Source organism: Symphalangus syndactylus, chromosome 12 (genome assembly GCF_028878055.3).
Source record: "Symphalangus syndactylus isolate Jambi chromosome 12, NHGRI_mSymSyn1-v2.1_pri, whole genome shotgun sequence".
Classification (NCBI taxonomy): domain Eukaryota; kingdom Metazoa; phylum Chordata; class Mammalia; order Primates; family Hylobatidae; genus Symphalangus; species Symphalangus syndactylus.
In genome coordinates this window covers 91,342,542-91,630,899 of record NC_072441.2, presented here as the reverse complement: position 1 = coordinate 91,630,899, position 288,358 = coordinate 91,342,542, and the positions used below count along the sequence as shown (strand labels likewise).

Here is a 288,358-nt window from a genome sequence, read left to right as displayed (position 1 = left end):
ATTTCACTCTTAAAAGATTTAGATTCTAGCAATGGGTAAACAGGCAATAAGCAGTTAATATGTAAAATACATAGGATGTCAGGTGATAATATATGGTAGCAGGGAAAATAAAATCAGAGAAAGAGACAGAGGAAGTACTATTTTAAACAGAGTGTTTAGGAACAGTGTCCTTGATAAGATGACATTTGCAAAGAGAACTGACAGAATTAAAAGAGTGAGCCACGTGGAAACCCAGAGAAAGTGCATTCCAGGCAGAGGGAACAGCAGGTACAAAGGCCTTGCAGCAGAACTATTCTGGTCCCCTGGAGAAACCATAAGAGGGTTAATGTGGCTGGCCACTTGATAGGTTATTATAAGAACATTGGCTTTTATTCTGAGATGAAAAACCACTGACAGAAGAATTATAAGATCTGATTTGTGCTTTCAAAAGGATTCTTCTGGTGGCTAGCCAGAGAACAGAGTATTGGGGGGGTCAAGGGTGAAAGCAACGAGGCCATAAATTATGGTGTCCTTAAACCAGGAGGATCAACATAAAGGTGATGAGCAAAGGCTAGAGTCTGAGTAAACTTAGAAGGTAGAGCTGGTAAGATTGGATGGTGAATTTGTTATGAGATATTTTTTAAAATTCAACAATGGCATTAAAGCTTTTACTCTAGAAAACATAAGAATGAAATTACTAGTTATTAAAAAGGGGAAAACAAGGGAAAATAAACAAATGTGAAGGAATGATCATGATCAACAGTGAGGTTTGAGACATGTTAAGTTTGAAATGCCTAAAGACATCTCAAAACATCCAAGATTAAATGATGACTAGGCAGCTGGACTCAGGGGAGAAGTCAAGATTGGAATCCTTAGCATAGATGATGTTTAAAGTCATGAGGCTGGAGGCACCACACTGCTAGTGATAAGAGATAGAGAAGAAAAGAAGTCTGGGCATTATGCCATGGAGTCATACTAGAGTTTAAGGATCTATGAGGGAGAATCAGCAAAGAGTACCGAAGAAGGAATTGCCAGTGAATTAGGAAGTAAACCAGTAAATTAGGAGTACGGCACTTCAGAAGCCAAGTAAAGTAATGAGTCTGATCATCTGTGTCAAATGCTGCTGGTGGAGAAAGAGTGATGAGGGCTAGGAATGGACCACTGAACTTCACAACAGGGAGGTCATGGGTGATCTTAGCAAGAGCACTTTGGTAAGAAGGCAGGCAATGCCTGATTGGAGCTGGTGTAAAAAAAGTACAATATATCAATAATAGGGGGTACAGAGAAACATTTCAAGAAGTTTTGTTGTCTTGGGCAACAGAGATATGAGACAGTAACTGGAGAAAAATAGTGGCTCAAGAAGACTTTTTGTTTTTTTCCTTTTTTAAAAAACATGGGGAAAATTATAGCTTGTTTGTATGTGAATGGTGATTGTCTAGTAAAAAAGGGGAAATCTGATGCTGTAGAAGAGAAAAGAGAGAATTGGTGTAGAGATTTCCTTAACTAGCAAGAGATGATGGGCATATATAAGCGGATAGTTGGGCCTTAGAGAAGATAATGGGAAGGTCACAGCTTGCCTTGAGTGGCTGAAGAACATTCAGTTTCATTCTGCCTGGTACTCAGTGAAGCATTCTATCTCAACTTTACTGATCAGCTCAGAGAGAAAGCTGTTCATGTTTATACACCACCTGATCTAGCATCCCTATTTTATTTTTTAAAAATTATGCATGTATATATGTATGTATGTGTTTTCGAGACAGGGTCTTGCTTGGTTGCCCAGTCTGGAGTGCAGGCACGATTACAGCTCACTGCAGCCTCAACCTCCCAAGCTCAAGCTATTCTTCCACCTCAGCATCCCAAGTAACTGGGATTAAAGGCATGCACCACCAAGCCCAACTAAATTTTTTATTTTTTGAAGAGCTGGGGGGTCTCACTATGTTGCCCAAGCTGGTCTCAAACTCCTGGACTCAAGCTACTTTCCTGCCTGGATTACAGGCAAGAGCCACCATGCCCAGCCTCTACTCTTTCATTAATTTATGTATTTGACAACATTCAATTTAGCATTTTCAGCCTATGAAGTATGAAAATAAAGAGAAAAATCAGGAAAATATGCCTATTGCTTCAAAGAAAATTACAATTTATCAGGCTATATAGGATATGTGCCCAAAACACTAAACCTACACAAGTATGTGATAAACATCATGAAAAAGACAGAGCCAAATGCAAGAGTTTAGGGGGAAGAAAAGACATAACGAGTCAAGCCTAGTTTCTTGGCAGAGGTGCCACATGTGGTGCTGGTCCTTCTGAATACAAAGAGAATTTCACCCAACAAAAGATAAGAGAATGGTACCCCAGGCAGACATCACGGCATGAGTAAAGGCATTTAGGTGGGAAAAGATGGGGAATGTATGCCTGTCCTCAGTGGTACTTATATCATCTCCTATTGCCTGTTTCATTTTGATTTTGTCTTATTTTTGCCTTGTTACAAGGGTCAAAAAAGATAGAATTACTTGGGAAAGATCTGAGATTAAACCTAATCATTCTTGATGTGAGGTATCCATTATTCAATGTCCTTCTTCAAACTCAAGTCTAGCTAATTTTTTTTGAAAAATCAAGATATGTGATCTCTGATGTTTTTAAAGATGGAAACACACTCAAGTGTTGCCGAAGACACAGTACAAATTCAAGATAGAGGCTGGTTTAGAGCCAGGGAGTATATTGTGTATTTCTGCCCTATCTACACACGCACAGCGTGTCATGGCTAGGTGAGACCACTTTGTTTAGTTATTACTTCCTGATGTCATGATGAAGAGTAGAGGGTAAAAGGGGCTTTTTATTTGTGTATTATCTGAGAAAGTGATGACAAGATACTTTCTGAGCACATGCATTCAACAAATTTCGATGGCCTCCTGTGACGGACACCATGCTGGGCTCCAGGAAATGTAGTGGCTATAGAGAGGAAGAACATTCTTTCATTCCTTGATCCTCTACAAATGCCTATTGATGGAATGGATTCAGAGCTGGGCAAGGAAACCTGCCTACCACTCCCACCCAAGTAAAGAATTTCTACATGTTAATAACAGTATCAGGGATTTATAATTTCCCAAGCAAGTCATACATTACTTCATTTACCTGCCCCACCCCTGCTCCGGTATGCATTCAGCTTAGCTCCTGTCTTCTCACCTTCCCCACTCCACACACATCGTGACTGAGCACTTGTCAAGGATACAGCCTCCAGGGATATGTTAGCAAGAGAACCCTCCACAAGCAAGCAAGAAGCTTTACAAGAAATTTCAGGTTTCTCTATGAGTTTCTAGAAACAATTTCTAAATGTGTTTCTCATTTAAAAATAACACCATTGTGTAATAATGACCCAATAAATGTATCTTTATCAGCTGAATTACAATGAAGAGATCTTAGCTTGTTGTGCTTCTCCTGGTCTTGTTTTTGGTTTTTTTGGTTCTTTTTTTTTTTTTTTTTTGAGACAGGGTCTGGCTCTGTCACCCAGGCTGGAGTACAGTGTCGCAGTCTCAGCTCACTGCAATCTCTGCCTCCAAGACTCAAACCATCCTCCCACCTCAGCCTCCTGAGTAGCTGAGACTACACGTGCACACCACTACACCCAGATAATTTTTGTATTTTTGGTAGAGACAGGGTTTCGCCATATCGCCCAGGCTGGTCTCAAACTCCCGGGTTCAAGCAATCCTGCCACTTTGTCCTCCCAAAGTGCTGGGATAACAGGCTTGAGCCACTGTGCCTGGCCTCTGATCTTGACTTTAAAACTGCACTTTTTGGACTGTTACAGAACAAACAAAAATTCTAATTTACGTGTTACAATACATGGGTAATCTTATTATATCTTGTTTCAAGTCATATGTTTTCATTTCTGGAAGGTAGAGGGGTGCATGCCTCCCATAGTCTTCCTTTGTCACCTAGTGGGCCATCTTCTCCTCCTTCCTCCTTGTCCAGAGTTGGGGCAAAGCAATGACTCCTGTGCTGTTCTGTTCTAAAGCAGGAGAGGAGTGCTTGGATGACAGCAGAGAATGTCTGCCCTAGCCAGCCCACTCATAAGGCCTGAGTCAACTGGCTACCCATTATGGCTGAAAAAAGGACTCTCCACTTTGTCCTGACCTTCAATCCTCCTCCTCCTCCAATTGAGTAGAGGGGAGACTGCTGACCTCTTATGGGCTGTAGGTCTCAACTCCCAGTTCACAAGAAATAGAAATAATAGTATGTATTGGCTTTGTAATTTACAATATTATTATGAAAAGGGTAGAGCTGGCCTTATCATTTCCATTTTACAGATGAGGAAGTTGAGTCCCATAGGAGTTAAGTATAGTGGTACAAAATCGCCCGCAGCTGGTGGGGTGCTGTGTCAAACCCAGCTTTTCTGCCTGTATATCCAGTGTGCTCCCCAACACTGTGTTGCCTCTGCAAAGCAGTGCTGAGCAGACATGTGTCTAAGGATGTTTGTATGTTTTACAAAGTACCAGCATGGTTTAATGTTCCCTAACTCCTTTGTTTATTTCTGCAATCTATAGCCCAGAGTAATGTCCCTGGTTAAGTGTAGTCTTTTCCTCCTGTCTTGTTCTTAACATGCAAATATCCCTGGAATAGCATTAAGTCACTTGAGTGAACCGTGTAATACATGAAACAAACCCAGATTTTGGAGCCTAACACACCCAGTTCAAATCCCAGCTTTGCCACCTGTGGGCTCTATGGCTAGCAGCAAGTCATTTAATATTTCTAAGAATTAAATTATTTATCTATATAATGGGAATATTAGATTTACAGCACAGTTTTAACAAAAATTTTAGATAATACATGTAAAGTACCTGACACATAGTACACAATCAATGAATCATGTACTTTTTGAGCATATATACTTAAATATGACATGTAGAGCCTGACAGCTTAGATTGGACTCTGCTCTGCCACTCACTAACTCTGTTAACTTAGAAAAAGTAACTGCTCTGTACATGAATTTTCAAATTTATGAAATGATGTCACAATATTATCGGGATTATCCTAAGGATTAAATGCATTCATACATTTAAAACTGTGTCCAGAGCATTAAAAAGCATAGCTACATTATTACTATAATTATCATCATTACATCCTCAGTGGGGATGAGTTCCTATTCTTCAACTCTAAAATGGAGATATTAAGACAAAATGATCTTTGGCTAGACAAAGTGATCCCTTCTAGCATTGGCATCCTATGATTACAGGACTTCCTCTTGGCAGAGTGGGACAGAGTACCCAGAAGAGAGGAGAACATTGTGGAGGGAAGGAAAAACAAGAGGAAGGTGAAAGAAGGCCACAAAAATAAATTCTGCAGCTTCACAGTGCTGTTGCTCAGAGGATGCCCTCACTGATGGCTGCTGAAGCCCTCTCCACACGAGACCACAGCCAAGTTCATAGTTATTTCCATCTCTTCCTAAAGCCATTCCATGGGTCCCCTCTGTCTCACTGAGGAATGCCTGGTACTTCCACCTGGTACCTCCACATCCATCCAGCTCTCTGGTCCTGAACTACTCCCTCCCCAGCACGCACTGATGTTAATTTCCACCCCTGAGGACACATGCTTTCGTCCCTTGTGTGTGCAGCATGAAAAGTGAGAACTGCTAGGCCCTTGGAAAAGTGAGAACTGCTAGGCCCTTGGAACATCACGCACTGATGTTAATTTCCACCCCTGAGGACACATGCTTTCGTCCCTTGTGTGTGCAGCATGAAAAGTGAGAACTGCTAGGCCCTTGGAAAAGTGAGAACTGCTAGGCCCTTGGAACAGAGTGGAGAAAGAATAGGGATGCTGAAGCGGGCCCTGACCCTCAACTAGGCTCAGAGCTCCTGAAGTGCTTGTACATTGCACAGACATGAGGCCTGAGAAGTGTGTGAGTGTGTGTGTCTACATTTCACACAGAGGCAGTAGGAAGCAATACTTACCCACCCACCCTCTCTGCACAAAGGGGCACCCTGGTGTCCTTCATGTCCAGACAGCAGACTGAATGAGGGAGGTCAAAGTTGAAATGGGTTTCAGGCCCAAATTATTGTCCTTCCAGACATTAGTTTGCAGTGCAGAATCAATTTGAAAATGTGGCGTGATCAGCAGTCTCGCCCGAGGAGAGACCAGGACCGGTGGAAAGGGATGTCATAAATCAAGGCTCAGTTGCCCTGAGTAGGGAGCCCTGGCTGAAGCAGCCCAGGCAGCTGTGAGGCAGGATTGAGATGCATTGGCAGAGCTGTGACGGTGACCCCCAGACTGAAATAATTGGGGTTGGGGGAGGTGCAACTTGGGTCAGACTGAGGGGCACCGGAAGAATATATGGGAGAAGAAAGCTTTCAAAAGACCTGCCTAGATATGACAGGCTTTGGCCGGAGTAATTATCTGCCATGTTCATACGCACTAAATTCACTTTTAAAGGAGAAACGCACGCTCCCACAAATACACGGGCACAAAAGGAAAGAAAACCCTTCTGGAAGAAAAAGAAGTACTGTAGAGCAAAAACAATAGACCCCAGAGGGAAAAGGTGATTGAAACTTAAAGAACTTTCATTTCAAGGCAAACAGTGCCCTCTAGAGGCATGAACGCTAGACGCAGGCAAAGCTGAACAAAAGAAGTTCAGTGAAATGAAGTGCTGGAGATGACCCTTCTGGCTTTAGATGTTCTTGGAGATTTTGTTCCAGGTTAAGGGAGCAGGGAGGAGGACCCTAACCATTTCCTACTTCCGAATGCATGTCCATGAGACTGTCATTCTCGTGCCTTCCTCAAAAGACCGGGATAACTCCAGGCACCGCAAAGAGACATTTTACCAAACACAATTTCAAGTAAAATGCTGTTAGAGCAAATGTCGTATTTCAGTCTGTGGCACTAGAAGCGAGGAATTTTCATAGAGAGTGTCATAAAGAGGAAAATGTAGTATAATCTGGGTGGGTGGGAGAGGGCAGGGGGTATAAAATAGATTTTTTGAGAGCCTGTATCTTGAGTAATTAGATCAATAAAACTCCCTCCAGAAGTCACTGCTTTCAAAAGCATGACACCAAAATACAGAGTCCTGGTAAGGAGAATTTCAAAGGCAGAATGTTTTAGTGAAAGAGTTTCCACTATGGGTCCCTCATGAACGCTTGGGCTGTTCTAAATCCTCCTTTTGTGAGTGGGGACATGCCCTCGACTTTCATACCATCATCCTCATCTCTCCCTTCTTCTCTTCCATCACTTTCCACAGTTCCTCACCAGCCCACAGGGCAGCATAGCAGAGTGAAAAGACCACAAGCTTTGAAGCTAAACAGATGTGGACTCCAAGTTCAAAACCATTGACTTCAGGCCATATACATAGGGATCTGAGCCTCATCTGCATCCTCATCTGTAAGATGTTACTGGTAACAGCCTTCTCACCGTGTCGGTGGGAGGAGAGACTGGCATAATAAGGTGAGGTGTCTACACTGTAAGGGCACAGAGCTGAAGTTCAACAAAAATTCATGAGCTCCCCTTTCTCTCTTCCCTGTCACCGTTGAGTAACACCAGAGGCTTCAGCCTGAGCTTTCTGTCTCTATTTTCTTCTTCCCCAGTCCACACTGCACACCAAGAGCTACGGAACAAACTTCCTGACTCACTATTTCATCAGGCCATCCCTTATTCCACCACCGTTATCTGCATGATAAATCCAAACCCTCAAGCATCCAATTTATCCCCTTCAATTCACGCCCAATTTATCTTCACACCTGATATCTCACTGCTGCTCACTGCTAACCTTCTAACATGGGCTGCCGTCTACTTACCACCCCAAATGCACTCACTACTCACGACTTTCCCTTTACTGCCTCCATTTGGGAAGCTACTTGCCCCCATCCACACCTTGCCCCTCTCCAAAAATCCATATTCTCACCACCTTTCTGGGCCAAACTCAAATCCTATCTCCTCTATTGAGTTTTCGTTGGATATTCCCTGGTGACCTCTGGACCCTTTGCGATTCTAGAACACATTGTGGCTACAGTTTTAGCCTCATTAATATGAAAATGAATACTATAAGCTTGGTAAGAAGTATGCACACCTGCAAGTATTGACATGGAAAGATTTTTCTAACATCTTGATGACTTCAAGAATTAAATACAACATGCGCTTTCTGAGCCATTTCTGTTTTTTAAAAAGCGTGTGTGTGCATGTGTGCGCGTGTGGGCATGTGCAGGTCTGTGCATGCGTGTGTGCGAGCATGTGTGCGTGTGTGCGCGCACGTGTGCATTTGTGTGTGCACGTGTGCGTGCTGGGTGTGTGTTCGTGTGGACATGTCCACGTGTGTGCACCTGTGTGCGTGTGTGCATGCGCATGTGTGCGTGCATATGTGCGTGTGTGTACACATGTGCATGTGTGTGCATGCATGTGTGTGTGCATGTGTGTGTGTGTGCACCTAGACATATAAATGCACAAGGATGCCAGAGAACTTTTCACTTTCTATTTTATACATTCTGTATTGTTTCCATTTTTCTACTGAGCATGTACACAGTTTTACATTTCAAAAACTTTTATTTTTAATGTTTTTTTATTTTTTTATTTTTTGTAGAGGTGAGGTCAGGAAATCAGGAATGTCAAGAATGTCATTGCTTTCCAAAATCAGAGGTTAGGTCTCACTCTGTTGCCCTGCCTAGCCTTGCCCTGCCCTTGAGCTAGACCTCCCCAGCTCAAGCTAGCCTCTTGCCTTGGTCTTCCAAAGTGCTAGGATTACAGGTGTGAGTCACTGCACCAAACCTAAAAAACATTTTTCAAATAACTCAGCCCACATTCATTGAGCACCTACTTGTGCCAAGCACTGACCTAGGTGCTGGGCATTTTCCAAGGTGGTCCCTACTTCCTGCAGAGTTGAGAGTCCACTGGGAGAGAAGCCAGCAGAACACCTTGGTGAGAATGTGCCAAGTGATGTGAAACAGTGAGACAGTGCAGGGGGATTCAGAGGAGCGGGAGGCCAGCTCTGTCCAGGGAAGTCAGCCAGGGCTGAGCAAGACAAGGTCGCACTGGAGTCATAACAGGAGGATGAGTGGATGTCCACGAAGGGAGAAGAAAGAATCAGGTATTCTTGCCGGGAGGGAGGAACGCTCACACGAAAACAAATAAGCATTTGAGTGCTTGTCTTGTCTAGAAAGTAGCAAGTAATTTTGGATGGACAGAGAATCGCATACAGGGTATGGAGACACGAGATAAGACTACAAAGAAGGGCTGGGGTCTTATGGTGAAGATACTTGTGTGAAGAGATTGGAAATTCATTCTTTATACAACAGGGAACGCAGAGGGTTTTAAGTATAGGCATAGTATGATCATTTACTTCCTGCTATTGTTCTTTAATTATTTCAGGTTTATAATATATTTTCTATGGCTATTGCACATATCTTGGACCCATCCCTTTATGGAGTTCAAAGTTCTCCAGGAGAGCAACAGAGGCAGCTGGGAACTTGTTCCCAGCCAGAGTCCTGCCATAACTGAAGCACATTTCATGATTCTGACTAGAATGTAAAAACAGTGCCTATCTCAGGTATAATGTTCTTGTTGTAGCCCTGGCCCAGGGACATAGCGTCTCATTTCTCAGAGTTACTCTCTGAGGGATCAACACAATAGACTTTGCGACACGCCCCCCTTCCCCCTCTTCTGCCCCCAACCCCAGCCTGCACACCCAGCTTCCACAGGGAGGCCTCGCACAGGCAGAGCCCATCCTCCACGGCTGCTTTTGTGAAGGTGCTGAAGGGACGGCTGCTTGGCCCAGGGAGTATCCACATGGCTCCCGATGATAACACCTCAAGCAAGAGAAAAGAAAAACGGTTTTCCGCTTATGGCAGTGTGTACAGCCGGCTGAGCTGTTTGGCACAGTCTCTGCAGCTGTGTATTCATGATGCTATATTTAAGCCAAAAAAAAAATCTCTGAATGACGTAATTAATACAAGCTGAAATTTGGTTGACCATTTAAATGTTTGTTTGCTTCTCCCTGCCAAATATCGGCTTCATGAGGGAGAAGGTTGGGCCTCAGGCAGGAGTCCCCCAAAAAGTTTAAACCCCCACTGTGCAGAAAAACAGGCACAGATTCTGCCACATGTAGTGCCACTTGGCTGAGTTTCCCAATGGTTCAAATGATTTCTATGGCAAACCCTCCTGGTGGATGGAAGGAAAACAGAAGCACTGTTTCTCATTCTAGGCAGGAAGTGGGTGATACAGGGCAAGCACAGGAGTGAAGAGGCTGGAAGAGTGGACCTATTCGGACCTAGTTCAGGTAAGGTGGATTTCGATGAGCAATGGAGATCACCATGCCGATGCTGGTAAACTACACCTACCCAACACACAGTGTCTCCCGCTGCTCCAAGGCCCATACTACCTACAGCTTAATCTGAGCCAGACGTGCCCACGAACACGTTCTTCCTCCTTACTTGGGGCCCAGTATTTGTCCGTGGAGGGCACACTTATGGATAAAGGCTTTAGACTGCCCCTGTGAAGAAAGCTCGGAGTCTAATTATACTTTTTTCCTTGCTTAGGTTTTAAAGGCACAGTGAGGTGAACCCGGGAAATTTGAACCCAAGTTTGGCAGAAATTAAGTCAGTCTGGTGCTTCCAGCTAACTCCTTTCTCTTAAAAGTCATGATAAGACTGAATAGAATTAAGATGGTTCTGGGCCAGGGAACTCAGGAATGCCATTGCTTTCCAAAATCAGAGACACTCACACCCTGAGGTCCTGAGAGAAAGTGCACTATGGATCAGTGGGTTTGGCTCCTAAAATCAATGCTATGAAGGCTGGGTGGTCGGTCAAGCAGCACTTCATCCTGAGTCCCCTACCATGAATAGCTTCAGACAGAAACAGGCCATGAGGTCTGATGTTTATCCTACTCCTTCTAATTCCCAACTCCTGGTGTCTGATTTCTCCACTCTCCAGACCACTGAAAGGAACAATGGAGCAAGCGAGAGGGCCCTACAACCAGGTCTACTCTGTGTGAAAGTGGGATGGTGGGAGAGAAAGCCGGAGAAACAAAGGAGGAAAATGAACTTTTAATACACGATGACTCCACAAATATAGACTAACTGGGGACCCAGTCAATCAGGCCTCCTTCCACTCTGCTGTCCAATTATACTATTGCTTTAGTTTTTTAAAGCTTTCCAGAAAACTTTTTAGATTCTTAGAACTAGAAAAGAGCTCAGAGACAATTTGGTGGAACTAGTCAATTTTACAGAAGTAGACAATCAAAAATACTGTGGGACTTGCCCAAGGTCATACAGCTCGTCAGTGGTAGAGCAGCAGCTACAGTCTGGGTGTTCTTCAGCTACCCAGCCCTTTCTACGGTCTTGTCCCACCTGTATGACACTGTTTGGCGGTCCTTTCATAAATTTGATTGTTTTTATTTCCCCCTCAATAATGAGGCATTTACTGTATATATATTTTAAAAGTCTTAAATATCTATGAGTGGTAAACAGCTTTACACAAGTCTAATAATGTGGAGTCACTGTGAGTGCACTCTGGAATAAATGATCAGATTTTGGCAAATGAGTTTTCTTCAGACTAAATATACAAATTCTTTGCTGAAGCTCAAATTGGGACATGTATTAATTAGCAAATGGTGCGGTTTTATCATGGATGTGTCCCTAGGCTCTTCAAATACTTCTCTATAAACAAAAATCCATGTTACTATTACATATTATCATTTTGAAGTTCAAAAACAAATTAGGTCGTGCATTTGAAATAGACCTTATGGGGGTCTGATTTCTCAGCAGGTGTATGGGTTAGCAGTGTTTAGCAGAAAGGACGGAGGGAGTGGAGGCCTGGTGAGAAATGTGTTTCCCCAAAGCCTACAGTTCTAGAAGGTTTCACTCAGCTGTTAATTGCAAACCAAACAAATCTTCATCTTGTTCCAACTGAGGGGCTAAGTGGGTAAAATTTACATGTAAGGAAAGAGAAAAGGGGGCCACCCAGCAGAAGCCCTTTTCTCTGCCCTGAATCCAGATGACCCTGAGTGGTTTTACACTTTTTTATTACAAATCAGAGCCTCAAGGACATCAGGAATGTTGGGTATAACACAGAACTGATCTCTTTCAAACTGAGAGGTTTTGACAGAATTGGTTGGTGCATATGTTAGGCAAAGAAAATGATGTGTGGATTGCTGAGATCAGTGACATTTTTCTTTTTTTATTTTATTTTATTATTATACTTTAGGTTTTAGGGTACATGTGCACAATGTGCAGGTTTGTTACATATGTATCCATGTGCCATGTTGGTTTGCTGCACCCATTAACTCGTCATTTAGCATTAGGTATATCTCCTAATGCTGTCCCTCCCCCCTCTCCTCGATCAGTGATATTTTTCTAAAAGGTTTTCCTGAATTTTCAGTCTTTAAATGCGCAAGCCCTCTTTTTGATTGGCTGATCTGGTTCCTTTAGCAGAGTTTTTCCCAGGGGATGAAGGTCCCTGTAATGATCCCTAGTAGGGGCAAGGGCAGGGGAAAATCACCCTTACACCTTCCACTCTCCCCAACCTTCTCTCAAACATTCAGGCAACTCCAGGAAAATAATGACATCAAGACCTTTGAAGGGGAAAGAGTCCAACACACACAAGGCTCTCAAAGAGTAGAAAATTAAGATGAAAAAATAATCATACCAAGCCAGTCTCGGCAACAAATATAATGATTTATTTGTTCACTGAGCAAATATTTATGAGCATCTAATATGTGTTAGGCAATCATAAACACAAAAATAGGCCGGGTGTGGTGGCTCACACCTGTAATCCCAGCACTTTGGGAGGCCGAGCCGGGTGGATCACGAGGTCAGGAGATCGAGATCGTCCTGGCTAACACAGTGAAACCCCGTCTCTACTAAAAATTCAAAAAATTAGCTGGGCGTGGTGGCGAGAGCCTGTAGTCCCAGCTACTCTGGAGGCTGAGGCAGGAGAATGGCATGAACCCGGGAGAGGAGCTTGCAGTGAGCCGAGATCGCGCCACTGCACTCCAGCCTGGGCAACAGAGCAAGACTCTGTCTCAAAAAATAAAAAAAAGAAAAAAAAATACATCTGTATTAGTCAGAGAAGGCTAGAATTTTTTGTGACAACCACCAAACTCCAAACTTTCAGCAGCTCAGCATGAATATTTCAAACCCAATGCTCAAGAGGCAGCCCTCCATTCCATAGCTACACTATCTGGAACATGTGGCCTCCAAATTATTAAAGAAGGGCACAAAAGAGTTGAAGGATGAATGGGATGCTTTATGGGTCAGGCTCAGAAGAGAGTTACATGACTTCTGACTGCAGCCCACTGGACAAAACTCAAGCACCTCCTCGAAACCAGGAAACATAGGGAGCAATGGATATTTGTTGAGCACAAATAGTCCTTGTCACATATAATTAGATTTTGACACATTTCACATGGTAGAACCCCCATCTTCTCCAAGAATAAACCTATGAAGTGATTAACCACTAGACCCCTCCCCTTCCTAACAGTGGCGAAAAGGAGAGGTGACTTTCATCAACCTACTTCCTAGTCCACCCACTCTCGTGAGTGTAGACAAAATTTGAGGCACTCCTTCTGACTCACATATACCTCCTGCCAGTCCACACCTATCAACCCACTGATTTTTGTTTTTCTATCATGATTCAGGTTCTTCACAAGTCTCACTCTGACCCGTAACAGTCTCTCTCCAGTCACCGACTGGACCTACAGATTCTTCATATAACATATGTATATTCTTCACCTACCATGCATATATTGTTCATGTAGCATGCATATATTCTGCACATAATATGCATATATTCTTCATATAGCATGCATACATTCTTCACATAGCATGTGTATATTCTTCACATAGCATGTCTATATCTTTCACATAGCATGTGTATATTCTTCACATAGCATGCGTATATTCTTCATATAGCATGCATATATTTTTCACATAGCATGCATATATTCTTCATATAGCATGCATATATTCTTCATATAGCATGTGTATATTCTTCACATAGCATGCATATATTCTTCATATGGCATGTGTATATTCTTCACATAGCATGAATATATTCTTCATATAGCATGCATGTATCTTCATATAGCATGCATATATTCTTCACATAGCATGCATATATTCTTCACATAGCATGTGTATATTCTTCACATAGCATGCATATATTCTTCACATAGCATGCATATATTCTTCATATAGCATGCATATATTCTTCATATAACATGTGTGTATTCTTCATATAGCATGCATATATTCTTCACATACCATGCATATATTCTTCATATAGGATTCTTCATATAGCCTGTGTATATTCTTCACATAGCATGCGTATATTCTTCATATAGCATGTGTATATTCTTCATATAGCATGCATATATTCTTCACACACCATGCATATATTCTTCACACACCATGCATATATTCTTCACATAGCATGCCTGTATTCTTCATATAGCGTGCATTCACTGAGCCTGAATTAGATGTTTTTTGAGAAATAGGAGCAGATGATTTACTTTTCCATCTCATACCTCAACAGGTTCTTTCCTGCCTTTGCTCATGCTGTAGCCCCAGACTGGCATGTCCCCTCCTCTTCTTGTATCTCAAGTCTTTCTAAGCCCTCACTAAAATCCTACCACCTGCCTTAAGTTTATAAATCCTCAAACACACTAACTTACATAATCATTTTTAAAAAAATATTTCAGACTTCTTTTCATCAAAAAGATTATAAGCTCCTTAAAGAAAGGAAGCAAGCCAGGATTCATCTCATAGTTCCCTCAGCACCTTCTTTTTTGTTTTTTTTTTTTTTGGAGACAGAGTCTTGCTCTGTTCCCCAGGCTGGAGTGCAGTGGTGTGATCTCGGCTCACTGCAAGCTCCGCCTCCCGGGTTCATGCCATTCTCCTGGCTCAGCCTCCCGAGTAGCTGGGACTACAGGCGCCCGCCAACACACCCGGCTAATTTTTTGTATTTTTAGTAGAGATGGGGTTTCACCGTGTTAGCCAAGAGTGTCTCGATCTCCTGACCTCGTGATCCACCCGCCTCGGCCTCCCAAAGTGCTGGGATTACAGGCTTGAGCCACTGTGCCCGGCCCCTCAGCACCTTCTTGTGGTGGTGGGTGCAGAAGCAGCTCTCCTGAGCCTCCCAAGGGCACTGAACCACTTCCTTTATGTCACTCTGAAGAGCAAGTTGTGCCCATAATTTTGCCCTGGAACCTGAATGGCCACAGAATACTCCCAGAAAGGACTGGAACGAAGAAAAAAAAAAAAAAAACAGCAGGCAATAAGCTGAAGGAAGATAACATGAAAAAATGCATGTCTGGGCTTTCAAACATGTTAGAAATGGGTTCAAATTCTGATGTTTCTACAATTGAGTGATCATAGACAAATTACTCTATTTTCTGAGTCTACATTGCCCACTGAAAACATACATTTGGAACATTTGCCTTTCAGTGGTGCTCTGAAGACTAATGGTGACATGTATATGAAGTTCCCAGTACTTTTCTAAGTGAACCCTTAAAAATGCTCATACTTGCCTGGAACGGTGGCTCATGCCTGTAATCCCAGCACTTTGGGAGGCTGAGGCGGGCAGATCATCTCAGGTCAGGAGCTCCAGACCATCCTGGCCAACATGGTGAAAGCCCGTCTCTACTAAAAATACCAAAATTAGCCGGGTGTGGTGGCAGGCACCTGTAATCCCAGCTACTTGGGAGGCTGTGGCACAAAAATAACTTGAACCCAGGAGGCGATGTTGCAGTGACCCAAGATCACGCCACTACACTCCAGCCTGGGCTATAGAGTGAGACACAGTCACACACACACACACACACACAAAACAGTGATATGGACCTGAAATTTTTTCTCCTATTGTCTATCTACTCTCAACCTGATGGTTCCTGCTTGCTTCTTTTTAAGTCTCTCTAACTCTACCTATGGTGAACATCAATCCTATCGAGTTTTTGAATTCCCTAGGAAAATGCCTCTAAGTTACTCATGCAAAATACAATGCAACCGTGCTTCAGAGAGTTTTCTCGCCAGAATACTGTGAAGGTCACTGGCTCATCAATGGCTGCTTTTGGTTTAAATCTGGATCTCTGTCCAATCAACAGTGGCACTCATGTCAAGGTTACATAGTCCAAAACTCAATGACTCATGTGTAAGGAATGACCTGCACCTTTTTTTAAAAAATAAAGTGACTATGTAACTAGCAGATACTGAGTTGTTGGTCTCAATACATATTCACTGAAAAAATAAATGTGGTGATCTTTCACTGAGCCCACCATCATTGTTGGAATACCTCAGGCACAAATAACTAGCAGAGCAGTACTTCCCTGGGCAGGTAAATCACCTGTGGATCTTATTAAAACTGCAGATTCTAATCCATCAGGTCTGGAGTGGGACCTGAATTTCTAACAAGTTCCCAGGAGATGCCATCATTGATAGTGCATGGACCACTCCTTGAGTGGTAAGGCAGAAGAGAACAGAATCAGTGACTCTTTCCAGCATCCTTCCTGCCTAAGTAGTATATTAATGTTATTGGCAAATTCTTTTTAGGAAGATTGAGAGAATAGAGTACCAAATTAAATTTTGTTTATAGTTCAAGTAGCAAAATTGAAAGAGGGTAAGACAGGACATTGGGTTACTTGCCTTTCCCAGTACCCATTGTGTAACTGCACTCTTCATCTCTCTACGTCTATGAGTAATGGAAAGTACCTCTTCTTAGTGACTTATATGTCCATTATCTAGTATAATGTTTGCCACATACATAGTAGATTCTCAACAAATATCTATTGTAGAGAAAAGAATTTCTCTTTGGTATGCCCTAAAATGCTTAGTGCACACAGCAGGCACTCAATAAAAGCTTGTTGAATGAATTAATAAAGATGGAAAGAAGTAATGACTGTGGTCCTGTGTAAAGTAAAATATTATTTCTCAGCAAAATCATCTGAGCAAGATCATCTCTTAGGGCTAGATGGGCACTGAGGGAAATAACACTGATGTTAGACCAAGTCCTTGGAAACGAGTAGGCCTCAGCTGACAATCCAAATTGGTTTGGGTACCATCTGGTGCTATGATTGAAGCATTTTTCATGCTCACTAATAAAGAACTCAGGCTGGCTTTAGGGAGGACTGGGTCAAACCAGTGACTTCTATGGGCTGAGCAGTGAACCAGCCCAGAGTGGCTGCAGAGGGAGCTGCTTATTTGGGCTGCCATTTCCTCCTGCCCATCGCCAGAAACGTGCCCTATAAGGAAACAAATGCAGACTCCAGGGAAGAGCTCCAGGGCCTAGGCTTTGTGAGAAGCCCACCAGGGAGTACCTGACTGCAGGCTGGAGCATATGAAAAGCTTCTTTCTCTGCACTTGGCTCATAAAAGAAGCCCCATGGCTTGAATCCACCAACTCCCTGCAATCTCCGACAGCAGAGCTGCTCTGAGACCTGCAGACAGGCAGGGGGACAAACGACGGGGAAATGCTGCCAATACTGGGAACAAAAGCTTGCTCACATTGCCGGAGTTACATGGGATGTAGCCTAGGAGTTTTGCTTTTATGGACAAGAAAAAAAAAGAATATTTAGAGTCTGGGATGGAGAGGACAGAACAGAATTATTATTTTTTGTGAGGAAAACCAGGGAAAACTGGAGGGCACAACCAAAACAGAAGCTTTTTTATAGAGCCAACAAATTTCATTTAACAAAATGGTTGAAATTAGTGTTCTTTCTTCAATCTTCATGTCTCCTTCTTTAAAATTAGATCCCCAGTGAAATTCTCAGAGAAAAACCATGGGAGCTTCTTTTACTCCCTCTTGTTTCTTTCATTTTATTTCTTCTTTTCTCTCTTCTGCTCTGTCTGGAATGGGCTAAAGAATGGCAGTGCCTGTTGACAAACAGATTGATAAGGATCAGACTTGAAAATCATTCTCAAAATTTAACTAGTAGCCCAAATTGAATTTAGAGAAGTGGCCTTAACTACTAATAACAAATAATAAATAGCAGTTTTTAACCACTTACAATGTGCCAGAAACTATTCATAGCACTTTACCCACACTAACTCAATTGTACAATCTACTCCTAGGATGGTATGGTATCCTAGGTCGGTACCATAATAATCAATGATGTTTTAAACATGAGGAAATTGTAAAACAAGAAGGTCAAGTAACTGTCTCTGGGTCTCTCAGAGAGTAAGCCATGAAGTCAGGATTGAAAGCCAGTAAACCTTGCTTCAGAAACTGCTTGAACACTTCACTATGCGGCCTCTGAGAAGGACCATCAGGCATTGGCCCAGTCACCATGGTGACTACCTTCTATGCATCCCTCTCCAATCACTGGGTAGACTGTCTGCCTTCCTCTGGCTTTGGTTTTGTCTCTGGACACCACCTCTTAATCATTCCCCTCTGTTTCATTCATTGAAGTCAGCTCTCAGGCAAATGTCACCGAGGCTCCAGGGACACCCCATCCAACAGCCCCAGTCTGGTGTCCAAGTCCCTGTGCTCTGGGAGGGGAAATGGAAACCTTCAAGCCCCTCTCTGTGCTCCTTCAACTAACTAATTTTGCCTCTCATTTAACCCACTCTACCCTCTTCTCTTCCTGATAATTTTTAATACCTATTTTCTACACTGTGTTTAGGTACTTGTCCATATTCATTCCACTGCCTTAAATCTGCCTTATTACTCTCAAATCTTGGGTCAGTGTCTCCAGCACTTTATTCTCCTCAAAAGTGGAGACTGTGCACATTCTGCTTTTGTATTTCCCCCACAGCATAGCAGAGATGTTGAGTGAATAAATAAATGAACAAATAAAACTGCCATTGTCTTTCTTTACCTCTTATTCTTCTGATCCCAGAAAGTGAATAATAATAATAATCTCATAGTTTAAACTTCAGGCAGCTAAGTAATGCTGGGATGAGTTGTGGTGTGTGTATCAGGAACCTGAGATGATCACCCAAATAACTGATGCCCAAGGTTGACTCCAGTCCTTATTTTCTGCTGAGACATCTCTCTTCATTACCTTTTAGTCTAGGAACTCTGACCTCAATGGCCCATTTTGGAGTAGATTTCTGCCTAAGGTTTTCAGAAGTAAAAGTGTCATCCTTGGTGGGGAGGGAATCAAGAGGGGAAGAGGAGGGTACTTGAAACAGAACTTTGAGACCAGTACAACTGTTTAGAGACTCATGAAAACCAAAGAAAATGGAAAGAAAGAAGCATATCATCTGAATTAAACTCCTGAAAGCCTCACGGGTTGTTTTTCTCTAGGTTTTCAGCACACGAGCTGGAAATTAGAGGATGCTTCAATGTGCCCTCCAGCTCAGGCACTCTGTTCTAACTGGGGGAATAAGAAGATAAACCTGTTCATCTCCCTCTGCCTTCCAATCCATCCCTTACTTGATCTGCATTCAGCCTTTGTGTTATTCAGCATCCCCCAAGCAAGTTGTGGTTAAAAGAGCATAGGTCCTGAGGTTAAACAGTCTTCAATCCAAAGCCCTTTCCCATAATTTGTTTATTATGGGATCTTGGACATATTATTTAATTTTTCTGGTCTGTCATAAGATGAAATGAGGCATCATAGACAAGTAGTTAGTAAAGCTCTGGCTCATGTAGTACTGAGTAATGTTGGCCAGATTCCCCACTTTTCTTCCAACCCCTCCAGTTTTCTTCTTTTTTCTTTCCTTCTTCAGACCTTTTGTTTGTACATCTTTACAATCTCCCCTTAACGGCTTACAACTATTTTTTCTAAATTCTTCAGTTTAATTCCAGCTCCAAGTTGAAAGAAAAAGGAAACAGAAAAGTCATAAAGGTATTCAGCTTCAAAATTATAAATGGAAAAGCACTGCAAATCAGCCATGGCCTGAAAGGAAATAAAATGTTATTGAGATTCTGTGAGTCTGGAGGCACCATCTGGGAGTACAACTTGTGAAGAAACAAATCAAATCAGTGTTTTCTTCATTCAGAAGATACTTTTGCCTCGGGGATCATAGCAGCCTTAAGCAATTTTGGGGGGCGGACTCTGAAGCAGTGTGTATTGGAGAGGAGAGGGAACAAAACCTACTGTGCTGGAGCCCCTAATTAGACATGTGACTCCCACCAAATCAATTTGTCTCCCTCAGCCTTTGTTGCTTTGGCCAACCATCAAGCTCATGCAAAAGAGCACAGCTAATGTCATAGCACCTGCTCTCCTGAATCTTATCACCATGAATATTCTACAGGAAGGACTCCTGAGAATATACGCTATCAGGAAACTACCTTTTTACTTTTGCTACACTCTAGCAACAGGAAAAATAATTACAAGAAGACAAGATGTTAGGTAAGCAAGCTATTATAAGATGTCCTTCGGGTTATAGTCTAAACCCAGGGACTACTCAGTTCAGTTTCCTATAACATCTCTGTTCACAGTGTGAGGAATGAGATATGCACAGATAACATATAAGGTAGATAAAGACTTATGCTTGAAGAAGGATACATAGCAAGGAAAGTTCCAAAGAAGAACAGCTCAGTCACTTCTAGGAGAGAAGTACCAGCAAGGAAAACTTTATGGAGAAGGTAGTTTTTGAGTTAGAGCTTAAAGCATGACCAGGATTTGTCAGGTGAAAATGGAAGGTAGAACAATCCAGTTGTGAGTACCACAAAAGCCAAGCACGGATGGGAAAGTATAGGATATATTTTTAAAAGAGTGAAGAATTCAACTGGGAAGGAAATAGAGAATATATAAGAAAATGATGAATGGAGGAATGGAAAAGGCCAGAGGAGGCAGGCAGGGAGGATGTTGCATTTCAGATTAAGAAATTTCAACAAGTGGAAAGCCATAGAGCTACTGATGTGCAGAAGACAACCTAGTGTTCGCCTTCACATGGAGACTGATCTTTAGGGAAAAATATTTCCTCTCTCATATCCTTACAGAGACTTTAAGCATTCTATGCTTTCCACTAAGATCCCACATTTATCCTTCCCATTTTATCATTGGATAGGTGAATTATTGATCTTAAAGTTGGAAGGGAACCCAGAGATTATCTAGTTCATGCTCCCACATTATTGATTTTAAAAGCTGAGGCCAGGTGCAGTGGCTCACACCTGTAATTGTATCACTTTGGGAGGCTAGGCTGGCAAATCATTTGAGCTCAGGAGTTCAAGGGCAGCCTGGCCAACATGGCAAGTCCCAGTTTCTACAAAAAATACAAAAAATTAGCCGGGTGTGGTGGCATGCACCTGTTGTTCCAGTTACTTGGGAGGCTGAGGCAGGGGGATCACTTGAGTGTGGGAGGTCAAGGCTGCAGTGAGCCATGCTTATGCCACTGCACTCCAGCCTGGGCGACAGAGCGAGACCTTGTCTCAAAAAGAAAAAAAAAAAAAAAAAGAAGAGAAAAAAAAAAACGGAGACATAGAGAGCTCTACAAGGACTTTCAGCCAACAGAGGCCACATCTCTTGAGTCATACTCTAGGGCTTTTTCTACCTCACCAGAATACGTCTGATGATGAAATGACTTCTTCATTTTCTCTTTTTTTCATTCCAGGGCTAGTTTTCTCATTAGCATTGTTAATGTACTTTGGAAACATGCCTGCTCTGCAATAGAGTAATGGCTTTGCTAAGCAGCAACTTCCTTTAAACCATTTTCCTTTTAAAGAGCAAAAAGACTACTTTGGCTCTTCTCCAAAGATTCTTGGAATATTTAACCTAGTGGGCTATCCAGAAAATGATGTTAAGTCAGCATGATATGCATGCTAGAACAGAGAAGAGTAAAGAAGGGGTGACCACCTAATAAAATACTGATAATTGGGTGAAATCATCTTTTGTAGAAGTCTGTGAAAATAGACTAGGGAATGCCAACCTATGCTTCACTGACGTAGGTCAGAAGTTAACTGACTCAAGGTCAAGAAAATGAAAGCAAATGACATTGGTACTTTCAAGTCCAAAAGGATTTTTGTCTGTTATGAGTTTTTATATTGGAACTAATTCAAGTCTTAAAATTAAAATTTATAACATCTCAACATGATTAAATTCATATATAACAGTTCATCATAGCAATTAAATAACATATTGTAGGAAATGTGTGTATTAATTTCCAATTGCTGTGCAACATGTTACCACGAACTTAGTGGCTTAAGACAATACCCATTTGTTATCTTACAGATATGAGCATGGAGTAACCAAGTGCTCAGTGTTTCTCAAGTCTAAGATCAAGGTGTCAGTTGGGCCACATTGTCCTCTGGTGCTCAGTATCCTTCTCCAACTTCACACTGGTTGGCAGCAGAATTAAATTACTTATTGTCATAGGACTGAGGTCCCCACTTTCTTGTTGGACCTTTCTTAGCTCTTTGGATCTGCCCTCAGATCCTAGCCACAAGACTTCCTCTGTAGTGAGATTACAACATAGCTTTTGCGTATTTCCAGGCCCACAGGAAAGCTATTCATTTTCTCTTTTAAGGGCTCACCTGACTAGGTCAGACCCACCAAAGATAATCATTCATTTGATTAACTCAAAATCAACTGATCAGAGAATTTCATTACACCCATACCATCCCTTTTGCTATGTAATGTAACATAATTATGGAAGTTGTATTTCATCATATTTACAGGTCCCACTCACACTCACGGGTAGGGATTATGCACAGCATGTATCCCAGGGGGCAGAAATCTTTGGGACCATTTTAGAATTCTTCCTACCACAATGTGTATGTTTCCTAGCCTTCCTTCTAGTGTATGAGCCTCTTCGGACATGGATCAGAATTAAATTGTTGGTTGAATTAATGGGAAAAAAAACAATTGAAATTAGTTTCCCCAGGCTTTTAAATGTCTCTAGTTTATATCTGCTTGTGTTGAGATACTTTGGCACTAATTATAATCAAGCATAGATTTCCATAAATAAACGACAGTTTGTAACAAAGATTTGCCAATATAGCTGACACCTTTAGGAAGTAAAATTTTATAAAATCAGTATAATGACTAATTTCTTCACACAGCTAGCCTATTTATCACAAGTATTTATTGAATACCAACTTTGCATGCACTGAGCAATGTGCTAGATTACATGGGGAACCAAATAAAAGCATACCAGACATCATCTCTTTTCTCAGAGCTCACAACATAATAAGGAAGAGAACTCTAAAACACATAAAGTAAAATTTAACAACACAAGACACGACAGTTAATATTTATATCTAAATTGAATGATACAGAAACACATGGCAGAAACTTCCAGAAGTAGATCAAAGTTGGCTGAAGTAAGAAAAAGTTCTAAAATTATATCCATTGTTAAAAGCTAGGCAAGAGAAATTAGACTTGATATGTTAGAAGAGAGAGAGAGCTGTGGAAGGTTTCAATCTGTGACATAAAAAATGAAAGCTGTACATAAGGAAAGTGAGTGTGAAGAGGATTTTGTAGGGTGGATTGGAGCAGAAGAGGCTTTTAAATTGGGGAGATCATTTAGGAAGCTAATGTAGTAATCCAGATACAAAGTGATGAGGGCCTGGACCACGTGGTAGTATCAGGACCAGAGGGAAGATTCAATAAGCTACGCTTTGAAAATAAAACATCATTTTGTCTAGGATTTTACCTGATATGGGGGATAAGACAGAGTTGAAACTACAGTTTTTTGTTTGTTTGTTTGTTTTTGAGACGGATTCTCGCTCTATCGCCCGGGATGGTGTGCAGTGGCGCCATCTCGGCTCACTGCAAGCTCCGCCTCCTGGGTTCATGCCATTCTCCCGCCTCAGCCTCCCGAGTAGCTGGGACTACAGGTTCCCGCCACCGCACCCGGCTAATTTTTTGTATTTTTAATAGAGACGGGGTTTCACCGTGTTAGCCAGGATGGTCTCAATCTCTTGACCTCGTGATCTGCCCGCCTCAGCCTCCCAAGGTGCTGGGATTACAGGCGTGAGCCACTGCACCCTGCCGAAACTATAGTTTTGCATTTAGGTGGTTGTGGCAGAGATTGATGGCTATACATCAACATTCATTTCCGGTTTTTTTCCTGGACAAAGCGATAGACCGTATTTCCCGGCTTCCCTTGAGATATGTGTGACCATGACGCTGAGATCCAGCCAACATAAGAGGGCAGAGATTATGCAGCACTTCAAGATCTGAACTACAGAATCTCCTGCATACAATCCTCCACGTAGAGGGGAGGGCCACCCTGCAGACTTCTTCTCTCACCCCGTGCAATGTATTCAATCGAGTCTGAAGCATTATACATTTTTGTCTATTTATTTCAGAATTAAACCACTTTACCATTGACTTGGAATATGGTGGCACCACTAACAGAAGAAGAGCTGGGAAAAAGACGTTAATTTGGAGTTTTAGAGAATACTAAAAGAGAGTGGGAAGTCTTACAGGCAGCCGGTAGTACACAGCACAATCAAAGCCTAAGAGAAAGCACTCAATAGTAAATAGAGATTTGTTATTTGCGAATTAAAGTTTGTTGACACTAGTTTGAATAGGAGAATTCTCAGATGAAGAAAGTGTAGGAAAATGAGTGGAGCACTGTGTCTTAAATATATATTCACATTCTCATATCATACATAAAAGCGTGAAAATGTAAGAATAAATATGTCAGCTTAAGAGGAGGAAATATCACCATCTAAACAATATTGTTTTCAACTTCATGAACACAGTATGTCTTTCCATTTACCTAAATTTTCTTTGATTTTGTTGAACAATGTTTCATAGTTCTTGGTATACATGTTTTGTACTTCTTTGTTAAATTTATCTATAAGTGCTTTATTATTTTTGATGCTACTATAAATTTTAAAAAGCATTTCCTGGTATTAATTTTCATAGTTCCGAAAAATAATTCAAAAAACAAAAACATTATTTGCCTGTATGAATATGTTCAGTTCTTGTGTTTATTACTGCTGTTTTATGTTTTGTCTTCTAAACCATTTGCAGTAAAACAACCAGAATCCTTCACTGCATGAAGAGAACAATTGTTAATGGTTTTATGCTAACTTACATTATGTTTATGTTAAATGTCATATTCATACATCGATTTATGAAGTAGTTAGAGTAGCTAATCATTATTTTTCCTGTAAAAAGTCTGTTCTGATGTGTTGCCTATATTCAAGTCCCAAAATTTGATAAATAGAAGTGTTAAAACATCAAAATATATATATATATATTTTGGAGTGGAAAAAGGGAGAAGAGCTAATAAAGAATTGAGAAAGGAGGGTCTGAGATTTAGGAAAGCAACAAAGACAGCTTAGACATAAAACCTTCTTGTTTCTGATGCATCTTCCACTGACCAACAACAGAGTAAGTCCAGATAAGAGCTCCATCATTAACCTAGGGACATGCAGTATGAACCAGCCACCACTGATTTATTGCCTAACCCTTTCATATTCATTTAATGCCCATTAACTCTCAAATGAAGTTATTTAAAACAATGAACTGGCCAGAAAACAGATATCATTAGGGAAAAAGAAAAAGCATGAGATCTGGTTTATGTTAACATCATCACACCTGTCTTTACTTGACTAAATATTGATTTACACACATTTGAATATTTGTTTTACTTTGCTATCAGCATATCTTTTAACAAAAAAAATTAATAAGCATATTATCACAGTTGTCTCTGTGAATTCCGGCGATGTTTTGGTTGTTTTTCCATGAAATTGTTCAAGGTATATGGCTTTTATTAGCATTATATGGGCACAGCCTCAGAGCCAGTACCGTAGACCAAAATAAATATCTAAAACCTAATTTTGACCTTGCAGTTTGTTTTATAGCAATCATTTTATAAAAGGAGTAATACATTTTTATTTATTCCCAGTTTAAAAGTAAAACCCTGGCTAGGCATCATGGCTTATGTCTGTAATCCCAGCACTTTGGGAGGCCAAGGCAAGAGGATAACTTGAGCCCAGGAGTTCAAAACTAGCCTGGGCAACATAGCAAGACTCCCAGCTCTACAAAAATAAAAAAAATTACCCAGGCGTGGTGGCATATACATGTAGTCCTAGCTATTTAGGAGGCCGAGGTGAGAAAATTGCTTGAGCCCAGGAGTTTGAGGTTACAGTGAGTTATGGTCACAACATTGCATTTCAGCCTGGGCAACAGAGCAAGTCCTAGTCTCTAAAAAACAAAACAAACAAAAAAAGTAAAAACCTAATAGTAGGTGGAATTTAATTGTAAGTTCAGGAAACAAATATAAGTTCTTTTGTTGTTGATAATAATTACATTTGGGGGTAATCATTAAAGGCAAAACAAAAAAAGTTCAAACCAACAAAACTATATTTAAATTAAATGTCAATGGCACAGAAATGTCAAAAAAAGAATAATTGTCAGGTGTGGTGGCTCATGTCTGTAATCCCAGCACTTTGGGAGGCCAAGGCAGGGGGGTCACCTGAGGTTAGGAGTTTGAGACCAGCCTGAACAACATGATGAAACCCTGTCTCTACTAAAAGTACAAAAAAATTAGCCAGGCGTGGTGGCAGGCGCCTGTAATCCCAGCTGCATGGGAGGCTGAGGCAGGAGAATCACTTGAACCTGGGAGATGGAGGTTGCAGTGAAACGAGATTGCACCACTGCACTCCAGCTTGGGCAACAAGAGCGAAACTCCATCTCAAAAAATAATAATAATAATAATAATTTCAGGTGGAAGGTAAAGAATATGATCATTTCTATGTTTAAATAGCATTAAGATATTTTGTTAATAATTCAGAAAGTATCAGGCAGATGTAGACAAGTATCTATAGAAGAAACCCTCAGGCAGAGAGGAAAATGCCCATTGGTCAACCAGTCCACAAGGGGAGTGAACACAGCCTTACAGACACTCGACCATACAGATCCTCACCCATTCTCCACTGAGACAATGTGTTCCAGGCATGGTGACTGGCATCACATTTCACTTAGCTGGATGGGGAATAAAACTTCAAAAAGACATGGCTTATTTAAGGCCACATCTCCATGATACCAAAGCAATGGATCATTGTATTTAATCCAGTCAAAAGAATCCATCAAGTTGAGAAAACAAGCCAGATGAATTGTTTAACAATGCTGACAAAACTAGTGCATTATTTGAGAATTATTTGAGATGTTCACTTTCCCTTGGTGATTTTTTTTTTGCAATGAGTAACAACAGAGGTCTTTGATATATAAAAGACTTCACTTATTCTTTTTATCATGCAAAGCACCACTTTTCCTTTCTCCTCTTTTTTATACAGTATAACTTTCCCCCAACTTTCAGATAGACAAAATAACAATAATGGAAATGACTCAATGATCTTTTTAATTTCCTAGGCTCTTTCAACCTCTGTAGACCCCACTTTAATGCAAATCAAACTTGGGCGGACTGTACATTACCTACTGAAAAATAGTTTCAATTAGAAATTTAATTACACTGTCTTGAGGAAATGGAAACGATAGTTTCTTTGAATTTTATACATTATGGAAACCTCCAAAGTACCATAAATCTGCTAATTGATTTCTGTACCTCTTATGTTTGATTAGGTGTATTTTATTGTCTTCTTGGTTTTAATTAACCCTGGGCTTGTCAAAATGCTTCCAACGACAAAGGATATATGATGAAGTGTGATAAACTCTATTAACAGAGGCTGACTTTTGTCAGTAATTGCTCTCCTGCACAAGAGTTATTAGAAATTAGCACACAGAAAAAAAAAGAAATGGTACTTTTGGTAACAACTTTTATTGGCAGCCATAAATCTGTGGATTGCCCCTATGTGCTAGTGATAAGCAAATGTGAGTGACCATAGGGTCCTATAGAAGATCAATCACTCACTAGGTGTCATATAAATATTAAGAGTGACAAAATAGCAAGAGTTATGAAGTCTGAGTGATAAGAGCAAAAATCATACTACCACCACTAATTGTTCAAATTAAAGAACTAGATCCAGAGAATGAACATAAATGTTAAAACAAAGCTACTAGAGTTGAGGCTGACCCAAAGCAGTTACTCAATCAGTGTTTATGCAATTGATGGAAGAATTAATTATCAGCCAATCAAGGAATTTTTCCAGATAATTAGCATTGTCTGTTATTCTAAAATCATTTTAACCATAACTTTCTACCATGCTGATCAATGCAGATCTTTCTGTTGAAAAAGGAAAGAGAAACATTTATATTCCACTAGCTACTGCTTTAGAAACGGAAAAGAGGGGAAGGAGTTGATTTGTTTGTTCAAACATAACATTAACTTTCGTTTTCCTTAAAGTCTAACATGGTAGTTCAATACCTGCAACATTTTTCTAGGCTTTTAATCCAGAAGATACTGGCAAAAGAACTCCTCCAGAAAAGTATCATAGGAAAATTATATTCAAGACTGGTATCATGTCAGAACCCTGAACATCTAGATGTGTGACATAATTTATTGTAATCAGAGGACTTTGCCCTATCAGGTTAGACAAATACCCATGATGCGTAGAGCTTAGAAGCAAGCTCTGAGTAGTGGGGACCATGGTATTGGTAATAATCTGAAGGGAGCAATCATAGTTAGGAGTATGGCAGCCAGCCTGAAGGAAGAATCTAGGCAGGAGTGCAAAAACTTATTTGTGGCATGGACATAGAAGAGTGAATTTTCTGGGTGCGTGAGAGGAAAGGGAATAGAGAAGCTAAGATTAGAAAGGTAAGAGGAGAGGCTGGGTGCATGGCTCATGCCTGTACTCCCTGCACTTTGGGAGGCCGAGGTGGGTGGATCACCTGAGGTTAGGAGTTCGAGATCAGCCTGGCCAACATGGTGAAATCCTGTCTCTATTAAAAATAAAAAATTAGCCGGGTGTGCTGGCATGCTCCTGTAATCCCAGCTACTCGGGAGGCTGAGGCAGGAGAATCACTTGAAACCAGAAGGCAGAGGTTGCAGCGAGCTGAGATCATGCCACTGCACTCCAGCCTAGGCAACAAGAGCTAAACTTCGTCTCAAAAAAAAAAAAAAAAAATAGAGAGAGGAGAAAGCCCTTCCACTTCCATGCCAGGCTGAAGAGTCTGGAATTTGTCAGTAGAAGAGAGGCATCTGGTATGTTCCTGACCACTTGTTATGCCCTACAGTGTGCTCCACAAGCCAAATTAAGAGTGGCTTTGCCCTGAGAATCCTTCTAGACTGAGCTAGGTTGTCTTGTAGAGAGAACCCACAAGGGAAAGAGCAGAACAAGCATTAACAAGTGGTGTTGGTAGGGTTAACTGGTCTCCCCAGCTCCCAGAAAGCTGCAGAAGTGTCTGGCATCTAAGTTAAAAGAGCATTAGCCCTTGAAGGTGAGATGATTGAGAGATGACCTGCTGGCCATTATACCACTGGCCCATAAGGATAGACATTACTATTTCAGCTTCATCACTGACACTGATTCCATGGAGAGTACATGGCAGGTGAACCTGAGCCCCAAGAGCTAATGCAGCAATGAGCTGAGAAAGGAACAAAACACTGTGTATACAGAGTAGAAGAACAAGCCAAGAATCTCACTCAGATGGCTCCCTAATAAAGAACTCCTGAGGAGATAGATGGCAATCTGAACCAAATAATGATGATAATTATTACACTATGAGCCCATAAGGAAAATAAATTAAAGCACAAACACTTTGTTGAAGTTGAAATATATGTTTTGAATTTTGAAATTCAGTAGACACAACCCAAGAATTCTATATCCAGTCAAGATGGCAATCACCTACCTACCAGGATAAGAGGAAAATATACAAGAATTTAGAAAATATGTCACCATATGCCCCATCTGAAAAAAAATTAATAAAAAGGACTTTAAACAACTTTTGAATCCCAAAGAAGAATTTAAATTAGGGGAAAATAAAAAGGAGAGGAAAGAGAAGTGAGAAATGGACCTTGCAATATATGTAATTGAATGTAAAGGAATAATGACAGAGTGATGGATAATGAGCAACATCACTGTTCAGATACAATTCTTAGAACAGAAATCACATGCTGTAATGTAAAACCTAAATATAGTTACCTCAGCAATACCTAGAGGTTGTAAAGGTGGGAGAAGCATGAATGAATTATAAAGATGTTATCTTGTAGGGAAAAAGAGGAAAGGAAAATATAATCTAAAGATCTCATTGTATTGGAGTAGGGAAATCAGTGGATGAAGAGAGTATCTTGGAAGGAGGAAATAGTTGGCATTTTGTTTTCCAAGAATAGTACATAAATACACTCAACAGATGATTGTAGGCATTTATTAAATACTTGTTTAAGCAATAAATTGCAGCTGTTGAGAAACAGAAAAACACCATAAGTTGAATAGAAAATGGTTTTAGAATTTCCAAACAAGAGAAAAAGTGAATAAATAGTGACAATTCAACTAGCATAAAAAATATGAAATCCTAAATTAAAGTAGAATGGAAAGACTAAAATTAAGTATATGCATTGTTTTCATTAAATGTGAATATGCCGAAGTCCCTTATTAAAATATAGACTAAGACTTTCTTGGTTAAGAAAAGATCAAATATATATTGTTTATAACTTTGTTACTCAAAGTGTGTGGAACTAGCAACACTCGCATTCCCTGAAGCCTGCTAGAAATGCAAAATCCCAGGTCCCACCCCAGACCCACTGAACAGAAACTTTTAATAAAATAAAGGTCATTCATGGGCATGTTAAAGTTTAAGAAGTGTTCATTTTATGAGACATTTAAAACCAATTTATAAAAGAACACTGAAAATAGAGCAGGGAGCAAAGAGGTACCAGACACATGTAAACAAACAAAAAAGTTAGCGTGAATATTAATATCAGACAGGTAGTGTTTAAAGCTAATTAACAGATCAAAGAGAGAAATTGTGTGTTGATTTTTGAAAGCCCAATTTAGATTGGGCACAGTGGCTCATGTCTGTAATCCCAACACTTCGGGAGGCTGAGGTGGAAGAATTGCTTGAGTCCAGGAATTTGTGACCAGCCTAGGCAACATGAGGAGATCCCGTCTCTACAAAACATTATTAAAAACAAAAAAATTAGGCTGGGTGCAGTGGCTCATGCCTGTAATCTCAGCACTTTGGGAGGCCAAGGTGGGAGGATTGCTTGAGCCCAGAGTTTGAGACCAGCCTGGCCAACATAGCAAAACCCCATCTCTACAAAAAATACAATATTAGCAGGGTGTAGTCCCAGCTACTTGGGAGGTTGAGGAGGGGGAACACTTTAATCCAGGACGTTGAGGCTTCAGTGAGCTGTGATTGCGGCACTTCATTCCAGCCTGGGTGACAAAGCGAGGCCCTGTCTCAAAAACAAAAAGAAAAAAAAATTAGCTGGGCATGGTGGTGCATACCTGTAGTATTAGCTACTCTCAAGGCTGAGGTGAAAGGATTGCTTGAGCCCAAGGATTCGCGGTTACAGTGAGCTATAATCATGCCACTGCACTCCAGCCTGGGCTGCAGAGTGAGATCCTGTGTATATATATATAAAAAAAAGCCCAATTTATTTTTTATTTGACCTCAGGTTCATAAAAATAGATTATTCATAATGCCTTTCTCATGATACTTTCTCATGATTGATCCATTCACAGCCTTTTATTTAGTTAGCTGGATATTTAATGTATTATTTTTAATTACGTCATAAACACCTCAGATACTCTACCCCAGACGATCAGAAGAGGAACAATAACCTACATCTAACCATACTCTCCCTCTCCTATTCCACCCCACTCCCTTCCACCACCTGAGTCCTCTATAGAACACACACTTGCTTTCCTTTTTTATAAATTCCCTTCCATCTATATGTTCTTAAATCACACACACACACACGCACACACACACACACAATTCTTAACGTTATACAAAGGAATTTTATGTATAAAATCTTTGGAGATTTACCTTTTATTAATATCTTATTAATAAGATTCATCCATTCATCCATTTTGTTGTATGTTCCTGTAGCTCTTTTTTATTGTAATACAACATTCCACTGAGCCATAGTTATCCTTCCATTCTCTCATTGATGAAATTTTGGGATTTTACAGGATTTTAATTTTGTTAACCAGAGCTGTAATGAGCATTCTCATACATGCCTCTTGCTGTAGATATGGAGTGTTTCTTAGGTATATATCTAGGCATATAGGATAGGTGACCATCTAACATTAGAAAATGATATCTGACTGGTTTTCAAAGTGTAGAGCACTGTATAAAGATTCTCTCTGTCTACATTCTGTCTTACACTTAATATTGTAGACTTTAAAAAACATTTGTGTATCAAATGGGTATAAAATGGTGCGTCATTGTTTTCATGTTTGCACATACCTAATTCTAATGACGATAAATATTTCCCCATATTTGTATTGGCTTTATGAGACCCTTTTCTGTAAAATGCCCATTCATAACTTTTATCTGTTTTTCTATTGGTTGTTTGCGTCAAAGGCATATAATCAAACAGATGTGGTGGACAACAGTACTTAAGAGCATGGAGATAGCATGCGACAATCAACAAATTCAGTTTCATAAACACTCATGTATGTATGTCTGCATATGTGTCTATGTACATGTGTGTATGCAAGTGTATGTGTGTGCACGGAGAGAGAGAGAGAGAGAGAGAGAGAGAGAGAAAATTACCTCTTTAAAAAATAAATATAAATTTGTTTTATATGACCATGGAATATTTACAGAAATCTCCCATGTGACTGTCATAAAACAAATTTTAACAATTCTTAAATGAAAGATTTTATAGGATACATTCATTTTAATAAAATTACAAATAAAAGTGGCATAAAATCTCAGCTGATTAGAAATTAAGAAAAGTATCCTTATAAAGCCATTGATTCAAAAGGAAGTCAAAATTGAAATTATAATCTCTAGAAGTCAATTAAGAGTGTGCTTTATATTTTAACCTATAGGAAATGTCTAAACTTCCACTCAGAGAAAAATTTTAGTAAATGTTGCTTAAATGTTTATCTAAAGTTTACTAAAAATAAAAATGTCTTTTAAAAAATGAATAATAAAAACAAAGGAGCTTAGGACTCAATTTAAGAACATTAAGGGTGAGGTCGTGCTTGGGTTTGGCTTTGCGGCCGCAGTGTAGTCAGGGAGGGCGTCTTCCGCGGGCAGACTGCGTTCCCTCAGGCGTGGTTCCTGCCGAGAATGACTGGGGTTGGTCCTGAAGAGACCACCTGGCCAACCAAGCCGAGGCAGGCTCAGAGCCCCCGCGGGGAGCGCGAAGCTGCGCGCGCTTCTGAGCTCCCGGCAGCCGCTGTTTCTGCCGGCGGCGGAACGGTCCCCGCGCAGGGCGGCGTTTCGGCAGCCGGAGACCGCGCGGTGGCCGCGCCCGTGGTCCCAGCGCTTTAGAGGGCCAAGGCTGGAGGGTCACTTGAGCCCAGGAATTCCAGACCAGCCTGCGCAATAGAGCGAGACCCCATCACTTTTCTTTCTTTTCTTTTTTGTCTTTTTTTTGAGACGGAGTCTCCCTTTGTCGCCCAGGCTGGAGTGCAGTGGCGCGATCTCAGCTCACTGCAACGTCTTCCTCCTGGGTTCAGGTGATTCTTCTGCCTCGGCCTCCCGAGTAGCTGGGACTACGGGTGCGCGCCACCATGCCTGGATGATTTTTGTTATTTTTAGTAGAGACGGCGTTTCGCCGTGTTGGCCCAGGCTAGTCTCGAACTCCGGACCTCGGTTGATCCGCCCGCCTCGGCCTCCCGGAGTGCTGGGAGTACAGGGGTGAGCCCCCGCACCCGGCCGAGACCCTATCTTTTAACCAGCCTGGGCGGCAGAGCGAGACTCTGTCTCAAAAAAAAAAAAAAAAAAAAAAAAAAAAAAGAATTCGTAAAAGCGCTCCTGCCTCGGCCTGCAGCCTGCCTGGGACTGCGGGCGCGCGCCACCACCCCTCCCTGGTTTTTCTCCTTTGGCTGGAGGCGCGGTTTCGCCATGTTGGCCAGGCTGGTTTCCAGCTTCTGACCTTGAGTGGTCTGCCTGCCTTGGCCTCCCGAGGTGCTGGGACTGCAGACGGGGTCTCGCTCACTCGGTGCCCGGTGTTGCCCAGGCTGGAGTACGGTGGCGTGGTCTTGGCTCGCTGCAGCCTCCGCCTCCCAGCCGCCTGCCTTGGCCTCTCAAGGTGCTGGGATTGCAGCCTCTGCCCGGCCGCCGCCCCGTCAGGGAGGTGGGGAACATCTCTGCCTGGCCGCCCATGGTCTGGGATGTGAGGAGCGCCTCTGCCCGGCCGCCCCCTCTGGCATGTGAGGAGCGCCTCTGCCCGGCCTCCACCCCGTCTAGGAAGTGAGGAGCGTCTCTGCCTGGCCGCCCATCATCTGGGATGTGGGGAGCGCCTCTGCCCCGCCGCCGCCCCGTCTGGGAGGTGAGGAGCGCCTCTGCCCGGCCGTCCCTTCTGGGAGGTGAGGAGCGCCTCTGCCGGGCCACTCCGTCTGGGAAGAGGTGAGGAGCGTCTCTGCCCGGCTGCCCCGTCTGGGAAGTGAGGAGTGCCTCTGCCCGGCCGCCCGTCGTCTGGGAAGTGAGGAGCACCTCTGCCCGGCCGCCCATCGTCTGGGATGTGGGGAGCGCCTCTGCCTGGCCGCCCCGTCTGGGAAGTGGGGGGCGCCTCTGCCCGGCCGCCCATCATCTGGGAAGTGAGGGGTGCCTCTGCCCGGCTGCCCCGTCCGGGAAGTGAGGAGCGCCTCTGCCCAGCCGCCCCGTCTGGGATGTGGGGAGCACCTCTGCCCGGCCGCCCCGTCTGGGTGGTCTACCACGGAGGCCAGACGCAATGTAGGGGCTACACGTGGTGGCTCACGCCTGTGGTCCCAGCACTCGGGGAGGCCGAGGCGGGTTGATCACTTGAGGCTAGGAGTTCGACACCAGCCTGGCCAACATGGCGAAACATATGAAAAATACAACAGACAAACCAACCAACCAACCCAGTGACAACAAAACAGGTCTACCCTGGAGTCATACTCTAATTTTTTCTATTTTCCTCCCTTTCTGATCCTTTATCCCACTTTCTTTTTCTTCCTCTTCCTTCTCCTTCTTCTTTGTCAAATAGAGGATTGAGTTATTATCATTGATCCATACAAAGTCCCTCTCTCATTTATTTTCTTTAATTCCCACCCCCCATTTCTATTCCTCGTCTTCCCATGTGCAGCCTTCCTAATATGTTTGATATGCATCTTTTTGTTTGTATGTATCTTTAGAAAATGTTTATTGTTTTGTGTGCAAAAAAATTAATAAACCCCCCCCCCAAAAGAAAGAAATTTAAGGATATTGTAAGCAAAAAAAAAAGAACATTACAAAGGAACAAAATAATTCAAAAAAGTAGTAGAGGAGAATGAATAAATATGTCACAATTAATCAAAACAAAAGATGTTGGAAAAGATTAATAACTCCAAAAACTGTTCATTTCAAAGAACTATTGAATAGGCTCTTCACAATTCTGTTTAAGGAGTAAAGAGAGAGAGAGAGAGTAAAAGTATAAAAACAAAAGGAAAAAGAAACATAATTATAGATTAGAAGGAAATTCTGAAAATTAGAAAATAATACAACATGCAACTCCGTAGGGCCACATTTGAAAACCTAGAGACAAACAATTTACTAATAAGATATAAATTAATAAAAACTACCTGAGAAGAAACAGAGAGTTTAAATAGGCTGCACACCATAGAAGAGTTGGAAAATAGTAAAAGTTGTATTATTTACCTTCAATATAATTTAAACAATATTGAAGTTAAATAATACAGCTTTAAAAATAACATAAACATAGAAAAACACAATAAACAATAAAGAAACAATAAAAACATAGAAAGTTCTACAATTAATTGTATGGAGAAAGTATAACTTCAATGCTAAAATCTGAAAATGTTACAGAAATGAAGACCTGAACATATTGTGGAAACTTTGAATTTTATGAGAAAAAAAAAAAAAACATGAGCATAAGTCAGAGAAAAAGAAAAGAAAAAAACAAGCAAACATCAACAATTACAAATAAGTAAATAAAAGCCAACAAACACATAAACTGTTGAGTACAGAGGGTAAGAAATATCTATGGACTCAGATTTCTGCTTCTAACATTAACTACTAGAAGATAATAATCAGTAACTATTGAGTCCAAAGAAAATAACTGTAACTCAGGAATTCCATGTTCAGTGGAGTTGTAATTCAAATATTAAGAAAAAGATATTCACAGACATAAAAAGGCTAATACCAACCCTGAAAATGTTTACTTTAATTCCTGTGCTACTACTTGATAAATGAATCAGTATAAAATAATAAAGATGAAAAAGCTGGAAGCATACACCAATCTAAATAATTATTGAAGATACGTTTCAAAAAATGAATGAGAAAATTTTCTCATGCAATAAAAAATCCTGGAGATAGAAAAGAAAAAGATGTCCATTTTACTTTTTATATAATGAGGTTTTCAATTTTAACTACTATAGATGATATAACATTTAAGTTCCAAAGGCTTAGTCCTCAGACTCTTTTTCTTTTTGATCTATACTCACTTCTTTGATGATCTCATCCAGTCCCTAGTTTAAATAGCATCAGCAGGCTGTTGACTTCCAAATTTATATCTCTAGACCTGACATTTCCTCTGACTTTAAACCTACAGATCCTTGTACACATCTTCATTTGGGTTTCTTACAGGCATCTCAAATTTAGTATGATCAAATCAAACTTAGGTTTCCTCATCCACAATCTAAGCTCCCAGTCTCCTACACGCAATCCATTAGCAAATCCTGGTGTTTCTATATTTGATATATCCAGAATTTCACCATCTCTCATCACCTGTGTCATTAACACCCTAGTCTACTTTGTTTACCTAGATTGCTACAAGAGAGTCCTAATAAGTTTCCTCCTACAGATGCTCTCCATACAAGAGCCAGTAACCTTTCTAAAATATGCATTATATTCCTGCTCTGCTCAGTGTCTTCACGTATCCTTCAGAGAATCCAAAGCCCTTTGTATCCCTGCATAACCTAGTGCCCTCCTGCGCTTTCTTTGACCTCAAGTCCAACCATTCTCCCTATTTGTTCTCTTGCTATAACTGCACTCAGATCTCTACACATGTTCCCACCACAGGCACTTTGCCATTTCTCTTTCCTCTATCTGGAATGCTGTTTCCCCTAGACAGCAAGTACAGCTTTATTCATCTTTGGATCTTCACTCACAAGTCACTTTATGGGAGAGGTCTTCTCTGACCACCTTTCTAAATTAAAGCTCAGCCTTCATTTCGTATATTCTTATCCTGATCTATTTTTTTTTGTCTTCACAGCACTCATTACTAATATATTATTTACTTTTGAATATTTATTGGCTGAATATTGCTAAAGGTAAACTCTCTGGGCTTAGAAACTGCTGAATTCTCAGTGACTAGAAGAATGCCTTGCACAGTGCCTAGCCCATAGCAACACTCAATAAATATTTATTAAGTGAGTGAATAGGGTAATTACCAGCCACACGCACACACACACACACACACGCACACACACACACAGCTCCATTCCTAAGAGCATTATTGACTGACTACTAATTCTGCAAGATAATTAGAAAGAAATATGTCAAATAAGCTTAGGAAATGTAGGGTTAAATAAAATTACTTGATTTCTTGATTCACTCAATACATATTTATGAAGTGCCTACTATTTGTCTAAAACAGGCACATATGGTGACTATTGGAAACAAGACAGACAAGTTCCTACTTTTATGGAGTTTATATTCCAGCTACAAAAACAGCCATAAGTCAAATTATTACACATGTAACTATGTAATTGTCATTGTAATGAGTGCTACAGAAGAAAAGCACAGGATGCTCTAAGAGTTTAGAATGTGAACCTGATCTATATTCTAGGTTTCTGTAATGATACTATATTTAATTTGTTAACCAGAAGAATTATGAGAGATTATCCAGGTGTGTGGAGATAGAGAAAAGAGCTCTGGCAGAAGGAATCACTTGTGTGAAGTCCTGAGGCAGGAAGGAACCTGGCTCATTCACTGAACTAATCAAGTCAGAGTGTCATGAGGTTAGTAGGGGCCAGAGTGCAGGAGTTCATGAGCTGTGTTAAGAATTTGGAATTTGGTCGAAAAGCAAGGCGAAATCACTGAGTAGTGTTAAGCAGGACTTCTCATAGTCCTTCAAATATGAGTATGAATTGTAAATCTCTAAGAAGCATTTTCTCTATTTAATGATAGAAACTACTTTTTGTAGAACCTCCTGATGGTACTATTACCCTGAAATATATTCATATTCTGGAAAATGTACAACAGAGAGTAAAAATTATCAAGGAAAACATATTCTAAGTAGAAAAATGATAAGAAAGCATAAAAAGGAACATATATGAGACTTTATAGCTCAGCTGGATCCATGAATATATAAAGATTCCGTTGTACTGTTATAAGGCAAAATTCACATTTAGTTCCAAAGTCCAAATTCAATTTTCTACTGTCTATAAAGATTAACATAATATAGCTACCATGAGACTAAAGCTTTCCACTTCTAATTATTTACCCAAGAGAAATGAGAACATACTTCCACACAAAAACTTAAACACAAAAGTTCATAGAATCTTTAATACTAAAAACTGGAGGTAATCCAAATGTCCATTAAGAGGTGACTCAATAAACTGTGGTATATCCCACACAATAAATATCATATAGCAATAAACAGGAATGCTGTGTCTTTGTGCCACTGTGCACTTGGCACATCATACAGTGCCCAGAACATGACAGATGATCAGTAAATACAGAAATAATTTAATTAACACAAATAATACATTTGTTTTAATGGATATATAGAACTTTGTATATAACCTAAGGCAAATATATATTCATGAAGTTGACCACAAAGAAAATGGACTTGAAAACTCTCTTAAGAACAATGCAATTAAGCCAAAAAATAACAAAACACAATGACAAAGTTGTAACAACTTGACAAAAAAAGGGAAAAAACACTGATTTGAAGGGGAAATAAAAGACAAAAAGAGGGAGGAACAAAAATACACAAATTCAGAAATGAGAAAATGTTATAATTACAGTATAGTTAAAACTAAAAGAATTTTTAAGAAAATTTAAATATATAGTATAACAATTAATTTGAAAAATAAAAATGAAATATACATTTCCAGGAAAATTTAAATTATCAAAATTGATTCCAGATGAGATAGAAAATTTGAATAGACCAATAATAGAGGATATTGGAAACATCACAGAATTATATTGGAAAAGGTAAAAGCAACCACAAATAGAAATTATACACCAATATCATTTATGAATTTAGATACAAAAAAATCCAAATACTGCGTTAGCAAAGAGTCATACAAGACGTTTAAAAAAATTAATCATGATGAAGTACAGCTTATTCCAAAAAAGATAGGTTGAATCAAAAATAGCAATAAATATTACTTATGTATTTTTATTAAATGCTTAACCCAGGCAAAGCTACTGTTCAGTACATTTTTACCTTTATTTATGTTACTTAAAAGAGAAAAAAAATTGAACAATAATTGTAAAATACATATTTAATAAAAATAAACAGCAATTCATAAAATTCTAAGTAAAATAGTAATATAATAAAAAGTCCAAAAACAATAAAGAGTTTGAAATAAAAATCAATAACAAACAAAATGACCTGCTGAAGCAGGGACTATATTTACTTAAAGATGGAAACTGGAGAAATGCCTGCTGTCATCACTACTTAAACAGAATTCTAGAGTTTATGGCTAATTAAATAAAACAAACAAAAGACATACATGAATACGCATATGCATACACATGTTTAATCAGAGATTCAACCAAAACTTAAAACAACTGGCCAGGCGCGGTGGCTTACGCCTGGAATCCCAGCACTTTGGGAGGCCAAGTAGGGTGGATCATCTGAGGTTGGGAGTTCGAGACCAGCCTGGCCAACATGGTGAGATCACATCTTTACTGGAAATATGAAAATTAGTTGGGCATTGGTGGCACATGCCTGTAATCCCAGCTACTCGGGAGGCTGAGGCAGGAGAATCACTTGAACCCGGGAGGCTGAGGTTGCAGTGAGCCAAGATCGCACCACTGTACTCCAACCTGGGCAACAGAAAAAAAAAAAGCGAAAAATGAAACTTAAAACAACTGTTAGAATTACTAAGAACTGAAAGTGGCTGGATACAAGATTAGTATTAAACAGCTTTCTTTGATATTAACAAATCACATGGAAGCTAAATTGAAAGGAATATCCTATTCATACACATCAACTGAATACGTATATGGTAACCAGAAATAAATAAATGTAAGAAAATGCATGGGACTAATGAAGAACAGAAAATAAGATCTTTTGTAATATTTTTGTAATTCTAATATTTTTGCTGTTATTTTGGCATTTATTTTTATGCAGGCTATGAGACAGGAATCTAGCTTTTCTCCCCTCAAAATAGGTAAATGGCCTCTGGTATTCACACTATTTATTCCCTAACATTTTGAAAATTCAGATTTACCATACAATAAATTCACATACATTTGGATACTTGGATATGTTTAAGCTACTTATGCTATTTTACTTATCTATTTACATGTTTCTGGGCCTATATTCATTTTTAGAGAAAAATATTTCCTAGAGAATTTTAATCTACTAGAGTAGTGGTTGATAACCTCTACTGTAAAACATAAATGAAAAATTATTGGGGTATTATTAAACAGACTCCAGAATTTTGAAGCCAGGTGGTCTTCTTTTGTTTGAGAAATCCTGTGTGTATAAGTCTAAGAAAGTGGATTCCTCACTGTCAGCATGTCCCCCCGACCCACCGCCTACCTTGTTTTTGAAACTGTTATTAAATATAATGAGAAATTGATCTTAACAGAAAGTTTTCACCTTCTATGTTCACTGACCTAGTTTGGAGCCCAGCAAGTTGTTGCTCAGCTGTTAAAAAAAAAAACTGGTGACTCTCTCTAGAGGGTTTTAAAATACTAGTGCCAGGTGCTGCACATTCCTGCAAAGGCACCGCTCAGCATTTCCAGACTATTTCAACTCGTCCCTAGGCTGAAGCTAGCAGTTCTGTCAGTCTGTCCCCAAGGTAGCTAGGGGTCCCACCAGGAAAGAAAAGAATCTTGCTTATTTAATTTTGATTTGCTTTAGAAAGCATATACACACAAATTTTAGTAAGCATCTAAGAGAACTCATTTGTTAACCTAGTAGCTATTTCATTGTGCAAATATATATGGCCATAATCCTTCCTGTTTCCAAGGAGATATAACTGTACCCACAAACAGAACACATGCAGATTGGAAAGGCTTCCTTTTTTGAATCTAATCAGAACTTTTTTGATTATTCCATAGAATTCCTGTTATTCCACAGAAGGAGCAGGTAGAATCTGGCATTCAGAAAAGTGACAAAGTTAAAAACTGGACCAATTTACAGTGAATTTTAAGACAGTATAATGCAGCCTTTCAAATCCAGAACTCTAAAGTGAATCACTAGTTCAATGTATTATTATGTAAACTTAATTTCCTCTTAAGCACAGCTTTGGGTCTTAGTTTCAAAGTGACTATTATATAAGAAAGGTCATGAAAGTTGTACATGGACCTTGATTTCAGTAAGTAAATTTAGTTTATTTCCACAACTATTTTTCAAGGAACAGTTGGATTGATTACCAACAACTTCTGTGCTTTTGGCCAAATTCAAGTAACAAAGAATAGGATTGGACAGTGCTGTGAATAATTTTCTACCCAGGTTATCCAGGATCTTATCATTTTGGGGGATGATGGAACCCAGCGATAGTTGTTTTTAATCATGATTATGAACCGTGAATCATTGCTATCTACTTATGGAAAACATAAATTGACCAAGTAAGATGATCTAATGTAATTAGTCTATTTATTTTATAACATCTAATTGGGGGAAAAGAACATCGTAATGTAAATAATAGTCCATCAGACAAAGAATTTGGCCGCCAAGATATTGGTATCAACATGAGAGCAAATAATTCAGTTTGACAAATATTTATGGAATATATATTTTGTCTGGGCACCATGTAAGGTGCAGGAGATACAGGGACTTTATTTCATCCATAAGAAGTTTACAATCTAGCTAGTGGGAAAGACACATGAACTTGTGAAGAGATAATCTTTCTGTAATATAGTAACTGACAAGTTAGGGGAAAAAAAATTCTTGCAAAATTGTGATAGATGAAGTGAAGTAACAGTATCCAAAAAGAAGAGCTAGACTCTGGAACCTGAGTCTTCCACGTATAACCTTGGACAAGATACTGAACTTCTTTAGGCTTCAGTTTTCTCATCTGTAAATAGGAGAATACTAGAACTTACCTTGAAAAAATTGTTGCATAGATTTAGAAGAGATTCTTTATGTGATGTGCTTACTTCTTAGTAGTTCTTAAGTAAATAGTAACTATTGGTAATATATGCTATTAATATAGAGAACATGCAAATGAAATCACAACTACTGAAAAGAAAGAGGAAAAGAAAAATTAACAATGTGTATGAAGAGATCATTCACAAAAGAATAAATACAAATAGTGTATTAGTCTGTTCTTATGCTGCTAATAAAGACATACCCAAGACTGGGTAATTTATAAAGAAAAAGAGGTTTAATAGACTTACAGTTCCACATGGCTGGGTAGGCCTCACAATCATGGCAGAAGGCAAGGAGGAGCAAAGTCACAACTTACATGGTGGCAGGCCAGAGAGCATGTGCAGGAGAACTGCTCTTTATAAAACCATCAGATCTCATGAGACTTACTATCATGAGAACAGCATGGGAAAAATCTGCTCCAGTGATTCAATTACCTCTCAATGACACATGGGGATTATGGGAGCTACAATTCAAGATGAGATTTGGGTGGGGACACAGCCAAACCATATCAAATAGAATAAGAAAAGAGAATCAGTCAAACTTTACTTACAAAAAATAGAAACTAGAATGGTGATATTTTAACCATAAGATTTATAGTTTATTTAAAATTAATACTTAACTGCAGCAAGACTGTGGTGAAATGAGCCATCCGAGGCAGCACCAGTGACAGTGCAGAAACTTGCAAGCTTTCTGAAAAGGAATTTGTCAACATGTATCAAAGACCTTCAAAATGTTTCTATGGCAATTGGCCCAATAATTCTACTTCTAATTTAAATATGCCCATTACACTGTGCTCTCTATAATTACAATTTTTTATAACAACCTCGATATAGAATAGAAAAATGGTAAAAACTTTATGCTACATCCATAAGATAGACTATCATGCAGTGATAAACATAAAGCTTGGCAATAATTTTTTAATCATATAATTATGATTTAAAAATTAAGAGAGGCTAGACATAGAGGCTCATGCCTGTAATCTTAGCACTTTGGGAGCTCAAGGAGGGAGGATCACTTGAGTGCAGGAGTTCAAGACCAGCCTGGGCACCATAGTGAGACCCCATTTCTACAAAAAATACAAAAAAAAACAAACAAGTAAAGAAGGTACAAACTTGTTATAATCAGTGTAATCTCTACTATGTAAAAATGTATATGCATTAGTAAGCTACTGCTGCATAACGAACTACTCCTCCCCCAAAACTTAATGATTCATCAAAAAACCATTTATTTCACTCATAATTCTGCAGGCAATTTAGGCTGTGATCAGCTGGGCAGTTCTCCTCATCTAGGTTTATCTCAGCTGGGCTTGTTTGGGCATCTTTGATTTTGGCTGGCAGCGCAGTTCGGAGTGGGCTGCTCTAGAATGATCTCAGATGGGATGATTTATCTATTCTTCAAATGATCTATTCTTCAGCAGGCTAGCTTGGGGTTGTGCTCATAGTGTATCTGGGCTTTGAGAGAGCAGAAATGTGCAAGGCTCAGAATAGGCACACCATCACTTATGCCACATTCTATTTTCCAAACCAAGTCATAAGAAGAACTAAAGGGGTGGGGGGAAGAGATTCTATCTCTCGATAGAGGGAGCTTCAAGATCACATATCAAGTGGCAAGAATACAGGCAGGGATGGAAAATTGGGGGAATTTTTGTAATTAAGCAATCATAGGATGCATAGAGAAAAGTTTAGAAGATAATACACCGAAATATTGGTATTGTATTCTGAATGGTAGAATTATTAGTAATTTTTTGTTTTGTATACTTTTCTATTTTCACCTTTTCTATAAACAAGCAAGCTTTATTTTTACAAGCAGATAAAAATAAATATGTAAAAATGTCTACCCACTCTACATAAACCTGGTGATATAGACACATCAAAGGGGTCACAGAAGGAGGTACTTGGCATAGTCTGGGGTGGATGACAGAGAAAGCTTCTCGAGGGGATGACATTTGGTCCGGGCATTCAAAGAAGCATGAGGAGGATTTGACTAAGCCAAGGAAGATGAGGGCATTCTAGGACAAACATACGTGTGGGAAACAACATATTGTTTAGTAAAATCAAAGAGCTAAAATAATGACAGGTAGAGATGACCCAGAGAGGAGCTGTGAGAAAACATAGAATGGGTCCAGGAGAGAAACCTGTGCAATTTGAGGGGAGAGAACTGAAAGGAAATGGGGAGGGCTGGGAGTTGTGCTGGGGGGAAGCTTATGTTTTACTGACTGAAAGTTAGCTGTGAAAACCTAGCCCTTGAAACTCAGAGCTGGATAATTTTCAAATGGGGTTCTCTTTTATGGTCTTAAACATATTGTTATGGTCATGTCAACACTGGTGCTGAAGAGGGGAATTTGCTTATAGTTGAGATTAAAACTCCCAGAAAACTAGGGAACAAAACTAAAGGTTGGCCATCTATTTTCTCAGCAGCATCAACTATCCCCCCTTCCCCTTTTGAAGCATAGAGAATCTGAGCAACTGCCTTGCTATGGAAGATTTTTAGAGCAGGATTAATCAGCACCTGCTGATTAAATTTTGGGCTATAAAATTGCAATATAGCTGTACAGTTCTAGTGAGTGTAGTCTGTGTTATGTGTTTTCCAATGAAGTGCTTAATTAAAATGAATGCCTAGATATTTAAATTCCTAGAACCAATCAATCAGCTGGTTGTTTATGACTTATTAAAGGGCCCCTTTTGTCCCTAGTGTGTTGTGGTGTATAATGTAGTTTGTGGCTTCTAAACCAGAAGTTAACCTATACTCCTGAGAATTGAGTTCACAACCTCATAAGCACCTAACTTTATCAAAGGAGATAAATGCAGCAAAACACACTAACTGCTATGCTAATGGAGACATGAACAACAAAAGATAATGTGTGGAAATCCAATCACTGGCTTCAAAATGCCTTCTCTCCCAGTAGATTGTCAACTCTTTTCTATTTTTAAGAAGTCTCAGGTTGGGTGTGGTAGCTCATGCCTGTAATCCCAGCACTTTGGAAGGCCAAGGCCGGAGGATCACTTGAGCACAGGAGGTTGAGGTTGAGCCTGCAGTGAGCCGTGATTGTGCCACTGCACTCCCACTTGGGTAAAAGAGCAAGAGTTATAGATGAAAGATGGAGGGAAGGAAGGAAGGAGGGAAGGAAGGAAGGAAGGAAGGAAGGAAGGAAGGAAGGAAGGAAGGAGAAAGAAAGAAAGAAAGAAAGAAAGAAAGAAAGAAAGAAAGAAAGAAAGAAAGAAAGAAAAGAAAAAGAAAAAAGGAAGTCTCAGTAATTAAACATTTATGTTGTATGAAAAAGCAACTGACACCAGTGAATTTTTTTTTTTTACTTCCTTCTGCAACTTTTTTTTTTGGCTTTTTATGATGGTGGGCAGAGAACTGAGAGAAATGGAATTTTTCTTTTAATGATAAGTTAATTTTAATTGTCATTGCTAGATTTAGCAAATAAAAAATACAGGATGCCCAGTTAAATTTGAATTTCAGATAAATGGTGAATAACTTTTTAGTATAAGCATGCCCTAAACTTATATTTGTTTATTTGCTGTATTTTATTTGCCAACCCTAATTTTAAGGCTTTGCTAAGATCACAAAGTCCTTCTTTACAGAGACACTATAGGACTACTAATAGGCATGGGAGAACACAGACGTGAGGTAAGCCATTGGACCATGCTCAGTTATGGCAGAACAAAGGCAGAACTCCTGTTTTCTTGAGCCCCAGGTAGGTTCTCTTCCATGAGGACACCCTAGTACACTTTGGTTGGGCAAGTCATTTGATGAATTTCACAACCTTCCAAATGAGTCCATGGAATTTTAGGTAGCATACCCAGAGAGAAATAAACTTCTTTAGACCAAACTACAAATTAACTAATTTGAGAGCCAACATTTTGACTGCTGGCAGCTATCCAGTCCAAATGTACAATTGAGCATGGTGGCTCACACCTGTAATCTCCACACTTTGGGAGGCCAAAGCAGGAGTTGGAAAAAAATCAGGACTTTATAAAAACAAAAGTATGAACTGCCAATGAAAATATTCACTTTAAGGAATGTAACTAACTTAGGAAGAACCCCCTATACAACAACTAGAGCAATGATAAAATAGAATTTGCCCACTAATCTTCAATTCCTTCCTCATTAAAAAGTTAGAAAAAAACATTTTTTTAGATTGGTTAAGACAAGAGAAAAAATAATCTCAGTTGTAGAAACAGCCAGAGTTTTCTTCTTCCATCTAGTCCTAATTTTGGAGATTCTGCCATATATTACATTCTGTTCTTGTCCCATACTTATCTCCCTGGGATGATGTTTCCATGTTTCAAGGTCTTTATTACTATGTAAAGATTTTTCTTAGTATCTATTTGCAATTGCTGCTTGTTTTTTTCTCAGCTTTAAGTCCTGAGTGTTTTCCAAGTATACTGCTGAGGAGGTTTGCTCCTTCCAGTACACTCTGCCAAATGTGTGCTAATTACTTACCACATTAGGAATAGCTTATCTATTTGTCTGCTTGGTGCTACAGCTCAGCTGTCTAATCCTCACTGCCTGTGCAATCAGCATTCTTCCCTACTGGATCTATATGCCAGGGTGAGAGCAGGGTGTTTCTCACCTTTTAGGGAGGAAGTATTTATTAGAGTCTGATTTGAAAATAAATTCCCCACAGAACAGAAACACTGTTTCTGAAGCACATTTCATCCATTCATTCCTCCACAAATTATTATTGAGTGCCTTTTATGTGCCAAGCACGATACTAGGCCCTAGGAACTTAACTGTGAACATCTAAGAAATGTGGAAGTCTAGTGTGGAAGTCAGCTATTTATACAATAATTCCAACAGTGTCAAGTGCTCTTGATAGAAAATGATCAAGATGACATGTGAGAATGCCACAGAGGGACTCAACTGAGGTTAGGAAAGACTTTTTGGAAGAAATGATATTTAAGCTGAATAGTATTTAGCAAGCTTAAAAGAATAGTGTGGAAAAGGGATGTATGAAACAGCATGTGCAAAGGTCTTTAAAGAGAGATGTAGAGGATGATATAATTGTGGAAATGACAAGAATATAAAGGAGCCTTCAGTAGATCCACAAATATCTATGGAGTGCGTACTATATGCCAAGCATTGTTCTACAATCTGTAGGTAAGCTTTGAGTATTATATACATTGAGGAGGAGCTTAAATCCTAGTGGAGGAAGACAGACAACAAATAGGGAAGTATTAATAAGATAACCCCATGTATTGACAAGTTCATTTTAAAAATATAAGGTAATGAGATAGAAATTGAGTGGTTTTGGGGTAGGGCTGCTTTAGCTAGCCTTTAGCCAAGGTAGTTAGGGAACATGTCTTTGAGGAGGTAACATTGTGGTGAGGGCTGGACGTTGAGAAGCAGCAGCCAAATTAAGGTTTGGAAGGGCAAGAATGTCATGAGACAAGGAAGTTTTCAAGAGCTTTGAAAGCCATGTTAAGAGTTTTGGCTTTATCCTAAAGGCAATGGGAAAACAGTAGAGACTTTTCAGCAACGGAGTAATATTTTATTAAAATAGTGATTATTTTGGTTTTGTTGTAGGATCTGGATTGGAGAGGAACAAAACAGCATCTGGTGGGTGAGTCTGAGGAATGGAGAAAAAGAATTGGGCCAAACAATTATAGAACAGAGTTGACAGGTGTGTTGATTGAATTGTTCTGGACGTTAAGGGAGAGAGGGATGAGGGAAGGCTTTTTTTCTTTTCTACCACGTGCAACTGGGTGGGCTGGTGGTAATATTTGCTTTGAAGAGAAGATGAAAATGATGAGTTCTATTTAGGAAGAATTGAGTTTGAGATGCCTGTAGTACACCCAACTGGGGTACCCAGAAGGCAGTCAGATACATGGGTCTGGGGCTCTAAAGAAAAGTCTGGGTTGGATAGATGGACTTGGGAGTTATCAGAAGAGCAGATAATTAAAGCCAATGGAGAGTGTGAATTATGAAAATAGAGCCTTGAATGCAGCCCTAAGGAGGACTGGACTCTGGCTGCTCAGGAGCATGACAGTTTTCCACGCTTGATATTATGCACACTAGACATCCTCTAAACACATCTCCTGGCAGTTGTTAAAATACCTGTCTAGTGCATGATGACTTTCATCCTACAAAAGTTATTAAATACCAAGCATGCAACAGGTCCTGCATTAGGCAAGGTATAACACATTAAGCATACCTCTAGATAAGAAATGTGTATAGTAGGCCAAGTATGTGAATAGGATAACAAGGATATGAGGATTTCCCCCTCATTTTGATTAATAACAACAATAAAGAGTAATTGAGTACCTTTGTGTCAGGGACTGCATCAAACATTGAATGGGCTTTTATTCCTGAGCCCAAGAAGCTCACAGACAATGGTAGAGTCATTCAGATAGGAAATTAACAGTAGCACACTGTGGTATACGAAGAGATAGGTAAAGGATACTGTGGGACATGGAAGAGAGGGTAGTGAAAATGGTTACTATGGAGAAAAGATGATGATACAAGGTTATAGGCCAAATTCCTAACCCTAGGACAGAGACAGGTAGTTTCAAGTAATTATGCTAACCCTTACCAGTACTCACAAGGATAAGGCCCTTAAAACTCTCTAGGATTCATAAAATATTTGTGGCCTGGTGGGTATTTTGAACCTGTTTTCAAATACTACAGTACTGAAAGCTTGATATGGCATTGATACAAAATAATTTAACTAAATGTCAGCTCACTACCTCCTGGTCCAGAGCAGGTAGCTGAATAGGAATTTAAGTTCTAAGTAGGAAAGCCAGAGACTGCTTTCAGGAACTGCTGGTAACTTTTTCCCTGTAGCTGGGTAAACATGTGACATTAAACTTCTCTAGACCAAAGATCTCTTGCCTGTAATCTAGGTTAATGGATATGACAAGTTCCGTTTTTTGAGAATGAATGTCATGAGGATCCAGAAACAGGCTAAGTATTCATGAAATCCTGAATGTTCTTGTTACCCTGGTAGCACTAATATACACCTCTAGATATACCTTCAAGTCAGGCATTGCATTTCAAGTACATGAGACTGGGCATTACATCTTGGGATATCCATTGACTTACCCAGTGAATTAGTAACATTATTTGTACTACTCATGAATAAACTTATTGAATAGAAAGTACAAGAAAAACCATGTTTTTGGTGGGGCTGGCTGAGATCTCCATCTGATAGATGTGGATAAAGAAAAACAATAAGAAAACAACACAGTTGACTTTTGAACAACATGAGGGTTAGGGCAGCTGACACCCCACATTGTCAAAAATCCATGTCTAACTTTTGACTCCCTCAAGACTTAACTACTAAAAGCATACTATTGACCAGAAGCCTTACCCATAACATAAATAGCGGGTTGACACGTATTTGATATGCTATAGGCATTATATACTGTATTCTTACAGTGAAGTAGGCTAGGTAAAAGAAAATGTTCTTAAGAAAATCATAAGGAAAAGAAAATATATTTACTATTTTTTAAGTGGAATTGGATCATCATAAAGTTCCTCATCCTCATCTTCATGCTGAGTAGGCTAAGGAGGAGAATAAAGAGAAGGACCTGATCTTGCTGTCTCAGGGGTGGCAGAGGCAGAAGAAAATCTTCGCGTAAGTGGATATATGCAGGTCAGACCCCTGTTGTTCAAGTGCCAATTGTATATAGAAACAGGACCCAAATTGCCTAAGGTTGGCATTATTAGTTAGCAGAAGTTATTCATAACCAGGTGATAAGGTTGAAATTTCTCTGGGATGAAGAGTTAGTTCTAATCCTAACAATGGGATGTTATTTAGAGTCTTGAACCATTCTGGCTGAAGCCAACATATTAACAACTAACTCTGCCTTTCACATGACTTTTCCAGTCCAGACTTTCCAAATAAATCAGGACATTTGTTGGTTAACCTCGGCATAAATTTTCAGTTATTTTTGCTGTACCAATAGCCTACTCAAGTCACACAGGATTAAATAAAGGAAAAGCGATAATGCCACCTTTGAACACACCAAAAGGGTTAATGAAGGACCAGCCAGACAGTTGAAGAGCTCACACAGTGAGCCAAGAGAGACAAGGTAAGGGTGAATGTCATGGCATTAGGTGAATGACTATTCACTCCACAGAGATTTGGGGCCCGAAGGGCTAGACCCAGCTATAGCAGGACCTACCAAAAAGATGTTCAGGGCAACTATTGCCCAACATAGACTGGAATATTCTGCTGACTTTTTAAGCAGAGGAAGGTCAGACCCATCTGTTCTGTCCTATGGAGAAATTTTGGAGTTAGGAAGTGTCTGTCCTTATTGTCCAGCTCCTTTAGTAAGAGATCCTCACTGAGCAGCAGCAATCATGCCAGAAAGACCTAATTTCTTCTGAGTTTTGAGCTAGTTTTCTCTTTTGGCTGCCTTCTCATGAGCCTCAGGAATATGGATAAATGATAAAGTGTACGTTTCATTCTCAAAAGTCAATAAATGTAAACCTCTAACAGCCACACCAAACATTTTGTCTAGTACAAAAATGAATCTGGACATTTTACAATCACATCCATGAAATGGGAAGAGCGTCACCTGCCCTTCTGAGGTCAGATGAGGTATGAGAACTGCAGCCATCGTGCAGGACACGGTTTTCTCTGAGCAAGCTCTCTGAAGGCTGATGGGATCCCTCCCACCACCGTACAAATCTCTGTTGCCAAGTAATGCCAATGAACTTCAAAAATCTAGAGCAAGCAAGTGTAGTTTAGTACATTTTTAAAAATTCAAATTCATTACCATAAAAATGAGCCACTTCTCTGTCACAGCTTGCAATTCTCTCTGACATTCAATTGACTGATCAGCAGACCTGTGCTTTGTAGTAGGAGACTTTTTGCATCCCTCTTTGATCTGATTTCCCTCTATTTAATAGACAATTATAGGCTCTTTAAATCCCAAAGGTTCAGAGACAGCAAATAATTACCACTAGTAATTTTAAAATAAAGCCAATCTAAATGAGTTCAGTTAAATTACGCAATACTATGTAGTGGCGTTTTTTATTTTAAACAAGGACAGTGAACCAAAACCCCAAACAATCGTTATACTGCTTCAAATTTCTCCTGACAGCTGCCTGTTAAACTTCTGACCTGTTAGTAAAAATCTGCACACCATCTACCAAAGGGATACACACATGATTGCAAACTTCTGTTCTAAGGACATTAAATAAATTATTTCTTTAAGATCATATGGCAGATCTATAATTAATTAAACCCACCATGATATTACGGCAAAATAATTTAGCTTTTCTAAAAAGGTAAATGTAATTTGCCGATCTGGTATTTGGAAGAATGCTTTGCCCAAAATCAATTCCTTTAGTTTCTAGAGAATAGAAACTAGAAGCAATCTCATTTTAATTATATCTCTTTATTGCTAACAAAGGAATGATTTATGCAATTAAATTAACTGGCTAGAAAATTATTCTCAGCTGGGCTGTCCCAATTCTTTGCTTTCTGAATTGCAGGCTCTTACATTTTCCTATGTAGATTAATTTTTCTGATATGCAAACAATGCCTCCTGTGTTCGTCTTTTCCTTTTTTTTTTTTAATTCAAAAGTCTCCTTTTCTTCTTGCCAATGACATGAGTAATATTTGTTGAACTGCTGGGCTTTGACTAGTTTTTTTTTTCTTTTTAATGTTGAAAAGATGAAAAAGATCTTTTTTTTTTCCAATCTCATTATTCCAGAACAGAGCAAGAGTTGAGCGTTTCTTATCTGTGGTACGGGAACAGCAGCAGGAACATGGAAAAATTGCAAAAATGTCAAAGGCTGCAAAATTTGAAAGCAGTTTCAGCAGCTCCAGAAGTTGTAAATTAGCAAATGCTTTTAGGGTCATCTTTCCTCACTGCTTCCCTCTGTCTCTGCCTTCTCTATGCCTCTCTACCTGCGCCCTAGTCCCTCTCTGTCTGTCCCAATTATTTTTTACAAAATGCAAGCAGGTAAACAATGCATTACAATATCAGCAGTCACAAATCAACATTTATAGAGTGACCTCAGTGAGCAGAACACTGAATAACGTTGGGTGGGAGTCGGGGTTACAAAAAAATTCAAACACATTCCTTCTGTCCTTAAATAATTGATGATCCAGGAGTCAATTTTTGGTAGACATTCTTATGAAATAAGATTCATTTCTGTATTCGTGAATTCAAGACAGAATGATGACATTATGTGGGGACTGACAGCATTATTTAGGGCCTAAATTAATTTAGGTTATTTTCAAATATTCTATATATGTTGTTACTCATTCTTTTTAAGATAGGATGAGGTAAGGAGCTGCAAAATAAGCAGGCTGGTAGATGTTAAGACAATGTTAAGAGATCAGGTATATTTTTCTTTTCAAAATTGAAAATAGTAGCATGCTTCTGTGTGTATTCACCTTTACTTACTAGTCCAGGAATGGCAACCTTCCTTTGTAAAGGGCCAGATAGCAAATATATTTGGATTTGTGGTCCATATGGTTTCTGTCATAGCTACTGAACTCTGCTGTTATAGCAGGATAGCAGCCACAGACAAAATGTAAGCAAATGATTATAGCTGTGTTTCAATAAAACTTTATTTACAAAATAGGTAGTGGGCTGCTTTGACACATGGGCTGTGGTTTGCAAACCCCCGCACTAGCCCCTAGCAACTGCTCTTTGCTTTGTCTGAGGAAAAAAGCCCTATCTATTTCAAAAATCAAAATCAGCAGGGCACAGTGGCCCACACCTATAATCCCAGCACTTCGAGAGCCTGAGGCAGGAGGATCACTTGAGCACAAGAATTCAAGACCAGCCTGGGTAACATAGTGAGACACTGTCTCTACAAAGAAAAAAAAAATGGTGGATGTGGTTGCACCTGCCTATAGTCCCAGCTGCTCAGGAGGCTGTGGGAGGATTGCTTGAGCCCAAGAGGTCCAGGCTGAAGTGAGCTGTGATTGTGCCATTGCACTTCAGCCTGAGTGACAGAGCAAGACCTCGTCTCAAAAAAAAATAAAAAATAAAAAAGCATTAAGTGGGCCCCAATATGTACAAGGCATGGTGCTAGGCTCTCAATCATGAATAACAGATAGTTTGCCTTCCAGAACCTCACAATCTAGTAGACTAAACTTTTTAATGATGTAATGGTTTTAGTGCATTAAAAAGTTAATATTTAGTGGAATAAGTACTAAGATGAAAGTTTTTTTTTTTAAGTGCTGTGGGAGAAGAAAGAAAAAAGACAAACCACAAACAGAAGACATTTGCAAAGCATACAACTGACAAAGGATAGTATCCAGAACTAAAAAATATATATCCTTGAAAGCAGTAAGGAAAAAAATAAGTAACCCAGTAGAAAAATGGCCAATAAATAAATAAATAAACAGGTAATTCACCAATGAGGAAATGTAAATGGCCAATAAACAGGTAGAAAGATGTTTATCCTCACTAGTAAATAGACAAACAAAAAGGAAACCTGCAGAGCGATATCATTTCACATCCATCACATTGGCAAACATTAAGAAGTCTGATTATCCCAGTGATTACAAAGAGAGGAAGTAACTGGTACACACAAATGCTGCTGGTGCTGCTAATGTAAAATTTGGCAAACCACTTTGGAGACCTCATAATTCTACTCTTTGGTATATATCTCAGAGAAACTTTACCATGTATGTGCAAAAAAAAATTTTTAAACAAATTTTCATAGTGCACAGCATGTTTATAATAGCAAGAAAAAAAAAGAAAGATAAAAAGCAACCTAAACATCTTTCAAGAGGAGTATGTAGCGTAGTCATGCACTGAAACACCATTCAGAAGTAAAAATGAGACAGGATGAGCTGCATATATAAATAGGAAAATTGGTCAGAAATATAATGCTGATTTATTCAAGAAATATTTGAGTTCCTCCTATATGTCACGCACTTTTCTAGGTTCTCTGGATATAGCAGTGAACAAAACAAAGTCCTCACTCTTAACTTGCTCCCATTGAGCAAAAACAAAAACAGCAAGTTGCAGAATATATAAAGCAAACCATTCAAAGTTTAAAACATGCAAACGATACTATATATGGGTAGTGTTACTTCATAGAGTCAGTAAAATTCTAAAAAAATTCATGGGAATAATGAATTTATATTTCAAGACACTGGTTACCTGAGAGCAGTGAAGGGGCTTGTAATTGTGGAGGGCTGTAGAAAGGGCTTCGACTGCATTGCTAATGTTTTCTTCTTTAAGTTAGGTAATAGCACACAGATGTTTATTATTATTCACAATGTGGTAGTCTTGTATAATTCTGAAATATACCTATCTTAAAAGAAAACAGAAATGTTTTCAAATCCAATCATTATGTAAAGATTTTGATTATTAAATGTTTCAATCAATTTTTTTTTTAAATTCAAAACTAAACAGTCCCTTTTACATTCTGAAGATTTACTTCCAGAATAGGAATATTTGACTAGCTAATGACAGATGAAGTACATAATAGAGCTTTTATTCCATTGAAAACAGTGCTGGTTACTGTGGCTTGGTAGAGTATAAATTAATGTGTAGACTTCACTTCTGTTGTATCTGAATTTCTGGACTGAGACCCCATGTCAGATGTCTATCATTTCTTAGAAATTTCCTTTTAACCAGGAAAAAAAAAAAAAAGGATGGGGACCTCAGGGAAAATAGAAAATGAGGAATAATTTTAGCTAGAAGAGTTAGGGAAAACTTCACTGTGGGCAATTAAAGGTCTGGACCTTAATTCCTAACCCTCCTTCACTGCAGCAATGATATCTAACCTTACCTGCCAATCACCCATTATGAAGACTTTCAGGCAACATGCCTCCTCGGGTTGATGGAAGCAGGGCTGACTTGGAAGGCCTAGCTTATTCTGCAGTCACTTTTGGGAGGAAAGTTAACTCTTTTGGACGTAGTTTATACCTGTCAAATCATTGGAACTGGTGTAAAATAGGCTGGTCTTGAGTCCTCAAAGAAAAACTGCAATGAACAAAGACATACATAGTGCAAGGAAGCTGGTGGTAAATCTCAGACTGCTACAATAGACATGAGAGTGAGAAAGATTCATATTTGTCTTTCTTACATAGGAGTCTGAGCAAAAGAGCTAAATTGGGCTTCCCAAAATTTTCAGATTAAATCTCAGGAATTGCACCTGGCTTGTAGAGTTTAGAATATGGGTCCTTGAATTCTGGAAATGTGGCTAATAAATGTCTGACTTCTTTTATTAAAAGTTGGAAGAAGGTCAGATCCTATTTGGAAGCAAGCAACTCATGATATTGTTCTAATGTATGTTGAAGTCAATGAGGAAACATCTGATGAAAAAAAATATAGGTCCAGTTTAAAGAGGACTTGAATGCCAACTAAGTAGTTCAGACTTGAACTAATGAGGACATTGGCAGTCGTTTTAGGTTTTTGGGCAAGTGAATCAACTGGTTGCCACTAAGAACCTCTTTGAGCCAAAGTTTCCCATCTGTTTCACAGAAGATAATGAGTGCCTCATCTACTAAGTCGTGCTGTGATCACATTAGGCAAGTATAACGTTCCAGTCAAGAAAAAGGTATGCTGTAAGAGATGCACTAGTGTGTTGAGAAGATATATTCAGCAGTGTGAGCAGACCAATCAAAGGAATAAGTCCCTAATTTTATATTACCTTAAAACATTGTCTACATGCTGGTGGTAAGGGTATAGAAGTCCCAGTCTCTAGTACAGGGACTGGGGAGTGTGGTAGCCAACTCTGCAAGATGGCTGCCAAAGAGCACTGCCTCTTGGTATACATGCTTTTATGAAGTTCCCCAAAACATACACATTGTACCATAGTTGGTCTATCTGAAGAGTAGAACATGGAAGAAGTGATGGTATGTCATTCCCAAGATTAGGTTATAAAAGATATTGTGGCTTCCATCTTGGTTGCACTCTCTCCGTTTCTCTCTCTCTCTCTCTCTCCTATCTCTATCTGCAATCATTTGCTTTAGCCGATGATTGGGGAAGCCAGCTACCATATCAAACAGCTGTATGAAGCCCGTGTGGTAAGGAACCGATGCTCCTGATAAGAGGTAGCAGGAACTGAGGCCCCTTGCCAAAAGTCATTGGATTGAGCCATCTTGGAAGCAGATCTTCTATCCCTAATCAACACTTCAGATGACTGCAGCCCTGGAGGCCAGATTAACTGCAACCTCATGAAAGTCCCTAAGCCAGGACCAGCCAGCCAAGCTACTCCTATATTCCTTGACCCTCAGAAATTGTGTGAGATAATAAACATTTTTTGTTTTAAGTTGCTAAGAGTTGGAGTAATTTGTTACATAGCAATAGACACAGGGATTTTGGCCAAAAGAAAGACTAATAACACCTGGATGAAGAGAGAGTCATTAAGAGTTTACTTTGTCCATGGATACTTCTGGAGAGCAGGAATTTTCTTTTTCACCTTGACTTCTTCCAACGCACTCGGATTGGGCCTGTGTGTAGTGCACTCTTAGTAAATATCTACTGAGTTATTGAGGGAAGAAGACCAGCCCTAAATACCGCGAAAGTAGAAGAAGCCTAACCATGGGTATAAGAGGAGGGTTGGGCCAAATAGGAGCTTCATGTAGAGCACATGTCCAGAGAGATCAACCATCCTGGTTTGCCCTGAACTGAGGGGTTTCCTTAAATGTGGGTTGTTTAGTGCTAAAACTGGGATCGTAAGAGGACAAAAGGAACTCATCTAAGAAAAACAGAGTAAGTTAAAGGGATGAACAAAAGACAGCCTGTTATTTCTTTGAATATGGTAGGGTTTCTTCATGCATTTGTTCAGCACATATTATTTTGATTCTATTATATGCTAAGTTCTGTAGGTACAAAATGAATTATAATCTCTGGCTTGAAAGAGCACAGATATAAAGTTGTCCTGATTATATAAGAATACATTTGCCCTCCCTGGTAAAATGCAATTCCTTTCTAAAAACTTTTGAAAAGATATTGTTTCTGTAACTCTTTTTTTTCTACAAATCTAATTTTAAATGATGGCTGTAAATTTCTCAGTACTTTCTGAGTCCTTTCTCCTTTGACGGGTGATACAACTGTTAGCAATAAATGAACGTTAGTATTCTAATGGGTGCCATGTGATTTTTTTCTTCTGGGTAGAGTCTATCTCTTTCAAACAGTAAAAGCTCACATAACACCTGTTGCAGCCATTTTTGTCACTTTGTATCTTCGGTTTTACTAGCAATAATAGCCATTTCCAAAGAGTGCCAAGTAGTTTACATTTATTATCTGATTTAATCCTTACAACAGTCTTGTGAAGTAAAGACTACTAAGCTCCTCAATTTGAAAATAAGGAGCCTAAGACTCAATGCCATTCTGTTTCATGCCCCAGTTTGCAAAGCTGGTAAGTTGCAAACATGGAATTCAAATGTCTGTCTCTCAAAACTCCACATTCTGAACCATTGTACTAAATACCTCCACATAATAATTGCTAACACATATAACGTGCTTGACCATGCACTGGGTGCTGTGCCAAGCATTCTACATCTCTCATCACCTCAGTCTTGAAGGGTAGATAACTTGGTGACATGAAGGTAGAATCAATGACGAGAAGCAGGAAGGCTATTCAAAGTGTGGTTTGTGGTCCAGCAGCCTCAGCGTCACCTAGAATATTTTTAGAAATGCAGGATCGCAGGCTCCACTCCAACTTACTGAATCAGACTCTTTATTTTAACAGGATTTCCAGGTGACTTGTAAGCACGTCAAAATGTAAGAAGCATTGCTATAGAAGACCTGTGAAGAACCTGACCCCAGTTGTGGTTAGATTTCTCTAATGCAGTGCTTCTCTAAATGTTGATCCCTGAACCAACAGCATCAGCTTCACCTGGGAACTTGATTGAAATGCAAATTATAGAGCCCCACCCTAGACCTACAGAATCAGAATCTCTGGGGCAATAATCCATTTTAGTCCTCCAGGTGATTCTGGTAAATCTTGAGGTTTGAAAATCCTCCTTCTAATGTCCTGCAATCCTTACACCTATGCTCAAACAGGAAAGAGGAGTTAGCAGTGACACCCAGTGGAGCCAAGCGAAATTTGCAACTTTTAAAAATGAGCACACCTGATTCTTTTTTCCCCTGGTAGGATAAAACTGTCATGATCCTTGTTCTTTGCTCTAAAAATACAAGGCTGACTTCTTTTCCTGGAAACTCCTTGCTTTAGGATCTTGTGCCCATTTTGGATATGTAGATATATTCTTAATTCAGCAAATATTTATTCACTGCTAACTAGGTATAAAGAATTATGACAGAAGTAGTGCAGAAGATATAAAACATATCAAATTTGCCCCAGAGCAATCTAACAGATATATCTGTCTTTAACAGCATCAGCTACCATTTGAGTGTTTGATGTGTGGCAGGCACTTTGCTAATTGTTTTCCAGAATTCACTCAACGTTTTCATGCTTGAGATACACACTTCACCATTGAACAACATGGGGCTAAACTTCACAGGACCATTTATACGTGGATCTTTTTCAATAAAAGTTACACCGAGATTGCCTGCCTCCCCTTTCACCCCATCCACCTCTTCTGCCTCTGCCTCCCCTGAGACAGCCATACCAACTCCTCCTCTTCCTCAGCCTGCTCAACATGAAGATGAGGATGAAGACCTTTGTGATGATCCAATTCCACTTAATAAATAATAAATGTATTTTCTCTTCCTTATGATTTTTTAACATTTTCAGTTCTCTAGTTTTACCGTAAGAATATACTATATGATAAATATACAGAATATGTGTTAATTGACTGTTTAGGTTATTGGTAAGTCAATAGTAGGCTTTTAGTAATTTTTGGGAGAGTCAAGTGTTACACGTGGATTTTCCACTGTAAGGAGTGTTGGTGCCCCTATCTCTCACATTGTTCAGCACTCAACTGTATTTGTTATTCCTGTATTTGTTATACTAGAAGTAGTGTGAGGGCTTATTCCAGTGTGTGTTCTTAGTCACACAGCAGTTCTTAAAATAATCGCCTAGGACTATTGTTATTGGAATCATTTAGTATGCTTGTTTCATGTGTAGAACCCCAGAAACCCACCAAATCAAATCTCTGGGGGGTGTGGCATATTTAACAAGTTTCCCAGGGAAATTTTACACACACTACAGTTTGAGAGCTGCCATACCACACTATATGGTCTCCATCAAAATATTGCCCTTTGAAGTATTATGGGTTAGCATCAAAGATTTGTAGAGCAGTGGGGAGAGATGATCAAGTTTGTATTTTAGAAAGTTCTATGCCATGGCAGTAAGAATGGATTAGAGGTTGGTGGTGGTAGGAACTTACTTTATAAGATTACCAGAAGAAAAGAATGTTACACTGAGAATCCCAGGTGATATTCTAGGTTCATTTCCTAAGAGACTTGCTTGTTGTATGAAATCTCAAATTCTTGTCTCAGAAAAATTCAATTTTAAGAGTTGCATGGAATCTGAACTAGAAATCCTGAACCAATTACTAAGAAGATGATTTAGACAAAAAAAAAATATATATATACACACACATCTTTTAAAGATTACATATATATGTGTATATATGTATATATATATGTATATACATATACATGTATACTACAGGTGCGTGCCACCATGCCCTGCTAACTTTTTGTATTTTTAGTAGAGATGGAGTTTCACCGTGTTAGCCAGGATGGTCTCGATCTCCTGACCTCGTGATCCACCCGCCTCGGCCTCCCAAAGTGTTGGGATTACAGGCGTGAGCCACCGCACCTGGCCAACAAACAATTTTTAAAAGATAATATCGTAAGGTCAGAATTGGAGACTTGAGTCATCCTTTTAGCAAAATTTTAAAATAATCTTACGATATTATTTAGAAGCTATTTCAACTTTAAACAGATTATCTCTAAATTCTGACACTTTTCTTTTTTTTGAGTTGTTACTATTATTTAAAAATTTTCAGCTTTTAAGTTTCAAACCTTAAAATCCACAGCTATTTTAGCATTGGTTATGCAAGTTAGGTTATGCCCCCTGGTGGCAATATGGATAGGAAGATGAGAAGCATATTTCAATCAAAGGGAGAGTGCCAACTTAATTGAAATAAGTGGCAGGCTCAGAATTTGAAATGGAATTTCATATAAAACTTTTCTGGTCTTACTAAAAATAGGAAACATCCCGTTAAACTAAAATCAGATGTATTAACTTCAGCCTGCAAGGTGCATATTTCAATTTCCCTTGCTTTGTCATAAAATGGATTAGCTCCTTGAAATATGTCAGTTGAACTTGAAATTAAATATTTTCTCTACATATAGCTAAGTACCTGAACTCATAAATGATAACTAAAGTCTGTGTCTGCACAGTATTTCCTTTAAGATCAGGCTTCGCCACATGCCACATACCATGAGGCCATTTGCTTCCGCAGAGTATTAATTTCCCCACATTAATAAACTTTAAAAGATTACATGATCCAAGTAATTTTCAAGAAGGCATTGGGGAAAATCCAAAATTTACTCAGTTATTCTTTAGTCAAAACAGCCAAATGTGGATTACTGAAGGCCTCTTAAATAAGGCTTTTTACCTCTTTGGGGGCAAAAACAGAAAAGTGAAAATATCAAACTGCTGAAACATATGTTGTTATTTGGCATAAAAAGATGCATAAAAGATAACATTTCTTGCTGGGATAAACCTGGCCTCAAGGTTATATGCTTTGGTCATAGGAGAGAGATGGCTATTCCTTAAGTAAACATTTAAGTGACTACCAGGTGCTGGGTTCCATGCTAGAGTAGAAATACTAAAACAGATTAGTTACTGGCCTTGAAAAACCTTAAGTCCAGCAAGGTGTAACATGTGTAAAAAAAATACAATATGATACAAATTACAGTAAAAATAAAAGAAAAAAGGAAAAGCTGACAGTTAAAAAAGCATTAGATTTCGCTAGGAGCGGTGGCTCATGCCTGTAATCTCAGAACTTTGGGAGGCCGAGGTGGGCGAATCACTTGAGGTTAGGAGTTCAAGCTCAGCCTGGCCAACATGACAAAAAACTCTGTCTCTACAAAAAAATACAAAAATAAGCTGGGTGTGGTGGCACGCACCTGTAGTCCCAGCTACTCGGGAGGCTGAGGCACGAGAATCATTTGAACCTCGGAGGCAGAGGTTGCAGTGAGCTGAGATTGTCCCACTGCACTCCAACCTGGGCAACAGAGCAAGACCCTCTCTCACACACACCAAAGTCTGAGACTTGAAAAATGAGTATTTTCCAGTTGAACAAAGGAAAGATTATAAACTATGGGGAAAAAAAAAAAAAAAAACATGTGTAAGCACATTAAGTGTGAAGTGCTATGAATGCCAAATAGCTCAGTATTGCTCAAGGACAAAGTTCAAGTGACAAGTGCAAGAGAAAAGGTGAGAAAGTCTAGATTATGAAGGGTTTTGAAATTCCTGCAGGTTTACTTTATCCTATAAGGGAATGGTCCCAAGAAAAATACTTAATGTTTATGTTTATTAAGTGGTTAGGTCCAGAAAACATAATAAGCATTTATGTCCTAACAATGAATGTTTTAAAATAAAACAAACTGAAAGAATATTTTTATTATTTTATTTTACTCTTAACCAGTTACTAATTGGGTATCTGTGCCTATTGGGCACCGTACAACTACTCAAACCTTGGAATCAGATTGAACATTGTCATCTTCATTTCCTATTCTATGATTTTCATGTGATACTTGCTTCTTATCTCAGCAAATGCCAAACCCAGCTCCACAAAGATATGATGTCATTGAAAGGAAAGTAGTATGCTTTAACACTGAAATTCAGAATGACCTTGAACTAGTAGTTTGTGACGGCGTCCCATAAATATCAAATATTGTTGTTTCCTTTGGAAATTTAAAATATTCCATGATTCCCCTGTGAGTTCACTAATACACCCTGGCAGGACAGTTTGAAAAGCTAAAAAACTGCACAGATCACGGACACTATCTAATTTGCTTGACAGAATACTCAAATGCCTTTATAGAAGTGGGTTAGAGACTGGGAGCCTGGTAAGATTATCGCAAGTACAGTAATGATGAGGATGCAAATTGCAACATAAGCAAAGGAGATGTGAGAGGGAGATTTGGGTACATTAATCTGTAGTTCTTGGTAACTAAATGGATATAAGGGAGTGAGGTATAGTAACGTAAGAGAGAAAGTGGATGAGTCCTTTTTCCAACACGGCACAAGTATAGTTAGTGATACTAGTAACCATAATGTTTTTAAATATTTGATAATCAATTTGAATCTAATTGGTTTCCCTTTTTATCCTGTATTTTATATCATGTATTAAACCCATTACTCTGAAAGGGTCCATTATTAGGCTTCATCAGAATGCCAATAAGTTAAATACACCTACTGGCCAATGGATATGCAAGTCTGAAAATCAAGAGATATGATAAATCTAATTAAAAAATCATAAATGTAGTTAAGTTTTACAGGTGTTTAACTTGTGCTGGAAGCTGTGGGTATAGATAAAAGTTTTCAAGGAGAAATATAGAGGTTACAATAAAGAGAGGCAAGGGTAGAAGCACAGAGAACAGAAACACAAGAGGTGAAAACAGAATGAGGCTCTAGGGCGGAAAAATTAACAAGAAAACAGGGAATTAGGAGAACCAACAGAGTGGTGTTACTGAGACAAAATGAAAAAAGCACTGGATACATAGAATTTGAGGAAAGATTAAAAAGTATGCAAGAAATTTTGGTAACTAGGAATTTTTTGGTGACCTTAGAAAGTTCAGAAGGTTAGTATGGATAGAAATAACAATTCCGTGCTGAACAAGGAATGAAACTAATTCACAAGTATAGATTAGGTTTTCTAGAAATCTGGTTGTGAAAAAAAGTGCAGTAAAGGTGGAGATAGGTCCAAGGGGTCAAACTTTTTAAAATATGGGAGAGATTTGGTGATGTTTATACCTGTTACCTTGCCTTAGAGGCAGCCTTTTCTCTGAATGAAAACTCATGAATATTTAAAGAGAAGCTAGGAAGGGACAAGGCAATAGTGCAATTTTTGTATCCTCGTCTGTTCTTCCCTGCACACCCAGCTTTTGCTGCTCCTTCCATTCCAGGGCTTTGCCTTTCATTGAAAGCCTGGTCGCTCCCTAAAATAACATTTTATTATCTCTGACAAAGAGGAAAGTACCTAGAGCTTCCATGATCTTAAATACTAATAGGTAAGAGTTATCGAGTGTTTACCATGTGCCAGGCACTGTTTTAGTCACTTTACACATTACTAACTCATTTTTCTTGAAAAAAAATGCCAGTTGCATCAATGAAGAAATCGGCTACTAAACTCAAACTTTCTCTTTCAATTAACTACATTGGAAAGTGTGGTACACTGAAACATTCTAGACTTCAGTATCATAGAGAGTACAGTTCAAATTTTGCTTCAGCTATCTGATCTTTTAGGACCTTTATAATTACTTTATCTATGTAGTAATAAAAATATCTACCTAGAATTGCTTAAGTAAGGATCAAATGAGATCTCAACCACAATGCTGAGGGCACAGTCTGGACTCAATAATGTCACAACTCTATGTCAATAAACAAAACAACAGCCATGATAGTAACAGAAAAAAAATATATATTTCAAAGGTAACTAGTTTTGTTTTACTCAAACTATTTACAACAAAGGGCAGAGTAGAGACATGAATAGCTGCACAAGTTATTTTAATTATAAATTAATAAAAGCCTACATTAAATTCATCTTATTAACTACTTATGAGACTGTATAAAAACTGATGAAGCCAACATTATTTGGTACTTCTGATACTTCCATTCGCTTCAACTTTTCTTTCTAAATAGAACATTAAAAGATGGCAAGCCATTTACAAAAAGACATGTAATTTTGTTAATCAGGTTGACATTTTGAACATCTTCCTCTTCAGTTCAGCTGTCTTCTCATCTATCTTAGCATAGGAGTCCTCTGCTGCCTTTTCGATACCGTCGTGGTATTTCTCCAAAGCAGTTTTCAAGTTTAGAAATATTTCCTAAGTAGAAAATGAAACAGAATAATAATTATTCTATGCAACAACCTAAACTACAAATGAGTTATAAGAATTCCAAGTTTATTCATATTTATTAATATTTTAAAGCCTAAATTCTTATGCACACATACAAATGTGCATGTCTATGTCTGCTTTAATTAAAAATTCATTCTGTAAGCTGTACAAATTCATCAAAAAAGTTTGCTACTTAAGGAACAAAGGAGAGACATGAGACAATGTTTAGGATTCTAATACAATGAGAACAAACATATTTATAATTATCAAGGAAAAATTTTACTTTAGAGCTTTCCATGTTAAACATGGAAAATAACTACATTACTGTAGATAACTATACTCTGCATTTGACCCTGATTATCATTTAAAAGGTATGCAAACAGATTTAATAAGCAATCTATAGGACTGAAAAATATATTAATACCTTTTAGAGTTGTTTGAATAAACTGATCAGATAGTTCAAGCCTATATGGATGTGCTAAGAATTTTAAAAAATAAAAGAACAATTTTTATAGTTTAAATAAGAAAAAAATTAGCCTGTACACATTTTCTTCTATTTCATACTTGTCAAATATAATATTGATCCTCCTTTCATTATTCACTTCTCTTAGATAAAACAATTCTTAAACTATAATATACATAATACCACAAGAAACTGGTATTTTACAAGGTTACAGGATGTGTTCTGCCACTGAAATAAAACAGTCATCTTTTTCCAATGGGGGAAGAAAAGCAGTAAATGAATACAATGTTCTCAATTTTAAGTGTCTCTCCCACTAAATTTTTCTTAAGCCTAAAATTTTGGCTACTACTTATCTTAGTTTAAATTCTAGCAGAGATACTATCTGATTTTGAATAAATTACATAGATTATAATTTGATATAGTATAAATTCACGGTGTTCCAAAAAAGAACACTATTTCCAGCAACTCTGCCACCTATGCAAGTTTGAGTACTACAGATTAAGTGAATGTAAATATATGCTTAAGACTAAACATTCTCCAAAAATCCAAACATAGTTATTAAATCCTAACACAAAAATAGAAGAGTGTGTTTAGATTTCTGAGCTCTAAGCAGGTATCAAATTACTACAACTATGATAGAATATGAACCAATAGGAAAATAAATCAAAATTTTTGAAGGCTTTATTTCTTAAATCTTATAGGAAAAATAAGGTGAATTAGTTGCTAGCTTGTGTGAATGCCATTATAAAAAAACCAGCACACTCAGCAGCTATAAATCAATTTAACTTTCCAGTTCTATAGGGGTATATGTTTATTCATTCCAAAAAAGAAAGCTGAATAAATTTGGTAGAAAGATATTCCTTATGAGAAACTATCACAACTAAGTGTGACTAAATTAAGATATACAATCTGTACATATCTGAACCAACCATTTTAAAATACCCAAAGGAATACTTTCCTTCTAAGAACAAATAACACTCTCAAGGAGGAGCAAAATCCTGTTGGTAGAGCCACAAGTGAATGAAACATTAAGGCCCAATTCCAGTGGCACAGGCACAGAGACAAAAACATTTGAAGTTCTAAGCCAACCCTCACAAGATGTTTAATGGTGACAGATCGTATCCCTGACAAATACTATGTAGTTTAGCATTTCCGCTTAAATTCTACATCCAAGTGGAATTTTATAATATTAATCACCCTAATTCACATATAATAAGTCTTACTGTGATGGCCTCATTGAAGTTAAGTATTTTTAAAGTCAAAGGCTAGTTCTGCGCTGTCAAATATAGCAACCACTAGACACATGTGGCTACTACTTAAATTTAATAAAATTTAATTTAATCATATGAAATTAAAAATTCAGTTCCTCAGTTGCACCAGCCACATGTCAAGGACTCAACAGCCACATGTGCCTACTGGCTATGGTATTGAGCAATAAAGAAGAACATTCTCATTACAGCAGAAAGTTCTGTTGGACAGTGTCAGTCTAGATAACTATCTCACTTTTCAAATCAGAAATATTTAAGACTATACACTATCCATGGAGTCTTATAGCCAGTGTAGCCATTTATCACATACGTATAAATTAGTCAACCCAATATATTATTGGGTACTTCGTATAAGTAGCACTGTAAATAGTACAATAGTACAATGAAAGACACCAATTATGCTTTCTTTCCTAAATGAACATATAACCAGACCAGATTGGATATCGAGCACCTGAAATATAGCTAGTGCAAATAAAGAACAAAATTTTTTATTTTATTTCATTGTAATTAATTTAAATGTAAATAGCCACATATTACTAATAGCTCCCCATTGGACAGCACAGATCCAGATTATTTGCAATAGACTGAGAGTGCTACAGTATTTGAGAGAGGAGAGAAAGATATTTCAAAGAAGTAAAAGAAAGTTATGTGGAAGACATAGTTTCTACTGGACCTTAAATAATGGAAATGATTAGGTTAGATAGAATACATTTTTTTTTTTTTTTTTTTTTTTGAGACAGAGTCTCGCTCTGTCGCCTAGGCTGGAGTGCAGTGGCGCAGTCTCGGCTCACTGCAAACTCCGCCTCCCAGGTTCACGCCATTCTCCTGCCTCAGCCTCCTGAGTAGTTGGGACTACAGGCGCCCACCACCACACCCGGCTAATTTTTTGTATTTTTAGTAGAGACGAGGTTTCACTGTGTTAGCCAGGACAGTCTCGATCTCCTGACCTCGTGATCCGCCAGCCTCGGTCTCCCAAAGTGCTGGGATTACAGGCGTGAGCCACCGCGCCCAGCCAGATAGAAAGTTTTGAAAGTCCTAGAGGTGGAAATCATTCCTGACTTGTTCACAACTTACTCTCTGAATCAAATGTGAAGCCTGACACCTAGCAGATACGTTGGCCATTTGTTGAAATACTGACTGGGTGAATGAATGAACTGAAGGAAAATGGCCCTTATTTTAAACAAGAAAGTGTAGTATTGAGAATAATATTTTAGCAGGATAAATGTGGTAGTACTTAGTATTCAAGGCATACTTGATACAGAAGAATCTAAAATCAAAGAAACTTAGCGAATGTTGCTGCAATCCATGACTACTACAAAATTATGTGATAGATGTATAATAGTAAGAGTGCTGTATGTATGAAGGGCTATGTATATGTATGAAGAGTACCACCATGTAAAAGCAATCATGAAATTAACTTGGTGATTATCTGGATGTCAGGATTATCTAAAGCAAGTCCAAAATTTCAATGCTTTGTGATAGAAAATGATGATGCAATTGAGAAATACAAAGAAATTTATGAAGAAGTTGAGCAAAAGAGAGAAAAAGAAAAGGGAAAGAGAAAGTGAAGAAGAGGTCAGATGTAGGAAAATGTTGAATGTAATTTTAAAATATTATTTTTGTTGTGAGTGACCAGAACAAGAAACAAAGATTTTTGAAAGCTATCCAAATGAAGATAATAATTGAAACTAGAAGAGATAAATTATCTATGGGAAAGAACATTTAATGAAAAAAGACTATGATGATCACAAAATGCAACAGAACTGCACAAAGAACAATTTGGCAATCATAACATATCCTTTTTTCTTTTCATGAAGGATGATTATAAAGTAAGCTAAGGAGAGTTCTTTGACTAAAAGTATTTGATTTACCAAAGTATTTAGAGACCTTCCCATTTGTGTAACAAATAGATATCACAATGTAGCCTGAATCAAGGTAGGTAAGAACAACTTAGCAAGTTGAACAATTGTACCCAAAGTTTTGATCAATAGTTCTATGCCTCTAGGATGAAAAAATTATAATGCAGCAAAGGACCTTGTTCTAGTAAACATTTTTATTTTGAAGAAAAACGCATGCTGATCAAATCTGCAGGTGACACTAAGCAATGAGAAATAGTTAAGGTGGAAGATAGAATGACAGATTTAAACTAACCTTGACATTTTGAAATCTAGGTTGAAACAAATAAAACCTAAAATAGTAAAATTCTGAATTAAAAGTAACAGTTGCGCTAAAGTATGGTGAAAAACTCTTAACATGGCAGAACTGTATGTGGAAAAGACAGGAGTCCTTTAGTTGATCATAAGGTCAATATGAGTCAAGGGCAAGATGCTGCTGCTGAAAATCTACCCCAATATTATGCTTCATTAAAAATGTGCTTTGGGTCTGGCTGGCCACGTCAATATTTTGGAAGATTGTGTTTAGCACTGGGTTCTAAATCTTAAGCAGAATAATGACAAATAGGAAATAGAGATGACAGTAAATAGGATAGTAATAAATCTGAAAATGAAGCTATATAAAGAATGGTGGAAAACTAGGACTAATTATCCTGAATATGAGAAGGCTGAAAGAAACCATGATCATTATCCTCAAATGTCTGAAGGGTTATTAAGCAGAAAAGGGTACACATTTGCTCCACAGAGAAGATCTGGGCTGACTATAGAGTACAGAAATAAATATTTTAAACTCAAAATAAGAGACAGAATTTTAACAATTAAAGCTGCCCTAGTAGAATAGCTTGAGTGGCCATATCTATTGAAAGCTCTATACCATTGAAAACAATTAAGCCAAGCCTATTAGTGGTTCTCAAAAGCCACATTAAAAAACACAATTTCATGTGCCCCATTGCTGGAGATGCAAATCAATGTGTTTGGGTGAGGATTTGTTCATTTTAAAATTCCTCACTGAATTCGAATACACAGCTAGTTTTAAGAAACACCATGCTAGATGACCTTTCAATTTTATAAATATTTATGGAAAGCATACTACACATAAGGCACCATTCTAGGCATGGTTTGACATGATGTGCTAAGGTTAACAATAGACAATTGCTACTGTTAAGAAATGGAAAATGTAACTGGCAAGACATACATGCATAAAACTCAAGGTAATATAAGGTAGGCATGGGTATCTCTTATGACTGATAGACAAAGGTGCCTCGAATTTGAGTTAGTAACTAGTTACTAATTTGTTAGCAACTGGTTCACTAACTGTTCCTAGACCATGTAGTAACACATAAATATTTATTGATTTGATTTGGTTAAGAAGCAGGATTAAATATCTGCTAAGTCTTCCTTTTTTTTTTTTTTTTTTTTGAGACGGAGTCTTGCTCTGTCACCCAGGCTGGAGTGCAGTGGCGCGATCTCGGCTCACTGCAAGCTCCGCCTCCCGGGTTCACGCCATTCTCCTGCCTCACCCTCCTGAGTAGCTGGGACTACAGGCACCTGCCACCATGCCCGGCTAATTTTTTTGTATTTTTAGTAGAGACGGGGTTTCACGGTATTAGCCAGGATGGTCTCGATCTCCTGACCTCGTGATCCGCCCGCCTCGGCCTCCCAAAGTGCTGGGATTACAGGCGTGAGCCACCGTGCCCGGCCAATATCTACTAAGTCTTTCTAATTGCCATACTAGAGAGACTGACTCTTGGTGAGTATCAAGTTAAGAGGCAGGAAAAATAAAAGTAGTTGAGGTAGAAAAAACAAACAAACAAACAAAAAAAACAGAAAAGAGCAGGCCAGGTATTGGGAAGACCATGGACGTGAAATCCCAACCATTTTATTTCTTTTCCTTCCAGTTTCCCTCTTCCTTTCCTTGCTCCATTTCCCTTTCCTTTCCTGTCCTTCCTTTTAAAGTAGCCTTAAGATAATGCTCACATGTGCAAGTGCTAACAACATAATCTTTCTGGGGGATAAGGTACTGAGAACAGGTGAGGGAATTGTCTACTGTGGCTCTGTTAGTATTAAGAATTTTTACAAACTGGGTATGGATGGCAGAAAGTAATGGCAGCAAATGTTTAAATATTTATCAGTTATCAGCAGTTCTAGAAACCTCCATACAAATTGTCAATGTAGACAAGGTGAAGAATGAAAAAAAAGAGGCTAAGGGATTTTGCATAATAAATAGCAATTTTTTGTGATTTCTGGCAGAGCAGTTTGAACTATTGTTCTGGTAGAACACTTTTGAAGATATAAAACTTCAAAAGATAAGGAGACAATAAATATTTAATAAATATAAAAGGAATAGACTACTTGTTAGAGACATTGGCAGTTAAAAGGATAGAAACAGGTAAACATTTTATGTTTAGCATTGTACTAGCATTTTTAAAGAGAAAAATGTAGGAGACAAGACGCCTGTTCTCATTAAACTTTAGGACTGTTTATGAAGCTTTACAGTAAATATATTCAAAACAAGAATAAAGAGTAAATAATTTTAGGTATCATTAAAAACCTCATTACATACAGAGACCAAGTAAGCTGTTTTGTTTCAGTTAACAACTCAAATACATGACAGATTATCTGAAATTAACTTCTTATGAACACATATTCACCTGGGACTTCAGTTTCTCCCTTTCAGCAGCATCTTTTAGTTGTTGAATTCCAAGTTTAATTTTTTGGATTTCTTGATTAATTGTGGTTACTCGTTCATAGACAGCACCTCTTTTTTCTTGAACTTTATTGCAATCCCTAAAAGAAAATCGAGACAGCTAATATTTAATCCTCTTCGGCAACTAAAAAGGCAAACACAATTCTAGTTTTGATTCCAAAGTGACCACGTGTCAGTACTTGACAAACCTAAAACTCTTCTCAAGATATAAAAGCAAAGGAATGAAAACCCCAAAGTGTGGTATTATAACCACATCATAACACAGTGTGAACTCTTTCTCTCAATATATTAATGAGATTTTTTTTTCCCTCATTGGTGGGTTAGTGAATGAGTAAATAAATAAATAAATTTTTAAAATGAAGATTTTTTAAGTTACATTTCCCCAGTTGTACACACTTAGGTACTGTTGGTGGGAATGTGAATCAGCTTAACTTTTCTACAAGGCAGTTTGGCAACAAATATAAAATCCTTAGGTTCTGCCCTTTCTCATCTGCAAGAGGAAGTATGAAGGAAATACTCAGATGATCTCTAACGCACCTTTTAGGAACTGAAGGAATGACATTATAGACATATCTGGGGCAGGTATTTTAAAAACACATTCTTAGAACTGATGGGTACTTTACCAATAAAGTACCCTCACGTACTGGCTAAAAACATACTTACATACTTAGGAAAGTATTACTTCTTACCTGAATATATGACTTTTTCTCAAAACACAAATGCTGTAACTCTACAGACCAGCTGGACTGTAAGATAGGCCATTTAGTTAATTCTGATGCAAGATAGACCACTATCTCTAAAGTGCAATGAAATAATCAGTAGCATCAGAACCCTTCTGAAGAATGATGCAAAGGAATTGGAACTGTATATCTAGGAAAAGAGTAGCTAAGACATCTCTATATCTAGATCTAGCAGTGTAAGTTTTATAATTAACTCATCTGTTTTAGTCAACTGAAGGTAAAATAAAGATAAAACTGTTTAAATTCTTTTGGAAAATACCGAGGTTTTGAAATCCTGGGGGAAAAATGTATTTGCTTTTCATAATTGCTTTCTAATACACTAAAATTTAAAACAACTTCATACTCAATTACTGTGCGTTTGTATTGCTTAACATCTTCATGCTTCTTATTTATTTTGAATTGTGTTGTGGCAAGTTTTTCCTTCTTTACAATCATCAGTCTTTTGAACGAATTTTCTTCAGTCTTCAATTTCTTCAGTTCTGACTCATCACTCTCAATTTGGTCCTCCAAGTTCAGGCTCTGTATTTTATAAGAAGTATTTAAAGTCAACATAACCAATTAGGATTTACAAATAAAATGAAAGAGTATTTTCTAGGATGAACTATAATTAAACACAATTTTAAAAAGAGATAAAACTCTTCAAAGCCTGAAAGCCCAGCAGAAAAATGCAGATGAACCAGAAGAGAAAACAGGGAGGCACCAGAGATACTGAGAAAGGACATGACAACTAGAGATGTGTTTTCATCACGTTATTCTATCAGCACAGACTGAAAGGGAGACATGTTAAGAAGATTAGCTAAGAGACTAGAGTTGAGGGGGTTAGGATCTGAACTAAAGTAGTAAAAATAAAGGGAAAAGGGTAGGTGCTAGAAACAATTCAAAGCAGTAGATACACATCTTTTTTGGGTAACTCGATGGCAGATGAGGGGACTATGTAGTTGGGAAAGAATACCTGGGGCAATCTCACCTTCTAATCCCTACTTATCTCAAAAAAGCAATGGTTTATCAAATGTAATGTTAGTTATCCTGGAGGTGCAGTCTGGATGAAGATGATCAAGTTAAGAAGCAAAAAAGGATTTTCAAGCTTATAGCCTGAGAAACTGCCATTAGCTCTCATTTCTTCAGGGCAGAAGACTATGTAATAAACTTTAAGTCTCTCTATAGGTCCTAGATACATTGTTGGGCACTAATTTGGAACTTTCTGATGCTGAGATCATTTCCAAATAGTAGAACAAATTTAGAATCCTATGACAGTAGTTCCCCTTATCCATGGCTTCACTTTCCATGGTCACAGTTACCCCTGGTCAACTGTGGTCTAAAAATATTAAATGGAAAGTATCAGAAATAAACAATTCATCAGTTTTAAATTGTGTGCTGTTCTGAGTAGTGTGATTAAATCTTGCACCATCCTACTCCATTCCACCCTGGATGTTTGTGTGTGTGTGTGTGTGCTTTTCAGATGGGGATTCACTCTGTCACTCAGACTGGAGTGCAGTGGAATGATCATAGCTCACTGCAGTCTTGACTCAAGTGATCCTCCCACCTCAGACTCCCAAGTGGCTGGGACTACAGACATACACCATTATAGCTGGCTAATTTTTTAAATTTTCTGTAGAGATAGCATCTTGCTATGTTGTTCAAGCTGGTCTCCAACTCTTGGTCTCAATGGTCTTCCTGCCTCAGCCTTCCAAAGTGCTGGTATTACAGGCTTGAGCCACCATGCCCAGCCCTGACCCTGGAAGTGAATCATCCCTTTGCCCAGCAGATTCATGCTGTATACACTACTTGCTCTTTAGTCATCAACATCCAACTGTCGATATCATAGTGCCTTGAGGATCTAGGATCACCTGAAGCAGATGATCCTTACTCTGATATATGGTCAGAAGATTCACAGTAGCCTAGCAATATCTCACTTCGATTTTTTATGTAGGCATTTTATCATCTCACATCATTGTACTAAACTTATTGACTTTAGTACAATAAGATATTTTGAGAGAGAGACCACATTCACATAACTTTTATTACAGTATATTGCTATAAATGTTATTTTATTAGTAATTATTGTTAATCTCTTACTGTGCCTAAGTTTTAAATTAAACTTTATCATAGGTATGTACGTAAAGGAAAAAACATGTGTATATATATATATATATATATATATATATATGGTTTATTACTATCCACAGTTTTAGGCATCCCCTGGGGGTCCTGAAATGAATCCCTTGAGGATGAGGGGGAGCTACTGTACTATTTTCCAAAATATACACAGCAATGTGCTGGGTTAGTTATTATTAATTTCATCGGAAGGTTAAAAATTGGGTCTTGCTACTGCTATGTTTAAAAAGAAAAGTAAGTATCTTTTTCATAGCATACACTGCCACATCTATTATACTGTAGAATGACTCTGTTTTTCTTTAGGAAAACATAACAAAAAGTGAAAGCAGAATACAAGGAACTATAGTAAGCTGTTATATAATAAAGACATCAAAATTCCATACAATACAAACCTCCTTTAAGATACTGGCTAATTTTTCCCTATTATCTGAAAGGTCCTGTATTTTCTTCTGATATAACTGCACTTCCAACTGACATGAAGGCAGGCAGTCAACTGAGTCTCCATAGATTTCATATTTCTCCACCACTTCTTGCTTTGAAAGACAAAAAACAAAGACCACAGTTTGATATTCTTCTTTATGAAGCTGCAGTAATATCAATTTGTTTGCTCTTAAATAATTTCTGCATTTAATACTGAAACCTTAAGAGCAGGGAACAATTAAATTTCTAGGTCGGTAATACAGCACTATTACTGACATGTGTTTAAGCACAAATAATTGTGTTTTAATTGCCAAGTATCTTCAAACAAAGAGAAAGTGCCATAATTGTACTACTCAATGAAATACCTTCCAAAAGTTAATAATGACGATATTAAAATAGTTTATTTTGCTAATATTCAAACTATTTCTGATTACTCCTGGGCAATCAATCGTATTACTCATTTATAATCTTCCTATTCATTTGTATAATTACAACTACTACAGCTAATTCTTTTAAAAAGATTAACTCATCTTCTAAAATTATAAAATGAACATATATTCACTACAATCATGGTAACAATACAAAGACTCCTTCCCTTGTCCTCACTAGCCTACCCCTTGTTCTACCTTATTTTTTTCTTTTTCTTACTAATTTGTAAATACTCTTTGCAAATCATGGATATAATCCCTTTACCTGTCATGTGCACTGTAATTATGTTCTAATATGTCTACTTTTCTCTATAGATTTTCTGTTTCCAATCTTAATTTAAAAAATCTATCCCAGTCCAAGATTATATAAATGTTCTCCTAAAATCTGTAAAACTTAAATTTTTTAAGGTAAATTTTTAATACATATAAAATTTACTTTTGTAAAAGAGCAACGTGTAGGCCCAATACCCTTTTCTTCCAGATGAATAGCTAATTGAGCCAGAACTGTTTTTTAAATAAATCATCCTTTTCTCATTAATACTCAAATCTATTTCTGGGTTCTCATTTCTGTTCTGGTGATCTTTGTCTATTCTAGTGTGATAATCTTAATCTTCAAGAATGAATTGGATAACAAATTCAAAGACAAACCACATATGGTTTTTAAATTAATAGTTTAAAAACATTGCTTCACAAAAGATGGTAAATTGTCTACCCACTTCTAAGTCTGTATTGCACCACATCAATCCATCTCCTACAGTAGTAACCCATAATCTTGAACACACCTTACTCCCCACTACCCCACAGAATTCACATATGCTGTTCCCTCTGCCTTTAATGTTCTTCTATACAATGAATTGGGCCTTCGTACTGCTATGTTTAAAATGAAAAGTGTCTTTTTTTTTATGCCACCATCTGAAGAATGGTAGCATTCTTCCTTCCCTCTTCCACCTGTACTTCCAGCCCAATACTAAACTGGGCTCCCCTTATTACATTATTTCAAAGCACTCTATACTTTCTTTCCTCTTTCTGATACTATTAATAGATTTTAATTTTTCAAGCAGACATTCACAGCAAAATTAATCAGAAGGTACAGAGATTTCTCATATACCCCATCCACACACATGCATACCTTATACTTTGTTGTAGTATATAATTTATAATTACAGTTGTTTGTAAAATTGCTTAATACTTTCCTCCCTTGTAATAAAGTAATTAAATCTCACGACCCAGCATTTCTGTTTTGATCTCCCAGAGCAAAGCCTCGAAAAATTGTTGCATAATTGAACAAATGTCTTGAAATTATATTTATTTTCCCCATATCTACCCTAGAGAAAAGCTACAGATTAGAAATAAGGTCAAAAAAGTTTAAGAGGAAGAGAAGTATAGATAATTCAGAAATCCAAAAATTAACACATAATTAAACAAGAATTTGCTAATTTTTTTTTTTTTTTTAGATACAAAAGCATTAAAATAAAAAGAAAACTCACTCTAGCATTTTTAAGCTTCTGGACCGTATCTTTCATTTTCTCTTTATAATTCTTTAGCTTCTCTGGAGAATCCACAATTTTTGTTTTCAAACTCTCTTGTATTTCTTTCAAAGAAACCACTGACAATTTTAGTTCATTCTGTTGAGAAAACATTTTTATATATTAGATATAATAAACTTGGTGATTTACCATTCTAGTAATGGGAAAGAACAAAGAAATTAGGTCCATGTTCTCTGTAATGGGGGTAAAATTAAATTCTGAACACATCACTTACCTACTTAATTGCTCACATTTGTCTATAGGCCAAAGATCAAGCTCCTTAGCAGGACATTCAAAGCCTTTCATTACATGGCTGTTAACTCTCTTCCTGTCTAGTCTCATCTCCCACCAGTTCCCTACTGCACCCTACAATCTGGTAATTCTGATCTTATGTTTAGACAAGTATAAGTGATCTTTCTTTGACCAGTAGGGTCCTCCTAGAATATCATTATCCCACTCCTGTCTGCCTGCTAAATTTGTACTGATCCCTGAAAATCCTGCTCCCATTTTCTCTACATTTCTTCTTTAAATAGTACAATTTTTGTATATGCAACTCTATACTATAATTGTGTACTTAATATGTGTTTCATAAGACTGAGCAAATTGGAGTCGTGAAAATGTATCCTGGTTTTCCCAGTACCCAAACAAAGCTATAGCACTGAGAAGGTGCTCACTACACATGCTTGCTGAATGAAAACAAATTCCCTTTTCCTGAATTTCAAAAATGAATGTAACTATTCGAAGAATCAAAGTGAAGCGTAGCTGGAAATTCTCTTGAAAGTTTGTTGTAAGTCTGAAATTATGTCAAAAAAAATTCCTATGAATTTTCTTCTCAGATATTTGTTGATAAGTTGTATTTACATTGTTTGGGGACCCTCTACGACTCTATGTACTGACAGGAAAGATTTTCCAGATATATTAAGTTAAAGAACCAATTCACAGATCAACATATAACACATAAATACATTTCTATAAAAACAGAACAACAAAACAGTGACACATGATTATGTGCCTCTATATGTGTAGGCATATGGTGTTGGAAAAACGAAGGGAATAGTATTACCTCAAAGTAAAATGGGCTGAGAGAAGGCCTTTCACATTTTGTACCATTCTCTGTCTCTCGCTCTATATATATATATACTCCCCTCTCTCTATATACATACATATATGTGTGTGTGTGTGGGTGTGTGTATACGTAAAGAGAGAATATTTCATAACAGGAATGTATTACTGTGTTGTGTAATTTGTCTAAATATTTTTAACTTAAAAGAAAAGATTCTTACTTTTTGATCAGCTAGCTCAGAGGCCAAAACTGAATGTTAGATATAATGCATTCCTGTAATTTCTGTATATTTTATTATTTTATTCTTAGAGTTTTGCAAACCACCACATTATCGACTCTCTTTTAATGCTCTACAAGATTAGAGGTTATTTTCCTTACAATAGTGTTAACTTTCATCACTTTTCTCCTCTTTATAAAAGGTCTAAACTTAATAAGTACAAAGTGCTTGTTTTAACTTGGATTTAAATGAGACAGAAAGAAATAAATAATAAAATTGAGCCATAGTAAGTACTACTCAGATGAAAGCATTCCCCAATAAAAAAAAAGATAGAAAAATAAGGGAAATATCATACCAGAGTAAGTTTCTCAAGGATCTAAAGTATACATGTTAAAACAATAAGGAAACTTCAAAAGTACAATGAGAAAATATAGTATTAAAAAATAATCTGATAAATAGGACAGTCCTTTCTATGTACACAATTAAAGTCAAAAACCATAAAGGCCGTATCTATAAATTTTACTACATAAAAACATAAACCTTCTAATGGGCAAAAAAAATATAAATTTTACAGACAAATAAATGGAGAGCTAAAATCCTTAATTCATGGAGTTTCTTGAAAAATAAATAAGTGGCTGGGTACGGTGGCTCACACCTGTAATCCTAGCACTTTCAGAGGCCGAGGTGGGTGGATCACCTGAGGTCAGGAGTTCAAAACCAGCCTGGCCAACATGGTAAAACCCCATCTCTACTAAAAATACAAAAAAATTAGCCGGGAGTGGTGGTGGATGCCTGTAATCCCAGCTACTTGGGAGGCTGCAGCAAGAGAATCCCTTGAACCTGGGAGGCAGAGGTTGCAGTGAGCTGACATCATGCCACTGCACTCCAACCTGGGCAAAAGAGTGAGACTCCATCTCAAAAAAATAAATAAATAAATAAATAAATAAATAAAATAAATAAGGTGCACAAAAATATGGTAACACCCCGCCTCTACTAAAAGCACAAAAATTAGCTGGGCGTGGCGGCACGCACCTGTAGTCCCAGCTGGTCAGGAGGCTGAGGCAGAAGAATTGCTTGAACCCAGGAGGTGGAGGTTGCGGTGAGCCAAGATCGTGCCACTGCACTCCAGCCTGGGTGACAGAGTGAAACTCTGTCTCAAAAAAACTAAAAAATAAATAAAAATAAAATGAGATTTTCTTTTTTTCAATGTAACAGTAACAAAGATTTTAAAAGCCTGAAAACATCCAATTTTGGCAAGGGTATAGGGAAAGGGACAGTCTCTTGTTCTACTGGTAGGAATATAAATTGGTATCTTTCTAGAAATCAGTTTGGCTGCATTGGTCAATTTTACATGTGTATTTCCTATGACCCAGAAATCCTAAACAAAAAAATTTATTTTAAATAAAAGCAGCCTGTTGCAGAAATATATGTATGTACATATGTATGCATATGATACACACATACATATATTTCTGTTTAATAGCAAAAAATTAGAAGCAATGTAAAAGTCTATCAGAAGGGGATTAAAAGAATCTACAAGACAGCACATACATATAATGCTTAACTAGATGCAAGCATTAATATAATGAGGACCTATTTAAAATTCATAACTGTTTTATATTGCTAAGTGGAGAAAAAAGCAGGTAAGATGTATTGAGCCTAATATCATTTACGTAAAATTACACATGCATATTTACATTTGCATAGCAAGTACAATCTTTGATATACATCAGATTGTATAGTGAACTTTCAGGTGATTTTTACTTTCTTCATACATTTCTGTGTTTTGATATTTTTTAAAACAATAGTCATCTATTATACTTAAGTTGAAAAAGATGGTTTCATTTTGAAGGGAAAAAGGGAGAAACATTTGACTATAACAACACACACAGCTAAAATACTCCTCCACACAATACATTCAAACTTTAAATGCTAGTGAAAAGAAAAGATGTTTACCAAACGCTTGGTTTTCTCTGAAATATTTGACTTCTTTTGGGAATTTCCCTCTTGCAGCACTATCTAGGGGAAAAAGCAAACACGTTTTATAATGATTCAAAACATTTAGATTTAGCCCACTCACTGCTGTCTCATAAAATTAAGGTAAGAAAGTAGTTAAATGTGTTAGATCAGATATTCTTCAAACTTTCTCTGTTCATGATGCTCCTAAGCCAAAAGAAATATCTAAGAGTTCCTTTACTAAGTAGTTAACTCCAAATAATGGCCTAATATTTATGTCCTAACACTGTAGCCCTTTGAAAAATAATACATATAAGTTGAAAGAAAAAATTTTTATTTTGTTCTTAAATAACCTCGAGTACTTCCTAATTAGATGTATGTACCTATTGGGCACTGCATAAATTCATGTACCTTGGAGCGTATATTTCAGATTAGATATAGACATTCTCATTTCCTGTGTCACAGTGATTTTTACACTGTGCTTGCTTTTATCACAGCAAATGCCAAAATCCCAGTTTCACAAGGATATGAAAGGAATGTGACCAAAAACTGAAACTGTGAACTACCTTGAATTCAAGAAGGATATGACAGATGCTGAGTACTACAGTGGTTCCCTTGAAAATTTAAGATATTTTGAGGCATTCTTGAGGGTTTACTGCAGTATCCAGGGTGCCACAGTGCATGGTTTGGAAGCAGTGAAATTAGTACCTAGGAAAACCCTAAAAAATTCTATTCAATAAGACAACAAAAAACTTTGCCAACGAAACCATCACGGTTCTAGATGGTTGAGAGAAGTATGTATCCATTATAAGGGGTATAAATGGGCACAGAAATATATTCTATTTCTTTGGTAATAGAGAAAGCAATGTGTTGTTACCTCCACTATACGTTCCACCACATCTACAAACAAATTTTATTTTTTAAAGCTTAAGGTGCCTCACAACAGATACCGTTTTTTGATGAAAATCCTGATTTAGTGATTGTTGTAGCTCCTGAATACCATCTGAAAGCTGCTTGAACTCTTCTTGCTCTTCAACTGGAACAGAACTTAACACAGCAAAATAGATTAAAATACTGCTCTTCTCTTTTGAAAGGCTAAAATGAAATACCTGTCCTCAAATAACTTAGATGAAGAAATCGTCTACTTTTATGTTTCTGAATTACACCCTTTCATGTGGCAATCATTTAAAGTGAATGATCTGGCCTCTACTACAGGCAGAAAATAAAAATCAAATGAGCTCCTTCAGTTTTCTACTATCAAATCTATGGATCCATCCACATACATACCTATCCTTTCTAACTCCACTCCTAATAAAATGAATATTGTATTCCTTCTGGTAATGCTGATTTCTCTACCTCTGCACTGGCTATCATTGCCTCACATCTCTTACTCCCGTACCATCCATTCTTCCGCTACTAGTCCTTCCTTACAACACTTACACGTGTTCAAGTCTCTTCCATAAGAACGTTTTCAAATTTAGTTTTTGCCTATCTGATATATTAGCTATTTTTATATAAACTCCCTGTTTAAAGCCTTTGTCTATTTTTTTAAAGTTATCCTTTTTCCTGTCAGTTTACAGGGCTGCTTTGTAGTTTTGTATATTATATTTGTATATTAGGAATATTACATGGGTTTTGTTATTAGAGTTGGTAAGGCTTTGTGGCATGAGCTGCAAATATTCTCTCCACTTTGTCATTCTTGTTTTGATTTAGTTGGTGGTATCTTTTACCCTGTTATATCCTAATGTCTGCCTGTCCCCAGTCTTTTCAGCTTACTGCTGCCTGTAAAGGCAATTTTAACCAGGGGCAGGTTAGAAAATCTCTCATCTAAAACAGATAACCTCAAAGACATCTATAAATCAGAAGAGATTTTAAAAATCCTGCTGAAAATCAATATATATATATATAAGGAAGGACAAGAAATCAAAACTGTTGAGTGATTCTTTTCCCTACATTACCTATAAGTCAAAAACAAAACAAATAAACAAAAAGTCTGTTGTAGGAGTAAACGTTTGATGGAATCAACTGATCTGAAGGAAGATAGTCCAGGCAGTTACTGCTCACCTACGTAAGACAATATTCCAGACATAAATTAGAAGAGTAAGCTAATGGCTTTAAACAAATCAGGCTAATACATTAACAACAACAACAAAAAAAAGCCAAAGGATGTATTACATAATTAAGAGTTAGAAGAAAAACTAGTTTTTCTTTTTTTTTTTTTTTTTAGAAAAGGCAAACTCAAATACTCTGCTATTTATTAAGGGAGATAAACGAGACTTAAGGTGGACTACAGGGTTGTAAAATACTACTTACAATTCATTTTGCATTTTGAAATTGCATTTATTTTACTTGTAAATCTCCCACTTACTCAAGTCTCTCCAGTTTCATTAATGCCTCCTGGTGTGCAGCGTTTAACTGTTGCATTTTGTCCGCAGAGGATTTCTATTAAAGCAATTTTAATCATCTCATATTAGTGCATTTCAACACAATCAGTGTGTCCAAAATGCTTACTCATACTATAGTTTGAACCATCAGAAATAAAAAATTTAAGATAGAGTTAGGCCTTCATGACAAATGAATTAGGAATTTCTTTACTCAACACAAATGCTGGGTTCTTATCATAGGCACTGAGCTCAGTACTGAGAATTCTCAAGAAGACTAACTTATAGGTCTTGAACTTAAGTAGCTAAGTCTCCTTGAGGAGCCAGATACAAGAATAAAACCCCACAAAATAGCTTGTTATTTTTAATATAATGGGAATCAACAAGAGTGACTTCTAACCCAACTTGGGTAATGGCTGGGAAGAGGGTGATAGGACATTGTAGAGGTGATAGATGTCTGAGGTTTGTCTTAAAGATAGTAGAGTAATTAACCAAGCAAAATTATGAGAGTGTGTGTATGTTGGCACATGAATGTGGTAAGCTTTGAAGGTTATATGATGTTTAGGAGTTATAAGGTTAGCATGATTTGTGCAAAGAAGTATGAATCTATATAGCTCAGTGAAGCTGAAGCCTAGGGTCTAAGTGTTTGGAGTTACTCTGGTGCTTTTCTAAGAGTATGGTACCCCATTACTGAAGACAAATGGGAAAAATCACACAGATGACTCATAATCTCCCCCCAGTTCTCTAAATTGTTGATGAAAGGAAAATGAGTTTCTGTCTGTTAAAGAGACTGCCTTGGACTGAATCTGGGCAAGCATGATAAACACCACCACAAACAGTCCAATTATGCCATTATTTAAAAGGCAAATATAAACCTCAAATATGTCCATTATTTAATAAAAGCTACACTATCTATGCAAACTTCAAAGAAAAAAATGTAAACATATCAATATTCTCTAACATTTCCTAATATAGGAAAACAAGCCTCAGCTACAAGATTTTAAAACAAACAGAACTCAGCCTCTCCATAATGTTACCAAATTTCAAAGAAAATCTGATTCTGAGATATGCTATCCAGTAACTAAAATCTGCAAGTTAATATAAATATAAAAATGAATTCAATTCTAAAGGCAATACAGCAATTTGCTGTCTATGACAATCATTTCAAAACAGATTATAAGTTCATAAATAATGTTACTGATCTGGCATGTAACCCCAAAACATATTTAAACCTTACATATTGCCAAAGAAATTCCATATACGTCTCACGGCATGCTTCTCTGAAGTGAATAAAGTTGATAATGCCACTTAAAAACCGACTTGTCCGTTTTGCTTCTAAAATAGAAAGCAAGACTCTTTAAATAAACCTTTGAACATAATATGAAAATGAAAATTCATCCTCTTCCACTATATATTCCGCACATAATATATAAAATAAAACTGTATAGGATATAACAAAGTGTAGAAAATCTGCTCTAGCTTAAAGGTAAAAATTATCTTTGTATTAATAACTTAAAAGGCAAACCACTTTTGGTCATGAAGGAATAACAGAAACCAGAATTACCCTCCCATATTAAAAAACTAGAAAAACAAATAAAAAAAATACATGAAGCAACAAATTTTAGATGCTGGACAACAGGCAATATAGGACAGCAATCTCCAAGAGAAACAAATGAGGTGAATTCCATTACTGCACCAGCCCATGACTGAAGAGTTTTCAGGCTGTACTCCAGAGAAAGAGAACACAAATAAAACTTGTGCATCTTGCTGGGCCAAGAACACAAAGTTTAGAGTTTGCAGAAGCCAAAGCAACCAGGATTTATGGAACTGAGTATTAAGATGAGGAAGCTGTAAAGAGAAAGAGTTCTGGAAATCTGTAGAGGAATCCCCTCAAGTTCTCAGTTAAGTACTAATTAGTTCATGAATACGAAGAAACTACTAAGGCCAGGAAAACAATAAAAAATATTTGAAGGAATAAAAAAAATCCAGCAACCAACAATGTAAAATTCACAATGTCTGGCATCTGCTAAAAATAACCAGACTTGCCAAGAAAAAGGACATGATCCATAATAAGAAAATATAATTAATCAACAGAAACATATTAAAAAATAACACAAATAACATACATGGTAGATTTAGTAGATAAGAATGTGAAAACAGCCTTTATAAATAAATAAAGGGGGCAGAGAAAAGAATCAGCAATATGAAGAAATAAAAGCAAAGATTTTTTTAAAAAGATCTGAATTAAGCTTTTAGAGTTGAAAAATACCTGAAATAAAAATTACACTGATGGGAATAACAGTAGTTTAGACCTAAAATAAAAAGGATTCATGAAATTAAAGACATAATATAAGTTATCTACAATAAAGTCCAGAGAGAAAAAAATGAATACAATATCTGTGAGCTGAGAGACAATATCAAACAGCATAACTAATGTGTAATTGGAATCCTACAAAAAGGGACAAAAAGACTTTTATAGAATAGTTCAATATTTTCCAAATTGTATGAAAACAATAACCATATCCGAGGAAGTGAACAAACCTAAATGGGGGGCAGGGGTATAGGGGGAAGGAAGAAAGAACAGAAAAACAAACAAACAAAAAAAAAACACCTAAAAGTCACATTATATTCAAACTGCTAACAACTAGCTTAGAAGGCAAAAGAAATCTTACAAGCAGCCAGAGGAAAACAAAACACCTTATATAGAGAGAAACAAAGATAAGAAAAGCAATAGCCTTCTCATCAGAAACAATGTAAGCCAGAAGACAATGGAGCAATATATTTAAAGCACTGAAAAAACTGTCAGCTAAGAATTCTATATCGTAGTCCCTCAGTATCTGCTAGATATTGGTTCCAAGATGCCTAGAGAACCCAAGTCTGTGGATGCACCAGTCCCTTACACCTGGCATAGTGGTCGGATGTGGTGGCTCACACCTGTAATCCTAGCACTTTGGAGGCCGAGGTGGGCGGATCACGAGGTCAAGAGATTGAGACCATCCTGGCCAACATGATGAAACCCCTTCTCTACTAAAAATACAAAAATTAGCTGGGTGTGGTTGCAAGCACCTGTAGTCCCAGCTGCTCGGGAGGCTGAGGCAGGAGAATCACTTGAACTTGGTAGGCAGAGGTTGCAGTGAGCCAAGGCTGTGCCACTGCACTCCAGCCTGGTGACAGAGTGAGACTTCATCTCAAAAACAAAAAAAACACAAAAAACAAAACAAAACAAACACACAAAAAATGGCATAGTACAGTCAGCCCTCCATATCTGTGCATTCTGCATCTGCAGATCCAACCAACTGTGGATTGAAAACTTGACTTTTCATATCCACTGAGTGCTCAAGAAAAATACCTTTTATTTATCCATTTTTCTTTCTTTCCTTCTCAAAAAGAAGCGGGTCTCACTCTGTTGCTCAGGCTGGGATGCAGTGGCATGATCATAGCTCCCTGCAGCCTTGAACTCCTGGACTCCAGTGATTCTCCCATCTAAGCTGCTGAATAGCTAGGATTACAGGTATGCATCACCACACCTGGCTCATTTTTAACATTTTTTTGTAGAAAAAGGATCTTGCTATATTGCCCAGGCTGGTCTCAAACTCCTGGACTCAAGCAATTCTCTCACCTTGGCCTCTCAAAGTGATAAGATTACAAGTGAGAGTCACTGCACCTGGCCTCAAGAAAAATACCTTTCAAAAATTAAAGTGAAATAAAGGCTTTTTAACAGCACTACAATAAGTGTTAAATAAAATCCTTCATGTGTAAGAAAAATCATACCAGATGGAAACTTGGTGTACTTAAAAGAATGTGAGTTAATATAAAAGACATTTTTCCTCATATAAAAAATTCCTTTAAGAAATCATTATATCAAAAAGATTAATGCACTTGTATGTTTATTGTAGCACTATTCACAATAGCAAACATATAAAATGAACCTGTGTCAATCAGTGGAGGATTGGATTTTAAAAATGTGGTATGCATATACCAGAGAACACTACTCAACCACTAAAAAGAAGAAATAATATCTTCTGCAGCAATATGGTTGGAACTTGAGGCCATTATCCTAAGTTAAATAACTCAGAAACAGAAAGTCAAATACTGCGCATTGTCACTTATAAGTGGGAACTAAACAATGGGTACACATGGACATACAAAGTAGAACAGACATTAGAGACTACAAAATGTGGGAGGGTAGGAGAGGGACAAGGGTTGGAAAATTACTGATTCAGTACAATGTTCACTACTTGAGTGATGGGTGCACTAAAAGCCGAGATTTCACCACTACACAATGTATGTATGTAAGAAATCTGCATTTGTACCTTCTACATGTATTTTTTAAATGTCAAAATAGAAAATCCTTTCAAAGATAACTGTTTCACACAAATCTCATATCGATTAAGGTGTTTATGATATCTGTAAAAGTAAAATTTATGACACAATAGCACAAAGACCAGTAGTGGAGAAAATAAAAATATATTATTGTAAGGTATAATATATTTGAAGATAGACAACGGTATGTTAAAGATATATACATGTATACTGAAACTTGGAGCAAATACCATTTTAAAAAGACATATAGCTGATAAGCCAATAACAGACAAGGTAGAATATCTTTTTCATATATAGTATTATATAAAATAAAATTTATTTTAATAAACCAAAATAAGGCAGGAAATGGAGAAAACAGGACTAAAGAACAGGACAAAGAGAAAACAAATAGTATAAAGGTGGATTTAAGCCCAATCATATCAATAATAACATTAAATGTAAATGGTCTAAGACTCTGATTAAAAGACAGAGATAGTGATGTTGAATTTAAAAAGCAAGACCCAACCATATGCTGTCTACAGGAAACCCGTTTTGAATATAAAGGCACAAGTTACAAGGATGATATGACATGGTAATACTAATGAAAAGAAACCTGAAGTAGTTATGTTAATATCAAATCAAGTATATTTCAGAACAAAGACTATGTCATCAAGAGGATATAGCAATTCTAAATGTGTATGCTTCTAAAACTAGAGCTTCAAGGTACATAAAACAAAAATTAAAAGAACAGACAAAACAGACAAACTCACAATCATAGCTGAAGATTTTAACATCTCTCTATCAACAGTTCAAAGAACAACTGGCAAAAATTCTGTAAGGACCCAGTAGGCTTGAACAACGCTATTAACCAACTGGATCCAATTAACATGTTTAAAACACTCCACTCATCAACAACAGTGCTCACGGAACTTTTACAAAGGTAGACCATGTGGTGGGCTGGATAATAGCACCTAAAGATGTTCAGGTCCTACTCCTTGGAATTTGTGCATGTTATCTTATTTGCAAAGTGACTTTATAAGTATAATTGAAGATCTTGAAATGAGAAAATTATTCTAGAATATCTAGGTGGGCCCTAAATGCAATCACAAGTGTCTTTATAAGAGGAAAGTAGGAAAAGATTGGACTATACACAGAAAATAGAAAGCAATGTGATCATGAAAGTAGAAAGAGATTTAAATATGCTATACTGCTGGCTTCGAAGACAGAAAGGTCATGAGCTGAGAAATGCAACCCTAGAAGCTAGAAAAGGCAAAGAAACTGACTCTCTCCTAGAGCCATCTGAAGGAGTGCAACCTTAGTAACACCTTGGTTTTGGCCCAGTGAAACCAATTTTGAACTTCTGACCACTAGAACTATAGGAGAATAAATGTTTGTTATCTTAAGTCACCAAGTTTGTGGTAATTTATTACAGCCACCACAGTGAACAAATACAGACCATATTCTGGGCCATAAAATAAGTGTGAATACATTTAAATGGATTCAAATGATACAAAGTATATTCTCTGATCACAAAAGAAATAACTTACAAATCAGTAACAGAAAAAAATTGTGGGAAAATACCCAAATATTTGGAAAGCAGACAACACACTTATAAATAACCCATACATGAAAAAAGAAATCAAAGGGAAATTAGAAAATATCTTGAACCTAATAAAAATGAAAATACAATATATCAAGGTTTGGGGGATGCAGCTAAAGCAGTGCTAGAGGGAAATTTACAGCAATAAATACCTATATTAGGAAAGAAGAAAGTTATCTAATTAATGGACGCGGCTTACTGCCTTAATAAAAAAACAAACTAGAAAAAAAGAGTAAATGAAACCCAAAACAACCATGAAGAAAGAATAACAATAAGCTCAAAATTCAATAATAATCAAAAACCAGAAATATAGAAAAGTCAATTAAGTCAAAAGCTAGTTCTTTGAAAAGTGATAAGCTGATAACCAGACTGGTTCTGAAAAAAAAAGAATAAAGAAACAAATTATTAATGACAGAAATGATAGAGAAGATGTTATTACCTACCCCAATGACATTAAAATAATATGGGAATATAATGAACAATTTTATGATAACAAATTTGCCAACCTAAAAATTCCTTTAAAAAAATAAATCACCAAAGCTCACTCAGGAGTTTTGACAATAAACAACCAGAATAGCCCTTAACCTATTATAGAAATTGAATTCTTAATTTATCCCAGAGAGAAAACAGCAATCCAAGATGGATCCACTGGTAAATTCTACCAAATATTCAAAAATGAAATAAATAATACAAATTTTATAAAACAATTCCGAAAAATGGAAGCAGGAATCTTTCCAAATGTATTGTATGAGACTGGTATATCCTGATATTCAGATCAGTCACTGCAGTGACATTGCAAAAAAACTACAGAACAATATCCATCATGAACACAGACAAAAAAACTTAATAAAATATTAGCAAATCAAATCTAGCAATATATTAAAAATATATCATAACCAATCAGGACACATCCTAAATGCAAGGTTGGCTTAATATTCAAAAATCAAATAATGTAATTCGGTAGATTAAAAAAGAGAAAACCAATGATTATCTCACTAGAGGCCAAAAAGGCATTTAATACCCTTCATGATAAAAACTCTCAGTGAAATAAAGTAAAAGTTGTACATTCTGATAAAAAACATCTAAGAAAAATCCTACAACTAATACTTAATAATGAAAGACTAAATGGTTTCCCCCTAAGATCAGAAACAAGGTAATGATGACTGCTCTCATTATTTCAATTCAATGTTATACTAAAAGTCCTAGCCAGTGCAGAAACGCAAAAAAAAAAAAAAAAAAAAAAAAAGGAATAAAAGGCATCTAGATTAGAAAAAAATTTTGTTCTCAAAGATTGAGAATTGTCAATAAGGAAAATCCTAAGGAATCTACAAAAAAAATCTACTCAAATAATAAGTGATTTTAGCAAAGTCAATATATAAAAATCAATTGTACTTGTCTACACTAACAATGACTAATCAGAAAACTTAAATTTACAGAACCACTAAAAATTTGATTTAGGCATTAATTTAACAAAACTTATTATACAAGGCCTGCACTCTGAAATTTACAGAACATCATTATGAGAAATTTAACAGCATTAATAAATGCAGAGATATAGCATGCCTATGGATCAGAAGACCCAATATTATTAAATTGTCAAATATCCCCCAAATGAACAATACATTCAAAGTAATCTCAACCAAAATGGCTTTTTCAGGGGAAGAAGGGTAGAAAGTGACAAGCTGGAAATACTAAAATACATATAGAGATGCAAAGGACCAGAATAGCCAAAATAATCTTGAAAAAGATGAAGAAAGAGGAATAACACTGATTTCAAGACTTACTGTAAAGCTAAAGTAATCAAAGTACTGCTTGACATAAAGATAGACATACAGATCAATGGAGTAGAATAGCGAGCTCAAAAATAGACACATATAAATATACAATTAATTTTTAATAGACTTCCTTTTTGAAAGGAGTTTTAAGTTCGAAGTAAATCTAAACAGGAAGTAGATAGTTCCCATATACTTTGGGTACCCACACATGTACAAACTCCTCTCCACCAACTTCCTTCACCTGAGTGGTATATTTGTTACAACTGATGAACTTGCACTGACACATCATTATCATCCCAAATCCACAGTTTACATTGGAGTTCACTCCTGGTACTGTACATTCTAAGTTTCGACACATGCATAATGACATGTGTTTACAATTAGAGTAGCATACAGAGTATTGTTACTGACCTAAAAATCCTTAGTGCTAAAGGGATCCTATTCATCTCTCCCTCATCCCTAACCAGTGGTTTCCACTGATCTTTTCACTGTCTCCACAATATTGCCCTTTCCAGAATGATATATAGCTGTGCAGGCTTTGCAGACTGGCTTCTTTCACTTAATAATATGCATTTAATGTTCCTCTATGTCTTCTCATAGCTTGCTAGCTCATTTCCTTGTAGTGTTGAATAACTTCTATTCTCTAGATGTACTACAGTTTATTCATTCACCTAGGCTACTTTCAAGTTCCGGTAATTATGAATAAAGTTGCTCTAAACATCTGTGTGTAAGTTTTTGTGTGAATATAAGCTTTCGACTCATTTGGGTAAATACCAATGAGCATGATTGCTGGATTGTAAAGTTAAGAGTATGGTTGATGCTGTCCTGTCTATAGTGAGTGAGTTCTCACAAGATCTGGTCACTTAAAAGTGTGTGGCACCTTCTCCCTTGTGCTTTTGCTCACTCTGGCTGTGTGACATATCTGCTCCCCATTTGCCTTCTGTCATGACTAAGCTTCCAGAGGCCTCCCCAAAAGCAAGCAGAAGCCAGCATCATGCTTCCTGTATAGCCTGCACAACTGTGAGCCAATTAAATCCCTTTTCTTTATAAATTACCCAGCCTCAGGTATTTCTTTATAGCAATGCAAGAATAGCCTAATACACACACCAAATCTCTTAACTTACAATAACTTGATGGATAAATATCAAAGTCGAATTAAAGGACAATTAAAGCTAGAATTTTACATTCTAGTATAACATTATGACTATTCTTTTAATGATAAAAGATAATTTCTATATGGTAAATAGTAATTGTTACATTTGATAAAATTGGTATGATGAATCCACTATGCAAAATCATACTTATTATTTGTACTCACGTTCCCAAATTTATAGAACACTTTTTAAATGGAAGGAGTTTTTTAAAAAAAACAGAAAAACAGCTTTTCTGTGGCTCTCAAAAGAAATCCAACAAGATATTAAAAATTCATACTTAAAAATGGGATATACTTTTTAAAGCTAATTTCCTTGAAGTTGTTTTTTTCCTTTTTTTTTTTTTTTTTTTTTTTTTACATTTACTGACGGAAAGGTGAAATGGTAGATTGAAGCCAGACATTAAAATTGTTTTAAATTCTCACTTACTTGGACATAGAATATCAGCAGTCTCAAAGTCATTCACCCGGCAGATAGGCAAAAATGAGTCCCTTGAAGATGAAGTACAAAAAGACTATTGAAAAGTATTTTGCACACTAAATACTAAGCTATAGGATATAAACATCTTATTTTCAGAAAGAGATTCTGGATATATTTCTTAAGGTCAGTGGACGAAGCCAGAATTCTACTATAATGTATAACCCTATAGCACTGAAATCTATTTTTTCTGTGTATTAATCACATAGTCATTGCAATACTAAAGTATAGTTATAGATTCTGATAAATAGTACATAAACTTGGTGACACTAAGACTCTTTTCAGAACTCAAACCTCTTCACAAAGACGGTAAACAATTTAGACTTACAGTATCTTAGAAGTTCAATTGAAAATATGCTGAGGAAGTGGCACAGTTGGAGGCAGTTCTGTTTGGTGGCAGTCTACAATTTTGAAAGTTTGAATGTATATGGGATGAAATGAAGAGGAACACAGTAGGTATTCCTTACCAAAGAAAACCATGTCATTAAGAAAACTTAATGTAATATAAATATGAATGTAAACTAAGACAATAAAATCACTCTTTACTCACAGATGAGTAACTAAATTGCTGAATGGTAAGAAGCCTTCCATTAAATGTGGATACATGACTTCAGAGTTCACTGGCATCTAAATGCAATAAACCACAAAATCAACATTACACATTGATTAGACAAAATGAAAAAAATCTTCAACCAAGATCAAAATATATTAACTTATTATCATTAAATTAAAAACCTTAATACAAATCCTAGCATAAATACAGAGTTTTCATCACTATTAATGCTAGGTTCATAGTAGGTGCTTAATAAAGATTTTTAAATGAATTTTAAAAATGGAATAAGGTTAGCATTTACTAAATATCAGGTACTATGCAAATACTTAATTTGCTAAAAGCTCAGTTGCCTCATTTCAATTGTTTCGATCTTACTGCGTATCTTCTACTCTAATTTGGGAGTTCTTCCTGAGAAGAGAACAATATGAAGACTTAGCTATTGTTTATTGTAGTCTCTGAAAACTTATAAATCTGTAACAACTGCATAGCATCAATGATCTGTGTCATTTAAGTCTTTTACTATGGTTTTCATCTTACTAAAGCTATGGATATAAACCATTATTATGCATAAGATCCCACTGTAAGTGACACTAATTTTATATGTCTTTGAATTTGTTAAAAATAAAGTCAAGAACTTCCTATCCTAAAAGCCAGTATGCATTGTAAGCAGAACTGCAGCAAAAAACAAAAAACAAACAAACAAACAAAAAACATAATTTTGCCTCATCTTAAACTCACCATGTAAAAATGTTCCAGTCGAATTCCATATACTATTTGTAAGGCTCTCATGTAGATCATGTGCAAGACTTCAGGCTACAGCAAAAAACAACTTTGAATACTCCGAAGCATAACTCTAAAGCTACGTCACTATCATCATTACCATACAATATTATAATCAATGAAAGCAAAGAAGAAAAAGGCAACAAAATTATTCCATTTCCCTTGAAATATTCCTTAATTTTTCCAAATTTTAAAACACCTTATGATGCTTAGTTTGCTCATATATAAGTGGTCAATGGGATCAGCTGTTTAAGAATGAGAGCAAGTATATCCAAATCCAATCCAAGCAACCCATCCACCTTAGGAAATGGAAGAAGAAGAGTTAGTCTTTCAGAACAGGCTGTCAGGCATGTGGCAGAAATAATGGCACATTGAAAATGTGTGTGTGTGTGTGTGTGTGTGTGTGTGTTTTAAAGAACACAGGAAACCTGGTTTGCTGCTATAGATATTAAGGTTTCCTTAGATTTAAAGTTTAAGGGAACCCTTGATCAGGAGGTATAAATGTAATAGGGTTACATAGAATTTTAAAAACTGGATCTTCTAAAACAGCAGTTCCTAAATGCTGGACTGTGAATCTGTTCTGATGTATATATTAATACAAGTTTATTGGGTGAGCAGTAAGATGGGAAATATAGGGAAAATGTGGTAACCTTTTAAGAAAGCTGAATTTACTCAGTTTGAAGACATCAGTTATTCCAAGAGTATTTCTTCCATTTTCAAGAATCAAAGGGGGTAGTGAGATCAGAAAGTTTGAGTTCTACATCATTAAACCAGGTTTTACTATGTTATCACTTCAAGTCCAACACAAGAAACTGGAAGGAGACTTTGGGATTTTCTGTGACATATAAATAGTTCATTTTGTATTTAATAACTAAAGATATAAAAAACAATACCTGTCAAAACAAGTCAATTCCCCCTGGGGCATAATGCATGAAAATTAATCTGTAAGATTCCAAAGAGGATTATTTCTAAGCATTTTTTGTGGTTGAAAACCACTTGGAATAAGTTCCTTCAAGCCCTACCAATAAATGATACTCTGAGACCACCATTCCAATAATAATAATAAAAAATTTAATATACTTTAATATGGTTTAGAAGCTTTTTTTTTTTTAAGAAAACGACTATATTAAAGAATTGAATCCTAATGGGAATGTAGAAGTCACCACACATATAAACTTAGTGTTATTTTTAAATTATGCTAGGTGAGAGATTCTCTCTCGATGAAAATGACTGGTCTCCATCAAATAGGAGGCCGTATCCCTTTCTTGCCACACAATAGACCTAGTAGCTTACTTTTTCCTTAAATACCATTATCCACATGCAAACATAACCACCTTTTACCTTTGGATTTGGATAAAGATCATTCTTGGTGAGGTTTTTACCATCAGCTCCTGTTAAGATCTTATTGCGAATATGAATCACAATCTCAGCTACATTATATCTGGGGAAAGACAAAGTTTCCATCTTGGAAGTTTCCTGTTAATCTGAAGGAAGAAAAAAAAAATTAGAAATACCACATGATCAGTAGTTCTCATTATCTGGAAACTAATAAACATAAGGACAAAATGAACAAGCCAAAGTTGAACTATTCATAGTAGTGTTAACTATCACCAAATATCTTAGTAAGATAAAGACAAGCATTTATATATGAATCCTAAAATTACTTTTATTCTAAGGTGACACAGTTATTTTCTGCTAATTTTCCTAGTGTTGTTCTCTTTTGTAGGAAGAGAACAACACATTTGGGAAGGAGGACTTTGGTTGAATAATAGATGAGAAACCACATGCTTCTCTTTTACATTTGAGGGCCAGGGAGCTTAACAAGACCAATCCTAATAATTAATTCTCAAAGCAAGGCATATAGGCAACATCATCAGCAGAAGCTATATATAAACAACAATAATATAGGGCATAAAAAATTGTATTCAGTTTTGACATCCTATTCAATACATACACAGTGAGATGGCTAATAAGGTTGTAGATGCAAATAGAAGAGAGAAAAAAAACTGAGTAAGAATAGATGATATAATTGGTAGGAAATCCTATCACCAGAGTGAGAACTTTAAGAAAACGAAAAACTATTTCTCCTAATGTCTTCACGTAGTGAGTTATTCCTCCCTGTGTCCCCCTAGAGTAGTAGTTCTCTAACTTTATCCCCAAGGGCACATCTGGCAATGGCTGGAGACACTTTTGGTTGTCAGCACAGGAGTGTGGGTGCAACTAGAATCTAGTGGATAAAGACTATGGATGCTGCCAAACATCCTATGATGTATAGGGCGGCCCCCCACAGCAAAGAATTATCCAGTTCAAAAGATCAGTAAATGCTGATGTTAAAAAACCTTGTACCTGTAATCTCAGCACTTTGGGAGGCCAAAGCATGTGGATCGCTTGAGCCCAGGAGTTTAAGACCAGCCTGGGCAACACGATGAAACCCCATCTCTACAAAACACGTAAAAATTAGCCAGGCGTGGTGGCCTATGCCTGTAGTCCCAGCTACTTGGGAGGCTGAGGTGGGAGGATCACTTGAGCCTGGGAAGCAGAGGTTGCAGTGAACTGAGATCGCACCACTGCACTCCAGCCTGGGTGACAGAGACCCTGTGTCAAAAAAAAAAAAAAGAAAGAAAGAAAAGAAAAGAAACCTTGTCCTAGAGCCCTGCATTTACCCATTATAATACTTGTTGCAATATACTGGAATTATGTTTAAAGAACTCTGACACCACATTGTGAGATTCCAGTAAGCTAGGATCTTTTCATTTTCTTCATGTCTCTCCCTGTAACCACAAAAATAGCAGTAGTAACAGCAAGAGGGAAATGAGCAGCAATAGCAGCCACTGCTATTACTCTCAGCCACTCCCTTAAATACCTGTTGTGTTACCTTCAGATCCCCTACTCTCCAGTGAAGCAAAATGATCTCGGAGACCCAATGTGAATATATTCAATTTTGCAAACAAATTGAAATGGCCCACAATTCTGAGAATCTATTTCTTTAGGCTCCTAATTTTTTTAGAATTTTAGGGTTAAAAAGGGGAGCTTTGGCAACTTGCCTAACCTCTAATAAATGGAAGCCATTCTAAGCAACAATTAACAAATAACTTCTCAATTCAACTTGAACAACTTGTGACAATATCACAGAATTCACTCTCAATGCAACTTTTTCCCACTTTGTTATGGTTCCAAATTAAATAACTCTTCCTCATAGTGTGTGGAAATATGTTTTGTTGTAATTTTACCTCCTGGTCCTATGTACAGTCACTGCAACTAAATAAGATAATCTATTAATCTCTGTTTACATGACACCATTTTCAAAAACATGAAGAAAGCTATTACGCTTCTGCTAAGCCCTCCCTTCTTTAAAGTAAGTATAATTTCTTTATGTATGGCTATATGTAACTTTAAAATACTCCTTATATGACATTGTTTTAGAAACTACCATCTTATTCATCTTCCTCTAACACACACTATTTTGTAAATGTCTTCTTAAAATGTAGTGCCCAAACTGAACACGACACTCCAGATATGGTCTGTCTAGGGCACAGTATTAATGGCCTCTGCTGTAGCACTTACTGATCAACTGAAACTCCAAGAACTTCATCATGACCATCTTGTATCAAGACGGCTTCTCCCTGTTCTTTTTTTCCCTTCTTTTCCTCTCTCTTTTTTTGGTCACATCTGCTGTGTCACTTGTGTTCTTGTTGTATAAACTGATTATTTGAAACTTAAGCAAGGATTTGTACTTTCTACCATTAAATTTCATGATTGCAAGCTTTCCTTTTAGAGCTAGGACCTTTTGTCTATTTTTCTTCTTTGAGGCGGGGTCTCAGTTTGTCACCCAGGCTGGAGTGCAGTGTGGCACAATCACAGCTCACTGCAGCCTCGACCTCCCAGGCTCAAGCTATCCTCCTGCCTCAGCCTCCCAAGTAGCCAGGACTACAGCAGGCACATATCACCACGCCCTGTTAATTTGTGTGTGTGTGGAGATGGGGTCTCACTATGTTGCCCAGTCTGGTCTTGAACTTCTGGGCTCAAGTGATCCTCCCACCTCAACCTCCCAAAGTGCTGGGATACAAGCATGAGCCACCTTGCCAGGCCACAGAGCTGGGATCTTTTGGAATCCAGATTCTGATGCATCACATATTAGATGTTCCCTTCAGCATAAATATGCATTCTACATTTTCATCTAAGTCACAGACTTAAAAACTGTTCATAAAAGGACTGGACCAAAGAAAGACTTCAGAAAAAGTCACTTTTCCAAAAAAGCTGCATCTGAATTAGAGAGTATTGCAATAGAAAGCGTAGGTGTAAAGTATCTTCATAATTATTATCACTCGTTCCTCTCTTCTCTAATGTTTGGCATTCTGCTATCAGATTAATCCTTATAAAAACACTTAATGCATCATATAATATTTATATGGAAATACTTCAATTACTCACCTTACCCACCACATCAAATTCAAATTTTTCTGCTAGGCTTCTAAACTCTTTAATAATTGAATGAAATTTCTGCTCCAAGTTAGTCTCCTAACTTTCCCAAACTTCCAGTATTTCCTTTTGGAACCTCCTCCAATATCCAAATTCTGTCATTCTTTCGAAGTACAATTTCAGTTACAATTTATTCATTAACGAGAGATGAAGAAAGACACTTTCCAACTACATAGTTTGAACTCCTAGGTGGGATAAAGTATATAAATGACTTAATATATATGCAGTAATACTCTGTCTAACGAGTAGCAGAGATTAACTGCTATTTACTCCTCTGGTTTCTCATTTATTTGCAGCACCACGATGCTGAGCAGAGTGAGTAGGTACTAAAAGTACTGTTAAATTTTACACACTTCGTTTTGTTAAAATAAACTATTTGTGGATATCACAGTTCCAAGAGGCAGAGATTAAACAAAAATAAACAGAAATGGCTCCCAGCTTCAATGAATTAAGTAAAACGTTCCTTGAACCTTCAAAGGGAAAAAAAAAAAATGATCGCGTTACGCATGCGTAGTGCTATATATACGCTGCTCTCTTCCTTTGAATTTTGGATTAGGTGTGATATTTTTGCCTTTTCATTCATGGTTTTGGATTTGGTTAAGAAACGTTTGGCAACGGAGACGTGTAAAAAGCTGACAAGCATCTGCAGCCAAATAAGCCACATTACCACCACCTTTCCAAAAATCACACATAAATGTATGCCTAAATTGAACAATTTCAGCCCAAGCTCGTCTTCTTCGGTCTATGCTGCACCTGAAAACATCCATTAGCTTAGTAGGAACTGAGCTCTGGTTGTTTCTGGGACTAAAATAAAATAAAAAGTAACGATGGGCCCGCCCCTCACCTCCCAGGCGCTGGTTTCTTCCGCCTCCTCCCACCGCTGAGCACGACGAAAACACTGCCAGGCCCAGCGTCCCGACACCTGCCCGCGCCTTGGGATGGAGAAGGCGTCCACAGGTTTCCTTCCTCCGTCCTCTCGCGCTCACCTACAGTGCCGGCCGCCGACAGGAAGACGGCGAGTTCGGGGAACAGCTACAAGCAAAGTCAAAAATCAGCAAACATCAACCGTTGTCACTTTTCAAACTTGCCGCCTCCTACTGGAAGTCCCGCCCCATTCCGCCAAGCCCACGTCCAACCGCGACGGATGCCGGTTGGGCTCAAGAGAAGCCAGGCAGCTAGGGCTGGAGTTGTCATGGAAGGGGCAGGGCGCAGGGCGGAACCATTGCTCGCGGAGCTGGCGTCGAGTCGGAACCTCGGACTGCAGGAAGTGGGAGCACCGCGGTTTCGGGGAAGAGACTGGGGTTGAGCGTCTAGCCCAGCTCAGCGTGACTTCCGCCAGCGTTTAGAGCGTTTTCGGGGTCCGAGTTGAAGAGCAAAACCAAGTGGAGGAAACTTCACTAAGTTCAGGGTGACAAGGGAGGAAGTACAGAGGTAATTTATAGAATTCCAGAGTAATAATAACTTGTTGAACATTGATTATGTGCCGGGTTTTGTTAGATGCTTATAAGCATCATCTCATTTAGACTTCATTAAAGGGGAGAAAAGGGAGAGTGCAGAGATACTATCATCCCCTCAGGTGAGGGCTCTGAATCAGAGAATGCAGTTATCTGCGCACAGTAGTTCACAAGTAGCATAGCTTGGATATGAACACACATCCTCTGACTCTGTGCTCATAAGCACGACTTCAAGAGGTGGAAGGAACATAACAGTTCATCTGGTCAAATCCTCTCGCTTTTACAGATATGAAAACTGGACTCAGAGAGAAGTGATTTGTTAGAAGTTATACAGTAAGTGGGACTGTAAAGTAGAAACCAGGTCTCCTGATTTTAGCTTCTCCCTCTTCGATCAGCCCTCTCAGCAGGAGCCAGGCACACCAGGTGCTTTCCACCACTGAACTGTTCCCCAAACTTGCACATTCCTGAGTGAGTTGCATTCTTCAGATAAGGGGCCCTGAAATCTGTATTTTTTTACGTGGTATTTCGTTTGTTTGTTTTGGCAAGAGTGGAAACACTGCATTTAATACAAGTTAGGAAGCCAAGGAAGGCCTAGTTGTCAGGGGAGAAAGCCATTAAGTTTTATTGAGGTTTGGGACACGAGAAGACGTAATAGGACTTATATCTGGTCACAGAGTAGAGCATCATCTGGTGACAGTCGTATGTTGGATGGGGAGCCTGAACTGAATTATGTGAAAATAGTGCTAGAAAGGTTGTATTGAATGTAGACAAAAATTCCGGTGTTTTGTCCTGTCCTGAAGGACTAAACCTATTGATAGTGAAGTCTATACCAATTCTAAATAAAAATACATTTCATATCATTAGTTCAGGGTTTTTGTCTTTCCTTTCAATGTCTATTTACTGATGTAAGTCTCAAAGTCGGAATCTAGTAAGACTCAAAAGGAACTTAAGAAAATAGACTTAAAAAAAAATTAGAGTCAGTGAGGAAAGCAGAAAAAAGAGACCTGTCTCATTGACACTTGCCAAATCAAATTGATTACTGATACATGCATAACTTCCACCAAATCATATGTCCTTAGAGGCAGGGAAGGGAACCATAGCGTAGTGACTGAGAGCACATCTCTACGGTCAAAGGGAGTTGGATTGAAATCCCTGATTACACCATTTACTACCTAGGTGGACTTAGGCGAGCTATTTAACCTAACTGAGCTCGTTTCTGCATCTTTAAAATAGGGTGACAATTCTATCTGCTTTATAGGGTATCATGAAGATTATGTGAATTAGTTCCTGTAGAGTGCTTAATTAAGTGCCTGGCAAAATTGTGAGTACTTGAAAAGTATTAGCTGTTATTTTGACTATTATTATTTATACATGGTCCCTAGGAAAATACCTTGGAAGTGGCAAGTGCTCAACAGATGTCTAAATTGTTGTTGAGAATCTAGAAAAAAAAACAAGCGATTTATGTGACAGCCAAGATTAGAATGGACCATGGAGAAAGAGAAAAATGAGGCAAAGGAAGAAAAGAGCAAGACAACCATTTTGTTGTATTGACAATAAATATTGTTTATTTTGGGGTTAGTATTACTATTGATGTGATAAATTGAGTTATATTAGAAGTAATTATTTATTTAAAAAATGAGTGTTTATTCAAATTACCTTAATTAGAAGGTTAAATCTGACTTTTTAAAACTTTTAGTTGCCTGATACTGGTCAGTGTAAGGTAGAAGGTGGAACATCAGAATTCTCACCCTAGACATTAGTCTAAGAGTTTTGTTATCACCCATAAAAACACAGACTATTGCAGAAAACTTTGATATTCTTTCTGATTGTGAATCATAATTTTATACCCTCACATGTGCTACATTTGCCCTACTATTTCATTTTCCCTGTGAGCCCTCCTGCTAATACCTCCCTTCACAGCCTAGACTGCATGGTTTATCAGCATCCAAACTTCCTGTGTCTGATGCCTCTGACCCAGGTGCCTGTCAAAATCTTATCCCCGAATCTTGTCTATAAATCCTTAGCTGGAAACACTGGAGAAAATGACACAAAGTGACATGACAGATTGTCAGTCTCCATCTTCAGCTCTTTCCCTGATTCCTGACAATCCTTTAATTTATCATCAGTAATTTCCCTGTCCTGTAACTTTCAGTGATTTCTCACAAACTTTACCCTTCCTTCATTCCTCTTCCCAACCTAAATTCCTCTCTTTAATAGAAAATGACCAGAGTGGTCTTAAAGTGTGTTTCAAGCACATAACGTATTCATATGCATCTGCAATTTGTTGTGTCTATTGCCTTTCTAATTTTAATTTCATGTTTCTTTTCTAGACTGCACTTTAAATTCTGGATGACAGACCTATCAGGACTGAGTGGACCTTTGAGTGACAAGATAGGGGTGTTCCAAAGAGACCATGGCAGCTTGCAGCTAGGACTTTATCTTTAATGCAAGTGGTGATGCTGTGATAGCTAGTGCTTTAAACAAATCTCTTCTTTTAAGTGACAGGGTTTCCAAATTGTTATTTCTACTTTGTTTAACAGATCAATGGGGACAAAAAGTTGATTCACTTGGTCTAATGTGGTAGCTATAGGTGAAATACTAAGACTGGGTCCTACACTCTACTTGCCATCAGGCACCCATTCTTATGAATAGAGATTCCGTAGGGGCCACACACAATCCCAGTACTTTTTTCCCAGTTAATTGAGAAAATATAACTTCCTCCCTCTCCACTTCTGTCAATGCCACATATATCCACCTGTCTTACTGGTCTGTCTCAGAAAATGAAATGTACTTCCTCCACCAATGTATGACTACTGTTTCTTGTTCTAGACCTCTCTTCTGCATTTGGTATCATTGATCAAACCCTCCTTGAAACTCGTTTTGCATTTCTCCCATCTTTTTCTACCTGTCTCATGCTTCTTGGGGGTGTTTTTTTCTCTGGCTACCCATTAAATGGTATTTCCTAAAGTTCCAACCTTGAGTTGTTTTCTGTCTGTATCTTCCCTGTGAGCACTGTCCACTCATTGTTTTAACCTATTTGTTCATGGATTCTAAAACTACTGCTATTCCTGACCTCTTCCTTGAAGTTCAGACTTTTGGGAGGCTCACGAGCCCTTTAAACTCTAATTTGTCCTTTGCTTTCATTTGTACTCCCAATTCTATCTCATCTCACTGCTTTCAGCTGTAACTACTACCACCTCCACCTACACCACCAAATCCGTCTTGTAAGTAGCAGCCAGAATGACCAGTCTCAAATGTAAATCTATTTCACTTGTCTCCTTAAATTTCTAATCTTCCTCTGCAGTCACCTTCAAGATAGTCCAACTCCATGGTCTGGTGTGCTAGGGTCTTCATTATCTTGCCACTGTTTTCCTTCCTAGTCTTGTTTCCCTTTCCAGTACCATCTCCCATCCTACCCACTTCGCATTCATGAGGCTGCTTTACACCTGAGACCTTTTGCATTCTTGTTGACTTTGTCTGGACTGTCTTTATTTTCTTTGGCTGACTCTTCCTTATCCTTACTAATTTTTTAGGGCTCTTCCAAGAAGCCTTTCCTTATTCCATAGTCTGAGTTAGTTGACTTTTCTCTCTGCTTTCTTGACATTTGTGGATTCATTCAGAAAATATTCATTGAACCCTTGTTTTGTGCCAGACACTGAGCTAGATACTAGAAATCTAATAATGAACAAGCAAATATGGCAATAACCAATCTAATAATTTCCTGACAGAGTTTACATTCTCATAAGGAAAAAAGAAAAAAAAAAAGGCAGTTCAGTCTTATTGGCTCTATGCTTGAGAATAGCTAGGAATTGAAAGGGTAAAAGACAAGTATTCTAGATAGAGGCTAACGATGTTTATGAAGAAGAACACAGTCTAGGAACTGAGAGATTCTAGATAGGGGTGGAGAGGTAAACAGGGACCAGATCATGAAGAACATTAGTAATGATGTCACAAAGTTTGGACTCCTTCTTAAGGCTAATAGTAACTTTGAATCGTTTCAACATGATTAGTATTTAGATGATGAATCGCTACTCTGAGAAAAAGAACTCAAAGGGCAGCAATACCAGCAAGAAGGAAACCAGTTAGGAGATAATTATAGTAATCCAGGGAAAGAAAGATGGCAGTTTATACTGGGGCATTGCCAGTGTGGATAGAAATACATCTCAGAAGAATTTTAGGAAGTAGAAGTGGCAAAACTTGGTGACCTAATTGTGAGGGCAGGAGTGGGAGAAATCAAGGATAGTTTCTTAAACAAGCTTTAGTGAAGACAGGGACTACCCTATTTGCTGTCATGTATCCACAGCTTAGCACAAATCTTTATACGCTGAGATGCTTGATAAGTACGAATGAAATTTTCTGGCTTGAGTACCCAGATAAATGGGATGCCAGTCTCTGATTTAGGTAACACAGACTCAGTTTAACTGGTGATTCAGTTTTAAACATGTCTAGCTCAACATGCCTGTGAAACATACACATGACAATGTCCAGATACACAGCAATTGGATGAATGATTCTGAAACTCAAAAAGAGAGGTCTGAGATGGATTCTTTGCATACTTAAAAAAAATAAAAGTTTATGTTATATTGAAATGATCTGTTTTGTGCCTGTCTCCACTATTACACAGGGCTGGTTCTTAATGACCTTTGATGTTCTAACAGCTAACACCATGCCTAGTACAAACTGCACACCCAATTAGTGTTTGTTGTTGAACTGAACTCCTTTCGAGACATGATGCATCTAACAAAGTAATAGTAGTAGCCTCTGAGGAGGGAAACTAGCAGGTCAGAATGAAAAAGAAATTTTCTTTTTGTTGAATATATTTTAGTTCTTTTTGCCTTTTCCTCCAATGTATTTCTATTTCCTGAGAAATAAAAAGATGACATAAAAAGTGTTCTATTAGATTTTTGTGGACTTAATACCGAAAGCAATACTCCAGCTATGTTCTAGTCACTATAGAGTGGAATATTAAAATGCTATCTGATACTATATCATATTAGCTTTTTTGTTTGAGACAGGGTCTCACTCTGTTGCCCAGGCTGGTGTCATCATAGCTTACTGCAGCCTCAAACTCCTGTGCTTAAGCACCACATTACATTATTGATTAGTTTACAAATTCTATGGTTGTATTATTGATGCCATCGTTTCAATTCACTTATATGAATTATGGATAGTAATACCAAGATGAAGTGAAATTATGAACACATTTTATATTAAGGGCATGAGACAGAAAATCTTTGAAACTATGTACTGTATTATGAGATATATACAAAATCTACAAAAGCAAACAAGTGTCATTGTTTTATACCTGCCTAATGTTTCATATGAGAGGAAATAATGATATGTCTCTCCTATCAGCCAACATTTCTAGCTTGCTGACATAGGTAGCATTTAATATGCAAAACCCTTTAATCACAAATATCAGAAAGCACATCTTAACTGTAGTTATAAATGGGTAAGTAAAAATGCATAATGCTTTTATATACTTTTGAGTTAGTATTGTAGTGTATAATTTTATATAAATGGTTGAGGCCATAGCTATTTTGAAAGTACACTAGTATTTAAAGAAAATGGTAAATTCTAGTAACACTTTTGAATATACAGTATATTCACTGGGTGGCGCTGTTGCATTAGTGTTAACCTTACATATTTTGAAAGTTTTATTTCATTTTCATTCATAAAAGTAAATTAGAGTGATAAACATTGAACACAATGTTCTGGATGAAAAAAATTAGATTCTAAATTTATTGGCATTAGAATACATGTTTCAAGCCCAGGGTTAAGAAGAAAAATAGCATTGAATTCAAAATAGCTATCTGCTTTTTATTACCCTTTCATCATTACAAGCCTGTTAATCCACTTGACTTCTCAGCTGTGTTCATCGTTATTAGTGGATTTGAGAACTGAGCTGTACATTTGCAATACAGTATCTTTGTTAAGGACTCACATGGAATTCTTAGTTTGGAACTATAAAGTACCTATTTTTTTTTTTTTTTTTTTTTTTTTTTTTGAGACGGAGTCTTGCTCTGTCGCCCAGGCTGGAGTGCAGTGGCGCAGTCTCGGCTCACTGCAAGCTCTGCCTCCCAGGTTCACGCCATTCTCCTGCCTCAGCCTCTCCGAGTAGCTGGGACTACAGGCGCCCGCCACCACGCCCGGCTAATTTTTTGTATTTTTAGTAGAGACGGGGTTTCACCGTGGTCTCGATCGCCTGACCTTGTGATCCGCCCGCCTTGGCCTCCCAAAGTGCTAGGATTACAAGCATGAGCCACCGCACCCGGCCTTAAAGTACCTATTCTTTGCTAATTTGTGATGAGCTCTAAACAAGATCCAAGGAAGCAAAAAGTTGCTACATTAAACTCTAACCTCTCTAGTATCATTTCCCAAACTTTCACAGCAAGCTCTATTATTTTAATATAGTTAGTATAGAGAAACTTAGGAATTGTCAGCTGAAACAAATTAGATATTCTTAAAATTTTTTGTTCAATGTGACTTTTTAAAATTCAATTTTCTTTTGTAGAGATGGGGTCTCACTATGTTGGCCAGGCTGATCTCCAACTCCTGGCCTCTGGCAGTCCTCCTGTCTTGGCCTCCCAAAGTGCTGGAATTACAGGAATGAGCCAACATACCCAGCCTAACTTCAATTTTTATATTCTATATATTTTCAATATTAGTATTACAATATCCAGTGCTATTTTTCAGTTACTTCAAATGAGTTAATGAGATTCTCAGGAAAAATACTGATCTTAATGTATTCTAATTATATTTGAGTTTTTGGGGCACAGGTCGTTTTTGGTTACATGATTGAATACTTTATTAGTGATTTCTGAGATTTTAGTGCACCTGTCACCCAAGCAGTGATTGTACTCTAATTTTTAAATTAGTTATAACACATTTTAGAAGGGTGTCTTAGTTCGTTCAGGCTGCTGTAACAAGCTAGCACAAACTGGGTACCTTATAAGCAACAGAAATGTATTTCTTACAGTTCTGGAGGCTGGAAAGATCAAGGCTCTGGCAGCTTTGATGTCTGGTGAGGGCTTGCTTTCTGGTTCATACATGACATCTTCTAGCTGTGCCCTCGCATAATGGAAGGCATGAATGAGCTTTGTTGGACCTCTTTTTTAAGGGCACTAGTCCCATTCATGAAGGCTCCCCTGTCATGAATTAATCATTTCTCAGAGGCCCCACCTCCTAATATCACCTTGGGAGTTGGAATCTCAAAATATGAATTTTGGGGAGACACACACATTCATGCCATAGCAGAATTTTTAAAAAATGAAACCCATAATAAGTATCATAAATTAGAAAAATTTGGGGATAAGTAGGTTTTTTGTTGTTGTTTTGTTTCATTGGTGTTTTGTCACAGTTCTGGTGCCATGTTATCATTCTCATGAATTCTTTATGATAGTGATTTATATTGTCTAGAGTAAACTTTCTAATATGGACCCTTAGGAGAAAATCACTTCTAAGTTCTCTATATCTTTTTCTAATCCTGTTTTCTCAAAAAAGGGTCTAAGTCTATGCATTTCTATATAAGTACCAAGTAATATTATCTCATTTCATCTTTAGTCTTTGGAAAAATTGACTGCCAGTTTTTCTTTACTCTTTATTAAGCAAATTCAACCTGGTAAACACAGGTTGACCATATATATTCAAAATTAATACCTGAATGTTGTTCCTAGGACAATCCATTAAGATAATTTCCATTTATACACCTTTATACAATATTTTATAATAATGATACTGCATATTTGCAGAAGATGTACCAGATGCCAGGTCTTCTCCATGTATTACCTCATTTAATTGTCACAACAACTGCATGAAGTAGTTTCTCTTCCTATTCCATTTATAAATACACACACACACATCCACACACACATATCTTATTTACTTTAAGAAAACTGGAACAACTAGCTCAAGGTCATATATCTAGGAAACCAGGAAGACAAAAGTTGAACCCAAGTAATTAATGTTAGAAGCTCTGTCCCTAGCTCTTCTACTGTGCTTCCTCATCTCAAACCCTTACACTGGTGGAGGCAGTGTTAATTTTTGTAACCTGTGCAGCAGACCCTTTTTATGTTCTACAGATTTTATCCCTGAATCCTTCTAGAAAGGATTGTATCCTTAGATACCTACTATTCTACCACTTCCCTACAGTATAACACAAAATACATAGACCTATGAAGGGTTCCTCAGTTCCGTGGGGAAGGATTTTTGTTAAAGGGATTATGTGTCTCTCTCCCTCCATAAGCCTTTGGGTGGACTGGCAGTTTCACACAGACCTTCTAGGCCTTCAAAGATGTCCTACATATGTATTGTCTCATTCCTGACTCTTTTTCATTCATCTGGAAGCCTCTAGGGTCTCTCCCATCCCTTTCTTTCCTAGAATCTCCTATCACTCCAAAGAGAGAATAAAGTTCTCTCTCAGTTTTCTTCCATTGTGTTAAATATTTCACAGCTTAGTGATTTGTTGATTGCTAGTTGCCTCTGGTTCTGTTCGTTGGCTGGGGCTTTTCTGAAGATTTTCTCCTAGAGTTAGTATTAACTAAAACAAAACACATTTAACCATTTATTCTACCCTGAGGATTAATTTTTTAAAGAAAATAACTTTTTCTACATGAGGAATTTATAATAACATAATTTTGACATTATTTCTTTAGAATAAACCAGACTATATTGTGTTAAGAAACATTTCTACCCCAATTGATATTGAACTATTTATCTGAAGTCACTGTTTATCCCCTTACCACAGCTCAGGTGTAACATTATATGGGAAATTAGTACATTTTATTTCACCCTGTTATATTTTTATTTTAGGTTGAAAGACAGAAAGTAGAATGGTAAACCATGCAGGTGGTTAGCTAAGTAGAAAGTAGAAGTTTAAACTAAGATTCTAATCTCAAGATAAATCAGACTTGGCAGGTATTGCAGAGATTTTGTGTGTATTACAAATACAATAGCCATCATGCCATCAACCAGTATTCATTGAAAACTTGCACTTGTCAGACCCTGTGTTTTCACAACCAAAAGTTAGGACAGATTACTTACCAGTACAAAATAATGTTTTCACTTTGGATTCTTCCCTGTGTAAGAAACTATAATGCTCTTACATCTGCTGGGGTCCAGATTCCTGTCTAGTAATCTATTTTTCACATCATCACAATCTACCTTTTTTATCTAACGTAATCATCCAGTACTGTTTAAAATGTATTCTCTGCTTTAATCAGGCTAGTTTCCTTAAACAATCCTGGTTCATATCACTGTCGTTTTCAGTAGCTTACTTCTACCCTGTGCGCCTTGCTCCTTTTCCATTTAGGATTCCCTTTGCCCTCTTTTCAACCTAGCCAAATTTAGTTCGGCTACCATTTCTTTCACCAATCCTTTAGTTTCCACTTCACTTCATACAGATCTTTCTTTTATTTAGTCTCCCATTACATATAACTACTATCTGTCCCACATAATTATTGTATTAGTCCGTTCTCACACTGCTATAAAGAACTGCCCAAGACTGAGTAATTTATAAAGAAAAGCGGTTTAGTTGACTCACAGTTCAGCATGGCTGGGGAGGCTTCTGGAAACTTACAATCATGGTGGAAGAGGAAGCAGGCATGTCTTAACATGGCAGCAGGTGAGAGGGCAAGTGAAGGAAGCCAAGGGGGAAGAGCCCCTTATAAAACCATCAGATGTCGTGAGAACTCACTATCATGAGAACAGCATGGGGGAAACCACCCCCATGATCCAGTCACCTCCCACCAGGTCCCTCCCTCAACACCTGGGTATTACAGGGGATTACAGTTCAAGATGAGATTTGGGTGGGGACACAAAGCCAAACCATATCAATTATATATAAGCATATCTTGTTTTATTGCACTTCACTTTATTATGCTTTGCAGATACTGCATTTTTGACAAATTAAAGGTATGTGGCAACCCTGCATTGAGCAAGTCTGTCAGTGCCGTTGTTAACAGTGGCATGTGCTCAATTTGTGTCTTTGTCACATTTTGGTAATTCTCTCAATATTTTAAACTTTTTAATTATGTATCTATTATGGTGATCTGCAATCAGTAATCTTTGATGTTACTATTATAATTGTTTTGGGGCACCAAGAACCACACCCATATAAGAGAACAAACTTAATAAGTAAATATTGAGTGTGTTCTAACTGCTTCATTGACCAGCCATTTTCCCATTCTCTCCCTCTCTTTGGGCCTCTATTTCCTGAGACACAGCAATATTTGAATTAGGCCAGTTAATAACCATATAATGTCCTCCAAGCCTTCAAGTGAAAGAAAGAGTCAAATGTCTCACTTAAAATAAAAAGTAGAAATGATTAAACTTAGTGAGAAAAGCGTATCAAAAGCTAAGATAGGCCAAAACTAGGCCTCTTGTGCCAGACAGCCAATGTGTGAATGCAAAGGAAAGGTTCTTGAAGGAAATTAAAAGTGCTTGTCCAGTGGACACACAAATGACAAGAAAGCAGAACAGCCATATTGCTGATGTGGAGAAAGTTTGAGTGGTCTGGATAGATCAAATCAGCCACAACATTTTCTTAAACCAAAGCCTAATCCAGAGCAAGACACTAGCTCTCTTTAATTATATGAAGGCTGAGAGACAGGAAGAAGAAAAGTTTGAAGCTAGCAGAGGTTGGTTTATGAGGCTTAAGGAAAGAAGCCATCTTTATAACATAAAAGTGTTATGGTTAGGCTTTGTGTCTCCACACAAATCTCATCTTGAATTATAATCCTCATAATCCCCACGTGTCAAGGGAGAGATCAGGTGGAGGTAATTGGATTATGGGGTGATTTCCCCCATTCTGTTCTTGTGATAGTGAGTTGTCATGAGATCTGACGGTTTTATAAGGGGTTCTTCCCCCTCTACTCGGCATTTCTCTTTCCTGCTGCCTTGTGAAGAAGGTGCCTTGCTTCCCCCTCTGCCTTCCGCCATGATTATAAGTTTCCTGAGGCCTCCTCAGCCAAGCTGAACTGTAAGTCAAACCTCTTTCTTTATAAATTACCCAGTCTCAGGCAGTTCTTTATAGGAGTATGAAAATGGACTAATACAAAGTATAAAGTGAAGCAGCAAGTGCTAAGGTAGAAGCTGCAACAGATTATGCAGAAAATCTTGCTAAGATGATGAAAGTGACTTCCCTAAACAACAGATTTTCAATGTAGACAAAACACCTTCTTTTGAAAGAGGATGTCATCTAAGGACTTTTTTTTTTTTTTTTTTTTTGAGACGGAGTCTCGCTCTGTCGCCCAGGTTGGAGTGTAGTGGTGTGATCTCTGCTCACTGCAAGCTCCACCTCCTGGTTCATGCCATTCTCCTGCCTCAGCCTCCCGAATAGCTGGGACTACAGGCACCCACCACTGTGCCTGGCTAATTTTTTGTATTTTTTAGTAGAGACGGGGTTTCACCGTGGTCTCAATCTCCTGACCTGGTGATCCGCCCGCCTCGGCCTCCCAAAGTGCTGGGATTACAGGCGTGAGCCACTGCGCCTGGCCCATCTAAGGACTTTCATAGCTAGAGAAGAGAAGTCAATGCCTGGCTGCAAAGCTTCAAAGGACAGAGTGACTCGTGTTAGGGGATAATGCAACTGGTGACTTTAAGTTGAGGCCAGTGCTCACTGACCATTCTGAAAATTCTACAGCCCTTAAGAATTATGCTGAATCTATTCTGCCTCTACTCTGTCAATAGAAAAACAAATCCTGGATGACAGCACATCTATTTAAAGCATGGTTTACTGAATATTTTAAGCTCCCCATTGAGACTCTGTTGAGACCGGAAAAAAAAGATTTATTTCATATTACTGCTCATTAATAATGTTCCTAGTCACCCAAGAGCCCTGATTGAGATTTACAAGGAGATTAATATTGCTTCTTGCCTGCTAATACAACATCTATTCTGCAGCCCATGGATCAAGGAATAATTTCAAACTTCAAATCTTATTATTTGAGAAATATATTTCATAAGGCTGGACCTGCTTCAGTGATTCCTCTTATAGATATGGCAAAGTAAACTGAAAACCTTCTGGAAAGGATTCACCATTCTAGATGCCATTAAGATCATTTGTGATTCATGGGAGGAGGTCAAAATGTCAATTTATTGTAATAGGAATTTGGAAGAAGTTAATTCCAGGCCTTATGAATGACTTCATGACTTTAGTGGAGGAAGTACCTGAAGATGTGATGGAAATAGCAAGAGAACTAGAATTAGAAGTGGCACCTGAAGATGTGACTAAATTGCTGCAATATTATAATAAAACTTGAATGGATGAGGAGTTGTTTCTTGTGGATAAGAAAAAAAAAATGTTTCCTTAGATGGAATCTATGCTGGTAAAGATTCTCTAAACATTGTTGAAATGACAGCAAAGGATTTAGAATATTACAAAACTTTGTTGATAAAGCAATGGCAAGGTTTGAGAGTACTGACTACAATTTTGTTAGAAGTTCTATGGGTACAATGCTATCAAACACCATCACATTTTTCTACAGAGAAATCTTTCATGAAGGAAAAGCCAACTGATGTGGCCAACTTCATTTGTTGTCTTATTTTAAGAAATTGCTGCAGCCACCTAAACCTTCAGCAACCACCACCCGCCCTTTTTTTTCTGTCACCCAAGTGGGAGTGCAGTGGCACTACCATAGCTCACTGTAACCTCTATCTCCCCAGCTCAAGTGATCCTCCTGCCTCAGCCTCCCAAAGTGCTGAGATTACAGGCATGAGCCGCTGCACCCGGCCTATCAGTCACCACCCTGATCAGTCAGTAGTCATCAATACCGAGGTAAGACCCTCTATAAGCAAAAAGATGATGACTCACTAAAGACTCATGAGCATTAGCATTTTTTAGCAATAAAGTATTTTTAACTTAGGATTCGTATATTTTTAGACATAATATTATTGCACATTTAACAGACTATAGTGTAAACATAACTCTTTATATGCACTGAGAAACCAAAAAATTTGTGTCATTCCCTTTATTGTGATACACACTTTATTGCAGTGGTGTGGAACTGAACCTGCAATATCTCTGAGGTATGCCTCTACATAATTATATACTATTTTATATTGGTTTTGAGTCATTTCATGCAGGTAAATTTGATTATCTTAATTAAATTGCAATACCTTTAAAGTCAAAGACTGAGTCTTCTTTGGACTTTTTATTCTCATGACAGTGAACTATTGGCATGGCTCAATCCATTGACCTGCTTTGGTTCCTGATGAAGTTTTGTTAATTTAAATGAGAAAAATAAGGACAGTGAAGTAAGTTTTTTATAAAACTAAATTTATTTGGTTTATAAAACAGCTTAATATTATGCCTTTCCTATATTTTTTGTGTCAAGTTATCTCTTTTTCTAGATGATTATAATGGATGATAATTTTTAAATGTTTTTATTTGTCAAAGTACAACATTGTCCATCCTGTGTCAATGTCTAATTTTTCCTTATACTTATTCAAATAATCTCATAGTTGGAACTTATTAAATACTTATTGTGTCACACAATATGCTGGTAAACACTGAAATGGGGAGGAGTAATTTTCATTCTATTTTAGAATGGCACGGTTTCTATGGTACAGTGACTAATCTGAACTAATATGTAAAAGATTAAGAATCACTTGAGAATCATTTTCACAGAATAACTTTTTTAAATGTAGCACACTGCTGACTTGTGTAAAAATTAAATGTGATGCTGAACTTGTTTGAAACTCAAATTTTTGGACCCCACCCACAGACCAACTGAATCAGAATCTCTGGGTTTAGGAACTTTAAACTCACACTTTAAAGTAGTTCTGCAAGTGATTAGGCTGCAGATGGTTCATGGAGTTAAGAACAACTGCTATCCTAGCAGGCTGATACAGATTAAGTTTCTATCTCATTTCTGCCAGTTGCTGCTCATTGTTTTCTGGATAAGGTTTCTAAACATCTTTAAGTCTCAGTTTATTCTTCTATAAAATTTGGTTACTAATAAGGCTGCTGTGGTGAAGTTTAAATCAGATAATGGATCTCAAGTAGTGTTACAATGAAGGTGGTCAATAAATATTAATTTACTTCTTTTCTTTCCTTTGAAATTCCGTTGTACTTCAGTGATGAGTAGTATCAAGAATTTCTGATTCACGTACTAGACATTGCTTTTGGCTGCAGATCTCATCACTGAACCAATCATGTGTTACTAAAGCTCCTTTTTTTTTATTATGATTACTCTTAAAGCCAAAGTTATCTCACTTGCCATTAAGTTGCAGAAATACAGTCCCCAGGCTTCTGCGTCTCCCATCCTTAACCGGCATGGGACCCAGTGGAAGGATTAATGGACTAGAAATCGTTTGGGTATTGATTTCCTACTTAGTAAAATGAGGGACTTTTTCTACATGATTTGATATTTCCTTTCTGTTAAAAAAAAAGTTCTCATTTTCATGTCACACATAAAATTGAGAAGACATTGTTAAGTTCTCCAACTATTTTACCACTTGCCAATGTAGACCCCTAGATTTATGTGGAAGAAAATTATTTCATTTCAGAGAAGAAAATAAGTAGAGGATCTACTAGAATCAATTTTTACTTGACATTGTCATCTCTTTGACTTAGAAAAGGGATATGGTAGAGAGAGATAGCAGCCAGACATCTAAGGGCAGGAAAACCATGCTTTGAGGAACCTCATCCCATATCAGAATCTCAGTAGCTCTTCCCTCTGTTTCAGCCCTCACCTCTTATAGGAGTTGTTCCCAAGTGGGAGGTGAGCCCTTTTTATATATTCAGAATATATATAATTCAGAAATTAGGAGATTAGAAGTAAGGTATAATGCATCAGTTTGCTAGGGCTGCCATAACAAGTACCACCAACTAGGTAGCTTAAATGACAGAAATTCATTGTCTCACAGTCCTGGAGCCTAGAAAGTACTAGATCAAGATATCAGCAAGGTTGATGCCTTCTGAGGGCTGTGAGGATGAATCTGTTCCATGCCTCTCCCTGGCTTCTGGTGGTTTGCTGGCAATCTTTGGCATTCCTTGGCTTGTAGATGTATCACCCCAATATCCTTTATCTTCACATGGCATTCTTGTGTGTATTTGTATGTCCAAATTTCCTTTTTTAAATAAGGACATTGATCACATTATATTAGAGTAAGCTCAACCTAATGACCTCAGTTTAACTTGATTTCCTCTACAAAGACCCTATTTACAGATAAGGTCACATTCTGAAGTATTTGGGATTAGGATTTCAACATATCTCTTTTGGAGGACACAATTCAACCCATAAAACAGGGCTCACAGCATCATGAGCCAGAGGCCTTCCTGGGAAGGATCTATATAAATAGCCCGATGGCTCAAACCAGGACAAATATACCAGCTTGCCTCAGAACAAAATGCAATTCCTGGATTTTTACGTCCTTTGAAAACTGAGTACTAATTACTTATTTTTATATTACCAATGCTCTTTGAGTGCAACATGCTGAGTAAATGTGATTCATTTTATTTTTCTTAGAAAAAGAGCACTTAAAAAGCACTGTCTGGATATCTTCAGAGGGAAAAAGTAGAAAGTTAATTGAATTGGTGACACTTCGGGTCTCTCACAGACGAAGGTAAGGTTTCAGTCAACAGCACATAGAGGATTATCCTCATTTACCCAGGACTGACAGTGTTTGTGAATTCTAAACTGTGCATGTAGTGAATATACAAGATAAAATTGAAATAAGAATAATGGAATAGCAGTTTAGAAATGATTAAAATGTGCCCAAGCCCCAAGTTTTCAGATAACATGATAGTTTTCTAATGGTGAAACTGTTTTAAGATGTATAGTCATAAAAAAGATTAAAAAAAAAGAAACAGATGTATAGCCAACTTTTAATAATCTGTGTTACAGACTCCATAGCAGATCTGAAGGTAGCTATATACCAGCAGCAGAAGGTGCACCCTGGAGCACAGTTTTGTAGCAGTACTCCAAGCTGACCAGCTGAGGACTAGTGACCCTACTTAAGAACAGTTGGCTAAGAGGATAGTCAAGTGAGGGGAATGTGCTACAAGAGAATCATAGTAGATAGAGATGCCAACAAAAGGGAGAGTCTGTCTTGTTCCTTTCTGATCTGTAGAACCTGCAGGCCCACTGTAGAGCTCCCATTGGAGTACAGTGGAGCATGAAGAGAGAATCCTTAGGAGAGCTTGTCAAGGAATTTGGGGGAAGAGTGTGTTTGCAAACATGGGGGAAAGTACTTATTAATCATTTAGATGTTCTGCAGGCAGAAAGCTTACTAGTGTAGCGTGTAGGGCTGCAAGCCACCAAAGTAATGACTACCTGAAAGAGAACCAATAGTTTCTGAAGCTCTGTGTGAAAAGATACAGTGGTTGGGGTGGGGTGTGGAATCTCTAGAGCAGCTCATACAGCCACAGGGCAAAGAGAGGGAACCCCCACACAGAAAAAAAGATTGCAGCAAGGATGGAGAGCTAGTAGCTTTAGGACAACTAGACACTTCTGAAAGTGAGTACTCTGTCCTTACAGAGACCACCAAACCAACAGAAGCCACCAGGACAGCACACAGCCATTCCAAAATTCCAAACCAGGATCATTTGAGAAAAGCCTTGCATCTCAGTCCAGTATATGGATGGTTTTGTAAGATGACCTATGATTTTTCTGTTCCTGCTTCCTGCCCCTAACTTCAGAGAAACAGACCTAGAAAGAGGGAAGGAAGGAGTGAAAGAGCATGCCATACTTTACCTTCTCCCCTTCTGTTTTAAACTAGACAAATCTATATTTTAATTATTATAAGTAACCAGAAAGTTATATGGTCTGGCCAGGATGGCATTAAAGAAAAGAGAGAGAAAAGTTTAAGATAGCATGGTTGGAGACAATAATTAGAAGAAACCAAGTAGTTCAAGTTTTATAACGCTCTGTCTTATAAACACTCTTGAACCAATAATAATGCTATTACTGAAATGCTACACATAATTGAAGACTACTTGTTAGACCAAGACCTTAAAAGCTTCTTTACTGATTATTCCCAATGTGTGGCCCTGGTAGTCATTGAAGAATCATTGTTTTGACTATTAAACATCTAGGGATCACCTGTTTAAATCAAGTTAACAAAATACTTATTTAACAAATATATATTGATTGCCTATTATGAAGTAGATGCTATAGTAGGTGCTGGCAGTATAAATATGAAGAAGACATTGTGTGTGCATATTAATATACAGCGAATTAAACTTCAGCCAGAGAAGTACTATACTAGAAGGTAGACAGAATTGTGGTGGTAGCTCCCAGGAGGAAGCAGTTAGCCTCCTTGGAAATGAGTAGTCTTCACAGAAAGTATGACATTTGACTGCTTCTTGTAGGAGATGCATGTTAAACCTATTAAATCCATGTCAGCCTTTAACACCTTTGCTCAGATTAGTTTCTCAAGCTGTTTTTCTACCTGGTTAGCAGATAAGAGCAGGACAGGAAAGTTCTGATGAAAGGAAGAAGTGCCAGAGAGAGAAGGCCTTGCAAGGAAAGAAGCCTGACAGGCAGGAGCCCCTGAGTATCCTCAGAAGTACCAGCGATTTAGGGAAGAAAATTGCTGCCAGAAATGCAGGAAATAAAAATTCTGACCTAGATCATTTTACTTATGTCTTCCCTGGTTCTATGAATATATCTTGGGGGTCCTTTTATAATCACATTTCATTAACCAGGCAAGATTAATCAGTGACCAGACAGGACAGTCACTGACTCTTAAGACTTTACAGTTTGAAACAATGTGTACAAATGTATAGAGAGACATGTAGACCATCAGGTCTCCAACCTTTTTGGCACCAGAGACTCATTTTTGGAAGACAATTTTTCCATGGGATAGGTTGGGAGAGCAGGAGTTGCGTGTCAAGGGTGTTGGATATGTGGGGGGATTGGTTTCGGGATGAAACTGTTCCACCTTAGATCATCAGGCATTAATTAGATTCTCATAAGTAGTGTGCAGCCTAGATCCCTCGCATGAGCAGTTTGCAATAGGGTTCACACTCGTTTGAGAATCAAATATGCGGCCGATCTCATGGGAGGTGGAGCTCAGGCAGGTGGTAATGCTCACTTACCACCACTCACTTCGTGCTGTGTGGCCTGGTTCCTAACAGGCCACAGACTGGTACCTGTCCGCAGCTTGGGATTTGGGAACCCCGGATTGTATACCAGTAAAACAAGGACTGATAGAGCTGCTAATGCCAGTCTCAAATGAGTGAATGAGCAAATACAGAAGTACAGTTTAAGTATACAGAAGTTATCTTGTAGCTCTCTGACGTTTTGATGATTCTACTTTGTATTTTTAAGTTCCAATTTTAAAGAGGTGTGTAATTGAGTGTTAGCTGTGTGATTTGGAGCAAGTCTCTGAGAGATCTCTTTTTAAAAAAATAATCCAAAAGCTAGAATATTGGACCAAATTACCACTATGATTCTTTTCAAAGCTATCTTAATTTACGGCTATTTGAAGTTACTTCAGCCAGTGCTAATGATACCATAGTCGCAGATTTGAACCACTGAGATGCAATTCACTTATTTAAAAACTACTTGATAAGGGTTTGTTGGGAGGATTGCTAGATAAAATATGGGACACATAGTTAACTTTGAATTTTACATAAAGAATGAAGATTTTTTAATGTAAGTATGTTTCATATAATATTTGAATATGTAAAAATATCCAAATATACTTAAAAATTATTTGTTCTCCATTTGAAATTAAAATTTAACTATGTGTTCTTTCAAAATCCAGCATTCTTACGTCTATGTTAGCTTCAATCTAGAAGGTAGGCTCTGTGGAAGACAAAACAGTGAATCAGTCATAGATCCTTCACTCAGTCTAGAGGGACAAATGAGAGTCAAATATTATAATGATATTACAAAGTAAAAAGTGATGAGTTCATGAGAAATATACCAAGAGAGTGCTACAAAGGTTTGCAGGAGGGAGAAATTACTTCCAGCCACAAAAGCAAGAGAAGAACTTGAGCTGGGCTGAGAAAGATCAAGGCTTCTGAATGTGGTGTGAGGAAGGGGTAAGGTCATTTCCAGTAGAGTGAATGGCTTGAGTAAAAGCATGGAGATGGGAAAGCACAGAGGAAGAGAGGACAGCTAGTCATTTGGTTTAACTATGGCTTGATTGGGTAAAGGGAAATTAAAGCAGAAAATATTAGAAAGGGAAGGCAGGGCCATACCAAGGGAGCCAGAGGTAGGAGGGAAGAAGGCTAGAAATCTGAATAAGCAAAAGAATTTGATTTGATGCTTGAAAGTTTCTGATCCAGGGTGACACTGCATACCAGTAGCGACAAGGGAGAGTGTAAAGAATCATCCCAAACAAATCACTTCTGAGAAAAACTTGAGCTATTAGTGTTGTTTTTAATACATAGCTTAAGAAACATATTAGGTGAAAAGGAAATATAGGTAAGTGGGAAAATCACAAGCTTAGGTATGAAAAGATTCTGGGTTCAAATCCACATTCTTCTTCTGTATGATCTTAAGTTATTTCCTATCTGAAACTCAGTTTCCTTGCAAATACAAAAGACTACAAATGCTGTCATTATGCTTGGAAGTTATAAGTACCACTGTATACCTGCCACATATTGGGAGCTCACTAAATACTAATTGCCACATGAGTTATTATTTACTTATTACTTATTCTCCTCTAGTCTTCAGAGTATCTTATTTTATTGTAGCAGGTGAAGATGCTCCCAAGAGATTTAAAAAATGTTTTTCAAAATATTTTTCTTTTTATGAAAAAATCTTTTTCTTAAAATAAAAAGCAGCATATCTATCTGAACTAAAAAAAAAAAAAAAACGGGAAAAATTAAAAGGCCAATATTTGGAAAATTTGGTCCAAATACTTACTTTAAATTGATTTCTTCAATACTAGAGAAAGCTAGATTTTCTTCCTAATTGAAATATCACATGGTTAAACCAGGAACCCTGGGAAAAGCTGGGGTATCTTTCGATAATTATGAAGTGAGAGCAAGAATTTCTATTTAATTATTTACAGCCTGACCAAATAGTATAGAATTTAGATCAGCAGGTGAACCAGGGAGTCTCACGGATCCTGTGTACTTAAAGGAATAGCAAAGCACGGAGGCTCATGGCCTGTGAAAGCCAGAGTGAAGGGGAGAATTGAGCAGTAATAGGCCCATTTTTTTTCTTTATAAAGACTCATTCTGGGCCTGGCGTGGTGTCTTATGCCTTTAATCCCAGCACTTTTGGAGGCCAAGGTGGGAGGATCAGTTGAGCTCAGGAGTTTGAGACCAGCCTGGACAACATGGTGAAACCCTATCACTACAAAAAAATACAAAACTTAACTGGGTGTGGTGACATGCACCCGTAGTTCCAGATACTCAGGAAGCTGAAGTGGGATGACCACTTGAACCCAAGAGGCCTGAGCTGCTGTGAGCTAAGATGGTGCCATTGCACTCCAGCCTCAGTGACTGAGTGAGACCCTGTCTCAAAAAAAAAAAAAAAAAAAAGACTCATTCTGTATAATTGCCCCTGTTTCTGATGTGTTTCCTCTAGAATTCTGATTTTTTCCTCTATCTCAGTTGTGTCTTTGTCCATTAAAACAGGCCACGATGATTGATGATAAATTTGTTCTCTGAGATAGCACCTAGAGGAACAGTTATCCAAAGGGTCCTGTGCCCTGTCAAAAGCTAAAATAACCATCATTGCTGAAATTATGTGTTTATAGATAATGCCTCCCTATTTTGGCATTTTTCTTTCAAAAATGAATTATCACCAGTACCCGCCTTTATTCATATATTTTCTCCTCAACCTCATTGCTGAGTATCTAAAATAGATTTGCAGCTGAAGAACTACTCATTCCCTTGTCTTCCCATACCAGGCCTGTAGCCTGCTTTCAAACTTATTCCTATACACAACACAACATGAGCTGTATCTTAGATTTATTCTCATACTTTGTATTCGGAGTCAATATGCTTGGTAAGTGCACAGCTGTGACACACTAGGATTCCTTCAGGCTTTAAGCAAATGTACGTGATTTTATCAGTCCCAGAAGACTAGCCCTTGAGAGATTTGCTTGGGTAACATTTTTGGCAGTGCTTCTTTCTTTGTTTTTATTAATATTCTGGATTCATGTTTATGAGACTCTCAAATTTATTTCAGATTAGATGAAGGTGACCTTCCCCTTCACCAAGCAGAATCTCCCATGAGACTCATGAATCCTCTTGAGGCCAATTACAGCTATCACTTGTTAACTATTGGAGTACCTTCAGTCTTAAAAGAGCTGCTAGAAAATTAAGGCTACAACATGAAAGAAGAACAAAATGGTCAGGCATATCACACATTTTTATCAAATGATTTGGTTTAGGACTTGATAACCTGGTTAGTACTTGAGCACTGAAAGATATTTTGAATTTAAAGTAAGATGGAGAAAGTGATGGAAGCTAAATCATAGAGGATAGAAATACGATCAATCATATTCAGAACAGAAACATCTTGGGCTCAATGTCTGGGAACAATGAGAAGATTAGGCTGCTTTAGAAGTTAGGTCTCATTTGTTTTGGTGACCTCCACCTACAAGAGGACACTCTCCCGTCCCAGTGAGACTGAGGAGAGAATTACAAGACCACTGCCCTCTATCTCATCTTTTCTCCAAGCCTTAGACCATCATGGGATTCACTAACATCATTCACACTTCAGGAATGATATATCAGAGTGAGCCCCTCTTTTCTGCTCATCTTTCTGCCTCTCTAGAAAAGAGATAATTTCACTGTTTACCTCAGGAAACATGAAAGTTAATGATAAATGTAAATGATAGATGAAGCAAGCATTGAAAGCTATAAAGTTGAAAGTAGGACCTAATACCCTGTAGTAATGTGTACTCCTTTTTAAAAGAAAACACACGAGTCATTTTAGAAAGGTTAATTTCTGTTACCTTTCCAAAATATTCTCAGAATAATTGCAGAGAAAAATTGTGACAAAACACTGGGGGCACCATTGGTGAAAGAAAACTGTATATTCTTGTCTTTCAGTCAGGAAAGAATAATATCTACTTGATCAAAATGATTTTTTTCCTCAGAAACTGTAGTACTGGCTACTAGAAAACAGAGAATTTAAACTATTATTTCTCAGAATGTTTTATCTCCATGACCCAAAGATAGTTTCCCTCCGTGAGAAAATATCCCAGTGTTTGTTTTCGAGTTGTCATCAACACAAAGCAACAGTACCTTCACGTATAATGTGTTTCCCGCTTTTCAAAGCACTTTCACTTGTTTCTCAATTGTTTATTACAATAATAACCCTGTGTTGACATTATTATCTTCATTTCACAAATGAGGCAGCTCAGATTCAGACATTAAGGGACCTTCACAATATACTTAGCTTATGGTGGCAGAACGAAGGCAAAACCAAAAGTCCTTGCCAAAGACTACCTCCATTTGTCTTCAATGGACTCCCTCAGTTTTTCGTTGTTGCTCTTTTATGGTATGGCTGAAGCCCTCCAAATCTGGAAAAGGCAGGCAAGTACAAGATAGGCACTTAGATTGTCATTCCTCAACTGGCTTCTCCACAGCCTTTTCCTCTCAATATATAAAATACAGCAATAAAGGACAGAAGACTAACATTTTAAACACTGAACTGTTGCTCAAATTTACTCCTCCTGTATAATAGTATAATTTGTTCTTATAAAGTTGTAGAACTGCACTGTGTACTTAAATTGCATGTTTCACACGTCTATACTATTCAGCTCCTTTTCTCATCTCTGCAGTGCCTGCCCCCAACATACTATTGGCTTAACAATTCCCATGAAACAGTGTTTGAATTTAAGAGGCAAGGTTGTGAGAAACACAAATGGCCATCCTCTCACGTATGTGCTTCTATCACAGAAATTTGATTGTTCTCTAAAGGCAAGCATGGATTTTTTTTTTTATTTCCAGCAGCTTCAAGGTAATTATCTACTTAACCTGCATAGTAGCAGTTGTTGGGGCTCAGTAAACCTCAAAATGTACCATTTTGGTATGCTAATTATTTCAAACTAAGGGCACTTGCGAAACAGCAAATACAAGAAAGGGCTCTCTCTGAACTCCCTTAAGTGGCTGAAGATAGAGCCTTCAAAAAGTAACACAATTGTCATAGGTATCCTCCCTGGGAGTCTCATCATTGAAGGAAGATTAACTCACAGGAGACACCACACTCCAGAGAGACTTTGTCACAAACTATCCATCACCTCTTCTTCCGATGAGATCCTTGGAGACAACTTTTGTTACATGAGAGATGTTATCTGTATAACAAGACAACCTTTGTTCTCCATGCATTCCCTCCTCTTACTCCCATGCAACTTGTATAGACACCACCCCCCATAAACCACCAACCCCTACTCCTTTCTTTAGCTCAGGATGCTATAAAAAAATCATCTGGCCCCTCTTCAAGTCCTCTACTTTGTGGGACTCCTGTGTGTAATTAAAATAGGTTTCCTTCTACTAACCTGTCTACTGTCAGTTTATTTCATAGATTCAATTATTGAACCTTCAGAGGATAGAAAATTTTCTCTCCCCTAGACAATTATGAGTAATTTGGAATTTTACTTGTTGTTTTATATCATTAGTTATCTTTATTTGTATACATGCATATGTCCTATCACTCCAAATGAAGTGATATGCACATATATATATAAAATACATATTTCATATTTCTATGTCCTGTTTTCCCTCCATCCCTTACATTTTGCCTTGTGTATTGTTAGTATTCAAATAAATATTTGTTATATCAAACAAGGAAATTAAAGAATGAAAAGTCCTACAAACCTATCAATAGTAAACAATAGTGGCTGTACTTTTCTTTCAGAGAAACAAGTCAACAGTTTTCAAACAAAACTAGTCTTGGAGATATTCCCTAATGACTTGGCAGTCAACAATTCCCAGCTCAAAAAATTTAAAAAGATAATACATTACCTTTATTGTTACGAATGTCTTCAAAAATAATTTGTTTATTATAAATTTACTTATGATTTAATTGTTTTGTGAAACTATTGGGAATATATTTCATTTTGCTTCTTGTTCTTGTAGAGAAGAAAACTAATTTTCTCTCTACTCTGTAGTTCTTAACTGAAATTCCTTGTAACAAAAGACAGATTAACAAGCAGAAGTTTATTAAAATGTATACTTAGTGTTACATGTTACATGGGAGAAGATCCAGAGAAATGAGTACAACTGTGGAGCAAATCTCAAAGAAAGTTTAAACTTTAGGATAAATGCCATTGTTTTTTGAAACAAGAAAGAAGGATGTAGGGAAAGACCCAGCTAAGAGGAGATGGCTACGAAAAGTATCTTAAACAAAGGTAATGGGGAATCCTAATTAGGGAAAGGGAGTCAGGCTGGTGGGACCAAGGGAAACCAAAAAGAAAAAGCAGATAAGGTATAAGTCTACCTTTCTTCATGGTCCAGAAAACATAGCTCTCCTACACAAATAACTCACAGTCTTCGTGTGTCCAGCTATCACCAGACTCTTTACTGATCAAAAAATGCAAGTTAGCTCACTGAAACCTTGACGCATTATCTGTATTGCACAAAGCCCTCTTCAGCACCACACAGCACAAGCACCATGCTATAAAATCACCAACAAGCCTTTGTCTCTTTGTAGTCAGCTCCTCTCTTGCTGATTTGCCTTTGGCTTTCTTAGGATGCATTTTCCTATTTTCTCTAATAAATCTGCCTTTCTTTACCTCCAACTGTCCTGGTAAATTATTTTAACCACCCATCTGACACTGGCCCCAGGTAGTCACCATCTGCAACAGATAAGGATGATTATGCAAATTTAAGTCAATACCTTTTCCATTTTGTTTAAGAGTCATTAGTGATTTAGTGTCTTTTTCTTCCTGATGCAGGGAGAAAGACTCTTACAAATAAAGATTCCTTTTACAGATGTAAATTTCTCTCTCTAAAAAAGGAACGTTTTAGGGCCAATCCTGTGTCTGGGGTTTCTCAAAATAACTCATTCAAAATAATATGTCAAAGATTTAGGGTGGCATATTCTGTTCTTCTACAGTCATATTTTGGGGTAGTGTACCTTGAGCATTGCCATATTCCTGTTTAAAACTTTCCCAAGAAGTTTCACAATCCAGAAACTGAGTTAGTAGATTATCCCATGACCTAGGGCTTTTTAATGAAAGCAAAAGGAAAAGGTTAATAGTTAGAATAAACTATAACCTAGTTTTTTAGTTTGGAGGGCAGACAGTCAAGAAGGTTTCTAAATGTTTGCCTTAAAGCATCTTTTGTAGTTTGAATACCTCCAGTGATGGCTGAGTGGTCCACAGCAACAAGCATGAAGGTTGTCCATACATGAGCTGTTATGATGATTTATCTGCAGTTTATATCAAGTAGTCCCGTTTTAGCTCACAGGGCTTTAGCAAAGGGGCAGTCTTTATTTTTAGGGATTCCATGTCAGAAAGGTGGAAGAAAATTTGAAATGTTAGTTTTAAGAGGTTTGCAAAGTCTTAGCCAAATGTTAGAAGAATTCAGGGTCAGTTAAAGTTTACAGGTAGATAGCAAAACCTCAAAGACAATAAACAGGAGTAGAGTCTAATAACAGGTGTACTATAGTTTTCTATTGGAACATAACTTTTCTCTCTACAGCCACCCCTACTTCTGCCAAAGATAGTTGCAGTAAGAATAATTAGTTTACAAAATAAGTCTACTGTCATCATGTCCTGATTATTTACATAAGTGTAGCAAGAGTAGTGATTAACCATAAAGGCTCTTTTTAAGTTGGCTTCACTGGAACTTTAATAAGAAATATCAGATTGGACTTTTTAAAGCATCATAAGGCTAAGATGCCAACCTAAGAACTTGCCATCAGATATTGTAGTGGGATAAATTTTTTTCCTCTCACTCCTTTTTCTGTACTCTGCCCATTTCTGTGAAAACAGAGAGTTGATTGAAAAAAAAAAGATTGATACTTAGCATAATAACAGGCAGTCAATATTAGCAAGAGTAAGGGATTTTGGTCTTATAAATACCATGTTTTGAAGAAATTAAGGCTTCAAAGCCTCACTTGAAGATTCACAATATCAATCTGATGTCACCCATCAAACTGAAGCCAAGATATTTGCATAAAACCTTGATGCCTTTGAAGATTCCACTTCAGGATGGATTCAAGTACTTGGCATTGGGTGTGGGGATAAACAGATGGTAGAAAAAGCATAAAGAATCTTGGAAAGAGAGAGGAAGACCATAGGGAGAGAGAACAATTTGCATGTACTCATCTGGGAACCAATATTGTGTAGTGGTTAATGTCAGCTTCTCTGGAATCAGATGGCCAAGGTTAAAATCAGCTACCTTGTTAAATGAGGAATATAATAGTCATAACATCAAATAATTATTTTAAGGGTATAAACTTTCCCAAGAAGTTTCACAATCTAGAAACTGAGTTGGTGGATTATCCCATGACCTAGGCCATTTTTATGAAAACAAAAGGAAAAGGTTAATAGTTAGAATAAATTATAACCTAGTTTTTTGGTTTGGAGGGGAGCCAGTCAAGAAGGTTTCTAAATGTTTGCCTTAAAGCATCTTTTTCAGTTTGAATACCTCCACTGCTAATAAAGATTTATTTTATTAGCAGTGTGAGAACAGACTAATACAGTTAATGGGTATTGGTAGACTGGGGTGCTCCTGTAAAGATACCCGAGAATGTGGAAGTGACTTTGGAACTAGGTAAAATGCAGAGATTGGAGGAGTTTGGAGGGCTCAGAAGAAGATAGGAAAATGTGGCAAAGTTTGGAACTTCCTAAAGCCTTGTTGAATCACTTTGACCAAAACGCTAATAGTGATATGGACAGTAAAGTCCAGGCTGAGGTGGTCTCAGATAAAAATTAGGAACTTATTGGGAGCTGGAGCAAAGGTGACTCTTGCTATGCTTTAGCAAAGAGTCTGGCAGCGTTTTGCCCCTGCCCTAGAGATCTGTGGAACTTTGAACTTGAAAGAGATGATTTAGGATATCTGGAGGAAGAAATTTCTAAGCAGCAAAGCATTCAAGAGGTGACCTGTTTTTTTCTGAAAGTGTGCAGTTATATGTGCTCACAAAGAGATGGTTTGAAATTAGAACTTATGTTTAAAAAGGAAGCAGAGAGCATAAAGGTTTGGAAAATGTGCAGCCTGACCGTGCAATAGAAAAGAAAACCCCATTTTCTGGGGAGAAATTCAAGCCTGTTATAGAAATTTGCATAGGTAATCAGGAGCCAAATGTTAATAGCCAAGACAAATGGGAAAATGTCTCCAGGGCATGTCAGAGATCTTCATGGAAGCCCCTCCCATCACAGACCCAGAAGTCTAAGAGAGAAAAATGGTTTCGTGGGCCAGGCCCAGAGCCCTGCTGCTCTGTGCAGTCTCAGGACTTGGTGCCCTGCATCCCAGCTGCTCCAGCTCCAGTCATGACTAAAATGGGCCAAGGTACAGTTTGGGCCATGTTTCAAGGGTGCAAGCCCCAAACTTTGGCAGCTCCCATGTGGTATTGGGCCTGTGGGTACACAGAAGACAAAAGCTGAGCTTTGGGAGCCTCTGCCTAGATTTCAAAGGATGTATGGAAACACCTGGATGTCCTGGCAGAAGTCTGCTGCAGGGGCAGAGCCCTCATGGAGAACCTCTTCTAGGGCAATGCAGAAAGGAAATGGGGGGTTGGAGTCCCCACACAGAGTCCCCACTGGGGCACTGCCTAGTGGAGCTGTGAGAAGAAGGCCACCATCCTCCAGCCCCCAGAATGGTAGATCCACTGACGTCTTGCCCCGTACACCTGAAAAAGCCACAGGCACTCAATGCCAGCCCATGAAAGCAGCTGTGGGGGCTATACCCTGCAGAGCCACAGAGGCAGAGCTGCCCAAGGCCTTGGGAGACCACTCCTTGTATCACTGTGCCCTGGATGTGAGACATGGAGCCTAAGGAGATTATTTTGGAGCTTTAAGCTTTAATGAGTGCCCTGCCAGGTTTCAGACTTGAAAACAAAGTGCCTGTGGCCCCTTTGTATTGACCAGTTTTACCCATTTGGAACAGAAACATTTACCCAATGTCTGTACCTCCATTGTATCTTGGAAGTAACTAATTTGTTTTTGATTTTACAGGCTCATAGTTGGAAGGGACTTCCCTTATCTCTGATGAGACTTTGGACTTCGACTTTTGGCTTAATGCTGGAATGAGTTAAGACTTTGGGAAGGCATAATTGTGTTTTGAAATGTGAAAAGGATATGAGATTTGGGAGGAGCCAGGGGCAGAATGATATGGTTTGTCTCTGTGTCCCCACCCAAATCTCATCTCGAATTGTAATTCAAATTGTAATCCCTAAGTGTCAAGGAAGGGACCTGGTGGGAGGTTACTGGATCATGGGGACAGTTTCCCCTTTGCTGTTATCATGATAGTGAGTTCTCACAAGATCTGATAGTTTGAAAGTGTGGCACTTCCTCCCCTTGCTCTTTCTCCTGCCAGTATGTCAGATGTGCCTTGCTTCTCCTTCACCTTCTGGAATGACTGTAAGTTTCCTGAGAACATCCCAGTCATGTGGAACTGTGAGTCAATTAAGCCTCTTTTATTTATAAATTACCCAGTCTTAGGTAGTTTTTTATAGCAGTGTGAAAATGAACAAATACACCTTGCTTACACCACATTCGAAACTCAACTTGAGATGGATTAAAGACTTAAATGTAAAACTCCAAACTATAAAAACCGTAGAAGACAACCCAGGCAATACCATTTAGGACATAGACATGGCAAAGATTTCTTGATGAAGACACCAAAAGCAATTACAACAAAGCAAAAATTGACAAATGGGATCTAATTAAACTAAAGAGCTTCTGCACAGCAAAGGAAACTATCAACAGAGTAAACAGACAACCTACAGAATGGGAGAAAATTTTTGCAATCTATCTGTTTGACAAAGGTCTAATATCCAGCATTCATAAAGAACTTAAACAAATTTACCAGAAAACTAAAAAACCCCATTAAAAAGTGGGCAAAGGACATGAACAAAAACATCTCTCAAAAGAAGACATACATGCAGCCGACAAACATATGAAGAAAAGCTCAACACCACTGATGATTAGAGAAATGACAATCAAAAGCACATTGAGATACCATCTCATACCAGTCAAAATGGCTATTACTAAAAAGCCAAAAAAACAACAGATGCTGGTGAGACTATGGAGAAAAACAAATACTTTTACATTGCTGTTGGGAGTGTAAATTAGTTCAACCATTGTAGAAAACAGTGTGGTGACTTTTTAAAGACCTAGAGGCATAAATACCATTTGACCCAGCAATCCCATTACTGGTATATACCCAAAGGAATATAAATCATTCTATTATAAAGACACATGCATGTGTGTGTTCATTGCATCACTATTCACAATAACAAAAACATGGAATCAACCTAAATGCCCATCAATGATAGACTGGATAAAGAAAATGTGGTACATATACACCATGGAATACTATGCAGCCATGAAAAGGAATGAGATCATGTCTTTTGCAGGGACATGGATGGAGTTGGAGGCCATTATTCTTAGCAAACTAATGCAAGAACAGAAAACCAAATACCGCATGTTCTCACTTATAAGTGGGAGCTAAATGATGAGAACACATGGATATATATTGGAGAACAATACACACTGGGGCCTGTCAGAAGGTGGGGGGTAGAAGAGAGAGAAGATAAGGTAGAATAGCTGATGGATGCTTGGCTTAATACCTGGGTGATGGGACGATCTGTGCAGCAAACCACCATGGCACACGTTTACCTGTGTAACAAGGCTGCACATCCTTCATATGTACCCCTGAACTTAAAATTAAAAAAAAAAAATTTATATTTGGGCTTGAAAAGTAATTATATTGGCACATCTATGCCTTTTATCCCAACGAGTTCTTCCTGCCCACTGCACAAACAAAATCAATTGCCACAGAGATCATGTCATTGCAGTGAAGAAAAATTTAATTAACACAAGGCTGGCCACACCACTCAGGAAATGGAGTTATTACTCAAATCAATCTCCTCAAAGACTTGGAGAGTTTTTCAAAGACAGCTTGGTGAGCAAGTGGCTAGGCTATGGGGAGTGCTGATTGGTTGGGTCAGAGATGAAATCACAGGGAGTCTAAGCTCGCCTCTTTCACTGAGCCACTTCTGGGTGGGGCCACAGGAGTGGTTGGTGCATGCAGATGGAGCTATCGGTTGTCAGACATGCAAAAAACCTGAAATGCTATCTCAAAACGCCAATCTTAGATTCTACAATAGTGATGTTACCTGCTGAAGTAATTGGGGAAGTTGCATATCTTCTGACCTCTAGAATCATGGCCGGCTATCATTTATATCTACACATTAGCAGAATTCTGGCTCTATCCTCCTAGCCTGGTGGTCTGTCATTAACTTCACAAAGGTAGTTGAGTTTGGGGTAAGTACTATTACCACTTAAACTATAAACTAAATGGCTCCCAAAGTTAGCTTGCCATAAACCCAGGAATACTTGAGGGCAGCTTGAAGGGTAAAGGCATGATGGGGTTGGCTAGATTAGATCCCCCCCACCCCCTGCCATAATTTTCTCACTGTTATAATTTTTGTAAAGGCAAAAATTCATAACACATTAAATAAAATAAGGAAGCTTCATTAGAGATTTTATGTGAAGTAGCATAGAGTTTTTATGATTCTACAGAGAACCTTTTTTTTCTTAATAAGTGGGCTTATTTATCTTTCTTAGAATGGATGCCCTGAAATGATGAAACTATCTGCAGTACTGAGGATTCACATGATATAAACAAAATCTTTTGATTCAGTTAATTAAACCAGTAAAGTCTGTGTAGTAGGAGAACAGTTTGACTGAACTGTTCTGTTATTTTAAATTATTAAACTCCTGTGGTTGGCATTTACAAATAATGTTGGCCTTTTTCTCTCTAATGCTAAATCCAAAGAATTTACTTCAAATAATATTTCTTATTATAACCACCAAGTTTAGGATTGTGTTATAAATAAAATACTTTAGATTGGTTGATCTCATATAATATCAAATGTATCCTCTATTTAGTGAAGATATGAAAGAGGAATCAAGAGAAGCACGTTTTCTGATATTTGAAATCTGATCTTTTTTCTTCTAACTATGGAAGCCCTAAAGTGTGAGATCTTTGAAATATTCATTTTTTTTTTTGGTATGAGCTGTAGGTGTCTTCTGGACAAGATACCTAAATATGGACTGGTTGCCATGAGAGAGAAAATGTGATATTAGTGTGGGGTTTATTATAAGAGAATAAATAAACCCCTGCTGGCAACAAATAAAGGCATAATTAGATTATTCTAAAGAAACTTCTCTATAAATACACTGAGATGGCTTAGTAAACAATGAAGAGATGTTATGCAATAGTTTTGGCAAGAATTATACAGAAAGCAACAATGGTCAGATATTGTTTGTAAGATTAAATATTGAAGAGGCGTCATTTGTGTGGGGTAATACCCAAGGTTTGTTGCCTCACACCAAGGAAATTGAGGACGTGGACACAAACAAGGAGCGAGTTTAAGAGCAGAGGTTTAATAGGCGAAAGAAAAGAGAACAGCTCTCTCTCCTGCAGTGAGAGAGGGGCTCCCAGGTGTGTCTTCCGCTTTGTGGTGAAATGCATGGGGTTTTATAGAGGAGCCTGAGGAGGTGGTGTCTGATTTACACAGGGCATGAGAGATTGGTCAGACCAGGTGTGCTGTTTGCATAGCATAGAAAGAAGCTGGCCATCCCACCCTAATCTTTTATTATAAAGATAGGGGTCTCCTGTTGCCTGCTTTTTTACTGCACATGTGACAACAAAGAAAAGGGAAGAGGGAACCTCCCTGTTGAATATAACTGGCTTCTAGGTATCCCTTTTCTATTGGCATAGCTACCAGCATTTACCTATGCAAGCTTTGAGCTTGCTTACCTATGCTTGCAGCTTGATTTTTCAGGCTGCTTTTTGTTAGAAAAGAAATTATTTGGGGGCTGCTTTTTATAAAATGGAAGCCTTACTGAGGGCTCTCTTACCCTCACTATCTGCCTAAATAATTTCTAGCTCCTGTATCAATATGAAATGGCATATAGTTGCACTGAGCTAGAAGATAATGAAATTATATAATCAGAATTTTATATCAGGAAGAGACCCAAAAGATAAATTAACCCAAACATAGCATTTTAAACTATAAAATGTAAGATTCAGAAAGATTGACTTTTTCAAAGTCAGATTAGTTTGGGTCATAGTCAATATCACAATTCAGTTTAACGGAACAGAAATATATTGAGCACTTACTATGTGACGGGTTCTTAGAAATTCAGGGAACAAAAATATTTAAAAAGGTGAATCCTACCTTTGATCTTACTGTCTCATTAGAGAGCCATTCATTTCATGTGTTCTCTAGATTTGAAAACTTAGTATGGTATTATAGTACAATGATAGAGTATACAAAGTATCTGATTTGCTATTTCTGAAAATCCTTTCTGGAGGAGATGGCACATGAGTTGGACACACCAAGAAAGGTAGGAAGGGCATTTCAGAGAAAGATAACTGCAGGAGCAAAGGTGTAGGGATATTGTGTATATATGAACAAACAAGCAGAAAAGGGTGGAGGCAGGAAGTGGCAAGAGCTTTGTTAGGTAGGAACTAAGTCTTATAGGGCAACATTGACAGGCACTTGGGTTTTATTCTGTAGAACAGTAGTATATGACATTCAAAGGATTTCAAAACTGAGAATATAAATGTGAATTTATTTGATATTCTGGTTGCAATATGGAGAAAAGGTGACTGCTTAGGAAGTAACTAGAGTAGCCCACGAAAGAGGTGATGAGGACATGATCTAGAACAGTGGTCATACTGGAATATACCAACATAAAAATGCCAAGAAGGGGAAGATTCAAGAAAGATGAGAATTGTCAGAGGAGTCTATTATTACTTTTAGGTTTCTAATTGAGTATAGATGGTGTTGCCTAAGTATTGGAGCAAAACAGATTTGCATTTGTAATAAAACAATAAATTCTATTGGAACGCAGTGAGTTTGAGGTGCCTGTGTGGCATCCAAGTTGATATGTGCGGAAGGGCATATGAGGCTAAAGTTCATGATAGAGTCAGACTAGGGTGATATGTGTTGGGAATCAGCAACTTAGTTGAAATGATGAGAGTGAATGGTGAATGAGATCACTAAAAGGTTATATAAATAATGAAGACTATTGGCCCTGCTAAAAGCCTGTAAAACATACACAAACACATACTTATTGAGAAATGATCAGAGAGGAAAAAAAGAATAAATAGAGCATTTGTATATATGCTGAAGGAGAGAATTGAATTTCAAGAAGTGAGTGGTTAACATCAAATGCTTCGGAGAGGTCCAAAAAGATTTTGAAAATCATAGTTGGATTTGATCATAGGGGGTGTTTGGTAATCTTTGCAGAACCATGTGCTGCACATCATGTTGCACAGTGGAACAATAGATGACTGAAAGTGACTCCCAATCCAGAGCTCTTTCCAGTATACCACATTGTCAAAACTTTATCTTAAACTCTTTCCTCTCTACTGTCTCCGAACTACCTGAAGTCCATTTGCAGATTATTATGTCTTTTTGTTTAAATACAATAGAGAATTATTGAATATAACTTCAGAGCTTTATGTTCAGTACTTTTTTGGATCTAAATTTGTAGGTTCTACAGTATCCATTACCTGAAAAAAAAAAAAGTGAAAAGTACCAGGGTCAAGAAAGGCCTTATAAAAACTGTCGTGTGCTTTTAAATTTATCTAATTTCTAGAAAAAAATTAATATGTTTTCTGGTTGTATGTTTTAGAATATGCTCAACTATCAAGATTATTAGAAATATTAAAAATCAGTTTTGGGACCTACAAATTACAATGACAGACTAAAGGCCTCCCTTCAGGGAATGCAGTGCAAATTACAACTAAATTGTAGCATAACTGAAGAAAAGTCTATAAGGAAACCTTAAAATATGGGCCGGGCATGGTGGCTCACACTTGTAATCCCAGCACTTTGGGAGGCCGAGGTGGGCCCATCACGAAGTCAGGAGATCGAGACCACGGTGAAACCCCGTCTATACTAAAAAAATACAAAAAATTAGCCGGGCGTGGGGGCGGGCGCCTGTAGTCCCAGCTACTCGGAGAGGCTGAGGCAGGAGAATGGAGTGAACCTGGGAGGCGGAGCTTGCAGTGAGCCGAGATTGCGCCACTGCACTCCAGCCTGGGCGACAGAGCGAGACTCCGTCTCAAAAAAAAAAAAAAAAAAAAAAAAATATATATATATATATATATAAAGGCAATCCACTCAATGCTGGAACATTAGGACAAATTAATGAGAAAGCTGTGGTGAAATGTAATAAAGTTCATGCAAAGTGGCTGCCCAAATATGACACCACCAGCAGAATTACCCAAAGATGTAAATAGGTTGAATGACTATTCTGTTAATTTAGGTAGTATTGGAGGAGTCATATTAAAGAGAAACATAATGTCTTACCCATCCAGAAAGCATATGGAAGAAATTTGGCAGGTGGACCTTTGGCCCAAAAGGACTAATAAGTTTATCTCAGAAACTTCATGCTTTTAGCCACCAGTTGTAACATACAATCCAATGGCATGGGCCAAACAAGTCCATTCCACAGGCTGAGAGTGGATAACCATTATTTTGGACATCTGCCAGTGTATACATTTACTTAGGAAATGAATGGCATGGTCCTAAAAGCTCATGGTGATTCTTTAATGACCAGTGAGAGCCAGGAGTGTGAGTGCATGAAGGAGCATGAGTAGCAGGGGTGGGGGAATAGGTGAAGGCCTGGGAGTATCTCTGTAAAGCCCGGTTTCCAGATAAAGGCTATAAGGAGAGTAAGGCTCAAAGGGGAACTGTTCTGCTATTTTCTTTGTCCTAGCATTCTACATGAAGAAACTGTCTAGTGTTGAGGCAAAGTAAAGGTAAGAAGGGAAACACAAACAATTTTGCAGTTGTTGACCAAAAATCAGAAAATTTCTCCATAGGAAAACTTTGGCATACATAGTTTCAGTATGAACAATATTACTAATTTTTTACTTATTGCACAGGAAATAAATGAAAACTGAGCGATATGTTCCAAGAGCAGGGGAACAATGAAGATCTTGTGAAAAAGTGTTCTGAAATAGTACCTACATTTAAGCTTTTATCTTCCCCAGATTGACCCCACTTCACACACTTTGCTTTCACAAAATATATTTCCTGTTCAAAGATAAGCTATAAACAGCACAGGGAATATGTATAATTACTCTGAAGAAAGGAATGAAAGTAAAGGATAGAATAACATTATCCCCTCTCAAAGGAACAAAAACTTAAATTTTTTTTTTCTAAATGTTCCAAAGAATTTGCATATGGTACTGCAAATATGAGCTGAAAATAAGAAGTTAAAGACAATGAGTATTGAGCTGGCAGAGATTACAGAAAAAATGGAAGATAAAAATAAAACATTACCAAAAAGAAAGTCAGGGAAGAAGCATCAGAAAGTATCCAAATTATTTTTGAAGATATGATCATCGATAAAAAGAGTATGCTTGATAAAATACCATAAAACAAAACAAGAAACAATAAAAGGAAAATGAGATTAGGGAGATAATCATTTTATAAAATAGACTAATGGCATCAAATATAAATAATGAGAAAAAGATAAAACAGGAAAAAATAATGACTTTACATAAACATGTATACTGTATATTATATGTGCATAAATTAATTTACATATGTAATTACATGATATATACATATATGTGTATGGTCATCCTCAGTTTCTGTGGGAGATTGGTTCCAGGACTTTCCCTACTCCCCACTCCCCACTCCCCACTCCCCGAGGATACTAAAATCTGCTAATGCTCAAGTCCCTCATGTAAAATGGCAGTATTTACACATAACCTCTGCACATCTTCTTATATATTTCAAATCACCTCTAAATTACTTATAACACCTAATACAATGTAAATGCTGTCTAAATAATTGTTGTACTGGTTTTTTATTTGCATTATTTTGTCATTGTTTTATTGGTTTGTTTTTTTTTCAAATATTTTTGATTCATGGTTGGTTGAATCCCCAGATATGGAACACATGGATACGGAGGACTGACTGTATATCTATATATAGTGGTGTGTGTGTGTGTGTGCATAAATACTTGTATGAGTCTGTTCTCACACTACTATAAAGACATACCTGAGACTGGGTAATTTATTAAGAAAAGAGATATAATCGGCTCATGGTTCTATGGGCTGTACAGGATTCTGCTTCTGGGGAGGCGTTGGGAAACTTACCCATGGCAAAGACAAAGCGGAAGCAGGCACAGTCTTCATACAGCCTGAGCAGGAGAGACAACGAGAGAGAGAAGGGGAAGGTGCTACAAACTTTCAAACAACCAGATTCCTTGAGAACTCTATCAAGAGAACAGCAAGGGTTAAGTTTGCTCCCCTGATTCAATCACCTCCCACCAGGCCCCTCCTCCAACACTGGGAATTGAAATTCCACATGAGATTTGTGTGGGGACACAGAGCTGAACTATGTTTTATATATATATATATACATACATGTTTTATATATATATATACACACACATATATATACATATATACATATATATACATGTGTGTGTATATATATATTGGTTGTTGTTGTTGTTTGTTTTGGTTTTTGTTTTTGTTTTGAGACAGAGTCTTGCTCTGTTACCCAGACTGGAATGCAATGGTGCAATCTCCGCTCACTGCAACCTCCACCTCCAGGGTTCAAATAATGCCTCAGCCTCCCAAGTAGCTGGGATTACAGGTGCCTGCCACCACGCCCAGCTTTTTAGTAGAGACGGGGTTTCACCATGTTGGCCAGGCTGGTTTCGAATTCCTGACCTCAAGTGATCCACCTGTCTTGGCCTCCCAAAGTGCCGGGATTACAGGCATGAGCCACTGTGTCCAGCCCATATCAATACTTCAAAGGGGATTGTCCTTGGGAACTTGTCAAAGGAAAAGTTAATACAGAATAATTTACTGATATGGTTTGGCAGTGACCCCAGCCAAATTTCATCTTGAATTGTATTTCTCATAATTCCCATGTGTTGTGGGAGGGACCCAGTGGGAGATGATTGAATTATGAGGGCCGTTTCCCCCATACTGTTCTCATGGTAGTGAGTAAGTCTCATGAGATCTGGTGGTTTTATAAGGCGTTTCCCCTTTCACTTGGCTCTCATTCTTTATTGCCTGCTACCATAATTGTGAGGCCTCCCCAGACACGTGGAACTGTGAGTCCATTAAACCTCTTTTTCTTTATAAATTACCCAGTCTTGGGTATGTCTGTATCAGCAGCATAAAAACGGACTAATACATTTACCACGTGACATATCCTAGTGAAATAACTTGAACTTGAAAGAAATAATGAAACAGAGAGGGGAAGAGGGGGAGGGAGGGGAGGAGAGAGGGAGGGACAAAGAGAGGGAGCTGGAGAGGGTAAGAGGGAAGGAAAGAGGGAGGACAGATCCTATTGGAGATACATGATGTCTTGCCCATCCAGAAGACATAGATTACCTGCACAGCAGAAACGAAAGTTACCTACAAAGCAAAAAGCATAGGGTTGGCCCCAGGATTCTCTAAAGCTCTATTCATTATGAGAACATAGTAGCAGTCCATAAAGGGTCTGAGAGAAAGAAACCAAGACTTAAGAATTTTATATGCATTCATGAATTTTATATCCTGGTAATCTTAGTGAAAAAGATATGCTCACAGTAAGAAGAAAAAGACATTTAAATAGTGTCTGCACTGTGAAACTGAAACAACAAACATTTAGAATGCACATCTAAATAAGTGAGCAGTATCTCAGGACTTAGAGTAGGTGACACTGTAGCCATGAGCATTACTAGATAGCTATGAAAAAGAATCAAATAGAGACTTTATGAATGAGGCATATAGTTGCTGAATGATAACAAGAGATGAGCTAACAAATCTAATGGGCACAGTTGGCGAATACACCGGTAAGTGAAATGTTGGGCCAAGGATTTCACTTATTATGCAACAACGAGAGTTATAGGCCAGATTCTCTTAAAACAGGAATTCAAGCTTCTATTTAATCATAAAGAAAAAGATCCAAAATACATCGTGACATTTTTTAAGCCCATTGCGGAATGCTGTGTTAATTTTTTATTGCTACATAACAAGTGACCATAAACAGCAATTTAAATAACACATGTTTATGATCTCATAGTTTCTGTTGATCAGGAGTCTGGATATGGCTTAGCTGAATTTTCTGTTTAGGGTCTCAAAGACTGCACTCAAGATGTTGGCCAGGCTGCTTTCTCATCTGAAAGCTTGCCTGGAAAAAGAATACCTCCAAATACACTCATTATTGACAGAGTTTCATCTCCTTGCAATTATGGAACACAGGGCTTTGGCTTCTTATTAGCTCTTAGCTGGAGGCTGCCCTCAGCTCCTAAAGGCTGTCTTCAGTTCCTTGCAACGCTGAGCTTTCACAACATGGCAGCTTAATTCATCAAGCCTCTAGATGAATTAGGAGAGTCAAGGAGAGTCTCTAGAGTGAGCCTGCTGGAAGATCAATTCTTAAATAATGTAATTATGAGAGTGACATCCCATCACCATTGCCATATCTTATTGTTTAGAAGCAAGTCACTGGATTTTATATACACTCACGGAGTGGAAATTTCTTGGAGGTATGAAATCAGGATACAGGAATGATAGGGGAGATACCTTAGAGGCTGCCCATCACAGAATATGTACTATTATCATAATCATAAGTAAAGAGATAATTATTATTCCATTTTAGGTGACACATAATTGTACATAGTCATGGGCTGCAGAGTGATATTTTGATACATGTTTACAACGTGTAATGATCAAATCAGGATAATTAGTATCTTTATCACCTTGAACATTTATCATTTCTTTGTGTTGTGAACATTCAAACATTGAAATCCTGTCTTCTAGGATTTTGAACATATACACTGAAGTATAGTTAATCATATTCTCCCTACAGTGTTACAGAACACTAAAACTTATTCCTCTCATTTAGCTATAACTTTGTAGCCATTAACCAACCTCCCCCTTTCCTTTCCCCCCATTATCCTTCCCAGGATCTAATAACCACACTTCTATTATCTAGTTCTATGAGATCATTTTTTTAATTGCCACATATGAGTGAAAATATGTGGCATTTGTCTTTCTGTGCCTGGCTTATTTCATTTAACATAATGTACTCCAGTGTCATCCATGTTGCCATGAATGACAGGATGTCATTTTTTATGGCTGAATAGTATTCCATTATGTATATATACTGCATTTTCTTTATCAGTTCATCTGTAGATGGTCATTTAGGTTGGTTCCATATCTTGTCTATTGTGAATAGTGCTGCAATAAACATGGGGGTGCAGGTATCTCTTTGATATACTAATTTCCTTTCCTTTGGATATGTACCCAGTAGTCTAGTAAGTAGGATTCCTGGAAAATATAATAGTTCAATTTTTATTTATTTATCTGTTTATTTAGAGACAGGAGGGTCACATTCTGTCCCCCAGGCTAGAGTGCGGTGGCACCATCATAACACACTGCAGCTTTGAACTCCTGGGCTCAAGTGATTTTCCTACCTCGGACTCCTAAGTAGCTGAGACTGCAGTCAAGTGCAAACATGCCTGGCTAATTTTTAAAAAATGTTTTTGTAGAGACAGGATCTCACTTAGCCTATGCTTGTCTTGAACTTCCGGCTTCAACCAATCCTCCAGCCTCAGCCTCCCAAAGTGCTGGGATTACAGTCATGAGCCACCACATCTGGCATATTTTTGTTTTTTGATGATAGTTATCCTAACTGGGGGGAGAAGATATCTCATTGTGGTTTTAATTTCCTGATGATTAGTAATGTTGAACATTTTAAAATATACTTGTTGATTATTTATATGTCTTCTTTTGAGAAATGTTTATTCAAATCTTTTTCTATTTTAAAATCAGATTTTTGTTTGTTTGCTGTTGAGTTGAGTTGTTCGTATATTCTGGATATTGATAGTTGCTTGTCAAATGAATAGTTTGCAAATATTTTCTCCCATTCTACAAGTTGTGTCTTCATGCCATAGATTGCTTTCTTTGCTGTACAGAGCTTTTTAGTGTGATATTTAGTGTGATATAGTCCTATATGTCTATTTTTGTTGTGTGTGTGTGTGTGTGTGTGTGTGTATGCATGCACTTCTGAAGTCTCACCCATAATATCTTTGCCGACAACAATATTCTAAAGCATTTTCCTTTTGTTTTCTTCTAGTAGTTTTATAGTTTCAGGTCTTTAATTCTTTAATTCACTCTGAGTTGATTTTTGTATATGGTTAGAAATAGGGGTCTAGTTTCATTCTTATGCATGTGGATATCCAGCTTTCCCAGCATGATTTATTGAAGACACTGTCCTTTTCCCAATGTATGTTAATGATACCTTTGTCCAAAATAAGTTGACTGTACAAACATAGATTTATTTGGGGGTTCTCCATGCTGTTCCATTAGTCAATGTATCTGTTTTTATACTAATGCCATAATCTTTTGGTTACTATAGTTCTTGATATGGTTTGGATGTGTGCCCCCTGCAAATCTCATGTTGAAACATGATCCCCAATGTTGGAGGTGGGATCTAGTGGGAGGTGTTGACTCATGGGGATGGATCCCTCATGAATGGCTTAGTGCCATCCCTTTTGTGATGGGTGAGTTCTTGTGTTAGTTTACATGACACCAGGTTATTTAAAGGAGCCTGGCTGACCCCCTCCTCCTCTTTTCTCTTGCTCCTGCTCTTGCTATATGATATGCAGCTCCTTGTTTGCCTTGTACCATGCTTGTAAGCTTCCTGAGGCTCCTACCAGAAGCAGATGCTAGCGTCATGTTTCCTGTACAGCCTGCAGAACCATGAGCCAAAATAAACCTTTTTTTCTTTATAAATTACCCAATGTATTAGTCCATTTTCATGCTGCTGATAAAGACATACGTGAGACTGGGCAATTTACAAAAGAAAGAGGTTTATTGGACTTACAGTTCCATATGGCTGGGGAGGCCTCACAATCATGTTGGAAGGCAAGGAGGAGCAAGTCACATCTTACATGGATGACAGCAGGCAAAGAGAGGGCTTGTGCAGAGAAACTCCTGTTTTTAAAACCATCTGATCTCATGAGACCCATTCACTATTCCAAGGACAGCACAGGAAAAACCCACCCCCGTGATTCAATAATTTCCTGCCTGCTCCCTACCACAACACATCGGAATGGGAGCTACATGATTAGATTTGGGTGGGGATGCAGAACCAAACCATATCACCTAGTCCCAGGTATTTCTTTATACTAATGCAAATGTACTAACACAGTTTTGTAGTATATTTTAAAGTCAGATAGTGTGATCCTTCCAGTTTTGCTCTTTTTGTTCAATATTGCTTTGGCTATTCAGGCTCTTTTTCAGTTCTATATAAATTTTAGGATTTTTTTTATTTTTGTGAAGAATGCATTGAATCTATAGATTACTTTGGGTAGGAATTGCATTGAATCTATAGATTGCTTTGGTAGTATGATCATTTTAACAATGTCGATTCTTCTAGTCCATGATCATGGGAATTTTTTTTTACTTTTTTTGTGCTCTTAATTTATTTGCTCAGTGTTTCACAGTTTTCCTTGTAGAGATCTTTCACCTCTTTAGTTAAATATATTTCTTGGTATTTTTTAAAGCTATCACAAATGAGATACCTTTTTTGATTTCTATAGCTAATTTTTGAGAGTTTTTAATGTGAAAAGTTATTGAATTTTATGAAATGCTTTTTTCATATCTATTAAGATGATTATATGGGTTTTGGCCTTCATCCTGTTGATGTGATTTATCACATTTATTGAATTGCATACGTTGAAACATCCTTGCATCCATGGGATAAATTCCACTTGGTCCTGATGTATTATCTTTTTGATGTTATTGGGTTTCGTTTGTTAGTAACTTGTTGAGGATTTTTACAACTATGTTCCTCAGGAATATTGGCTTGTAGGCTTGTTTTTTTTAATTTGTGCCTGTCTGGTTTTGGTATTAGGATAATGCTGGCCTCCTAAAATGATTTAGGAAGAATTCTCTCATTTTCAATTTTTGGGAATAATTTGAGAAGAATTGATATTAGTTCTTCTTTAAACATTTGGTAGAATTTATCAGTAAAGCCATCCAGTCTTGGACTTTTGCAGGGAGAAGGGAAATTTTTTATTACTAATTCAACTTTGTTATTCATTATTGTTCTGTTCAGAATTTCTATTTCTACCTTGTTCAATCCTGGTAGGTTATATGTATCCAGGAATTTATCTATTTTTTCTAGGTTTTCTTATTTGTTGGTTCATAATACTCTCTAATGATCATTTGTATTTCTCTGGTATCAAGTTGTAATCCCTCCTTTTTCATTTCTGATTTTATTTGTGTCTTCTCTTTTCTTTCTCAGTCAAGCTAATGGTTTGTCAAGTTTCTTTATCTTATCAAAAATCCAATTTTTCATTTTGTTTATCTTTTGCATTGTGTTTTAAAGTCCCTGTTTTGTTTAGCTGTGCTCTGAACTTACTATTTCTTTTCTTCTACAAATTTTGGGGTTGGCTGCTTCTTGCTTTTCTGATTCCTTGAGGTGCCTTGTTTATTTGAAATCTTTCAGTTTTTTTTGATGTAGTTGTTTAGTGCTATAAACTTTCCTCTTAGGACTGCTTTTGCTATGTCCCATAGGTTTTGATATGTTGTGCTTTTATTTTCATTTGTTTCAATACATTTTTAAAATTTTCTTTTTAATCTGTTAATTGGCTCAATTGGTGTTCAGGAGCATATTTTTTTCTGTTTCTATTATTTGTACAGTTTCCAGAGTTCCTCTTCTTATTGATTTCTAGTTTTATTCCATTGTGATCCAAGAAGATACTTGATATTATTTCAGTTTCTTATATTTGTTTGGGGGCCTAACATGATCTATCCTGTATAATGTTCCATGTGCTGATGAGAAGGATGTGTATTCTGCAGCTGTTGGATGAAGAGTTCTGTAAATGTCTACTAAATTTATTTGGTCTATAGTAGACTTTAAGTCTAATGTTTCTTTGTTGTTCTTCTGTCTAGATTATCTGTCAAATGCTGAAAGTGGGCTGTTGAAGTCCCCAGTTATTGTTGTATTAGGGTCTAGCCCTGTCTTTAGCGCAAATAATATTTGCTTTATATCTCTGGATGCATGTATTTACAATGTTATAGCGTCTTGCTGAATTACCTCCTTTATCATTATATAGTGACCTTCTTTGTCTCTTTTAACCTGAAGTTTATTTTATCTGGTATAAGTATGGCCACTGCTGGGTGCTTTTGGTTTTCATTTGCATGACATGTTTTTTCTATTCCTTCACTTTCAGTCTATGTATGTTTATAAGAGAAGTGAGTTTCTTGTAGGCAGAATATATTTGAGTTTTGTTTTTAAATTCACTCAGCCAGTCTATATCTTTTAATTGGAGAATTTAAACCACTTACATTCCAGGTTGTTATTGATAGGTGAGGACTTACTCCTGTCACTTTGTTAACTTGTTTCTAATTGTTTGATATATTTTTTATTCCTTTCTTACTCTCTAATTTTTTGTCTTTGTGATTTGGTAGTGATAACATTTGATTTTTTACCCTTCTTTCATTTGTGTATCTGCCCTACCAATGAGTTAACACTTTTGTGTTTTCATGATAATAGAGATCATTCTTTTATTTTCAGGTTCTGAAAAAGATCTCCCTTAAACATTTTTAGTGGCCAGTCTAATGATGAATGTTCTCAGTTTTTACTTGTCTGAGAAAAATTTTATTTCTCCATTTCTGAAGGATAGATTTGTTGGATATAGTACTTTTTTCCAGCAGTTTTTTCTTTCAGCACTTTTCACAGCCTGTAAGGTGAGAAATCTGTTAGTCTGATGGAGATCCCCTTATATGTAACTTAATGCTTTTCTCTTGCTCTTTTTAGAATTTTATCTTTGTCTTTGACTTTTGACCATAATGTGCCTCAGACAGGACCTTTTTGGATTTAATCTATTTGGGACTTTTTAAGCTTCCTCTATCTGGATGTCTATGTTTTTTGCAAGACTCAGAAAGTTTTCTGCTGTTATTTTATTAAATAGGTTTTTCTATGTCCTTTTTCATCTCTTCTTTTTCTGAAATTTTAAACATTTGCATGTTTTTTTGCAAATGTTTAAAATTTCAGAATGTAGGCTTTCTCTATTATTTTTATTTATTTTTTCTTTTTGTCTGGGTTATTTCAAAAGATCTCTCTTCAAGTTTAGAAATTCTTTCTATTGCTTGATCTAGTCTATTGTTGAAACTATCAATTATATTTTTAATTTCATTCATTGAATTATTCACTTCCAGGATTTCTGATTGGTTTTTTAGTGATATCTATCTTTTCATTGAATTTCTCATTTGGATCATGAATTGTTTCCTTGATTTCTTTGAATTATCTATTTGTGTTCCTCTCATGTTGAACCCCTGTTGATTCCAAATGGGATGACACCAAGTCTCAGAGGCCAAAGAAGAGGCCCAGAGACAATGAATTAGACACAGAACTTACTAGGTTGGACTTTATTAAGGGTACAGTGATTATGGGCTGGAGAAGAACCACTACCATTTATAAAAATCATCCAGTTTATATAACATTTTCACTTAGCTTTCTTCACCTAGCAACACCCATTTAACCCAAAATAAAAGGCCTTAATCCCCTGTATGTCCTACATTTTAAAGGATGAGCCAGGGGTTTAGTTGTCATTAATAGTGTGAACCAAAAAGTGTCTGATACAAGTATCAATCAATTTAGAAAGTTTATTTTGGCAAGGTTAAGAATGCACTTGTGACACAGCCTTCAGGAGGTCCTGACATGTGCCCAAGATAGGTGGGGCACTGCTTGCTTTTATACATTTTAGAGAGACATAATGCATCAATCAAAACATGTAAAATGTACATTGGTTTTATCTGGAAAGGTGGGACAACTCAAAGCAGGAGGTCCCAGATCATAGGTAGATTTAAAGATTTTCTGATTGGCAATTGGTTGAAAAAGGTAAGTTATTATCTAAAGACCTGGAATCAATAGAAAGGAATGTCTGGGTTAAGGTAAGGAGTTGTGGAGACCAAAATTTATCATGCAGATGAAGCCTCCTGGTAGCAGGCTTCAGAGAAAATAGATTGTAAATGTTTCTTATCAGACTAAAGGTCTTTGTTGATGTTAATCCTGGTCAGCTTTTTCTGAAGTCCAAAAGGGAGGAGGGTATAATGAAGCATGTCTGACTCCCAGTTCCCGTCATGACCTGTACTAGTTTCTCAGGTTAATTTTGGAATGCCCTTGGCCGAGAGGAGGGGCAGGTTCAAAAGGCTGGAATTTTATTTTTGGTTTACAGTCTTCCCCTTCTGGCCAAGATTTGTCAGAATCAACGTTAATGGCCACCACATTTTTATTTTGTCCTTTAGCATTGCCAGGGTGGCATAGCTGCCGGCCTCAGGTTCATCTTGTCCCTTGTTGGGATGCTTATGGCCAAGAGACTTAGAGTCAAAAGACAGCCAATTTAAATGTTCTAGGTCAGACAGGAATGGACATGGACAGCCAGTCATTAACCTTTAAAAATGTTTAAGTAATATAAAAACCAACAAACAAAAGCCAAGGCAAATCTACAAAATTGACTTATCTTTAACTTCTATTTGTTGATCTACTATAATCTTGGTTTTAGTTACAGACTTACAGAAATTAGATATACAAACACAAGCATTGTTATGAAAAAAATTTAAATATATATCTATCTGCACAACTCATAACTGAGAGTATTATACCCAGTAAGTGTTGTCATGAGTATCTTTATCCTCTCAGTAATTATTTTTTTTAATTCTACAGGAAGCAGGAAATTCTTTATGGTTGGGATGGATAAAAATGTGCCACATAGCTGGGTGCAGTGGCTCACGCCTGTAATCCCAGCACTTTGGGAGGCCGAGGCAGGCAGGTCACCTGAGGTTGGGAGTTCGAGACCAGCCTGACCAATATGGAGAAACCCCATCTTTACTAAAAATACAAAATTAGCTGGGCATAGTGGTGCATGCCTGTAGTCCCAGCTACCCTGGAGGCTGAGGTAGGAGAATTGCTTGAAGACGGAAGGTGGAGGTTGCAGTGAGCCAAGATCGCACCATTGCACTCCAGCCTGGGCAACAAGAGTGAAACTCCGAAAAAAAAAAAAAAAAAAAAGAATATGCCACAGAATAATGCAGGAGGTAGACTTATTTTACCAGCTATTTAGGCATCTGTGTACCCATTCTTGATTTGGAGGATTTGGAGGCTCTGAGGGGCCTGATCTAATTCTGTCTCTCAAAACCAGCCCTTACAATTTCCACATATATGGTTTGAAAATTTTACGTATTTCTTTCCTTACTTCCTTTCTTCCTCCCTCCCTCCCTTACTTATTATATCCTGAGCATCTATTTTCTTTAAAGTAATCTTTATTCAAATTATCCCTATTTCTGCCATGATGTAGTGAGATTAACGTATCCTCTCCTGAAAAAGCAATTATAAGGCTAAAAAGAAATGTAAAAAAATAACCGTTTCAGTTCTCTGGAAATAACCCAAGTTTCCAATAAACTGAATAACGTTTAGTCTTGACATTTATTCTTGAAAATTACTATATCAGCTTTGTTGGCATAGTAATTTAACCAGAGTAGGACAGGCTGTGAAAATCAACAACTTAGCTGCCACTGCTAGAAGGTGTCCCCCTTAATCTGGACTTTAGTCATTTAAAGTGTTAATCTCATATGCTTAAGAGTGAACAGGATGAGTCAGCATCTTCACTAGGCTGATATTACAGCCCTGTTTGGGGACCATGCAATGGACTAGCAGATTTGCCAGATATTTAACAGTGAAATCTTGGACATGAGCTAAACCCTGGGGGCACTAAGAAGATTTATTGCATGTCCTAGGTTGATCGGAGACCATGGGTAGCAGGGACTAGAATGGGCTCAAGCCTACCATACATCCCTAGAATACAGAGCCATGCACAAAGACAGAGGAGATGTGTGAAAAGTTAGGGGTTAATAAAAACCAGAGAAGACTTAAGAACACCCTAAACTTTTTTGTTTTTGTATTTGAGACAGGGTTTTGCTCTGTCTCACAGGCTGGAGTGCACTGGCATGATCACAGCTCACTGCAGCCTCAACCTCCCAGACTCAAGTGATCTTCCCAACTCAGCCTCCTGAGTAGCTGGGACTACAGGTGTGCACTACCATGTCCCACTAACTCTTCATTTTTTGTAGAGATGGAGTTTCCCTATGTTGCCCAGGCTGGTCTTGAACTTCTCAGCTCAAGCGATCCTTCCACCTTGGCCTCCAAAAGTGTTGGGATTACAAGTGTGAGCCACCATACCAGGCCACCTTGAACTTTGAATGCATCTCTAGCTCTGAGGTGTTTTTTAACACTAATCAATTCAATTATCTTATTCTCACAACAGCTTGATATCCAACAATTCAATTCAATTTGGACACTATCTACCTAGAGCTAGCTTCAGATCCCTCACTTAAAGGGCTCAGTTCCACAAAGTGCCCCAATTCAAATGCCAGTTGCAAGTTTCAGGCCAGGTATCCTGAAAAACAAGTTATAAATTGAGAGTTCCCACATCCATCCCCAGGTTCAATAATTTGCTAGAACAACTCACAGAGCTCAGGAAAACACTCTACTTATATTTGCCTGCCAGTTTATTGTAAATGATACAAATGAATAAGCAGATGAAAAGGTACACAGGACAAGGTCTGAAAGGGATCCTAGCACAGGAGCTTCTTTTCCCTAAACTTGGGGTCTACTACCCTTTTGGCGCATGAATGCATTCACCAACGTAGAAGCTTTCTGTATCTTATTGCTCAAGAGTTTTACAGATTCAATCTCCAGCTCCCTTCTCTTTTCCCAGGAGGTCAGTGGGTGGGGCTGAAAGTTCCAACCCTCTAATTTCTTGTCTCTCTGGTAATCAGCCCTATCTGGTAGTCCCACTCTGTCACCTGATTAGCATACATTCAGGTGTCATAATCAAAATGGGCTCCTTATGATAACAAAGGCACTCCTATCGCTCAGGAAATTTTAAGGGTTTAGGAGCTCTATGTGAGGAACCAGGGGCCAAGACCAAATGTATTTTTATTTCCACGCCAATTCACACACAAATCCGTCAGCAGAGACTAGACACCTTACTGGCTGTGACCAATCTTTGACTAAACATTAAGCTACGCAGGCACAATGGTGACTTTAGTAAGCCAGGCTTAACTATAAAAACAAGAAAAAACCCAAAGACATTATCAACCATACATTCCAGAGAATCAGATTTCCCAAATTTAGTCCAGGCAAGTTACTAAACAAGCAAAACATTAACTACAAATCTCAGAGGAGAAAATAAGGATCCCAAGATACTGATATACTATATATTATCTGAAATGTCTTATATTCAATAAACAAGACAGATGGAAAGAAACAAGAAAGTGTGATACATACTCTGGGAAAAATAACAGTTCATATAAACTGTCTCTGAGTAGTCCTATATGTTAGATTTAGAAGAAAAAGTCTTCAAAGAAACTATTCAAAGAACTAATGAAAATGATGTTTAAATAATTAAAGGAAAGTATGATAGCAATGACCCCAATGATCGAATGAATAGAAAATTTCAGCAGAGATAAAAATCATATAAAAGAACCAACTGGAAATTCTGAAGCTAAAATATTACTAGAATATTGCATAAAAATAAAAGGTCAAATAATCAGGAAGATATAATAATTTTAAGTGTATTTCACCTAAAAACAGTGTCCCAGAATATGTGAAGCAAAAAAACTAAGAATTGAAAGTATAGACAACAATAATAGCTGGAGATTTCAATACCCACTCTTAATAATTGATAGAATGCCTAGACCGTAAATTGGCTAGGGTAAAGAAAATTTGAGCAATGCTATCAACCAACTTAATATAACTGACATTTACAGAATGCTCCACCCAAAGATCTCAGAATACACATTCTTTTCAAGTTTATTTGGAAAATTCTGCAGATAGATGATGTACTGGGCCACTAAATACGTCTCAATGCATTTTTTTTGAAGAAAATTAATCATGTGAAGTATGTTCTCTGACCACAAAAAAATTAAATTGGAGATCCATAATAGAAACAAATCTGGGAAAATGTCAAGTATATAGAAATCAAATGACATACTTATGAAAAAATCCCCTCATGATTCAAAAAAAAATCACAATGGAATGTTTTAAAATATTGTGAATGAATGGAAACAAAACCACGAGTGTGAGCCACCGTGCCTGACCTGTCAGTTTTTATAAAGAAAAATAATTGGTGATTTATACTACCAAATTCCAAAACTTACCATAAAGCTGTAGTAATGAAAATAGTGTGGTACTGGCATAAAGATATGTATATAGATCAATGAAAAAGAGTTGAGATCAGTGCAACAGAAGTGAGAGCCCAGAAATAAACCCATGTATCTGTGGTTAGTTAATTTTCAGCAACAGTGCCAAGACAATTCAAAAGGGAAAGGATAACTTATTTTTTAACGAATGATGAAGGAATAATTAAATATAAACCACAACAAAAAAAACTTAGGCCCCCACCTTATGTTCTATTCAAAAATTAACTAAAATGAGTCATAGAGCTAAATATAAAAGTTAAATCTATAAAATTCAAGAGTAAATCATAGGAGGACGTCTTTGTGACTTTGGGTTAGCCAAAAAGTCCTTAGATAAGATGACCAAAGCAGAAGCATACAAGAAAAAAAATTAGTGAATTTTATTTCATTAAAATTGAGAACTTTTGTGCCTCAAAGGATACCATGAAGAAAATGAAAAGATAAACTTCACACTAGCAGAAGATATTTGCAAAGTACAAAACTGAAAAGGACTTATATCCAGCATACGTATCTTTATAACTCAATATAAAGAAGGTAAACAATCTAAAACACAGGCAAAAGGTAGGCATAGACATTTTACCAAAAAAGATATATGAAAGAAAATGTAATCTTCATTATTAGACATTAGGGAAAATAAAATTAAAACCACACCAAGATACCACCATACGCCCACAAGAATGTCTATAATAAAAAACACAGACACCTCAACCTGGGTGACAGAGTGAGACTTCACCTAAGAAAAAAAGAAAAAGAGAGAGAGAGGGAGACAGAGAGAGAGGAAGGAAGGAATGAAGGGAAGGAAGGTAGGAAAAGAAAAAAATTAAAAAGACAATACAAAGCATTGTTGAGGAAATGGAGCAGATGGAACTCTCATTCATTGCTGATGAAAATATAAAATGCTGCAGTCACTTTGGAAAACAGTTGGGCAGTGTCTTAAAAACATTAAACATAAATTTACCATATGACCCAGCAATTCGACTCCCAGGAATCTAAGCAAAAGAAATGAAAACGTATGCCCACAAAAGGACTTAAATGCAAATGTTCATAGCAGCAGTATTCATAATAGGCTAAAACTAGAAACAATCCAAATGTCCATCAACTGGTGAGTGATTAACATGTGGTGTGTCCAAACAACAAAATACTACTCAGGAATGAAAAGTAAAAGAGTGACACATGAATGTCAGCTGGGGCTGATTTAAAAGATACCATAGACTGGGTGGCCTAAACCACAGAAATTTATTTCTCATGGTTCTGTAGGCTGCAAAGTTCAAGATGAGGATGCCAGCAGATTCTCTGTGAGGGCCTTCTTACTGGTTTGAAGATGGCCATCAACTAGTATCCTTACATGGCAGAGACAGCGAGCTCGACTCTCTTTCTCTTTTTCGTTATTAAGAACACTGATTCAGGGCCGGGCGTGGTGGCTCACACTTGTAATCCCAGCACTTTGGGAGGCCGAGGCGGGCAGATCACAAGGTCAGGAGATCGAGACCATGATGAAACCCCGTCTCTACTAAAAATACAAAAAATTAGCCTGGCGTGGTGGGGGGCGCCTGTAGTCCCAGCTACTCGGAGAGGCTGAGGCAGGAGAATGGCATGAACCCGGGAGGCGGAGCTTGCAGTGAGCCGAGACTGCGCCACTGCACTCCAGCCTGGGCGACAGAGCAAGACTCTGTCTCAAAAAAAAAAAAAAAGAACACTGATTCCATCATGGGGGCTCTACCTTCATGACATCATCTAAATCTAAGTAGCTGCCAAAGGCCCCATCTTCTAGTACCATTCCATTGGGGGTTAGTTTGCAGGAAACACAAACATGCAGTCCAAAACAATTAATTAACCTTAAAAATATTATGTCAAGGGTGCCAGATACAAAAGACTATGTATTTTATGGTTCCATTTTTATAAAATGGCCAGAAAAGGCAAATTTATAGAGGCAGAAAGAAGTGCGTGATTGGAGACAGAGGGTATGGTGCACTGCAAATGGGCTTTAGGAAAATTTGGAGGCAATAACAAATGTCCTAAAACTGGATGGTAGTGATAATGCAAAACTATAACTCTACTAAAAATCATTGCGTTGTATACTTACAGTGGATAAAATATTTAAATTACACCTCAACAAAGATGTATATATTTTAAAAAGCTTTAAAAAACCCCAAGGAATGGGAAAGACCAAGGCCTCTGGTCAGGTCTGGCTCTGCATATTTAGATAAAGACTGAGCTGTAGAGTGATTATTTTTCTTCCTCATTGTCTGACTTGATTAATTCTACTTTCAGAAGGAAAAGTTCATGGGAAATTTAGATGCCTAACTCCCTAGAGGATTTTGAATTTTCTGTTATCGTTGGAGGAGAAACATCCAAATAACAGATGTATGAATTTCATTAATAATGAAAACTGTAGAATTAAAAACATACTTTTGTAGGACAGATTGTCAGTAGTTTTATTTATTTTCCCAGTAATCTGTCTTCTCAACAGGTAAATTCATTTTTTGGCTTCCACAAATTGAATTCACTACAGAGTATAAGGTCCGTGTGTACTCTTTTTTATTTTTATTTTTTCCTTTTTAAAGAGACGGTCTCTCTCTTGCCCAGGCTGGAGTGCAGTGGTGCAGTTGTGGCTCATTGCAGCCTTGACCTGGGTTTAAGCAATACTCCCACCTCAGCCTCCCAAGTAACTGGGATTATAGATGTGCACCACCAGGCCTGGCTTTTTTTTTTTTTTTTTTCTCAATAGAGATGAGTTCTGCCTATGTTGCTCAGGTTAGCCTCTAACTCTTGGGCTCAAGTGAGTCTCCTGCTTCAGTCTCCCAAAGTGCTGGGACTACAGGTGTGAGCCACCATGCCCAGCCCCTTATGAACTCTTCAGGCAAAGAAAAAGAACTGTGTCAAGAATTCAAACATCTCTGAGTGATTAGAGGAAGTGACCCCAAGTACATATATGCTGACTCTATATTCATGAAGTTGTAAATAGTTATATACTACTTATGTAAGGAGGTCAAGGCTGCAGTGAGCTGTGATCATGCCACTGCATTTTAGCCTGAGTGACAGTGAGACTTAGTCTTAGGAAAAAAAAAGAGTTAACAGGAGCTGTGAATTCTTTAGAGTTTAATAATAGAGATCTTCTATTTAATTGCTATGTTTAAGTTTATGTCTACCTTTCCAGTTAGATTTGACAGATTCTGTGTAATGTCAAAATAAATGATTTATTCATTCAATTTATTGAAGGAAAGAGATCATTCTAGAAAAGACAGTCAATTCAATTTTATATGCATGCAGATTGGTGGTTATTCTTTTGTCTTCCAAATAATAGTTTAAAAACAAAACCAAATGAGGTGAATAGTAGATCAAAAGTCGGAAAACCGAAGCTTGTTTTGTTAGTAATAACTGTGATTTTTAAATTCTAGGCATTTAAAATCTTTAATTCCCTTTTTCTCTTCATATATTAAATGGATTTAGTAATGACATAATAGTTGCATGGTCCTACTTTGATGATAAGATAAGAAAATTAATATGTAGCCAATCTCAAATAACATGTCTCCAGGCCCCATAACCAACCCTAGAGTGCATAAAAATGAACAAAGAACTTTCTTTGATTGTCTCAACCAGAATTTTTTTCCCCACTGAATCCTATAGTGTCTTTTCCCTTAAACTACTCTGGCCCTGCTATGTTGGAGAGATGCATATGTGTTATCTAAGCTGAAAGCCCCCATAGAAAATAACTGGGTCCATTGACCTTCTGTTCGCAGCTATGCTTAGCACCATGCCTTATACAGATACCCATTAGCTAAGAAATAAATACAGATGGGCAAACTGAGGTTCCCTTCTCTAGTACCAACCCAATTTTTTATTAACCCCTTTTCATATATGTGTACACTCGTAAATATTTCCTAGATTTCTTTAGATAGCCCCACAAGCAGTTGTAATATACTATATTTGCAAAGAACTTAAAAAATTATTTTCTAAGAGCAATTTATCTTTGTAAGCAAATTTGGTTCTCTCCAGAGATAGAATCCCTGGTCTTTATTCCTTTCAGGACTGCAGGAGAAGATGCTACATGGGAGTAGTCAATAGTATAGAGGTCTAGCGACCTGGAGTCTCTGGTCCTAGCCATTTAACTTTTACAACTAACCCATTTGACCTTATTCAAAATGTACCTCAGATTGTGGTAAGACAGCAGACATGGAAATGATTGTCATGAGAAAGAAGTATATTAACAAATTCCTAAGAATAAGAGATACACCATGCCATGCAGGGCCACAGGAAAGAATACCTAGACCAGTCAGAAGGCAGAAGGAAGAGAGGGGAGAGCATTGCCCAGAGCCTTTATTGGTGTTTTCTCAGGAACGAATGGGCAAGGAAACACTTTTAAGATTGGATAGTTTGAGTAATTTTGGTAAGTTGTGGGCTGTAGTAGTGGTGCCTGGCTGTCAGGTAGGTGGTCCTGAGGTGATTTAGGAAGGGGGAATATTGGTTTGGCATGTGAGAGTTTGATAAAACATAGAGCTGGGGATGTGGGTTCTGGATTGGTAGGTTTAAATATCCAAGGCACATATGCTGGGGAGTTTGTTTTCTCTAGGAATTAGCTAGCCCTCTGTGGGGCAGTCTCTCCAGGATCAAGGCCTTAAATGCAAGAGCATCAAGAATATAGAAAATAAGACATAGTCAACAGATTTTAGTCAAGTCACTTCAACTCTCACACCTGTTTTCTAGTCTGTAAAATGAAAATACTGAATGAAATCACCTCTAATGTATGTCTCTGGCTATGGGGAAAAATCCCATGGCTCTGGGTTCTGTGCTTCATGCTTCTTCTTATGCCAGTGAGTAATTGCTACGGTTAAAACACTGCTCTGTCCCAATAAGGAGGGTATTGTTTGTGTCTGGAATGACTGGGTATTTTAAAAAGGAGATGGGCTAATAACCCTACCACCAAAATGTTTAGTGTCTCATTTACACGTTTTTTTCCTTATTAGGAGCTGAGCAGATAAAACGTTTGAGTTATCTAGTAAAGCCACAGAAACCTTAGGAGGTGGGGAAAATAGCCAAATCTCATTCATATTTGCTAAAAGAATGCAAACCAGTTGGATCAGATAAGGTATAGTTATTTATAAATCACCTGGGAGCAAGCTATTATTTTAATTGGAGAAAATTTATTATTCAGCTCCTTGAATAATTTGCCAAATATGGTTACAAGCATGTCTGTGAATGAATGAAATTTATGAAGGGTAGGCATCACTTAGGTAACTTAAGAAGTATTCTTTTCAGACTACCATCCACAACACAGAAAAAAAAGTTCAGAAAATGTTATCTTCACTTCATGATTTCTATTTATGACCTATCCCTTGAATTTGTATTCCCACTCTCTAACCCTTATAAAACTCAAATGATCTCCCAATGACACTAACCTGGCTGTATATATTGCAACTTTGGAACAGACTCACAATAGGAATGCCATGTGTGGTATATAGATTGCGAGCTGCTCAACTCTAGGGGACAATTTATAATCAGACTCAATCCTGGGCCTCCAGATGCTTTCAATTTGGATGACATAGACGTGAGGGGAAAGGCATGAGAGGGTTGCATAGGATGGAAAAATAACTTACGGTTTAAAATTACCAAAGAAGCTTAATGTTCAAATCACAACCCTCACGTGTCTTTATCTGCTTGTGCTGCCATAACAAAACACTATGGACTGAGTGGCTTAACCAACATACATTTAGTTCTTACATTCCTGGAGTCTGGGAAGTGCAAGTTCAAGGTGCCTGTGAGGACTCTCTTCTGGATTTCATGTGACTGTTTTCTGTTTCCTCACATGAAGAGAGAGGAAAAAAGAGGGAAAAGGTAAGAGCATTACACCCTCAAGTTCTCTGGCATCTCCATTTAGAAGAACACTAATCCCACTGTGAGGGCCCTATCCCCATGACTTCATCTAATCCCAATACCTTCCAAAGACCCTGCCTCCAAATACTGTTACATTGAGGGTTAGGGCTTCAACATATGAATTTGGGTGGGACACAAACATTCACTCCATAACACCATATAAATGGCCCTTCCTGGAATTATGGAGTGCACAATTTTTACAACTGTTCTTTCCCTTTTTCTCTCTGGAGCACCTTCAACCCTATTTTTTATAATATGATATTATTTCACTCACCTTTCAAGGCCCACTTTTCAAGTTTCCAACTCCTTTACTATTTCTTTAAAAATGCTTATTGAGAACTAGGTATTTTCCAGGCACTATAGTGGGTATTGAGCATATAAGATATGCCTCTGCTTTCTTTTTCCATGCAATCAAGAGGGGGAGATAAATGCTAAATGCAGTGAAGTATCAAAGATGTAGTGAAATAAGTCCAGACAAGAAAAACTATTGGTACAAAAAATAAAATGACTCATTCTACCTGAGGAAGCTGAGAGAGGCTGTGTGGTAGATGGAGTGACATACGAATTCACAGAGAAAAGTGAACTTTGAGCTGAATCTTGAAGAATGAATAAGCATTAAATAGGCAGAGTTGAGGGGTATGGGCATTAAAACATTGAGGCAAAGCATGGAGATAGATTATAAAAGCCCTTTATGACCTAAAGGGTTAGAACTTTATCTATAAAAAGTAGGGAGCTATTGAAGGAAAGCATGGTGTTTTAGAAACATCATTCTTGTAGTGATTTGAGAGATGCAAGTCCAGAGTAATACAGACTAATTAGGTGACAATTGCAAGAATAAAAAAAGAGATGATGAGGCCTGAACTAAGTAGGTAGTAGTGGAATGAATGTGGGAGTGAATATGAGACATATTAAACAGAGAACATATATAGGATTTGATGAATGAGTGAATGTGAGAGGGGATAAGTGGTAGGGAGGAGATTAGAGTGACTCTTAGTTTTCTAATTTAGATGCCAGCGTCTGGGTCTTGCCATAAATTGGGGTTGTAATAAAAACAGAGGAGCAGATCCCTCTGAGGTTGATGGGGTGGCAGTGCTGTAGGAGATTAGTTCAACACCGAACTGATGCTGGCCAGGATGTTGAGACTGTTGCAGCCTCCACCTGGAGTCCAGTAGGCAGTTGGGCTCATAACTCTAGGGCACAGTGACAAGTATAGGCTGAAAGTGTAATCTGCACAGGTATATTTATTTGGGGGTTGATTGAAGCCCAAGAAAACATAAAGAATAAAAATAAGTTAGTGCCAGGGATGGAGAATCTTGGAATGGCTAACTTCTAACAAGTAGGCAAGAAGATGAGAAGCCAGAAAAGGAAATGGTTATTGAGGTAGGGAAAAATCAACTGTAACAGGAACAAAAAGATGATTATGTGGGAAAGTTTTAGAGAAAGAGTGAGGATAAGTGAACTGAAACCTGAAAAGATCCTTTCAATTTGAAATGAGTCAGTTTCCAAAGGATAATGGGAACAGAACCCTGAAGAGTGATTGAGAGGTTGAGACGCATTGACAAAAGAATACATAATCTTTTGAACAGTTGAGTTAAAGGAAGGAGAGATATAGGGGTTTAGTTAGAGAAGGATGCAAAGTTCAAAAAGAAGATTTATTAGTATTATTACTACTATTATTATTTATAGCCTACTTGAAAGGAGTTTAAAAAGAAAAGAATAGTAAATGCAGGTTAGAAGAGGATGATAAAGGTACAAGTTGCCTTACAAGACTAGGAGAGCAGACATAGGAAATACGGAAATAAATTAGTAATGAAGTAAAAAGAGAAACCTCTTCCTTTGATATAGAAACGAAAATAGTGGGGATGAATATATATTTAAGTAAATATTAAGATTGTAGGCTCAAAGTTAAGATGGTAAGGGAGTTCTTGTCTACTGGCCCTTTTTTCCCCTATGAACTTAAGGGATATGATCGTCATTGAAGTTGCAGCAGAGATGGAGTAGGTATCCATCTTTACACTGAACAGTTTACGAAATGTAAAGAAACTATGGACTAACCTTTGTGAGAGACAGAAAAGACACTGAAGCAGTGATGGTGAAAGGACTGTCAAACAGTACAGGACATACTACTGAGTTGGAGTCCACAAATTTCTAGGGGCAGTAATATACACAAGTGTGTAATACACTTTTGCAATGCTCAGCATTCCAAGTGCACAAGTGGAGAAGGCATGTGGCTGGGTTTACTATGGAGGTAGATTCACAAGGTGGATTCAGAGGGGTAAGGGTCTATGGATTTTGAAGTGCTAGTGAGAGTAGGAGGTTCACCATGGATCTAGATTGGTTAGGAAAAGAAGTCATCAGGAGAGTGATGAACTGGGAGAAAATAGGAGGATTTAAAGAACTAAGTTTCAATGAGGTTAAAGAGCAGGTTGACATAGGGAAATATAATGACTGTAAGGATAGGAGATCATAATCAGATATTGAAATATTGGAATTTACCATTTCAGAGATGAGGGTACTCCAAGGTCCAGATTCAGCAATGTGTTTAAATTATTAAAGTGGAAGAAGGACTTTGAGGTCAAAAAGTTTGAGATAAGTTTGTTGGATAGTCATGCATGTGCATGATACAATCATGAATGATCTTGACAGGAGTTGGGACAGAAATAAAAATTGAGTCACACTAGAATGCTCAAGGATGAAATGTGTGGGGTGTAGGATACAGGGGAAATAATGAACAAAAAAGCTTTTATTCAACTTAGAGTTTACAGTGTGGTATTCACAGATATGATTTCACTTAATTTTCACAATCTATCAAGTACATATGACTATTAGTCTAATTTTATAGATAAGGAAATTGAGATAGAAGTTGGGACTAGCCAAACAAACATCACTCAAGTTAGTAAGTGACAGAGCTGGCATTCAATCCCATATTTTCTGACTTCAGATCTCACGTTCTTTCCAGAATAACATACTATCTTAGCTGAGATGAAATCGTACCCCTTGGGGCACACATTTAGCAGAGGGTACTCTAAAGATACAATGCCTTAAACCAAACAAAAAAATAATATAAATGTGAAATTTAAGACCTCTTATTAGGTAAGGGGTGCTTTCCCTGAGGCAATGATTAAAGAAAGGAATTTCCCCCAGTTTGTGCCAAAGAAAATGAAAGGCTTACATACATACATCAACCATAACAGGAGCAAAAAGATGATTATGTGGAAAAGTTTTAGAGAAAGAGTGAGGATAAGTGAACTGAAACCTGAAAACATCCTTGCAATTTGAAATGAGTCGCAGTTTCCAAAGGATAATGGGAACAGAACCCTGAAGAGTGATTGACGTACATCAGTCAAAACCCCCCTCAGCTGCTCCAAGGTAAAGAGCAGAACCAACCCTCAGCCATACACCATAGGTGCTTCTTAATATTCAATTTAATTCAATTACACTGGGACAAAAATGTCAGGTGACGGGATCAGGAAATAAGGCATGGAGCATCTAGTATCCTACTTAAAAACAACATAAAAAATGGATGGTTCAGGTCTTATTGTTCATATCTCTTTCATGATTCTCATTTCCTCTCAAAGACAAAAGTACTGATAATAATTTAAACAAAATATTCTGAAAACACCAAATCTTTCTGGGAACAAGAATCAGAGTCCCTGCTTTTAGACAACATTATGGCAATTTCTTTCTTCTGTTTGATTTAACATAACTATTAAGGCAGGAAAAAAAGATTTAATCCTCTTTCCCACTTTCCTATAATTTTTGCCACTAGAGTTCATCCATGACAAAAACAGTGAAGGAATGGGATTGGTCTTTGGGAGTTGTTGGGGCTCCTTTCCTACCCAGTAATAGTGGTTAGAATATGGCAGGTGTTAACAAATGGTAACTAAGGTACACTTAGCCTAATAATTAACTGAGGACACTGCCCATTAGGAAAGAAAACATTCCAACAATGGGAGATTCAAATAGTCAAAAAAATATTTTCAGAGAGCTTTGAAAGGGAAAAGAACCTAGTTCAAGAATCTGAAGAAGCAGGGGTGGAGCCAAGATGGCTGAATAGGAACAGCTCCGGTCTACAGCTCCCAGCATGAGTGACACAGAAGATGGGTGATTTCTGCATTTCCATTTGAGGTACCAGGTTCATCTCACTAGGGAGTGCCAAACAGTGGGTGCAGGACAGTTGGTGCAGCGCACTGTGCATGAGCCGAAGCAGGGCAAGCTATTGCCTCACTCGGGAAGCACAAGGGGTCAGGGAGTTCCCTTTCCTAGTCAAAGAAAGGGGTAACAGACGGCACCTGGAAAATCGGGTCAGTCCCACCCTAATACTGCGCTTTTCCAACAGGCTTGGAAAACGGCACACCAGGAGATTGTGTCCTGCACCTGGCTTGGAGGGTCCTATGCCCACAGAGTCTCACTGATTGCTAGCACAGCAGTCTGAGATCAAACTGCAAGGTGGCAGCGAGGCTGGGGGAGGGGTGCCCACCATTGCCCAGGCTTGCTTAGGTAAACAAAGCAGCCAGGAAGCTCGAACTGGGTGCAGCCCACCACAGCTCAAGGAGGCCTACCTGCCTATGTAGGCTCCACCTCTGGGGGCAGGGCACAGACAAACAAAAAGTCAGCAGGAACTTCTGCAGACTTAAATGTCCCTGTCTGACAGCTTTGAAGAGAGTAGTGGTTCTCCCACGCAGCTGGAGATCTGAGAACGGGCAGACTGCCTCCTAAAGTGGGTCCCTGACCCCCGAGCAGCCTAACTGGGAGGCACCTCCCAGTAGGGACAGACTGACACCTCACTTGGCCAGGTACTCCTCTGAGACAAAACTTCCAGAGGAACTATCAGACAGCTGAATTTGTGGTCTCACGAAAATCCGCTGTTCTGCAGCCACCGCTGCTGACACCCAGCCAAACAGGGTCTGGAGTGGACCTCTAGCAAACTCCAACAGACCTGCAGCTGAGGGTCCTGTCTGGTAGAAGGAAAACTAACAAACAGAAGGGACATCCACACCAAAAACCCATCTGTACATCACCATAATCAAAGACCAAAAGTAGATAAAACCACAAAGATGGGGAAAAAAACAGAGCAGAAAGACTGGAAACTCTAAAAAGCAGAGCACCTCTCCACCTCCAAAGGAACTCAGTTCCTCACCAGCAACGGAACAAAGCTGGACGGACAATGACTTTGACAAGTTGAGAGAAGAAGGCTTCAGACGATCAAACTACTCTGAGCTATGGGAGGAAATTCAAAACAATGGCAAAGAAGTTAAAAACTTTGAAAAAAAATTAGATGAATGGATAACTAGAATAACCAATGCAGAGAAGGGCTTAAAGGAGCTGATGGAGCTGAAAGCCAAGTGTCGAGAACTACGTGAAGATTGCAGAAGCCTCGGTAGCCGATGCGATCAACTGGAAGAAAGGATATTAGTGATGGAAGATGAAATGAATGAAATGAAGTGAGAAGGGAAGTTTAGAGAAAAAAGAATAAAAAGAAACGAACAAAGCCTCCAAGAAATATGGGACTAGGTGAAAAGACCAAACCTACATCTGATTGGTGTACCTGAAAGTGACGGGGAGAATGGAACCAAGTTGGAAAACACTCTGCAAGATATTATCCAGGAGAACTTCCCCAATCTAGCAAGGCAGGCCAACATTCAGATTCAGGAAATACAGAGAACGCCACAAAGATACTCCTCAAGAAGAGCAAATCCAAGACACATAATTGTCAGATTCACCAAAGTGGAAATGAAGGAAAAAATGTTAAGGGCAGCCAGAGAGAAAGGTCGGGTTACCCACAAAGGGAAGCCCATCAGACTAACAGCTGATCTCTCGGCAGAAACTCTACAAGCCAGAAGAGAGTGGGGGCCGATATTCACCATTCTTAAAGAAAAGAATTTTCAACCCAGAATTTCATATCCAGCCAAACTAAGCTTCATAAGTGAAGGAGAAATAAAATACTTTACAGACAAGCAAATGCTGAGTGATTTTGTCACCATCAGGCCTGCCCTAAAAGAGCTCCTGAAGGAAGCACTAAACGTGGAAAGGAACAACCGGTACCAGCCACTGCAAAAACATGCCAAATTGTAAAGACCATTGAGGCTAGGAAGAAACTGCATCAACTAACGAGCAAAATAACCAACTAACATCATAATGACAGGATCAGATTCACACATAACAATTTTAACTTTAAATGTAAATGGGCTAAATGCTCCAATTAAAAGAGACAGACTGGCAAATTGGATAAGGAGTCAAGACCCATCAGTGTGCTGTATTCAGGAAACCCATCTGATGTGCAGAGACACACATAGACTCAAAATAAAGGGATGGAGGAAGAGCTATCAAGCAAATGGAAAACAAAAAAAGTCAGGGGTTGCAATCCTAGTCTCTGATAAAATAGACTTTAAACCGACAAAGATCAAAAGAGACAAAGAAGGCCATTACATAATGGTAAAGGGATCAATTCTACAAGAAGGGCTAACTATCCTAAATATATATGCACCCAACACAGGAGCACCCAGATTCATAAAGCAAGTCCTGAGTGACCTACAAAGGGACTTAAACTCCCACACAATAATAATGGGAGATTTTAACACCCCACTGTCAACATTAGACAGATCAACGAGACAGAAAGTTAACAAGGATATCCAGGAATTGAACTCAGCTCTGCACAAAGTGGACCTAATAGACATCTACAAAACTCTCCATCCCAAATCAACGGAATATACATTTTTTTCAGCACCACACCACACCTATTCCAAAATTGACCTCATAGTTGGAAGTAAAGCTTTCCTCAGCAAATGTAAAAGAACAGAAATTATAACAAACTGTCTCTCAGACCACAGTGCAATCAAACTACAACTCAGGATTAAGAAACTCACTCAAAACCGCTCAACTACATGGAAACTGAACAACCTGCTCCTGAATGACTACTGGGTACATAATGAAATGAAGGCAGAAATAAAGATGTTCTTTGAAACCAATGAGAACAAAGACCAAACATACCAGAATCTCTGGGACACATTCAAAGCAGTGTGTAGAGGGAAATTTATAGCACTAAATGCCCACAAGAGAAAGCAGGAAAGATCCAAAATTGACACCCTAACATCACAATTAAAAGAACTAGAAAAGCAAGAGCAAACACATTCTAAAGCTAGCAGAAGGCAAGAAATAACTAAAATCAGAGCAGAACTGAAGGAAATAGAGACACAAAAAACCCTTCAAAAAATTAATGAATCCAGGAGCTGGTTTTTTGAAAAGATCAACAAAATTGATAGACGGCTAGCAAGACTAATAAAGAAGAAAAGAGAGAAGAATCAAATAGATGCAATAAAAAATGAAAAAGGGGATATCACCACGGATCCCACAGAAATACAATCTACCATCTGAGAATACTACAAACACCTCTACGCAAATAAACTAAAAAATCTAGAAGAAATGGATAAATTCCTGGACAAATACACCCTCCCGAGACTAAACCAGGAAGAAGTTGAATCTCTGAATACACCAATAACAGGCTCTGAAATTGTGGCAATAATCAATAGCTTATCAAGCAAAAAGAGTCCAGGACCTGATGGATTCACAGCTGAATTCTACTAGAGGTACAAGGAGGAACTGGTACCATTCCTTCTGAAACTAGTCCAATTGATAGAAAAAGAGGGAATCCTCCCTAACACATTTTATGAGGCCAGCATCGTCCTGATACCAAAGCCTGGCAGAGACACAACCAAAAAAGAGGATTTCAGACCAATATCCTTGATGAACATTGATGCAAAAATCCTCAATGAAATACTGGCAAACTGAATCCAGCAGCACATCAAAAAGCTTATCCACCATGATCAAGTGGGCTTCATCCCTGGGATGCAAGTCTGGTTCAACATGCGCAAATCAATAAATGTAATCCAGCATATAAACAGAACCAAAGACAAAAACCGCATGATTATCTCAATAGATGCAGAAAAGGCCTTTGACAAAATTCAACAACCCTTCATGCTAAAAACTCTCAATAAATTAGGTATTGATGGGATGTATTTCAAAATAATAAGAGCTGTCTATGACAAACCCACAGCCAATATCATACTGAATGGGCAAAAACTGGAAGCATTCCCTTTGAAAATTGGCACAAGACAGGGATGCCCTCTCTCACCACTCCTATTCAACATAGTGCTGGAAGTTCTGGCTGGGGCAATCAGGCAGGAGAAGGAAATAAAGCGTATTCAATTAGGAAAAGAGGAAGTCAAATTGTCCCTGTTTGCAGATGACATGATTGTATATCTAGAAAACCCCATTGTCTCAGCCCAAAATCTCCTTAAGCTGATTAGCAACTTCAGCAGTCTCAGGATACAAAATCAATGTACAAAAATCACAAGCATTCTTATACACCAATCACAGACAAACACAGAGCCAAATCATGAGTGAACTCCCATTCACAATTGCTTCAAAGAGAATAAAATACCTAGGAATCCAACTTACAAGGGATGTGAAGGACCTCTTCAAGGAGAACTGCAAACCACTGCTCAATGAAATAAAAGAGGATACAAACAAATGGAAGAACATTCCATGCTCATGGGATAGAAGAATCAATATTGTGAAAATGGTCATACTGCCCAAGGTAATTTATAGATTCAATGCCATCCCCATCAAGCTACCAATGACTTTCTTCACAGAATTGGAAAAAACTACTTTAAAGTTCATATGGAACCAAAAAAGAGCCCGCATTGCCAAGTCAATCCTAAGCCAAAAGAACAAAGCTGGAGGCATCACACTACCTGACTTCAAACTATACTACAAGGCTACAGTAACCAAAACAGCATGGTACTGGTACCACAACAGAGACATAGATCAATGGAACAGAACAGAGCCCTCAGAAATAATGCCGCATATCTACAACTATCTGATCTTTGACAAACCTGACAAAAACAAGAAATGGGGGAAGGATTCCCTATTTAATAAATGGTGCTGGGAAAACTGGCTAGCCATATGTAGAAAGCTGAAACTGGATCCCTTCCTTACACCTTATCCAAAAATTAATTCAAGATGGATTAAAGACTTACATGTTAGACCTAAAACCATAAAAACCCTAGAAGAAAACCTAGGCAATACCATTCAGGACATAGGCGTGGGCAAGGACTTCATGTCTAAATCACCAAAAGCAATGGCAACAAAAGCCAAAATTGACAAATGGGATCTAATTAAACCGAAGAGCTTCTGCACAGCAAAAGAAACTACCATCAGAGTGAACAGGCAACCTACAGAATGGGAGAAAATTTTTGCAACCTACTCATCTGACAAAGGGCTAATATCCAGAATCTACAATGAACTCAAACAAATTTAGAAGAAAAAACAAACAACCCCATCAAAAAGTGGGCGAAGGACATGAACAGACACTTCTCAAAAGAAGACATTTATGCAGCCAAAAAACACATGAAAAAATGCTCATCATCACTGGCCATCAGAGAAATGCAAATCAAAACCACAATGAGACACCATCTCACACCAGTTAGAATGGCCATCATTAAAAAGTCAGGAAACAACAGGTGCTGGAGAGGATGTGGAGAAATAGGAACACTTTTACACTGTTGGTGGGACTGTAAACTAGTTCAACCATTGTGGAAGTCAGTGTGGCGATTCATCAGGGATCTAGAACTAGAATTACCATTTGACCCAGCCATCCCATAACTGGGTATATACCCAAAGGACTGTAAATCATGCTGCTATAAAGACCCATGCACACGTATGTTTATTGCGGCACTATTCACAATAGCAAAGAGTTGGAACCAACCCAAATGTCCAACAACGATAGACTGGATTAAGAAAATATGGCACATATACACCATGGAATACTATGCAGCCATAAAAAATGATGAGTTCATGTCCTTTGTAGGGACATGGATGAAACTGGAAAACATCATTCTCAGTAAACTATTGCAAGGACAAAAAACCAAACACCGCATGTTCTCACTCATAGGTGGGAATTGAACAATGAGAACTCATGGACACAGGAAGGGGAACATCACACTCCGGGGACTGTTGTGGGTTGGGGGGAGGGGGGAGGGACAGCATTAGGAGATATACCTAATGCTAAATGACGAGTTAATGGGTGCAGCAAACCAACATGGCACACGGATACATATGTAACAAACGTGCACATTGTGCACATGTACCCTAAAACTTAAAGTATAATAAAAAAAAAAAGAATCTGAAGAAGCAACACTCCTTCTTGAATATGGACAGGGCTGAATATTTGGAAGACTCAGGAAAGGGTCCTCTCTTAGGGAAATGCCTAGTGGGCATATTACCATGAGTTTAGGTAGAGTGGGCCCATAGATGGCAAGCCAGGGGAAAATTGAAATTACAGAAATTACAGAAGATCTTTTGTAAGATGCAAAAATGTTGGGCAATTTACAGCTGCCCAGACTGCATGAAAAGGGTTTAAGCTGTAAAACCCAAGCAATAAAGTCCCTGAGATTCTTTATTTCATAAGATGTGGGTTTGGGTATGGGTAGGAAGCAGGCTTAACTGAGAGGTGAGCTTCAGTCAGATGCTGCCCAACCAGTTTATGAAATTAATTGCACCTCCATGCCCAGTAGAGAATTTACCACTACTCAAATAGATGCAGGAATCGCCAGCCCATGGAGATCCCTAGGGTCAGAAAGAACTTTGATGTAAATAACAGTAATGTAAAAAGTTTCAAAACTCAGTGTGATCAGCTCTTCTCCCAGAACATAGACTGGCTTCTCAATTCCATGTCAGCCAGTTTGACTACTGCCTCCTTGCCTCTAGATTGTTACCTTCATTATGGAGTAGATTATCTGATATTGTGTGGATTGCTTTGCTCAAGAATATCATTGTCCTAGATGCCAATTTGTTACACAGACCTAGATCATCCCACCTTGAGGAGGGAGGAGAGGTTGAAAAACTGAATGAGAAATACTTTTTTTAAAAAAATAGGAATGCAAAGATTTACTAAGAGAAGAATATAATAAAATCACATTTTTGAAATATTATCCTTCCCCTCCACCATGTGTTCCCATTTTCTTTACAAGCTAATAGTTCTATATAAGCCAACAGTTATCTGTGTTTGTCATTCTAGGAAAGGACAAAAAGCTTGTGAGCCTCTTGATCCTGGTTTATTTTTCAAAGGCCTTTCAGGAAAGAATGGAGGGGATGCAAAATGTTTGGGAAACATACAGATTGAGGAGTGAGGCGTTTCCCATTGCACACTAGAAAAATATTCCTCCAGGTTTGGGAAGGGAAAGGGTACTAGAAGGGAGTTGTTAAGAACAGAGAGTTCTGTGGACCCAAGAAAGAGAAAGACTCTCTTCCTTTTTTTCTCTGATGTAAGCCCAGGAAGGTGGTTTGAGGTCTGTGGTGGTCTCAAGAGCAGAGGATGGACCTAGTTTTCTAAATGGAGATGCTTAGACTATCTATGCAGGGAGGACAAAAGGCAATCTTTAGGAGATGGCTGAAAAGTAGCACAAGAATTCTTGCGTCTTTACGTATGAGAAGGAAGCGGCAGAGAAAACTGCTATACCTAAAAGAGCCAGTGAGAGAGGACCATTGGCATCACAGTGATGACTGATGTGGAGGGATGCATGAGGTCCAGACAGCATCCCTACCAGTCTTGGCCTATGTAAGCTCCCCAACTAATCTTAGATTCAAACTGGGGAAAGGAGAGGAAGCACACAAAGTTTGTACCATCCCAGCAGAATGTGAGCTTGAAATCCAGTTTAAGTCAAAATACAAAAGTTCAATCACATCTGAATTTGAGGCCTCAGATTTATACAAGCTTAACTGCCACTGTACTGTCAACTTCATTCATTTGTATCTTGAGTTTCCAATTAGATGCACACACTGAGACCAAATGTCTTATGCATTCTTTCATTCCTGTCAGCACTTCATGGTCACACAGTCATTTAAACAGATACTTGTAGAGCACCTACAAGTTTCCAGGACTACTTAGTTTTTGAGGACACATCTTTGAACAAAACTGAGACTGTTCTTGATCTCATGGAGCTCACAGTCTAGTACAGGAAACATGCAATAATCAAAAGAACAAATACATGACATGTTAGGTGGTGGTTAAGTGCAGTAAAAAATATGAATCAAAGCAAGTGGAATATCTAGAGTGTTCACTAATATTGTTTTTTTTTTTCATTTTTATTTCAATAGCTTTTGAGGTACAGGTGTTTTTTTGTTACATGAATAAATTATATAGTGGTGAATTCTGAGATTTTAGTGCACCCATTACATTATGGTAATGAGTACATTATACCTAATATGCAATTTTTTATCTCTATGCTACCTCGCACCCTCCCCCTGCTGAGTCTGTAAAGTCCTTTATACCACTCTGTATGACCTTGGATTAGAGTGTGCACTAATTTTGAATCCATGATATTTGCTCAATAAAACTGTGGAACTGAATTGACTGGAAGTCATACTCTTTAAAGCACTGGCGATAATTTCAATAAATTAAGACCATTTTCTAAAGAAAGCCAAAATAGGCAAATGAAAGAAACAAATATTTATATAGGATTAAAAAATGATGAAAACCATCCAAAGATCTCATCAATTGACTGTAAAGCAAGAGAAGTAAAAAGAAAAATCACTCAGGAGCTAAATTTATTTTTATTACTTCAAATCCAAATTAATTTCAAACTCAAGGCTCATGCAGTGTTATGGCATCATGAGAAAAAAGCATAGGCCTTGAATCTGAAGTCTATATCCCTGTATTACATACAACACTGGAAATGGAAATGATTTACATGGATTATCATTGCTTATGATCATAGTGGAGCATGGGGATATTTTGAATATATAGAGGGTGCCCTCAGGGTTCTCTTTTGGAATTTGCATGTGGCCCTCTTTCTCCAGCACTTACTTCTGAACCTTGCCTTCCTGGAAGAGGATACAGTCAGTATGTTACCTCAGTACCCAGTGCTCAGAACTCCTGCTCCACGCGCAGTCCTCTCTAGCAAGCCTCTGCCCCCGCTGCTAGCCACTCCGGATTTGCTGATGCCATGTTCTTTCCTCTTTCCAACTCTTTGAGACTTGCTTTTCCTAATGTTTTTTCTTCTAATCAGGCTACTTGAAGTTTCTTAATAGAGTCCTAGCAAATTATGTAATACTAGTGAGTGATGAAAAACTTCTGTAGCACCCAGAAATTATGTGATAATAACTCCTTCCGGCTTTTAGGAGTTATATACCATATGGTCCCTCCCTGTCTCCAGCTGTACTGATGTTCTTTCAACATATCTGTGGTTCCTTCCATTAAAATTTTGTTTACCATACTGTATTGTGAGTTGTTTATGGATCTGTCTTTCCTCAGGGACTGTGAGATCTCTAAAGACTAACACTGTATAGCTGGGGGCGGTGGCTCACGCCTGTAATCCCAACACTTTGGGAGGCAGAGACGGGCGGATCACGAGGTAAGGCTAACACAGTGAAACCCCGTCTCTACTAAAAAAAAAGATACAAAAAAAATAATTAGCCGGGCATGGTGGCAGATGCCTGTAGTCCCAGCTACTTGGGAGGCTGAGGCAGGAGAATGGCGTGAACTCAGAAGGTGGAGCTTGCAGTGAGCCGAGATCACGCCACTGCACTCCAGCCTGCGCAACAGAGCGAGACTCCGTCTTAAAAAAAAAAAAAAAAAAGACTAAGACTGTGTCTTATTTTATCTTTTAACTACAAGCTTGATGTAAACTGGGAGATCAGGTACCTTGTTTGACAAAATGAAGAAATAAACTAGCATCATCATCATGTTATATACATGGAACACCTTGGCTCTTTGCCTAGCATTATGTTAGTAATTTTGTATGTATTAAAATATTCATTTTGGCAGGACATGGTGGCTCACGCCTGTAATCCCAGCACTTTGGGAAGCCGACATGGGAGGATCACAAGAACTTAGGAATTCAAGACCAGCCCGTGCAACATAATGAGACCTTGTCTTTATTAAAAGTTAAAAAAAAAACTAGCCAAGCATGGTGGCACACCTGTTGTCACAGCTACTAGGGAGGCTGAAGCAAGAGGATTGAGGATTGCTTGAATTTGGTAGATCAAGGCTGCAGTGAGCTATCATTGCACCACTGCACTCCACCCTAGGCACAGAGAGACACTGGCTCAAAAAAAATTGTACACACACACACACACACACTTACTTTAGCATTTTCCTCTTGAAGATAAGGGTGTGAATGTTTTGTTTAAATAACTTAAGGTGAACAGCTGATAGAAAAACACAGGAAGCTTCAGTGGAGAGAAACCTTTAGCAGATTTTTTTTTTAGCTTTTAGCTTTCCCAAATCACATATAAATGTTTCCGCCTCTGTGTACAATACCAGTTTTGGCTTTGGGATCCTGAATGAGTCATTGTACAAAGACACAGAAGGGGAAAGGGCTTTGCCATGTTTAAGCATTTCTGTTCACTCCAGATTTATATCCATATTCCATCCACCCACAACTAAATTCTGAAAAGGGCATTGTTTTGACAAGTTGTTTCCTTGAGACGATCTAGAATACTGTCTTCATTAAACTGCGGTTTTCCCAGAAGAATGCCCTGAGAAACTAGTTGGGGTTCTTCACTAATAACATTCAAAACCATCAACTAATTCTTCTATGAACAGATTCAAACCACAAAGGTTGTAAATGGCACTGGAAGAAACCAGACCAGCTACAGACATTCATATTTTTTTCAATGTAGGATCAAACTTGCTTGTATCCTAGCCGTGCTGAGAGGGCCTGAGCTGGTGGGAACGCAGCAGCTGGGGCCCAGCAATCCTGAGCCCTTCATCTCCCGAGGGAGCACTGTCTTTTAAGGTGCCATAGGGATCAGCTAATTAGGCCAGACTGAGGTTCTTGGGTCATGTCTGAAAGAGGAAACGACAAAATCTTCATGGGAAAATTATGCAAAAATTAAAATAGCTGGAATATACAAGTATTATCTAGCACCCTAGGGAGATTGTAAGTACAGCCTGAAAAAGAAGTAGGCGGGAGAGATAATGGAAAACAGAAAAAAGAACTGGATTAGAAGTTTAGACCCAGCTGTGTTACGATATTCCAGTGTGTGTTGGTATCTTTGTCTAGGCCTCAGTTTCCTTCCAGGAAATGTCACTTCTAGTTACATTCTGTGAGATACTTTCTAGTGTTGAAATTCTGTGGTGCTGTTTTCAACTAAAGTCCCCTGGATTAAAAGCAAAATAGATACAAAAAAGAACATAAAACAAGATTAATTTTAAATGTGTGAAGAAAGTAGTAACATGGAAATAGAGGGGAAAATTTGGGTGTTTGATGGCAGGCTGGGAGTCTGGGGATCTCTATCCACCTCACTTCCCACCCTACATCTGAGCTTTGTATCTCGGAAAGAACAAAACTGGTGATGTTAGATCCCCACATGGGACTCTTAAAAATCGTCTTTGACTATGAAGAACCCAAAGAAGACCCTAGACTTAAAGAATCCTCTTTGGCTATGAAGTCTTTTCTGATCTTGCCCTCCCCAACCCCAGGTCCCCCTCCTGTGGGTTTTTCACTTGCCCAGATAGAAATAAGCATTCTTCCTTTTTGCTTTAAATCACCCCTAGTACATATCTCCAAAAAACCACATCTTATACTTTAATAACTACTTTTTAGTTGTCCTAATTAGACTAGCCTAGACAAGAATGTCAGCTCCTTGATGAAAAGGATGCTGTCTGAATCATCTTGGTGTTCTCCAGACCCATGACAGTACTAGGCCCATAATAAAACCTCAAAACATATATGTGCTGAGTAAATGGGAAAGTGAATGATTATGATGAAAAAGAAATTTGAGCACAGATAAAAGGGAAAGGTGGTTGGCAATAGATTAGCTTTCAAATCCTTTCCAAACTTGATATTGTTAAACTTTTATTGATTCACTTAACCAAGTTGTTTTCTAAATATCGCTGTGATTTTGTGACTATGCTCTTCCCTACCCACCCTCATCACTGTGTTCTTAGACACACTTACCTCTTTCTTGCACTTACGTTTCTGCTTGTCTCTCCTCCAACACCAGGATATCAGCATTCTTTGGCTGACTACTACATTCATCCTTCTCTCTGTATCTATAGATTATTCCTTGTTCCCCAGTCTTAGGATGACAGGTTAGGAGAAAAGCACCATTTAAACTGATTTTCAAATTGCCTAGGAGATGTACTTTTCTTTGTGAAGTTCCTTTTAAGCAACGGTGCTGTTGCAATTAATTATAACCCAGTTTTAATGATACTCTTCTTACTGGATGAATGCGTAACTGCCAACTGATTAATAAATCATCACAGGTGTATTCATCAGCTTCTTCCTCCTTCTTTCTCATTCCTGCTCCCCTCTACCTCCAAACACCACTTAACTTTAAGAAAAATGGTCTTGGCCAGGCGCGGTGGCTCATGCCTGTAATCCCAGCACTTTGGCAGGCCGAGGTGGGTGGATTGCCAGAGGTCAGGGGTTCAAGACCAGTCTGGCCAACATGGCAAAACCTTATCTCTACTAAAAATACAAAAAAAAAAAAAAAAGTTGGGCATGGTGGCGTGTACCTGTAATCCCAACTACATGGGAGGCTGAGGCAGGAAAATTGGTTGAAGCTGGGAGGCGGAGGGTGCAGTGAGCTGAGACTGTGCCACTTCTCTTCAGCCTGGGCAATAGAGTGAGACTCTGTCTCAAAAAAAAAGAAAAAGAAAAATGGCCTTATCTGTCTTAGTTTATTCCTGATCATGATCACTGATTTTCAGTTTTGATTGAGATCAGAAAGAAAATGCTCAGAGAACTGCTATGTAGATTTCAGAGTACTCTGACACAGGAAACCTGGAGCAGTGGAGGACTGCTTCAATACTTTGATTCTAGAAAAAGCAGAAAACACCTTGTGTTTTTATTAGGAAGATGTTGCAAAAAATTTGTTCATCCTAGTGAAATTTTAGGGGATCACTTAAACACACCCAGTGCTCAAATCATACCTATTGTTTAGTGTTCCCAATCAGAATCCTGCAACACTTTCGTCACAGATGAGATTCCCATCTGCAACTGGATAAAATACTGATATGAATTAGAATTATAGGATGTTAAATGTGCTCCAGATTCTTTATTTTTACAGATGATGAAATTTGGGCTCAGGATAGAGTGGCCTATCCAAAGTCACACAAACAATTAATGGTAAATCCAAGGCTAGAATCCATGTCTAATGGCATTTTCCAAACAACTCCCATAAAGACAAAAATTCTCACCCGTAAAATCACTTCTTATTTGTTTTACATTTGTCCCTAGAAAGCCCCAAGCAAAGTACCAATATGCAAGTCAGGAGAATGGTGCATTCTTACAGCATTCATTGCCAAAAATTTGGTTCTTAGGGTAGTTTCTGATCCTTAGTAGAAAGTAGAACTCTGAGAGAATTGAGAACACTTGGATGCTGGGAGTAAAAGTCAGGAACTTTCTAGAACATTTTCAAGTATGTGTTTTTCAGAACATTTGTGATCTATAACATGTGAATTATGGACCAAAAAAAAGAGATAATCTTGGTCAAATCAATTGAGAAATGTCGAAATGTAGTTAATTTTTTAAAGACGTTTGCTCCACAAAACACCCTGTAAAGAGGATGAAACAACAAGATCAGATGGAGAAAATCTTCGCAAACCAAATACTTAACGAAAGACTTTTATGTAGAATATATAAAGAACCCTCAAAATTCAACAGTAAAATTTGGAAAATGGGCAAAAGACAAGAAAGACATTTCATCAAGAATATATGAATGCAAAATTGTTAATGATGTTCAACATGCCCACTAGAATGGCTATAATCAGAGAGACATGCAATACCAAGTGTTGGGAAGGATGTGGAGAAACTAGATCTTTCATACGTTGCTCATGGGACTGCAAAATTGTGCAGCTACTCTGGAAAATAATTTGGCAGTTACTTAGTAAACTAAATATATATTTAAGATACAACCTAGCAATCATGTTCCTGGGTGTTAATCTCAGAAAAATGAAAACATACATCCACAAAAATACATGTATATGAATATTCATAGAAGCTTCATTTGTAATAGCCAAGAATTGGAAACAACTCAAATGCCTTTCAATGAATGAATGTTTAAATAAATGGTGGTATATACATAGCACAGAAAATGAGTCAACAATTGATACGTGTAGCAACATGGATGGATCTCAAAGGAATTATCCTGAGTGAAAATAAGTCAATCTCAAAAGATTATACATGATTGTATGTATGATTCCATTTATATAACATTCTCAAAGCGACAGAATTATAGAGCTAGAGATAGTGGTTGCTGAAGACCAAGGACACAGCTCAGTATAACCACAGGAGTAGCACAATATCTAGGTTGGAGTTATAAATCTGGGAATCATCAGCATTCAGATAGCATTTAAAGCCATGAGATTGAATGAGATCACTTTGGGATAAGTGAAGATAGAAAAGATGAGAAGTCCAAGGACCAAACCCTGGGTTCTGACACATTAAGAATCCACAAGAAAAGGAGGGATCAGCATAAGATATTAAAAGACATGGCCAGAGACTGTTAGAGTGGTGGAATTGGGGTTGATTTTTCTCTTTTCTTTACATTTTCTTCACTGTGGCTTTATTACTTTAAAAAATTTTAAAAAGGTTTAAATATATCTTCTCTTCTTTGATGTGTTTGTAAACTCCTTGAAGACAGAGCAAATCTATGTTTTGATTTGGGATTGTTTATATACTTCAACTCCACTGAGAAACCAAGAAAAAGATTGTTAATTTAAGGAATACATTAGCTAAGGCATTCAGTAGGCATGATAGAGGATCGAGTTCATCTCGTATAGGTTTGCGTTGTCTTACATAAATGTAACTTGAGGAAAAAAGAAAAATTATAAAATGTTTTACTAGATAACCTTCGGGGTTGAATTTTCCCTTTTCCGGATTCTAAGCTTCATAAGGTCAGGAACAGTATCTATCCAGTTCTTTGCACAGTGCTTTCCATTTAGTAAGGTTCCATAAAATTTGAAACATGTATGTCTGCTAAAGTCCCCCAAAACCCAAGTGCTACATTTAGGAAAAACTATTTTTCCAATAACTGAGCTCTGTGCAGAACTTGCTTATAATTTTTATATGTTCAAATTTTTTCCCTTTTATGGATGGAGTTTTACAGATCATAAATTCAACTGCTCGGACAACCCTAGAAGTTATTTATTCTTACCCTCTCTACCAATCCTCTTATGTTGAATTACTGACTCAACAGAGCTTAGCCGAAACTGGCACTTTTCTAACACTAATAATATTTTCTATTTTTTCGGGGTCTTTCTGCCAAGAGCTTAAAAAAGTAGTGAGGTAAGCAGTAAAAGGCATTTCCTCTCTGAAGGCCAAATCTTGAAAGTTGACATCAAGATTTGCATCAGCCAATGTAAGACTTTCTCCATTCCCACCATACCTGACTTTATTAGCTTTTCTTTAGCAGAGGTTTAGGGAACATGGGTTCTGTTTATAGACAAATAATTTAATCTCAAAGCTGTAATGACTCAATTATAATGCTATAATCACCACATCACCTTCACGTCTCATAATTTTGCTGTGGGAACATTTGAGACAATATTCATAATTGGGTTCAAGATATATTGATGGTTAAAGGCCACTGCCCTAAATACAGATGTTCTTTACATATTTGTCTTTGGCTCTTTTTTTCTTTGCACTCATTTATGATAATTGCAGTGATTGCTTCCAAAAGATTAAATCTGCTACTTGTATCCCCAGTCTTCCTCTCTCTCTAATGCTCAGTTCTGGATAATCAGTAAGTAGCTCTGTACCAACATAGCCTAGGCCATGTTTTAAGAAAAGCTTAGGGCCCAACTGGAGAACCCAATGGTCATCTTCGGGGCCTTGTGTCCTGAGTCAGCCCAGATTCATTAGGTGATATTAAGTTAAATGAATTAGCTGAGTACTTCCAGCCTCAAGCCCATATTAGTCTAAGAACGGTGGCAATGATATTCCTAACAACAGGAATACCACGTACTGAGCTAGGGCAGCTGAGAGAAGGCAGAGAAAGATAAATAGATGAGAATCATAACTAGCAATAATTAGTGCTTTATGATGTGAACTCATCTATCATCAAAAGCTTGCATGGCAATTACCATCTTACCCATTTTATTTTATTTTATTTTACTTTATTTTATTTTATTGATTTATTTTGAGATGGAGTCTTGCTCTGTCGCTCAGGTTGGAGTGCGGTGGCATGGTCTCAGCTCACTGCAACCTCTGCCTCCTGGCTTCAAGCAATTTTCCTGCCTCAGCCTCCCAAGTACCTGGGACTACAGGCGTCTGCCACAATGCCCGGCTAATTTTTGTATTTTTAGTAGAGACGGGGTTTCGCCATGCTGGCCACGCTGGTCTCCAACCCCTGACCTCAGGTGATCCGCCCGCCTTGGCCTCCCAAAGTGCTGGGATTATAGGCTTGAGCCACCGCGCCCGACCTTCCTCATTTTATTAAAAAGGAAATAGCAGCATGGAAAGAGTGGGTGATTTTCTCAAAGAAATATTAAGGGTTTGGCAAAAGGTTGGAGTCACAGTTTAATCTTCTAAAAGACAGGTCATCTTTCATGTTGTGAAAAACATGAAAAGAATGATAACCAACATACTAATTAAGAGACTGTTGCCATAGTGCAGGTGGGAAGATGATGGAGACTTAAACTAAAAGCTTCTGTATGGAAGAACTTATTCTTTCTTCCTTACATTTCCATTAAGGAAATGTACTGTACTCCTCACAGAGAAGATAATATTGAAGCGAATACTTCCAGTTTCTCCATCTTCACCTATATTTATTCCAACTCAGGGAGCAGAGATAGATAACCTGAAATTTGAGCACCTCATGCCCTATAGGGTAACTTCACTTAAGTAATGTTTATTCAGTTGAATGGCAATATGAGCACATTTCTCTTGTAGTTTTTGTGTTTTCTGCCCTGGGTTTTATAAGAGGGAACAGGGCTTTCTCACCTCTTCCTCCCATTATGAAGCGGGCAGAGGGGCAGTTGTTCCCCCACTTGGTTGAGGTGGGCTATTCTTCAGCTTCCTTCTCGACATTTGGGTGAGTAAATTGGGCTCAAATGTTCCCACCCATTGGTGCCAATGTCCACATTTAGGATGAGGTATAAAGATGGTCACAAGTCAACTCCAGTCACAATCTCAAATCCAGCTTCACCAAGAAGTTTTGTATTTTGTTTTACTGAACAGTCATCAATAAAGCTGACTCTTTCTTCCTTCTATCTTTCTAGACCTGTTAGAGTGCTAAAGAGAAGACAAGTTATTAGCACTCAAAAGAAGCACCAGTGGGGATGGAAATACAAGGTTGACATTCACTGCGCTGTGTTTTTTTCCCAAGGAAATGGGTATTCTTGATATTTTGAGCAAACTCTTCTTCTCTGTTTGATCAGTGCCCAGAACAAGGAAATGGGTTAGTCTCTCTGAGCCTTAGATTCCTGATCTGTAAAATAAGGATTAAGGATAGCTCATTTTAAACAAGGGTAATGCTATTTTCTACCCCTTAGGCTCATAAGAGGATATGTACAGAGCCTGGTGAGTTTTATATCATCTCATCTTGAATGGCAATCAAAACTCCTTCTGGGCCTCCAGGACACCCTGATGGAGTGTCAGCAGTTATTAAAGTAAAAGAGCAAAGATAAACAACAGGAGTCTTTGATCCCGGGGCCTGGTAATCAGTCCATTAAAAAAACAGAGGATGAGATCCAGTTATGCTCTTTAACCCTATTAAAACCTAGGCAGATCTGACTCTGCATGTTTCCTGGTCCTGCTGGCCTTACCCAGATCTAATAAAGAAAGTGGTTTTATCTTTGCTCTCACTAACACTGTCACTCTCTGTACTAAGGGAGGTAATAAGGGTGAGAAGAGAGTGGGATCTGGAAAGCTGGGCACCAGCTGTTCTAACTACATATTTATGAGATACCCTTTGTGTCTAATGTCTCTTTTCCATGGAAGAAACAGAGTCAAGATCCATAAAGATTGATGATATGCTCAAAGTTACAGAGCAAGTTGGAGTAGGAAAAACTAAGAAAACGTGTTAATTGATTGAAAGAACATTCATTGATCATCCACCATGGGCCAACGTTATGCTAGGCTGTAAGAGTAGGATTAAAAATATGAATAAATATGAGTCCTTTCTCATCCCTTAGGAGCAATAAAATATTGGTGGTTCTATGAGAGAACATTGTAAAAGATACAACAAAATCACTGAGGGGGAAGTGCCCATTTTTCTAGAAGAAAAGATTCAGAATATCACTATCAAAAAGTTATATGTAATATAAATTATATATCAAAAAGGTTATATATAAAACCTATACCTATCCTATATATGTCATACATATACATATATATGTATATATAAATCAACTTCTATCTAGTTCAATTGCAATGTAATTTCCATAACTAAAGTGGCACATATAGGTGATTTAAAAATGTTTTTAGTAGAGTTAAATGCAATTTAATTGAATTTGTTTGCCTGGTAGTGAATCTTAATAGTTATTGATTACATATTAAATTGATCTAAATTAGTGGGTTACCCCTGTCACAGATAATATGGTTAGTAACATACAGCTTAAGAATGGCACCATATCTCTGTGCTGAGAAAAACTTTGAAAGCTCAACAATATCATTTGACTAGAACAAAACTCACATTTTCTTATCAGTCCTTTTCTTATAATTATTCAGATGATTATTTTATTTCCAGCTTTTATTTTAGGTTTAGGGGGGACATGTGCAGATTTGTTACATGGATAAGTTGTGTGTTGCTGGAGTTTGGTATACAGATTATTTTGTCACCTAGGTAATGAGCATAGTAGTATCCAATAGGTAGGCTTTCAATCCTCACCCTTCTCCCACCTTTCACCGTCTAGTAGGCCCTGGTGTCTATTATTCCCTTCTTTGTGTCCATGTGTACTTAATGTTTAGCTCTCACTTATAAGTGAGAACATGCAGTATTTGGCTTTCTGTTCCTGCATTAATTGACTTAGGGTAATGGCCCCCAGCTGCATCCATGTTGCTGCAAAGGACATGATTTCATTCTTTTTATGGCTATATAGTACTCCATGGTGTATATGTACCACATTTCTTTATCTGGTCCACTGTTGATGAGAATCTAAATTGATTCCATTCAGATGACTATTTTATGATATTGGAATGACTTTCTAATTTTTGGAAAGTTTATCATTGCAATAAATTCCAGAGGAATCAGCAGGTAAATCTAGATTCATCATAGATTGCTCACAGACACAAGTGGGTTTTGTAACAATATATCACTGTAAGAAGAACTGTTCTTCCCAATGATTAGAGTTGTAGTAAAGTGCTTGGGTATTGTTTTATTTTTTGTTTTGTTTTGTTTTTGTTTTGTTTTGTTTTTTGTTTTTGTTTTTGTTTTTGAGACAGAGTTTCACTTTGTCGCCCAGGCTGGAGTGCAGTGGCGCAATCTCACCTCACTGCAACCTCCGCCTCTTGGGTTCAAGCGATTCTCCTGCCTCAGAGTCCTGAGTAGCTGGGACTACAGGCGCGTGCCACCGTGCCCGGCTAATTTTTTGTATTTTTTAGTAGAGATGGGGTTTCACCATATTGGCCAGGCTGGTCTCAAACTCCTTACCTCGTGATCCGCCTGCCTCAGCCTCCCAAAGTGCTGGGATTATAGGCGTGAGGCACCATGCCTGGCCCTGTGCTTGGATATTCTTTTTTATTATTATTACTTTATTTATTTATTTATTTATTTATTTATTTATTTTTGAGACGGAGTCTTGCTCTGTCACCCAGGCTGGAGTGCAGTGGCGCGATCTCGGCTCACTGCAAGCTCCGCCTCCCAGGTTCACGCCATTCTTCTGCCTCAGCCTCCCGAGTAGCTGGGACTACAGGCGCCCACCACCATGCCCGTCTAATTTTTTGTATTTTTAGTAGAGACGGGGTTTCACTGTGTTAGCCAGGACGGTCTCGATCTCCTGACCTCGTGATCCACCAGCCTCGGCCTCCCAAAGTGCTGGGATTACAGGCGTGAGCCACAGCCCCCGGCCTGGTATTCTTTCTCACAAATGGTTGCTTGTTTTTAATTGATGGCCAACTTGAAGGCATAATCTGAGTGATGTATCTGAAGAAGATTATTATACCTCAACGTTACAGAAACGAGTTTATTTTTAAGCTACTATTTATTGAGCACACACAATGGATCAACTGCCATTTTAGATGCTTTTTGTATATTGTCATAGGTAATCCTCATAAACCTTTGAAATTGGTATTATTATACCCATTTTACAGATGCATAATCAGAAATTCGAAGAGGTTAAATAATACATCTAAATTTACACAGGTACTAAGTGGTAAAACTAGGATTTGCTTTTGCATTCTCAACTGTGATACAATAATCACTATGCCAGGCATTTCAGATGATGAGGCAATACAAAAGCCTTGGTTCCTAATTTTTAAGATCTTATGATATGCTTGGAGAATCAGATATTTATGAAAGCAAAATGATGTCAATGCTAAAGTTTTAGAATCAAAATCTTATAGCAATATTTACAAAGAAAAAATATAGATAGGTTTCTTGGAGTTTTGTGAAACTTCAAAAGAAAATGTTTTCAACAAGTTATCATGGGAAAAAGAGAATTCTGGGCAAGTGTTCTTGTACAAGTATGTGAGCTTTGCTCAGATGTCCATGGGTAGGTGGCTGAATAGAGTTCATGGTGCAGTACAGGAGGGATATAGGAGAGGATTAAGCTGAAAAAGTAGAAGTGAATGAAAAGAGCAAGACGATAGACTACCCATCCTGCAACACACACAAAAGGAAGAATTTTAAAGCTATGAATATTCTGGTGTATTTCAGGATTCTCAGTGGGAAAAAATCTTTTTCACTGTTGTTTGAGGAAATTTACTCAGCAGACTATATTCAATAATGTAACCTAAGGTTTTATTTCTCAGACCTTCTCTTTCCATTACCTCCTATCTATCTAGATAATATGGAAGCCAGGGAGAAGAATGGGAACCCAAGATCTATGAGCCCTTATGGCGTATGAAAAGTGGGTGTTATCTGAAAAGTAGAACTCTTGATGAAACCAGGCCTTTCCCAACAATGGAGCTCAGGACAATACTGTCTTCAATGTCCATACTATTAGACTTGTTATAGATGAGCTTCTATAATGATGGCTTTCTGGTTAATTAAGCTCTCTGAATGATTCTGTGTAACACTGACTTCTGTGATTCATCATAGAACAAGTCTTCATTCTTTCATGGATTATTACTGTTTTCAGTGACTATATTTGGTTGTTTACTCTTTTTGGCACAAATCACCCAGTGAGTCAACAACCAGAGTTGCGAACAAATTACCCTCATTGTCTTTTCCGAGTCCCTTAATTTACTTTATTTTTCATTTGTTGCAAATGTCATTGTTTCTGCTAATGTTGTTTTTTAACATCTGCCAAGATAAAAAATAAAAAAATCACTTGTAATCCTTGTAGCTTGTTTTCTTCACAAGTCATAGAAGCTATTGTAAGATAAAATTCAAGCAGTTGGGAACAATATGTTTGATAAACTTTGCTGTGTTAAATGCGTTGGAGATCTTTCCTGAGCAGGAGTAGCATAATGCATTAATAAGTATATAGTGAAACTTCAGGAGAGATGGAAAGTGTTTACTCATTGAAGTAATTTCTGGGAAAGCAACTTGGAACAGACTTTAGAGGATTCTGTGTTCTGTTTCTGGGTCTTCTTTTGTTAAAATGGCAAAAGTATAGCTTGGAGATGATAGGCTTTATCTTCTTGACTCTGTAGACCTCAAGCTCTTTCCAGTTAATGGTATTACCAAATTACTCATTGACTTTAAGTACATCTCAAATTGACAACAAGAGTGAAAAAGGCAATAGTAGAAATGTTAGCTCTCAGCTATTGTGTGCATACAATAGGGGAGAACTATACTAAATCCTTCTCATAGGTTATTACATTTAATGTTTAACAAAACTTAAAAGTAAACATTTTAACTCCATTTTATATTAGAGTTTAATTATCTTAAGCAAAGTTACACAGTGAAGGAGCCAGTCTTTTGTTTGATTCTAAGGCCCATGTCCTTAACCAATACAATATTCTATCTCTCAGATTCACTGAGTCTTTGCCAAACCAACGTGTGTATGTGTGTGTGTGTTGTGTGAATGTGTGTAAATGCCTCCTCTTTCTTTTTTTTTTAATGTTACTGTAAGTTCTGGGATACATATGCTGAATGTGCAGGTTTGTTACAAAGGTATACCTGTGCCATGGTGGTTTCCTGCACCTATCAACCTGTCATCTAGGTTGTTTTTTTTTTTTTTTTTTGAGACGGAGTCTCGCTCTGTCGCCCAGGCTGGAGTGCAGTGGTGCAATTTCGGCTCACTGCAAGCTCCGCCTCCCGGGTTCACGCCATTCTCCTGCCTCAGCCTCCCGAATAGCTGGGACTACAGGCGCCCGCCACAACGCCCGGCTAATTTTTTGTACTTTTAGTAGAGATGGGGTTTCACCATGTTAGCCAGGATGGTCTTAATCTCCTGATCTCGTGATCCGCCCCCCTCAGCCTCCCAAAGTGCTGGGATTACAGGTGTGAGCCACCGTGCCTGGCCTGTCATCTAGGTTTTAAGCCCTGCATGCATTAAGTATTTGTTCTAATGCTCTCCCTCCCCTTTACTCTCAACTCCTGACAGGTACCAGTGTGTGATGTTCCTCTCCCTGTGTCCATGTGTTCTCACTGTTCATCTCCCACTTATGAGTAAGAACATGCGGTGTTTGGTTTTCTGTTCCTGTGTTAGTTTGCTGAGGATGATGGTTTCCAGCTTCATCCATGTCCCTGCAAAGGACATGAACTCATTCATTTTTATGGCTGCATAGTATTCCATGGTGTATATGCACCACATTTTCTTTATCCAGTCTATCATTGATTGGCAGTAAATGCCTCCTTCTATGTATAAAGACACCTATACAAATGTATCTTTGCACTTCTGAGTATAGAACGTTTGCAAACACATAGTAGAACTATTACCATTCACAGTGAGCTGCAGTTATAGAAACTCCTTTTATTCTCTCTTCCCCACAGTCTAACCAATACTGCTTTGCAGAAGTAACTTTATTTGAAAGAGATCTGACCATGTCACTACTGCCCTCAGAAAACTTTAGAGGTTCCCTATAGAAAATGTAATAAAGCCTAAATTCCTCAGCCCTCTGTCAACATTTCCCCTGCTGAACTTTCCAATCCTATATTTCATCACATCTTCCCTCCAATTCTAAGCTCTTCTCATAGTAGGCTACCATCATTCCCACCAATATACACACAATTTCCTGACTGTGCACCTTTTTTATGCTGTCCCTTCTTTCTGACATTCAATACTTAAGTCTTAAACATCTTTTAAGCCCCAGATGAAAACACTTAAGAACAGAATCTGCCTTATTTTCTCATTGAATATTACATTTGATTATGGTGTGTTTCAAAGTTTGCCTTAGAGCATAATACTCATTTGTGTATGCATCTATCTTATCTCACAACTCTCTTCCACCTGTGCTCCTTTCAAGCATGAGAACACCTGGTTTATTTGGTATTTACAGTTTCTTGCATATTGCTTAACACATGCTCAGAAAATGTTGGTTAACTTGAAGCAAATATTCACCAATGTTATTTATTTTTATAACTACTTCATTCCACCAGTGCAAAGAATGTACGTATGCTATGAAATGGCCAAAATGTAAATATTTTTCTGATATATTTAAAAAATATGCCATGTTTGATCCATTATCTCTCTATCCTCAAGGAGCCACTAACTCAGATGTTTACATCAAAACTTTTATAGATCTCATCTATAAGACATGAATCAAAAATTTTAAAAACAAGTTATTATTTTCAAGAAAGATCTTTCTATAAAATGAAGAGGTTTAATTCAAGGCCTTACTTCTTTTATTCCAGTGCTAGCTGTGAAATATGAAGAAGTAGCCTGAGGTGCTTGAGATTAATACTCTATGGACAATTAATCTAGTTCAATCTTGAGCATAGAATACTTAATACAAGTACTATACTTATGTAGCCATTCATTTTCCAAACAAAGACTGATTATATCCCCAGGAAGTCAACCACAGCTTTCCATCACTTACAGCCACTGGCCAACACTTCGTCTCCAGTGAAAATATTGTGTCTTTTTCTATTTTAAATATTTTTATCTTATTTTTATACATGAATATCTGTGTATGTCACTGTTCTCTATCTTAAACTAAACATCTAAGAATGGAATGGCCATACCAAAGTCTGGTCAGCCTGATCATTTCTGTCGTTTTAATTTAAACAATGAATTGGATCAGCAACTTAATGATCTGAATTAAGCTGGTTTAGAAATCAGATAATGTGAGAATAAACGACCATGGGTTGCATAAGTGTGGTCCATACCTATCTGGAAGGAAACCGTAAACCAGAATAACTATAGTCTGAAACATGGGGTGGAAAAACAATTTTGTCACAAGAAAATATTTTACTCCCAGTTTCTTCAGGTAGGGGAGGCCCTTCTAGAGAGAGACAAAATGCAACTATACATAACAAGAGTTTAGAGCAATGGAAGAGAATCTCCCAGCTATGTTCAGATCAGAAGATAATATATTTCAAGTAAGCCACAGAGATCTTCATTCATTCATTTAACAAGACCTGCTCTGTGCCAAGCACCATTTTAAGAACTGAGGATATAGTTAAGAACAACAACAACAAAAATCTGCCATTATTAAACTTACATTCTAATCCAAGAAGAAAATAAATAACCAAATGAACACATAATACAATATCAGTTATTATAGAAGAAAAGTAAAGTAGGGTAAAGACATCTAGTCTTTGGGGATAAGTCAGATAACAGAATTTCAGAGAGAGTGGTCAGGGGTCTCTTACCTGAGGACAAGTTAGCAGAAACCCAAAGGAGGCAAGGAAGCAAGCCATGAAGAGATCTTGGCAAGTGTTTCAGGCAAAGAGAACAACAAGTACAAAGAAGACTGGGTGAGAGTAGTTGGCGGGAACAACCAACAAAGTCATGGTGCCTGGGACTATAAGCGTGTGCCATCACATGCCTTAGATACATTTTGACAAATATATTCACCCATGTAACCATGACCTCAAACAAGATACAGAGTATTTCTATTTTGGCCTGGTGCAGTGGCTCACACCTGTAACCTCAGCACTTTGAAAGGCGGAGGCTGGAGGATCACTTGAGTCCAGAAGTTCAAGATCAGCCTGGACAGCATAGCAAGACTCTGTCTTAACAAAACATTTAAAAATTAGCCAGGTGCAGTGGCATGCACCTGTGGTCCCAGCCACTTAAGAGACTAAGGTGGGCGGATCACTTGAGCCCTAGAGTTGAGGCTGCAGTGAGCTGTGATCACAACACTGCAGCCTGGGTGAGAGAGTGAAACCCTCTGAGTCTCTCTAAAATTTTTTTTTTTCCAATTATCCCTAAGAGTTCCTTCATTTCTGCTTCCAGTCAATGTCCACCCTGCCTCCTGATGCATATGGTCTAGTTTTTTTTTTTCCCACTATGAATTAGTTACACCCATTCTAGAACTTCATATGAATGAAACCATAGAGTATACATTCTTTTGGTAAGGCTTTGTTTGTTTAATATGTTTTTGAGACTTATTTATGTTTTTGCATACATTATTAGTCTATTCTTTTTTTAACTGCTGATTAGTTAATATTCCAATGTATGACCATTCCACAATTATTTACTTTTCTGTTGGAATTCATTTGAATGGATTCTAATTTCTGACTATAATGAATAAAGATATTATTTTATATAACTCACTGTGCTGACATATCTTTTCATTTCTTTTGGTAAATACTTAGAGTGGAATTGCTGAGGCATGGGGCAAGTGTAGTTTTTCCTTTTAATGAAAAAAAAAACCCTGCTAAAAAGTTTTCTAAAATAGTTGTACCTTTTTTCAAGTTCTTTTGAGGCACTCATTTATTTATTTTGGAATTCAGATAAGAATGAACACATCATAGACAGTCATTGTACAAAGTAATCCAGTTATCTCAATTGCAATTAATAAACGTTTTTTCTTCCAGATAGTTAACACTTTTTCAGATCAATCTTAGTGCCACGTTATGCAAAAACTAAATTTTAAAAAACGTCTAAATAGATTAAGATTGTAGAAGCCAATTATGCTTTTCTCAGTTGGAACTATTTCAAAATAACTGTTTCAGTAATATAAATCAGATCAAGAGGAGGTGAATTTCAGTTTACTTCCTGAAATATAATTCACAAAATAAGACCTTATCTTTAAGAGGTCCTTTAAGCTGGCTTTTATTCTGCTGTGATTTCCAAACTCTCACTAGGAGGGAGAAGAAAAAACTAGCCGTATTTAAAATGTTCTGCCTTTTAATGGCCACCAGTTTTAGGTCTTCTTTATGCCATTTAGAAGTGAATCTTTTTCCCTTTGGTAACCACTTTTTTTTTTTTTTTTTCTAAAAGATGGATTCTCGCTCTGTCACCCAGGCTGGAGTGCAGTGGTGCAATCTTGGCTCACTGCAACCTCCGCCTCCCAGGTTCTAGAAATTCTCCTGCCTCAGCCTCCCGAGCAGCTAGGACTACAGGCACAGGCCACCACGCCTGGCTAATTTTTTTTTTTTTTTTTTTTTGGATTTTAGTAGGGATAGGGTTTCACCATGTTGCCCAGGCTGGTCTCGAACTCCTGAGCTCAGGCGATCCACCCACCTTGGGCTCCCAAAGTGCTAGGATTACAGGCATGAGCCACCGCGCCCAGCCGGAAACCACTTTTTTCCCACTGTTCTCACAGCTGTTGTAATAGAGCCCCAATTTCTTTCCCTGAAGAGATCCCCACTTTCCTGATGTCATGACAGTTACAGGAAATGAGATTCTCCGTTGCTGCATTTCCTTTCAGAGACAGTGCTCTCCTGGGTACCTCAGTAGCTCACATACACAAGTAGTTGCATCATGTTCCCTAGAAGCTGTAATGAAGTCTTGATAGAGTTTCAATGGTTCTGAACTATCTGTTGCTTTAATTAAATCTTTCCTATTTTTAACCATAAATAATCCAAGACTTTTCTCTTTTTGTGCAGTCTTCGACCTCAAATCCACTTTTGCAACATCATCCTATCACTTGAATAATGAGGCAAAAAGAGTCATTGACTTTGGTGAAAAACCTTCAACATTTTTTCTGACCTTATTAAACTCTTCTAAACTTTAATTAGCAGATAAATCTACGTAAGGAGCCACATCAAGATCACAGATAAGGGGAATCAAATGATTTACATGGTTACCAACAAACATTTTTTCAGTTCCACCCAAATCCTCATTCCTGATATTCCACCCAAGCGTTTTGCATTTTCTGCAATTGCTTACAAAGTTTCAGGATCATGGTCACCAGTTTCCTCTACAATTGTCCCATAAAAGTGTAGGAAGGTCTAGCTTAGTTGGGAAGAATATTAAGAGGAAAGTTCAACCTGTGCTAAGTGGAAGCTCATGAATTTCTTATTTTAATTTAGCAATCAACACTATGAGAGTTTCTTCAACTCCTGGAGCATTTTGGAAATTTGAACTTGAATATTGCAGCAATTTTCATTTTTAGTTAAAAGAAAACATTTTGATTTTGTTCTAATTTATCCTGTTCAGATTGTGGCAATTAATATGATTTTGACACTGAATTCTCTAAGGTGTTTGGACCTTTCCAAATAATGTTATTTGCCGTTCCTGTTATTATTTGCAAAGATATATGTAAATAATTATCAGATTTAATTAGTAAGAATATTTTATCAGCCAGTCATGATCCATAACAAGTATTTTTTTTTTTGAGACAGAGTCTTGCTGTCGCCCAGGCTGGAGTGCAGTGGCACGATCTCGGCTCACTGCAGGCTCCGCCCCCCGGAGTTCACACCATTCTCCTGCCTCAGCCTCCTGAGTAGCTGGGACTACAGGCGCCCGCCACCTCACCGGGCTAATTTTTTGTATTTTTTAGTAGAGACGGGGTTTCACTGTGTTAGCCAGGATGGTCTCGATCTCCTGACCTTGTGATCCGCCCGCCTCGGCCTCCCAAAGTGCTGGGATTACAGGCGTGAGCCACCGCGCCCGGCCCATAACAAGTATTTTTAAAAAGCCAGTACTCCTATAAAACCTGAAATATCTTAAAATCATAAGATAATCCTCTTTTATTTCTGTTTGGCATGTCCAACAAATCTAACTTTCTTATTTTTTAAACCATAACCATTAAAGTCATCAGATAAGATATCATTAAAATCTGAAAACATAGAATTTACAGGGACAGCCCTGTGTTCAGCATCTTTCTGCCGGTCAGTTGTGAATTCGACTTCAGCATATCATCCATCAGTGGCAACATCAATCTCTAGTGTAGTAATCTTAACATTTTCTTTGTGAAGCCTGCCAGTAATTGTTCTGTGCTCTTCTCCTTTGTTGTTTATCATCCAAATCCTGGTTGACTGAAACATCGTCATCTGAGTAGGAGTGGCAGTGTTGGCAAAATCTACATTTCCAGGCTTTACTCCATTGAATAAACCCCCCACTGTTCCTGCCCTCCTGCTTTTTTCTTTTTTCTTCTTCTTCTTCTTTGAGACAGGGTCTCTGTCACCCAGGCTGGAGTGCAGTGGTGCTATCTCAGCTCACTGCAACCTCCGCCTCCTGGGCTCAAGTGATTCTCTTGCCTCAGCCTCCCGGGTAGCTGGGACTACAGGTGTGTGCCACCATGTGCCTGGTTAATTATTGGATTTTTTTGTAGAGACGGGGTCTCGCCATGTTGCCCAGACTGGTCTCGAACTCCTCAGCTCAAGCAATTTGTCCATCTTGTCAGCCTCCCGAAGTGCCAGGATTACAGGGTGAGCCGCCACACCTGCCCCCTCTGCTATTCTTAATTCATGATCCTCTTTCACAAGTAAATTGTCAAACTCTTCAATCCTTCTGAGAAAAGTGACTGGAATTGTGGAGACTGCCACTTCATTGTAAATAGATGTTGCTTCGGAAGGCAGCCTACTCCAACTACAGCTCAATGCTGGCCTGTGCCAAGGATACACGGGTCTCAGCATCTGGAGAGTAGGTCAGCAGCCTCACAGGGACCCCGCCGATGCCGCATCCATGTTTCATTCCCTTCAACGATGTTCCAGAATTCTGGTTCTTCCACATCCTCTGCAACGTTTAGTGTCATCAGTTGTTTTAAATTTTAACCTTTTTTTGTAAGTGCATAGAACCATCTCACTGTTGTTTCAATGTGCCTTTTTTTGACACCTAATGATGTTGAACCCTTTTTCATATGTTCATTGGCCATTTTTTTTTTTTTTTTTTTGAGACGCAGTCTCACTCTGCTGCCCAGGCTGAAGTGCAGTGGTGCGATCTCAGCTCACTGCCACCTCCTCCTCCCGAGTTCAAGTGATTTTCCTGCCTCAGCCTCCCAAGTAGCTGGGATTACAGGCATGTGCCACCACGCCCAGCTAATTTTTGTATTTTTAGTAGAGACGGGGTTTCACCATGTTGGCCAGGATGGTCTCGATCTCTTGACCTCGTGAGCCACCCTCTCGAACTCCCAAAGTGCTGGGATTACAGGCATGAGCCACTGCGCCTGGCCCATTGGCCATTTTTATATCATTCTTTGTAGAGAGTCTGTTCAAGGGTTTTGCCTATTATATTGCTGGTTTTTAGGAGGTATTTATATATTCCATATAGATTCATATAGGCTATACAATTTTCTAACTGTGAGGGAAAGCCATTAGAAGGTTTGGAACAAGGCAAAGCCAGTAGTTTAGTTATGCAGAATTTGCACTGTGCAATTTTAGGGGCTGCCATTCACATTTATAGTCATCATAGGTATGTATATTTGTTACAATTTTCCTTGATATAACAGTATATATTAAGGAAGAAACAATTTTTTTTCTAATTCACTCAGAAACACCACTTGAGATAATGGTGGACCACTGCCATAGATCTTTGTAAGGATTATTTTGTCTTTTGTATGGATAATTAACTATGAGGAGGCAAGGAGAAGAGGTCATCTGAGCAGAAGGTTGAAAGTGTCAATGAGGTGTTTTGGGAAATTTTGTTGTCCTTTTTGTTTTTAGCTGTATAACATATGAGAAGAAAGAGGCAATTTAAAGTAGTAGCTATTCAGTTTCTAAAGAAAATTTAGAAGAAATATGAAGGGCCCCAATTATGCTAGATTGGAAGATGAAAATTTTTCACATCTCCTGTCTCTCTAACTGATGTAATATTCTCAAAGTAAGAGATAGCCTCAGAATCTAGATCAGATCAAGGGCAAGACTATAAACGTTTTGTTAAAATCCTTGAAAAGATTCATGGCTATGCTTGCTAGACTCTCTTAGCTTGGCAAAAAAGCTCCTGAGAATTTTAAAGGCATTGTCCTGACATGATGTCTAAAGTAGAGAGAAACCTCCCCAAAAAATGAATTGTTGGAATGGGTTTTGTCTTGTAAAACGAACTATAACCTGATAGATAATAGAAAGCCCACAAAGTTTTAAGAGAGTTGTATTATATTAGACTAAAAACATCAGAGATACTACAAAATGAAAGAGACTTCTTGGTTTCTAACTTTCTACAGGCTGCAAGTTTGCTGAGAGAGCTACTCAGCTGCCAACACAGCCATTGCTTATGAAAAAAGATGTTCCAGAGGGTAGAACCAAGACCCAGAGCAAGAAAGACCCAGATGGGGAAAAATAAGAGATGAGAAGAACCATGGGTTAGGGAACTATTCATGCTTTCAGGGATTAGAACTGGGCCCTAATCAAGAAATAGCCCCTACTGTGGAAGGTGAAATTAGCAACATGTCCGTGGCTGGAGGTAAGAATTGCTATAGACCAGTTATTCCATGATTTTCTTGTCCTTCCCCTTTTGAATAGGAGTGTTTGTAGCCAATATCCTACTACTTTTTCAACATTATATATTGTATGTATTGGAGGAGATGATGTCATTTTTGTTCAGAGGTGTCTGGATTAAGAGGAGTGGTATCAGAGAAGATGTGCTTGAGAAACTACATCCAAAGCGCCTCATCAGTATCTGGACCAGATTTATATGATGAGATCAAGAATTTTAAGCCTGATGCTCTGATTGAATGAGAATGTAGAAGGGATATGAATTACTCTGGCCTGAATTGGCTGTAGTAGATTGTTTTCAAAGATGGCTGCAACAACTCCGCATATTCTGCATGCCCCTCCTCCTATTTGGAGGCAGAATTTTTATCCCCTGTCCTGAATCTGGGATGTCCCTGTGACTTGCTTTGATCAACAAAATGTAGCAGAAGTGATGGTGTACAATTTCTGAAGCCTGGCACAGTGATATCTTGTAGCTTCTACCTCCAATCTTTTGGAACAGTTTCCTGAGGCTGCCTAGGATGAAAGAAAACATGGAGAAAAAGGCTGAGCCATTAGCCAGAGCCAACTGACAGACTTGGGAGTGGGGCCATCTTGGGGTTCACAGCTCAGCCATCCCTCCAGGTGAATGCAGCCCAGACAAAACCAGCCAATTCATAGAAGTGTGAAAAGATAATAGATTATTATTGTTTTAGGCTACTAAGTTTTTGTGTGTTTTATTACACAATAATAGATAACGAAAGCAGAGATTGATTTTGTTATAAAAAATCTTTCATCAAAGAAAACTGGCTCAGATGGCTTTACAAACACGTTCTATGATCTTTATGGAGGAATAAAACCATTCCATATGAACACTCCCTAAAATAAAAGAGGAAGGAACACTTAAAGTCTAGTTTTATGATATCAGCAAAACTGTGATGTAAATAATGAACAAGTACATTTCTTATAAGAAATAAAGCATTAGTTCACTATTCCTCATAATTATAGGTACAAATATTCCTAAGAAAATATTGAAAAATTGAATCAGGCAATATATAAAATGGAAAATATTTCAGTACCAAGTAGGATTTATTATAAGAATGCTTGGTTGTTCTAGGGGAAAAAATATTATCATCTCAATAGATGTGTAAAAATTTGAAAATCCAATGCCCACTGATGATTAAGAAATACTAAGAAAAATAGAAATAGAGAGGAATTTTATCTGGTAAAGAACATCTATAAAAATTCTACAGCTAATGGAATGCATTCTCTCTAAAATCAAAAACAAGGCAAGCATATGTGATCTTATCCCTTCTATTCAGCATTGTGTTTGAAGTCCTAGCCAGCAGTAGGTCAAGAATCAGAAACAAAGGATCAGGGAGTGGAAATGAGTAAGTACTGATTGTCAGGCCCCTGAGCCCAAGCTAAGCCATCATATCCCCTGTGACCTGCAGGTATACATCCAGATGGCCTGAAGCAACTGAAGATCCACAAAAGAAGTGAAAATGGTCAGTTCCTGCCTTAACTGTGATTCCACCATTGTGATCTGTTCCTGCCCCACCCTAACTGATTAATTGACTTTGTGAAAATACACCCTCCCTGCCCTTGCAATAATGTACTTTGTGATAGTCCCCCGCCCTTGTGAATGTACTTTGTATGATACACCCTCCCCACCCTTAAAAAGGTACTTTGTAATAACCTATCCCAAACCTATAAGAACTAATGATAATCCCATCACCCTTTGCTGACTCTCTTTTTGGATTCAGCCCACCTGCACCCAGGTGATTAAAAAGCTTTATTGCTCACACAAAGCCTGTTTGGTGGTCTCTTCACATGGACACGCATGTCACTGATTATTGATTTAGGTATTTATTTTAAAATAATGTGGCTGTTTATATTGAAATTTCCAAACTCCCACTGGAAATTTTTAAAGCAAAGGAATAGCCTGCTCAATGAATGGGAAAGCTATTTGGGGAAAGTTTAATGAGGAACAGGATGCTTACATCATTTTAAAACATCTTTTATTACAGACCACATTAATTACAAAGAGAAAAATGGGAAAACCCCATAGATCTCATTTTAATCAGGTGGTCAAAGTAATGTCATCAATGACCAGACACACAATGACACAAAGTTAATGTCATTAATCATGTACCTCCTGATATGATGCACAGAGAAGAAAAAATATCACTCAAGTAGTGCTCCTGTTCAAGATTCATAATTAAATCTAACCATGGAGAAATATTTTTTAAAAATCCAAATTAAAGGAAATTCTAAAAATTGACCTTTATTCTCCAAAAATGTCAACATCATAAAGGTTGAGGTATTAGAGTCATGACAATAATGAAATGGATCTTGGGTTGGATCTTGAATAAGAGGAAAAAATGATATAGAAGACATAAAATGTGAACATAGGCTGAATAGTAAATAGTATTGTTTTATCGATGTTAAATTTTCTAAATGTGATCAATATACAATGGTTTAAAAAAAAACTCTGCTTTTTCATTTGGATCTATGCTATCCTTCGTACTGGAAAATTATTCTTATTTTCTCCATCTATGCATTTTCTGCTGATCTTCAAATTCCTTGTAGAATTCACTCTTTTCTGAAACCTGTTCTGATGACCCTAGCCCACAGGCACGTCTCCCTCCACAGGATTCCTACAGTATTTAATGTATGTAACACACTAATATATTGACTGGTAAGTTAATGAAATAGAAGGCACAGCATATTAACAGATTGAAGAGACAGGGTTCTGTACCTGGGCATGTCTTCTGTTTAATGACATTCATTTCTACCTGTTACTTGACTCCCTTTCCTCCTTGAGACATTTCCTCCTTGAGAGATTTCCTAATCTCTGAAGAAGCAATCTACAGTAATATATATGCAAACTTCAAACCACAGCAAATATTTCTTCCAGACTTATTGTGTATATAACTACCTCTCCTACAAAAAGTTTATACTTATCTTTTAGAGCGTGGTGAACAGTATACCAGAAATATATCAGATATACATTATTTGCTTCAGAAGGCACAGGAGACTTTCACTGAGTATGAACAGTGAATGAAGAGACACTAAGGTTGTGTGTCTCTGCTCATCACAAATAAGCAATTCAGTAAATTGCTTCTACTTTAAATGGACAATTGACCAATCTTCATCCCATAGCCTTCTAGCAAAAAACTATCAAAGAATTAGAGTGCTATATCTTAAGTATAAGCAACCACTTAGTTCAGTGCCCATCCTTCCCCACCCCCACCATCTTTGCATTTCATAAGAAAACAAAACAAAGCAATGGAGTCCTAATAAAACTAAATTAATCACCGAAGGGTATACAATTACAGGGAAAAAATGGCTCTAGAGTCCAGGTCTCATAACTTCTGGGGTTTTTTTATTTTCTTTGCATATCAGCCTCTCTGATTTTACTCTTAAATACAGAAACTACATTATTTGGGTTATAGCAACTACTGTAGTAGTAGGAGTACTTTACTTCTGCACATATAATGATAACAAGGAAAGGTGGAAGGCCTGCTGTTTCCCAATTGCTTTGAATGAAGTAACAATTTTAACCCTGAAGATAAGAAAATGTCCTATTTAGCCTTTTTTTTTTTTTTTTTTAATTTTACCACTTGTTTCTTCCAAGGACACCAGATAAAGGAGAACTAATAAGCATAAATGGTCCTGGGGACTCTAGGACAAGGGCTTGGACAAAAGGCAACAGTACCAAATAAGTTCAGTTTACTCTCCATCACACAAAACATTCCTTCAGGCTTACTCTAGCCTTGTGCATAACACTGGACTAAAAATAGACCCAATGTTTATCCTGGAACATTGTTTAGTTTACTATTGTTAAATTCTCCAGGCAAAGTGTTTTTCCTAGGAGATTACTTCTGGGGATCACAAAAGCTAAGGTTCTCCTGGGTTACTCCTGCAAAACATACTGCTCTCCTAGTCCCTCCTAACATGATCACAAACTCTTGTCTTTTTCCAATACACAAATTTAACAAGCCAGCTGTCATTTCCATGCCTCTGTTTTCTTGCCTGTAAAATGGGAATAATAACTGCTCTGGTTATTTCATGGGTTTTGTGCAGCTCTAAGTACATAAATGTGTGCAAATGCACAGGATTATTATAGTTGTCAGAGTCTGCCAAGAGGTAATGTTTTTCACTTTTTTATTGCAATTTAATATTTAAAAAAGAGAAAAATGTGGGAAAAGTTTCTCTAAATGTCATCTTTGTACTTTTAGCCTGTCCCTCTGGTCTCCCATAGCTTCTGACATGCATGCAGTTTCTCTCACTCCACCTCCACTCTGCTGTATTGGCCAGAGAATGGAGCCTGACTTGACTTTGCCAGTCAGACAAATGTCAATCACTTGTGCAAAGTCCATTTAAAGTCTAGTGTTGCCATCTTATAATCAATAATGGGAAAAGTGACTACAAATGGGATTGAATTTTTTGTAATGTGTCTTTGTGGATTTTTTTAAAAGGACATCTGATTAACATATCCTGTTATGCCTCTTATGTGGCACATAGAAACTTGTTACAAATAATCAGACAACTGTCTTAAGAGGACCCTATTCTAACTAGTCAATGTAGTATGCACTTCTTTTTATATAAATCCAATATGCTCTGAGTTCCTGAAGGTTAATCATCAGGTGTTATAAATCTTTTATCCTTTACAGAGTTAATTAATGGTAAAAGTAATTTAGTGGCAGAATAGTATCACTGAATGAATTGTCATCAGATACTGAACTTTAGACAGCTTTTAAAAGTAGTACAAGAAAGGCATGAGTTGACACAGCCTTCATTAATAGTCAGGTATGGCCAAGGTGTAAGTAGAGTCAATAAAGATGAAACTGAGTTAAACAAATCAGCCTATGTGGACTAAATCCACCAAAAGCTTAGTATCCTACAACTAAGGTAACCACCCAGAGACAAAGTAATAATAGCTCCTATTGATGTTGTTAGCATTATCACTATAACATTTTTTCTTTTTTTGGCCTGGCTAATAGGAGAGAAAATAGGATTGAAACAAATATTGACTGTATACCTGCTATGTTCCCTGCTCTCCTTTCAATGTTCACAAAAATCTTATGAGGTAGAGAGGGAAATTATGGTTATGTTAATATGAAGTACAAAGATCTCTTTTCCATGTCTTCAACCCAGGTCTTTTGACTCCCAGATCAAAATTTTGAATTTTATCTCTAATTATAAACATCTCCTCTCTCAATGCTTTTGATTAAGAAATGTCACGAATTCACAATCAATGGTGAAAGCCATCAGTTTGATGGAGTATTATGACCTTAATTTACAGAGGAATAAATTCAAGTAAAAAGAGATGAAGAGAGGCTTGTTTCTAATCAGCCAAAAATTAGATGCAAAGCCCAGATTTATTTTATTTATATAATTCACTCATGTAGTTATTAATTTGGTAAATATTTGTTAATGACCTACTATGAGCCAGGTATCTGGAGGATGCTGGGAATCTAGAAATGAATAAAAGGAATGGAAATCTCTGTCCTTAGGGAACCCAAATGTTAGTAAGAGTAATGAGACAATAAAGCAGGAAGGACATAAGGAGAGTATTGTGTATGTGTTGAAATTTTAATTAGAACCATAGGAAAAGTCTCACTGAAAAGCCAATATTTGAGTAAAAGTCTGAAGGAGGTGAGAGAGACAGCCATGTCACTATCTGAGGAGAGCATTCCAGGGAAATGGAACTGCAAGGGCAAATGCCCTGAATTACAGCAAAGAAACCAGTGTTGTGAGGACAGAGTGAGAGGAAGGGGAGTAGAAGACAGAGTCAGAGAGGTAGCAGTCATTGGACCTAGGGATGGAGGGAACATATGTCAGTCTTGAGACCTTGAATGTTACTACTTCAACTTTGCCTGATGATATCATCATATCATGGTTTGGCTCTGTGTCCCCAGCCACATCTCATCTTGAATTGTAATAATCCCCACAAGTCAAGGGCAGGACCAGGTGGAGGTAATTGGATCACAGGGGAGGCTTCCCCCATGCTGTTCTCATGATAATGAGTAAGTCTCAAGAGATCTGATGGTTCAATAAGTGTTTGGCATTTCCCCTGCTTGCACTCATTCTCTCCCCTGCCGCCCTGTGAAGAGATGCCTTCCACCATGATTGTAAGTTTCCTGAGGCCTCCCCAGCGATATGAAACTGTGTGTCAATTAAACCTCTTTCCTTTATATATTATGCAGTCTTGGGCAGTTTTTTTATAGTGGCATGAGAATGGACTAGTACAGTAAATTGGTACCTGTAGAATGGGGCACTGCTGTAAAGATACTAAAATATCTGGAAATGACTTTGGAACAGGTAACAGGCAGAGGTTGGAACAGTTTGGAGGACTCAGAAGAAGACAGGAAGATGTGGGAAAATTTGGAACTTCCTGGAAACTTGTTGAATGGTTTTGACCAAAATGCTGATAGTGATGTGGACAATAAGGTCCAGGCTGAGGTGGTCTCACATGGAGATGAGGAACTTCTTGGGAACGGGGGCAAAGGTGGCTCTTGCTATGCTTTAGTAAAGAGACTGGTGGCATTTTGCCCTTGCCCTAGATATCTGTGGAACTTTGAACTTGAAACAGATGATTTAGGGTATCTGGTGGAAGAAATTTCTAAGTGGCAAAGCATTGAAGAGGAAGTAGAGGATGAAAGTTTGGAAAATTTGCAGCCTGATGATGCAATAGAAAAGAAAAACCCATTTTCTGGGGAGAAATTAAAGCCTGCTGCAGAAATTTACATAAGTAATCAGGAGCCAAATGTTAATCACCAAGACAATGGGGAAAAGGTGTCCAGGGCATGTCAGAGACTTTCACAGCAGCCCCTTCCATCACAGGCCCAGAGGCCTAGGAGGGAAAATGGTGTCCTGGGCTGTGTCCAGGGCCCCCTTGCTGTGTGCAGCCTTGGGACTTGGTGCCCTGCATCCCAGCCACTCCAACCACAGCTAAAAGGGGTCAGAGTACAGCTCAGTCCCTTGCTTCAGAGGGTGAAAGCCCCAAGCCTTGGCAGCTTCCATGTGGTGTTAGGCCTATTGATGCACAGAAGTCAAGAATTGAGGTTTGAACCTCCACCTAGATTTCAGAGCATGTGTGGAAATTCCTGGATGTACAGGCAGAAGCCTGCTGCAGGGGCAGAGCCATCATGGAGAACCTCTGCTATGGCAGTGAGGATGGGAAATGCGGGGTTGCAGACCCCACACAGAGTCCCCACAGGGGGACTGCCTAGTAGAGCTGTGAGAAGAGGGCCACCATCCTCCAGATCCCAGGCCCCAGAATGGTAGATCCACCAATAGCTTGCACTGTGCACCTAGAAAACCTGCAGGCATTCAATGCCCCCCTGTGAAAGCATCCTGGAGCAGGGCTGTACCTTGCATGGCCACAGGGATGGAGCTGCCCAAGGTTGTGGGAGCTCACCTCTTGCATCAGTGTGACCTGGATGTGAGACATACAGTCAAAGGAGATCATTTTAGAACTTTAAGTTTTAATGACTGCCCTATTGGATTTCGGACTTACATGGGGGCTGTAGCCTCTTTGTTTCGGCCTATTTCTCTCATTTGGAATGGGAACATTTACCCAATGCCTGTACCCCCGTTGTATCTTAGAATTAAATAACTTGCTTTTGATTTTACAGGCTCATAAGTGGAAGGGACTTGCCTTGTCTCAGATGAGACTTTGGACTTGGACTTTTGAGTGAATGCTAGAATGAGTTAAGACTTTGGGGGACTGTTGGAAGGGCATGATTATGTTTTGAAATGTGAGGACATGAGATTTGGGAGGAGTGGGGGTGGAATGATATGGTTTGGCTATGTGTCCCCACCCAATTTTCACCTTGAATTGTAATAATCCCCGTGTTTTAAGGATGGGACAAGGTAGAGGTAATTGAATCATGGGGGTGGTTTCCCCCATGCTGTTCTCGCAATAATGAGTAAGTCTCACAAGATCTGATGGTTGTATAAGCATCTGGCATTCCCTGCCTTGCACTCATTCTCTCTCCTGCCACCCTGTGAAGAGGTGCCTTATGCTATGATTATGAGTTTCCTGATGCCGCCCCAACCATGCGGAACTATGAGTCAATTAAACCTTTTTTCTTAATAAATTACTCACTCTTGTGTATTTCTTCACAGAAGCAAGAGAACAGCAAATACACCTTATATTCAGCAAGATGGAAAGCCATCAGTATGTTTTGAGCAAAGATGTGACCATACTGTGACTTAGCTCTTCCCTTAACATGATCACTCTGATGAGTGTATTAAGAATAGACTAATAAAGACAAGTGTGTAGGAATGGCAAACATTTAAGAGGCTAAATCATTAACTCAAGTGAAAGATGGTGATATCTTGGGCCATGCTATCAAGCATTGGAGGTTGTGAGAGTATTTTCTTCTAATTGTCACTTAGGACTATCAATCCTCTTATTTTGTTATATCACTTTTAAAAATGCCCAACGTTTAGAATGATAATCCTTAAAAACTGAAGTGGATGAGAAATGCAAAACAACTTTTGGTCTTTAAGGGTACTTAAGGAGTAAAGAAGTTAAGCACAGGTAAAAATAAAATGCTAATTCCTTGAAACCCTTTTTTCCCACTGGATATAATAGCAATCATCTCCAAAGACTCACACATCACATAAAACTTAGCCCTATTTGTATTTGTGCTTCTATTTTTGATTAGAAAAGATAATTCTCTAGTTAGTTCTTCTTTGTACCCATAGTTGGCATTTGCTTTATGAACAAAGTCAAGTTCTGGCATATTCTTTGTCTAATATATTAAGCATACTTATTAGGGTGGTGGTGCATCTCAAAAACCACAATAGATCTATGGAACAGGTTTGTTTTTCAGAGGTCTTGGTCCCAGTCCCAACATGCCGTTTTTTGGAGACCAGAGACTCTAGCATCAGTTGAGCAGTGCTTCCTCCTCAAAGGTATGGGCTACAGGTCCATGGAGCCACTCATTCAAACTTTTAAGTTTAACTCCAACCGGATCCCTTCATTCCCCCAACTCTAGAGGTGATAGCTGCTTCCTGCAGTTTCTACCCTAGTGATAATTTTATGTTTAGTTTTAAGCATTTAAATGTACCCAGTGAACAATTTTTATACCTAATTAACAGTTTTTCATATTAAATCCTTTCTCTTAAAATTACTTGTGATTTTGACCTCTGGCCAGGTGCGGTGGCTCATGCCTATAATTCCAGCACTTTGGGAGGCCAAGGTGGGCGGATCACCTGAGGTTGGGAGTTTGAGACCAGCCTGACCAACATGGAGAAACTCCATCTTGACTAAAAATACAAAATTAGCCAGGCGTAGTGGCTCACGCCTGTAATTCTAGCTACTTGAGAGGCTGAGGCAGGAGAATCCTTTGAACCTGGGAGGTGGAGGTTGCAGTGAGCCGAGATTGCACCATTGCACTCCACCCTGGGCAATAAGAGCCAAAATCCATCTCAAAAAAAAAAATTACTTGTGATTTTGACCTCCTAACTGAATTGAATCCGAAATTGGAATCAATATTGTCTCAGGAAATAGTCCTTTGAAGATGGAATTTTGGCATTGGTTTGGTAATTCCTTGGACTTAAATTCAGTGCTGAGATTCTGGCCTTGGGAAATTAGATGCTGGTAATTTATGAAATGCAGTGGTATCATAGTCAAATTATTATTTGTGATTGATTAGACTGGTGTGTCTAGTGCAGCAAGTGCCTCAGGGTACCAAGTGTCTCATACACTTAACTCTATGGCAGTTACATAATAATAAGTCCTGCAAGGACTGTGATATGTGAGAGTGTGTGTGGGGTGGGCAAAGGGTATGGGTGGGTGTATTCTAGCACTTCAAGAGAATGACAAACTCAGATGTTGAAACACTAAGCTTGAATCATGGTTAGAGAGCCCTAAAAAAGCCTCTAATTTTGCAGCCAGAAGGTCAATATTTTCAAAACCAAACACAAGATTTAATTCTATAGGTTGCAGAAGTGTCATAGCCTCCCCAAGTTTCTCATGTGAAACTTTGAGCCCCCATAGATCCATTAGGAAGTAACGGATTCATGAGGATGGGTAAATCTGGATGGACTCAGCTATCTCAGCATATTGAAACCTGACTCACTGTGACTCTTTGACAGTGGGAACAGTCTTCCCTTTTGTATCTGAGGAAGCTAGTCTTCTCTTCCTTGAATAACTTTTAATAACCTTAATTAGATGCTCGTTATACTCAAAACTCACCCCAATGGAAACTATGAAACATAGAGGAAAAAAACATAGGGGAAACAATTCATTATTTTGATCAAAGCAAGGATTTTTTTAACAAGACTTCAAAAGCATAGGCAACAAAAGTAAGAATAGACAAATGGGATTTCATCAAACTAAAAAGCTTCTGCACAGCAAAGAAAGCAATCAACAAAGTGAAGAGACAACCTATAGAATGGGAGAAAATATTTACAAACTATGTATCTGATAAGGGGTTAGTATCCAGAATATATAAGAAACTCAAAAAACTCAATAACAAAAAAAAAAAATCTGATAAGCAAAATATCTGAATATACATTTCTCAAAAGAAGATATATAAATGGCTAAAGAATATATGAAAAAGTGTCCTACATCACTAATCATCAGGGAAATGCAAATCAAAGCAGAATGAGATAACGCCTCACTTAGTTAGAATGGCTGTTGTCAAAAATAAAAAATAACAAATGCTGGTGAGGATGTGGAGAAAGGAGAACTCTTATACACTGTTGGTGAAATATAAATAAGTACAGCCATTACAAACAACAGTATGCAGGTTCCTTTTTATAGAACTACTATATGACTCAGCAATCCCACTATTGGGTATATATCCAAAGGAAATGAAATCAGCATGTTGAAGAGATATCTGCACTCCCATCTTCATTACAGCACTATTCGTAACAGCCAAGATATGGAACCAATGTAAGTGTCCATCAACAGATGAATGGATACAAAAAATGTGGTATATATGCACAATGGAATACTATTCAGCAATTAAAAGGAGGAACTCCTTTCATTTGCAACAACATGGATGAACATAGAGGACATCACGTTAAGTGAAATAAGCCAAACACAGAAAAACAAATACCACATGGTCTCACACATGTGGAATCTAAAAAGTTGATCTCATAGAAGTAGAGAGTAGAACAGTGGTTACTGGAGGCTGTGGAGGGGACGGAGGAGGAGGGCATGGAAAGAGGATGGTTAACAGTTAGATAGGAGGGACAAGTTCTGGTGTTCCATTGCACAGTAGAGTGACTATAGTTAACAATAATATATTGCATATTTCAAAATAGCTAGAAGAAAGGATTTTGAATGTTCTCACCACAAGGAAATGACAAATGTTTGAGGTGATGGACATGCTAATTACCATGATTTGATCATTACACAACATATACATGTACCAAAACATTACACTATACCATATAAATATGTGCGATTATTATATATTCATTAAAAACAAAATAAAACTCAACAAGCCTTACCACCATGACCTTATGTTGCTCCCAGACCTATAAATAGACTTCAATCTCAGCAAATTTGGATGGGGGCAAGTATGAAGTCTGACCTGGGAGGAAATAGTTTATACGCTAAGATAATTGCAAGGTTTTGCTAATTTATGTAATTCAAATTGGTGGAATGTGTACATCGAGGAGTATGGAATATAACCTTGGCTTGTGTCTAATTTATTGATGAGTTCTCCTGCCAGATACTCTAGAGTATAGCTGGAAGTAGTGCTAAAAAGGTATTTGGTGGATTGATTAAAACTTGGGCTATGTCTAATGAGGGTGAGATGTTAGATCTTTCCTAGCTTAAAGAGAAAGGAAGCCAAAGGTTTAGAGGTATAGGAATGCTGAAAAAGATTTATCATTTGTGCCCTACACACCCACCAACCCCTACATTTCATCCCTTAATGGGGTCCAGACAGCAATTTCTTCTTCCCCAAGGCATTAAGAAATACATTAGTGGGAGGAGGAGCAGCATCCTTAACAGCTTGAACTATATCTGTACCCTATCATCCCCTGATTGCAGTGGGAGATGCCACCATTAAGAAGCGCTCTCTGGCTTCATTGAGATTGTTAGAATCCTAGGATAGAAGTGGTCAGTTGGCAATGCTTTATCACGTATGACAAGGTGGGTGCTTTTATTGTAGTGGGCAACAGGGACACAGTGGTAGTCAGAATTCTTCTGACTCAGAAGACTTTGTAGTGGCTAGTTAATCTTGAAGAAATCAATAGAGGCTGGGCGCAGTGGCTTATGTCTGTATTCCCAGCACTTTGAGAGGCCGAGGTGGGAGGATCACCTGAGGTCAGGAATTTGAGACCAGCCTGACCAACATAGTAAAACCTCGTCTCTATTAAAAATACAAAAATTAGCCAAGTGCAGTGGTGCACATCTGTAATCACAGCTACTTGGGAGGCTGAGGCACCTGGGAGGTGGAGGTTGCAGTGAGTCAAGATCATGCCACTGCACTCCAGCCTGGGTGACAGAGTAAGGCTGTCTTAAAAAAAATAAATAAATAAAAATAAAAAAATAAATAGAGAAGCAGCTCACCAAAATTTTGCTTTACGTAACAGGAAAAACTACAGTTCTGTTGGTCGGAAACCTGACTTCGGTCATCTCAACAAAGAACCCCTGTCTTTAACCTTGTTTCCACACCTAAGCCAGTTCACAGTCCAAGTCCTTTGAGTGCTGAGAGGTCAGGTCTCCTTGAGAATCTTCTCTGTTGCTCTGTCACAAGTATACACTGTAAAGATTCTTCTAAGCTTTCCATAAAGCAACCTGTCGCTATTTAATAAGATATCTATACATGGAGAAAAGGAGAACCCAGATCATTTTAGGAATTACTAAATACTGACTGTTGAGAATCCAATCACCACTTTGGTCCACGAGTCACGGTGGTGGCTTATGGAGGTCAGGTGATACGATGGTCCCCAACTTTTTGGCACTAGGGACCAGTTTCGTGGAAGACAATTTTTCCACGTAAATGGGGTGGGGGGGTTGGTGGTTTGGGGATGAAACTGTTCCTTCTCAGATCATCAGGCATTAGATTAACATAAGGAGTTGCAACCTAGATTCCTCGCGTGCACAGTTCACAATAGAGTTCATGCTCCTGTGAGAATCTAATGCTGCTGTTGATCCGACAAGAGGCGCAGTTTAGGCAGTAATACTCACTCACCTGCCACTCACCTTCTGGTCTGTGGCCCGGTTCCTAACAGGTCACAAACTGGTACTGATCAGGCGGCCTGGGGGTTGGGGACCCCTGAGGTAATATATTGAATTTTGGCCAAGTAAGTCCATCATTATTTCTCTGGTTCCTGAATAAAAAATTGAAAACAGCTGTATTGGCAACTGGCAGATACCCAACATTGGATATCTGACCAATTGAGTAAAGATCATTATTATAGGAAAGGCCAAGTGAAAACCTATGGAATCTCTATTTTCTACTATGTTAGTAAATCATAAGAATACTGGGTTTCTGGGAGAACTGTAGAGGTTAGCCTCATCGTAAAAGTCTTAAAAGATGTAGAGATGTTGACAGCTCTTTTATTCTAATTTAAGTCACATGGTTGGCCTATGCAAAATGATCTTAGAGAATGATTGTAGATTATACACTTCATCAGGAAGCAACTCCAATTGCAGCTGCTGTTCTAGATATAGTAACTTTACTAAAATAAATCAGCACAACTCCCCAATAAGTGGCATGCAGCTATTGAGCTGGCAAATATTTTTTTCTTTATACTAATTTGCAACAAACATCAGAAGCAAATTCTTTTTATCTGGTATGACTAAAACTTCATAATCTTGCCTTACGGCTACATCAATTTGACTGCCTTCTGCCATAATACACTCTATGGGAATTTTATTTATTTATTTATTTATTTATTTATTTATTTATTTTTGAGATGTAGTCTTGCTCTGTTGCCCAGGCTGGTGTGATCTTGGCTCACTGCAGCCTCTGCCTCCTGGTTCAAGTGATTCTTCTACCTCGGCATCCCAAGTAGCTAGGACTACAGGTACACAGCACCATGCCCAGCTAATTTTTGTATTGTAGTAGAGATGGAGTTTCACCACGTTGGCCAAGCTGGTTACAAACTCCTGACATCAAATGATCTGCTCACCTTGGCCTTTCAAAGTGTTAGGATTACAGGCGTAAGCCACCGTGCCCGGTCTATAGAGATCTTAATTGTCTTCTTGTTCCATACAACATTACACTGAGGAAAGAGGTTGGCTGATAGCCATAAAAGGTATCATTTTGCATACATATGTACAAATGGTGGGAAGTGCTGACACAGAGTGTCTCCTGATATAATTCACCAAAAAGAACCTATTAGTTTCCTACTACTGCTATAACAAATTACCACAAACTTAGTGCCTGAAACAACACAGATTTATTCTCAGAAGTCTAAAATGAATGTCACAACAGGGCTGTGTTCCTTTCAGAGGCGTCTAGAAGAGTGATTACTGGACTTTTTCAGCTTCTAAAGGCTCCTTCCTTTCCATGACCCCTTTCTTGCACCACTCCAAACTTTTGCTTCCGTCATCAGATCTCCTTCTCCTAATTCTGATCCTCCTGCCTTCCTCTTGTAAGGACCTTGTGATGACATTGGGCCCACTGAGATAATCCAGGTTAATTTCCCCATCTCAAGACTCTTATTCTTAACTTAATCACCTTTGCAAAATCCCTTTTACCATATAAGGTGACATGTTTACAGGTTCTTAGAACTAGGACATGGACATCTTTGAGGGCGGGGGGCATTATTCAGACTACCACAACAGCACAGCATCAATTCTGTGGCTTGTTATAGAACTGGTCCCGTGGAAATATCGGATGGACTAAGTTTGAAAGTCACCATAAAGAATCAAAGAGCTAGACTTTTTGAAACTGTCAAAGATGTAAAAGAGAGGAAAAGAGGAGCTACTGCAGATGGAAGGAGATTCATAAAATATGATGACTAAGTGCAACACATACATGATTCTGAAATAGAAAGTTTGGATACTTAGTAAAATTTGAATGGAGTCTGTGGATTGGATGAGTGTTATATCGATACTGAGAGAAAAACATATGATTATTTTAACGGATGCAGAAAAAACATTTAAAAAGGAAAAGAACTCCTACAACTCAATAAGAAAAAGGTACACAACCCAGTAGAAAAATATAGAGAATAATTGAACAATTTACAAAAGAATATTTAAATGTTCAATATGTACACATAAAGGTGCTCAACTTCACTTGTTGCAGAGAAATGCAAATTAGAACCCTGATATAATACCACTAAACAAGCAAAGGAATAGCTAAAATTATAAACAGTATCTAGTGTTGATCAGAATGTAGAACAAGTGAAAGTTTTACAGATTGCTGATGGGAATGTAAATTGGTACAGGCATTCTGAAAAACTGGTGGTATCTACTAGAAACCAAATATATACTCCATGTCCCAGCACTACCAATCCTAGGTATATGTAGCCAACAGAAATGAGTCCATATGTTCACCGAAAGACACATTCATAGAAGCAGTATTCATGATAGCCAAAAATTAGAAAAACTCAATGCTTATAAACAATGTAATGAAAAATAAATTGTGGTATAGTCACAAAATTACAGCAATGATTTTCAAGCTTTTTGGTCCCAGGACATCTTTACTTTTTAAAAAAATTATTGCAGAACCCAAAGAACTTTTATTTATATATTTTATATTTTGTTATATCTGTAGCATGTATTATATGGGAAATTAAAACAGAAAATTTTGAAAACAGGAATGCATGAACATCATCTACATATCATGTAGCCTCTGGACAACTCCACTGTACACTCATGAGAGAATTAGAATGAAGAGACATATTATATGTTACCATTTTATAAAAATGGTTTAGATCTTGTGAACACGCTGGAAAAGGTTGCAGGAACCTCAGGAGTCCCCAGATCACATTTTTTATAATCTCTGCTTATACAACAATGAAAATGAAAAAACTAAAAGATGCAAAAGTATGGGTTAGTTTCCCAAGCTTCATGAAGAGGCCTGACACAAAAGAGGACATACCATATGATACCATTTATGTGAAAATAACCGGGACCAGCAAAACTAAACTATGCTTTTTACAGTCAACATACTACGGGAATAGGACAAAGAGGGAGAACAGGCAGGGCTTCTGGGGTGCTCTTGGTGCTGTTTCTTAATCTGGGTGCTGGTTGTATGAGTGTGTTAAATTTGTGAAAATCCATAGAGCTCTCCACTTGTAATTCTTTTCTGTATGCATATTACACCTCAGTAAAGAGTAAGGCAAATAAATAAAATATAATAAAAATGTAGCGAGATGTTGATCTATTTACTTTACTGAGAGCCATAAATTCTATCCAGGTAAGAGTCATTGAGTTTGAGAATTCCAGTCTCCCAGCAACAAACTTTGACTCCAGCCCATCCCTCTGACCCTCATGCAATTATAGACAATAGCTTGGGTGTAGAAGCACTACCATAATCTGCTTCTTGATCCCCAGCTGTTTCCCAATTATATCTTCACAATACATACATTTCTTCCTTTTGTCAGGTAGAGAACACTTCTTAGGAAATGCTGGAGAATATCCTGAGGCAATCTGTTTGTCTTTTACCATAATCCCATTCCTTAATCTCCTATTTTCCCATAGTTTCTCTCACTAATTTTACCTTGGGTAAAGGTTCCTAACCTTTTTTATGCCACAGACACCTGGGGAACGTAGGTGAAGCCTGTAGACTCTCAGAATATTTTTACACAATTTTTTTTTTACTATTTTCTATATTTTTTATTTTTATTTTTACATATTTTATTTTGCATAAAATAAAATGCATAATGCACATAATGCACAGAAAAAAATAAATTGAAATATAGTTGTGAAACTATTAAAAACACATGATATAATATAGGTGTCTGTAATTCATGTAAATTAATATTTAATATATGCGAAATTAATATCTAGCAGTGGATCTACTAAAATTTAAAAAATAGTTTTGAATGTAAATGATATTTTAAGATATTCGTAACAACTATAATGTGATATGAAAATATCTGTGAATTCTATTGGTGACAAATTACAAATATCCATCTGTGGGTTTGTTGGTTCTATATTTATAACTATAGGAAATGCTAAATTTCAGTTAGAGGTTAATGAAAAGAAAGATATCATTTCTCCCTCATTCAAGTTCACATATGCTTTCAATTTTATCAACAGGCTCTCAAATCACCTGAGACACGTGGAGCCCTGATGAAGAACTCACGGGTCATGCTCAGCTTTTCAAACCTGCGTAGCTCCGAATTATGAGACGCTTAGTTCGCTTGGGTTGCAGGATATGGCAAAGCCATATTACCCTTTTTTTTTTTTTCAGACAGGTCACTTTTAGCCCAAGCTTGTCTCTATTCCAGGCATGATAAATGGTCAACACAAATCCACATTATAAATAGTGGGTTCCTCATGGCTCCATGTCCTACCTCTTGCATCCAATCAGTTCTGCAATTTAAAATCTGTTACTCACAGTACCGTAATCTGCATACCAATTTTCTCTCTGTTAGTTTACATTCCAAATAATATAAATCCCAATTCAAACAGTGTTAACAAATAAGAAGATTTAATAAATGTGGATTTGTGTTGACCATCTATCATGCCTGGAATAGAGACAACACCACAGAGTTGATCTCTGATGAGACAAAATAAAAAAATGTTTATTTATGGATCTTATTGATTTATTTCCTCCACAAGACAGTGGGGGAAATCTGTGAAGGCTGGAGCCCATCTGGTTTGTGACCTTTGCACTGTCACTTTTCACATGGTTAAAATTTCCCCGGCCAAGAGGTTTCACTAGTCCCACTAGGCTGCAAGGGAATTGGAGCTCAAATGCTGCCTCATGTCCCCCTCTCTTGCCTTTGCAAGTCTTCAGGATAGCAAATCCTCCCTGGCCCCTGTGCACTTGGCAGCGTTCGACAAGGGGATGAGATGGGGTAAGGAGTGCTCTTCCTGGGTTCCTTCCCGACTTCCACATTAGCACAGGTAAAGCTCTAAGAAGTCCTGGTGAAAAAAACTGTTTAATTTTGTTTTAAACACTGTTCCTAAGCTTATTTGGCAAGAAACCCACTAACATCCTACAGAATCAGTGCTCCACTGAACATGCCTTTGGGAGGCCTTCATTACATGACTTCTGCCTGACTCTGGCAACCTTTTTCTCTAAAAAGGTTTAGGTGTCTGCACATAGGAGTGTGTATAAAATTTTTATTTTATTTTATTTTAATTATTATTATTATTATTTAAATGAATAGACACGGGGTTTCACTATGTTTCCCAGGCTGTTCTCAAACTTCTGGCCTCTAGTGATCCTCCCACCTTGACCTTCCACGGTGCTGGGATTACAGGTGTGAGCCACTGTGCCTGGCCTAAAAATTTTAAATGTAGTTTGGATATAACCCAAATGCCTAATAATTCCCTTAGGAAACTGAGGGAAAGAAGACTGGAGAAGAGATTTCAATTTATTTATAAGATTAATTTGTTTTCTATTGTTTGCTTTCATTCTGGCGTAGAAGAGTTAACAGCTCCTTCTCGCAGCTGCTGTCTTGGGTAAAGGTACTATTCCTTGTGGTCCTCCTATTCTCTAACTACACTTTTGTAATTTGCTCCTTTATAAGTAAACCTTCTTCCAATTATCCTAATTTGAGTGTGCCATCTGTTTTTCCACTGACACACTGGTATTGCATGTTTACTATGGGACAGAAAGATTCTAGGTACTTTAGATAAGTTAAATCATTTAATCTCAAAATGTAGCTACATCTATTAACTATATCTTATAGATGAAGTGACTGGCATCAGAGAGTTTGGATAACTTGCCTAAGGTCACATAGCTAGTTAGCAACATGGGTTTGGAGTAAACCCAAGCAGCATGGCTCCAGAATACTTGCTTTCTACCATTATACTATGCAGCCTCTCAAATAAATGATTTTGACTATATACGATGAAATACATGCAGCATTTACAATGAATGACATAGATAAATATGAACCAACATGGGTAGATCTCAAGAATCTAAGGTTGAGGCAAAAAGAAAGCTTCAGAATCATTCCATTTTATGTATATTTTAAAATAAATACACAAAACTAGCTTTAGATTGTTTATGGATATATATGTGTGTGTGTTTGTAGTAAATGATAAAAGGTTATTTGAAAGCAAACTAAATGCATTATAATGGTTTTCTTGACAATGGAGAAAAGTGTGTCTAGGGAAGAGAACAAAGGAGATTTCAACTTCACCTATAATGATTTCTTTGTTTAAAACCACCAAGTAATGAAGAATCATGGAAAAAACGACGAAATTTGGCAATTTTTGATTCTAGGTCATGAGTACATGAATGTTTGCTATATTACCCATTACACTAAAGCAAACACTTTTTAAAGTTCAATTCCAAAAAGCAAATAGCAACAATAGCACAAAAATTAAAGAAAAAGAAAAGTGAATAGTAAATAGAAGGCGAAGGCATGGAGATTAGATATGGAAAAAATTCTTTAAAGAACTTTGGCCATAATGGGGAGGAGAGAGATAGAGGGAGCTGTGGTTGGTGGTAGGGGTGAGATTAAGGGTGGGTTCTTGAAGAGAGACTGGAGCATGGTTGTGTGATCATGGAGAATGAGCCTGAAGGAAGGCAGAAACTGAGGATGAAGAAGATAGAGGGAGATTATATAGAAAGGAGCAAGGCCCTGTATCTGTGAGCAAGGGTATATATATGTAGTAATAGAAATGTGAAGGTGTTCGTTTCTGAAGGATCCACCCTGAAGTGAAGTATGGATGTGGTGCAAGGCTTGAGGAGAAGGTATGAGATAGTCATTTCAGCAAGTGGGAAATTGAACTTAGTAGAGCAACCTAGTAGAATTTCTGGGGAGAGCCAAGTACCCATTTGAAGTTACTGATCACAGATTTAACATGAAATCTGTCTCTCCTGTGTGAGAACCTATGTGATTCTCTTCAAGAACATTTAGTTGCTTGGTGAAATTAGACTTAGGTTTTGCTGTAAGAATACATTGGAGAAATCAGGAGTCAAAGGAGTGTTTGCAAGAGTAATCATACTTTAGTACCATGGAGCCCAACCATGGGACTGAAGTAGGGAAATAAATAGAAGAGGGATTTGAAGACTGGTGAGAAAGTAGAGTTCAATCGATTGATTATCTGATGAGATCAAAAGATTATTTTAATGGGGTTACTTGATCAGTTAATCTCAAAGAATAGGAGACGGTGTCAGAAAACAGAAGGTTTGGATTTGAGATCTTGCAGGTGGAGAAGTTTCTGGTAATGATGAAATTCTGAGTGAATCATTGGTGGAGTGACGCAAAGCTAATTAGAAATGAGTGTTTTTAAATCCATGGTTGAAATGTCAACTGAAGGGAGATTCAGGGTGGCTTTCCCCTGAACACAGATGACACAGTGAATGGAAGATTGTGATCCTGCAGTTGAAGTTCTTGGAGCGTAGGAGGAAAAACCAGGAGGGAGAAGTTAGTTTTGTTTTATTTAGCTTCAAACATGGATTAAATAAACAAAGAGTTTTGTTTTCCTTGCATAACCAGAAGCCTGGATGTAGGCTCTCCAGGCTGATAACAGTAGCCACATAATGCCAATAGCCTCCTTTTATCCTTCCTCTAAACCATCTTTAGCTTGTGGCTTTTGCTTCCATGCTTGCTGCCTCATGGTTATCAAGATCCATCATCAAGTTAGCATTACACTCAGCAAGAATGGAGAGGAGAGGGACAAAATGAGAGAGCCAGCTGACTCTTCCCCCGTTTCAAGTGAGTTCTTGCGAATTCTGTCCAGTATTTTATGTTTACACCGCATTAACTAAAATCATGTGACATGGCTAATCTTAGCTTCAAGGGAAACTTAAGTTTTAATTTTTCCTTTAAACCTGGGCATATTTTTGCTCCATTCAAAATCAGTTTTCTTTTTTTTTTGGAAAAAAGCAAGTAATGTGTAGCAACTAATAGTGTCTGCCATGTGTTATATCCAGGACGTGAGTCTTAATGGATAAATTAATTTTGTGAAACCAAGGAGGCTTGTTAATCTGAAAATAACTATGTACAGCAAAAGGAAGACTAAATTATTTTTTGATCCTGAGATCCACAGGATACAAGTAAAGAAAATTAAAATTATATTTATTTTTTCTTATTTGAGCTACAGTTCAATTTCATTGAAGTCCAGGAAGTGGTAGAAATGAAAAGAGAAGAAGAAAAAGATAGGGAGAGTAAGCTAATTCATAAAGACACAGATATAGGAGGGCCAGTGATATGGATATAAGAGAAAAAGGAATTGAAACAAAATAGTGTGAGATTAATAGTTGATGAATAGTGAGGCTTTACCTCTACAGGTGCCTGAGGTAAACAGAGACATAATGTAGAATGGTGTTGATCCCTAATAGTATATTGGAGGAGGGTGTATATCATTTTGTGGCTGTGGTCTAGATACTTAAGTTAGTGGTGTATTGGCTCCCAGGACAGCTGTCCCCTTGACTTACATGCAGAACAATGAGGCAGCTATAAGGAAGCCTGCTCCTCAGGCTTCACTGGAGCTAAGATGCTGTGTGTCGGTGGCAGGCATGCCCAGCACAGTTATGGAGGTTGTGTTCTGCACAATAGCACAAAGCCAAAAGGGGTTGGTTATCTGATGAGCCAGCACCTGTGCCTTGGTGCTTTGAGAATCAAGCCATGTACTTAGGTGTTTTGTCCACCTTGAAGAGCCTTTCTTTTCTAGTTCTCATTACGACAATATTTCCAGGCAATGCTATGATATTTGTGGGTATTCCTATTTATTTAATTAACTTACATATTTTTTTCGGTAACAGAGATTTACTTATACAGGCTCTCCAGCCTACATGTTTTGGGGGACCCAAAGACAAATAAAACATGTTCCCTATTTATCCTCAAGAAGCTTAGTGTATACCAAGGAAATAAGACACAATAGCTGTAATCACCCAGACTCAAAGAGCCCCAGCATGTTAGAAACGGAAGGGAACTTAGAGGCCATCTATTCAAATCACTCATTCAGATACGGGAACCAAAACTAAATAAAAACATTTGTGAAGAAGGAGATTAGGAATTGCAAGACTAATCCTCAATCCAAAGTATGTTTCTTATTTTGTGGAAAAGGAATTAAGTCTAAGACATTTTGGCTCAGAAAGATCAGAAAGGACTTTGTTTTTAAAATGTCCTTCAGTGCTACATTGGATAATATCTGTAGTGAGAACATGGACTTACAGAATGTTCTTCCAACAGAAATTATTTGTCAGGGGAGGATGCTGTTCTCCAGGGAAAGGGACAGCTTTTTTAATGGCCACTACTGACCTTGAGGATAAATACAACATTAGAGTAATTATACCAGAAAAGCAGCTCTCATAAAACTATGTTGACTGTTCTTTTTAGAGACAGAGTAGGACTCCTTGTTTATAAATATTATCCAGAGGCAAAAAGCATGGAGCCTGAACCCAACTCCATCCTACTTCTCGTATATCATATATGGTGAGAGATTCCTGGAATTTCCATTAGAATCATCTTATTCTTTTTTTTTAATTATTATACTTTAGGTTTTAGGGTACATGTGCATCATCTTATTCTATAGTTGAGTGGAGTTTGGATACAGTGAGGCCAGCCCACAGAGAAAATTCTGTCAAAACATTCAATAATGTAACAGAATATGAGTTTTCCAGTCACAATTCTGTCACGAACCAAGCAAAAAGAGCTAGTGAGAATCCTTCTAAACTTCTATGCCTTCACCACCTCCTCAACTAAGAAGGACTTAACCAAAAAAGCCCCCATGCCCCTCACATTTTGTTCCCTTAATAAGTTTTCTTAGAATCATCATTTTATTCATTTTCTTTTCACTTTGTCTCAGAATGGACCTACACATTTCCAAACCTCAGCCTTCCCACTCCATTCACTCTGCTCACATTTCATTCTCTTATTAAAAATAATTAACCTTATGGCTCCTTAAGTTAATGTATCATTTCTCTCCTTCCAATCACCCTTAACCTCCTGAAAAAAGAAATCTTTACTCATTGCTTTAACTACCTCAACTCCCATTCACTAGCAAATTTCTTACAAATGGAGTTCTGCGCCCACAACTTCTCTGACATCATGTTCTTCAAGGTGTTTTTTCAGTCAATCAGCTTAGATAAACCTGAATCAAACCTTACCCATCTCACTCCTGTTTACTCCTGGCTTAATTCAGTATTCCTAAATGCTCTTAGCTTGGGTCTTCCATATGCATAATCCAGATTTAAACTATTCATTCCCCCACTCCATTCTCCAGATTCCAACCCAGACACCAACGTATGACCAGGTTCAAAAGCCAGTGTATAGAGTAGAGCCAGGCATAGCCAACGTAAAGACCTGACTTTCATGCAGTTTACCTTGGGAGAAAACTCTTACAGGAGGTAATTCCACAGAAGATGAAATCCTAGACAGAAATTAAAAGCCATGAGTAAATTCAGTGTCATGGAAAAAAATTAAAAAAAAAAAGACAGGTAATTTCAATAGCGAGTTTTTGTTGAGTGCTCATTGTGTGTAAGGCACTGTTATAAACGCTTTTAGGCATTGTCTCCTTTAATTTCACTTTATAGAAAATACTGAGGTGCTCAAATTTTAAGTAATTTGCCCAGTGTCACAGAAAGTGATAGAACTATAGTTTGAATTGAGATACTTTCTCTCTTTCTTCAGTCTGTACTCTTAACCCCTATATTCTACTGCCTCCTAAAAAGTCACTGGAATCCTTTAAAAGTGTTTAAAAAAATTTCAAGGCAATTAAGCCAGGCCATTATATCCATAAAACTAGAACAAGAACAGTTATTCAAAAGAATCAGATAGAAATCTTAGAAGTAAAATGTATAGTCATTAGAATGTTTAATTCAGAAATAATTGATAATTCTTTAATAAGAATAAAGACATACAGCCTGGCATGGTGGGTGGCTTGAGCCTGCAAGCCCAGCATTTTGGGAGGACAAGGCAAGTTGATTGCTTGAGCCCAGGAGCTCAAGACCAGCATGGGCAACATGGTGAAACCCTGTCTGTACTCCAAAAAATACAAAAAAAAAAAAAAGAAAATTAGTTGAGCATGGTGGTGCATATCTGTAGTCCTAGGAACTTGGGAAGTTGAGGTGGGAGGATGACTTGAGCCTAACAAGCAGAGGTTATAGTGAGCTGAGATTGCACCACTGCACTCTAGCCTGGCTGATAGAGCCAGACCCTGTCCCCTCCCTGCCCCCACCCCCCCAAAAAAAAGAATAAAGACATACAGAAAAAGAAAATTACAGTTGTAATCTTAAAACCAATATCATACTTATTGAGGAAACACTAGAAAATGTCCACTAATATCAGGAATAAGGCAAAAATATGCCCTTCTCAATATTGTACTATAGATGTTAGATAACATAATCAAAGAAAATCACTTAGAGGCATAAAATTTGGTAAAGAAAAAGAAAACCATCTCTTTTTTGCAGAAGCTATGACAGCAAGCCTCAAATACCGTAGAAAATTGACAATAAAACTAACTTGAACAATAATATAATTCAGTGAGGTATCATAATATACACTTAATAAGAAATAATTAGAGGACATAATGGTAGAGAAAATCCCATTTATAATAGAAGCAAAGAAGATTAAATACTTAGGGATAAACTTAGCAAGAAACTTATAAAACCAACAAAAGGAAAATTATAAAACACTCTTGGCAGATACACAAGTAGACTCAAACAAATGGTAAGATATTCCTGTCTTTGGATAGGATGACTTAATGCTATAAAGATGTCAGTTCTCCCTAAATTCATTTATAAATTTAACACAATCCTAATAAAAATTTCAACAAGCTTTTTTAGGGAATAAAAGACTTGATACTAAGGTTCAACCTGAAAAGAATGAACATACATGAATACCTAGACATTAAACACTACCAATCTCGCATAATTAAAACAGTATTCTACTGGTAATTGAAAGGACAAATATACTGGTGGAAAAGAATAGTTCAGAAATAGACTTAAGTACACGTGGAAATTTAGTGTAAGATATTCTGTAATTTCAGTTTGTATTTCTTCTTTTCACTCAGTTATTTAATAGAAAGTTTTTGAATTTCCAGGAGGAAGGGCCTTTTTGGTTTTGTTAATCACATCTAATTTTAATTCACTGCAATCATAGAACATTTTTTGTAATATTTCTACTTAATTGGACTTAAGTAATTTTCTTTTTGAATTGTTATATCCTAATTTTCTGTGAATATTTCATAGGTATTTGAGAAGAAGTTAGATTCTCTATTAGCGGGGTGTAGAGTTTGATATGTATCCATAAGAAGTATATGTGAGTGTGTGTGTGTGTATGTGTGTGTGTTTGACCATAATACTTATTTTTTGTCTTCTTTCTTGTACTGAGAAGAAGGCATGCCAGTCTCTGATTATTAGCATGTTTCTATGTACCAGAAAGGTAGTTGCTGTGTTATTTTGTGCAAAAATATTTATATTTAATATTTCCATTTTAAGTTGTGGCTTTTAAGCCTTAAAAAGTATTTACCTTTGTTATATTCAATACATTTTGACTTGGATTTATTGTCTGTCAGGTTTACTCCTCTTGCTTTCTTGTTGTTTATGTCAATTATACCCTTGTCCATTTCTTTATTTTTAATCTTTCTAAATAGCTTTGTTTTAGGTATGTCCTTTGTATACAGAATATAGTTAGATCTTACTTCTGACTTTTTTTTTTTTTTTTTTTTAATGGAGATGGAGTCTTGCTCTGTTGCCTAAGGTTGGAGTGTACACTATCATAGCTCACTGCAGCCTTGAACTCCTGGGCTCAAGTAATCCTCCTGCCTCAGCCTACTGAGTAGCTGACACTACAGGCATGCACCACCATGCCTGACTAACTTTCTTTTCTTTTTTTTTTTTTTTTTTTTTTTTGAGACCGAGTCTCGCTCTGCCGCTCAGGCTGGAATGCAGTGGCGCCATTTCGGCTCACTGCAAGCTCCCCCTACTGGGTGCACGCCATTCTCCTGCTTCAGCCTCCAGAGTAGCTGGAACTACAGGCACCCGCCACCATGCCCGGCTAATTTTTTGTATTTTTAGTAGCGACGGGGTTTCACCGTGTTGCCTGGCTATCTTTCTTAAAAACTGTTTTTGTAGAGATGGGGTCTCACTTTGTTAACCAGGCTGGGTTTTATTTGTAAGCCTAACTAAAACTTCTCTTTTAATGGAAAATTTATGCACATTTACATTTATTGATATAACTTATATGTTTGGTCTCAAAATTCTGTCACACAATATTGAATAATTATGTGTCTTTTATGATTTTTCTATATGTCTCTCTCTATGAACTGTTTATTCTTTGTTTTTTAATCTTTCTTTTTTATTTTTTGGTATGTAGGAAGATTTATATTTCTGTTCTAATGGTTACCTTTGTACATATACTTTTCTTAGTGTCTTTCATCTTCTGTTTTCTTATTTAACCTGTTATCTGGTTTATCCAATTTTATTGATATCCTTTAACTGCTTCTGCAACAATCAATGATCTAATTCTACTTTTCTTCTTTCTCCCATTTTTAGTTTCATTATTTTTATAAAGAATTCTTTGCACACCAATATTAAAAAGCCAGATAGTAAAATTGTTTAAAAAATGGGAATATACAACTAATGGAACAAAAATTACAGTGGCCAACGTGTATATGAATAGAAGCTCAAATTCCCTAGTAATTAGAAAGGCACAAATGAAAATGACTTGGTATTTTTTGCCTGTCACTGGAAAAAATTAAAGACTGGCAAGTGTTTCATATGTGGGAAAATGAGGCTCTCATTTATTTCTGTTAGGAGTCTAAATTCGTCTGACTGTGTGATAATTTTGTACTGTTACACCTCTCAGCTGTCCCACTTTATGAACTACGTTATAGATAAACTAGTCCGGGGGCATATATAGGAATATTAATTTAAGTACTTTTGCCAGAAGCAAACAATTAGAAATGACCTAAATACTTAACAATGGGTCTATAAAGAAATTCAATTATATTTGCATATGATAGAATTCTTTCCAGCAATTAAAAAGCATAAACTAGAGGTATAGACTTTACACTTCCTATGTTAGTACTGATGCTTTTTAATCCTGAGCAATTTCATTTCCATTTATATGATCAGAGGGTTTTCTCTTTGAAATAGCAAAAATTATACCACTTATCTCATGCTTTTGCTGTGAGAATTAAATGTGTAAATATATGAAGTGTTTTAAAAAGTGATGAATACATAGAAATTATTCAATAATGTTAGTTGTCATTATAAACTAAAAACAAAAACAAAAAATCATAATCTTAAATAACAAAAGATGCAGATTATATTTATATAAATCAAAACACATACCAGTAATTACTATATACTTTTTATGAATTCATATTGTCTTAGTTTGTGCTGCTATAACAAAATACCTGAGACTGGGTGCTTTATAAACAAAAGAAATTTATTTCTCGCAGTTTTGCAAGCTGGGAAGTTCAAGATCAAGGTGCCAGCAGGTTCGGTGTCTGATGAAAGCTGCTCTCTGCTTCTCCAAGATGGTGCCTTGTTGCTGTCTCCTAACATGGCAGAAAAGCAGAAGAAAATGAACCCCCTCCCTCAAGCCCTTTTTATAAGGGCTCTAATCTCATCCATGAGAGCTTTGACCTCATGGCTTAATCACCTCCTAAAGGCCCCACCTCTTAATATTAACACATTGGTGATTATTAAGTTTTAACACATGAATTTTGGGGGAAACATTCAGATCATAGTACATATGTATATGAGGACATTACAAAATGACCTGGAAGACTGTACACAAAAATTTAACAGGTACCGAGTGTGATGAAAGGGGAAAAATAATGGACATGAGAGTCCTCTTTTTTTCATTAAAAAAATAAAAAGGCAACATAAACTATATACTTTTAATGAATCCATATTGTCTTTGTTTGTGCTGTTATAACAAAATACCTGAGACTGGGTACTTTATAAGCAATGGAAATTGATTTCTCACAGCTCTGGAAGCTGGGAAGTTCAAGATCAAGGTGTCAGCAGGTTCAGCAGGACTATATTTAATATAAAGTCCAGGGACTTTAGTTTTATCCATTGCCTCTTTATTTCTTTAAATAAAAAAAGGCATGGAAGCAATATCACAACCTATTGACAGTATATATTTCTAAGTGGTAGAATTATAAATTGAGCTTGCCTATGGTTTAAAACATTTAGCAGAAAGACAGAGAAATCAAGCAACATGAAGGTGAAGACCTTGCCTCTGTTTACTCCATGTGCTCCTAGCTGGCTTTAGGGTGAGACTCTTATTGTGAGTAGGGAGATTAGTGAGTAGACGTCTGTTCACCATGGATCACATAGTCCAAGAGGTCCCCAAATTGGAAGTGATAAAATGCATCTCAATAAATATATTGCTACTAATAGTTAAAATAAAGACACTTACACATGATTTAAGGAAATGAATTAGAGATGAATCAGAGCAGTTGTGCGGACAGGAGATCCTTTTCATCTGATGAAAACGTTCAATGTCTCTCACTGCTTCCACTTGCACGGCTAACTCCTGCCTTCTGTAGAACTGTAATATCTGGTGCTTTGGAGCCCAAACCCCTGTGGCATCCTCCAGGGCAGATGGATATCTCTTTGAAGCACCTCCCTGAATTCCCTCCCCTGTTTCATTAGGTACCACTCCTAATCACCTCTTTTCACATTCCATGAAGAAGTGGTTGAAATCTTACTCAGAATATGATGGCTTGTTTCTCTTTTTCTTTGCTATTACAGATTTGTACCTTTTTCATATATTTACTGTCATTTCTGAGGGATTCTCAGGAGGGAAAGGAGATTTAAAAATAGTTCTATTTATTTTTTCAGACTTCAAATTTATTTTACATAGTAGGCTCTCTCCTTTTTTTTTTTTTTTTTTTTTTACTGTGGTTAAAAAACACATAACACAAACTCTATTCTCTTCACAGATTTTTAAGTGTACAGTACAGTATTGCTAACTATGGGCACAATGTTGTACAGCAGATCCCTAGAAATTTTTCATTTTGCATAACTGAAACTTTATACCTATTGAAACTTTATTGAATAGCAACTCCTCCATTTCTCCCATTTCTAACCTCTAGCAATTACTATTTTACTTTCTGCTTCTAGAGCACACTCTTTTACATACTCTCTGGCTATCCCATCCTTACAAAGTTTTAAAAACAAATAAGTGTTGGATTTAATATTATTTCTATTGAATTTTACATTTGGGGTTCTAGTCCATCTTTTAGTAAATTGAGATAATTTTTATTCTTGAATAGTCCATCACATGAACTCCTTTGGGACAGTCAGAAACATGCTTTGATTTTTAGCCCTCACCAAGACATCACCCTCCATTGCTCTACGTTAAACTTGGGGGTTTTCTTTTCCACATTATTATCTCCTCAAGGCCCCTTGGTATCAAATAATGATTTAGACTCTTGTCCCAAGGAGTCTCTTCTACTGGTTTTATATTCCCATTATTAGATTTAATAGTCAACAACAGTGTCCATATGTCTCAAAAATGATAATTGATTTGCTGATGTTTACTCAGTCAGTAGATGGTGGAACTTGGATAGTTTGTTTAACTCATTCAGTATTTACAGATGTCTATGTGCCTGACATTGTGCTTAGTGTTTGGAAGGCTGAGGCAGGAGGATTGCTTAAAGCAAAGAGTTCAAGACCAGCCTGGACAACAAAACTAGACCCTGTCTATTCAAAAAATTTAAAAACTAGCTAGGCATGGTAGCAAGAGCCTTTAGTCCCAGCTACTTAGGAGACTAAGGTGGGAGGATCGCTTGTGCCCAGGAGTTTGATGATGCAGTGAGCTATGATCACGCCACTTCACTCCAGTCTCTGGTCTGGGTAGCAGAGCTAGACTCTGTCTCAAAAACTGTGTGTGTGTGTGAGTGTGTGTGTGTGTGTGTGTGTGGTTTAGAGCTACAGCTTTCAAACTTCTTTGATTATGACCCATAGTAAGAAATATAGTTTACCTGATGACCCTGTGCACACTTACATGTTGATAATTAAAGTCAAAATTTCAGAAAACAATACTTAACTTTTTACATCCAATGCACTTGGATATTTGTCTATTCTATTTATTTCATTAAAAACATCAGGTCATAATACACTGCATTGACTGTACAAGCCAGTAACGGGTTGATCAACCATTGCCTAAAAAGGGTATATAAAGAGGGAGTCATTTAAAACAACTAATTTCAGATAACAGAGGAAATTATGAGAGTACTCTTTAATTCCAAATTCAGAGTTTTCTTACAGATTATTCAGTGCCACTTTTTTTTAAGCTTGGACTCATGCCTACCTTTTAGGCATTTACATTTACAGATTAACTTATGAGCACCTTGGGCCCCAACAAGATAAGACACAATTCAGGTAAATTTTGGTAAATATTCCTTGAGTGATAGGAAGCAGGAAAAGTTTGAAGGAGAAGGAAAGACAAGCCTAGGCAAGGATGGCTACGGTGGGGAGGTACAAAGAATTACAAAGCATTAGTCATCCAAGCAAAGAATAATCAGAAGACCACTGACAATTAACAGAGTTCAGGGATAATGTCATTATACTCAATCCCTACTAAGATTTAGGTGTTTGGTCTCCCAGATCACTTTTTTAGTACCTTCACAGACATACGGATTCATAAAGAATATATAGTAATTATTCATATTTGTTATGATTTATATAAACAGTAATCTTGTCTCTCAGCTCCAGAAAACCTTGCCTGGTGCTCCCTGAAGGCTCACAACATCCCAGCCAGGCCTCCATCACTTACTTATAATGTGTTTTAGGGTCTTGAGGGCAGGGAGCTTTCTCTTTCTTCTCTGAATTCCTAGCATCCAGCTGAGTGCCTGGCACTTGGTAAGTATTCACATACACATTCCTTGAATTCCCTAGATTTCAGTTTCCTTCACTGTGAAACAAAGTGGGCTAAATGATCTCCAGGAGCCCTTACAGTCCTAAGAATCTATGACTTTGACCGATCTGAAGTGGTCCAAGACACTTTGCTTCACAGGAAGCTCACATCTTCCCTGTGATTGGCCTGAGATTAGGAGTTCAAACAACCGATGACCTGTGCACAGTTTAGGGCCTAACCCTGCCCTGGCCGATTAGCAAGAGAGTGTTGTGATAAGAGCAGATGAAAGCCTTATGCCACAGCAGTGCCTGTAGCAGAGAAAGGATTCCCTCCTCCACCTCAGGGACCACTGCTGCTGCTCTCCAGCCTGCAGTTTCCTCTAAGGCTCTGGATTGGCTGGAAGAGCAACAGAGGGCTGGGAAAGAGCTTCTATATATACCTCAGGAGGAAAGGCGTCCCAGACAGTTTTGAAGTTTTCAAAGACTGGCACTGCTCTTAAGAAGTTGTACTTAAAGCGGAGGAGCTAAGTCACCTGCCAAAATGTGCAAAGGACTTGCAGCTTTGCCCCACTCATGCCTGGAAAGGTGAGAACCAAGTTATTTTTGTTTAAGAGATGCAGATATGGAGAATCTTTACTCAAGGGAGGCTGCCCAGGGGTAACAGAGGTATTGAAGTTTGTGGCTACGCTGAGGTGAAACAGGTGCTTGACTGTAGACTGGGTATTATCTCTTCTCTGTAAACAATATAGAGATTTTGAAAGATCCAAGGTAGGAGATTAATACAATATAGAGTATTTCATACACCATTTAATATCCAGAACATACTTTCCTTCAAGGAGATGCCTATTCTGTAAGTCCTTATTTAGAGTAAAAACTGTATGGTTAAGGATGTAGATTCCAACATTAAACTATCTAGATTAGAACCCTGGCTGTACTACTTACTATTTATGTGGCTTTGGGCAATTTATTTAACCTCTATGTAGCACAGTTTCCTTATCTGTAAAATGGAGATACTGAGAGTTCTCTACCTCACAGGCTGGTTATGAGCACTGAATGAATTAATATACATGAAGCACTCAGAACCACGTCTGGCACCTAGTAGACTGTATAAATGTTAATTTTTATTAATGTACAGGGACTGGGAGAGGGAGGCAAGTTTGCAGTGAGGAAGAGGAAATTTCCCATTGTTCTCTGTTCTCTGACTTCATTAGATAGAAGTAGCTGGATGGCTAGACAGAGAAAAAGCCCTTGGGACACAGGGGTTATTTATTAGCTAGCATTCTTTTTCAGATAAATGCATCAAAATATTTGAGGCTCCCTGGTTGTCCGTAGGCTGGACAATATTCTGGAGAGAATCCTAGGTATCTAGGCTAAGCAAATAGAAGAACAAATATCTTACTTGTTCGAAAACTTACCCCAACCATCCTCTCTGATGGAGAGAAGTAGGGATGTTTCTACTTTTATTGAGAATGGATTTGATTAAATTGGGTTTGATCCCTCGTTATTTAAAGTAAATAAAGAAGATCCTTGCACAGATGTTCAGCCCTAAATGCATTAGCAGTGTTTGTCTCGGAAGATTTTATTGTTTAATGGGCCATCTATGACTTCTGTCTCTCACACGTTCAGGTCTTCTTTTTGATGCCTTCCACTCTAGAAATAACCTAAAAATAATTTTTAAGGAGATAACATTGTAACGTAATTTTTTCTCCCAACAGTACTATCTAGTAACTGAATATGAAACCTTCAGGGAGACTTACTCTTTGAATTATGGCTTTCAAACTTTTTTTTATTATGATCCATAGTAAGAAATATAGTTTACCTAATGACCTTGTGCATACTTGCATATTGATAATTAAACAAAAGCATAGAATGTTATTATTGTTTTTAAATTTACATAAAAGAAACTTGTAGCTGTTAAGTTGTAGAAGTTAGATTGTAACTAGGGGATCAATATTGTCTATTGTACCAACCCTGCATAAGAGGATAGGTTTTAAAGGTGGATACTATTTATTGCTATTAGCCTGTTCTTTCCTCTTACTTACTATATAGAAAGCCTAAGAAATAGGGAGAGTTTTCTATGTCTTTCCAGAAAGGCACATGTCTAAGACAATGTATAATTATTTCCTTTGGCATTTTTGCAACTATGAGAATTGCAACTTGACTTTAATGGATGTTTTAGCCTACTTATTGTTTGAAATTGTGTACTGTTATGTAGTGAATAAATCTTACCTTATTAACTGGCAAACAATTGACTTTTGAATGATTGTAACATCAGTTTGCCAAGCATTTTGTGATTCTATGACACATTGCTTGGCATTTGGTGAGAAATCAATAAAATTTCTGTTGAAAATTTGCCATGTTAATTATTTTGCTCTATGTTTTCTCATAAGTATGCATAATATTCACTGAGATATGTGGATGGAACGTTTCTTTCAATGATTCCTATTACTGTATTATATCTGATTCACTAGCAACATTAATATTGGATCACTTTATTTTTTGATGCACAGTAAATTCTTATGGACCAGGATATAACTCATGTTCATGTAGAATATTAAAGAGTGGTGAGTGGTAAAGGAGTGAGCTTTTTTTCCCCATAGATTCACTGAGTCTTTTATTTATTGGGATGTGGTAGAATACTGCAATTATTGTGAGCTATTACATATTGTTTCATAATCTGTTCTCATCATAAATAGGGTCATTGTAATTTCTAATTACCATGCTGCCTGAGAAGAGTGTTTTGGAGAAATGGAATTGTGGAGCTGTGAAGCTGTTAGCACGTACCCATGGAAAGGGTCTAACACTGTCTATTCTAAGGGGAAAATGATACTTGAATAAATGCTTCCAAACCTGCCTTCCATGGCTCTATTATCTGACTCCCACCTTCCTCCCTCACACAGGCTCCTGTCTTTGCATTTCTTCTCTCCAAACCACAAAAGGAACATGGATATGCTTCAATGCTTAGACAAAAATATTTAAAAATTCATATAAAATAAATTAGGGCAACAAATACACATTATGAAAAATGTGCTTTAAATGAAAAGCTCTGCTGAAGAGTTCAGTTCTGACTTCCATATGGCATTAGAAATATAATTCAGTTTACAAAAATCTGAATAGCATATCATTATTTATCAGAGTGGAAAGAGTACTAGTTAAGGAGTAAGGTGCAGACTCAGTTTTGTCACTATCTGAATTTGTGTCCCTGAGCAAGTTATTTCACTTTCCCAGGACTCTATTTGCTAATTTAATACGTAAAAGTTGGATTCATTGTTCTCTAATATGTTTTCGAGTTCTAACCTAATGTAAACAAAGTGAGGTGCACTTAGACTCAATGACTACTAAGAGATGTGGTTAAAGGAAAATTTTCCTATTTTTCTATAAAAGTTTGAGAGCAGGTGGGGCATGGTGGCTTGTGCCTATAATCCTCACACTTTGGGAGGCTAAGGCAGGAGGATCCCTTGAGGACAGGAGTTTGAGGCTGCAGTGAGTCATATTGCAGCACTGTACCCCAACCTGGGTAACAGAGCAAGAGCCTGTCTCTAAAAATCAATTAATTAATTTAAAATAAAAATAAAGTTTGGGAGGAATGAAGAATCAAATAATGAAAAATAATCCAGGACCCAGCCCTGTGCTGAAACCACTGGGCCATGGCAGAAGGAACCTGCTCAGTGATTCTAATGCTGATTTATAAGAAAGCAATTATAAGAATAATTTGCTTCCTGTAAGGGGAATTGTTTTTGACAGCAACTCTTTATTAGCAAAGAATATAAAATAAACTATTTTTTTAACAACAAGAAGAGAAGTTTTTTTCCATAAGATTAAAGGGTGGAATATATATAATAGGTAAAGGTATCCAAAATCTGCCACATAAGGTAAGAACATTTCAACAATTAACAAAGATTCACTTTTCCATGACATGTAAGGAGAAATCTAATCCTAGAAAATATTCCTTTCTGAATGTCCAGGGAAGCTTTCAGCCAAAGTCAACTTTGATATATTTGTATAAACTATTCTTTATTTATTTAGATTTTTAAGACTATTGCTTATTGAAATTTTAAGTAGGCCTCGCATACTTTTATATGTTTTTTTTTTTTTTTTTTTGAGGCGGAGTCTTGCTCTGTCACCCAGGCTGGAGTGCAGTGGCGCAATCTCGGCTCACTGCAAGCTCTGCCTCCCGGGTTCACGCCATTCTCCTGCCTCAGCCTCTCTGAGTAGCTGGGACGACAGGCGCCCGCCACCACGCCCGGCTAATTTTTTTTGTATTTTTAGTAGAGACGGGGTTTCACCGTGGTCTCGATCTCCTGACCTCGTGATCCGCCCGCCTCGGCCTCCCAAAGTGCTGGGATTACAAGCGTGAGCCACCGCGCCCAGCCACTTTTATATGTTTAAAGAGGCAAATAATCCAAACATTTGGGCATTGAATAACCATAAGCACACAGTTTCTACCCTCTGGCATATTGAAACCTGTACTATGTGGGTGAGAATCTTATGCTGTCAATGAAAAAAGAGTTGCGTCAATTTTTTTTTTTTTTGAGACGGAGTCTCGCTCTGTCGCCCAGGCTGGAGTGCAGTGACGCAATCTCGGCTCACTGCAAGCTCCACCTCCCGGGTTCACGCCATTCTCCTGCCTCAGCCTCTCTGAGTAGCTGGGACTACAGGCGCCCGCCACCACGCCTGGCTAATTTTTTGTATTTTTAGTAGAGACAGAGTTTCACCATGGTCTTGATCTCCTGACCTCGTGATCCGCCCGCCTCGGCCTCCCAAAGTGCTGGGATTACAAGCGTGAGCCACCGCGCCCGGCCAAGTTGCGTCAATTTAATATCTTATTTTTACCCATGATTTTCAAGTTTGAATTTTAGGCTTCTTTTGAAAATTTATTTTATTTTCAGAGTCTGTTGAATTTCTCTAAACGTTTAAATTTTAAAGTAAATATTGCTCTTTGGGAAAAGATGAATGTTTTATGAAACAAAAAGTGTTACTATGGGCCAGGCACATTACTCCTGCCTGTAATCCCAGCACTTTGGGAGGCCAAGGTGGGAGGATCACTTGAGGCCAGGAGTTTAAGGCCAGCCTGGGCAACACAGGGAGACCCTGTCTCTAAAAACAAACAAAAAAACAAAAATAAAAACACCACAAATATTAGCCAGGCACAGCGGATAGCACCTGTAGTGCCAGCTATTCAGGAGCTAAGGTGAGAGGACTGCTTGAGCCCAGGAGTCTGAGGCTATAGTGAGCTATGATTGCTACTATTGCACTCCAGCCTGGGTGACAGAGTGAGACCCCATCTCTGAAAAAAGAGGATTATTTTAAAAAACTGAAAATACTAATAATTGAACTGGTTGCTTTATGTTATGATGACAACTTTGATTTTTAGGCTTAAAACTGTGTGCTTACGGTTATTCATTGCCCAAAAGTTTGGATTACTTTTCTCTTTAAATATATAAAAGTATATGAGGCCTCCTTAAAATTTTAATGAGCAACAGTCTCAAAAATCTAAATATCATCATAATATAAAGGAACCAGCACAGTTACTAGTATTTTAAAGAGCTACAAGCCCTTTGCTACTCTGGGTGACTGGCATAGATCTGATTTCTGTTTCAGACTGAAAAGGCTGCTAAGGGTATAATGTGTTTAATCCACAGTTCACACAGGGGCTTTTGGCCATCTCAAGGGTGTGTCAATGCTAGGAATTTCAGAAGCCATAGGAAGTAAATGGGAAAGGTAATTTTCAAACATTTATTATTTTTAAATTTATTTTAAATTTTTGTTTTTAAAAATTTTGTTTTTAAAATGTATTATCATTTTACAAAACAATCATTTTTTCCCCATGTCCTCTGATTTACGTGGGTCAAGTGTGGACAATTTAGAATAGAAAGGCAGCTAATAAGCAGGACTACTAATGAACTAATCTTCTGAGGTTGTTAAACCTTTAAAAGCACTAGAGTGAGTCAAGGTTCCTGGGTTTTCAGGATTAATAAATACAGCCTTTTCCAAAGGCATAAGCACATCCTTGGGCTAATTGTAGAGAAAAGGCAAGCACCAAGTGAATTAAAGACTGGCAGTTAACTTGAACAACTGATAGCTCAATTGGAATGAATTGAGGACCATCAAAGAAACTTGAGAGAGGTCCTAGCAGAGCCTCTGGTTGGGTTTAGGATCATGCTTGTTGAGAATAAGTATGAATTTCAAGCTTACTTACTATACCTGATATTCTAGAGATATCATTGAAAACATTGTAGTGAAACTTTAGAATGTTAAGAAAGTGAATGAACTATTTAATAAAATTTGGAGGGGGATCACTAAGAAAAACATTTGTTTTGATTCCTAATGATGAAACAATATCAGTGATTTCTCTAGATTGCCTTTCAAACCTGTGTACTTGCCTTAGGCATATGGATGAAAGACCCATGCCCTGCTCCCATGGAAATTGAAGCCCAGTTAGGGGGATAAATAAGAAAAAATTAATGCTCAGTGTTGCAATCCACTATGAAGGAATATATCCATAAAGTGCTAAGAAGCACAGAAGTTGGGGTAGTAGGCGGGGCCCCTAGAGCTTTTGGTGGGCAGGGAAGAATTTACAAGGTTACAAGGATGATGCTTGAACAAAGTCTAAGAGGGCAGAGGAGTTAGCCAGGTCTAGACAGGAAGAGGAGAGAGAAGAAAGGCCATCTAGGCCAAGGGGACAGGCCTGTGTGTGCAGAAACCCAGAGATGGGAGGGCGCAGCCAATTTGGCTGATGTTATGACATCTATGTACAACCTGTATTATCTCTCAGAGGCCAGCAAGGAGGGAAACCACTGAGTTTCTAACCACAGTTAACCTCCTAGGCAGCATGTCCTGCATATGGTTCTCTGGGAACTTCTCCAATGCTCATTTGTTCCCAACTCTGAGGATGGAAGAGATTTATTCAGGGGAAAGATGATCCTCCCCTTCACCTAAATGATTTTATTACTAAAAGGATAGACTGTATTTGGTACAGTAGGCACCAAATAAACATTTTGTTGAAGGAATACATGAATGAATTTACAGCAAATAGAGACAAGAGCACTTCTAGGAGAGCTTCGTGTTTTCTCTGCTTGCCTTGGGTATTGGGGAGACCAAGAACAGTATCAGTGGTGACATTTTAGGCCACAATCGGAAAAAGAGCGTGTGTTGCTAAATAAAGAGAGGTACCTGCTATGGGAGAAGGGGAGTGGGGATTAGGAGAAAAAGAAAAGTGAAGGAGACTGTCTGCATTTCTATAATGAGGAAAGCCTTGTTAAAGAGGTGAGTCTTCTTTTAGCTGCAATGATGGTATCCCTTATGTGAGCTCTAGGAAATTGTACTGCCTGGGCTGTTCCTCATGCAGTTACTGTTGAAGTTTCTTTAGTGAATTACATTCTGTATTCCAGCTAGTTGCCCCTTTCTATTCTTTCTTTCATTTAGTCTAGGTTATGCTGAATCACCAGATATCAATTCATAATACTTTTAGATCCTAGAATCTTACGTTTTGAAACATCCCTGAAAGGTTATCTGATTTGTTTCTCCTTCTCTAGCAAGGACTACACAATATTAAGGGATAGATGGTATCTAGGGAGAGAGTTTATTTATGTCTCTGGAGCCAGTGTTAATGGTTTTTGTCTGTACTGCTGGCCAGAGAGCAAAGGGGCTAAATTTTAGTTAATTCAGTCAGGATCAATCATTAGTAACAGGAACCAGAATATGGCTGGAGGCCAGGAGATAACAGTTTCCTATCTCTTTCCTCCCTTAAAGTTCTAATCGGTTCTCAGATAACATTGCATCTGCACTGCTTTGAAGGCTGAGTCACCCAGAGGATAAAAACAGTGAAAGCCTGATTGTTTCCAACCATCGGAGGAAGTTACTCTTAAGATTACAGGATTCAGGAATAGGAAAGAAAATGTTCACAGTAAGGAAGGATGTGAGCTCACCGTCTCTCCCCTGCCTCAAGACCAGCGCTTGAACTGCAGTGTGGTGAGGTAGAAAGAACAGTGCTCATAACTTCACCTCTATTTCTTCGTTACTGTGTGAACTTTGGGAAGTCAAGAAACCTCTCTGAACTTCATTTTCTCAGAAGTGCTAAAATAAATAAATGAATATTATATTTAAGGTGACTAGTTTTTAGTAGAAGGACCCCTATTAAACAATTATTTCCCTTTTATCTCTCTTTTCCCCTTTGTAGGCAGTGAAGGAAACATAATTTTAGTCAGTCAATTATGTGCCAAGGCCTTTGATAAAACTTACTCCTTTTTATCCTTCCTCATCATAACCTCATCTTTTTTTTTAAAAAAAAGATAAATTTAAAAAGTGGTACAGTATTTAAAAAATACTTTATCCATAATTTTTTCAACATATATATTTTTTAAATTATTATTGTTACTTTTGTTTCAGTAGTTTTTGGGGTGCAGTTGATGTTTGGTTACATGAGTAAGTTCTTTAGTGGTGATTTCTGAGATTTCAGTGCACCCTTCACCCAAGCACTGCACACTGTAGCCTATAGGCAGTCTTTTATCCCCCATCCCCCTTTCACCCTTGCCCCCTGATTCCCCACAGTCCATTATATCACTCTTATTCATTTGCATCCTCATAGCTTAGCTCCCACTTATAAGTGAGAACATACCATATGTGGTTTTCCATTCCTGAGTTACTTCACTTAGAATGATAGCCTCCAGCTCCATCCAAGTTGCTGCAAAAGACATTATTCCATTCTTATATACAACATGGTATATGTATGCCACATTTTCTTTATCCACTCAGTCACTGGTCGATGGGCACGTAGGTTAGTTCTATATCTTTGCAACTGCAAATTGTGCTGCTATAAACATGAGTGTGCATATGTCTTCATATAATGACTTCTTTTCCTTTGGGCAGACACTGGATTGGGATTGCTGGATCAAATGGTAGTTCTACTTCTGATTCTTTAAGGAATCCCTATACTGTTTTCCATAGAGGTTGTACTAATTTATATTCCCACCAGCAGTATAAAAGTGTTCCCTTTTTACCACATCCATGCCAGCATCTATTGTTTTTTGACTTTTTAATTATCAACATATATTTCTTCTTACAAATCATATCAACTCTTTACAAAATGATAAAGCTCATTAAAAACCATGAACATACTTGAAAATTAACAATAATTCTACAATTCATTGAATATCTAGTAAGAATCAAAATATTTTCAATGCTCTTTGCTCAATTGGATTGTTTGTATTAGGATCCAAAAATGTTCACACATTGAGGTTTCTTAATCTTATGTCTCTCTCAGTCAATAGGCTTCCTGTTTATTCTCTCTTTGCAATTTATTTGTAAAACACAGTCTTTTTAGACACAAGTATAAGAGGCTATATAACATGTGGGAAAGGTACTAGATAGGGAATACAGGCATCTGAGCTGTAACACTGTACCTAGTGGAGGATAAGTCATGTGCCAGTTCCCCTCTCCAAGTATCACTATTACATTTGTAATAGGATGTGATCAATTACATGGTCCGTTATACTCCTTCTAGCTCCAACACCTTCTTATTCTGAATTGGGACACCATGTATTTTGAGAAAATATTCCATTTTTATTATAATTTCTTATCTCATCTAAGTCATACAGGAAGGCTTGGGAAACAAACTTCTGAATGTAGCTTAAAAGAAGCAATCAATGAAATACGTGCAATTTTCTTCCCATAATGCTTAAAAATCTCAGTGGACTCAATTAAGAACCCCATATTTCTTTAAAAGACTTGTGATAAGTTCAGAATATACTTCCAATTTGTGAAAAGTATATATTAATATGCAGTGGAAAGTGATTCTGTTTTATTTTGGTGAATTCTATGAAGAAAAAGGGTGGTCTCGGTTTCTTGTACAATTTGAGGATGAATTAGAATCTGAATCTAACAGTGTATGATGCTTGCACTTTATTTACAGTTAACTTCATATTTTCCTCTTCAAGTGTGTAATGTCATTGAAGGCAAGATAAAAAAGTAAACACAGACGCATATGACTTTGGGGGTGTGACACCACCAACCACATTTATACTACACTACATTTTCTCCAGTGGGAAAGGGTGGCCCACTCCTGCCCTTCTGAATGCCGCTTAGAGGTAAACTTGTCATTTGCCTTAACAGTGGAAAAGTTTTCATCCTTGAGGATGGGATGAGAAGGATATGTCAGGGTTTCTAGGTCTTTACATAATTAACCAATTTTCATCTGCCTTCTGGATAGATCATGGAGTACTGACAATTCTTGGAAGTGCTATGAAGACTGCTGACTGCATAAATCCATGTCTTGCATGTATATGCTCAGCAACTGCAAATTCCAACCAGATTAGGAACATATTAGAAAGTGGGTCTTTCCTGGAAAATCTGTAGGTGTGATCAAACTAATTATAGGATGCATGCATTATCAACACAGCTAATCCATGTGTGTTTTTAGGCTTATTTACCCTGACCATAGAGCTCCTGAAAAGTCCAAACAGAGTATTTATTTGCAAAGCATTCCATTCAGTTGCCATGCCTAGGTAAAATAACTTAACCTGATTTTTTTTCTCCTTCAAAAAGAAAATATTTCAGTGTTTAAAGGAACTGGCCAAGCAGCTTTTGAATACTTTGGACAGTAGATACTTGATGACCATGTTGGTTTCATGAATAGTAAATGAGGCTAAGACCTTTATTCTATATTCTCCATGTTTTCCTTCCTAACTGTTTCCCCAGGCACTGCTTAAAACAGCACCTAGCACATCTGGACAGATCATTTAGAGACTTAAAACTCTATATTCTAGAAAGACATTGGAACTATCATATTAGAGTCAGAAGAAGAAAAGCAACACGAAATAAAGTACTTGTAGAAATGTGAAGTGCTCTCCTTCGCAAGTGTTTGTTATTATTAGCGAAGTATGTGGAGCTGTTTTGGTCAAGCTTCCACTTTTTGATATTTTCGTGTGCCGAACATCTGTTTCTTGATGAGGCACTTGTCTATGGGATTCAGGAAGTTTAGAAAGAATCAAGATGTTCCATTAAAAAATAGCTTCCTGTATTTTGGCAAGTTATTTTAAGTGATAGTTTATGAGAGATATCCAGCGAATGGGAGTGTGAGACCATATAACCTGTGTACTTGGGACAAGGTCAACAATGAAGGTCACACTGAAGACTTTCCCAGAGGATCTGGTGGTCTGTTGCTTTCTGGATGACAAACTTTCAGAGTCTTAAATCTTGCTTCTGAATCACCGAAGTGCAAAACAAGATGTCATTTGAACACACACATGCATGTGCAGGCACACACACTTACACACATATACCCTCAATGTTGTTTATGACTTGGATAAAAGAAGGATTGTTTGTTGAAATCAGAGATTTGTGCACACAAACTGAAAGTGTAGCTGGGCCTGGTAGGAACAAACATTTTTCTTTCACAAAGATGAACATAGATTGATGGGAATTTTTTCCACCTTAGGCAAATAGGTATTTTCTATCTTCATAGTTTGGATTTTACACTAAGTGGGAAAAAACAAACTTTTTCTCTCTCCTCATACAACACTTCACTTCTGACACCCGATGTGTGGGATTTCCCCACCAAGAAATTCTCCAACTTTTTGTAGGCACCAAAGGTGTGTTCTACAATTCAATTCAACTCTGACACTATCTACTTGGAGTTAACATCATATCCCACAGGTTAAGGGGTCAGCCCCACAAGACTGCCCCCAACTTCAGATGCCAGTTGTAAGTTCAGCTATAAATTGGGGTTTCCTGTAATCCCTTCTTTAGCTTCAATAATTTATATAATGTCTCATAAGACACAGGAAAACATTTTTGCTTTTACTGATACATCGTAAAGGCTATTGCAAAAGATACAGTTGCAAAGGATACAGTTGAACAACCAAATGAGGAGGTACATAGAGCAAGGTATATGGGAAGGGGCACAGAGCCTCTGTGACTTCTTTGGGCACACCACCCTCCTAGCCCCTTGATGCATTCTTGTTCACCAACCCAGAAGCTCTCTGAACCCTGCATTTTAGAGATTTTTATAGGGGCTTCATTACTTAGTGTAATTGATTATTAACTCAATCTCCAGCCCCTCTTTTCTCCCCAGAGGAAGCTTTGTTGAAAGCTTCAAGCTTCTAATCATGGTTTGGTTTTTCTAGTGACCAACCCTTATCCAGGAGGCCACCAAGAGTTGCCTCATTAGAGCAAAACATGGTCCTCTTACCCAGGAGTTTCCAAGGGATTTAGGAGCTCTGTGTAAAGAACCAGGGTCAGAAACCAAGTCTTAGAACAAAAGGTGCTCCTAGCACCCTTATCACTCAGGAAATTAGAGAGTTTTAGCAACTTTGTGCCAGGAGTTTATGGCCAGAGACCAGGGATTAGACTATGGCATAATAAGAAACACTCATGAAGGCAGTAAGCCAGCCCTTCACACATTCACTGCTCCCATTTTAGACAACCAATGTTTCAGTTACTTGTTTCACTTCTCCATTAAACTGTTACTCTGAAGAGGATATCTATCTGCTCATTGTTGGACATTACAGGCTATACTGTGTGTTCTTTGGTCTGACTAAATGATGGCTGGCTACCCAAATTGCTGCACTATCTTCTTCTTTTTTTTTATAGCATTTTGAGCATTTGCATCTGACACTTCATAAGCAAAACGCACTCTAGGGTCAGTGGCTATTCCTGTCAAGACCCATTTGTAGCCCTCCAAGGCTACTGGCATCAGTCTCACTTGCCAGCTATGTTCCTGCCCTTCCCCTCAAGAATCTGCCACATAGCCGTCGGCAGTCTCTGTCTCTTTTGCTGACAAACAGGACAGTTCTTACTGGCATTTTGTTTTACAGAGTGTGCAAGAAGACTATGTCCAGATTTAGTCCATCTCTGCCTTGCTGTAGTACTCCCATATCCACTCATTTCATGGACCCAGGTGGCCGCCACAGGAGAGCACAGAGGGATATATATATATATAGATCCAATCACCTTTCAAACCTGAAAGGGACTTCTGATGGCCATCAGCATGTCCTACTTTAATGAACCCCTTGAATTCCCATAGTCATTTCCATAGAGCTGTGCCCCATGTGGGTATCACTTTAATGGACTAGGCTTCCACTGACCATATAGCCAGGCAATTGGCCACTGACCATGAGTCAGTAAAAACTGAAACACAGGGGCTTTCATCATTGTTAAATTCTTCCATCATTGCTAGGAAAACAACATGCAATTCAGCCCACTGGGCTCACCTGTTTTTATCTTCTTTGATAGGAGTGACAGCCTTCCAACAGGATGCTGTCCATACACCTTGGAACTACTGTCCACAAACCAAGTAACTCTGTTAGTCAGTCGAGCACTGTTTATAGGGTATTGTCTAAATGATGATAGAGTTTGGCAGCTCCTCACCCAGTTCCACAGTCAGTCCTAAGGGAAAAGGGGCTCCCTGCTGGTATCTTCTCCTTGCATTCTCCAGGTAGTATAATCATGTGTAAGATCCTGTTAATTTTACTATGGAACTTTTCCAGGCACTGCCATCCCCATTAGAGTGTTTCTCTGATATCACCAAGACACCATGGGTATTTCAAGTTTCAAGATTATTTTATGTCCTTCAGTTATAGAGGTAGTTTATATTAATGTCCAATAGCAAGCTAATAATTGACCCTCAAATGGAAATTCTCTAGTCCAAAATCCTCATAGTTGTCACGGGGAGGCACTCACAGGTATTGCTATAAGCCTCAGTCTAAGCTCTGTATAGGGTTTTCAAACAAAGAATATGTGCATTCAGCCTCTGCTGTATATTGCTTGGGCTTGAGCAATCTTATTGGTTCTAATTTAGCGTGTTCAATTAGCATTGTTTGGACAGCAGATTTACATGTCTTCTGTGTTACAATACTAGGTAGGGGAAATACTCCCCAGTCAGATACAGTGTTGATCCCCATAATATAACCATTTCACACAGAGCCTGCTTAAACATTCCGGCTTTCATAATTCTACCAAATTCAAATATTTTCATAATTCTATAAAATTTCAAATTCTATCAAATCTCAAATTTTTCTGTTCTCTCAATTTCATTGTAGCCTAAGTGAGGACTTTACCAATGGGTTTTGGTACCACGGAGCATGAGACTCCTGCTTCTAGGAGCTCTGGAAACTTTTCTTCTCCACTCTCTGACCATTTACCCACTCATAGCAAAAGGCTTTGGGTTCCCACAAGGGGGTCAAGCCCAGAGACCCCTACTCCTTTATTAATCTTTATCTCAATTGAGTGGTCTAACTTTTGCTCCAAGCAATTGCAGGTCATATTTCCCCTTGTAATCTTAGTCTTCTGGCTTTTTAAGCTTCTCCAAACTGGGGTAGATGGAAGGACTTGGTTAGGGCCCTTTAATCACCAGAGATCACTCTGACCCACACCAACTTTGACAGTGTTGTATTAAGACCCTTGTTTTAACCCCGTCAATGTTTTCTTTATTCATCGTACTTCTTAATAACCCTCTAAAGATTTTACCATGCTTGCATGAGTACCATTTTACATCTCTTTATTTTTCTGTTTGTTTTGCTCCATTGAATCACCTAATGTCTTAATAACTTTTTAAACATTTTTACCTTTTTGGGAAGAGTTCCTTGACTCTTCCTTCTGCCCTTTGCCATCCTCTTGTTAACTACTCGTATCGTTTTTATTAGCATATGTACAATCCATGAGGGGAAGCCAAGATAGCAAATTCAATAAAGCTTCCCAGATTGTCATTTAATTTTGCCACAGTAAGATTATATGGCGTGCCCATGCAAATGGTGCTTTCTTACCCACAGCATTTACCATGTCCTGGGAACACAGGCATATTCAGTGAGTGAATAATCTGATTATCACAAGACAGTCCCACATGGCCTGTACTCTAAGCAGAACAGCTGCTTCATCTGGGCTGTTTTACATGGCATTTATGTGGGGAAAGGAACGGTTCATTTTCTTGGGATAGACAGACCTTACAACCTTACAGTAGATTTATTTTTGTTTTGTTTTGAGATGGAGTCTCGCTCTGTTGCCAGGCTGGTATGCAGTGGTGCAATCTTGGCTCCCTGCAACCTCTGTCTCCCAGGTTTAAGCGATTCTCCTGCCTCAGCCTCCCAACTAGCTGGGACTACAGGCGCATGTCACAACGCCCAGCTAATTTTTGTATTTTTAGTAGAGACAGGGTTTCACCACGTTGGCCAGGATGGTCTTGATCTCTTGACCTTGTGATCTGCCTGGCTCGGCCTCCTAAAGTGCTGGGATTACAGGCGTGAGCCACTAAGCCCAGCCACAGTAACTTTTTCCTAGTTTGCCAGGCTACCTCTTCCCTCAGGAATAACCTCCTGTGTCTCTGGATCCTGTTTTACCATCTGCATCTGTGATTATCTCATTTTGAGCTGTGGGTCCAGAATCCACCCCAAATCCATTTTAGTAAAGGTTCTTCAGGAAGCTGATGATACCAGTCTATAAAATGAAGGAACTCCTTCACACTGTATGCGCTGGTTTCAGTAGTTCCTGGGTTGTGCCCTCTCCCTGTTTACTATCTTTTGGGTCACCAAAGGGCTCACAGGTAGTTCTGTTGTTCTGCGTAATTTTTCCTTTTGTGGGTGCCTTTCAGGATAGTGGCTAAAGCTCAGACAAACTTATACCTGAATTTGGTCCAACACTGAGGTGTAACCCAGCACTTTGAATTTAGCTATTAAAGATAACAATGACTATGGGATTTTATGCTTAGCATGCCTCGTCTTAGTTTGTATTTCCTTACATATCCAATGAAGCAGCTCCTCAGGAGTCAGATCTACCACCATTTCTAAACTCTATTGATAACTCTGGCTTTTAGTAACTGAGTGCAGTGCAGCTGCAGTTTCATACTATGTCGGAAAAACTCTCCTCAAGCTGTATTTTCTGTCTGCTCTCACACCACCACAACAATCATCAAGAAGACTTCTGCGACTTCTGGAAAAACTCCCACACACCAAGCAGTGGACACCGGCTGAGAGTCCTCCGGTTCAATTCCGGCACTATCTACACAGAGATAGCATCAAATCCCACAGGTTGAGGGCTCAGTCCCACAAGACCACTCCCCCTACCAGTGGTAAGTTCGAACCTTTGGAACTTCTGACAAACTGGCTTCAAGTTAAGATTCCCAGGACCCCTTTGGGTTCAGTTAATTTGCGGGAGTGGCTCACAGAACTCAGGGAAACACTTAACATTTACTGGTTTATTACAAAGGATATTGGAAAGGATACAGAGGAATAGACACTAGGGTGAGGCATGGGGGAGGGGGCGCGGAGTTCCCATGCCCTACCTGGTACACCATCCTCTGGAAACCTCCAGGTGTCCAGCTATCCGGAAGCTCCCTGAACCCACTTCTCTTGGGTTTTTATGGAAGCGTTTCTTCTGCCAGGGTATGAGGTGGGACCTGTCAGGGGAGTGTCTTAAGACCCACAATCACAAAGGTGGGAGAAGATTTGAGTCCTGCCTGTGGTAGGTGAAAGGAAGGCTGGAAAGAGATTCTGTTTCCTGAGGCCTAACACACTCGTCACAAAAGACTGTAACAAGTGCTATGGGAGTTAGGAACAAGGAACCGTGGACGAAAACCAATGTATAGCATAACATCACACATACTATAGGTGACTAGGGGGCCATAGCCATTCTCATTTAGCTGGCAAGATTGAGAAAAATGCAAATAAGGTTTTCTCAAATTCTAATCTGAGGGTTAAAATAACTTTTATTTTATTTTTTTAAATTTCCCTCTAATCTGTTATCTCCTGGATCCACTAAGTATAGCTTAGGTTTTATCTCCCTTCCTGGTCCAGATTGGGCCCTGATGTTTGTAATTATGCTGAAATGTGAGTGCAGATGGCTGGAGTGCAGCTGAGGGAAAGGGATACGTAACTGCCATTAACTACTTATGGAAAACATTTTATTAAATGGATACTGGCTCGAGAGCATGAAAAAGAAAAGAATAACAAAGCCAGTTGACAATTATGACAGACTAGGAATGAGTGCCTAGCACAATTTTGAGCACACAGAGGCATATAATAAAAGTCTATTGAATTGAATTGATAGATTCTGCTCCATATATGGGATGTGATTATTTTTCCCTTTCTCTAATATGACCAGCTTAGAATCACAGACTGAGAATTGATTCAGGGTAACAGACAAATTCCTTCTTGTATAGATGAGAAAACAGGTCCAAATTATTTTGGGGACTTGTCCAAGGTCACATAGTTGTGAGTTTGAGCTTATGCAAGGCCTCTGGATTTACATTTCATCTTCATTTTATTTTATCGGATAAACTTTTATTTAAGAATTTTGGTCATATATTCATAATGTTATCTTTTTTTTTTTTTTTTTTTGAGACGGAGTCTTGCTCTGTTGCCCAGGCTGGAGTGCAGTGGCATGATCTCAGCTCACTGAAAGCTCTGCCTCCCAGGTTCATGCCATTCTCCTGCCTCAGCCTCCCGAGTAGCTAGGACCTGTCTTTGCTTTTAAGATATGTATTCTTCCATTAGCACATCTTTCACAAAGTTTTGGTTACTACATTGCAATCTTTTTTTTTTTTTTTTTCTATCTTCAAAAAGAAATGGGGCTGGGCACGGTGACTCATGCCTGTAGTACCAGCACTTTGGGAGGCCGAAGTGGGCAGATCACGAGGTAAGGAGTTTGAGACCAGCCTGACCAACATGGTGAAACCCCGTCTCTACTAAAAATACAAAAATTAGCCAGACGTAGTGGTGTGCACCTGTAATCCCAGCTACTCAGGAGGCTGAGGCAGGGGAATTGCTTGAACCTGGAGGTAGAGGTTGCAGTGAGCCGAGATCGCACCACTGCACTCCAGCCTGGGTGACAGAGCGAGACTCCATCTCAAAAAAAAAAAAAAAAAAAAAAAAAGACTTTTTTTTTTTCTCTATTTCTATTTGCCAGATGCGTATAACTGCCAGTTAGAATAACTGAGCAACTAAGAGAGGTGATATTGCATGATAATAATTAAAAGCCCATATGCTGGCATGAGACCAGGTTAAATTACACCTTTATCATTTACTTGGTGAATTTAAGCAAATTAAGTTCTCTGTGAGGTCACAGGGTCACAGTAATACCTCCCTCATAGGATTATTGTGAGCACTAAATAAGTTTACGCATTGCATGTGTTGAGTGAACCATGCAGTTAACTGAGAAATGTGTGGTTTCTCTTAATGTTTGCTTTTTCTTAGTTATCTTCAGGTTGCGACAACCTTGCAGCCAAACCTCAGAATGGATCTAGAACAGGTAACTGGAAAGCATCAGGAATTATCTTCATCTCCCTACAGATGTGTAAGAATGGGACTCCCATGAAAGGGCCCCTTGCAAGGAACATTAGAAAGTAAATGAGACAACTGGATGACAGGAGGAAGGAGAGAAGGGAGGATCACAGATAACCAAGTTGAGCCTGCGGGGTTGAGAGGATAATTGGACTCTTGATGGAATATGATTACGTGAAAGGGAAGCTATTTCTAGCAGGTGATGAGTTCATTCTTCTGCACTCTCACCTTGTCTTTTAGGAATGTTTAGATGATTTCAAGTCAAAAGCCCTGATCTTCCTGGACAATTTTATAGTTGTTAGTTATTAATTTGATTTAAAAAAACAGCCATGACTCCCATATGCAAGACTCCAGGGAATAATTCACAGGTAACATAGCCATAAAAATGAAGCCCACTCACACCCCTCTGCGTGTGTGTGTGTGTGTGTGTGTGTGTGTGTAAATAAAGACTATAGGACACTTGTCTGGTTTGAGCTTTTGGGTTTAGGAGAGAAGGAGCAATATTGGAACAAATATCTGGTTCAGGAGAGGAAGATTAGATAAGGCTGAGAAACAGATAATTCAAAAGAGGTTAAAAGAATTAGGATTATCTATTAACTGAAAATAGAATGGTAGAATGAGGATCAGAGAACAGTCTGACTGGTTTTATGTCTATTTTCTATAGTTAACTAAGTTTAAAAACAAAAGCTAAGTGAGGTGTGTTAGTTTCATATTTGCTGCTATAACAGTTGCCACAAGCTTAGTCACTTAAAGCAACATGAATTCATTCTCATACAGTTCTGGAAGTCAGAAATCGAAAATGGATCCCTAGGGCTGCATTCCTCCTGGAGGTTCTGGGGGAAATTGATTTATTTGCCTTTTCTAACATCTAGAGACCACCTGCATTCCTTGACTCATGTTACAGCCAGCAGTATAGCATTTTTTAATCTTTCTTTCTGATTTCATTGTCACATTGCCTTCAGACTTGACCATCCTGCCTTCTTCTTACAAGGATTCTTGTAATTACATTGGGCCAACTTGGATAATCCAGGATAAATTCCCACTTCAAGATCCTTAACTTGTCACTTCTGCAAAGTCCCTTCTGCCACCACGGAGGGCAATGTGAGGATGTAACTTTGGCCATCTGACTTGTTCTCCTTTCTCCTTTTATTTCTGTGTCTATGCCTTGTTAACTCTTCTCTGTCACCTAGATACTTTTTAATTTAACAGACATTGTTCTTCCCTTTTTTTTGGAGGGATGGGGTGGTCAGGAAAGCTTCCTAACACTCTCTGTGGCTTCTCCAAGTTCTCAGGCCTTTTTGTTTCCCTTGGTGGTGTATTTTATAACTGATGGTCTTCTGTCACCTGTGACTTGCATTTGAAGTACATAAAATTACATTTCTATTTGTTGAAAATGGTTCATGTCTACAGTCTAGAAAAGTGTACTCAGCCCAAAGACACCCTGTTGTTCCTAGACTTTGTTGCTCCATTAAGCCCAGATCTCTAACTTAGTGACTCCTATTCCAGGAACCACACAATTTAGGCGAGTTTCTATTCCTTAGTCCTCAATGTGCAAGAACCACAGGGCAGACTGCATTGCTCATTGGGAGGAAAAGGAAGGAATAGTCTAAGAATGCTGAGGAGAAGTTTTCAGGAATGTGATTTGCATGTACCTCGAAAACGTATGTGAAATTTTTAGAAAACTTATTAGGGAAATGTGAACTTCCATATTAAACATTGGAAGGAATCACTGGAGAGATGAGAGAAAGACAGAAAGAGGGCGCCCACTTTGAGATCCAAACCAATACCATTTCCTTCTCTGGCATGCAAGGTCCCAGCAAGATCTCCCTCAGGGAAAAGCTGTCCCTTCATTCTATAAACTCTCACAGAACTTTTCAATTATTCTTGTAGTTTATATCACTTTTACTCAATTTTCCTCAGTCAACTTGTCTGTGTATTTGATATTATCTAATTTAATTCTTAGCATAATCTTCCAAGGTAGATATTATCAACATTATTATTTTACCAGCAAATAAGTTAAACATCTGGCCCAAGGACAGAAAATGCACTCCATAACCCTGAGTTTACCTTCAGGTGTGCTAATTCAAAACCAAGGGCTCTTTCTACCATATCACAGCTGCATCTCAATAAAAGCATCTATACATGACTCCTTTGTAAAATGGAAGCAATTTGAGGTCAGGAATAATTGCTTATTAATTTTGTAAAACAACCCCATAGCATCCAGTATAGTGCCTGACAAATGGTGGTTGCTCTGTTAAAATCTGACAAGTAAATGAATACAGAAATGAATTGAGTGCATGAATCAGTAAATAGATTGTTCCTGAAAATAGAAATCTTGGGAATAATAAGTGGCTGTTAAATTTTGGGGGGAGAAAGAAGAAATGGTTTGAGATCTAATTCTGTGCTTCAGAAACAGTCCTCTTATTCCTCATTGTTATGTTATTATTTTCTTCAGCAAACTTTTAAAAAGCTGGCAAAGATAAATGTTGACTAAGTATTGTTGTTTGCAGTAATGAATTTGTATCTTTTATGTAAATGTATTGTGAGAGGACACATTAAAGTTCTGGGAACTGTAGTTTTATTAAGTGATGTAATACATGTTAATGTTTATTAAGATCTCAACTAATTTTACATTTCTTCTCTTTCCCTCCCTCCTTCTCCAATACCTTTTACTACCCTTTTCATTTATATTTTTGTGATATATAAAATGAGTTACTAGTGCCATGTACAATAAGAAACTTTCAGCCTATAAAGTCCCTCAGTATAATTCAAAGCAGGAAGACATGGAGACACTCAAAGACTCTGAATGACTGCAGTGTTCAGAGGAGCTCTCATGGGAATCCCTTCTGACCCCTCCACCTTTGGAACTCAAAATAAACCATAAATGCCTGTCTTTCTTGACCTGAGGACAATTTTCCCACTATTCATTATCTGGCTTCCAAAATGAATTGCCAAAAGTCCAGCCATCCTGCCAACAACATTTGGAATAAGATGGGAGAATTTAAGGTCAAAGAGAAATAAACTGTTTCTGTCTTGTTGGTTTTGTCCTTCCACTGTCTCCTTCCTTACCCCCAGTAACCTACTCTGAGGGATAGCATGTCAGAGACAGTCCAGAAAAGCATGGGAAATATCTCAATTTCCACGGGAATCCTTGAGTAGGGAGTGGCCAGTACTTGGGAAAAACAATACTCTTTTAAAAACTAAAGTAAAATTACAGCACCAAGGGGGTGATAATACAATGTAATTGAGCTGAACTAGGCAGCAGTGGAGGTCTCCACACTTGCTTTCTTTGTCACTCCATAGGAGTTTCCAATGAAGAGGCCGGCAGTGTATCTTCTCTTTGCTATCAGAATTGGTTGCATTATTATGAGGTGGAAATCTTCGGAAAGGAGTTTACCTTGAATGTTAGCCAAATAGATCTTTCTTTTTTTTGAGACGGAGTCTTGCTCTGTCGCCCAGGCTGGAGTGCAGTGGCGCGATCTCGGCTCACTGCAAGCTCAGCCTCCCGGGTTCACGCCATTCTCCTGCCTCAGCCTCTCCGAGTAGCTGGGACTACAGGCTCCCGCCACTACGCCCGGCTAATTTTTTGTATTTTTAGTAGAGACAGGGTTTCACCGTGGTCTCGATCTCCTGACCTTGTGATCTGCCTGCCTCGGCCTCCCAAAGTGCTGGGATTACAAGCGTGAGCCACCACGCCCGGCCTAAATAGATCTTTCTTGAGCCTAGCCTATCCTATCCTATCCTATCCTATCCTATCCTATCCTATCCTATCCTATCCTATCCTATCCATTCATCCATTAACATATTATTAATCAACACATATATGCAAGATATGATGATAGGGATAGGACAAATATGATAGTGACAATAATAATAATAGGTAACATTTATTGAGTATTTATAATACTATACACCAAGTTCCATGCTAAACCTATTAATGCATTAACTTATTTAGCATCACAACATATCTATGAGTTAGAAATTCTATTATCACCATTTTTACATAGAAAAATGAAGGGTTGGAATTGAAATTAAGGGTTGGAATTTAATTAGTCCAATGTCACTCTGCTGGTAAGTGAGAGTTGGAATATAAACCCAAGCAGTGGGAACCTGTGGTCTTATCATCTATGTCATCCTAAGAGTTAAAGCAACTTTACGGTACTTAGTTATTTTTAAGATGCTCTGGGGAGACGAAGGAAGTAAGACAAGGCACCCATCCTCAAGGAGCTTGCTATCTCACTGGGAGTACATACATACGGGACTCTTAGGTATACATTTACAAAAAGCTAGATTCATTCCGTGAAAACGTGCTATCCATAACTTTAGAAGAAGGAATGTGTTCTGCTCTTTGCTCTGTAACTTACTGGCCATGAGAACTTGGAAACATCTTTTAATTTCTGTAAATCTCAGTTTTTCCACTTTTAAAATGGGGGGGGTTGAAAACTAAAAGCTCTCTGAGGCCCCTTAAATATGCCTCTGTTTTGTAATTTTATAGTAGATAAGAAAGAAAGCAGTCTGGGATGGAGTAGTTACAGAGGTTTCAAGAAAAGAGTGAGACTTGTTCTGATCCTGGAGTATTAAACTGGCATAGAAGTGGAGGGAGAAAAAGATGGTGTGCTTGGGAGATACTGTGGAGGCCAACAGGAGTAGATGTACATGTGGTTGTGGAGAATAATGGGAAATAAGGTTAGCAGTTGAGGATGTTAGAAGGCAGAAAGTGATGTTTGAAGTAGATATGGTAGATCAGTGGTTCTCAAAGTGTGGTCCTGAACCAGAGATGTGAATCCTCAAACCCCACCTCAGACCTCCTGAATGAAGAAAAGCCAGAGGCAAAGGTTGCATACCATATGATCTTATGTATATGAGAAAAAACAAAACTATAAGGATGGAAAACAGATCAGTGTTTGCTAGGGATAAGAACAGGGGGCCAGGCGCGGTGGTTCATGCCTGTAATCCCAGCACTTTGGGAGGCCAAGGCGGGCGGATCACGAGATCAGGATATCGAGACCATCCTCGCTAACGCGGTGAAACCCCGTCTCTAATAAAAATACAAAAAATTAGCCGGGCGTAGTGGCGGGCGCCTGTAGTCCCAGCTACTCGGGAGGCTGAGGCAGGAGAATGGCGTGAACCCGGGAGGCGGAGCCTGCAGTGAGCCGAGATTGCACCACTGCACTCCAGCCTGGGCGACAGAGTGAGACTCCGTCTCAAAAAAAAATAAAAATAAGAAAGAACACGGTAAGGGCTTCATTACAAAGGGGCAGCATGAGGGAATTTCTGGGGTTACAGAACTGTTCTGTATCCTAACTGTAGCAATAATCTGTGTGTTAAAACTCGCACAATTGTACACCCAAAAAACGTGGGAATAAGGAAACTTTGGGGTGGAGTCCAGCTGTCTGTGTTTTAACCAGACCTCCAAGTGATTTGGGTGTACACTGAAGTTTGAGAACTACTGTGGTTAATACAGAGAACCATTGTAGGTGAGGAGGAAATTGTCTCTGCAAGGCTGGTCTGATAGGGAGTGCTGAAGGCACTGCAGTAGGAAGAGGGAAATGGGCAGGTGGAATGTCACAGTAATTCAGACCTGGAGAAACGTGGTAAATATAGGTATGAAGAAGCAAGGACACATTTAACAGGATTTCCTTGGCTGGGTGAGGCGGTTCACGCCTGTAATTCTAGCACTTGAGGAGGCCGAGGCGGGTGGATCATCTGAGCTCAGGTATTTGAGACCAGACTGGGCAACATGGCAAAATGCCATCTCTACAAAAAATATTAATACAAAAGTTAGAAGAATTGGTTGAGCCCAGGAGGTGGAGGCTGCAGCGAGCCAAGATCATGCCACTGCACTCCAGCCTGGGTGACAGAGTGAGACCCTGTCTCAAAAAATAAAAATAAAACGATTTTCTGGGAAGACAGAAAAACACTTGTGACAGATTAGCTATTGGCAATGAAGAAGAAAGTCTAAATAATGTAGATTGGAGCATTTATAAATTGTGAGAGTAAGGAGAATATTATAGTTACATAAAAGTGGGATATTGGGAAGAAGGGTTGAGTAATAAGGAATACATGGTGCCATTCACAAGGCATTGAACACCTCAGGTCCTTGATTGTTCTCATTTATATAGTAAATATATTGAATGTGATACTTCTGAAATCTTAATTTTTTATAGCTGGAGGAGATATTAGAGGTTTTCTCACTAAACTTATTTCCTTTCTCCCTTTCTCTTTTTCTTCCTTTTCTTTTTTGACAGAAAACAAGAGAGCTCAAATAACATATTCAAGATCACCCAGAAAAGTACTGACTGAGTTGATAATAGGATTTAGTCAAGGACAAATCTTTTGCTATTGTACTGTTTTGGGTTTTTTTCTCTATTTCCAATTGTTATGCTCTATGTTACGTTCTGTGTTGACAGCTGTCATTTTTTTCTGTTAATAAGCTGGACATTTTCCTCCGTTGGCACAGGACTTTCTGTAAGTAATAATAATAATAAAGCTTGCCACTTAGGGAGTACCATAGTACATGTGCTAGGCACTAATATTAGTGTTTCACATATAGTAACTCACTTAATCATAAGAGGCTTATGAAATAGATACCATTATTATCTTCATTTTACAGATGAGAAAACTAAGGCAAGGTAAGGTTTAAAAACTTGCTGCACATTGTGCACAGGTACCCTAAAACCCTAAAGTATAATAAAAAAAAAAAAAAAAGTAAAAAAAAAAAAAAAAAGAAAAAAAAAAAAGTCACACATGTAGTAAGATGAATCTGGGCAGTTTGGCTCCAATATCCATGCCCTTTACCACTATGTTATTCTGTCTCCTGCTTTAAGAAAACAAGAGTTTGGTTTTGGTATTAATTGGATTTTCTAAGAGTTCAATGTTCCACTTGACTTTCTCTCTAGGAACAGTCTTTTTAACGTGTATCGTATTTGCTTTACAAGCTTCCAGTTATATAATCTGAGACAGGATTTTTGCCACGGTTGGGAGTTGGACATTGTCTCTGCCAAGTGTGGGGAAGATTTAACACAATTCAACATGTTACTTTTGACTGTAGTAATGGAATGGGGATCTGGAAAGTATCTTATGATATTGCTTGGACAGATCCAGGTGGTCATATGACTTAGTTATCCAAAACAGCTGGTTGCTAGTCTTTTCTTGATGACTTTTCTTCTGTAATGGAAACTTCACCACATTTATTGTTCACAATTTCCATGGTTTCATCACCATTTTACGGTAAGTTCTCCTGAACACTTCCTGTTTAAGTTTAAGCAATCTTTGTGTGTGTGTACGTGTGTGTGTTGGGGTAGGGGCCTTTCACGCTTGTAGATGGCTGGGTTTGAAAATTTATAAATGCATCATTATTTATCAGTTTCTTGTTCGAAGCTTCATAATCTCTTGAAGCTAGAATCCCTTGTGTGGGTTTAGGTATCGTCCTGGTTAAGGGTAGGAACCCTGGTGCTTTTAGGATCAAGTCTCATCAGGGGTACCACATAGTTGTCCCCTTCTGTGCTCCTACCACCTCCCTGGACTCCTGAAAATGCGTATGTGGCTAGAGAAGATGAGGATTTGATTAGTTATGGAACCCTAAATCCCTGTCCTCTGACATTTTCTCAGGGATTCTCTCTCTTTTCCCTATTTTTCTGCTTCTTTTATTTATTTATTTTTAAATTTTTAATTTTTTTTTTAATTCTTTTGAGACAGAGTCTCCCTTTTGTTTTCTAGGCCCGAGCGCAGTGGCACCATCTCAGTTAACTGCAACCTCCACCTCCCAAGTTCAAGCTATTCTTGTGCCTCAGCTTCCCCAGTAGCTGGGACTACAGGCACGTACCACCACGCCTGGCTAATTTTTTTGTATTTTTAGAAGAGACGGGGCAGGAGTTCACCATGTTGTCTAGGCTGGTCTTGAATTCCTGACCTCAGGTGATCTGCCTGCCTCGGCCTCCTAAAGTGCTGGGATTACAGGCATGAGCCACCACGCTCAGGCTTTCTGTTTCTTTCTTTACCACTCATCAAATACAGTAGTCTTTCACTCCTTCTCTCTGGGAACAAGCTGGTGTGTCTCAGTGATTTTGGGGTTTTGGAAAACAAATACCAAAATGGGATACTCTTGTCAATTATCATTTGCTTTTGACATCACAACACAACTCCCTCAGAGGCAAGAAAGCATGAAATGCCTGGCTACCATCTTTAAAGAGGAAAAATTACATGTGAAGGAACATATGAATTAACACCCGATACATTAATATGTATTTAAGCTATTATTATTATCTTTAAGAGTTGCTACAGATCACTTGTTTTCTGCTTGTTTGCCGTGGAGAGGGGTGACTGCATGATCATGGGTGGAGTCCTTGCACCTAGATTCAGGAATTGTATGATTAAATGAAAGTCTGGTGACCTCATGTGGTCCTCCACACTTGGATATATCAGGGATCTGGGGAGATAAAGTGTGTTTCTCCCCCAGGTGACTGAAGAAGAGGATGCCTAACAAGTAGGGCCAGGTTTATGAAAGCAAGACCACCCTATGCATAATGAAATCCAACTGTGCCATACTTTTTGGACAAATACTTATTAACAAGCTCATGTAAAATGTTTGCATGACTTAGTCTATAATCTCAATAAAGTCCTAGTTCTTTCTGCCCTGACTACACCTTGTATGAAGGGTTTGCTCAGATACAATAATATTCTAAGCTGGGATTCTAATACCTTTTAGTTGATATCAGGCAACAAGAAATCTTAGCATCAATGTCTGGAGAGAGGACTATGTGGGAATCAAGCCACAGGTGCCATCTCTAAGGGTTAAGAGTGAATTACACTTTCAAAACCTTTCTATGGAATGGGTGGGGGTTTCCACAATAGTGTCACCAGTCCAAATAACTTGAATATTATTGTGACTGGAGAGCCCATTATCTAATGAACAAGCCTACGTGTAAACACTCACTTCTAGCACGCGTTCTGCTAGTTGGCAAAGCTTCTGATTTCGATCTCAATAGGGATAGCTGAGGCAGCTACAGCAGCCACCTTTGGAGCATGGTCTTTCTAAAGAGCTTGTTGACCACCGTTGAGATGTGAATGCTTGATTAGGTCAAGTAGCTGAATTAACTATGACACACATAATGTCATACTGTAGTGATTACAACCAGCTAAAATTTTTTATTTCATTGTTTTTCATTTCTTGTTTTGTATCTGTCTTGCCCAATTTAAACATAAACTCGATGAGAGGACCTTATCTTTTTTATTTCATTGAAAATATCAAAACATATTATAGCATACATCATGTGGTAGGCATTCAGTAAACATACTTTTAATTTGTTGAATAAATAAGTGGACAAAAGGAGAGGCTGCACAGGGTTTTCTTTTTCTTTTTTACTTTTTTTTTTTGAGATGGAGTTTCACGCTTGTTGCCCAGACTGGAGTGCAATGGCGTGATCTCAGCTCACCACAACCTCCACCTCCTGGGTTCAAGGGATTCTCCTGCCTCAGCCTCCCGAGTAGCTGGGATTGCAGGCATGCACCACCACACATGGCTAATTTTGTATTTTTAGTAGAGACGGGGTTTCACCATGTTGGTCAGGCTGGTCTCGAACTCCCAACCTCAGGTGATCCGCCCGCCTTGCCCTCCCAAAGTGATGGGATTACAGGCGTAAACCACTGCACCCGGCCTGCACAGGCTTTTCTCTGTCCACCATGGTCCTAAGAAATTAAGTCAGCTTATTTAAACAAGAACCCTGGGAGACTTCCTAGTCTGTTACTGCAGGTTACTTGTGATGGTCCCTTACTGAAAATGAGCTAACCTGGGGTAGTTGAGGTAACAGCTTGAACATAAAAATGAAAAGAGTTGTTATTAAGACAATCTGCTGAAGGGAAACTTTAGAACATATCAAGAGTTGAAAGGGTATAATAGATAAACGTGATTTCTGTGAATATATTTGACACAAATGACATTGTCAGTTCCATCTTTTCAGCCATCTTACAGTTTGAAGGGGCTTATTATGTAATTAATCACTAATATGAGCGAAAGCCTAAAACACTGCTAGGGAATGATTCACTTGTGTTTAGAAACAGAGCTTTCGTTTCTGAAGTCATATCATAACACATTAATACTACTACTACTACTATATATTCCTTAGCATTTTCTTCACCTTTTTATCATCTGGAGCACCCGAGGAGTATTTCATATTAACTAACCATAGAGTCATTTTCCATCATGTATCATATATTAATTATATAAATCAAGTAAGAAAATAAATATGTTTTAACATGATATCACACTGTATTACTAAACTTCTCTTTCATATGCTGTTAAAGCACAAGCAATGAGTGAATTTTCTGTAGTTCAAATTGAAGTAGGTTAATTCAGAAAAAGGGTAGATGGTAGATGCCAAAACGATAGATTCTTTCCACCACAATCACCCGGCACTGCCTTTCCCTGCAGTTAAGAGTCCATCTTGATTTTAGGGGCCATGCTGAGGATCCTGGCAAGTTGAGGATTTCAGTCCCAGAACTGAGCTGACTTTCCACTAGCATATTCTTATACTCCCCCTAAGGGTTTTCAAGATCATCCATTACCCTGTCTCGGAGCCACCTACGAGGAGCAAACTCCACTGATCTGAAGTTTTAAATGTGCAGCCAGGAACAAGGCTGTTCCAGCTTTCAACAAAATGCATCCTCCCTCTTGATGGGCCCGCGCAGGCACCCTCTGGGCCCCCTTCCCTCTGTCAGTCTCTGCTGGGTTCTACCTCTCAGATTAATTCTCAGCTGCACGGAACTCAGAAGAGCTCCTCTCTCCTCTGGTCTCTAATCCGGCAAATGTCTTACTCTCGGCTGTGGACATTGACGGCTAGCGAGTGTTTTAGAAGCTTGTGTTTATCTTTCCTGGGTATCTATTCCAGACATGTTCTTTTTCGTCCGTGGAAAGAAGCTTCGTAGTGTTTCTTCAGAAGGAAGCAGCCTGAAACCAATCTGCTCTCTGCTCAGTTCTTTGCTGATGCTCACGCCTTCCCACGGCCAGCAGGGGGCATCTGCGACATGGATTTAAATTGCATTGAATTTAAATTGGATTATCCGATGTTAGGACACCTCTTTTGGAAATGTGTTGTAAAAATCTTGCCTTATGCTTCTCAACTTTCCTCCCTCTCTTCTTCCTTCTCGTTGTTCCTGACATATGTCTGGCGTCTACAGCGAAACCTGTTTGTGATTGCCAAAAGTCTTTCAACCACAGGAATAGCCTATGCCCCAGGGCTACTTCTGTTTCTTTTAAATCCTGAAAAATTATGGCCTCATAATTGATTCTTTTCAGATTGCTAGTGATTGCAATTATCCTCCCTGACTCTTCTCATCAGCATATGTTCTATATAATGTGAGGAACTAAATGCCGCACTTGACCATTCTCAATCTCTTTCAAGGACAGAAATTGAATTCACTTACTTTACAGTGCTTATAATCATTTAATGGTGTTACCTCTGTCCAGTTAGCAAATTAGAGACATTTTAGTCCTCCGTGACTCATTCTAAGCTGCACTCCAATATTTCACCTACTCCACCCCAAAATGCAGCTTTACTATAACCTAGCAATTCAGTTCATTCATTCATTTGCTCATTCATCAATTTACATGGCAAATCTTTATTGAATGCTATTAAATGCCAGGCCCTGTGCTAAGTGCTGAAGCTGTAATTGTGAACTAAACAGACGTTCACTCTGCTCTTGGGGACCTCACACTTTAATGGGAGAGATAGACAATATTCGCATATACATATATATATGGAGATATAAATGCAAATTGAAAAATGCCATGAATGGAAAATTCAGAGGGCTCTGGGAGCAGTTTTTAGGTATATAATGTCTCCCATTGCAGACTGGGAAGTTAGGGCTCCTTGAGGTTAGAGTCTATGTTTGTTTATTTATTTATTTAGAGATGGAGTCTCGCTCTGTTGTCCAGGCTGGAGTGCAGCAGCATGATCTTGGCTTACTGCAACCTCCATCTCCTGGGTTCAAGCAATTCTCTGCCTCAGCCTCCCGAGTAGTTGGGATTACAGGTGCCCACCACCACTCTTGGCTAATTTTTTTTGTATTTTCAGTAGAGACGGGGTTTCACCATCTTGGCCAGGCTGGTCTTGAATGCCTGACCTCATGATCCACCCACCTCAGCCTCCCAAAGTGCTGGGATTACAGGCATGAGCCACTGTGCCAGGCCTATGTTCTTTTGTTTTTATACTCCACCTACCTTCATCAGTGATTGGAAAAATATCTGCTATACAGTTTACATATATGTGTTTTATATTCAATTCTTCCAAGTGTCTCTGAAGTGAGAAACAACTCTGTAACCCTTGAAACACCTACTATAAGACTTTATACATAATTGGTTCTTCACACATTCTGGTGGAATATAATTGTATTTCTCAAAATTTAACTATGTTTCTGTTTTTAGTGATTGCTTGTGCTGGTTTTCCACACTTATGCATCTTAAGGTGATAACCCACTAAATTCACCCACTAGCAGGAAGGACTGAGGTGGTCCGTGGCCTTTTGAGTTTTGACTTCCCAGCCAGCCAGCATACCCACACAGGGAGCAGATTTAAAACTGCAAAGCCCCAGAATTATTCAAACTGTTTTCACTTTGGAATCACTAGTGTGAGTCATCTAGACAAAGAATTATCTTCCTCTGAGCCTTCAATTAAACTTTAACTCAAGCATTTTCAATTGATTTTATTTCAAAACAAGTTTTTCTTTGTAAAACAAAAGAATAACAAGAGGAGGAAGAGAGATGACAGGAGATAAAAATAGTTTCTTGTTAACGAGCATTAATGTAATGTGGCCAGGAAAAAATGTCTAGTGTGCAGTCAAATAGAGCCTGAGACTGAGCATGAAACTGTAAACAAATTAGAAAATTATCTTCTCTGGATGGTATTGTTTTTGATGTTAAATTAATGTCAGATACGTTCAAGTTTATCTATAAAGGGAAAATAGTTTGGTAGGCTGGAGCTATTGTTTTGTTTGAATTTTTCATTTGGTTTGTTTTATTTTCATACGTCTGTGAGGCTATGGTAGGGAGGAAAGGCAAAGGGGGGATGAAATAATATTCCAGGGATTCTTGAGGAGTAAAACAAATCTAACATTATTTAGTCTTGTGAAAAGAGTGCAATGTTTAAAGTGATTTGAACTTCAGCATTTGTCAACTCCTCGGCCTTTAAACTTTACTGTTGTATGAGCAGAAATGCAATAATACTATTCATTCCCTGAATAACGAACTCCTAATTAAATTTAATAGACTTCACAACTTAAATACTCTTAACTTTATAATGCTCTATACTTGAGCCTATACCAAGCCAGAAATTGACGCCATAGAAAGAAGTGTTTCCAAAGCACTGAATATCTTTTCTCCCTTACATTTCCAGGGCAAATAGGAGGAGAAGAATAACCTGATGTTCTGGTATGTTAGTCTGCTCTGAGGAAATGGAATACGATTTTCTTTTGGCAATATTGTAAATGATAGTTGATTTCTAGATCATTCCACAAAAAACTCTATTTAGGCAGTGATATAGATAAAATAGTAGTAGGGTACTGATTTATCCTGGTTTTAAAAGGATTTTGTGGTATGTCTTGAGCATTTAACTACCATTTATAAATGGTGTTTTCACAGCAAATGCATCCTGAAATAGTAAAAGGAAATGTGAGATACACTGAGTTCATATGATAGGATGCCACTTCTTTACAGACAGTCTTTGAAAGGCACTTTTCAATAGTTTTATCTCTTGTTTGTTTTCATACCAACTTTGCTGCAAGCTACGTACTGTATAGAGGTCCCTCCAACATCCATCCCTTTATCTGGAAGGGAAGCAGAGTAACTTCTTCAAATCAGCTTTCTGCTCTCTCACGTTTCACCCTCTTGCAGTACAGGCTACTTTTACATCCCTTAAAATAACACGCACCCACCCTTCTCTCTGGAACACTCATTCTTTTCTAGCCCAACTGACTGACTGCTGCTCATTCTCTAGTTCCACGTTTGTCTACTCTGAGAAGTTCTTCCGATTTACCCTTGTGGACACTGGTGCTCCTCCGCAAGTTCTGCTGCTTTCTGGACAGTCTGTCTTTAAGCACCTATTTGTGATTGTTTCCACATCTAAGACCTCTCTGGGCTAAAAGCACCTTGAAAGCAAGGAGCAAACCTAATGGTGTTTGTATATTTACTGCATACTTCCTGACACAGTAAACATGACCAATGAGTAAATCAGTAAGGAATAAATGAATTAAGTCACTAATAATTCTTTTACATACATTCGATTTCTTTGTTCTAATTATCCCTTAATCTCCAACTATTATTCTTGCATCACGAAATCAAACACAAATATTTTTCTGCCTTTTATAAAAGCAAAAGGTTCAAATGGAGCAAGAAACAGAAAAAAAAGGAACTAAAGTTGGTTGGGAGGGGGGGATAAAGTTAAAACCAAAAGAACCAACCAAACAGAAACTTAAACATGAGAGACTTTCATTACATCATTGTTATCTAAATATTGGTGAGTGGGCTATTGGGTCAAGGTTGAAACTGCAAACAGTTGCAGCATGCATCCCACGGGTGGGTGTACAGGAAGGGAGGGACCTATGGAGCCAGGAGCACATGGATTATGGTGGAAGGTTTTCATGGACTGGGTGGAATACTGTGTCCTAGTGCACCTTGCATCTCTGACTGTAACACTGCACATTAGCCAGCAGAGGGTAGCCACAAATATTGCATGTATTTCTCCTCCCCACTTAATGTTTTCTTCATTTTTCAGATAAATATAAAATTGGCAATTCTTGTCCCCAGAGGTAGAATATAGAAGGTTGTGGGTGTAGTAATTCCTTAGTAACTTGCGGGGAATTTTTTGTACGTTTCAATGTAATGTTCGAAGCTAGGGAACATGGGTGGTGGGTTGGAAAAATGATTGTGTAGTTAGAACTAACTTTAAAGAAGCCGTGTTCTATGCCAGATGCTGTGCTAAGTGACTCATATGCATTAGTATATTTAATCATCTCAAAAAGTCTTAGGATATACTATTTCATCAGTCCAAATTTCTAGGCAAAAGAACTAAACATTAAATAATTTAAGTAACTTGCAACGCCTGGAATTAAAGCGACACTTATTCTAATTCACAATGTTATATAAGCTCCCTCAGCAGAACAGTCCCAGTTTTTACCCTAATGCCGTGCTGAGCTTGATCTGAGGTCCTGTGGGACCTGAGTTGGCTTTAGTCAGTGAGAGGGTCTTAGGGAAAGAGCGAAAACAGAACAAAATGAAAAGGAAATGACACTGTAGAGATGACTGCTCCTAAAACATAGTTTTCAAAACCATATTTACTAGCCTAAAGGAAAATATGTTATAATTAGGTATTTATGGAGTTTTTATAAGTTACCACAGGTTTCCTTACATTTTTTTCCCCTAATATCCGTAACTGCAAATCTTAGGCATTTACTTAAATTGCCTCATCACAGCCTCCCTGTGAACAAATGAGGAAAGTATGTGTACAATAGTAAAATCCTATTTGGCTGCCATGTGAACTTCACCACATCTCTTTAAGACTTTGGTTATGATTAGCATTGACTGGGAGGTAAATGTTAGCAGATTTGTAAAGAACAAAATCAAGATATTTTTAGTTCACTTTGGCAAATATTTTTAAATGTTTACTATGTTGCCAAGCATTGTGCTAGGCACAGGGGTTAAAAGGTATTTAAGACTAAATTCCTACCATCAAAAAGTTCTCATATCCAAGTAGAAAAACAGAAACATAAGTCAATGACCATATGATGAACCCTCTCTTAAAAGCATGGGTAAAGTGCTAAGGTGACCGGGAAAGGGTAGCTTTTTGGGTCTCCCAATATTCAACAACTTGTCCTATGGATTAATATTTAAGATTTGCCTGGTGCTTTTCTAGTTTAGAATTGTGATAAAGTGATGGATACATTAGAAGGTTAGTTTTAAAACTGAGTGTGAAAATAGTTGCATCCTATCATGGAGGAGTACCCAGAATTCTGACCATATCTACTCACTAAAATACTGAAGATACAAAGAAGCAGTAAATTCTTCTGTAGTTTGTTGTTTGGCAATTAGTAGTCATTTATCAAGGCTTACTGCACATAAGATAGTCTGACAGCCATAGGGAACAATGGATAAGGAGTTGGAAACAAAAATTTTAGAGAGAAATAAATAATCAAGTAGAATGATTTAATTTTATAGCTGGAAATAGCTCAAAAACATCTAAAATGGTGGATAACTTCATCATAACTCCCTCCCTCAGATGAGGGAACTGAGGTCTGGCAGTAAAAAGTGATCATTTTACTTCTCAAAAGAAGACATTTATGCAGCCAAAAAACACATGAAAAAATGCTCATCACCACTGGCCACCAGAGAAATGCAAATCAAAACCACAATGAGATACCATCTCACACCAGTTAGAATGGCCATCATTAAAAGGTCAGGAAACAACAGGTGCTGGAGAGGATGTGGAGAAATAGGAACACTTTTACACTGTTGGTGGGACTGTAAACTAGTTCAACCATTGTGGAAGTCGGTGTGGCGATTCCTCAGGGATGTAGAACTAGAAATACCATTTGACCCAGCCATCCCATTACTGGGTATATACCCAAAGGATTGTAAATCATGCTGCTATAAAGACACATGCACACATATGTTTATTGCGGCACTATTCACAATAGCAAAGACTTGGAACCAACCCAAATATCCGAAAATGATAGACTGGATTAAGAAAATGTGGCACATATACACCATGGAATACTATGCAGCCATAAAAAATGACGAGTTCATGTTCTTTGTAGGGACATGGATGAAGCTGGAAACCATCATTCTCAGCAAACTATCGCAAGGACAAAAAACCAAACACCGCATGTTTTCACTATAGGTGGGAATTGAACAATGAGGACACATGGACACAGGAAGGGGAATATCACATACTGGGGACTGTTGTGGGGTGGGGGGAGGTGGGAGGGATAGCACTGGGAGATATACCTAATGCTAAATGACGAGTTGATGGGTGCAGCATGCCAACATGGCACAAGTATATATATGTAACAAACCTGCACGTTGTGCACATGTACCCTAAAACTTAAAGTATAATGAAAAAAGTGATCATTTTTTCCAAATGTCATGTATCTAATAATAGTGAGGACCAGAGCCCTCAGAAGACTAGTAGGCAATGCATGCAGAGTTCTACTTGGGAACTCTAGCATCAGACAGCTTGGGCTCACATCTGTCTCCACCAAATACTGGCTGGGTTATCTTAAGTTATTTAAACTCCTGTCATTCGGTGACCTCATCTGCAAAATGGAAATAGTACCATAGTGTCTGCAGATATAAAATGAGAGAACACATATAAAACAATAATGAGGATTAAAATGTAGTGCAAATTAATGAAGGACATACTAAGAGCTTGATAAATGCTATTTATTAGAACTTACATGTCCTAATTTCTGCATTAGTATTCTTTCTGCCACAAGAAAAATAAAAGTGAAATGGGATTTTGTATATTTTTGTTTCTCTGACACAGGAAGAAATCTCTTCTTAAAATCTGTATGCACATATGGTGTCCTCATTTCCCCTTGTGTCTCTTCTTTCAGGGCCAAGGAGATTAAGATCAAGTTGGGAATTCTCCTCCAGAAGCCAGACTCAGTTGGTGACCTTGTCATTCCATACAATGAGAAGCCAGAGAAACCAGCCAAGACCCAGAAGTGAGTCATGAATATGGATTCCACTCATTTCCTCCAGAGGATGGCTATTTTTCAAGTGTTTAGCACCATTCCTCATCTGTAGAACTACCCCCTTCAATTACTCATTAAGGATCATAAGAGCCCTTAGAGAGTTGGTTTGCAAATAAGCTTTTTTTTTTTTTTCTTAACTATCTCATGTCTGGAGCATCTTATTGAATACAGGGAGAATACTTAAAAAATAAAAGATAAGACTCTGCCTTATTTTTGAGAGACAGACATACTTATAAAATAGACAGACCATACTTATAAAATGATACCAGCCACTACAGCAGTGTGGTAAAAATACCTGCTCATTTACTGCCTTGGTAACCACTCCTGATCCAGTTAATTATGAGCCCTGGATGCTTACCTGCTGATGAACTATCTAAAGCTGCTTCCTCAGCAGGGGGATGTGAGAACATTACCCTCAGAAAGATACTAAGGACAAGGCAGACAATTTCAGTCTAATCGTTCCTTCTCCAAGATAGTGCCCCTCAAGGTCCAACAGAGGAACAAAGTCTGTTACTTAAGTGAAGAATGAACACTTGACTAGCTATTTCTATTTACCAAGTATTTTTCCCAATTCATAAATTAATATTCTTGATTGGATTTCTGCAGTCCTCCCTCATCCCCATTCTCCTCTCCCTACATATTCCTCCTGTCAATTCAGGCATCCTAGGGAACTATTACTTCTAAAGAGTCATGATGTTATGGCAGTGAATCCAGGTCTCACACTGTGCATTGGCCCTGCTTTAACTCAGGAACACGACTCCCAGCTTTCCCATTGTTCATCATCATCCCTGCTACCTGCAGAGACGGTTACTACCTAGACAGATACACTCCATCTTCCCATTAAAACAGAGATACCCATGAAAATCAAGAAAGGAAAATGGGAAGAAGAAAAGGCCAAGGCATTCAAATTCCTTCACTCTGCTATCTTAGAGCTTTGAGGATATCACAGAAGTGTGGTAAAAATATAGGAGTCCCTTTAACCTCCATTTCTCTTTTTAAATGGAACATTTGTGTAAATTGGCCAGCCTGTCCTTTGTCCAAATGACCTCAACTTAATGTAGCTGGATTGATTGAGAGATAAAGAGATGAGTTATTCTTTTTCTTTTTTAAATCTTTTTCCATTAGCCTAAGTGAATATTTCCATTCCTCTCTTTTTTTATTACTTCAAAGTGATTCTAAACAGGAAGTGAGGCATAATTGCGTTTTCTGCATTTGAAAAGGAGAAGCTAATTCAGTGTGGAGCAGCAGGCACCAAGCGGTAGTGGAGAGTAAGAACCACATTTCATAGCAGCAACAGATCAAAACATCTATTTTGAAGTAAACAATGCGAGTATTGATAGATCCGTTGGAATTAACTTTAAAAAAATAGAGTTCTACATTTCCTGCTTTAAATCTCTGCTTTAACATTCACGTAGACCCTTAAACTGTTGAGATTAAAAAGGATTCAGAGAGAAGCTGTTCTGAAGAAACACTGGGGCTGACCACTTATTGGATTATTTACTTCTCTTGTCTTCCATCCCCTTTCTTCTTCCAGAAGCCTAAATTGTTTTGGAAAATTCCTTCTTATCCCTAGAGAATAATTCTGTGTCTATTGCATTTTCAACAGTGACCAATAAAAAAGTTTCCCACTCTCTTCTGAATCCATAAACCCCATCCCACCTCCTTATGTTTGGCAACTTTCTATGCCATTTATCTGACAGGAAATACTGATTTCTGCATAAGCTCCGTCTCTCTCTCTCTTCTCTCACTTTAAAATTTCTTTGTATTTTTAACTCATGTTCTTCTTTCAGAGGGGAAAATAATTCTTCTCTTGATTGGAGGTATTTTTAACCCTTCTCATATTCTTTGGGTTACTGACATCAGTAGAATCCATTTTTTAAAAAGCATTTTCTATTTTTTAACATGTATTTTTGAGTTCTCACTTTTTTTTAAAAAAAAGGACCATTCAGAAAAACAGAAATAAGTGCTTATATTCCTACCCCCTAAAGACAGCTCTGTTCCCCTTTTTGCATTTTTAGTAGCCCTTTTTCCCTGTGGACCCTCTTCCCCTAGGAGCAAACAGGTACCCATGTTCCATGCTGAAAAATTATCTCCCCACCTTTCTCTCCTTCTGCTTCTATGCCTTTCTCTTACTTTTACTGGCTAACTGTAGAAAGAGAAGTCTGTACTCACGGCTTTCAGTCTTTTCTGTATCTCCTTCTTATGCAGCTTCAACCTTACTACCTCACCCGAACTGTTGTTTCTAAGGCCCCATCTGTGACTTGTCTGCAGTGTTTGATGGCTCACCAGTTGACCTACTGTTTTTTTGTTTTGAGATAGAATTTCGCTCTTTTGCCCAGGCTGGAGTGCAATGGCATGATCTCAGCTCACCACAACCTCTACCTCCTGGGTTCAAGCGATTCTCCTGCCTCAGCCTCCCGAGTAGCTGGGATTACAGGCATGAGCCACCACACCCGGCTAATTTTGTATTTTTTAGTAGAGACAGGGTTTCTCCATGTTGGTCAGGCTGGTCTCCAACTCCTGACCTCAGGTGATCCGCCCACCTTGGCCTCCCAAAGTGCTGGGATTATAGGCATGAGCCACTACGCCCAGCCCAGTTGACCTACTCTTAAATCTTTCTTCCTTGACTTCTAGTCCTGCATTCCCCTCCTGCCATCTCTTTCTCTAAGTGCTCCCACTGTTGCTCACCCTCTGGATGTGAACATTCCTTAAGGCTCTGCTGTAGGTCCTCCTGAGAAACAATAGACAACATTAGCCAACCACATAGGTTTAGTCTGTGATAACTGTTATCATGGCTTACAAAATCATCAATTGTAAAATGTTAGGAGCTGATATAGATATTCATACAGTTTATTTTATATTATAAATGTCTCCCTTTCCCCTGCCTATTTCAGCAATTTTTAACCCCTTTTTCTGGTTTGTTGTTGTAGTGATCATTTTATACTAAAGATGACCTCCACACATAAACAGTACCTAGCCTGTGCTAGTGGAAAACAGTTACAGAAAGTTGTCCTACATACGCTCACCTGGTTAGGGTGAGCCTGGTTGTGAGGACTAAAGATCTATGTACAATTTCAGGCCCGCATATGGATGTCAAAAAATGACATGTTTTGCTTGTTCTTAAGTCTGTATGCCCAACCATGATGCTCAGGTCACCACTGGTTATCAGGTAAGGGCTCAATAAATGCTCATAAACTTGAGCCTGGTCATAAGCAGACTGTACTGTTGGGCAGGAAGGGAAAGGGGACTAGGCACGTTTAATTGACAGTAAATAACTTGAATTTTCTTGTCCTTGTTAAGAGCACCGATGTGTAAGAACATTTTTAAGACATTTAATTATGTGCCAGGTACTGTGCAGATTAAAAACCAAATCAAACAAAAACAATACAAAAAACAAAAAGAAACAAAAAACCCAACCACAGGCACTTGAGAGTATAGCTAGTAAGTGCCAGCATTGCCAACAGCAGTAATAATGGTTCATGGGACTGGTCATTAAAATCTGAGTTTGGGGTTATTTGTGGCTTTCATCAACGAGACTAACTCAAGGCAAAACCATCATTCACTTACTTATTAATCTGACACACATTTATTGCAAGGTGGATTGATGCGTAAGGGTACACCCAGGATAGGGTGGAATGGGAAAAGTTCTCTGTGCATGACAACCTATACCCTTTGGCAGTGAGTGCATCATTGCCATGTGAGAGATTCAGTGAGTAAAAGCGGTAAGAGTAGAGTAAAAAGAGAGACAGCGCTTCCAGCAGAGATGGCCACTTCCTGGGCCAGGTGGCATTTACACTAGGCATTATAAAACATGTGGTTAATCATCTCTATAAATGTTTATTTTGAGTTTCATTTGAAATAGCTTCCTCTCTCTCCCCCACACTCCCACGCACAGAAACTCCATACCCATCCTCTGTGGTCAGCTATGACCTTGCAAACCAGAACATTTATTGGTCATTTAGATCTGCATCTATCTTGTTTCCAAAGAAGTCAGACCTAATGAGGACTGGCAAATTCTGAGAATAAGGACAGGATGAACCTCTGTTAACTCCTAGGCTGGTAATCAAAACACTGGGCTTCATGCTGTGGGGGATGTGTCCTACTTGACTGTGCCCTTAAATCAATTTGGACCAATTTCACCCCCAAGCGGGCTCTGCACATTTCCTTTTCAGGAATTTAATCTTGGCTGTGATGTGCTGCTGTTATTGACCATTAGCCTGGTTCCAACAAGACCATTTGGGACAAATCAGATCGGATAACATGCTTAAGTTTGGTATACCTGCTCATGTCACTTCTTCTTCCTTTGCTCCTCCATACTAACCGGAGGAAAAGTGGGGCAGGAAAGTGATTTCATTTAATGAGAATATTTATAAAATCAGGAGATCCTGTGAGTAAATCAGCCTTCCTCTTGCTCTGAGCTACTTTCTTTTGTCCAATAATTTAATGTCCTGCTGCTTCTGTCAACAATGAATAGAGACTTGGTGGGTGTCTATTATGTGCAAAACATTGAACATACTATAGTGAAGAAGGTAAGATGTGTAAGACCTTGTGCTAAACATGTAGGTATGAAATAATATGTACATAAAACAGTTCTCCACTTGCAATAATATAAAAGAGCCAAGGGGAGTTATTGACCTCTAGTAGATAGGTCCTTTTCTGGTTAGAAATAAAATGGACAAGAACGCTATAGAGACATAATTATAATCACCCTGTTCATGCCATTTTTTTTTTCTTTGTGTGCTCCTTTATACTAGCCAGGGGAAATGGGAAGAGGGATGGGTAGCTCACGTGTTAGAAATAAATTTCTGAGGCATCAGTATGTTTTCCATCTATGATGCCTGCGTTTCTAGCCAGCAAAACAGAAATCACCCAAGATTATTTCACAAGGTTTGTTACCCTCAACTTCGCAAGTTTAACTTGCAAAGAGTGAACACATAAAAGTTTATGAAAAATCATATAATCAGGACTCACAACCGATGCATGTTCTGCAATGAGGAATAGAGAAGTAAAGGGATTATTCACAATACTTTAGCCCAAAACCTACTGCCGTCTTGGACTCTTTACATAAATAAAGTGAGGCTGATTCTGCACCTGGGACAGCAAAATGAAAAGTAGAACAAGCAGCTGTCATATCAACCAAACCTGCTAATCTGAATAATTAACCCCCCCTGAAATATCATTGTATAAACATTAGAAGCAGGATTTTTTTTTATTGCCTGGACAGTTGATAAACTAAGAGCTTAGGAAATTCCAGTTTAGGAAAAACACCTCAAATGGCCTTAATATTCTAGTAAATGCTTTGTCAGTCTGTTTTGATTTGGCAATGAAGAACTCACATCATAATGCAAGAGTTCGAGCCGGGTGAGCCGAAGAGTGTGCAGTCAGCCATTTTTCCCAGACAATACCAGCTCCACTTGACACATCCTGCTGTGAGAGAAAAATTGGTGGTTGAGATGAAATAGCTGCAGGGTTTCTGCATATATAAATGTCAAAATAGAAACAGCCTAAGGAGAAATTATATGTTGGCTATAACCTTCCCTTTTTGAGTCAGCATCTCGAGCATTTGTGTATGACATTCCTATTCAGGATATATTAACCACTCTTTTTTTTTTTTTTAAATTAGAAAGAGTAAATCTTTAAAAAAAAGTCTGATCCTGTTCTAAGTGGGTAGGAAAAATGCACCTACGTTTTTAACATGCAAATTTGCTATGATCACAATCTCAACGTAAGGAAAGCATTATACACTCACATCTTCCACTATCCTTAATTAGACGGCTTTGGGATGTGGATGTGGAACCCCAATGCCCTCTGCTGATTCAGTTAGGTGGTTAACATGCAGTATTGGTGAGGCAGAGAACAGGAGTTCAATCTCTGTAATGGAACAACTGGATTTCATGAAGTTATATTTGGAAAAAAGACCACAGTTGGAACAACTTTCATGGGATATATAAGACTATCAAGACACAGCTTAATGTCAAACAAACTCTACTTTTAAAAAGGGAAAGACCTAACCAAAATGTTCAAAAAAGATGAAGATATGCAATAAAGATGTATGAAAACAAACCCAGCTCATCAAACCCAATTGTTAGAGAGAAAATAATTTAAACTTCCTTGTCCTGAGGATAGACCAGCAGTCATATCATTTCCATCTAAGAGAAACAGGAAGTAGTTATTGCTGGTACATGTGGTTCAATGCCTACTTATGCCATACCCCTTTTCTCTCCTTATTATTGATGTAGACCCTCGCTGGACGAGGCCCTGCAGTGGCGTGATTCCCTGGACAAACTCCTGCAGAACAACTGTAAGTTTCCATTGTTTTTTTTTTTTTTTTTAATAAAGATCAGATTAGAGACAGAAACAAAAAACATCTTTGTATTACCTGTGTTCTTCTTCCCCAATGTTGACATTTCTTCAATCATTGAAGGTGATATCAATAAAGGAAGGGGGCTGTGGGTATGTGATTATCCAGTTCACAAGGAAAGGAAGGTCCGTGGCACTATGGGGGAATGTGAACGTAAGGTGTTCTAAAGACTCATGATTGCAGTTGTGTTCCCATCTGTCCTGCTTACTTGCGTAGTTAGAACAAGTGGCTTGACCTCCTCAACATTCTCTTCAGTAAAATAGAGAAATTACATTTCCTGACTTAGCCTCATAATAAATTGATAAAGATCAGATATAGCAGCGTAAATATTGCTAACAAGTCATGAGTAGTACATCCTGGTTCAAACTATTATACTGTCAACTGCTCTTGTGACCTGACATGGGTTGTTATCTCCCCCAGCCTCAGTTTCCTCTTTTGGCACCATGCCTTTTACTTCTTCATTCAAGAAATGACAAAGATGCTGATCAGTGCAGACTCTTTTCCAAGCTAATACCAGTGCATCAATAAGCACTAGGTGCATTTGCCCAATCCAAAATCCTTACTGATTCCCATGGCTTACAGGATCAAGTTCAAATTTCTGATGTTCAAGATCACCATAACTATATGGCCGGTCTGTAGGCAAATTGAACAGTTCTCTGTTCCATATAGGATTTCTACATATAATCCCCTTGGCTGGAATATCTTTTACTCATATCTCTCTCTCTTGAAATTCTCCCTCTCCTATAACAGACAATTCAAATAAAAAATGCCTAGTGTTCTTTGACCATCCAGAACAATTTATCCACCCTCTGAACTTCCAAAGTCATGTGTCTGCACATCTTTTATTCCACTTAATAGTTGCTGCCTTGTGTTCTGTTCATAGTTGGCTCCCTTCTATGATAGGTTATAAACTCACAAATGGGCAAGAGTTAGTCTTTTTCATGTAGATAATTTCACAACAGGAAGTATATAGTATCAGGAAAACAAATATTTGTTGAATAATTCATTCTAAAAGTGTGAGTCAATTTAAAATACCCTACCTATATTTCTCCGTCTTTATAACAAGAATGGAATATGAAACTTTGTTACATGCTTCGCAAAAATAAGGATTTACAAAATATTTCTCACAAGACCATTATAATTAATGGGCACAGAGTAGATGACAAAGAATGTATGTTGAATTGTATATGAACATTCCTTATGTCTTGCTTTTGGTGTCATAAGCTTCTGCTTACCTGCAATAGAATTAATCTTTTATTTTTGGAGACAGAACACCACAGTCTCTAAGGTGGAACTTTCTGTAGCTTATTCATTTCTGATTCTCTCTTTTTTTTTCTTGTGCTAAACAAAGTACCCTGCCCTGAAACATGTAAGATGTTTGGTGAATATTTATGTAGTGAATGAGTGAATGAACTAAATTCTTTTTGCCTCTTGGACCTAGAAATTCCATGAGGTCAACTAGTAGAATAATATTTATGTTTATTAATGGACTTATTGTCTTGCCTCAGTGGTTTCTGGGCCAATAGCAGATTGACAGATGACCTATTGATAAATTATGAATACTAGTACTCTGAGCACAGGTATTTATTGCTATTGTCAAAAAACCTGAGAGTTAGCAGAACTATTTTCATGTTTTCAAAACCTTTAAGGGGAAGAATAAATATTTATGTGCTCACATACAATCCTTTTCAGTCACACTAAATCCTTAGGGCCACATGTCTATATATTTAAGGCTTTTAGGAGACAGAGAGCTACCAGAATAAGAAAGCTAGGGTTAGACAGAGTTAAAGAGAGTTAAGCTAGAGGCAGTTAGTGTTTGAAGGATTGAAAATTTTCAACTTGCAAACAGATGATTACCATCGTGTGAGACTGAGGCCTGAGAGCCTCACAGTAATATTTTCTACTTCTCAGAGGAGAAAATATACATGCACCTGTGTGTGTTCGTGTATGTGTGTGTGTGTGTGTATACACATGTATGTATGTATATATATAATATTCACAGTATTTCATTTTTTTATATATGCATTTTAAAATTATACATGTGTATATATGTGTATGTAGAATGTATGTGTATGTATTCTTGTGTGTGTTTGCCTGTGTGTTTATATATAAGTTCCACATAATTATCTTCTTAAGTAATTAATATTTTTAAGACCTGGGCAATTAATTTCCCTAAAGCAACAAATTAGAAAGCATTTATAACTATTCTAGCCAATGCTTTCCTTAAAAGGGACACTAATCCATTCAAAGTAGCCCAACTAAAAAAGAAGGGTTATGGTATGGAGACCTCACAGAAACAAAGGCAAGCCATGCCCTCTGGGGGGCAAAGCCATCAGTAAGTGAGACAGTCTCTCCCCTCTGTTGCAGGAAGTCAGGGACCCCGAATGGAGGGACCGGCTGAAGCCATGGCAGAACATAAATTGTGAAGATTTCATGGACATTTATTAGTTCCCCAAATTAATACTTTTATAATTTCTTATGCCTGTCTTTACTGCAATCTTTGAACATAAATTGTGAAGATTTCATGGACACTTATCACTTCCCCAATCAATACCCTTTCTTCCTATGCCTGTCTTCACTTTAATCTCTTAATCCCATAATCTTCGTAAGCTGAGGAGGATGTATGTCACCTCAGGACCCTGTGATGATTGCATTAACTGCACAAATTGTTTGTAGAGCACGTGTGCTTGAACAATATGAAATCTGGGCACCTTGAAAAAAGAACAGAATAACAGCCATGTTCAGGGAACAAGGGAGATAACCTTAAACTCTGACTGCCGGTGAGCTGAGTGGAACAGAGCCATATTTCTCTTCTTTCAAAAGCAAATGGGAGAAATATCGCTGAATTCTTTTTCTCAACAAGGAACATCCCTGAGAAAGAGAATGTGTCCCTGAGGGGAGGCCCCTGAAATGGCCGCTTTGGGGACGGCTGTCTTTTACAATTGTAGCTGAGGGATGAAATAAGCCCTGGTCTCCTGTAGTGCTCCCAGGCTTATTAGGATGAAGAAATTCCCTCCTAATAAATTTTGGTCAGACCAGTTGTCTGCTCTCAATCTCCTGATAAGATGTTATCAATGACAATGCATGCCCAAAACTTCATTAGCAATTTTAATTTCGCCCCAGTCCTGTGGTCCTGTGATCTCGCCCTGCCTCCATTTGCCTTGTGATATTTTATTGCTTTGTGAAGCACGTGATCTCTGTGAGCCACACCCTGTTCGTACACTCCCTCCCCTTTTGAAAATCACTAATAAAAACTTGCTGGTTTTATGGCTCAGGGGGGCATCACGGAACCTGCCAACATGTAATGTCTCCCCTGGACACCCGGTTTTAAAATTTCTCTCTTTTGTACTCTGTCCCTTTATTTCTCAGACCGGCCGACACTTAGGGAAAATAGAAAAGAACCTACGTGAAATTTTGGGGGTGAATTTTGCCTGATACCCCTCTCTAGTTCTCTACTCTTACCATCACTCTATTGCTCTCTTCTTCTTTATCTGTCTCTGCTTCTCCCCATGACTTCTCTTTCTCTATGTCTCTCCTGCCACTCTGTCTTTGCCCTTTGCTTCTGTCTGTCTGGCTGTTCCTAGAGAAGAACTAGTGGAATGCCAGTCTTGCCCAGATAATTCTACTCCAACATCACTGACCTGAAGAGACAATATTTGACCTATTTTCCCAGACATCAGCTATAGAATACCATGAATAACTGTAAGCCAAACTGACAAATCAGTTCTTATGAGAAGTTCTTATTTGAATCCACAAAAACTAATAGTCTATAATCAGAAATTACCCAACATTAGCTGTGGCTGATGCAAAACAGGTAATGAAGAAAGATATATTTGGGACATATATACATCTAAAGCTTCACAACTGGGGCCAAGTGCAGTGGCTCATACCTGTAATCTCAGCACTTTGGAAGGCTGCAGCAGGAGGATCGCTTGAGGCCAGGAGTTCAAGACCAGTCTGGGCAACATAAAAAGACCCCATCTCTTAAAAAAAAGAAAAAAAGAAAGAAAGAAAATTAGCCAGGTATAAGGCAGGAGGATGGCTTGAGCCCAGGATCGTACCACTGCTCTCTAGCCTGAGCCACAGAGAGAGACCCTGTTGCTATAAAAACAAATCAAGACAAACCACTTCACAATCTCTTTTTGCATGTTTGATTTGATAAATTTAAACCATTTAAACTTGAGGAGTAGCATCTTTGTCAATTTGTAAGGGAAATTTGGCATTGTTATGTTAATGTAGGATATTGACTTTCACAGTTGATGTGTTAAATAGTTCCCCAAGAATTCCTTACATTCATATCTTTAATTTTTATTGAGTGAAAATGAAGTTAATTGGTACCAAGCTTCTAAAAAAAATAAGACATTTAAGTTGCTACTCAATCTCTTCTAACAAGGTTCTTCTCACTTTCCTTCATTTTTAAAGTAATTTTTAATCATCCAGTATATATGACTGTGTTCTGAAAGTACATCAACTTCCTACATGTTTTGCCTTCAATTCTTTAGGTGGCACCATCTGTTTTCATTTCATAGGCACGTTGGGCATATAAACAGTGTGTTGTTCTTCAAACACAAAAATAGATTTCACATGGGAGTTTAAATAAGACAGTGACATTTAATAGTTCCCCACACAACCATTTTTAAGAACAGAGAAGAATGAAACAAGCCAGAAGCAGCAAAGTTTTTATGTGGATCTCCCTTCCCTAGGAGTTCCAGAAGGCCAGAGCATCTCCTTGAGATACCCTTGCAATTTAGATTTGTCCTTGGAAAATGAAGGAGCCTGAATCCAAACACATCATTTTGTTTCTATCTTTGCACTCCCCTTTTGCTTCTTTCTCTTTGGTTTTCTTCTTTCTCTTTTCTGGCTCATTTTTGTCATTATATTCCTCATGGGCAACCACAATTTCCTTGAAAATAATTATTATAATAATAAAAGCAATAGCTAACACTTATTATTCATCATGTGCCAAGCACTGTTCTAAGCACTTTGCATATGTTAATTTAATGATTGCAATAATTTTAGGACTTGAGTGCCATCACAGTCCCTAATTTTCAGAAAATGAAATTGAGATTAAGGGGAATTAGGTAACTTGCCCATGAAATAAAATGCTGTAACAGCAGCAAAATCCATAATTAATTTTTTTAAGGTTAGTATTCTTTGATTCTGTCACTTGGAAGGAAATGCTTCCCTGAATGTGTCTTATTTCTGTGGGAACCTCTATTAAATGTTAGGTGCACAGATTTAGACTGGGAGGTGGGATGCAAAAGAGGGGCAAACAGGTGAAACTTACTCAAAGAATTAACAGCCTAATGGAAAATATATAGAAGCAAACAATCCCAACAAAAGAACAGAAAGTGACTGCTTCTCTCATAATGACAAAAATCTTCAAGAGCAAGTCAATGATAGTAAGTAAAGGCTACCTCACAGATGAGGCAACATTGGAGTTGGGCTTTGAATTAATTAAAAGATTAATTTTAAATTTGTAATGAATAACAATAATGAACACCAGCATGTATTGAGCTACATAATGATAATTATGTCAGTTACCATGTAAGAATTTTATATGAATTATTTATTTCTTAGCACAACCCCATCAGATAGGTTCCATTAGTATCTCCATTTAACAGATGATGCAACAGAGTCTCAGAGAGATTTGATGACTTGCTCAAGTTATTGCAGTAATATAATTTTTAACCAATAAGCTAGAAATGGTGCTTATCAACTCTCAATGACTTCATTTTTGTCCCCCCTGGTTGAAGAGATTTGCACTAATCTAGTTTTTAATATTTTTTTCCTTTGTAGCAAACTGACTTGGATTTGTCTAATGCTCCTTTAATTTTCAAAGTGATTTTATAGGTATTTTCACCTTGTTCTTAGGTAGGGCTGGCTGCTAGTTTACATGGATGTCAAAAGTGACACCATTCATTAGCGCAAACTCTGGAATTGTAATGTAGCTTACAACCCGGAGTGTTTCCATAAGACCAGATAATCAGGTGGGTTTCATTGGCTTTCTAGATAGTGGATGCCTGGTGAGGTGGGTTGAGAGGTACTCTGAGGCTCTGTGCAGGCTCAGCAGGGAAGAACGTGGTGATTTGTCAGGGAGGTGTGCTGAGGCTCTACTGGAGTGGGTAGAGGAATGGTTGTAGGGCAAAGAAGAAATGTGTGTTCTTTGCAGAATAGAGACATTTGGCCTGGATTGTGTTTGACTCTGACCCAATAGGATGTCCGCAGGGGTGATAGGAACTAAACAGAGATAGTGGCTAAGGAAGGAACTGACAGACAACCAGAGGCTAAAGAGGAGAAGGGGTTTCAGGGGTGGCTTTAGAGGGACCCTCTAGAGAGTGCCCAAAAGCCAGGTGCACAGATTTAGAGAAGGAATAGCTTTACACATCTCACAGACGAATATAATGTAAAGCTATTTTATGAGTTATACATGGACAAAAAGGTTAAAAGAATATTGTGGAATTCAATGAAAGTTATGAAATTAGTATCCAGGAAATGGACTTGCTACACAGAAAAGTTATTTTGCAAGCTTATTCCCTGGAAAGTCAGTAAATGTGAACATTTCTGTGGAGTCCCGGCATACATCCCCGGGTCATAAACAAGAATGTTTGGGAGGACTGAGATTTTGTCCCTACGCTTTCCAAAGATGCAGAATGGGTGATTCAGAGATAGGTTGTGGGGATATGGGGCTAATGAGAATAAATTTGTCACAGACTTATTCTGTGGAATTATTTTTGCCTCCAGCCGTCTTAGACCTTATTTTGTGGGAGCTCATAAGACTTCATTTCCTGGAAGCTAAAACATGCCTGAGAATGTTTTCATTTTGACAGAGACTATCCAACACCTTTTGTTTAAGAAACAATGGACATTTTAACCATGACAGAGAGAGAAATAAGTCTTATATTTTTCTTTTAGCACTTATGTTAACTCTCGTGTCACTAAGTTAAGACAAATAGTGCTGGAAATATAGTAGGAAATATTAGAAGAGAGAGAAAATACACCTGATTTTATCCAGTTACAGGTTATCAAATGGTTTTAAAGTAATTCTTCTGGCCAAGTTTCTAGAAAAAATTGTTTTTTTCCCTTGTTTTCCTTTTCCCTTCTTTTCACAAGTGTTGAAAATTGTTTATTATACCTACCATCGCTCCTAGATATATTTTTATTGTTAATCAATTAAAAATGTATTTAGGGTAAGTACAGGAAGAAGGGATCAAATTGCAAAGTGTCTTGTTTGGATCCTGAAATTGATGGTGACCCTAATACAAGTTAATGATCATCCTAGCCATTCTTTTTCTTTAAAATTGGGTATGGTTTCAGGGTACTGTGAAGGGTATGAGAACAGTAAAAATACACAGGAGGTAAATTGAAAATGGATAACTATATATAGCATCTTTGTTTTCATCACTGCATACATTTTATGCTTGTGTGAAATCAATGTATTGGCAATGACTAATAAATAAAACTTTAGAGCTTATAAAAAGAATAGGGAAAAAGAATAAATGAAAATTAGGCCAAAGGAAATGAATTCAGAACGTAAATATGATCCCTAAGCAGAACTAACGTATTGCAGAAGTGTCTCCAGGTGGGGGCAAATTAGAGAAAACCGGGCCTTAAAGTACTGGTGACAATAATCCTTCCTTCTGCCCGGGGGGGCAAAGTGACATTTGAAACATGTTACTGAGGGTAGGTCTGTGATTTTGACACAGCTTCTGGAAAATTAGAGTTTTTCTCTCTCCTCCTGTTTGAAATCTTTACTCTTCTTAGATAATAAATGAATATGAACTCTCTCCCTATAGCTATACATTGTTTAGAACTTTGGTTTATATATATATATATATACGTATGTGTAATATATGCTGAATAATACATATATATATTCAGCATTAAGGAGAAGGAAAATATTGGATCAGGCCCAAGAATCCTTACATATACATAGTTTTATAATTTAGTCTTATAGTTTTGGTTTACAATTAAAAACTATATCTACATATAATAGGCTATATCTATATCTATGTAGACTATAATATCTATATATTATATATAGATATAATTTTTAAATTATAAACTAAAGTTTATCCTACATGAGCAATTGTACACTGGAAACAGAATCATAATAGCTATAATCATATTACATTTAACATATTAAAGAAACCTGATGTATAATTGATGGACATGGTAAGTATGCTACATGGGGTAACTTCATCTGGCCCTTTCCCACTCATTCTTTGGGTCTTAAATTGAATGTTACTTCCTTGCCTTCCCTTAGCCTAAAATGAAGTCAGGACTCTCCTATGACTCTGTTACTACCTTTCATACAGTTTTCCTTTCATTGTGTAAATGTTTCTTGTTTCTTCATTTTCTTTCTACTTTTTCCAGAATCTATAATCTCCATTAGGACAGGAACCATGTCTATTTTACTTATCGTGGTGACTTACCACAGTGCTTGGAACATAATAGTTAAACAAAAATCATCTGTGCAAAGAGAAAATAAAGAATTGTGAGTAGTTCATAGTGATACTTAACATTAATGTTACTTGTATAGACAAGCCAAGTTTTAAATGTATTATTTTCTCCTTGGTAGTTTAAGTGCCCAGAATGGCATTAGTGTTAATAGTGTTCCTTGATACGTAAATAGGTAAACATTTGTCACTTAAGTAGACATTGCATTTGATTGTTTGGAAAGACAATGTGGTAAATCTCTCTGTCTAGTTCCAGAGTTCCATATGGCTCTGCATGATGAGCAGGGCTTGAGTTCTGTGTTCTCTGCTGTCTATCTTCCATCTCTGTCTCATTCCTTCTGCATTTGAATGAAGAAGTAAAGGAAGATAGACATGAATGAGCTAAAACTTTGTGCATAGAATAGTATTGCTAAGCCCTTTCCCTTTCTCTCATGGATACAACATTTGTGTTGGCCTTGTATTTTTCTCCCAGTGCAAGTGCAGTAGAAAGCAGGCAGTCATTATTGGACAGTTTCTTTTCCAAGACGCTGAATCATGCACCTCTTGAGAAGTAGCTTGGAATAATGGATAAATGCATGAACTCTTGAGTCCGACTTCCCTGGGTTTGAATTCTGACTCTGCCACTTACCAGCTGGTTATTTATGGGAAAGTCGTTTGATCTTTCTGACCTCATTTGTGAAATGGGATATTGATAGCACCTGCCTCTTAGGGTTTTAAGGAAGATTAAATGAGTTAACATTGGTAAGATTCTTATGTAAATGACAAAAAACGTTAAGTAAGTAAGACTAGGCTATGTACTAAGTCAGACTACGCTATATAGAAGGGTATGCCATTTGTTAAGTAAATTAATAAATTTCTCCAACTGACTGTTTTTTCTTTCCAGATGGACTTGCCAGTTTCAAAAGTTTCCTGAAGTCTGAATTCAGTGAGGAAAACCTTGAGTTCTGGATTGCCTGTGAGGATTACAAGAAGATCAAGTCCCCTGCCAAGATGGCTGAGAAGGCAAAGCAAATTTATGAAGAATTCATTCAAACGGAGGCTCCTAAAGAGGTTGGTCTGTGTGTAGGTGGGTCAGTTAAGGGCAGCTCATTAGCTCTCAGGAAGGATTTACATCTGAGACACAGACGTCCCATTGGGAGCCAAAGGCTATTCCTATTTGTGAGCCGGCCATCTTATTAAGCACCTACTGAGTACAAAGGCAGAGCAACATGGTCAGGTATATATGAACATGAATCCTATTCAGACCACTTTCTAGTTTTATGGGTCTCAGCTCCACTAACCTCCAGTGGAAATCATACCAATGTGAAATCTTGCATGAATTGTTGAGTCTCTGTGAACCTCATTTCTTCCTTTGTGAAAATAAGAATAATGGAGACTACTTTATGGAGATGTTGTGAGGATTAAATAGTGGGCGTAAAAACTTATACAGGTTGAACATCTCTGATCTGAAAATTCAAAATCCAGAATGCCTCAAAGTCTGAAACTTTTTCAGCACCATGATGCCACAAGTGGAAAATTCCACTGACTTCTTGTGATAGGTCTCAGTCAAAATACAGCCAAAACTTTTTTCATGCCCAAAATTATTAAAAATATTACATAAAATTACCTTCATGTTATATGTATAGGTATATATGACACATAAATGAACTTTGTGTTTAGACTTGGGTCTCATATTAAGATATCTTATCTCATTATGTATATGCAAATATTTCAAAATCTCAAAAATTCAAGATCTGAAACATTTCTGGTCCCAAGCATTCCAGATAAGTGATGTTCAACCAGTGTATTATTCCTTTCTCTCACTGCTATGAAGAAATACCCAAGACTTGGTAATTTATAAAGGAAAGAGGTTTAATTGACTCACAGTTCCACATGGATGGGGAGGCCTCAGGAAACTTATAATCCAGACAGAAGGCACCTCTTCACAGGGTGGAAGGAGAGAGAATAAGAGTGGAGTGAAGGGGGAAGCCTCTTATAAAACCATCAGATCTCGTGAGAACTCACTCACTGTCACAAGAACAGTATAAGCGAAACTGCCCCCATGATTCAATTATTGCCACCTGGTCCTGCCCTTGACATGTGGGAATTATTATGATTTGAGGTGAGATTTGGGTGGGGACACAGAACCAAACTATATCAACCAGTATCTCAGTGTCTGAACTCATTAATGCCTAATGAGTATTTCTACAACTTTTCTTTGTTTCTCTTTCCATTCCTGTTTCTATTTTTTCCTTTAAACACCTCTCTTTTTTGCCCTCTCTACTCTTCTTTATCCTTTGTTTCCCCACTTGGACTTTTCCATTTACACTGTACTTGGGACAATGGTATATTTACTCATGAAAATCAAAATATTACAAGAAAAAGGTGCTAGAGATGTTGAAAGCCAATATACCACTGATTGACTACTAAAGCCCAGATTTTTGTTGATTTCAAAGAAACTTTGGGGAAGTTGATCTGCTTTTTTCTTTGTTATTTATAAAACCACATTGAAAGCCTATTGTGGAATTCAGGATGGCCACAGCAAGCCCTGTTCATCATGGTTTGGTCAGGTTACTCTAATTTCACTTGTTTCTTTTAATCCAGTCTGGAAATTAAATGTTTCATCAAGGTTTGGAGTCAAGCACGGAGGTGATCTGGGCAAGCCTTGTTGAGTAGGCAGCAATCTACTTAAGATGTTTGAGAGAGAAAAACTCCCAAATATCCCTTCTCTACCACAGATGCTCTAGACTCCTGTAGTTCCACCATTAGATATGTATTTCTTTAGTTATGAGTTACCCTAAATGTGTTTGAGTGGATGGACAAATTAGGTACCTTGATACTAGTAGATGTGCTTCCTCCATGACACAGGGTTGGAGGTTAGGAGTATGTGAATGTACAGTACTGTGGGTCAAAGCCACGAGAATGGAAAGGTGCTAGAAAGAAACTAGATTTAGGTTTGATGTGGATATTCATCTTGAAATTCTCTCCAGATCGCCCCTTCTTCTCCTCAACCTCCACCCTAAGCACATACATTAGCTCTACCCTACTTCTGTTACCATTTGTGCTGGGCCATCCTTTCTTCTGTCAGCATGTTATTTCTCTGTATATATTGACAAGAAGATTAATTTAATATTAAATTGGACATGTATTTCCCGATTTCAAAGGATTCTCCAACTTACCTTCCTATCAACTTGACTTCCTCTTCACAGAATTCTAGGATTTGCTGAAATACCTACAAATGGTAGAAACCCACTCAGATAATTGTTAGTTACTCTGAGCTCTGGGAAAACGTTATTGGTTATTATGAAAATATGATACATTAACCTAAAATATAATTTTAAAATAAATAATACCATGGCTAGCTGAGTTACAAGGACAAATAAATTGTGGTCACTAGTTGCAAGCTGTAATAAAATAGCCTTGCCCTTCATTCTAAATGATCTATGCTTATGCAAAGGTACAATTAGACCCAAATACAGGCATCCCAGGATTATGTAGAATAATGATCCTGAGCTGGGCATTAGAGAGAATGTGAATCCTACTCCTAGCACATAAAAAGCTTTCAAGAAATATTTTTGAGATGAAAGCATGAAAATATCCAACTTCAGACATTCTTAGATGTGGGACTTTGGGCAAGTCTCTAGCTAAAGCTCTCTAATCTTCAGTTCTTTTGACTGTAACCATCTTGTATATATGTATGTGCACCTGAAGTATGTTAAGTCATAGTTTTTATTACTTAAAAAATTCTCCAAATTTTGTATTTTGACGTAAATACTTACTATTTAATTTTGATGAAATTGACCTATATAAGACCTAGATTACCCAGGCAAATAGTAATCTGAATTTTGTTGCTCTGAATACTCACCTCAACTCTTTAATACAAGAAACTGACTGAGAGATACAATGGTAAGAATTGGAACTAAATTTAAACAAGAGAAATGGCCATGTGGAGGTCAATAAGTAGATAATTTATACATTGCAAATTATCATTTGACCATATTTGAAATTAATTAAATAATATTTTTTCTGGATAACTAAACAGATAAATATGTATCAGAATGACTCATTAAAGAAGGCTTAAGCACATAAAAATACTAAGAGAAATAACTGCTATTTGCTGGTGGATACTATGTCCTAGAGGGTTTTAAATACATCACTCCTTTAAAAAATAAAATTAGGAGCTAGTTTTATAATTTTTAGAAACTCAATCATTTGGAATAAGCCTGTCTACCAAGCTCAGTACAGATATATATTTAATATAAGAGAAGGAAGAAGCATTGCTTTCAGTGTGGCGGGAAGAATAATAGACTGAGAACGGAGAAATCTATGTTATAGTCTCACCTCTAATCCTCACTAGCTCTTTGTGGGCATGTAACCTGATCTCTTTGAGGTCTTCACATTTAAAGGCAGACATTGGACTTCATCAACTCTGATGCTGATCCCAATTCTGACAATCTGGTCTTCCACCAGGCCTGCATAAAGTACATTGACCCCTTTCACCTCTGGAAAATCTTAACGTAGCTCAACGCCCTTCATCCTGGACTTTGAAGCACAGCTCAGTCCTGCTGTCTGTTCTGACCTGGCTCCCCAAGGAATCATGCATTTTGTCTCCAAATCTAACTAATAGCTGCTTCATCATTCTCTGAGCCCAAAGAGCTCTATTCGGTACCAAGAACCTCTAACAGCCCAGGAGAGACCCAAAACCTTTATCAATGTTTCAATTCACAACCATAGGCTGATTTGGATTCTATTTCTGTCTTGTTTACACTCAAAATCCTTAAAAACCATTAAATCATACAACATGGAGTATAAAGATTCCTTTAAACTCATAGTTAGCCAAGTTCAAACAGGCTGTACCTTGTACAACTCCAGAGGAACCATTCACATAGACCATAGTATGGTTGCAATGTAGTGGCCCTGCACTCAGGACGTGTAAGCCACAGTGCATCCCAGTGCTGGAGTCTACTGGTTAAAAGGCTGGGCTCTGGAGCCACATCACTGGATTTCTGAATCTTCTCTCTACCATGAACCTTGAGTAAATCATGTAACATTTCTGTGCATCTGTTTCCTCAACTGTAAAATGTAGATGACAGCATCTATTATACCTCATAGAGTTGTAAGATTAAATGAGTTCATCCTTGCAAAGTGCCTGGCACTGACCGAGCACTCAATAAATGTTAATTGCTGTTAGCTGTTTTCATTATTATTCTGTCAGAATGACTGTTTCCTGGTTTGTTTTTGGAAAGAACAAGTTTTCTTGTTCTTCTGGACCCATGCAAAAGGTCCTGGATCCCCAGACAGAATTTACTTCTCTCTATTCAATTCCTCCAATAGATGTGAAACCAAATGTTGTGTTAGAATTTTAAAATTAGGCACCAGGGCCAGACGTGGTGGCTCACACCTGTAATCCCAGCACTTTGGGAGGCCGAGGCAGGCAGATCACCGGAGGTCAGGAGTTCGAGACCAGCCTCACCAACGTGGCAAAACCCCGTCTCTATCAAAAATACAAAAATTAGCCCAGCTTGGTGGCACATGCCTGTAACCCAGCCACTTGGAAGGCTCAGGCAGAAGAATCACTTGAACCCGGAAGGCAGAGGTTGCAGTGAGCCAAATGGCGCCACTGCACTCCAGCCTGAGTGAGAGAACTAGACTCTATCCAACAAAAAAAAAAAAAAAAGAAAAAGAAAAAGGCACCAGGACACCTGGATTCAAATTCTGATTCTCTAGATTCAAATACACTTATCAGTTCTGTGATCTTGGGGAAGCCACTTAACCTTCTGCATATACACATTTTTTTCTATAAAAGGAAAGAATCATTCTTAGGATTGTTGTCAAGGATTAAATAAGTAATGTGTGTGTTAGCTCCTATGGGAGGTCTGACACCTGGTTGGTGTCTAATACCGTTTGGATGAAGCTGTTGAAACATCAGCTGCCCTATCCCATCGCCTATAAAGTGAGAAGTGACATGTCTCACTTTTTAATGACTTTCCTCCCCTCTAATGTTTTATTGATGAGAAATTCCACCTCCCTCTTCACCCCTCATCAAATTCTGTAACTTAGGCTTATGTAGTGACCCTGTTTCCTGGCCCACAGGTGAATATTGACCACTTCACTAAGGACATCACAATGAAGAACCTGGTGGAACCTTCCCTGAGCAGCTTTGACATGGCCCAGAAAAGAATCCATGCCCTGATGGAAAAGGATTCTCTGCCTCGCTTTGTGCGCTCTGAGTTTTATCAGGAGTTAATCAAGTAGTAATTTAGCCAGGCTATGAAATCATCCTGTGAGTTATTTCCTCCATAATAACCCTGCATTTCCCATTAATCTACGTATCTTCCCACAGCAGCTTTGCTCAGTGATACCCACATTGGAAAAATCCCAGGGGATGTTGCTTACTCTTTTTGCCCACATTGCTTTGGATACTTATCTACTATCCGAAGGCCTTCTTTCCCCACTGAATTCTTCCTGCCCTGTTATTAATTAAGATATCTTCAGTTTGTAGTCAGACCCAATCAGAATCACAGAAAAATCCTACCTAAGGCAAAGAAATATAAGACGAGAATATGATATCAATGAATGTGGGTTTAGGTAATAGATTTCCACCTAAATTGGTCTAAAAAAGAATGTAAGTGTGGACAGACCTATTTCAAAGGAGCTTAATTGATCTCACTTGTTTCAGTTCTGATCCAGGGAGATCACCCCTCTAATTATTTCTGAACTTGGTTAATAAAAGGTTATAAGATTTTTATGAAGCAGCCACTGTATGATATTTTAGGCAAGCATGTTATTTAAAATATTGATCCTTCCCTTGGACCACCTTCATATTAGTTGGGTATTATAAATAAGAGATACAACCATAAATATATTATGTTTATACAAAATCAATCTGAACACAATTCATATAGATTTCTCTTTTATATCTTCCTCACTGGCCCCCTCCACCTGCCCATAGTTACCAAATTCTGTTTTAAATCAATGACCTAAGATTAACAATGAAGTATTTTATAAATGTATTTATGCTCCTAGACTGTAGATCAAATGTTTCCATTTTCAAATTATTTAAAATTCTTATGAGTTTAAAATTCATAAATTTCTAAATCCAGTCATGTAAAATGAAACTGTTGCTCCATTGGAGTAGTCTCCCACCTAAATATCAAGATGGCTGTACGCTAAAAAGAGAAAATATGGTCAAGTCTAAAATGGCTAATTGTCCTATGATGCTATTATCATAGACTAATGACATTTATCTTCAAAACACCAAATTGTCTTTAGAAAAAGTCATGTGACTACAGGTAGAGGCCTTCTAGGTGAGACACTTTTAAGGTACACTGCATATTGCAAAAAAAAAAAAAAAAAAAAAGTAATCTTTTAGCAACCCCAGTATTCCCTCACTATTTCGCTTCCTGCATTAGTAAATTTTACTTACAGTCAAAAGTGCAGATTTATACTCTTGACATGCCTCATTCACAGCTAAATAATAGGCCATAGGATTTTTGGTAGGTTTAAACTTTTAATTCTGTATTTCATGATTATAAGTCTTGCTAGAATTTTTTCTAATCTTTGGTAGATTTGATTAAATAATGATTCACAGAATTTAGTAACAGAATCAAACTAAGCCATGTATGAGGGTAATCGAGATGAGGATATTAACTCAGGAGAAAGAGGGTGATTTTTAAAGGATTAATAAAATTCTGAAATGTTAAGTAGAAGATTACATTGTCTAGTCTTGTATTTCCTCCTTCTGTTGCTCTCTTTCATTCACACACTCTCAGTTTCTCATATTTGTAGCTCATTTATTTGGTTATTTCCTAAGAATATTGAAAGTGAAGCAGCTATGTGACTGTATTCTTCAGGTAAACACTGACTGTGCTTGTTGGATTTTCCCTATTTTTGTGACTTCAAGAATAATGTGCCCTGCTGAATACATGCCATTTCACATTCTGAAAATGGGTAGAGTGGCTGGGTGTTCTGCCAACAATTGCTAGTGGTGTGAATTCATTCATATTTGCCAGTATTGCTCACTTCAAAGAAACTCCTTCAACAAGCAGTCCAGAGCTAGGCCAGATCAACGCTGCAATCATGAAGTTCTCATCTCATGCAATTGTGCAGGATTGACAAGGAACTCAGATAAAAATTTCCAGGGTGCACTTCCAGCACCAGCTTCAACATCTGTCTACATTGCCCCCAAGTTAATAAAGTGCCAACCCTTTACTCTCTCATACAGCTAGAAATGTTAGAAATCCAAAATCTTAGTGCATTATTTTTTCATAAATGCTAAAACATTTGAAGAAACAATTTAATTATTTAAAATTCAAGTATTTTATTCACATTATTTGAAATATCCAAATGTTTAAAAATTCCCAGATAATTAACTAGCTATTACAGATCTCACCTAGAGGGTTGATGTTATGAAGACTCCAAGGGACTGTACTCACAAATTGACTGGACACCCTATGAAAGTGTGTAGACTTTTCAGTGGAAAATAAGAAGGGCTTTTACCTACAGGGCAGGAAAGGGCCCCATGAGAGCAGTTCTGTGGAGATATAAACAGAATGGAAGAAGGAATGCCTTATAGTGATATTGTGACATTATATCTATACATCTACATATATCTATCTATCTATATCTACATCTATATAATCTTACATTTAAAATTGTATTCCTACACATATTAGAAACTCTTCTAATATATGAAGTAAAAAAATTAAAAAGAATACAAATATTCCAGCCCCAAATGAGAAATCAAACATATTAAAATTGTTCTAGAAAATTTCTTTGAACACTTTTGAAAGTTTTTGGAAACTTAGAAAAGAGGAAAAAAAATCCTGTGTTACTAGTAATTTCCATGGTAATACAGATAAAATACATTCTTTTAATTCTGAGAAATTAGAAAAAGTGGGGTGATCTTTCCAGGAAAAACATGTGTAACATCTGCTTATCACTCCATCTTCCTCCTCCTCCTCCTCTCCACGTTCCCTTGAGTAAATGTCTGGGAAAGCATGAAGCTTGATGCAAGAACCCTGTTATACTGGAGTTTTCCTCCCCTGTGAAAATGTAACTACTGTTGGGAGTGAATTGAGGATGTAGAAAGGTGGTAGAACCAAATTGTGGTCAATGGAAATAAGAGAATATGGTTCTCACTCTTGAGAAAAAAACCTAAGATTAGCCCAGGTAATTGCCTGTAACTTCAGTTTTTCTGCCTGGGTTTGATATAGTTTAGGGTTGGGGTTAGATTAAGATCTAAATTACATCAGGACAAACAGACAGACTATTAACTCTACAGTTAATTAAGGAGGTATGTTCCATGTTTATTTGTTAAAGCAGTGTGAATAGCCTTCAAGCATGTGAATAATCTTCCATCTTCCCCGCCACACACACACACACACACCTTTTTTTATTTCTTTCAGGTAGACACCTTTTAAAATGCAGAACTAACTGAGGCATTTCAGTAACTTTGCTTTCAAATCAATAAAGTCAAATGTATGGAAACATTTTGTGCCCTACTCTCCATACCCCATGTACTCAAATTCTCTACTCTATGAATTATGCTTTAAGTAGAATTCAGTGCCAAGGAGAACTTGGTGAAATAAATTATTTTTATTTTTATTTTTATCCTTTACAAAGCCATGGATTTTATTTGGTTGATGTGTGCTCTGTACACAAGCCATTTCAATAGGATGGAGCTGTTAATTATTTTCCAAAGAGTAATAGACATGCAAAAGTTTCAATAAAAACTGGGCCATTAACAAATAAATTGATAAACTAATAAGCATTCCCTTCTAGGTTTTTGCCAAACTGCCTATCCAATAACAAATTTGAGAATCATTGAAAAAGCTAGTTATAGTTCAGAGAAATGATTTTCATTATGGAAACTGTTCTCCCTAGCAGACCATTTTCCCTTTCTCCTGGGAATTTAGCAAGTTTAGGAGAGAATAGTCATGAAAAGAAAGGGAAGAAAGGGGAGAAGGGAAGTGGTTAAAAAGTAAGTGCTCAGACCTATGAACGTAATCCATTTGCTAGGAAATATTTAAGAGCAGCTCAGCTTGGTTGAAGCTGAGTTTTGTCATCTTCCATATTTGCTGAAAGGTATTTCCTGACTTGCAATGCAGCTACATGTAAAATTTTATTTTATCATCCTAGAAAGCCTTGACTAGAAAAATGAATAAACATTGAGGGTCTCCTGTCCATATCTGGCTTGCATGTGCCAGAAAGCAGAGAATAGAAAATGCAATTTCCAACATCCAAGCATCGAAACCCAAGGGGTAGGCAACTCTATGTAGGTTTTGGACATAAAGTTTGGTGCATCTTGGTTTATCCTGGCTCAATTGCTATTAAACCTCTCTGGTTTATAGTCTCTTCATTCTATTAGACAAGCATATATTGAACACTTGCTTCACACAAGGCTCTTTAGTTAACAATTTAGCAGCTACTGTTTGTGTTAAACACGCTTTTCACCAAATAGGTTCTGAGGCAAACAAGAGCAATGAATATTTAAAGAAAGGCTTTCCCAGCATCACTTACACATCCCAAAACTAAAAAGATCAACTCTTCCAACTGAAAAAAGACTCCTGGCTTTGAATGCAAACTTACAGCAGAGAGTCATAGGCAATGGCAACAACAACAACAACAACAAACATTGGAATATTATTCTGAACTCATGTTTCAATAATAAATCTTATTATTTTTCTAGTAGAGAAACTACAAATCAGCCTTTTCAACATTTATATACAGTTTAATAAGCCTCTTGCAAGTTACTTGTTCTCCCACCTGAGGTATTTTTTCCTCCCCACCTTGCCCCTATTCCTCCCTTCCTCTTCTCCCTTTGCAAGAGGAAATATTTAACATATTTGGGTCTAACTTCAATTATGTAATAATTAATACATTAAAAGCATTTAACTTCCTTTCTAGAAAAACGCACAGGCTAAGGCACAGACAAAACAAAGAGAAGTGCCGAGAAATTTGCCACCGGAGACAAGTAATCTGAATAAATATTTGCCAAAAGTTCTTTTTATGTCATATAGTGTCAGGATTTGAAGGAGCTATTTTTCTTAGTGTTGCAACCAGCAACTCATCTTCAGAAGACACAGCCAGGAGAATGAAGTAGAAGTGAAAGGTTTATAAATCCATTTGTAAGCATTTATCCCATATATTTTAAATTCAAGAATAATTGTGTTTATCTTTATAATTTTGTATTCAATACTTTATGTACTATGTGACTCATGCTTCTGGATAAATAAAGCACCAAATATGTATCTGTAACCACAATCACACATATTATATTAAATATATATCTATATAACAGCCTCATATGAGTCCTCCTTGACTCCCAAGTGTTTTCTATATGAAACATTCTTCCTTAAGATAGGCTTGTTCTTTCACTGTGCTTCTTACACCAGGTGAGCTGTTGATCAACCGGAAGGATGCTTACTAATAAAGGACAACTATAATACAGCCTGATATGCAAAACTCAGGGAAATACAAAGTGCCCCATTTTCATAAACTCTGTTGACTACTTTCCCTTGGATTCAGGTGACAATAATTTATTGATTCAGCTGCCATCACTGTTAGAAACTGACTGAACATATATTATTTGGATCCTGCAATATTCAGTGAGTATAGTAATTTATTTCTCTTCCTCCTCTGGTGAAAGATCTGAAAGATTTGAAATCCAGGTGCCACTGTAAGCAGCTTAATTCTGTGATCATACATTTGGTGCTCACGTAGTTAAGATAATGTGGGATTGAGAATGGGTAAAAGGGGATCATACAACTAGTGGGATTCGGACTGGGTAAAAGGGGAAAATTTATATTCAGATAGAAGCATTAGGAGAAGATTTACAAGGAGAAACCATGGAAAGAGAGAGAGAGAGAGAGACAGACAGACATAAAGAGAGATTAAAGAGGGTGTCTGTCTTGGTCTCTGATAAGTTTCTTAATTTTCATTCCCAGGCCCCATGAGGCCTAGCTATATTTAATATAGATATAATGCCCCTGAATCATTTCAGTATCACCTACTCTCCTCTTTATTTTAATTATCTTGAATGAGTTTCCAAGAGTTTTCACCAAGAACTATTATTAGAGCAAAGATCATCAACACCTCTTTGTTTCCCCTACAGAGAAGTGATATTCTCGAGATCACTCTGCAAATCAGTAGCAGAACAGAGATTAGAGATCAGTTTGACTGTCTCTCAAATGCCCGTTTGGTCCGATAAACAAAAGTAACCCCATATAATCCCTCACGACATTAGGGTTATTGGCTCTAACTTGAGCAAAAGAGGCTAAATTAACCACTCTCCAAGTGAGAACCCATTCTACCATCTGTCAAAGTCAGGTAGGCCAAGCTCTCCAAGTTACCAGCTTTCTAAAGCACATTGTACCAGTTTTACATTTTCTAAATCAGCAGTACCTTGAAAATTATTTTGCCCATAAACCACTTTCCAAGTTCATTAACTTTTCAGATGGCTTCCCAATGCCTCCACTGCATTCTGCATTTGAATTAGTCTCATCCGGCAAGTTCCTAGTCCACTTTCCACACCTTTCCACTTTTTGGTCAAATCTTGCCCTCTTTTAACAGCTTAACTTGTTAAAGCAATAAAAGATATCAATGAAAATTTTATTTAAAAGTAAACCTTTTTGCTCGATCTTTGGCAGCCAGTCTTCTTGGCCAGGTTAGCCTGGTCTCTGTTAATGAGGTCACATTTTCGAGTCACTTTCACAGTAGAAAAATGCTGTTGATGACAGGGGTACAGGGGTGGGTATGCCCATAGGCAATTTTGAAGGTCAGTTATGCTTTGAAAAAGTGATGCCTTGTGACTGCCACTAGAAGGAACTGTCTGTGACAACTGAGAAATAGATGCCTGCCTCAGATTTTGCTGCTAAATGCCCTAAGGCTCTCTGCTTCCAAGCAGAATTCTTGGAAAACAGAAGAAACACTTAAGCAAAAATTGGACCCTAGACACTTTCATGAATAAACGTGAATGAAGATTGATGTTCCCTTATTTCTTTTAACTGAACATTTATTTTGACTATTTTAATTTCACTAAACGAAAGCCTTAACTTCTATACTATTTGAGTTTCTCAAGCAATTCATCTAACAATGAGCAAGGAAGGCAATAAAGAAAAAGTCTAGGCCGGGCGCGGTGGCTCACACCTGTAATCCCAGCACTTGAGGCCGACGGGGGCTGATCACGAGGTCAGGAGATTGAGACAATTCCTGGCCAACGTGGTGAAACCCTGTCTCTACTAATAATACAGAAATTAGCTGGGCGTGGTGATGCATGCCTGTAATCCCAGCTACTTGGGAGGCTGAGGCAGGAGAATTGCTTGAACCAGGGAGTCGGAGGTTGCAATGAGCCGACATCGTGCCACTGCACTCCAGCCTGGGCAACAGAGCGAGACTCCGTCTCAAAATAAATAAATAAATAAATGAATAAATAAATTAATTAATTAAATAAAATAAAAAAAAGAAAAAGTCCAGATACAGAAAATGTCAGAGTTGGAATAGACATTACAGACGCTCTCATACACCCAGGATGAAAGTTCACTCCTCCTCTCTGTGCAGATTCTTTTCAGCTTAGATGCCAGCAGCTTGGGGGACACAGACACTTAGAGTCCAGAGAACAAAGGAGGAACCTACTCGCCTGGCCAGTCATATCAGCCAAATAACTAATAGCTATCAGTCGGGTAATGGTCATCACACACAGAAAACCACTCTGCCCTCCTACAATCGCACCACACCCAGCCCAATCTCCATTTTATACATGAGGAAATTGAGGCCCATAGAAGTGAAACGTTTGTCCAGAGTTACACATCTGTATAATGCCATAATCTTTACAATATGATCTGATTCCTAGTGTGGGTGTTTTTTTTTTCTGGAATAAAATTCATTTTATGTCACATTTACATATCTATGATAACATAATAGTAGATATTCTTAAAGTTGATATCAGAGAACTATAAGACACTAGAGAAATGATAGGATAGAGTTGACCCCAAAACACCCTGCTTCTCAAAATAGACTCCTCTCCTGTATCTCTGTAATAATTTTCCCAACTACCTATTCTTTTGGGTTATCAAACTACTCCTTTAAGGGTAAAATGTCCTATTAGGAAGTTAGCAGCCATTGATTCTTTAATATATATAACTCCAATGGGATGATACACATTGCTTGTTTCTTAAAATCTTTCTGAAGACAGCCCAGAGACAAAGGGTGTTCTGATTGAGAAGACTGGTTTGACTGAGGAAGAGAGAGGTCTGTCTATTGTAGTGTACTTTTTGAAAATTGGTAATTCATATGCATTATATACATCCCCATTCTCTGACAACACAGGTAATAAATAAAGATTTATGCACACATAAGTCTTTTATCCTAAATATTACTCTAGCAATGATCATGTATTTGCTTTATTCTTTACTGAGATTCGAAGAACTGGTAGAGTTCTCATACTAAATTTCCCAACTACCCATTGCAAACTGACATTTGCAATTTATTCCATTTTGTTAAGCATTGTCCATCACTTAAGAATTCTCCCTTAAACGAAAATTCTCATAAAAAAGTAACACATACAATCTTTAACTGCTTTTTGTGGCAAGGGAGGAAATAATTTAGAGCATTTATCTGATTATGTTATTCTTCTGTTTCAAACCTTTCAATAGTTTTCCATGCTTTGCAGCCTCCTGTAGGCTTCAGACACAGAGGACAGAGAAAGACTTGTCTAGTCTATAAATCCCTGTGGGTACTCTTCACTATCCATTGATTGAATAACACCTCACATATCCATATATTATTATTATTATTATTATTATTATTATTATTATTATTATTAAGATAGGGTCTCACTGTGTCACCCAGGCTGTAGTGCAGTGGTGCAATCTCGGCTTACTGCAACCTCTGCCTCCCAGGTTCAAGTGATTCTTCTGCCAAAGTCTCCCGAGTAGCTGGAACTATAGGCATGCACCACCACACCTGGCTAATTTTTGTATTTTTAGTAGAGATGGGTTTCCCCATGTTGGCTAGGCTGGTCTTGAACTCCTGATCTCAGGTGATCCTCCCACCTTGGCCTCCCAAAGTGCTGGGATTACAGGCATGAGCCGCCATGCCCAGCCCATATATTATTTTAAACTCACTCAGGTGCAGTTGTTAACAGTAAAATACAAATTCACTTTTAGAAATTTCTGAATTTCCATTAGCTTGCATTTTGAATATTTTAAGTGAGTAGATAATGATATTATAGCCCATCATATATGGATGCCCTCAAAAACCACTCTTAGTCTTAAAATATTGTTTTAATTCTAAAATTTTGATTACCACTGCTGTGGAGAATAGTGTCTTGAATCCTTAGCCTCATAGATAAAGTTCTCTAAACCAGCCAGTTATCAGCAACTTCTTGCAGCTCTCCAAATGCACCAAGCTTTCTCATGCAGTAGGCTATACACAGGCCAGTATTATTCACTATATTTCCTCTATTTCACCTAGCCAACACCTACACATTTTTTAAGACTTAGCACACAGATGTCATTTTCCCCTGGAAGATTTCCTTCATGCCCGTCAGACCCCAACTGGCCGAAATGGGTGATATTCCTCCAATTTGGCATACTTTCACTAAAGATATGTCTCTACCAATTAGATAAGATAAATGTTTGGGATGGTTAGAGAATTCTCTTTGAAGTGTGTTGAAAGAGCCAATGTCTGGTATTTTAACTTCTGAAAAAAAATCTGGACATGTAAACTTCCAGATACCCATCTCCTCCCAAGTTCCTAGGAAGATAGGCCAAGAAAGGAAATTAAAATATACTATGTCTTTTAACTATGCCCTCAGGAAACAATATCCCTCCCATGTCCCAGTGTTATCCAATGTGATGAATACCAAGTCAGAGAGGCGGGAAGGCTGGTACCAAGACAGACAGGAAGCTGTTGGGACCACTGATAACCCCAAACCACTCCAGGCAGATAGTTACCTACTCTGTCTCCTTCAAAATAGCTGCGCATCAAATTTCCTTGACTCTGTGGCTTTGCTCCTTTCCTGGATAAGTAGATTAGATACCTATCGGGTTCTTTATCCATCCCCAACCAATTTGCTAACCATTAAAAAAAATCGAGAAAATAAATGAGTTATTTTTTATTACTTTATGGCAGGTAGCTATTGTGACTTTCCATTTTAATATCATTCTGTTTCACTTAAGGCAGTGAGCAGTTATAGGGGGATTATCTTACTCCTTTGAAACTGCACTTTATTTCTCTAAAAAGGTTTTATGACATTTAAGAATTGTGTCTCTCATTTTGCCACATTTTCCCAGTCCAGTCTCTCTAGAATAACTAAGTATAGGTAGAGGAAACAAAATAACATATATTTTTAGCTTGTGTGAAGGGCCTTGTGTTTTATTAATTAGCAGCCTATAAAGTGTTTGCTTGTGAAGATAAAGGCAATTGAAATCCAGATGAATGAATTTACTCAGAACCTAATTCCTCAAGATAGGCAACAGACTTCAAAGAGATCCCAAAGATATAGATGGCATATTTTAGTAAAAACTAAATCAGTAGCTCTTTTAACTGTAAGTACATACATCAGAAAATGGTGTATATGCCATGCAACCTCAAATTATACTACAAGGCTACAGTAACCAAAACAGCATGGTACTGGTACAAAAACAGATACACAGACCAATGGAATGGAATAGAGAACTCAGAAATAAGACTGCACACTTACAGCAATCTGATCTTCAACCTTGACAAGAACAAGCGATGGAGAAAGGATTCCCTATTTAATAAATGGTGCTGGGACAACTGGCTGGCCATATGCAGAAAATTGAAACTGGACCCCTTCCTTATGCCTTATACAAAAATTAACTCAAGATGAATTAAAGACTTAATTGTAAAACCCCTAACTATAAAAACCCTAGAAGAAAATCTAGGCAATATCATTCAAGACATACGCATGGGCAAAGATTGCATAACAAAATCACCAAAAGCAATTGTAACAAAAGCAAAAATTGACAAATGGGATCTAATTAAACTAAAGAGCTTCTGCACAGCAAAATAAACTCTCATCAGAGCAAACAGGCAACCTACAGAGTGGGAGAAGAATTTTGCAATCTATCCATCTGACAGAGGTCTAATATCCAGCTTCTACAAGGAACTTAAACAAATTTACAAGAAAAAAACAATCAACCCCATTAAAAAGTAGGCAAAGGAAATGAACAGATACTTCTCAAAAGAAGACATTTGTGCAGCATATGAAAACATATGAAAAAAAGCTCAACATCACTGATCATTAGAGAAATGCAAATCAAAACCACAATGAAATACCATCTCAGGCTAGTCAGAATGACGATTATTAAAAAATCAAGAAAAAAAAAAACAGATGCTGGTGAGGTTGTGGAGAAATAGGAAGGCTTTTACACTGTTGATGGGAACGTAAATTAGTTCAACCACTGTGGAAGATGGTGTGGCGATTCCTTAAAGATCTAGAACCAGAAATACCTTTTGACCCAGCAATCCCATTACAGGGTATACACCCAAAGGAATATAAATCATTCTATTACAAAGATGCATGCACATATATGTTCATTGCAGCACTATTCACAATAGCAAAGACATGGAATCAACCCAAATGCCCACCAATAATAGACTGGATAAAGAAAATGAAGTACATATACACCATGGAATACTATGCAGCCATAAAAAGGAATGAGATCATATCCTTTGCAGGGACGTGGATAGAGCTGGAAGCCATTATCCTCAGCAAACTACGGGAGGAACAGAAAACCAAACACTGGATGTTCTCACTTATAATTGGGAGCTGAACAATGAGAGCACATGGACACAGGGAGGGGAACAACACACTGGGGGCCTGTCAGGGGGTAGGGTTGGAGGAAGGGAGGGCATTAGGAAAAATAACTAATGCATGCTGGGCTTAATACCTAGATGATGGGTTAATAGGTTCAGCAAACCATCATGGCACACGTTTACCTATGTAACAAACCTGCACATCCTGCACATGTACCCCAGAACTTAAAATAAAACTAAAAAATAAAAAAAAAATGGCGTATAGGTAATATGAGGCTTTAGGGCTGGAAGAATGGCTTTTCTAATTACCACCATCATCTCCCCCTAGTTGGATTAGTATTATGTGGCTCAGAGTCACAAAACTTTAGTTGTAGGGTAGATTCTTTGTCTATATGATCTTGGGCAGCACAAGTAACTTAACTCCCTGAACCTCTTTTTGTTCATCTGCAAAAATGGAACTACCTAGATTTCTATAACACAGTGAGGTGATGAGGAGTAAATGAAATAAAATAGAGAAAAAGGTTTTCTAACCTGTAAAATAAGGCTATTTTCTCAAATCCTCATCCAGGCCAATTTTCTTCCTTTTTTATCTTCCTGGTATAAATCATTAGGACATGATCAGAGAAAGTAAGCAATAGGTATCACCAGGAGAGACAGCAGTAATATGTCCTTATTTCCGTCCTACTACCTCCTTCCTTCTGCCATTTCCTAAGTGTGAGCTAGAAAAAGACATAGAACCATGCCTTATTCCTGGTGTTCTTGTGCTCTGAAAGCCTAGAACATAACTTAGCCAGTTGACACAGAATTATGGCCAGTTAGCTGGTCCACTGGACATCTACTGCAGATGCTTTGGCCTCCTCAGCACCACAGTCTTCTCGATGACCTAATAATAACTACTGTTTGTGTAACTTTTCCCTGTGGTATTTCACTTGATCATCTTCGCAACTCTGTGACGTGGTTAAAGTAGATAGGATTCAAGTGTTCATTTTACACATAAGAAGTCTGAAACTCAGAAAATTTAAGGGACTTGGCAAAGTCACATGGATAGTACCGGCAGAGCTGAGCCTAGAGCATAGGTCTCCA

General features: G+C 38.1%; 2 protein-coding genes and 1 pseudogene across 7 annotated transcripts; 1 reads left to right on the top strand and 2 right to left on the bottom strand.

Moving 5' to 3' along the window:
- Positions 1-63,594: 63,594 nt before the first annotated feature.
- On the bottom strand, positions 63,595-97,549 carry NUF2 (NUF2 component of NDC80 kinetochore complex). Of its 4 annotated transcripts, none has more exons than XM_063627179.1 (15): positions 97,312-97,464; positions 96,278-96,510; positions 93,188-93,330; positions 91,805-91,879; positions 91,064-91,140; positions 90,466-90,527; positions 82,446-82,543; positions 81,196-81,269; positions 79,778-79,874; positions 78,828-78,890; positions 75,553-75,690; positions 73,610-73,750; positions 71,446-71,621; positions 70,307-70,442; positions 63,595-64,020 (listed from the first exon to the last, which is right to left on the bottom strand). In XM_063627179.1, the coding sequence occupies exons 3-15, from the start codon at positions 93,308-93,310 to the stop codon at positions 63,886-63,888; spliced, it is 1,395 nt and encodes a 464-aa protein (XP_063483249.1). In that variant the 5' UTR covers positions 93,311-93,330; positions 96,278-96,510; positions 97,312-97,464; the 3' UTR covers positions 63,595-63,885. The 4 variants fall into 4 exon arrangements, with proteins under 4 accessions (XP_063483249.1, XP_063483250.1, XP_063483248.1 ...); XM_063627180.1 differs by having other exon boundaries at positions 97,170-97,443; XM_063627178.1 differs by lacking the exon at positions 96,278-96,510 and having other exon boundaries at positions 97,312-97,549.
- A 79-nt stretch (positions 97,550-97,628) lies between these two features.
- RGS5 (regulator of G protein signaling 5) lies at positions 97,629-280,792 on the top strand. Of its 3 annotated transcripts, XM_063627194.1 has the most exons (7): positions 97,629-97,756; positions 110,443-110,554; positions 113,250-113,346; positions 254,552-254,662; positions 260,932-260,993; positions 270,396-270,562; positions 275,585-280,792. In XM_063627194.1, the coding sequence occupies exons 6-7, from the start codon at positions 270,503-270,505 to the stop codon at positions 275,744-275,746; spliced, it is 222 nt and encodes a 73-aa protein (XP_063483264.1). In that variant the 5' UTR covers positions 97,629-97,756; positions 110,443-110,554; positions 113,250-113,346; positions 254,552-254,662; positions 260,932-260,993; positions 270,396-270,502; the 3' UTR covers positions 275,747-280,792. The 3 variants fall into 3 exon arrangements, with proteins under 3 accessions (XP_063483264.1, XP_063483262.1, XP_063483263.1); XM_063627192.1 differs by lacking the exons at positions 97,629-97,756; positions 110,443-110,554; positions 113,250-113,346 and adding an exon at positions 218,969-219,270 and having other exon boundaries at positions 270,396-270,574; XM_063627193.1 differs by lacking the exons at positions 97,629-97,756; positions 110,443-110,554; positions 113,250-113,346 and adding an exon at positions 218,993-219,270.
- Positions 183,361-186,019, bottom strand: LOC134734499 (CCA tRNA nucleotidyltransferase 1, mitochondrial-like; annotated as a pseudogene).
- Positions 280,793-288,358: the final 7,566 nt, after the last annotated feature.

Coding starts and splice junctions, on each gene's coding strand:
- NUF2 (XM_063627178.1), bottom strand. CDS start 93,310: ATGGAAACTTTGTCTTTCCCCAGATATAATGTAGCTGAGATTGTGATT. Junction 91,880..93,187: donor ATCTTTATCCAAATCCAAAG/GTAAAAGGTGGT, acceptor TTTTTGCTGTAG/CCTGAAGTCTTGCACATGAT. Junction 90,528..91,063: donor AGCAATTTAGTTACTCATCT/GTGAGTAAAGAG, acceptor TTCATCTTCAAG/GGACTCATTTTTGCCTATCT.
- RGS5 (XM_063627192.1), top strand. CDS start 219,227: ATGTGCAAAGGACTTGCAGCTTTGCCCCACTCATGCCTGGAAAG. Junction 260,994..270,395: donor CAAACTCCTGCAGAACAACT/GTAAGTTTCCAT, acceptor TTTTCTTTCCAG/ATGGACTTGCCAGTTTCAAA. Junction 270,575..275,584: donor CTAAAGAGGTTGGTCTGTGT/GTAGGTGGGTCA, acceptor CCTGGCCCACAG/GTGAATATTGACCACTTCAC.